Below are 288,358 nucleotides of genomic sequence, written 5' to 3' on the forward strand. Positions count from 1 at the left end.
TAGCGGAGTCCTCACAGAATTTGATAACATGCCCATCTATGTCTTCGGCTAAGTGATCTTTGATAATAGGAACACTAGGTTCAACTCTAATTTCCTCAGGGGGTGCATGTGGTCTAATGTAACCCCTACGTATCACAGTTGGAGCTTTAGAATAATCTTTTTTCCTAGCAGGGTAAGGTGGTTTCTCAGCGTAGGCACAAGGAACAATAGGATCACTAAAGGAAATGACTTTCTCTTCAACTGGATTGGGTTTAACTATGTTGATTTCTACAGAAGGAGGATACTTAAACCACTTCTCTTTGGGAAGATCAACATGAGCAGCAAAAAGATTCACATAGAGAAGCTACTATCTCAGAGTCAAGTCCATACTTAGCGCTAAAATCTCTAGAAGTGTTTATTTCAACAAAAGATTTAATGCAATCAAACTGGAAATTCATACCTGGCTCCTTACCTTCTTCAAGCTCCCAATCTTCAGAGTTACGTTTGATTCTTTCCAATAAATTCCACTTGTGGTCAATATCCTTCTTCATAAAAGAACCGGTACAAGAAGTGTCAAGCATGGTACGATCTTCATGAGAAAGCCGAGCATAAAAGATTCGAGTAATAATTTCTCTTGAGAGCTCATGATTGGGGCATGAATATAGCATTGATTTAAGCCTCCCCAAGCTTGAGCTATGCTTTCCCTGTCACGAGGCCAAAAGTTATAAATATAATTCCGATCACGATGTACTAAATGCATATGATAAAACTTTTGATGAAATTCCAATTTCAACCGATTGTAGTCCCATGATCCAGTATCATCACATAACCTATACCATGTCAACGCCTTACCTTCAAATATAAAGGAAAGACTTTCTTCTTTACCTCATCCTCGGGCAAACCTGTAAGCTTAAATAAACCACAAACTTCATCTACATAGATTAGATGCAAGTCTGGATGTGAAGATCCATCACCTGTAAAAGGATTAGCCAGCAGTTTCTCAAGCATACCCGAAGGAATTTCATAAAATATATTTTCAATAGGTACCTCAGGTTGAGGAACAACTCCTCGTGCTTCCATTCGTGGTGAAATAGCCCGAACAAATTCCTCAAAGGAACAGTTTCCATAGTGACAAGTGACAATAAATTTCAGCACAGTATATAAATGTTTCCTTACCAAATTCCACTTACCAAAGGCGCCTTCCTCCCCGGCATCGGCGCCAGAAAAGAGTCTTGATGACCCACAAGTATAAGGGATCAATCGTAGTCCTTTCGATAAGTAAGAGTGTCAAACCCAATGAGGAGGAGAAGGCTCTGATAAACGGTTTTCAGCAAGGTAATAACTACAAGCACTGAAAGTAGCGATAACAAGTGATGGTGCAGTGAGGTGAAACGTAGCAAGCGAAAAGTGACAAGTAACAAGTAGTAGCAACGGTGCAGAAAGTGGACCAATCCCTTTTGTAGCAAGGGACAAGCCTGAACAAAGTCTTATAAGAGGAAAAATGCTCCCGAGGACACACGGGAATTTCTGTCATGCTAGTTTCATCATGTTCATACGATTCGCGTTCGTTACTTTGATATTTCGATATGTGGGTGGACCGGCACTTGGGTACTTCCCTTACTTGTACAAGCATCCCACTTATGATTAACCCCTCTCACAAGCATCCGCAAGTACGAAAGAAGAATTAAGACAACGTCTAACCATAGCATTAAACTAGTGGATCCAAATCAGCCCCTTACGAAGCAACGCATAGACTGGGGTTTAAGCTTCTGTCACTCCAGCAACCCATCATCTACTTACTACTCCCCAATGCCTTCCTCTAGGCCCAAATGTGGTGAAGTGTTATGTAGTCGACGTTCACATAACACCACCAGAGGAAAAAGAACATACAACATATCAAAATACCGAACGAATACCAAATTCACATGACTATTATTAGCATGACTTATCCCATGTCCTGAGGAACAAAAGTAACTACTCACAAAGCATAATCATAATCATGATCAGAGGTGTAATGAATAGCATCAAGGATCTGAACATAAACTCTTCCACCAAGTAATCCAACTAGCATCAACTACAAAGAGTAATCAACACTACTAGCAACCTTACAAGTACCAATCGGATTCGCGAGACGGAGATTGGTTACAAGAGATGAACTAGGGTTTGGAGAGGAGATGGTGTTGATAGAGATGATTATGGAGATGCCTCCCCTCCGACGAGAGGAGTGTTGGTGATGACGATGGCAACAATTTCCCCCTCCGAGAGGGAAGTTTCCCCGGCAGGATCGTCCTGCCGGAGCTCTAGATTGGATCTGCTCAAGTTCCGCCTCGTGGCGGCAAAGAATCCACGAAAAGGATCCACCCTGATTTTTTTCCGGACGAAACCCTTCATATAGCAGAAGAGGGGGCCAGTGGGCTACCAGGGTGCCCACAAGCCCTTTTGCCGCGGCCAGGGGGTAGGCCGCGGCATCCAGGCTTGTGGGCCCCTGGTTGCTCCCCTCTGACACTTCTTTGGCCCAGTATTTTTTATGAAATCCACGTTCATTTCCAGGGCATTTGGAGTTGCGCAGAATAGAGGACTCAGACTTGCTCCTTTTCCAGTCCAGAATTCCAGCTGTCGGTATTCTCCCTCTTCAAATAAACCTTGCAAAATAAGAGAGAAAAGGCATAAGTATGGTTCCACAAAGTATGATAACAGTCCATAAAGCGATAAATATCAACATGAAATCATGATGCAAAATGGACGTATCAGGCATCTTCTGGATACTGCCTTCCCTCAATCGTCCATGGAAAGGAGTTATGCATGGCCTTGATTTATTGAAACAATGCGTTATATGGAGAGTTGCCGATGGGGTCAGTATAACCATATAACCATATGGAGGGATAATTGTATTCCTAGAGAGTCTGGCCTAAAGATTACTGCTAAGAAAAACAGAACTAGGATCAAATGGGAGTATGAGTTATTCATGATTGGTTCTAGAAGCTGGGATGAAAGCTGATCAAGCATCTGTTTTATCCTCATGATGTAGAGAAAATCTTAAAGCCGCGGACTCTGAATCTGGGAGAGGGTGATCTTATTGCATGGCACCATGAGAAAAGTGGCATGTTTTCTGTGAGGAGTGCATAAAAGCTAGCACTAAATATCATGGATCGAAAGGTGAATCTCGGGAATTCTAATGTTGCTATTAATGGGGAAAGGAAGGTCTGCAATATTATTTGGAAGGCTAACGTCCCTCAAAAGATAAGAATCTTTGTTTGGCGGCTCGCTTCTAATAGCTTGGTGGTTCAAGTGAATAGGGTAAAGCGCCATCAAACTACCCTAGGTATGTGTACAATTTGTCGTATTGAAGATGGATGTACTTTTCATGCATTGGTAAGTTGCCAAGGGCTCATGCTCTTCGTTTGGCATTGAGGAATGTGCGGAATTTACCGACCGAAAATATGTTCAAAAACACGGGGCCATATTGGCTTCTTATTTTATTGGATCAATTAAATTCGTCAGCGCGTGAGAAAACTATTTTCATGTTTTTTAGATCTTGGCATTTGAGGAATGATCTCATATTTGGTAAAGGAAAAGAATCCATCTCAGCATCTATGAATTTTGTTCAAAATTACTAGGCTTCCTTTTCGTCTTGTCATACAAAAGTGCAGGTAGAGGTGAAAAACAAAGGCAACGAAGTGGGGGTGGCACTCTGGTTTCTACTAATGTGGAGAGGAATTACGCTGGTAGGCAACCTCCCATCAAGGAGGTCTTCGGAATAAAAGTCGATGCAAGTTTGGTGCAGGCAATAAACACTGTGAGTATGGGTGCGGTGGTCAGCAACCATTCTGGAGAAGTTGTCATTTCCTATTGGTATTATATTGGTACTTGTGATAGCGCTGAGGAGCTAGAACTTAGAGCGGCTCTTGTCGGCTTATATACCTGCATTGCTCTTCCCAAACCCGTCATTTCAGAAACTGACTGCTCTTTTGTAGCTTCTGCTCTTGGAAAAGACCATTTTGACAGGTCACCCTTTTTTGATCTTGAAAACGAAGCTTTGAGTATATTGAAGTTGCTGGCGAATGTAAAGATCTCCAAGGTTGGCAGGGAAGCTAATAAGGTGGCACACGAGTTTGCAAAATTTAGTTTTATTAATAGGTTAGGTGGTGTTCTTATTAGTAGTGTTCCATACTGTGTGGCATATGATGTAATGAATGATTGTATGAATATATTGACTTAATTAATACATGGGTGGGTTTTCTCAAAAAATAAGGAGGAAAATGTTAGTCCTAATCCTCATATGCGTGAGTTACTTAGCTGGCTGGCAGGTCAAGTGCATCATGTATGTAGTCAGTTGGGCCAACAAGTTAGACGCGTCGTGCACGCGGCGCTGTGTTAGTTGGTTAGTCATGTTGGCATGTGTAACGTGCATGTGTGCATGCATGGTTAGTTGACGGTGTGGTGGTCGGGTCTTCCGTGCATGTGCTAGTGTGTGTGTGTGAGTCAAGTATAAAACCCCTCCCCCTCCTTGTACTGAACTATGATGGTATGAGCCGAGCCAAGGAGAGCCATAGATGAGGGTAGTCTTTGCTGAGACCATGGTGTGTGCCCGATCAGCAGGAGAGAGAGCCCCTCTGGATAGGGTTGTGGTTTGTTGCCGAGCATGGGTATGTGCTTAGTAAAGTGAGGCCGTTCATTCGGCCGAGAGGCATTCGTGCAGCGGAGGCGTTTGTGCACCGGAAAATTTGTGCTCCTTCTTCCACCTTCGTATTTGCAAGTGAAAGAGAGAGAGAGAGAGAGCTGGTCCGGGATTTGTCCCAACAGGAGTTTGTATTTTTCATTTTTATGTCGTCTTATAACATAGTGTTATTGACTATCTAGTGGAGTTAGTGTCGCGAGGAATGCATCCTCAATTTTACGTTTTGCTTTATTTCCGGGCCGATGTTGTTCGCCCGCTAGATTTTGCATTCTTAATAATATATGGCTGCATGCATCATCCTGACGCATAGGCCGAGAGTTATCCTCTTGTTCAAAAAGAACTCGGAAAGTTGTTGTCCTCTTTACTAATGTTCATGGAGATTATATGAATAGCGAACTATGGTTTCCCTCCTCCATCGCACGTTTTCAACATCACCACCAACCTGGTCCACTACATTGTTGCATTTCTAAATCCCATGGTGATATATTTTTATTCCATCATCTCCACTAAATTTCTCCCTGATATCCTCCAATATTATGATACCCCCACTTGTTTCGCATATTTCCTCCTTTGAACAATTATATCTTATTCTCCCCTCCCTCGCCCCTCAAGTGCCTTCTACGTTAAATGTGAAAAGTTCTTAGCTAACTAGAAAGTTTAGCTTCTCCGCAAAGGAGGACACCTAATCATAGTCTCTCCAATGTTAAATAGCCTACTCATTTACTTAATGTCATCCTTATTCCTTCCTAAAAAAGTTACTGAAGATATTGAAACAATGGCGCGATTTATTTTGGGTTTCTTGGGGCACTTGCATTGGTGCTAAATATCTTATTGCTTGGTGTGCAAACCAAAAGGGTTCAATGGTCTCTTCATTCTAAAACTAAGCACTAGGTTAGAAATACTCAGCACTCGAATATAGTCCATTCCTAAATTTTGCCTAGAACGTGATCCATCCTCCCCAATTTACTCCTAGATGGCACCTAAAAGTCCATTGAAAATCCTCTTATAAACCCTTCTAAGTACCTATAGAAGATTACTGTAAATGGTCAAAGCACATTCTTTTAGCATGAAACGTGGTTTCTCTTGTCCACCTTAGCAAACTCCTTCCCTAACAAATTATTCATTCTAGGTGTCATGGATTTCTCCATAGACAAAGCATATGGGCATCTTTCTAAGCAAGAGAGTGAAGCCCAAAATGTTGTTATCGTTGGGGGATTCTTTTTCAAACAAGGTATGTTTTTGCCTAGGTTCTCTAACAAGATCAATCAAACACCTTGGAAAATCCATGCCACAAAATTGTCGACTGAAACAACATATATCCCACACACCATGCCCACTCCAAAACTTATCAACACATGATCTCCTTTTGCATCTTGAACGCTTGAATCAACCATAAGATTGGTATCATGCCTCCAACCGCATTTGATGTTATTTGGTTACTTGATCCACATAGTGGGCACCTAAATGTGTAATGTGGACAAACATCGTTATCTTAATTACTTGGAAAATCTGAAAGGTAGAAATGGTAGAGTCTTCAACCCATTCATGGCATAGCATGACTACATCTAATTGCAGTTAGCTACACCTATATACACAAATAGTATTGAGTACCCCGCGGTTACCTAAATAGATTATGAGTGACGATTTTATTGATAATATGAAATGCATCAAGTGTATTAACAACAACACGAATAAATAAAATGTATTCAAGGTTGAAAAAACAAGAACATGAAATATGATTAAAGGATGTATTCAGTGCTGAAAAAAGAATAAGATGAAAGATTATAAAAGTTCGTAACATGGACTTCATTAGGATATCTTGTGAGGTGGTACAATACTATAATACTATACATGTAAGAGCATAATTTTCCCTAAGTAGTTTTGGTGGTTGATGACAATGCCCCTTGCAAACTAATCATGTGCATTAAGCTTTCAAAGATTATCATGTGGCATGAGACAATTTGCATCCCCTCAGTGGTTGAAAGAGAATACGGTGTTTTTGTATCCACTTAGTGTTGGTGGACTTGAGTCGTAGGAAAATCTGTACTATCAAGAGGGGATTCACATTTGGAAAGGTTGGGAGGAACTATCACATACACATTTGCACCCCTTCTGTTTCCCGACACTTCGGAGCCCCTGTTATGCCCCAAAGGTGCTCAGGGTCATATAAGCACAAGTACCTCACTACAGAGCGGTAGTACCGCCCAGCCGTATGATACGTCTCCAACGTATCTATAATTTTTGATGGTTTCATGCTATTATCTTGTCAAACTTTGGACGTTTTGCATGCCTTTTATATATTTTTTGGGACTAACTTATTAACTTAATGCCAAGTGCCAGTTCCTGTTTTTCCACGTTTTTGACCCCTTTCAGAGGAGGATTTTGGACGGAGTCCAAACGGGATGAAACTGCCAAAAATATTTTTTTCGAAACAGAAAAAGATGGGAAGCCGGAGAATCAGGGCAGGGGGCCTACAGGGACCCCACAAGCCCCCTAGCCGCGACCAGGGGGCCCCGCGCCTCCCTGGCTTGTGTGCTCCCTGGGCCACCTCTGCCCTAGGACTTTTTCCTATAAATTCCCTAAAATCCCAGAAAAAATCAAGAGATCATCGAAAGTACTTTTCTGCCACCGCAAGCTTCTGTCTCGGCAAGATCCCATCTGGGGCACGTTCTGGTGCCCTGCCGGAGGCGGGATTCGGATACGGAGGGCTTGTTCATCAACACCATGACCTCTCCGATGATGCGTTAGTAGTTCACCATAGACCTTCGGGTCCATAGCTAGTAGCTAGATGGCTTCTTCTCTTTCTTGGATCTTCAATACAAAGTTCTCCATGATCTTCATGGAGATCTATCCGATGTAATCTTATTTTGCGGTGTGTTTGTCGAGATCCGATGAATTGTGGATTTATGATTAGATTATCTATGAATCTTATTTGAGTTTCTTCCGATCTCTCCTATGCATGATTTCATATCCTTCTAATTCTCTTCGAGTTGCGGGTTTTGTTTGGCCAACTTGATCTATGATTCTTGCAATGGGAGAAGTGCTTGGTTTTGGGTTCATACCGTGCGGTGACCTCACCCAGTGACAGAAGGGTTAGCGAGGCACGCATCATGTTGTTGCCATCAAGGGTAAAAAGATGGGTTTTTCATCATTGGTTTGAGATTATCCCTCTACATCATGTCATCTTGCTTAAGGCGTTACTCTGTTCGTCATGAACTCAATACACTAGATGCATGCTGGATAGCGGTCAATGTGTGGAGTAATAGTAGTAGATGCAGAAAGTATCGGTCTACTTGTCTCGGACGTGATGCCTATATGTATGATCATTGCCTTAGATATCGTCATGACTTTGCATGGTTCTATCAATTGCTCGACAGTAATTTGTTCACCCACCGTGATATTTGCTATTTTGAGAGAAGCCTCAAGTGAACACTATGGCCCCCGGGTCTACTCCACACAATATTTTCAGCCTTACTCTTTTTCTGCGTTGCACTTTCCGCCTTCATATCTCACTTTGCAATATATCTTGAAGGAATTGACAACGCCTTTAAAGCGTTGGGTGCAAGCTCTTTTGTGTTTGCGCAGGTACTCTGGACTTGACGAGATTCTCCTACTAGATTGATACCTTGGTTCTCAAACTGAGGGAAATACTTACTGCTCCTGTGCTGCATCACCCTTTCCTCTTCAAGGGAAAAACCAACTCAAGCTCAAGAGACGACAGAAGGATCTCTGGCACCATTGCTAGGGAAGGACTTTTGTTGCCGTAGCAGAAGGATTTCTGGCGCCGTTGTCGGGGAGGATCAAGTCAAGAACTCATCCAAGTAAGTGTCGCAAACTCATCTCTTGCATTTACTTTTTTGCCTCTCGTTTTCCTCTCCCCCACTTCTGAAAAACAAAAATTTACAAAAAAATGTTTGCCTTTTTCGTTCGCCCTTACTTTCGCTTGCTTTCTGTTTGCTTGTGTTGCCATGTTCCTTCAATATGCTTGCATCTTTGCTTGCTGAAAATCTATTGATATGGATCCTCATCCACTTGCTAATCTCTTTAAGAGATCCAATTATGTTGATGCAATTTCTAGTGAGTTGAGTGCATTTGACTTTCTCTATGGAGTTTTGCTTGAGATGTGTGAATCTGAAAATTGTGATGAAGAAATTCATGAAGTGATTCACGAGGGCTCCTTGAATGAAAAGCGTGATTGCAATGGTTTAACTATAAATTCTATTAGTGACAATCATGCTAAAAATATGCAAAACCCTAAGCTTGGGGATGCTAGTTTTGCTATGTCGACTACTTGTTGCAATGATCATGATTGGGGTAATGATTTTTATTATGATCTTGAAAATTTGTTTAACCCTCATGATGATTATGATATTTGCAAAAATATTGAAAGTGGGTTTGGAGAAGTCATGACTTTAGGTGATGATAATCCCACTATTTTTGAAGAGCGTCAACTTTGCATGCATGTGGATCATGAAAATAATATCCTTTGTGATATCTATGTTGTTGAGTTTGATTATGACCCACATGTAATTGCTATGAGAGAGGAAAATATTGTGGTAGAAACTTTCATGTTACCAAATTACCTCTCATTATGTTGAGATTGCTATTGTCTCTTTCTTCTTCCTTGCATGTGGTAACTATTGGTTGTCTTGCCAATTTTTTTCCTATAAAATGCCTATGCATAAGAAGTATGTTAGACTTAGATATGATTTTCACATGCTTTATGATGCTCTCGTTGTGCTTCAATTCTTGTCTTTTGTGTGAGCATCATTGAATTATCAATGCCTACCTAAGGGCGTTAAACAATGGCGCTTGTGGGGAGGCAACCCAATGAATTTATCTTTTTATTTCTATTTTGTTGCGTCCACACCATCATAATTCTGTTATGATTGTGTTTTTTGTGTTTCTTCTTGTGTTTGAGCCAAGCAAAACCTTTATGACTAGGCTTGGTGATGGTTGTTTGATCCTGCTGGAAAAGAGAGAAACTTTTCGCTCACGAGATGTTTTTTTATTTTTATTCAGAAAAAGCTTTTGAGTTGATTCTTTTTGCTGCTGGTTGATATACCTTTTTCCCAGACAATCGCATTCTTAAGAATTTTTGAGGTACCAGAAGTATACGAAGTATACAGATTGCTACAGACTGGTCTGTTTTTGACAGATTCTGTTTTTATTGAGTTGGTTGCTTGTTTTGATGAAACTATGGATAGTATATGGGGGTACTAGCCATGGAAAAGTGAGAATACAGTAGTCCAAGACCAATATAAATAGAAATCAAGATTTCTACAATACCTAAAGTAGTGGTAGTTTGTTTTCTTGTGCTAATGTTATCACGAGTTTTTGTTTAAATTTTGTGTTGTGAAGTTTTCAAGTTTTGGGGGATGTTCTCATGGAGAAATAGATAAGGAGTGGAAAGAGCTCAGGCTTGGGGATGCCCAAGGCATCCCAAGCCAAATTCAAGGACACAAAAAAACCTAAGCTTGGGGATGCCCCGGGAAGGCATCCCCTCTTTCGTCTTCAATCCATCGGTAATGTCACTTGGAGCTATATTTTTATTCACCACATGATATGTGTTTTGCTTGGAGCGACTTGTATCTTAGGAGTATTTTCTTTTTGTTGTGTCACAATCATCCTTGCTGCAACCTTTAGAGAGAGACATGCACTCATCATGATTTTGCTAGAATGCTCATAGTGCTTCACTTATATCTTTTGAGCTAGATGATTTTGCTCTATGTGCTTCACTTTTATCTTTTAGAGCACGACGATGCGTGACTTCGTAGTTGTATTATGCTATGAAAGTAGTCCCAAAGGTGATAGGTACCCAAAGAGGATACAAAAACCTCCATCTTCATGTGCACTGAGTAGAAAGAGAAGTTTTGATTCCTCTCAATTAGTTTTGAGGGGTGGATTTGGTAATATTAAGAGCTATGTTAGTAGGGTGTTGTGAATCTAGAAATACTTGTGTTGAAGTTAGTGATTCCCGTAGCATGCACGTATGGTGAACCGCTATGTTAGGAAATCAGAGCATAATTTATCTATTGATTGTCATCCTTTGTGTTGAGGTCGGGATCGCGCGATGATTAACACCTACCAACCCTTCCCCTAGGAGTATGCGTTTAGCACTTTGTATCGATTACTAATAAAAACTTTCGCAACAAGTATGTGAGTTCTTTATGACTAATGTGAGTCCATGGTATAGATGCACTTTCACCGTCCACCTTTGCTAGCCTCTCTAGTGCCGCTCAATTCTCGCCGGTACACAAACCCACCATATGCCTTCCTCAAAACAGCCACCATACCTACCTACTATGGCATTTTCGTAGCCATTCCGAGATATATTGCCATGCAACTCCCACCGTTCCGTCTCATGACTTGTGTCGTAACTCTCATATTGCCATTGCATGATCGTAAGATAGCTAGCGAGATGTTTCAACGTCATATGCCAAGCTAGAACGTTGCACATCCCGGTACACTGCCGGAGGCATTTCCTATAGAGTCATCATCGTTGTAAGCTTTGAGCTGTGAGTAAATAAAAGTGTGATGATCATCATTATTAGAGCATTGTCCCATGTGAGGAAATAAAAAAAAGATGCCAAAGAGCCCATATAAAAAAAATAAAAAAATAGGCCAAGAGCCCAAATAAAAAATAAAAAAAAAGAGATAAAAAAAGAGAAGGGACAATGCTACTATCTTTTTCCACACTTGTGCTTCACAATAGCACCATGTTCTTCATGATTGAGAGCTTCTTGCTTTGTCACTACCATATGCTAGTGGGAATCTTCATTCTATAACTTGGCTTGTATATTCCAATGACGGGCTTCCTCAAAATTGCCCTAGGTCTTCGTGAGCAAGCAAGTTGGATGCACATCCACTAGTTCTCCTTTTGAGCTTTCACATACTTATAGCTCTAGTGCATCCATTGTATGGCAATCCCCACTCATTCACATTGATATCTATCAATGGGCATCTCCATAGCCCTTTGATACGCCGAGTCAATGTGACCATCTCCTCCTTTTTGTCTCACAACCACCACCACACTCTATTCCACCTATAGTGTTATATCCATGGCTCACGCTCATGTATTGCATGATAGTTATAAAAAGTTTGAGAAAGTAAGAGTGCGAAAACAATTACTTGTCCAATACCGGGGTTGTGCATGATTTACATTAGTTGTGTGAGGATGATGGAGCATAGTGAGACGATATGATTTTGTAGGGATAACTTTCCTTGGACTTGTTATTTTGAAAGTTCATGATTACCTTGCTAGTTTGCTTGAAGTATTATTGTTTCAATGTCAATAGCAAACTATTATTTTGAATCTTACGGATCTGAACATTCATGTCACATGAAAGAAGTTCCAAAGGACAACTATGCTAGGTAGCATTCCACATCAAAAATTCAGTCTTTATCACTTCCCTACTCGAGGACGAGCAGGAGCTAAGCTTGGGGATGCTTGATACGTCTCCAACGTATCTATAATTTTTGATGGTTTCATGCTATTATCTTGTCAAACTTTGGATGTTTTGCATGCCTTTTATATATTTTTTGGGACTAACTTATTAACTCAGTGCCAAGTGCCAGTTCCTGTTTTTCCATGTTTTTGACCCCTTTCAGAGGAGGATTTTGAACGGAGTCCAAACGGAATGAAACTGCCAAACAGATTTTTCCCGAAACAGAAAAAGATCGGGAAGCCGGAGAATCAGGACTGGGGGCTTGTAGGGACCCCACAAGCCCCCTAGCCGCGGCCAGGGGGGCCCGCGCCTCCCTGGCTTGTGGGCTCCGTGGGCCACCTCTGCCCTAGGAATTTCGCCTATAAATTCCCTAAAATCCTAGAAAAAAATGAGGAGATCATCAAAAGTACTTTTTCGCCGCCGCAAGCTTCTGTCTCCGCAAGATCCCATCTGGGGCACATTCTGGTGCCCTGCCGGAGGGGGGATTCGGAGACGGAGGGCTTCTTCATCAACACCATGACCTCTCCGATGATGCGTGAGTAGTTCACCATAGACCTATGGGTCCATAGCTAGTAGCTAGATGTCTTCTTCTCTCTCTTGGATCCTCAATACAAAGTTCTCCATGATCTTCATGGAGATCTATCCGATGTAATCTTCTTTTGTGGTGTGTTTGTCGAGATCCGATGAATTGTGGATTTATGATCAGATTATCTATGAATCTTATTTGAGTTTCTTCTGATCTCTCTTATGCATTAGTTCATATCCTTGTAATTCTCTTCGAGTTGTGGGTTTTGTTTGGCCAACTTGATCTATGATTCTTGCAATGGGAGAAGTGCTTGGTTTTGGATTCATACCATGCGGCGACCTCACCCAGTGGCAGAAGGGGTAGCGAGGCACGCATCGTGTTGTTGCCATCAAGGGTAAAAAGATGGGGTTTTCATCATTGGTTTGAGATTATCCCTGTACATCATGTCATCTTTCTTAAGGCGTTACTCTCTTCGTTATGAACTCAATACACTAGATGCATGCTGGATAGCGGTCGATGTGTGGAGTAATAGTAGTAGATGCAGAAAGTATCGATCTACTTGTCTCGGACGTGATGCCTATATGTATGATCATTGCCTTAGATATCATCATGACTTTGCGCGGTTCTATCAATTGCTCGACAGTAATTTGTTCACCCACCGTGATATTTGCTATTTTCAGAGAAGGCTCTAGTGAACACTATGGCCCCTGGGTCTACTCCACTCCATATTTTCAGCCTTACTCTTTTTCTGCGTTGCACTTTCCGACTTCAGGTCTCACTTTGCAATCAATCTTGAAGGGATTGAGAACCCCTTTAAAGCATTGGGTGCAAGCTCTTTTGTGTTTGCGCAGTTACTCTGGACTTGACGAGATTCTCCTACTGGATTGATACCTTGGTTCTCAAGCTGAGGGAAATACTTACTGCTCCTTTGCTGCGTCACCCTTTCCTCTTCAAGGGAAAAACCAACGCAAGCTCAAGAGACGACAGAAGGATCTCTCGCACCATTGCTAGGGAAGGACTTTTGTTGCCGTAGCACCTTACTGCTGCCATGCAGGACTTGGTCTACCACCACTTATATTTCCTTTATGGTGTCCTAGGGTGCCTCTGCCCATAATTAGCCGAAGTACCATTGGGAGCGGAGTGTTAGTACCACTCAGGCGGTACTACCGCCCTCCTCTTCCGGCCCCACTTCCGCTTATTTTAAGCTCTCTGATGTCTTCGGCACTCGAGAAAAATTTGAGCAACGGTAATGAGGGAGGTACCACTCTGAGCGATGCTGCCATGCAGCCTTTCTCATTTCTCCTAAGTCTGGGATTCCCATAGTGCTAAGAGGAAGTACCATTGGCAGGAATAGTAGTACTGCTCTCGTAGAACTATCGCCTCCGTGACTATGTCAAACTACTTGTGAAGCCTGGTACTTCTGTGAAGCGGAAGTACTGCTCCCCTGAGCGGTACTACCGCTCATCCACGTCTTAGGACAGAAAAAGGTTAGATTCTCCACTCCTATAGAAGTGGCTCTTCTTCTCTAAGACACTTTACCTCTTTCCCCCCAAAAGCTCCATTATTACTCCTAAGGTTATTCTTGCCCGATCTCTCTCCCTAGCCATTGATTGTTGTCGACGCTCTAGGGTTTGGAGGAGAAGGCTTTGATCTACACTTCCACCAAGATAAATTTGATTTCCCCACTAATCCCTTACGAATCTTGTCACTCTTGGGTGTTTAAGAACCATAGAAGGAAGACGTCACTTCAAAGCCATATTCCATTATGCTGAAGATCCATGGTTTTGTTGGGAGCCTCCAATTTGTGGAGATTTTGCCAACCTTCTTTATAAAGGTCTGTTTGCCTCCTTCAAGTGCACCACTAGTGGAATCATGACATCTCGAATTGTGTGAGGGTGCGCGGAGAATACGGGGGCCTTAGTGGCATCTTGGGGAGCATTGTGCCTCCACAATGCTCCAACGGAGACGTACTTCCCCTCAAAGGGAAGGAACTTCGGTAACACATCATCGTCTTCATCGGTTCCACTTTTGCTTACTTCTTACCTTTACTTTGTATTTTTTCTTGCTTGCATTTGTTGTTGTTAGCATCATATAGTTTGCTCACCTAGTTGCATATCTAGACAACCTATTTGTTGCTAAACTTAATTTGGTAAAGACAAATTCAAAATTGGTAGTTTCCTATTCACCTCCCTCTAGTCAATCATATCAATCCTTTCAATTGGTATTAGAGCTACGTCTCTTTGTTAAGAGTTTCATCACCCAAATAGTATGGTTAGAAACGGGGATCGGGTTGTGATTTTACCCTAAGCCATGGGTCTGAGCACGGTCTCCCGAGAGGATTTAAATGAGGCAATTTCCACACTTAAATCCTCTGTGGAGACCGAGGTCAAATCCATGTTTAAATATTTCCTTAACGGGCTCAATCTCTCTAACGATCCGTTGTAAGTGGTTAAACCCACTACTTTGGACTGGGATGCCAACTCCGATAAGGAGAGGGCTAGTCATGATAAGAACAAGTTGCCTCAACGAACGAGCGGGATGGATACATATGCCTCGGTTCCTCCTCATGTGGTCTATGGAGGTCCAGTTTACCCACCACATATTATTAACCTTGCTCCTCCTCCTAGACTTGTTAAGAATGAATTTGCTAATTGGTTTTTGCATACCAAGTCTCATTTGAATCATAGCTCAACACAACTTTGGAGAATCATTGATCAAGGGTACTATCCACATGATCCAAGCAACCTCACTCCAAGAGAAGAGGTCGACAATCAATTCAATCACTCTGCCTTGTTCATCCTTCAAGCGGTTGTCCTCGTTGAAGATCTTGCTAACTTGCATCCTTCCACTCGTGCTAGGGATTGTTGGGAACATGTTGTTTCCATGTATAAGGGAGTCTCAATATTCAACAGTCCAACTTTGAGGTGGTTCTTGATGAGGCCAATGAATTTGTAATGCTTGATGATGAGGACCGTCGTGAGATCTACCGGAGAGTGACAACTCTTGCTGTTGCTCTTCAAGATCATGGAAGCAAGGATGTGGATGACAACTCGATCAAGCGGAAGTTTATCAATGCCATCATGCCATTCAACAAGGCTATGTACTCCCTCATCCATCAAATGCCGAACTTTCACTCTTTGTTCACAAGTGATGTGTTGAATGAATTCATTGCCTTGAACATATTGAACAAGACCTCCGACAATGCTTTGGCTCATGCCCAATGGTAAAGGAAAGGATCTCCCAACCTAGCTTTGAAGGCCAATGCTGTTTCGGAGGAAGGAGAAGAAGAAGAAGAGGAAGGTTGTCCCGAAGACACCAAATAATCTTATCACGAGCACATGGCTCTTGCGTCAAGGCAATTTTGGGGCAAAAAGAGAAACTCAAGGCCCAACTTCTCCAAGAACAACTCAAGTGGTTCCAAGGGCGAGCAACGCGTGACGACATGTTAAATTGTGGCAATGTGAGTCACTTTGTGGAATATTGTCCATATGAGAAGAGGGAAGACAATGGTGGCAAGCTCATTCTCAAAGACAAGGCCAAGTCATTCCCCATCAAGGACAAATTCTCCAAGAAGATACCCAAAAAGGTGTTGGTGGCTGAAGAAGAGTACCTCGTCGATGAGGACGATGATGATGATGAAAGTGGTGAAGTAAAGCCAATGGCCACGGCGGCCATTAGATCTTCTTCTCCGAGCAAGGTGGCCCTCTTCTACACCCCCAATGATAACCACATTGCCAAGTGCCTTATGGCCAAGGCATCCAACAAGGTAACCTCCAACATCAAAACTACCATTTACACTACCCCTTCTTCTATAGATAGTGGAGATGAAAAAGAGGAGGTAAAAATTGAGGAAATTCCCTTTGATAAATTCATGAGAAAAATCAAGGGTGAGACAAAGATGCATTTTGTTGCTCTCTTGGAACAACTAGGTGAGGCTAGTGATCTCACTGAGACTCATGAGGAAACCATCTCTCAATTGCAGGGACATAATCGTGACTATGCCAATGAAATAGCGTATCTTTCCGTTGCTCTTGAGGAAGAATGAGGTCTTAGTTTGACTCCTGAGGAGTCACACAATGATGAGCTTGCTAAGTTACAAAAAGATCATGATCATGATCTTGTTCTTACTCGTGTGCTCCAATCTGAAAAGGTTGCACTTGGGGTTGACCATGATAGACTCAAGGAAAAGTTTGCCACACATGACAAGGTGCACAAGTCTTTGAAGAGTGCTCATGCTTCTCTAAATGAGTCTCATGTTCAACTCAAAGTGAAACTTACTAAGTAAATAGCCACATGTCCAACTTCCGTATTAACTGATAATGCACATGCTACTAACCCATGTTGTGAGCATGTGCATCTTGTGGACGAGAATGCCAAGTTAAAATAGCAACTTGAGAAAGGCCTTGTGACATGCATCCAAGGTGAAAAGAACCTTAATCACCTTTTGAGCAATCAAAAGGAAGTGGTTGCAAAGGAAGGAGATGAGTTTGCAGCCAAGTCCAAGAAGAACAAGAAGGTCAAGACCAAGCAACCTCCCCCACTCAAGGAAACCTTTGTTAAAGCCGGGGAGGGTACTAATGAGAATAATACGGAAAAGATTAAGGGTGGTAATGCCAAGAAGGGAAAAACCCTCTCATTTAACAATGCCGATGACTTTAACCCCTCTTATGTTTTATGCCATGCTAATTATGGAAATGTTTTTGCTAAGTTTTTGGTTCTTGTTATGAGTACATTGAATGGTCTATTTGGGTTCCTAGGATCCTTGTTACTAACTTGAAAGGATCCATCGAAGAATGGGTACCAAAATCCAAGCATTGATCTCTTATAGAAGTTTACTTCCGGGGGAGTGTCATGGTTGCTTGATAGTTGAGAAACAAATCATATGACCGAAAGCAAGAACTTGGTGTTGGAAGTTCATCCTGACCCATCTGTGGCCACTCAAGTCTCCTTTGGTGATGATGCGATTGCAAAGGTATTCGGTCTTGGCAAGCTGGTAATCTCTTGAGAACTTTCCATTGAGAATGTCATGCTTGTTGAGACCCTTGCATACAATTTAATTTCCGTTCATCAACTTGCACTCATGGTCTTTTGTACTTTCTTTGATGTTGACATCGTGGCCCTTTTGTGGAGCAAGACTCTTAAAGTACCCTTTCTTGGGCATGTCGAGAATGGTATTTATGTGGTTAACTTCTCGGAGCAACCCACTAAGACCACGACTTGCTTAATGGCTAAAGTTGATGTGGGATGGCTTTGGAATCATCGACTAGCCCATATTAATACGAGACCTTTGCAAAGTCTTCTAAAATGGGACCATGTTCTTGGACTAACAAATGTGAGTTTTGCCAAAGATCGTGCTTGCAGTGCTTGAATTCAAGGAAAGCTACATGACACGACTCACAGACTCACGACTACCATCTACTCGAAGAGGACCTTGGAGCTCCTTCACATGGATCTCTTTGGTCCACCATCTTTCAGTAGTCTTGGGAAAGAAAGTATTGCTTGGTGATAGTGGATGATTATTCAAGATATACTTGGGTATACTTCTTCAAGCGGAAGAGTGAGACTCAACAAACCATCATCGACTTTGACAATGAAGCTCAACATCAACAAGAGGCAAATATATTGATGATTCAGAGTGAAAATGGCATCGAGTTCCAGAACTACACTTTGAATGAGTTTCTTAGTGATGAGGGGATCAAGCACCAATACTCCGCACCATATACCCCTCAACAAAATGGTGTTGCGTAAAGGAAGAACCAGACGCATGATGGCGGAGTTCAAATGTCCGTACAACTTTTTGGCTGAAGCCATCAACACTGCATGTCATGCATCTATTAGGCTCTACCTTCACAAAGTCTTGAACAAGACTCCTTATGAAATCCATACCAGTAACAATCCCAACCTCAAGTAATTCCGGGTGTTCGGTTGTAAGCGTTTCATTCTCAAGAAAGGTGGTCATTTTTCTAAATTCGAACCTAGAGCTCAAGATGACATATTTGTTTGTTATGCTACAAACTCTCATGCTTACCATGTCCTCAACATGTCCAATGGACTCATTGATGAAAACAATGCTCCAAAGTGGAGAAAAGTGGCCTTCGTGATGTACGTGACGAAATTCCTCCCCAAGCCATAAGAAGAATGGGTGTGGGAGACTTCCTACCTGTTGAGGAACCCCTTCTGGGCGATGGAGCAGGACAATGTTCCACGCAACTGGAACCATCACCGACACGAGACCCACACACTTTCAAAGAACAAAGTGACGAACCTCAACGTTCTCTTCAACATCAAGGGTAAGATCAACCTCATGATGGTGGTTCACGGAGTGATGTCCAAGATCAAGCTCACCCCACCGAGCAAGTTCAAGATCACGAGCAAGCTCAAGATCAAGACAAAGCTCTAGATCAAGAGAAAGCTCAGGATGGTGTTCATGGTCACAAAAATGTTGCTCCCCAACTTTCCATGGCGGATATTCTTGAAGGATGAACTACCAAGATTGCTGCCAAGCTTAAACAAAAAACAAGATATTTTGAAGAATATCTACGGTAGTGATACGTCTCCAACGTATCGATAATTTATGAAGTATGCATGCCATGATTGCCTATGTTTACATTACTTTTATATGGTTTTGATGCACTTTATATGATCTATTTAGAACTAACCCGGACTGGCGTTGTTTTTAGCAGAATTACCGTGGTGCTATTTTTTGTGCACAAAAGGAAAGTTCTCGGAATTGCCTGAAATTTTTTGACATTTTTTTTGGAATATACGAGCAATACTCGAGCGAAGAACCACCAGACGGGAGCCACCTATGGGCCAGAAGGCAACAGGACGCGCCCATGGGGGTGTCCACACCCTGATACCTTGTGGGGCCCACGTGGCTCCGTTACTCGTGATTCCAACATTGAATAATCCTATGTATACCAAAATCCTCATAAACTAGGAGAGAACTTCCGCTCCGCTGCCGCAACTCTCTATATCGATGAAAAACCCATGTGGAGCCTTTCCAGTACTGTGCCGGAGAGGGAAATCATCTCCGATGTCCATATTCATCATCACGGTGGAGGCCATGACGAGAAGGGAGTAGTTCACCCTCGGGGATAAGGGTCTTTACTAGTAGCTATGTGCTCAATCTCTCTGTCTCTCTCTCTCTCTTGTGTTCTTGAGATGGCATGATCTTGATGTATCATGGGCTTTGTTAATATAGTTGGATCATATGGTGTTCTTCCCTTGCTATCTTGTTGTGATGAATTGAATCTTTGTTCATGAGATCTCGTTATGTTGGATTGAATATTTTGGTTTGAGAACACTTGATGTATGTATTGCATGCGCATACTCGTGGTGACAATGGGGTATTCAATTGATTCACTTGATATATGTTATGGCATCAACTTGCGGATTCCGGTGACCCTCGGGGTCTATGCATAGGGTTTGATTGCACATTTTCATACTATGTTCTCTGATAGAAATCTTGGGTACTCCTTGAAGTTATTTGTGTTGGATTGAATATGATGAATCTGATTTTGTTTGATGCGTGTCGTATAATAAGCCTACATATACTTCAGGTAACTTTGAAGTATCTAGGTGACATTAGGGTTGATTGATATGTATCATGGGTGTTATTCTAGTAAAACCTCTAGGTCACTTTGTGACATCTATAGGAACAACCCATAAGATTGATCAGAAAGGATAATTTTGAGGTGGTTCCCTGCCTACAATAGTATCATATTGTGTTCTCCGCTACTAATGAACTTTGGAGTGATTCTTTGTTGCATGCTGAGGGATGACCGTATGATTCTACTATGTTAGCATTGTTGAGAGATTGCACTAGTGAAAGTACAAACCCTAGGCCTTATTACTAAGCATTTTATAAAGTGTTTGGTCACTGTTTTACACTTGTTAACTTGTGGCTTTAAGATTACAAAAACCTATATCTACTATCCATACTACACTTGTATCACCATCTCTTCATCAAACTACTGTACCTATACAATTTTCCATTGTATCGGGTGTGATGCAAACACAAGAGATTTCCTGTATTTGATTGGAGAGTTGTTTGAGAGAGACCATATTCATCCTACACCTCCCATGGGTTGATAAACCTTAGGTTATGCACTTGAGGGAAATTTGCTATTGTCCTACAAAACATTGCTCTTGGAGGCCCAACAACGTCTACAAGAATAAAGTTGCGTCGTAGACATCATGCTTTTTTCTCACGTCGTTGCTGGTGAAGTGAGTGCTTGAAGGTATATCTTTAGATATTGCAATTAAATATTATAGTTTGTTCTTTTTCGCTAGTTTGGTTTTATAAAAGAAAACTAAAAAATATGGAATTTATGTTGCCTCATTTGCTTCGTGTATATAATGTCTTTCGTGAAAATGATGGTTCGGAAATTTGTGCTCAATTATTAGAGGATAAATTTATAAAAACAATTAATGTGAATTACTTGAATGATGAGCATGATAGTAATATTGTTACTATGAATTCTCTGAATATCCATGATGCTAATGATATCCAAAGCCACAAGCTTGGGATGCTATGTTTGATGAAGATGATATTTTTAACCCCCAAGTATTGATGAGAAAATTTATTATGATGAGCATGCCTCCGAGTTATGATGATTATATTTATGAAAGTGAGTTTGGAAGAGTGTCAACTCTAGTAAATAATGATCCCACTAATTTTGACGGTGTTAAATATTATTGTCATAATGATAAAAGTGGATTTGGAGAGGTCATGACTTTATTTCGTGATGAGTCAACTATTTGGAAGAGGTTTAAATTAATTATGACAACAAATTTGCTATCTATGATGATTATTGTGATGACATGTATGCTATAAAGAGTAATAAAAACCATGAAACTTGTCATCACGATTTTAATTTTCAATTGGATTATGCCACTCAAGTATCACATGATAGTTGTTTTGTTGAGTTTGCTCCCAATACTATGAATGATAATACATTTTCTTATGGGGAGAGTGGTAAATTTTCTATGCTTGTACATGATGAAAATAATGCTTTTTGTGATAGTTATATTGTTGAATTCCTTCATTATACTACTGAAAATTATTATGAGGGGGGAACATATGCTTGTAGGAATTGCAATAATATCAAGTTTCCTCCCTGTGTATTCAAAGTTTTGAAGTTATGCTTGTTTTGCCTTCCTATAAAAGTTGATTCTTGATACAATAAATTGTTTTCTTGCAAAATACCTATGCATGCGAAGTGGGTTAGACTTAAGTGTGCTTGTCATGTTATTCATGATGCTCTCTTGCATATTTAAATTACTATTCTTACGTGAGCATCACTGAAATCATCATGCCTAGATAAAAGGCACTAAAGAAAAGAACTTGTTGGGAGACAATCAAACAATTTTACTTTCTGTATTTGTGTATTCACATGATTAATAAGTTGTATTAATCTTGTTTTTTGTCTTTTATTTCAATAACGTGCCAAGTAAAGACTTTGGGATGGTGTGGATATTTGCTTGTTTGATTCTATGCAAAAACATAAACTTTTATATCCACTACAAAGTTTCTCTAATTTTACGGAACTGTTAAAAAATCTGAAAATTTTACAAAAAATGTCCTCACAAATTATCTGCGGTTTCCTAATTTTTCAGAATTGTGTGAGTAAGGGAAGTATTTGTATTCATTCAGGTCTTCACAAACTGTTATGTTTTTGACAGATTCTATTTTGCATTCGTAGTTTGCTTGTTTTAGTATTTCCATAGCTTATATTGAGTCATATAAATTATGGGAATGATATAATACAATAGATATGATCTGAGAACAATTATGAATCTTATATTGATAGTGCCTAAGTGAATGATCTATCTTTATTACACTAACGTGTTTCATGAAGTTCTCTTAAGTTTTGTGTGATTGAAGTTTTCAAATTTTGGGTGAGATACCAATATGAGGTGACGAAGGAGCATCAAGAACCTAAGCTTGGGGAAGGCCAAGCCACCCCAAGGTAATATCTAAGTAAAACTCAAGCATCTAAGCTTGGGGATGCCCCGGAAGACATCCCATCTTTCGTCTCCAACATTATCGGTATATCTTATTTGGAGCTATATTTTTATTCGACACATGATATCTGTTTTTCTTGGAGCATCATTTTATTTTGTTTTCTTCTGTTAGATGTTCTTTATAATCTTGTTTTTCAACATAAGTTCCAAGAATTGCCTTTATAATGCTTGAATTGCATGTGTGATATGTGCTATACAAAAATAGAAACTTTTGTTGTAGTATTTGAAGAAACTGATTTGACTAGAACATGGAATCTCTCCGAAATTGCTACACATTTCTCTCATACAAATTTTTTATTATGTCCTAAATTTTCAAAATTCTTAGAGTTAAAGAGGTACGCTTTTCGAATCAATTGCTACAGACTGTCCTGTTTAGACATGTTGGGTCATAGTTTTGTTATCTACTTATCCTATAGTTTCCATAGCCTATATTGGTAGATATAAATTGTGGAAATCAAGTACACAATACCTAATCTTTGAAAATTATTATGCAACCTGTATTGGCAGTACATGAAGTGTTGATTTATTCTTATGGGAACTAACCTATCTCACGAGTTCTTTTCAAGTTTTGTGTGGATGAAGTTTTTGAGACTTAGGTAAACCGGGATATGACAGGATTGAACGAATTATAAAAGCTCAATCTTGGGGATGTCCAAATCACCCCAAGTAAATATTATAAGAAGTTTCAAGTATCTAGGCATGGGTATCCTACGCATCCCACCTCTCTTCGTAAAAAAATATCAGTTAGCCTATGTTGATCCTAAGATTTTAGGGATAATTAGATTTATGCCCCTAGTTGTGTTCGATTCGGCTGTTTTACCCCTAATTTCCAAAAGTCACCTGTTCTGTCCAAGTCACTTTGCTCCTCTTATGCTTTTTCCCTTTGACTGTTTGACCGTTAGTTTGAAAACTTCATAAATAATTCATACTAAATCATAAAAATGAAAATAAGATACCAAAATGTTCGGAAAAACATCACCTATATGTTAGTGTCATTTGCATTCATGACAATGGTGTTGGAAAGTGCCCATCCGAGTTTTAGCTCTTACGATACCACCATGAATAGCAAAATATAAAAAAATAAAAAAATTCTAAAAAAGATTTGGTGTCAAAGAATGACAAAAAATTTAAGTGCTTGCCAAGTTTCATCGGGGAACGATATTTGTGGAAGTCGTGGAAAAAACAATCTATTTCGGAGTGTTGATTGTTTTTTGCCATGACTCCACGAATGTTGTTCCTTGATGAAACTTGGCAAGCACTTAAAACATTTGTCATTCTTTGCCACCAGTTTTTTTAGAATTATGCGATTTTTTTATATTTTACTATTCATGGTGGTATCATAAGAGCTAAAACTCAGATGGGCACTTTACAACACCTTTGTCATGAATGCAAATGACACTGACATATAGGTGATGTTTTTCCGAACATTTTGGTATCTTATTTGGATTTTTATGATTTAGTATGAATTAGTTATGAAGTTTTCAAACTGATGGTCAAATGTTCAAAGGGCAAAAGCATAAGAGGAGAGAAGTGACTTGGATAGAACCGGTGACTTTTGGAAATTAGGGGTAAAACAGCCGAGTGGGACACAACTAGGGGCATCAATCTAATTATCCCAAGTTTTTATTTGTCCATATGATATGTGCTATTCTAGGAATGCATTTATATTTAGCTTCCTGTTTTAATAAAATGCTCACATCTGAAAATATTTATTGAGAGAGAGTCCTCACATAGCTACCTAATTATTTCACTACTCATTGATCTTCACTTATATCTATTGAGAGTAGTTTGATGTTTACTCTTGTGATACACGTATACCCTAAGAGTAAATCGTGAATGAATGAAATATAAAAAGTTTGAAATTATCAACGTGCTTTAGGCTTAGTAGTAGTTTCACATTTGGTTTAGAAAATAAATCTATTGAAGTTTGACAACCACAATATTGGTCATACAAGCAATTCATGAATGATTAGTATATGAAAGAGAACTTTCACATACGAATCTATTATCATGGACATCTTTTATGACTATGAATACCCATTAATTATTTTTAACCTTGATAAAATTGCTGAAGTTGTAAAAGGAAGATAATGTAATGGTTATGTTTGGTATATTTGCGTAGAAGTTATATTGTTATGGATCCTCCAACATGTGGTGCTTGTTTAGAACCTTTTGCTAGCCAAAACTTCGTACTCAGTAGAGATACTACTTGTGCATCCAAATAATTGAGCCAAGTTTATTCCATGAGAGTCCACCATACCTACCTATATATGGTATTTCACTGCCATTCCAAGTAAATTTGCATGTGCGACCTCTAAAACCTTCAAATAAACATTCGTTTTGTGTGAGCGAAGAGGCGGTCATTATCTTCCATGCTAAGCGTGTTATTATTGAAATGAGTGTTTATTCACTTGTCATTGCATTTGAGATGCTAGTAAAAAGGATGCCTAGTCATGCATAATACAAAAATAAATAAACAAGAACTCCACCCTATAAATTTGATTGTTTGGAGGGCACCCGTGGATTCAGCTAGCCATGGAATGTGATTGAATGGTTGAGGGGGAGTAAAATTTAAATTCTGTTTGGGAACCGCCAATAATATGCTTAGCATGGAAGATATTGAAATCCTCTTTTATGACGTTGACATGAAAGGCATTCATCTCTGTTTTAAATCAATGAGCTCTGGCACCTCTACAAATCCCTGCTTCCCTCTACAAAGGGACAATCTATTTACTTTCATGTAACTTACTTTTCATGTTGACTCAACTTCTTATTCCAACCTCAATCAATTAGTTGGCAAGCACCATGTGACGGGGAAAGATCCAAACATATATATCCAGTCAAATATATTTGATCATGATTCATTATTGTTGACAATTATCTTTATGATAAGTATGTTGGGAGGCAAAACTTTAAGCCCCTATGTATTGTTTGAACTATGACATGTGAATTGATTGCTACTATATCATAATGAGTTTGATGAGGAAAAGTCGCTGGTTATGATGCTAGAAAACGTAATGGAATTATCATTGATCAAAATAATACACTATGCCAGCATTCACACTTCATAAATTGTTTCTTTTATCATTTAGCTACTCGGGGACGAGTAGGAATTAAGCTTGGGGATGTTGATATGTCTCCAACATATCAATAATTTATGAAGTATTCATGCCATGATTGCCTATGTTTACAATACTTTTATATGGTTTTGATGCACTTTATATGATCTATTTAGAACTAACCCGGTCTGACGTTGTTTTCAGCAGAATTACTGTGGTGTTGTCTTTTGTTCAGAAAATGAAAGTTCTTGGAATCGCCTCAAAATTTTTGACGATTTTTTTTCAGGAATATATGAGCAACACTGGAGCAAAGAACCACCAGAGGGGATCCACCTATGTGACACAAGGAAAGAGGGCATGCCCATCCCCCCTTGGTGCGCCCTGATGCCTTATAGGGCCCACGTGGCACCATTGCGCATCATTCCAACGCCGAAAAATCCTATATATACCAAAACCCTAAGAAATCAGGAGAGAACTTCCACTCTCATGCCGCAACTCTACGACGAGAAACCCATCTGGAGCCTTTCTAGTACCATGCTGGAGAGGTAAATCATCTCCGGTGGCCAAATTCATCATCTCGGTGGAGGCCATGACGAGGACCGAGTATTTCACCCTCGGGGCTAAGGGTATGGAGCAGTAGCTATGTGTTCAATCTCTCTCTCTCTCTCTCTCTGATGTTCTTGAGATAGTACAATCGTGATGTATCATGGTCTTTGGTAATATAGTTGGATCATATCGTGTTCTTCCCTTGCTATCTTGTTGTGGCAAATTGAATCTTTGTCCTTGAGATCTCGTTATGTTGGATTGAATATTTTGGTTTGAGAACACTTGATGTATGTCTTGCATGCGGATACCCGTGATGACAATGGGGTATTTAATTGATTCACTTGATATATGTTATGGCATCAACTTGCAGATTTCGGTGATCTCGGGGATCTATGCATAGGGGTTGATCGTTTTCATACTATGTTCTCCGATAGAAATCTTGGGGTACACCTTGAAATTCTTTGTGTTGGATTCAATATGACGAATCTAGATTTGTTTGATGCATGTCGTATAATTAGCCCACATATACTTGAGGTGACATTGGAGTATCTAGATGACATTAGGGTTGATTGATATGTATCATGCGTGTTATTCTAGTACGAACTCTGGGGATATTTGTGACATCTATAGGAACAACCCATAAAATTGATCACAAAGGATAACTTTGAGGTGATTCTCTCCCTACAACAATTTCATTTTCTGTTCTCTACTACTTATGAACTTTGTAGTGATTCTTTGTTGCATGTTGAGGGATGACCAAATGATTCTACTGTGTTAGCATTGTTGAGAGATTGCACTAGTGAAAGTATGAACCCTAGGCCTTATTACTAAGCATTTATAAAATGTTTGCTTGTTGTCTTACACTTGTTACCTTGCTGTTTTCAGATTACAAAAACCTATATCTACTATCCATACTACACTTGTATCACCATCTCTTCGTCGAACTAGTGCACCTATACAATTTGCCATTGTATTGGGTGTGTTGGTCACCTCCCACGGATTGTTACCTTGCTACTTTTAGATTACAAAAACCTATATCTACTATCCTTACTACACTTTTATTACATAAACCTATTTCTTGTATTTGATTGGAGGGTTGTCTGAGAGATACCATCTTCATCGTGCACCTCCAACGGATTGATAAACCTTAGGTCATCCACTTGAGGAAAATTTGTTGCTGTCCTACAAAACGCTGTAATTGGAGGCCCAACAATGTCTACAATAATAAAGTTGTGTACTAGATATCAGGTAGCCTGAAGAAAGGGGTAACCACTCATCATCAATTAACAAGCTTTTGTGTACATCATGTGTTTGTTTCTTGCATTGAACCCCTAAAGGTACAAGACGTGCTCGATGACATGGAGTGGCTTGAAGCCATTCATGATGAAGTCAATAACTTCGAGCGCAACAAAGTTTGGCGGTTGGTTCCAAGACCAAAGGAGAGAAACAATGCCATTGGAACCAAATTGATCTTTAAGAACAAACAATATGCGAACGATGTCATCATCCGCAAGAACGCAAGATTAATAGCATAAGTCTACTCCCAAGTCGAGGGTATCGACTATGGTGAAACCTTTGCTCCCGTTGCCTGCCATGAATCTATTTGCATGTTTCTTGCATATGCATTTCATCATAATTTCGAACTTTTTCAAATGGATGCGTAGAGTGCATTTCTTAATGGTCCCCTTAAGGAGTTGGTATATGTCTAGCAACCCCCGGTGTCGGGGATATGACACCGTGGTATAACCCGCCGTTTGGGTCTGGTTAGAATGTAGGCGACTCAAGAAGTATATACTCAATGAAGTTGTAGAAAGGACAGTAGGAAGAATTGCCAAGTGAGCCGCCTGGTGGCCATATACCCAAAGATGGCGACTCAAGGCCCACGAGGTGGAAGATGCCAGAAGATTTCCTAACTTGGTAAACAAAATAAGGTAGAATTGTAGTAGGTCACGGGCGTTTGTTGATCCATACTCTGTTGTAAACTTGAGGCCTCCACCTATATATAAAGGGGATCCCTCGAGCCTGAAAGATCAAGCAAGAAACTCTCGAGAGCTAGGTTAGCTATTCCGCATCCTTGTAATCGAGATCTCCATCAGTTAGACGCCAGAGCAGGACGTAGGATTTTTACCTCCATCAGAGGGGCCGAACCTGGGTAAATCCGTCTCTCATTCCCGATCAACCTATTTGAGTTTCCACATAGCGATGATGACCTCACCACTAAATCATTTCACAAGGACATCTGCCGTGAAAAAACCACGACAGTTGGCGCCCACCGTGGGGCCATATCAAGGTGGAGTTGAGTTCTCGGAGGGAGCTCTTCTAGTGTTCGAGAACTACATGGTTGGTTTGATGACCAAGAGCCGCTGAGGCAAGCTCAGCATCGACAAATCAGGCTGGTGCCCCAAGGTCGGATCAATCGAGTCGGGGTACCGGCCCCCTTCGGCAAGATCCATGTCTTCATCGGCAAAATCGGTGCGCTAGTACCTGTGTCGGACACCTTCACCGACAACATCTAGTTGGATCGGTATGCCCAACCCAGGTGGCGTCAAGACGGGAAACGTCATGCGTTCGTGAGTTTCACTCAAGGAATAGGCTTCCCAGATGAGTCGGCAGGTGGCCAGGACACCCTCATCAACACCGATGGTGAGTCGTTGATGGGACACACCGAATCAATCTGTCCTCTCTATGATGGGGGACTTGGGGGCTTCCAGGAGATAGAAGCCGCCAAGGACTCTTGTGATCCGCCCTAACAGGTTAGTGTCTACATGGCAGGCACCATGGCGGCTCCAGGCCCGTCAGAGGCAGAAGGCGCCGCCCGTGCGAGTGCATCAGGCGAAACGCCGGCTCACGCCATGAATGACTTAATGGCTGAGATGGCCAATATCTTGGAGGGTCCTACCATTGCGGATAACCAGGAGGAGTGCAACATGGAACTAGTAAACTTTGCACGGAGATGGTCAAGGTCCAGCAAGAGATCGACGCAGAAAATGCCTAGATGTGGATGTTGCAGGCTCGTATCCATGATGAGTAGGAGCGCTTGAGGGCAGATGCTTGGTGGCTAGGGCTTCTGTAGGAAGCTTCTATGGCCGGTCACCATAGGAAGCTTCTCAGACTCGCTTGTTTTCTATCCCACACACATACTAGGCATCGCGCAAAATCCATCGTGGGAGGAGGAGGCAGCTTAGCCCCCACTGACTCAGTCGTCGCCACAACATTTTCATACGCTGCAGGGTCACTTCTCCAACCCATTTAAAATATGCTAGCGGCAACACGTAATTTGGAGGCGCTCCCTATACGTGGAAATTCCCCGGTTGAGATTGAAGCTAGGAACGACATTGAGATGCCGAAGATCGTAGTGGTCCAACAGGCGCAGTACTCGTACAGTCGAGATCGGATGCACTCTACACCGTATGCGAGCCGCCACGAAGAAGCTCAGGTTGTTTCCAGCAGCGAGCATCGACAGCAGGCCCGACTTTGCCCAACCCGGCCAGGATTACAAAATGCTCAAAACCTCATTGATGCGGCAAGAGCCGCCTAGTAGGAGGAGGCACAAGCAACGGCAAGACGGGTGGCTCAACCACATGTAGTGGAACCCTTGTCAGCAACACAGGGAACGAGAATCAACACTAGAATGATTGGCATCCCTTGTTTATCTCCGGCTCTTGGCAATGAGCCTATGCCTAAGTACTTCAAGGGGCCTCGCAAGGTACCAAACTATATAGTAGATCTCGAGACGGTGGCATGGATTGAAAGTTACAAACTATCCATGGATATGCTCGACGTCAGTGATGCAGTATGCACAAAGTATTTGATGTTGATGTTGGAAGGGTTGGCTCGAACCTGGCTGAAAAACCTTCCACCCCACTACATTAACACTTGGTATGAGCTAAAAGAATGGTTCATTAAGAATTTTCAAGGAACATGCAAACGCCTGATCACAATTGTGGATCTTCAACACTGTGTCCGGCACACAGGCGAGTCGGCCCATTGTTGGACTCACCGAGTTGCAGAAATCGTCCACTGATTGGACATCATTACGGGCTCGCAAGCCGTCCCGATCTTGGAGAAAAACTGTCACTTCCAGCCGCTAGTCCTGAAACTGGGTCACCTAAAGGGGAAGACTCAAGATATGGGCTATTTAATTGATTTTATGACAATGTATGCTGAGTTGTATGGCACGAAGGATCCCGGATCGGACGAGGAGAAAGTCAGCAAGAACAACAAAGGTGAAGGTGGCAAGGGTAATGACCAAACTAGAAACCCTGGAGGTCAGGATAACAAATGGAAGCAGCGTGAGGGCGGGACAGATTTTGTGGCTAATACCAATAATGGGTTCAAGATCTAGCGCCAGCATAATCGCTAGAGGAGTTTACAACGGGAACAAGCGACACAATTATGAGGAAAGCACTCAAGGGGACTTTCCCAAAGCATAGTACACACGACAAGCCATCTACTCACTCATGGGAGAATTGTTATATTATGCAGGAGTTCCGGAATCAAGCCTTCCAAAGTCACTTGGGGGCTAATGGTGGAGGACATAAGGGTCGGTATGGTCAAGCGGGCTCACAGGGCGGCCCGCCTGGCAGGTTCTCAGTATCATGCTTCAATGAATCAGGCGGCTCGCGATCAAACTATCAAGACCACGGAAATAGTGGAAATGGGTAAGATTCTGCTTAGGGCAATCAACAACATAACAACCAGTCTGGGTTTCAGAGCAATCCTAAGCAACTGAATAATGGTCAATACCACATTTTCACCACCAACACTTGAAAAGAGGAAAAGAAACGCCGAGGAAGATAGCCCAAGAATGTGAGGAAGGAGTTAAGGCTTATGCCGAGTCGGCCTATGCCACTGAAAATTTATAGTTCCTCACGACCAATGTTGACCCAGCTGATAAGTGTCCCCAAAGAAAGCCAACAATTGAGTAAGTCAACCCGGCCAAACCTTTGGCCTTATCATACTAGAGCCACCAGCTCATTATCTATGTGTCGACCCCCAATAATTTTGTACATACTTCTATAATATTTTGAATGTAATAAAGCTCGGTTTTTAGCCCATAAACTGAGCATGAGCCTTTATTATTTGAAAAAATGTTGCTTGGGGGCTTATAGCTCAAACAAATGGCCAAATTATCAAATTATGATCAATGAAATCAAGCTGACTTATCTGGACCCGAGATTGTTTAGCAGTAATAGCATTGTCTTCTGCATATCCTATGTCAATCTTTTCCTTGATCATAGGTTATTTGGGGGTTTCCAACTCATTGAGTTTACCTTTATCACCCTCTGGATCTAGCAAAGACACCACAAAATGGTTAAACCTGCATGTATGCTTGATGCGACTCTGATCAAGTGACCCCATCTAGTCTTGACTAATTAATCCATTACACAGCCTGAACTAGCAAGGTTAAAACATTGGTTTAGGTCACGTGAGAGATGGCATACTCAAGCTAGGATAAACCAAGGGTTATCATACCCGCTGCACTAAAGCACAACTTGAGCCTCGAAAGCCGGTCTCTTTTTACCGTGTCTCACTGAGCTGGCCTATGACATTACGTCCTAACTTTTGAGGGACAAGTACTATTTTTGTCGGTTCATCATGAATCACCGGGTTATGAGAACCGCGACCATACTATGACCACTTCAAAATTGCACATATTCTACGACAATGTTGTGAGAAATTTAACTCAAAAGGCAGGCCTCACAAATCAAGTTTGTTTGCCGGCTTAAAATCATTCTTTCTTACCGTGTCTCATTGATCCGACCTATTAGTTATACTTGATTTCCTGCAGGGTATTACGTCTTACCTTTTCAAGTAGAAGTACCATTACGAGCTCAACATGAATGATCGGGTTATAAAACTATGATCATATCATGACCAGTTTAAAGCATATGATTTCACAGACGATATTGTGGAAGAATTCAATAGACTCTACAAACAAGTCTCTCTGGCAAACTTGTTTTTTGCCTATTTCAAAATTCAATCAAATATCCGGAGCCAAGCAAAGACAAGCATTTCACTAAAAGGATCAAATGATGGAATATGATGACAAGTTTTACCACAACAAGGTAAAGTGCAAACCAACATGCACAATGGCGTGATAAAACATCTTAGAGTTTCCACTACCCCTATTACAAACTCACAACAGGAGTTGTTAATTCAAGATTTTTGATACGAAAAATGCTTGGGGGCTAGTTCTTTGTTGGGCGAATTATTTTGGACCCGCCTTCAACCTTCGTCACCAGCTGATTGAGCGTCCAATTCCTTCGGTTCATCATCATCAATGTCGTGTTGACCCTTCTAAAGCCACCGGATTGACCTCAGCGACTCAAAATTTGAAGTTCCTTCAACCAATGTCGAAGCATCAACTTCAGGAGTAGTTTTTCTCTTGTAACGAGGAGGGACCAACTTAGAGGGTTCATCTTTAGGCATTAGAAAGCATTCAATGTCAATGGAATACGCGACATAGTACTGGGATATGTCAACTTGCTGTGCTAAAAGAGTTGCCAGCGACCGGGTCTATTTTAGTACACGAGCAAAATCTTCACAAGTGAATTCTAAGCCGTCCAACTTACATTCTGGAAATCCATCTTTCAGAGCCGCCAAATCAAATTTAGGTAAATATGCCTTGACATGTGCAAGAGAAAATTTTGCCCCGCCGTGAGCTGTTCACTTCCGTGTTTCGGAGACCCATTGTGGCATAGTGGAGAGTTTCTTTAGCATATCCTTGAGGGATCGGAGCGGATATTTCAAGTTCTTGATGACCATAATGGAATAAACAGAGTCGTTGAATAGTTGTTCTGCATAAGTGAATATCGCCTTCAGTTTCATAATGGGCAACTACATGAGGGACTGATCTATTCAGCCTACACACGAAAGACAAGTACAATCTTGAGCCGTCCCTTTTTCATATTAATCTCTGAAGCTCAAAGGGATAAAGGTCACAAGGTCTTACCAAAGATGGCGATTAGCATCTCATTAAGTTGCTTCACCAGAATGGCATAATTTTCTTTCAAGGGACCAAGTTTCCCCTCAGCTTTTTCGGCACAGTTCAAGAGGGTAGTTTTTTCTTCTTCAAATATTTTCATGCCTTGTTCAAAACGATCCTGCGCTTGACAAGCGGAATTTTCAAAATAAGACGTCGTCGATTCGGCCACAACCTTCGGCTTCATCTCTTCCTTCACATGTTTCTGCAGGTCTGCGGCCACAGATTCAGCATCCCCTACATACTTTTGATGGATGCACACAGTCTGTGAAAAAATGTGGTTATAACACGCCTTAAAGAGCGGCTTACTGTAAGCAATAAGATGGTAAATATTTTTTGAAGTCCCCGGCATATTGCATGCAATATACTCGGCACTTGGGGGCTAATGCATAGCAATTGTTTTCAAAAGGATATGACTAAAAAGAGGAAGGCCTGCCTCATCTCACAGAGTGAGCTGGCCCTTGGGGGCTACACATAGAATCTTCATCTAAAATTACATCCTGAAAAAGTATCGACTTGTTATCATCATAACAACTCCATCCTTGGGGGCTATAGACGCAAACTGACACTTAACTAGTTTGAAAAGATCCGGTTATCATATTTAAATAGACCAGCCCTTGGGGGCTAGGGACAATAAATAAAATTAGAGTAGGTAAGCCAGAGTTGTTACCTCATATTTCTCCTTGAGATCGCGAATTATATTGGCTTCAATTTCCCGACTTTCAGACAGCCGAGTCAAGTATTGCTGCTGGATTTCTTCAACACTAAACATAGACATATTCGGGAGCTCCAATTGGGTTTTTCCTTTTTCCAAGTTCAACGATTATTTCTTGGCCACAATCTTAACAAGAGAGGTGGAAACAACAGGAGGTTGAAATGTTTCTTTGACAAAAACAACATCTCGAGCGCTCTGGTCAGCTGGTAGAATAGGACCATTTATATGAGTCGTCGGACTTAAGTGATGAGTGCTACTTCTTGAGCTTGCGTTGGTTTTCCCTTGAAGTGGAAAGGGTGATGCAACAAAGTAGATAAGTATTTCCCTCAGTTTGTTGAGAACCAAGGTATCAATCTAGTAGGAGTAACAAGCAAGGCCCCAATCGTAGTACCTACACAAACAATGAAACACTTGCACCCAATGTTAAAAAGGGTTGTCAATCCTTGAGAGTTATTTGCAAGGATGAGATCTGATAGAGATAGATATAAAAAAATTGCGGAAATAAAAGTAAATAAATTGCAGAAAGATATTTTTGGTATTTTTGGTTTATAGATCTGAAAGTATAATACGGAAAATAGACCCCGGGGCCATAGGTTTCACAAGAGGCTTCTCTCATAAGGGAAAATAATACGATGGGTGAACAAATTACTGTCGAGCAATTGATAGAGAAGCGAATAATTATGAGGATATCCAAGGCAATGATTATGCATATAGGCATCACGTCCGTGTCAAGTAGACCGAAATGATTCTATATCTACTACTATTACTCCACACATCGACCGATTCCTGCCTGCATCTAGAGTATTAAGTTCATGAAGAACAGAGTAATGCATTAAGTAAGATGACATGATGTAGAGGGATAAACTCAAGCAATATGATGAACACCCCATCTTTTTATCCTCGATGGCAACAATACTATACGTTCCTTGCTACCCCTACTATGTCACTCGGTGAGGACACCGCAAGATTGAACCCAAAACTAAGCACTTCTCCCATTGCAAGAATTACCAATCTAGTTGGCCAAACCAAACCAATAACTCGAAGAGAATTGCTAAGATATGAAATCATACATATAAGAATTAATAAGAGATTCAAATAATATTCATAGATAATCTGAACATAAAGTCACAATTCATCGGATCTCGACAAACACACCGCAAAAGAGTATTACATCGAATATATCTCCATGAAGATCATGAAGAACATGGTACTGAAGATCAAAGAGAGACAAGAAGCCATCTACCTACTAGCTATGGACTCGTAGGTGTGTGGTGAACTACTCACGCATCATCGGAGGGACAATGGAGTTGATGTAGATGCCCTCCGTGATCAATTCCCTCTCTGGCATATTACTAGAAAAGGCTCCGAGATTGGATCTCACGGGAACAGAGGCTCTCGACGACGGACAAGTATTTTCGTGGATGCCTTTCGCGATGGGGGAATCTTTGGGAATTTATAGGCCGAAGAATAGGGTTAGGAGTCCTACAGGGGACCCACAAGCCAGGGGCGCGCCCTGTAGGCTTGTGGCCTCCCGGCAGGTGTCCTGCCCCCTACTCCAAGGCATCTAGGTTTCTTCAGGTCCAAGAAAACTCATTCCGGAGATTTTATTCCGTTTGGAGTCCGTTTAATATTCCTTATCCGTGATACTCAAAAGCATGGAAAAAATAGAAAGACACACTAGGCTCTATATTAATAGGTTAGTCGCAAAAATAATATAAAACAACATACAAATGATATAAAACATGCAAAGCAGATAATATAATAGCATGTAACAATCAACAAGTATAGATACGTTGGAGACCTATCAATGAGCCGGACTTGGTCGATGAGCAGGAGGATCAACTGAAATGTCTGTAATATCTATCAATGCGTCCATTAAATTGGCTCATTTGAGTTAGGCATTTCAACAACGGTTGCCGGCTAGGTTGCAGCATATGGAATGTTCTTTTCACAAAGCTAGCCTCGGTGGTTTCTCTTTCCGATTGGGTGTTCAAAATGTCTTGGTTTTTAGCACATGTCCCGACATCGCGACTAGACAAAACAACTTTGGCCCTACACGGATCAAAAATTAAATATTAGGCTAAGGAAGGAAAACATATAAAATCAGGTCATGATCGGAAACTTGCCCGCGACCGATATTAAAGATCGGAAGTAGTGTCGCAGATGAGGCGCCCGAAGATGGAGGAGATTCCTGGTAAATGAGTTTGAAGGATTAAGAGATTGTTTAAAGAAATGAGCCTTAAGACAAGGATCAAATGGTACCTCAACACGTGGCTTACGAGCTGGCGGTGCATGAGGCAAGCCAGGGTCTAACTCGTCCTGGTCACTTCGGGTCTTGCATTTTGACAGACCAGCTAGTTGCATTTTCTTCAAATAAATTGGGAACTAAATGAGCATCTTGATTTGACATTTTAACCTTCCAGACGGCTTGCCTTGTCCTTCTTGCAAGAAATGCTTTTGAGGAACTTGAAGAAATTGGAATTACCTCAACATCATCGGCTTGGTTGTCTTCATAGTCGCCCTGAGAAGAAGGCGTGTGAGCGAGTTTAGCAAACAAACGGACAAGTGAGTCGAGTTCTACCCCAAATGGTTCTCCTGAATTTGAGCCGGGAGTCGGGTCATTACGGGCTGGTTCATTTCCTTGACCCATGGAAAGAACAGGGACCTGAGGTGTGACTTTCCAAAAGATAGGATCCTCCTGCAAATAAAAGAGCATGGTAAGGATGTCAGGTCAAAATAAAATAAACAAAGGAACATAGTACATTTGATGGAAAAGGATCAGTACAGATGGCGGATGATTTAGCAGATAAAATGGACCTAAACCAGTAACGCTGCACCTATCCTTTGAGTGAGAGAAAAACTTCTTCATCTCTTAATTAAGAGCATCATCGGATAAATCTTGGGTGGAGAAGCGTTGAGAATTGGATGAGTCAGCTGAGTAGTCTCACATTAAACCGGTCCTCGTGCTGACAGGCTAGATGCACCACTTTAGACAGCAACGGATCAAGTCAATCCCGGTTAAGCCATGAGCAACCAAGGCTCTCAATCTTGTACGAACAAGCGCCATCATATCCCTCTCTTCATGTGTTGGCCAAACCTGGAGTTCTACGTCGTTGCTGATCCTCTCCAATCTGTAACCCGACAACGGGTTTTCTTCTGCACGGGCAGTATTTGTGCAATAGAACCAGGTCATATACCATCCGTTCGGATTACTCGCCAATTTCGACTCAGGGAACAGACTATTTTTCCTTTTCTGGAAGGAGATTCCGCCAAGTTCACAAGAGGGGTCATTCCTGCTTCAGTGTGATGGTTGGCATAGAAGAACTCCCTAAAAAGAGTCACTGACGGCTAAATCTGGAGATATACTTCATATAAAACTTGAAATTGACATATTTTGTTCATAGAATTGCGACCAATATCCCGAGGCCTGAGGTTGAAGAAGTGTTGAAGGTCCTTGAAGAATTTTGAGCCAGGTGGTCGAAAACCTCTGTGTAAATGATCACTGAAAATAACAACTTCTCCTTGCCAAGGTCGCGGGTAGGGCTCTTCTTTAGGAGCTCGCCAGTTTTCCGAAGTAAGTTTGGACTATTGGGACCTGGACCAGTTACAAGCCTTGGAGTTCTTAGCAGCCATTAGGTGGTATGAAACAACTACAAGGATGATAAAATAAAATAAGCTAATGCATGATACCAGTAGCTGACTGGTCTTTATTTCAAGGGGTGTTTAAGTCGCCAAAGCTATTACAGAACAGTGTTCTAAGCCGGCCAATGCTATGGTAAGGTGTTTAAGCCGACAACAACAAGTAAAGGATTTTGAAAGGTAAACTCCATGGGAAACTTAGCGGAAATTCTTCACAAATAGGTTGCAATGAGCGACAACTCTTGCGGTGGATCTAAATAAAGCGCGAAAAATAGAGATACGTGTTCAACACCGGCTGTATGACCGAAGTTCAAGATATTTGCACAGGGTTTTCTGAAAGGAGTCTCGTATTAAATCTATGTGCAGAAGATGCCAAGCGGAGGCCGTGACATCCCTCTGTATGCACAAGGGATGAGGAGCTTGTAGATCTATAGAGCGTTTCTTCGGTGACTACGATGAACACAATATGAACACCGGTAGAACCTACTAATGGATCTACAAACTCTAGTGAGGAGGAATGTGTGCCCGGTTCGTTGAAGGAGAAAAGTGATGATCGTGTGCACCCTGACGAATATAAGGAAGATCTAGTAATAGGGGCGGGGCGTTCGGGGAGGTCTGGTCGTCGTCTTTGGAGTTCTAGCATGCACGATAATGGGAAAGAACTTCGAAGAGAAGAACATAGGAGAAGATGCTGTAGAGGTTCACCCGCCTATTTATAAGGAAGCGAGGGACGGGGGGGTCAAAACGGAACAGTCGCATGAAATTAGTGGCTGGGTTTTTGCCTAGATTTTCGAGCCAGTCCGGATTCAGTGGTGGTTTTTGAAAAGAATCGCTATGATGACCTCGATGACAGCGGTCAGCACAATGACATCATACAAATATAGACTGAAGATATGCTAAGTCTCAAGGAAGGAGAAATGACCTGGCATAGTCTTGACCCAGATTCAGGTTTTATTTCACGGATAAAGGGCGAAAGATTGCTGGCTCATAATTTTTCCAAGGAAACTTGGCATGAACAAGTTCAAATCAACCACGGGCCTAATGTCTGGGATATGACCCCACGGTATAACCCGCCGTTTGGGCCGGGTTAGACTGTTGGTGACTCAAGAAGTATATACTCAATGAAGTTATAGAAAGGACAGAAGGGCAGTACGAAGACTTACTAAGTGAGAAGCCTAGAGGACAATACCCGTAGATGGCGACTCAAGGCCCATGAGGTGGAAGATGCCAGAAGCTTTCCTAATTTGGGAAACAAGATGAGGTACCATTATAGTAGGTCAAGGGCGTTTATTGAGCTGGATTCTGTTATAAACTCGAGGCCTCCACCTATATATAAAGGGGAGCCCTAGAGCCAAAAAGATCAAGCACGAAACTCTTGAGAGCTAGGTTAGCTATTCTGCACTCTTGTAATCAAGATCTCCATCAATATAGACACGTCGGCTTTTACCCCCATCGGAGGGGCCGAACCTGGGTAAATCCGTCTCTCTTTCACGATCAACTTCTTTGAGTCGCCACACAACGACGATGGCCTCACCACTAAGTCCTTTCACGAGGAAATCTGTCGTGACAAAACCACGACACTCGGGGTTCAAGGATCCCAAGTTCCCCAATACTGTATATGTTCTCGATAAGGCACTCTATGGCCTTAAAACAAGCCCCATATGTGTGGTATGAGCACCGTACCGAGATATTGCAAGACCGTGAGTTGAAACTGGGAAAATTGATCCCACTCTTTTCACGAAAAAGGTCAAAGGGAACTTGTTCATATTCCAACTATATGTTGATAATATTATCTTTCGTTCTCCTAGCCAAGCTTTTAATGAAGAGTTTGCCTCACTAATGACCAAAGAGTTTGAGATGTTTATGATGGGAGAGTTGAAGTTATTCCTTGCATTAGAAGTCAAGCGACGAAGTCAAGGAACCTTCGTCAACCAAGAAAAATATACTCAAGACATGCTCAAGAGGTTCAAGATGGATGAACCGGCCAAGGAAAACACTCCCATGCCACTCAAATGCCAACTTGACATCCATACCAATGGTAAAATTGTGGATCAAAAGGTACATCGCTCTATGATTGGCTCCTATCTTTACCTTTGTGCATCTAGACCGGATATCACGTTGAGTGCATGATTTCAATCCGCACCAAAGGAAAGTCACTTGGTGGCAGTTAAGCGAACTTTCGATATTTGGCTCATTCCCCAAAGTTTGGCTTATGGTACCCCAAAGGTGCTTCACTTGATATCATAGGATATTCGAACTCCGATTGGGCGGGAGACCGTGTGGATAGGAAGTCAACTTCCAGAGGTTACCAATTCCTTGGTCGTTTTCTGGTAAGTTGGTCTGTAAAGAAACAAAATTATGTTTCTCTCTCGTGCACCGAGGCCGAGTATGTAGCAGCTACAAGTTGTTGTGCTCAGTTACTTTGTATGAGGCAAACTTTAAACGATTATGGTGTCACGTGTGACAAAGTGCCTCTTTATTATGACAACGAAAGTGCAATTTCTATATCCAACAACCCGATTCAACACTGCAAGACAAAGCACATTTATATTCGTCATCACTTTATCCGGGAGCATGCCGAGCGTGGGGAGATTGATCTTATTCACCTCAACACCAATGAACATCTTGAATATCATTGATTGAGCAATGTGGATTGAAGTTAGGCACACCCCACTACTCTCATCATTCTATCGTGTTTACATGTAGGCATGGACTTAGGAGGAGTGTCGTTCTCTCAATGAACTCTCCCTCCACCTATTTTGCATAAGTCGATCAAGTCTTTTGCATTAGTCATTTTTTATGACACTTGTGCTTCAAAGAAGAGTTTTGATCATGGTCCTAAGGTTAAAATCTTTGCGGTGCCATACTAATTGACTCAACCATAAGTGGCCTCGGGCCCCGCTCCCTCATAGTGAGGCATTTGCTTTTGAGAGCATATTTGTGTGTTGTGTCACTCCAAGTTTTGTTTTATTTGTGTTTGGTCTATTTAAACTTGGTGTGTCTCTTCTTGTATTGGATGCTTTGAATATCTCCTTATCAGGTTCTATCCATTTCTCAAACTCAAAAGTTTCATAGGCCTTGATTTCTTTTGCTTTTCGGATGTTTTTGGTTGTAAGCACAAGTACCACTCTAAAGCCGGTACTACTGCACTGGTCCGCGGTACTACCGCTTTAGGAGTTGTGAGGGTTCAAGTGGTGGGCGGGGGGAGTTCTAACTCCCCATACGCATTTATTCTTACCCTCCTCGAGTTCTCTCTTTCAAGCAACCACGAACTCCCCTGGAGGCCGGCTCCGGATCCCCCATTCCATGTCGCCCTTCGGATTTCCATCTGGTGGAATTAATCACATCCTCTTCCTCGTTCCATGGACACCGGTATTGCCCTTGATCGTCCTCTCTTTGGCTTTTGTTTTTGAAACTTGGATCTAGGGAAATGCATGAGGATTCTATGATTGTTCACAAAATCTAGGCATGAGTTGGACATGAAATGGCTGCTAGATAGAGTTAGTGGTACCTGGTCATTGGAAGGGCTGCGCTTTTGGTCACTGGTACTACCAGATTCCTAAGGAGGAATTGCCACCGCGATCTCGGAGGTACCGCTGATGTCCGACCGGTACTACTGCTCCGGCGATACTATTGCTCCAGCACCGTGGTACTACCGCTTGGCTCTCCGATGTACTATCGCTGCTAGGAGCAATACTACCACTTGTGACCTTATACTCCTGTCTTCCTATGGTTCATTGTCCACTATCTCTATTGTTTCATTCGGCTTATGCAATGCCTTTACACCGGTTTTTCTTTTGTTCCTTCTTTGTGGGTTCCAGGTGATGGTAGCTCCGCTCCTCCAGCTCGCCGCACAAATCCAAGCAGGTCTAGTGGTTCCGAGCATTTCCATTTGTCTAAGGAAACCGAGGCTGGTTCTAGTGCTCAACCTCAACGACAGTTTATGAAGAAAACTGTTAGCAAGAAGAAAATCGAGGCCGGTTCTAGTACTCGGAAGAATTTTTTGGCGTTTCGTCAATGCAATCCATATATCCATCCTCGGGATGAGCCTCTTGCTGGACATCCCTTCTGGAACAAGGTCCAATCACTCAATTATGTGGGAGTTCTCAAACACAAGTCCAACCTCTATGTAGATGTCAAATCTATTGATGCAGGGTACATGGGCAGCCGTCCTCACACTAAGTATTTTGCTGAAACTCATGCTCTCTCCATGGAGTGGAGCCTATTTGCTATCATTAGATTCAACAAGGATTTGACAAAGAGATTGTGGCTCAATTCTATGCCACGGTTCACTTTCACCAGGATGAGGAGAGAAGCTCGACATGGATGACTGGTGGCCGCATGTTGCGCTCCAACTGGAAGACCTTCATGAATTCTGTGGGCTATGGTGATCAAGGTTTGGATGAGGCTATTAGACTCAGGACACACACTGACAGAGTTGTAGCAATTCACAAGTCCAAGCTTATTAGTTACTCAAGGGTGGTGAAGACTACCAAGGGTGACCGCACTGATCTCATTCCTTTTCTGGACATTATGCACCGTAGCTTTCGCAATACTCTGTTTCCTCGCCAGGGGAACAAGGATCAAGTTCACTCTTATCTCCTGAACTTGCTACTTATGTGCATGAAGGAGAGGGGCTGCAAGTCTACTTTAGATGTTTCCCACATTATGTGGATGGAGCTTCATTCAGCAGTGCCTGACAGGAAGGTGCTTATCTATGGCCCCTATGTCTTAAAGCTGATTGAGGATACGTGGACTACTACATTCCCTAACGAGCCTCTGGTGTATGACCACTTGATGCATCACGGTATCCTTCAGCTCCGTGTTAAGGAGAATTGGGGCATTCCACCTTCGGTTCCTGAGATTGCCCCACTAACTCTTATGATGATCCAGAGCCACATTATGAGTTTGCACTGAAGTGTGAGACTGAACCTTCATGGGCTTCTGGACTTCTTTGCTTCCAGGTTAAGGGTTAGTATACGTCACATGTAGAGGCCAATAAGGCTCGCAATCGCGAAAAGATAATGATGAGGAAGATTGGTCTAGATGTTCAGAGCGGATCTGAGCATAGGATCACTTATGAGGAGAATTGGATGAAGGCGCACTGTCTGTGGGCTGAGGCAGTGGAGGAGGTTTTTGTCGCTTCTGCGGAGTCAGCGGAAGATGACGTTGAGGAGGATTGAGATCACCATCACTTTGGATCGTCTTAGTCCTCAATGCCCCCTTTTGGTGACTCGATGCCAATGGGGGAGAGAGTGTTTTAGGGATCTGTTGAGTCACGAGTGTTTTATCTTTATCTCTGTACTTCCTCTCGTGAACTTGTTTTATTTGCTTGCTTTGATTTATGTTGTCCAGACTTGCGAGCACTAAAGTAGGGTCTAAGACATATGTTACCTCTCCTACTCTGTTATGTCTACGTTAGTTTCTAAGTGAAATTATATTTCCTATACTTGCATCCTTGCTTAACTCATTTCCTGTATGTGCAAGTATATGGCCGTGTCTATAAAATATAGGGGTAGTGTTGATCCTAGTGTGTGCATTTTGCATTCCTAAGCATATTATAAATAGAGCACACATCTAGGGTGAGCGTGACCATATTGTGTAGATGTTTGGTTTGCCTAAGAACTACAAGTTATTCTTGAAATGGCAAATCCCATGTTGCCATCAACCCACCAAAAAGGGGGAGATTGTATGAGCATAATTTTCCTTAAGTAGTTTTGGTGGTTGATGACAATGCCCCTTGCAGACTAATCGTGTGCATTAAGCTTTGAGAGATTATGTGGTGGCACGAGACGGTTTTCATCCCCTCAGTTGTTAAAAGAGAAGACGGTGTTTTTCTATCGATTTAGTGTTCGTGGACTTGAGTCATAGGAAAATTCATACTATCAAGAGGAGATCCGCATTTGGAAAGGTTGAGAGGAACTATCACATACACATTTGCACCCCCTCCATTTCCCGGCACTTTGGAGCCCGTGTTCTATCCCAAAGACCCTCGGGGTCATATAAGTGGAAGTACCATGCTGCAGAGCGATAGTACCGCCCCAACGGTACTACCGCCCTGCAGTACTAGGTGCACTACTGCTTATATTTTCTTTTTGGTGTCCTTGGGTGCCTCAGCCCATAATTAGAGGAAGCAGCGTTGGGAGCGGAGCGGCAGTACCGCTCAGGCGGTACTGCCTTCCTCTTCTTTCAGCCACACTTCCGCTTATTTTAAGTTGTGTGATGTCTTCGACACTCGAGTAGATTTGAGCGGTTGTAATGAGCGGAAGTACCGCTCTGAGCGGTAATGCCGTGCAGCCCTCCTCATTTCTGCCAAGTCTCGGCTTCCTACAGTGCTAAGCGGAAGCACCGCTGGCGGGAACGGTAGTACCGCTCCAATGGAACTACAACCTCCCTGACGATGTCAAACTGCTTGTGAAGCCCGGTACTTCTGTGCAAGCAGAAGTACCACTCCCCTCAGCCGTACTACCGCTTATCCACGTCTTGTGGTAGAAAACGGTCAGATTCTCCACTCCTATATGAGTGGGTCTTCTTATCCAAGAGACTTTACCTATTTTCTCCCAAAACCTCCATTGTTGCTCCTATGCTTATTCTTGCCTGGTCTCACTTCCTAGCCATCGATTGCTGTTGGAGCTCTAGGGTTTGGAGGACAAGGCTTTGATCTACACTTCCACCACGAGAAATTTGATTCCCCATGCTAATCCCTTTCGGATCTTGTTACTCTTGGGTGTTTGAGCACCCTAGACGAAAGAGGTAACCTCAAAGTCATATTCCATTGTGGTGAAGCTTCATGGTTTCATTGGGAGCCTCCAATTAAGTTGTGGAGATTGCCCCAACCTTGTTTGTAAAGGTCCAGTTGCCGCCTTCAAGTGCACCACTAGTGGAATCATGACATCTCGCATTGTGTGAGGGCGTGAGGAGAATACGGTGGCCTTAGTGTCATCTTGGGGAGCATTATGACGCCACACCGCTCCAACAGAGACATACTTCCCTCAAAGGGAAGGATCTTTGGTAACACATCCTCGTTTTCATCGCTTCCCCTTGTGATTACTTCTTAGCTTTACTTTGTATTTGTTCTTGCTTGTAATTGTTGTTGTTAGCATCATATATGTTGCTCACCTAGTTGCATATCTAGACAACCTATTTGTTGTTAAACTTAGTTTGTTAAAGAAAAAATAAAAATTGGTTGTTGCCTATTCATCGCCCCTCTAGTCTACCGTACCGATCCTTTCAATATAGTATGGAGGACTTCGCAAATAATGCATTCTCCAGGTTAGAAGAAAATTTATGTCCCGGCAAAAAAGGAAAAAAAAGTTATGACTGATCACGAGAGAATTTTTCTTCTTCTAAAAAGGTGGATAACCACCGGCCCCTGCATCTCTCGATGCACACAACTATATTATTAAAAATACAGCTTCATGACAAAGTCTCAAACAAAATTGGAAATCTCATAAAAAAGTTGTCACAACCGACATAAATAGGGTCAGATAACTATACACCTATCCTATTACTGGACCGTCATTCAAACAGGTTGAAGGTAACAGGTTGATGGTACCTCGTGTAACAATCTCTCATCGGTTGCATTCAATATATCCATAAACACCCTTTGATCCGTTTGACTAAGTAACGACCATGTACGGATTCAAGAAGACGCCACGAAGATAACCTACAAAAAGTTATAATATTTTATCCGTTAAAGGCAACATCATTTTAAGTTTTCGACAATTTCATATGGACCAGACTAATGCACGAGAAGAAATCTTTGATGCATACTAATGTGTGATCCTGAGAATAAAGTGTGTGTACACATTTAATTTGCTCATTTGGTAGGTTAAAAATGCCCAGTAGAGCATGGCAGACTAGATAATTGCCAGCCAATGCAGTTCCTTTCCAAAAGAAATATCAGCCGAAGACGAAAGTCCCTGAGATGAGCACGTGACACTAGCTACAGCTAGAGCCGTTTGTATCGCCTTTATGCTGCCTCTTTGCACAGGAATAGCACAAGAGCATGGCGTGCAATCTCCTCGTCTACATGTCTTTAGTTCTTGCCCATACCTTTGTTGACAAATACGGCACCACAGGTTGCGTCTCCGAACGTTATATTAGGCCGGTATTAATGGAGGTTTCTAACGCGGGTTCATAAACGTTTTGTTAAAGTGTCACACTAGTTAATGATGAGAAAGAGTAGAGTTGTACCTTAGCTAAGATACAACATTTGCACGCCATTATAAGTAAAAGGTTAATGACCCAATTACATCTATGCATAAGCATCAAATCATTAAATTTAAAGATAATCTTTAAGAAACAATGCATTGGGCTAGTAGTCTTTTAAGTTATTGATGTTCATATGATAACATGCTAAAAAACGATGCATTGGCACAGACCTTATAACAACATTTTTTCAAGAACAAACAACCGGAATTGCTTGTCATTTTCCCTGAGTGCGCTATAACATCTCATAATCATATACCAAAACATGTAGAGTTTGCATCGGTAGCCAGTTATCCGGTGCCTTTTCGGTTGTCGTGTTCTATGATAACATTGTGGGCGTTTGTAACTGGTTTCAGCTGATTTTTCGTTAATTAATTGGACAACACTTTCCGAGTAAGGCTGGTCCCAATGCAGAGAACTTCAGCGAGAACTTCGATTCCACATCAGCAAATATTCCTACGTGGCGTCGATTAAATGAAGAGAGAGAGCTTTGGAGGAACTTAGCTGGTTCCGGTAACATAGCGCTGTGTAAGAGAAAAATTTATTGCTAATTGATCCTGTGTGCGGGCGGCCGGACGCATCGGGAAGCAAACCAAAAAAATCCCCAACCCGTGTGACTTTCTCTTCCTCCACGGCTGAGTCTCATCCTTCTCCATCCCTGCCGCCTTGGAGCTCCAGCGCCCAGCAGTCCGTCTTGCCGGCCGGCGACGGCTCTGGCCGGCGGCGCGAAGCCACCAGATTCATGGCCAAGTCCGGTGCCCGTAAGGAGGCCGCGCAAGACCGGCCATCGGCTACCTCGCCGCCGCCGCAGCACTTCCCCGGCGCCACGGCAAGCTCGTACGCCAGCCGCTCTGCACAGCTTCTCTTCTACCCCAAGTTTGGCGTCCTCTTATATATACATGGATATAGGAAAACACAATTTTGTGGCACATGCCACATATAGATCACAAAGTTGAAGTACTATTATAGATCCCATAAAAGCAATAAATAAACCCCCTAAGTTCCCATCCCTAAGTTCCCACCCACTATGGAGGTAGTAACATAGACTAGCCCATTGTGACTAGCCTAAATGTGACGGAGAAAGCTTTTTTGCCACGGTTTCAAAAAAGGAAACATTGAAGTCCAAAGTGTTGATAGAACCTAACAATGTTTGTTCAAAACTACAAGAGCATCTATAAGTATATTGTGTTAATTTGGCCTCTCAAACATCCGACGGGTCTACACGTGTCCGTTTTGAACCTTCATTGTACATGCACACGACGATGTCCTCCAAATCGGTGAGTCAAATGCATATGATTGATACGGAGATGAAAAGAAAAAAGAAAAAAAGAAATAAAGAAATAAAAGTGAGCCATGGCAGGCCACGTCTGACTTGGTACAGACACCTACTTATTCTCTTCGTATATGCTGTGAGTTTGAGAGTTTAGGACAACCCGACATATTATTAGGAGTGGTTTTGGGCTCCCGTTGGGGGTCCATTCTCTTCTCACATGTACAGTCCCCACAATACTGATAACTTTGATGTAGCCTCAGAATTAACAGCTTTAATGGAAAAGAGAGTGCATGTGCCCTTTTGATATGACGATGAACTGAAAATATCTTCATGGTCATGGATTTGGCATATGACGATGCTCAAGACCCTCAGCATCCATGATGTAGAAAATGTACTCCCCATCCGCACGCTAAATTCCAAAGAGTGTCTTCTGTGCACACCTGCACGCCGGTGATCTAGCAGTACTGTCTATAACGCTGTGTCATTTGCTATAATTGTGTCATGCCATACATACGTCTACACCGGAATTACCCAAGCCAAGATGCCATCCCTGTATACACCAGAGCCGCATCATTTTCAGGTAAAACAAATGCATGGACGATGGATCGCATACGCTATTCTCTCTCTATCACATCAGGTCTCAAGAGCCGGTAAGATGCTCGGCCACAGCGAAGTCGGCCCCTGTTTTAAGCTCGTCACGACAAAACTGGATATCTATCGTCTATCCGGCAAGCTGTTCATCCATGACCGCCGCTCGTATAAGAGCATCTACAGCTCGAGCCTCGTACCCTTCTCAAATGTTCAACAGATCGTTCGATCAACGATCGGCTATAAAAATACGACTCAATCAAACCTTTCAAATTCGTTTATACATCAGGACTGATCGACACCCCGCATATACAGCCAAATATAAACCGCATATAGAGTGATCTGGTCACGTTCGGGCACGCCGTCTGAAAGACTGGCCCACCATCGACCCCACCACTGTTTCAAAAAAATCTCACCACGGACGCCTCGTTCTAAACTCTAGCTCACTCTTTCTCCGTTTCGTCCTTTCCCTCTTCGAGCCCGATTTCATCGAATAGAATGTCGAGTGCCCGCAGCCTCTCCGTCCAATGTCGACTCCGACGAGCTGATCCTCTGCATCGCCTTGAAGCGGTCCAAGTTAAAGACCCACGGCAACTTCAGATCTGGAGCTACGTCGTCGTACCCGAGACGACGGTAGGGCTGCATAGTTCGTGGACGTTCAAGTAATTGAATTTGTAAGGTCAGGTTGCAGATGCTCTAAGCGAGTCAAAGAACGCCATTAGTACGTCGTCGGGAGCAGTGGCCTGCTTTGAGCTTTCTATTTGTTGGAGGAAGAGACAAACCTGCAGTGCCAGACGGAACTAATCGGCTCCCGCCCATGGATGATTGGTACTCCGGCAGCAGCAGCGGCACGTATAGGCCGCCTGTTCATGACATAGTTAAGATGGATCAACGTCGCACGTCTTTTATGAGCGTCGCTAGCTGGGGCCGTCCGTGCACACATTTCTGGATCCTCCGTAGCACCATGAGCCGTACAAGCCATTTTTTTCTTCAGGGAAGGAGACGTACATGCATGGACAAGACGAAATGAAGTACAGGGCTGCGCTGAGTAACCTTTTGCTCCACCGTCACCGTTTTTCCCTCAGCGAAGTCTTTGTTGCAACAGGGGAAAAAAGGGAGATGAATTGCTCGGCAAATTTCCGTGTTTTGACCGTTTTGCAAAAAATTATCTAGATCTGATCCCTGTTGGAGAATATTTTAGGATCTAGTCCTTTCCTGTCGATACGGTGAATGATGATAGGGTATAGCTGCATAACGTCGAGGCACCTAACATAGAAAACTTTTTCACGTCAGCGTATTGCAACTCTACCGTCAAACAGGCTGGCGGCAACCTTGCCGGCGAGGTGCTGATGGTAGGTACGTACAAACGTTGTATCTGATACTTAGATTTTTTTTTTAATGATAGGACGTGCCACCCGATCGTCCAGTGCCTCGACAGTAGGCATATATATTCTACCATTATTAACCCCGATGAGAGGAAAAGAGTTAAATCCTGAAATATTTTCAAACAGGGATTAAATCCAGCTAAAGTTTGGCAAAAAGTTCAAAACACCAAAGTTTGCCGAATTGCTCATCGGCTGGTCACCCAGAAAGGCTGAAACTTCCATGCAAGAAACCCTGAGAAGGCTGGCGGAGCCGCGGAGGCCTATCCATCGCCTTTAATGGACCCGGAGGAAAGAAGAGAGAAGGAAAGAAAGCACCGCACTGGCCTATCGACCGACCCTGCGATGCGAGGCAGGCATGCATGCGCTTTCCCCATCTAACAGAACCGTGCATACTGCACGGTGCCCAGCCCCTCCCCTGACTGTCGCGAATCCTTTGCGGAGGAGGAGCTCGTCGGTCGTCGTCAGAGTGCGCTTTCCCTGCTTTCTTGCTCGGCGGCAGCATGGCGCTTCTGCCGCGGCAGCAAATGCGCCGAACAGTAGCTGTCAATGGATTCTCCTTCGGATTTTAACTGTCTACTGTTTTTCCCCACCCTCGTTTCCTGTAGCTCTGGAAAGACGATGGCGACGGCTTCTGTTTCGTGTTGCGCATTTAAGGTGGATGGATGAGGACACGATGAGAACTGGCTCGGCCGACGTGTGGAGAAGCAGAGTCTGAACTCTGGAGTTTTGGGGGTAAAAAGTTGGAATACTGTCCAATACTCGCTTCTTCTTAAAATTTTTGTCTTATATTTATTTAAAAATAGATGTATTAAAATACTAAAACGTAACTATATATATTTATAACTAAATAAATTTAGGATAATTTTTTTGGAACGGAGAGAGTAACTCTGAAGTGAAGTCTGTTATTGCATATTGTTTTGCGTTTGAGTATTTGGCTATGGAAGTGTTGCTTGCATGCATGGGCAAGGAGCATAGGGCTCGGGACTTGGGGTGGCCCGAGTTGATGTTCAGACAGCTCGCTGAGCTCTCACTGTAGATTACTAACTTGTTGCTTGGTAGGGCATCCAGAAAACAGTGGGACAAACGAGCGTAGTGGATACATTGTAAATGTAGGAGGAAATGTTCCTCTCATCGATGTTTACTTCCTGTCATGTCATGGGTGTCACATCGAAGCAATTTCGTCCTAATCATTTTCAAAACTAAAATTGTCACTTGAAAATAAAAAAGAAACAATAAAAATATTAAAACTTGCATCCAGACGGAAAGTTGCCATCCTCGCGTCAATAAATCTGCCATAAAAATATTTGAGTTGTCATGTGCTCGTGTCACAAGTGTGGTATTTATAAGTGTAACTGCATCTAGTGTCCTTTATTGATTTTGATGGACTGAAGACTTTTAGGTTAAGAGACTAATGTGTTTGTGAGTGTACACAAGCTCCGTAAATCGCTGAGGAGTTTGAGTTATTCGAAGAACTGGCTCTTCGTAGGAGGAAATGTTGCTCTTGTCGATGTTTATTTCCTCTCACACGTATGACACGAAGCAATTTCGTTCTAATCACTTTTAAAACTAAAATTGTCACCTGAAAATAAAAAAGAAACAAAAAAAACTAAAACTTGCATCCACACGGAAAATTGCCATCCTCACGTCAATAAATCTCCCATAAAAAATATTCAAGTTGTCATGTGTTCGTATCACAAGTGTGGCACTTATAAGTGTAACTGCATCTAGTGTCCTTTATTGATTTTGGTGGATTGAAGACTTATAGATTAAGAGACTAATGTATTTGTGAGTGTACACATGCTCCGTAAGTCGTCGAGGAGTTTGAGTTATTCGAAGGATATTGACCCCTAAAAATGAATGTCTTCGGCTGAAGACTTCGGTAATTCCTTGAAGACTTTGAAAGCGAGGAAATTGTAATTCCTCGAAGACTTTGAAAGTGAGGAATTTGGTGTATCCCCAAATAAATTGATCCGGGGACAATGAAGCGTGAAGACTTACTTTTGTTGTTTCATTTCATTTTTCTTGAGTCATAGGAACACCGTAATGTTAAAGGGGGTCGAGGTAATACTAAGGAAAAGTTTTCACGTGATGCTCATCTCAAAGCCTATACATACCCAATCCTTTGAGTGAAGCCTTTGGAAATATTTTACAGATTATTCAAATTCTCCAGTGACAAAAACGAAGATCTTCTGGTGTGTGAGGAATTTGCTCTAACTGAGGAATTAGGTTTCCGCCAATGTGAATTACCTACAAGTGAGGAACATTAGAGACATGAGGACTTTCACAGTTGAAAGTTTGTCACCATTGCTGCGCCACGCGCTAGGTGTCCCAAACCTTATCCACATAACGGTCATATCATTGGGGCATTTATGTCAAATCATGTTTGGATTGGTCTGAGGCTACAAATAGCCGCCCCCATAACCACTAGCTGGTTGGCTGCTCTGAGAGAGAAATTGACACTTGCATTTGAGAGCGACCCATTCCTCGAGAACTTTGAGTGAAAAACATGAGTGAGGAAAAACACCAAACACCTAAACAAAAACCCTAAACTCAAAGTGATTGATCATCACTGAAGAGATTGTTCCTGTATTGAACCGATGCTTATTGCCTTTGAGGACTGTGCATCCTCCAGACGGTTAGGCGTCACTGGTCCAGAGCAACCAGCAGTCAATTATGGATCGCCGGGTGACCTAGTTTGTGAGGGTTTGGAAGTCTGCCCAGAAGACTTACCACGAGTGTTTGGCGAGGATTGTGTGTCCTTAGCTCAAGAAGAATACGGTAAGGACTAAGTGTCCTAGGACTGTGTATCCTTTGCTTTAAATACCAAGCCGCTCCAAATCAGACATACGACTGTCACAACAGTTGGGACTCGGTCATCATACCATTGTCTTCACCGAGTACCTGGTTTTATTTCCTCACCCTTTCTATTTCCTAATTTATATGTTGATGAAATTGATCGTTACTGTTTGAAGAATTTGACTGAAGACTTTCTCAATTTCCTAACCCCAAATTCTTCATATCACTTGTTCTTCATCTGCGTATCCTGATCACGCTACTGGTGCAAATTACGTATTCCATTTCATCATGAAGGTTATGATGTCATTGTGCTGCATGTTCACCTGAGTACTTATTCCGTTGCTCACTACTCGTGACTGAGCAATTTCCTCACAAGGAAATTCCTTAGTGACGAATTTGTAAAAATCGCCTATTTGCCCCCCTCTAGTCGATATAACGCACTTTCATAAGTATCAGAGCAAGGTACTCCCTTGTTCTATGTGATTTTGGTTTAACCACCTGGAGTTTTAGTTATGTCGACCGTAGGTATGATCAAGATCACTGCGGGTTGTCCTACCTTTGAAGGGATAGACTACCCCTACTGGAAGAACAAGATGCACATGCATCTTGAAGCAATTGATAACGATCTCTGGTACGTTGTGGCAAGAGGTGTTGCCACTATGTCTGAAAGTGTCAACGTTGCTGATGTGAAGTGATTCAAGCAAGTCGACCCTCAACCAAATAATATCATCTGTGGCCACTGGAGTAAAGGTCAGGCTGGCAGAGTGAGTGCTTTGGGAACTACAAAGCTTATCTGGGACAGGTTGTCCAAGGCCAATGAAGGAGAGTCAACTCAACGTGACTCTCGTGTTTATGTTCTTCGCAATCTCTTCAACCGCTTCAAAAGACTCGATAACGAGAGCTATCAACAAAGCTTTGATCGCCTCATTGATATCTCGAATGAGGTACATGCTCTTGGGGCCAATGACATCACCGACCATGAGGTTGTTTAGAAACTGTTGAGATCTCTTGATTCATCATTCGATACACTAGTTCTGATGATTCAAGAACAAAGAGACTACAAGTTACTAGATCATGTTGATATTCTTGAGAGACTCAATACTCATGAATTCCAACAAGCTGAAAAGAAAGACCTTGATGGACCAAGCTATGGAAGGCCTCGTGCACTGAAGCCAAAGGTTGTTTCCTCATCTGAAGATGAGGAATCTGATTGCAGTCTTGGTGACCCCTGAAGAACTTGGTCAGGAACTTGCTATGCTCGTGAGTAAATTCCAGAAGTTCATGAGACGAGGCCGGTTCGGAAAATCCTCAAGAAGAGATACGAGGAAATTAGAATCTTCATCTGAGAACTACAAGAAAAGAACCTGCAATAAATGCAAGAAGTCTCGTCATTACATTGCAGATTGTCCTCGTTGGGTGAAGGAATCAAAGAATAAGAAATACAAGGATGACTGTTCTGATGACTCGAAGAAAAAGAAGAAATCTTCAAAGTCGTCTTCGCACAAGAAGAACAATTTCAGAAAAGCTCGAGCTCTTGTCTGCAAGGAAATGGATTCTGAGGAATCATATGAAGTATGCTATGAAGAGGAAGGATCTGAAGAGGAGTCAGAGTCTGGTGTGTCAAGCCTAGACCTTGCTACCACATTTGTCAGCAAGTCCATCTTCGACCTCAAAGAAAACGAAAACGTCAACAACACTGATGACTGCAATGAGAACTTTGCTCCCACCTATTGCTTCATGGCAAAAGGTTCCAAGGTACCCAAACACACTTCCTCTTCTGATTCAAGTGACTGTGAACCTGATGACTATCAAAAAACCAGTTACTACAAGCTTGCTAATATTTCCACTAGGCAAAAAAATGCTCTTGAAAAGCTTCAGAAACTGCTAGACAAAAGCGATGATTTGTTGAATGAGGAAATGGATCGAACTCAAACCCTAACTGATGATATTCAAAGTCTTCAGTCTAGGTTTGAGAGTCATAAAGAATGTCATGGCACTCTCTTGCCTGATCATGAGAAGCTTTCTTATGAATTTGTTCAAAGAAAGCAAGATCTTGAGAAACTAAGGGCGTCCCATGATGATCTTCATAGTGAAAATGATTCTTTGCTTTCCCAACATATCAGTACTGCTTAGGAAGAAGTCACTCCACCATGCTTGAAATGCATCAAACATGAATCTGCTAATTCTTCACCTCAAAGTTCAAATGATTCTATTGCTACAGATTCTTCAAGTGTATTCCGTGGTCACAAATTACTCAAATGAGGAAACCACAAATGTCATTGATGAAAATGCAGGGTTGAAGGAATTGTATGTGACACGCATATACAAAAGCCTCGAAGGGCATCAAACCCTTTGCGATGTGCTCAAAAAGAAGATTCTGAACACAAACCCTAGGAAAGAGGGTATTGCATTTGAGAGGAAATTCAATGTTGACGGATCATACTGGAAACCTAAGAAGTATCACAAAACCCCATGAGTTGCTGCAAAAGGACCTCCTGTTGATCCATCTACATTATCAGGGTTTGCATGTGAAACTTCACATTCCTCTCATGAGTCATTTGACTTCAACTATAAACTGTTCAAAAATCAAAATGTCTTAGTATTTGCTAGATATGGTAGAACTAACTACAGGAATGGACCATCCTTGAGGAAACTCTGGGTTCCCAAAAGCAGCTTGCAAAGTCTTTAGATGAATGTCCTCATGACACCACCCATGAAGAACAGGAACCCCACATCAAATTCCTCAAGTTGACCAAAGTCATGAGAATCAAATTTCTCATATGGTCAAAACTCTGCTCATACTCGTGCTAATGCTTCTGATATGCAGGGAAACTACAAGGGTCATGACTATGCTCATTATTCCTCAAATCGTTATGTTCATAAGTCCTCGAAGAATTTCTCTGCTTATGCATTTGAGTACACTACCCCCCGCCCGTGAAACGAAGTGCATTAGCTTCAATGCCAAAATTCTCATATGGTGCTCGCAGGATGATGAAATCTTTGCCACCCCTTCAGATGTGAGTGGTGAAGAAAGTTAACTAATCTCTTATGCAGGTCAGGTCTCCAGATGAATTTGATCATCTGAAGAATTTGCTGGAGACTTGAGGAAATGCTTGAAAGGATGCAAGCTAAACATGATGAAATGATTATCATTTGACACGTTCTCATATTGTCTTAACTCTACACTATGTGTTGAAATTCAAGTGTGATGAAATTGATATCATATTCTTCACTCTGAAGCATATGAGATGGTAAGCAGTACTAATTCATCTGCAGGATGACAATCCCAAAGCCACGGAGTGGGTCCATGACAGTGAATGTACAAATCACATGATTGGTGACAAGAGTCTATTGATGAACGTCCCACTGACTCCATCACCACTGAAGCATATCACATATGCAGATAAAGGAAAAAAAGCAAGGTATTGGGCCTCGGTAAGGTGCCTATATCTAAGGACCGACACATGTACAAAGTCATGCTTGTCGAATCCCTTGGGTTTAATCTCATGTCTGTCTTAATGCTTTGTGATCTTGATATGATTGTCATCTTTGGCAAATATCGATGCGTAGTCATCATGGAATCTGAGAAATCCAAAGTCTTTGAAGGCTTTAGTAGAGGATTGTTGATTTCTCTACAGGTTCACAGCCGGCCACGTGTCTACTTGCAAAAGCCTCAGAGGGCTACCTATGGCATCGATGACTTGGTCACGCAGATATAAGGAATCTGGACACACTAGCGAAGAAGAAGCATGTCATTGGCATCGAAGTTGTCAAATTCTTCAAGGATCATCTCTGTGGGTTTGTGAGTTTCGAAAGATGACCAGATCAAAGCACCCCTCGAAGACTATCATGACCACCACTCGTCCTTTTGAATTGCTTCACATTGATCTCTTTCGACCTACTCATTATGCTACTCTAACCAATGCAACATCTCCATATGGCTTTGTCATTGTTGATGAGTATTCACATTACACTTGGGTGCATATTATCTGTTACAAAACTGAAGTGCAGGAAGTCTTCAAACGATTTTCGTCAAGGGCCTTGACGAACTTCGGCATCAAGATCAAGCACATCAGCAGTGATAATGTTGCAGAATTCAAGAACACTCGTCTTGATGAACTTGGTATTACTTATGAGTTGTATGCCCCTTATACTCATCATCAGAATGGCGTCGTGGAGCACAAGAACATGACTCTTGTTGAGAGGGCTTGCACTATGCTTGAATAATATCAGACTACTCGTCACTTATGGCCTAAGGCAATCAACATTGTCTCCCACATGATCAACAATGTATATCTTCACAAATTCCTCAATAAAATCTCATATGAGCTTCTCACTGATAAGAAACCCAATGTAAGTTATTTGGAAGTCTTCGATGCGAGATGCTGGATTAGAGATCCTCGCCACAATTCTAAATTTGCACCGAAAGCACAAGAGGTTTTTATGCTTGGTTATGGAAATGCACCGAAAGTACAAGAGGTGTAAGTGCATCTAGTGCCCCTTAGTGATTTTGGTGGTTTGAAGACTTATAGGTTAAGAGACTGATATGTTTGTAAGTGTACACATGATCTATAAGGCGCTGAGGAGTTTGACTTATTCGATGAATATCGACCCCTAAAAATGTATGTCTTCGGGTGAAGACTTTGGTCATTCCTTGAAGACTTTGATGGCGAAGAAATTGCGAATAAATTGATATTCCTCATGAAGATATTGAAGATGATGAATTCGATGTGTTCCGAAGGAAGTACACTGAAGACTTTGAAGCTTGAAGATTTACCCTTTCTGTTTCATTTTCTTTATACTTGAGCCATAGGAACACCGTACTGTTAAAGGGGGTCGAGGTAAAACTATGGAACGAATTTCCTCATGTTGCTCAACCCAAACCTACATATACCAAGTATTCAAAGTGAGTAACATGAGAGACATGAGGACTTTCATAGTTGAAAGTTCCAACTGTTGGCGCACCATGCGCCACCGGTCCTAGATCTTATCCACCCAACGGTCATATTATTAAAGGGCATTTACGTAAAATCATGCCAGGATGCTCCTAGGCTATAAATAGCCGCCCCCACAACCACTAGCTAGTTAGCTCCTTCGAGAGAAACTGACACTAGTCATTTAGAGCAATCCAAATTCCTTAGAATCTTTGTGCAAAAATCATCAAGTGAGGAAATACCCCCAAACACCCAAACACAAGCCAAAACCCAAGTGATTGAGCATCACTGAAGAAGTTATTCATGTGTGTGTAAGTGCATCTAGTGCCCCTTAGTGATTTTGGTGGTTTGAAGACTTATAGGTTAAGTATCTAATGTGTTTATAAGTGTACACAGGATCAATAAGTCATTGAGGAGTTTGAGATATTTGAGGAATATCGACCCCTAAAAATATATGTCTTAAGTTGGAGAAATTGGTCTGAAGCTGAAGAAATGAATCACGAGGAATCTGCGATAAAATTAATATTCCTCATGAAGATATAGATATTGAGAAGATCGGTGGTTCCTGAAGAAAATCATTTTGAAGAAATTGAAGCGTGAAGATTTACGTTTTCAGTTTTACTTTCTTCGCATTTGATGAATAGCAACACCGTACTGTTAAAGGGGGTCAAAGTAACGCTATGGAATGAATTTCCTCATGATGCTCAACCCAAGCCAAATCCTACCAAAAGCCTCAAGTGAGGAATATGGGTGACATGAGGACTCTGAAAGTTGAGGGTCCCGACCGTTTCGATAACCATGCCAAGTCACTGGTCTTATCCACTCCAAGGGCATTAATGTCAAATCATGTCGGGATGCTCCCAGGCTATAAATAGCCGCCCCCACAACCACTAGCTGGTTGGCTGCTCCATTCGAAACTGACTCTTGTCATAAGAGCAACCCAATTCCTCAGAGCTTTAGAGAGTAATTCATAAGTGAGGAAATACACCACCCACCGAAACCACAAACCAAACATAGTGATTGAGCATCACTGGAGAAGTTGTTCCTGTGTGGGACTGAAGCCTTTTACCTTTGAGGACTGTGCATCCTCCACACGGTTAGACGTCATGGTCTAGAGCAATCCAGCAGTCAATTGTGGATCGCCGGGTGACTGAGTTTGTGAGGGTTTGGAAGTCTGCCCTGAAGACTTACCACGAGTGTTGGGCGAGGACTGTGTGTCCTTAGCTCAAGGAGAATACGGTAGGGACTGTGTGTCCCGGGACTGGGTGTCCTTTGGTTTCAATACCAAGCCGCTCCAAACCAGATGTACAACTGTCACAGCAGTTGGAACTGGGTCATCAACAACAGTCTTCACCAAGAATCAGGTTCTAATTCCTCAACTCTTTACTTTCTCTGTATTATGTGTTGATGACTTTCACTGTGACTGTTTGAAGAATTTGCTGAAGACTTTCTCTGAATTTCCTCAATCCCAAATTCTTCACCTTAGTTAATCATCATCTGTATTTAGCGTGCCTGCTTACTGTGCAATCTGTTCTCATAATCTTCACTCTGTAATACTGCTGTGGTGAACATTTGCACGACTGATCCTTAACTATTTCCGCTGTAAGTTAGTCATCAGTGAGGAATTTCCTCAAAAGGAATTTCCTCAGTGATGAAATTCTAAAAATCTCCTATTCACCCCCCCTCTAGTCGATATAACGCACTTTCAATTGGTATCAGAGCAAGGTACTCCCTTGTTCTGTGTGATTTTGGTTTAACCACTTGGAGTTTTAGTTATGTCGACCGCAGGCATGTTTAAGGTGACTGCAGCATGTCCTACCTACGAGGGAAAGAACTTTCCCTTCTGGAAGAACAAAATGCAAATGTATCTACAAGCTATAGACAATGATCTCTGGTATATTGTGGAAAATGGTGTCCCCATCATTTCTGCTAGTGTCAGTGCAGCTGATGTGAAGAAATTCAAGCAACTCGATTCTCAAGCGAAGAACATCATCTGTGGTCATATGAGCCCTGGCCAGTTTGGAAGAGTAAGTGCCTTAGGCTCTACAACACTGATCTGGGAGAGACTGTGCAAGGTAAATGAAGGAGTATCAACCCAACGTGACTCTCGTGTTGATATTATTCGCAATCTCTTCAATCGCTTCAAGAGACATGACAATGAAAGCTGCCAAGACACCTTTGATCGCCTCACTGACATATCAAATGAACTGCAAGCACTGGGAGCTCGAGACATCACTGATCACGAAGTTGTGAAGAAACTCTTTGGATTCTTCATTTGACACTTTAGTTCTGATGATTCAAGAAAGACCAGACTACAAGATGCTAGATCCAGCTGATATCCTCGAAAGGCTAAATACTCATGAATTCCAGCTAGAAGCAAAGAGAGATCTATATGGACAAAGCTATTCCAGACCACGTGCACTGAAGGCAAGAGCAATTTCCTCATCTGAAGAAGAAGACACAGATGACAGCAGTTGTGACCCTGAAGAATTTGGTCAGGAACTTGCAATGCTTGTGAGGAAATTCCAGATATTTACACGACGAGGCTAGTTCGGTAAATCATCAAGAAGAGACATGAGGAAATCAGAATCTGCATCTGAGGACTACAAGAAACGGACCTGTCACAAGTGCAAGAAATCAGGTCATTACATTGCTGATTGTCCTCGCTGGGGAAAGGAATCAAAGAAGAAGAAGTACAAGGATGACAGTTCTGATGACTCAAAGAAGAAGAAGAAATCTTCAAAATCCTCATCTTCAAAGTCCTCCTCACACAAGAAGACTAGCTTCAGAAAGGCTCAGGCACTTATTGGCAAGGAAATGGATTCCGAGGCAGAATCAGAGGAATGTGATGATGAAGAAGACTCTGGAGAAGATTCAGAATCACGACAGGCTAGTCTTGCACTAGCAACCAATTTCGTCAGCAAGTCAATCTTCAATCTTGAAGAAAATGATTGCACCGTCCATACTAATGAATATGCTGATGACTTCGCTCCAACCTATTGCTTCATGGCGAAAGGTTCAAAGGTATCTCATAATGCCTCCTCCTCTGATTCAAGTGACTGTGAGCATGATGATTACAAAAAACCCAGTTACAGTAAACTTGCCGTCATTGCTACTAAACAACAAACTGCTCTGGAAAAGCTTCAAAAACTGCTAGACAAAAGTGATGATCTGTTGAATGATGAAATGAATCTTAATCAAATTCTCGCTGATGACATGAAAAATCTTCAGTCTAGATTTGATATTCTTCAGGATCGTTATGATACACTCCTCACTCATCATGAGAAGCTTTCCTACGAATTTCTTTAAAGGAAGCTTGATCTTGAGAAGCTGAGGATGTCTTATGATGATCTTCGAAAGGAAAATGATTCATTACTAGCTCAACAGATCAGCGCTAGTCAAGTTGAATTTATTCCTCCGTGTCTTAAATTCATTGAACTTGAAACTGCTAATTCTTCACCAGAATCATCAAATGCTACAAACTCTTCAACTGCACCTGCTGTGTCTATTTCCTCACTTGAGGAAAACACAAATGTTACTGATGAAAATGCAGGGTTGAAGGAATTGTATGTGACAGGCATGTACAAAAGCCTCAAAGGACACCAAATCCTTTGTGATGTGCTCAAAAAGCAGATCTTGAACAGGAACCCGAGGAAAGAAGGAATTGCCTTTGAGAGAAAACTAAATGCTGGTGGATCTTATTGGAAACTTGAGCAGTATCCCAAAACCTCATGGGTTGCTGCTACTGGGCCTCCTTTTGATCCATCTAATCTAACTGGCTTCTCATGTGAATTATCCTATTCCTCGGATGAGTCATTTGATTCCAACTATAAACTGTTCAAAAATCAATCTGGTGAAGTATTTGCTCGATATGTTGGAACTAACTGCAGAAATGGCCCTCCTCTGAGGAAAATCTGGGTTCCCAAAAGCTGTCTTGCAAATCTTCAAGTGAATGTCCTCATGACATTACCTCTGAAGAATCTGAACCCCAGATCAAATTCCTCAGGAGGACCAAAGTCTTCAAGAGGATCAAAATCCTCAACTGGTCAAAACTATGCTCGCACCCGTGCTTATGCGTCTAACATGCAGGGAAACTACAAGGAATATGATTATGAGCGCTACTCCTCAAATCATTATGTTCATAAATCCTCAAATCAGTTCTCTGCATACTCATATGAGTACTTTAACCCTCCTACTGTTAAGAGAAGTGCATTAGCTTCAATGCCACCTTTTTCATATGGTGCTCGCAGGATGATGAACGCTTTGCCACCCCTTCAGATGTGGGTGGTGAAGAAATCAAACTAATCACTTCTGCAGGACAGGTCTCCAGATGAAAATCATCATTTGAAGAATTTGCTGGAGACCTGAGGAAATGCTTGATAGGACGCAAGCCAATGATTGATGAAATAGAAATATTTCACACGTCCTTACATTTCTGTTATGATGAAATCACGGAACTGATGAAATTAGTATCATATTCTTCAAATCTGAAGCATATGAGATGGTAAGCTGTACTAATTCATCTACAGGATGACAAACCCAAAAATACTGAGTGGGTTCTCGATAGTGGCTGCACACATCACATGACTGGTGATAAAAGCCTACTGATGAATATGCCACTAACTCCATCACCTCTGAAGCAAATCACATATGCTGACAAAGGTAAAAGCAAGGTATTGGGACTTGGCAAAGTAGCTATTTCCAAGGATAGGCATATGGACAAAGTGATGCTTGTTGAATCCCTTGGTTTTAAACTCATGTCAGTCTCGATGCTTTGTGATCTTGATATGATTGTTATCTTTGATAGATATAGATGTGTAGTCATCATGGAATCTGACAGATCCAAAGTCTTCGAAGGTGTAAGAAGAGGGGATTTGTACATTGTTGATTTCTCTACAGGTCCTCAACCAGCCACTTGCTTACTAGCAAAAACCTCAGAAGGATGGTTGTGGCACCGAAGACTAGGTCATGCAGGCATGAGGAATTTGCACACACTTGCAAAGAAGAAGCATGTCATCGGAATCGAATCAGTCAAATTCCTCAAGGACCATCTCTGCGGTGCTTGTGAATCTGGGAAGATGACCAGATCCAAGCATCCCTCCAAAACCATCATGACTACTACACGTCCATTCGAATTGCTTCATATGGATTTATTTGGACCTACTCACTATGCCACACTAACCAATGCAGCATCTCTATATGGCTTTGTCATAGTTGATGATTATTCCAGATACACTTGGGTGCATATTATAGTGTATAAAACTGAAGTGCAGGAAATCTTCAAACGATTTTCTTCAAGGGCCTCGACGAACTTCGGCATCAAGATCAAACATATCAGGAGTGATAATGGAACCGAGTTAAAAAACACTGGTCTTGATGATTATCTTTATGAACTTGGTATTACTCACGAATTGTCTGCTCCTTATACTCCTCAGCAGAATGGTGTCGTCGAAAGAAAGAACAGGACTCTGGTTGAAATGGCAAGAACAATGCTTGAAGAATATTAGACTCCTCGTCGCTTCTAGCCTGAAGCAATCAACACTGCATGTCATATCATCAACAGGGTATATCTTCACAAATTCCTCAAGAAAACCTCATATGAACTCCTCACTGACAAGAAACCCAATGTAAGTTATTTCAAAGTCTTCGGTGCAAAATGCTGGATTAGAGATCCTCATCGTAGCTCAAAATTTGCACCTAAGGCACATGAAGGTTTTATGCTCGGTTATGGAAAGGACTCGCACACCTACAAAGTCTTCAACAACTATCACAACAAAGTTGTTGAGACTGTAGATGTGCGGTTCGATGAAACTAATGGCTCGCAAAGAGAGCAATTGCCTTCTGATCCAGATAAGCTGTCTCCTGAGGAAGCAATAAAGCTTAAGCCTACTGTAGACATTGTCCCCACTGAGGAAATTGGTGAAGAAACGATCCCCATCGCTGATGAAAGCCAAGAAGATGCTCCTGAGGAAATTGCAACAGCACCACTTCCTCAGCCCAGACAAAATCCTCAACCAGCTCACCCGAGGATTGCAAATGAAGTAGAACTTGATAAAATCCTCAACGACATCAACGCGCCAGGTCCTCTCACTCGCTCAAAAGCTTCACACTTAGTTAAATTTTGTGGGCATTTTTCCTTTGTATCGATCATAGAACCCTCAAAAGTAGCAGAGGCTTTTTTGGAACCGGAGTGGATCCAAGCCATGCAAGACGAACTTCTTCAATTCAAGCTGAATGACGTATGGGAGCTCGTCAAACGACCAGATCCTCACAAGCATAACATCATCGGCACCAAGTGGATTTTCCGAAACAAGCAAGATGAGGACGATCAAGTGGTGAGGAACAAGGCACGACTTGTAGCCCAAGGCTACACCCAGGTTGAAGGAATAGATTTCGATGAAACTTTTGCACCTGTTGCTAGACTTGAAGCTATTCGAATTCTACTTGCTTATGCTAATCATCATAACATCATCTTATATCAAATGGATGTGAAAAGTGCATTCCTCAATGGTAAGCTTGAGGAAGAAGTATATGTTGCTCAGCCCCCAGGTTTTGAGGATCCAAAGAATCCAGACAAAGTCTTCAGACTCAAAAAGGCTCTGTATGGCCTCAAGCAAGCCCCTCGGGCATGGTATGACACATTGAAGGAATTCGTCATGAAGAAAGGCTTCAAACCTGGTTCACTCGATCCAACTCTTTTCACAGAATCTTATGATAATGAGCTATTTGTATGTCAAATATATGTTGATGATATCATATTTGGTTGTACTGACAAATGATACAATGATGAATTTGCCTACATGATGAGTGAAGAATATTAGATGTCCATGATGGGGGAGCTGAAATTCTTCTTAGGTCTTCAAATTTGTCAACAAAGCAATGGAATCTTCATATCAGAGGAGAAATACCTCAAGGATGTTCTGAGGAAATTCGACATGCACGAATGCAAAGGTGCCAAGACTCCGATGCCTACCAACGGCCACCTCGGCACTGATGAAAATGGTAAAGACTTCGATCAGCAGGTATACCATTCTATGATTGGCTCTTTATTGTATCTATGTGCATCTAGGCCAGATATAATGCTTAGTGTTTGCATGTGTGCACGTTTTCAAGCAAAACTGAAGGAATCACACCACAAGGCTGTGAAACATATTCTTCGATACTTAGCTCACACACCAACACTAGGATTATGGTATCCCAAGGGCTCCAATATTCATCTGGTAGGGTATTCTGATTCAGACTATGCTGGTGACCGTGTGGATCGCAAGTCAACATCTGGCACATGCCATTTCCTCGGAAGATCACTAGTTTGCTGGTCCTCAAAGAAGCAGAACTGCGTATCACTCTCCACTGCCGAAGCTGAGTACATTGCTGCTGGTTCTTGCTGTGCTCAATTGCTATGGATGAAGCAAACCCTCAAGGACTACGGCATCAACATGAAGAATGTGCCTCTCTACTGTGACAATGAGAGTGCTATCAAGATTGCATATAACCCAGTACATCACTCGAAGACCAAGCACATCCAGATTCGTCATCATTTTCTTCAGGACCATGTCCTCAAGGGCAATATCCTCATCGACCATGTGAAGACTGATGATCAACTGGCTGATATCTTCACTAAGCCCTTGGATGAGAAAAGGTTTTGCAAGTTGCGGTGTGAGCTAAATATCGTAGAGTCTTCAAATGTTTTGTAAAAACATGCACACATCCTAACACTTATGCAAAGTTGATGACTTAGATGTGCAACACATGATGAAACGATTTTATTCAACCAATGAAGAAAGTCACTCTGAATGTGAAGAAATTAACGAAGAAATTGATTCTCAGGGCCCTACGACAATTCTATGCGGCGTCTGTAATCAACATTCTTATATGGTGGGTAACGCCACCGCCCAATGTGAAATTCCTCAAGTTGATTTTCTTCAAATGATCAATTCCCTCACAATGCATTTTTCTTCAAAACAGCTGTTCTTCATTGTGATGATCTATTGCAAAATCTTCAAAAACACTTGATGACTTTCATTTGCCTAGGTAGACTGTGATTTCTAGTCCTCAACAGCATTCACTTATTGCTATTTCTTCAAGTTGATGTTTCTGCTAAGTGAATGTGATCGGACCCTACTTTCCCTCTATGCTATACTTATCGAGTCTATTCAATTCTTCATATGCGTTCTACTTGAAACTTTGTTCAAAATCCTCAAATCTTCAAAAATTGTTTTCTTCAAAGGAACAGTAACTGAACCACCACTTCCCACGATCGGATAACCACGATCTCCACTATCTCCACCGCATCGTACGGGAGCTACACGTGTCCTGCGGAGACGTAGAGGCAAGGGCTATTCGGTCCGAAACTTTCGCGCCAAACAGTAACTTTCGGGCTATAAATATGTCCTTATCCCCCTCGGTATCATCTTCTTCGCCTCATCGCTCTCCTGCCACAGCACACCGAACCCTAGCGCCACCGTTGGTAGTCTTGTCGCCGGCAAGGAAGAGCTTCACTGCCTCAACCTTTTCGCCGCCAGGATCACGCCAGAGTCGGAACTTCTACGTCCGCCGCCGCCGTAGACGTCCTCTGCTGCCAAGTTAGGGTGCATTGGACACTTGACCGAAGAGCCTCTCCAACACCACCTTTTTGTGTTCTTCGTTCGCACCTTCCAGGGTAAATATATCGCATTTTTACAGCAGATTAGATCTGAAATTTTACCTCTCCCATGTGAAATCTGTTTTTCCTCAAGATACGATGTGCACATGATTCCTCAAACACTATCCATCACCACAATCATTGATGAACTAGCTAAGCATCTAAGATTTTCACGAGATTCCTCAATTGTGCGAACTTTCGGATCTGTACAACTCTGGAACCCAAGAACAGTATGCTTAAGCAAATTCCTCAACCACTGGTTATATTCCTCAAACTGTCAAACTTTTTCATTTTTTTTTAAATCTGAGAATGCATATGACCTCTCCAAATTCCTCGCAACTATACTCTGTTCACAGGTACACACATGTCAGCTGATGAATCTCTCGGTTCTCATCACATTAACTCATTTGCAGCGTTTCTGGAAGAAACTCTTCAAGGCTCATCAGAATCTTCAAGAGTTCAAAATCATCAGCAAATTCCTCGTCTGAAGAAAATGGAGGAAGAAAGGAAACAGAAGGGAGGAAAGAAACTGGAGCAGAACACAACTGTTGATAATCCTGATGACATATACATGGACTATTGCACGCCCGATGATGAACCTGAGACAATGCCTAAAAGTAAGATTAGGCTGTAGAAAATTGAGCGCAGATGGGCAAAGGAGTGGAAGGAGTACAGGTTTGTGACCCCAAAATATGCGAAGAAATTCGCTTTGAAGCCTCCTGGCAGAAGGGCTCCACTTGAGGATCATCAAGTAGCTCATCCCTCAAGTCTTATGACACTTGATGACTACCCAGATGAAAAAGAAAGGCATTTGGCCAAGCTCAAGAAGCAAGCCGAAATAGCAGTGAAGAAATTTAATGAATCCTCAGCTGCTGCCTCCGGTGCTGCTCATTCCTCAGCAGCAGAAACCTCAGGCTCCGAGATTCCTCAACCAAAGTCTATGCCAACAAAGCCAAAAGCTTCAAAGCCTCAAGAGAAGGTTGCACAGGCTTCTGTCACAAAACCCTCAGCTCCAAAACCCTCAGTTCCAAAACCGTCAACACCAAAACCATCAGCGCCAAAACCCTCAGCACCCATCTCATCTACACCAAAGTCCTCAGCTCCACCTCCAAAACCAGTACAGAAGAAAGTCGTGAAGACTACGACTGCCAGCTCCAGCTCCTCACTCCGAGCTGCAACTAGCTCGGAGACAAAGTCTTCAACTCCCCTTGTGAAGACTTTGACAACTAATGAACATGCAGCTCTGCCCAGCCGCAGCAAAATCATCACAGTCCCGTCTGCATCAGAGGGAAGCGATGAGTATGATGATGAAACTTTGCAAGCCATCATCAGAAACAAGCAAGAACGGGTAGCACAAGCATCAGGCAGTGCTATTCCTCTGGCCATGGACCCCAAGGTCCTCCTCGACTTCATCAATGTATGGTATGAAGACCCAAACACACCCATTGATGATTTGAAACTTCCTCCTGGCGTCAACCACATGGTGGCTACCTTCATAAACGAAGCCAAGTGGAAGGAACAGAAGGCCAAGCAGGCAAAGATTGCAAAGGCTAGAAAGGAGAAATTCCTCAGGCAAAATGTCCTCAAGCTGACGCCTGAAGCATTGGTGTCAACCCAGGCAGAGCTGCAAGTCTTGACAGACAAGTGTGAGAAACTGTCAGACCGCAAAAGCATCAAACACAATTTCATCAAGCTAGCCACTAGTGTTGTTGATGACTACAACAAACGTCACCCACAACCAGCACCAACTCCTCAGCCCCTGGTTGAACAGCCAGAAGAAGCATCTCCTGATGAGGAGGAAATTCCTCAAAGTGAGGAACAACACCAAGAGCGCCGTGCTGATGAGCCGGCCATTGAAGAAATCATCACCGAGACCGCTCCTGATGAAACTGCAACCCCTGATGCAACTGCTCCTGATCCAGCTGCTTCACCAAAGCAGGCTGATGACTCTGTTCCAGCTGGTTCCTCACTACCAGCTGAAGAATCTGTAGAGAAAACTCCTTCACCAAAAGCTTCAAAGGTGAAGAAGGTAACCCCGTCTGCATCAGACGCGAAAAAGACAAGAGCTGCTGAGAAGGAAGCGAAGAAGAGAAAAGCTTCCTCAGCAGAATAAAAGATTGAGGCAAAACGCCTCAAAGAAACTGAAGAATCTGCCCCTCTGGACCCGGTGCCTCTAAATGTTGCACCTTCCTATGAAATGGTCGTCATTGGTGACCAAACTACAAGGGCAGATGAGGAAATGAAGGATGCTGCCTCTAAGGAGCATACTGATGAGGAAATCCAGATTGATGAAAGTCCTCAACCTCATGTTCCTCAGACAGAGACTACTCAAGCTTCAGCTGCAGCAGCTGATGAATCTGCTTCTGCCACAAAGTCAGCTCATGAAAACCAAGCTGAAGAAACTGTCCAGTCTGAGCAGGCTCCTTCCACTAAATAGGCTGACCAAGCTCCTCAAGCTGAGAAGGAAGAAGAAATTCCTCAGCCTGAAACTCAGCCAGAGCAAGAAATACCAGCTGATGAAATTCCTCAACCTGAGGAAACTGCTGAAGAAAATGTTCCCGCCCCTGACAATGAATTCATTGTGCTCAACCCAGAGACTTCCATGGTTGTTTCCCCTCCCATTCCTCAGCACAATCTCAAGCCAGTTCAGCGCCTGCCATTCTCGAAGCGGCCAAAGTTTCAGAAAGAAAATTTCTTTGAGGAACACATGTATTTCATCGGAGAGAATCCCTATGACAAGCCTCAAATGAGGCATCCGAAGTTTTGGACAAGGACTCAGATGAACTACTATGCTTCTGTGCTCTGTGGATGCAACAAGATATTCCAGCACAGGCACATTCCTCATGATGAACTTGAAGAAATTCCCTGCATGGAACCAGTCCTCAGTGTACTCCATGATGCAGGTTTGCTCCCTATGTGCTCAGACATATCAGATTGGAATAGTAAGCTTATTCTTCAGTTCTATGCAACTCTGCACATCTCGGGCAATGCTGATGACATCAACACTTGGGTGTTCGACTGGATGACCCAAAACACTCACTACAAGGCTCCAGCGTCTGAACTCCTCAGAGAACTGCTCGTACCAATTCCTTCAGACGGGGCAGTGAAGCTTTATGGTGAGCGTGAGCTGCCAAATGGAATGATGGAAGTCCTCATGAAGCCTTTGGCTGTAGGAAAACCCTCAAGAACCACATTCCTCGTCCATGAGCTCAAGTACACACCCCGGTCTGTCTACCGCATTCTCTGCAGTGTGCTCGCGCCAATCAAAGGCCATGACGATGAAGAAGATGTTGTCGGCCTCATGAAGAATATCCTCTTCAACATCATTCACGGTATTCCCATGAATATCCATGATTTCTTCTTGAGGACTTTGACTGACAATGCAATGTGCCCATATGATCACAAAATTTGTGCACCATGGATCATGAGATTCCTCAGGACAAGGACAGGCATCAACTTTCACGCAGATTTCCAGAACCATGTTGGTTATATGCCTCCTATCTGGGTCAACAAGAAGACTTTCGAGCCCATTGAGGGAAAAGGAAAGTCTGTGATTGATGAAGGAAGCAGGCCCCTTGATGGCCAGTTCAAAGAACCAGATGCATATTCCTCATGGGACGATACTGAGACTTGTCCACCCAGCCCAGTTCCTCCTCGCGTGCTAAACACCAGAGAGCTTCTTCTCAGTCTTCATCAGAAGGTAGATCACAACCACAAATGGGTCAAACGCCAGTTTGGTGCCATTGTGAAAACCCTCACTGAGACACAGAACAGTGTGAAGCTTAATCATCACTATCTGCATGAGGTTTTTGATCGCACCTGGGCTACCCTTGCACATCTGAAGACCCAGACTAAGCTTGAAGAATTGAACTTTGAGCAAGACTTTGAGTGGTCGTGGCCTCCCAAGAAGAAGTTCAGGCCCATACCAGTGCCAGATCTTGAAGACAGCTCCTTCTCGTCATTCCGCACTGCCGAATCTGATGAGGAACAACTCGACACCGCAACAGGCCCAAGGAAGAAGATTACACCCAAGAAGCGCCAAGGATCTTCATCAACCGCAAAGAAATGAAGTCTTCACGGGTGTTAGTCCTCAGTTTGTCCCTTTTTGTCACTTGATGACAAAGGGGGAGAAACTTGAGAGTTAGTCTTCAAACGGGATTTATTTTTGGGGCTTATGAACTATATTTAAGTTACAAACTCTTGGCTCTTCTGAAGTTTTTATGTAATGAGTTGTAACTTAAGCCCGATGGTACTCTGACGCTTTTGAACGTTTTTCTTCGCATGCTTACTCCTCAAGTTTTAATGCACGCATGCTGAAATTCGTCAGATACCATTTGCCATCATGCATCTTCATTTTCTTCATATGATATGTTATATGTATGCATGATTTACAAGATTCAGGGGGATATCTCCATGATATAAATCATCAATGTGCATATGCTATAAAAGCAAAATCCTCAAAGTATGCACATCTTCAGGGGGAGTCTTTGTGAATCTTGTCTTCAAATTCCTCAATTGAGTATTTACACTTCATATTTTTGATCCCTGTTGAAGACTTAACCTAATTGTCATCAACCACCAAAAAGGGGGAGATTGTAAGTGCATCTAGTGCCCCTTAGTGATTTTGGTGGTTTGAAGACTTATAGGTTAAGTATCTAATGTGTTTATAAGTGTACACAGGATCTATAAGTCATTGAGGAGTTTGAGATATTTGAGGAATATCGACCCCTAAAAATATATGTCTTCAGTTGGAGAAATTGGTCTGAAGCTGAAGAAATGAATCATGAGGAATCTGCGATAAAATTGATATTCCTCATGAAGATATTGATATTGAGAAGATCGGTGGTTCCTGAAGAAATCATTTTGAAGAAATTGAAGCGTGAAGATTTACGTTTTCAGTTTTACTTTCTTCGCATTTGATGAATAGGAACACCGTAGTGTTAAAGGGGGTCAAAGTAACGCTATGGAATGAATTTCCTCATGATGCTCAACCCAAGCCAAATCCTACCAAAAGCCTCAAGTGAGGAATATGGGTGACATGAGGACTCTGAAAGTTGAGGGTCCGGATCGTTTCGATAACCATGCCAAGTCACTGGTCTTATCCACTCCAACGGTCATATTATTTAAGGGCATTAATGTCAAATCATGTCGGGATGCTCCCAGGCTATAAATAGCCGCCCCCACAACCACTAGCTGGTTGGCTGCTCCGTTCGAAACTGACTCTTGTCATAAGAGCAACCCAATTCCTCAGAGCTTTAGAGAGTAATTCATTAGTGAGGAAATACACCACCCACCGAAACCACAAACCAAACATAGTGATTGAGCATCACTGGAGAAGTTGTTCCTGTGTGGGACTGAAGCCTTTTACTTTGAGGACTGTGCATCCTCCAGACGGTTAGGCGTCATGATCTAGAGCAATCCAGCAGTCAATTGTGGATCGCCGGGTGACCGAGTTTGTGAGGTTTTGGAAGTCTGCCCTGAAGACTTACCACGAGTGTTGGGCGAGGACTGTGTGTCCTTAGCTCAAGGAGAATACGGTAGGGACTGTGTGTCCCGGGACTGGGTGTCCTTTGGTTTCAATACCAAGCCGCCCAAACCAGATGTACAACTGTCACAGCAGTTGGAACTGGGTCATCAACAACAGTCTTCACCAAGAATCGGGTTCTAATTCCTCAACTCTTTACTTTCTCTGTATTATGTGTTGATGACTTTCACTGTGACTGTTTGAAGAATTTGCTGAAGACTTTCTCTGAATTTCCTCAATCCCAAATTCTTCACCTTAGTTAATCATCATCTGTATTTAGCGTGCCTGCTTACTGTGCAATCTGTTCTCATAATCTTCACTCTGTAATACTGCTGTGGTGAACATTTGCACGACTGATCCTTAACTGTTTCTGCTGTAAGTTAGTCATCAGTGAGGAATTTCCTCAAAAGGACTTTCCTCAGTGATGAAATTCTAAAAATCTCCTATTCACCCCCCTCTAGACGATATAACGCACTTTCAGTGTGGAACCGACACTTGTTACCTTTGAGGACTGTGCATCCTGCAGACGGCTAGGCGTCATGGTCGAGCATCCAGCAGTCAATTGTGGATCGTCGGGTGAACAAGTTTGTGAGGGTTTGGAAGTCTGCCCTCAAGAGTTACCACTAGTGTTGGGCGAGGACTGTGTGTCCTTAGCTCAAGGAGAATATGGTAGGGACTGTGTGTCCTTTGGTTTCACAAAAGTTGGAACTGGGTCATCAACAACTGTCTTCATCATGCTAGTGTTTCTATTTCCTCAACTATCTTCATTTCATCAATTGCATGTTGAAGACTTTCATCTGTATTGTTTGAAGAATTTGATTGAAGACTTCCTCTGAATTACTCACCTTGAATTCTTCACCTGAGTTACTATTTACCTACTTATCCTATACTTGTGACCTGTGCAAACGATTCTCTGAAATCACGCTGAGTACTTTGCTGTAGACGTTTTTGCACTTCTGACTTAGTACTTTTTCCGCTGCACTCAGTTCATGAAGGAGGACTTCCCTCACTAGGAATTTCCTCGGTGATGAAATTGTAGAAAAATCACCTATTCACCCCCTCTAGTCGATATAACGCACTTTCACTCGCATACCTATAAATTCTTCAACAACTATCACAACAAATTTGTTGAAATTGACAATGAAGCGTGAAGACTTACTTTTAATTTTTCATTTCCTCTTTCTTGAATCATAAAAACACCATACTGTAAAAGGGGGGGTCGAGGTAATACTAAGGAAAAGTTTCCAGGTGATGCTCGTCTCAAAGCCTACACATACCGAATCCTTCGAGTGAAGCCTTTGGAAATATTTTACAGTTTAGTCAAGTCCTTAAGTGACAGAGACAAAGATCTTCTAGTCTCTGAGGAATTTTCTCTAACTGAAGAGTTAGGTTTTCGCTAGTGCGAATTACCTACAAGTGTGGAACATGAGAGACATGAGTGCTACGGCAACAAAAGTCCTTCCCCGGCAACGCCAGGAATTCTTCTTGCTACTTCTCTTGTTTGCGTCGGTTTTTCCCTTGAAGAGGAAAGGGTGATGTAGCACAGGAGCAGTAAGTATTTCCCTCAGTTTGAGAACCAAGGTATCAATCGAGTAGGAGAATCTCGTCAAGTCCAGAGTACCTGCACAAACACAAAAGAGCTTGCACACAACGCTGTAAAGGGGTTGTCAATCCCTTCAAGATTGTTTGCAAAGTGAGATCTAAAGGCGGAAAGTGCAACGAAGTAAAAAGTGTAAGGCTGAAAATATGGTGTGGAGTAGACCCGGGGGCCATAGTGTTCACTAGAGGCTTGTCCCAAAATAGCAAATATGACGGTGGGTGAACAAATTACTGTCGAGCAATTGATAGAACCGCGCAAAGTCATGACGATATCTAAGGCAATGATCATACATATAGGCATCACGTCCGAGACAAGTAGACCGATACTTTCTGCATCTACTACTATTACTCCACACATTGACCGCTATCCAGCATGCATCTAGTGTATTGAGTTCATGACAAACAGAGTAACGCCTTAAGCAAGATGACATGATGTAGAGGGATAATCTCAAACCAATGATGAAAACCCCATCTTTTTACCCTTGATGGCAACAACATGATGCGTGCATCGCTACCCCTTCTGCCACTGGGTGTGGTCACCGCACGGTATGAACCCAAAACCAAGCACTTCTCCCATTGCAAGAATCATAGATCTAGTTGGCCAAACAAAACCCACAACTTGAAGAGACTTACAAGGATATGAAATCATGCATAAGAGAGATCAGAAGAAACTCAAATAAGATTCATAGATAATGTGATCATAAATCCACAATTCATCGGATCTCGACAAACACACCGCAAAAGAAGATTACATCGGATAGATCTCTGTGAAGATCATGGAGAAATTTGTATTGAAGATCCAAGAGAGAGAAGAAGCCATCTAGTTACTAGCTATGGACCCGTAGGTCTATGGTGAACTACTAACGCATCATCGGAGAGGTCCTGGTGTTGATGAAGAAGCCCTCCGTGTCCGAATCCCCACTCCGGCAGGGCACCAGAACGTGCCCCAGATGGGATCTTGCGGAGACAGAAGCTTGCGGTGGCGGAAAAGTACTTTCGATGATCTCCTGATTTTTTTGGGATTTTTAGGGAATATATAGGCGCAAAACCTAGGGCAAAGGGGCCTCAGAGAGCCCACAAGCCTGGTGGCCGCGCCCCCGTGGCCGCGCCGTGTGGGCTTGTGGGGTCCCTCGTGGTCCCCTGCCCTGATTCTCTGGCTCTCCGATCTTTTTCTGTTCCGAAAAAAATCTTTCTGGCAGTTTCATTCCGTTTGGACTCCGTTCAAAATCCTCCTCTGAAAGGGGTCAAAAACCTGGAAAAAACAGGAACTGGCACTTTGCACTGAGTTAATATGTTAGTCCCAAAAATATATAAAAGGCATACAAAACATCCAAAGTTTGACAAGATAATAGCTTGAAACCATCAAAAATTATAGATACGTTGGAGACGTATCAAGCATCCCCAAGCTTAACTCCTGCTCGTCCTCGAGTAGGGAAGTGATAAAGAATGAATTTTTGATGTGGAATGCTACCTAGCATAGTTGTCCTTTGCAACTTCTTTCATGTGACATAAATGTTCAGATCCGTAAGATTCAAAACAATAGTTTGCTATTGACGTGAAAACAATAATACTTCAAGCAAACTAGCAAGGTAATCATGAACTTTCAAAATGACAAGGCCAAAGAAAGTTATCCCTACAAAATCATATAGTCTGGCTATGCTCCATCATCCTCACACAACGAATGTAAATCATGCACAACCCCGGTATTGGCCAAGTAATTGTTTTCGCACTCTTACTTTCTCAAACTTTTTATAACTATCACGCAATACATGAGCGCGAGCCATGGATATAGCACTATAGGTGGAATAGAGTGTGGTGGTGGTTGTGAGACAAAAAGGAGGAGATGGTCACATTGACTCGGCGTATCAAAAGGCTATGGAGATTCCCATTAATAGATATCAATGTGAATGAGTAGGGATTGCCATACAAAGGATGCACTAGATCTATAAGTATGTGAAATCTCAAAAGGAGAACTAGTGGGTGTGCATCCAACTTGCTTGCTCACGAAGACCTAGGGCAATTTTGTGGAAGCCCATCATTGGAATATACAAGCCAAGTTCTATAACGAAGATTCCCACTAGCATATGGTAGTGACAAAGCAAGAAGCTCTCAATCATGGAGAACATGGTGCTATTATGAAGGACAAGTGTGGAAAAAGATAGTAGCATTGTCCCTTCTCTCTTTTTCTCTTTTTTTTCTTTTTTATTTGGGCACTTGGGCCACTTTTTCTCTTTTTTTTATTTGGGCTCTTTGGCTTCTTTTTTTCCTCACATGGGACAATGCTCTAATAACGATGATCATCACACTTTTATTTACTCACAGCTCAAAGCTTAGAACGATGATGACTCTATAGGAAATGCCTCCGGCAGTGTACCGGGATGTGCAACGATCTAGCATGGCGTATGAAGTTGAAACATCTCGCTAGCTATCTTATGATCATGCAATGGCAATATGAGAATGACGACACAAGTCATGAGACAGAACGGTGGGAGTTGCATGGCAATATATCTCGGAATGGCTATGAAAATGCCATAGTAGGTAGGTATGGTGGCTGTTTTGAGGAAGGCATATGGTGGGTTTGTGTACCGACGAAAGTTGCACGGCACTAGAGAGGGTAGCAAAGGTGGAAGGTGAAATTTCATCTATACCATGGACTCACATTAGTCATGAAGAACTCACATACTTGTTGCGAAATTTTTTATTAGTAATCGAAACAAAGTGCTAAACGCATACTCCTAGGGGAAGGGTTGGTAGGTGTTAACCATCGCGCGATCCCGACCTCAACACAAAGGATGACAATCAATAGATCAATTATGCTCCGACTTCCTAACATAGCGGTTCACCATACGTGCATGCTACGGGAATCACTAACTTCAACACAAATATTTCCAGATTCACAACACCCTACTAACATAACTCTTAATATTACGAAATCCACGTCTCAAAACTAATTGAGAGGAATCAAAACTTCTCTTTCTAGTCAATCCACATGAGGATGGAGGATTTTGTATCCTCTTTGGGTAGCTATCACATTTGGGACTACTTTCATAACATAAGCCAACTACCAAGTCACGCACCGCCGTGCTCTAAAAGATATAAGTGAAGCACAAAGAGCAAAAGTATCTAGCTCAAAAGATATAAGTGAAGCACTATGAGCATTCTAGCAAAATCACGATGAGTGCATGTTTATATCTCTCAAAAAGGTGTGCAGCAAGGATGATTGTGACACAACAAAAAGAAAAGACTCCTACGATACAAGACGCTCCAAGCAAAACACATATCATGTGGTGAAAAAAAATATAGCTCCAAGTAATGTTACCGATGGATTGAAGACGAAAGAGGGGATGCCTTCCCAGGGCATCCCCAAGCTTAGGCTTCTTGGTGTCCTTGAATTTGGCTTGGGATGCCTTGGGCATCCCCAAGCTTGAGCTCTTTCCACTCCTTATCTCTTTGTCCATGAGAACATCACCCAAAACTTGAAAACTTCACAACACAAAACTTAAACAGAAACTCGTGATAACATTAGCACAAGAAAACAAACTACCACCTGTTTTGGTACTGTAGAAAACTTGAATTCTATCTATATTGGTTTTGGGATATTGTATTCTCACTTTTCCATGGCTATTACCCTCTGATACTAACCATAGTTTCATCAAAACAAGCAACCAACTCAATAAAACAGAATCTGTCAAAAACAAACCAGTTTGTAGCAATCTGTATACTTCGTATACTTCTGGTACCTCAAGAAATCTGAAAAATTACGACTGCCTGGGAAAAAGGCATATCAACCAGCAGAAAAAAGAATCAACTCAAAAGCTCTTTCTGAATTAAATTGAAAAGTTTCTGTCTTTTTCCAGCAGGATCAAACAACCATTACCTAGACTAATCATAAAGGTTTTGCTTGGCTCAAACACACAAAAAACACAATCACAACAGAACTATGAAAGTGACGCAACAAAATAGAAAGAAAAAGATAAATTCATAGGGTTTCCTCCCAACAAGCGCTATTGTTTAACGCCCTTAGCTAGGCATAAAAGCGATAGAATCATGTATCGTCGTCTTTCGTGCTCAAACCATAAGTGGCCCTCATCATGGATTCATAAGGCAATCTTATTTTCTTTCTAGAAAAGTGTTCCATGCCCTTACTTAAAGGAAATTGAAATATAATATTCCCTTACTTCATATCGATGATAGCGCCGATAGTGCTTACGAAAGGTCTACCAAGAATAATAGGGCATGTAGGATTGCAATCAATGTCAAGCACAACGAAATCCACGGGTACATAGTTCCTATTTGCAATAATAAGAACATCATTGATCCTTCCCATGGGTTTCTTGACAGTAGAATCAGCAAGATGCAAATTAAGAGAACACTCTTCAATCTCATTAAAACCCATAACATCACATAAAGACTTCGGAATCGCGGAAACACTAGCACCCAAATCATACAAAGCATTGAATTCATAGTTTTTGATTTTGATTTTGATGGTAGGTTCCCACTGTTGGAAATATTCCCTAGAGGCAATAATAAAATGGTTATTATCATATTTCCTTGTTCATGATAATCGTCTATTGTTCATGCTATAATTGTATTAACAGGAAACAGTAATACATGTGTGAATAAATAGATCACAATGTGTCCCTAGCAAGCCTCTAGTTGGCTAGCTCGTTTGTCAATAGATGATCATGGTTTCCTGATCATGGGCATTAGATGTCATTGATAACGGGATCACATCATTGGGAGAATGATGTGATGGACAAGACCCAATCCTAAGCATAGCACTAGATCATATTGTTCGTATGCTAAAGCTTTTATAATGTCAAGTATCTTTTCCTTCGACCGTGAGATTGTGCAACTCCCGGATACCGTAGGAGTGCTTTGGGTGTATCAAACGTCACAACGTAACTGGGTGACTATAAAGGTGCACTATGGGTACGTCCGAAAGTGTCTGTTGGGTTGGTACGAATCGAGATCGGGATTTGTCACTCCGTGTGACGGAGAGATATCTCTGGGCCCACTCGGTAGAACATCATCATGAGCTCAATGTGACTAAGGAGTTAGTCACACGATGACGTGCTACGGAATGAGTAAAGAGACTTACCGATAACGAGATTGAACAAGGTATAGGTATACCGACGATCGAATCTCGGGCAAGTTCTATACCGACAGACAAAGGGAATCGTATACGGGATTGATTGAATCCTTGACATCGTGGTTCATCCGATGAGATCATCGTGGAGCAAGTGGGAGCCACCATGGGTATCCAGACCCCGCTGATGGTTATTGGCCGCAGAGGCGTCTCGGTCATGTCTGTCTGTCTCCCGAACCCGTAGGGTCTACACACTTAAGGTTCGATGACGCTAGGGTTATAGGGAATTGTTATACGAGGTTACCGAAAGTTGTTCGGAGTCCCGGATGAGATCCCGGACGTCACGACGAGATCCGGAATGGTCCGGAGGTAAAGATTGATATATAGGACGGATGGTTTCGGATACCGGAGGTGTTTCGGGCATCACCGGTAACGTACCGGGACCACCGGGACCACCGGAGGTGGCCCCGGGGGTCCACCGAAGGGGGGCAACGACCCCGGGAGGTAAGGTGGGCCAAGTGGGGAAGGGAACCAGCCCCTAGGTGGGCTGGCGCGCCTCCCCACTTAGCCCAATGCATGGGGGAGAGAAAAAGGGGGGGCAAACCCTAAGCCAGGTGGGCCTAAGGCCCACCAGGGGTGCGCCACACCCCTCCTCCCCCTTGGCCACCGCACCAGCCCCCATCTAGGGCTGCCGCCCCCAGGAGAGGGAAACCCTCAAGGGGGCGCAGCCTCTCCCTCCCCCTATATATAGTGGGCACTTTTGGCCATTGGAGATCAGACTTTTGCCTCTCTCTCGGCGCAGCCCTGCCCTTCTTCCTCCTCCTCTCTGCCCGTGCTTGGCGAAGCCCTGCCGGGAGACCTCGTCTCTCCATCGACACCACGCCGTCGTGCTGCTGGAGTTCTCCCCCAACCTCTCCCTCCTCCTTGCTGGATCAAGGTGCAGGAGACGTCACCGGGCTGCACGTGTGTTGAACGCGGAGGTGCCGTAGTTCGGCACTAGATCAGAATCGCTGCGAGTACGACTCCATCAACCGCGTTCTAGCAACGCTTCCGCTTAGCGATCTTCAAAGGTATGAAGATGCTCTTACCCCTCTCTCGTTGCTGGTCTCTCCATAGGAAGATCTGAATATGCATAGGAAAATTTTGAATTTATGCTACGTTACCCAACACCCACTGATCATGAAGCTTTCTAGGGATAGAGACTTCCAATTCAAGTTTCTCTTCAAGAGATTTTATCATAGCTTCAACGATATGATCGGTAAAGGCCTTGTTTTGGCTATAAGCGTGTGTAGAGTTTAACATGTATTGCATCGGGGAGATGCATTCAATCAAGGAGCAACTATCATTATTGAATTCCATGAAATACAAGGTAGTAATTTCATTACTACTCAAAGTTTTAACATGTTCTACTCCACTTGCAATGCTTTTAGCATCAAGATAGGTGGATCCCGAATCATTGGGGCACTTCTCAACCAAAGTGGATTCATATCCAGCCCCATAATCATTAGGTTTTACACAAGAAAACAAAGATTCAATGGGAGTCACACCAAGCACTTTAAGATCTTCGTGATTCTTATCACGAGAACACGCCTTTTTAAACCATTTATGTCTAGCATGAATTTGGGCGGTTCTTTCTTTGCTGTCAATCATGAAACATGCATAGCTTTCAAAGTTTCATCCATATTGATCTTGGGAGGAGCACATCTAACTTTCAAAGCATCAACATCACTAGACATTCTATCAACGCTCTTAGCCAAATCGTCAATTTTGAGTAACTTTTCCTCTATGGACGCAATGAATTTTTTTTGTGAGTTGATAAACTCTTTGATATTACTCTCTAGATCAGAGGGTAATCTAGTTTAGTTTCCATGAGTATTGTTGTAGGAGTTGCCAAAGTTATTAGAGGAGTTACTAGGAAAAGGCCTAGGAACATAGTTTCCTCTAAAAGCATTATTGTTGGCAAAATTATTCCTACCAACAAAATTAACGTCCAAGCTAGCGTTGCTACTCTCAATCAAGGAAGACAAGGGCATATCATTAGGATCTAAATGAGAACTTCTACTAGCAACAAAATTTATTAACTCATACATCTTAGCACTCAACGAGTTAATTTCTTCTATAGCGTGTACCTTCTTACTAGTAGGTGACCTTTCAGTGTGCCACTAAGAGTAGTTCATCATGATATTGTCTAGAAGCTTTGTGGTCTCCCCTAATGTGATTTCCATGAACGTTCCACCTGAGGCGGAATCCAAGATATTTCTAGAAGCGAAATTCAAGCCAGCGTAAAAGATTTGTATAATCATCCAAAGTCTCAAGCCATGAGCGGGACAATTTCTAATCATCAATTTCATTCTCTCCCAAGATTGTGCAACTTGTTCATAATCAAGTTGCTTGAAATTCATGATATCATTACGGAGAGAGATGATGTTTGCCGGCGGAAAATACTTGGAAATATAAGCATCTTTGCACTTATCCCAAGAATCGATACTATTTTTGGGCAAAGAAGAAAACCAAGTTTTTGCACGATCTCGCAACGAGAAAGGAAAAAAGCTTCAATTTAATCACACCATTAATCCACATCTTTCTTCTTTTGCATATTGCAAACCTCAAAGAAGGTATTGAGATGGGATGCGTCATCTTCACTAGGAAGGCCAGAGAATTTCTCTTTCATAACAAGACTCAGCAAAAGCGGCATTGATTTCGTATGACTCCGCACTAGTGGCGGGAGCAATCGGAGTACTAATAAAATCATTATTATTAGTATTCGAGAAGTCACAAAGTTTGGTTTTTTCATTCATGGTGACTTCGGCAAGCAAGCAAGCACACAAGCGAACAAAGAGCAAGCGAGAAAAAGGGCGAACGAAAAGGCAAACAAAAAAGGCAAATTGGTGATGTGGGGAGAGGAAAACGAGAGGCAACTAGCAAACAAAGTAAATGCAAGAGATGATTTTGCGACACCTACTTGGATGAGTTCTTAACTTGATCCTCCCCGGCAATGGCGCCAGAAATTCTTCTGCTACGGCAACAAAAGTCCTTCCCCGACAACGCGAGGAATTCTTCTTGCTACTTCTCTTGTTTGCGTCGGCTTTTCCCTTGAAGAGGAAAGGGTGATGCAGCACAGGAGCAGTAAGTATTTCCCTCAGTTTGAGAACCAAGGTATCAATCCAGTAGGAGAATCTCGTCAAGTCTAGAGTACCTGCACAAACACAAAAGAGCTTGCACCCAACGCTGTAAAGGGGTTGTCAATCCCTTCAAGATTGTTTGAAAAGTGAGATCTGAAGGCGGAAAGTGCAACGAAGTAAAAAGTGTAAGGCTGAAAATATGGTGTGGAGTAGACCCGGGGGCCATAGTGTTCACTAGAGGCTTCTCTCAAAATAGCAAATATCACGGTAGGTGAACAAATTACTATCGAGCAATTGATAGAACCGTGCATAGTCATGACGATATCTAAGGCAATGATCATACATATAGGCATCACGTCCAAGACAAGTGGACCGATACTTTCTGCATCTACTACTATTACTCCACACATCGACCGCTATACAGCATGCATCTAGTGTATTGAGTTCATGATGAACAGAGTAACGCCTTAAGCAACATGACATGATGTAGAGGGATAATCTCAAACCAATGATGATAACCCCATATTTTTACCCTTGAAGGCAACAACATGATGCGTGCCTCGCTACCCCTTCTGTCACTGGGTGAGGTCATCGCATAGTATGAACCCAAAACCAAGCACTTCTCCCATTGCAAGAATCAAAGATCTAGTTGGCCAAACAAAACCCACAACTCGTAGAGAATTACAAGGATATGAAATCTTGCATAAGAAACTCAAATAAGATTCATAGATAATCTGATCATAAATCCACAATTCATCGGATCTCGACAAACACACCGCAAAAGAAGATTACATCGGATAGATCTCCATGAAGATCGTGGAGAACCTTGTATTGAAGATCCAAGAGAGAGAAGAAGCCATCTAGTTACTAGCTATGGACCTGTAGGTCTATGGTGAACTACTCACGCATCATCACAAAGGTCATGGTGTTGATGAAGAAGCCCTCCGTGTCCGAATCCCTCCTCCGACAGGGCACCAGAACGTGCCCCAGGTGGGATCTTGCGGAGACAGAAGCTTGCGGTGGCGGAAAAGTACTTTCGATGATCTCCTGATTTTTTGGGATTTTTAGGGAATATATAGGCGCAAAACCTAGGGCAAAGGGGCCTCAGGGAGCCCACAAGCCTGGTGGCCGCGGGCCCCCCTGGCCGCGCCGTGTGGGCTTGTGGGGTCCCTGGTGGTCCCCTGCCCTGATTCTCCGGCTCTCCGATCTTTTTCTGTTCCGGAAAAAGTCTTTTTGGCAGTTTCATTCCGTTTGGACTCCGTTCAAAATCCTCCTCTGAAAGGGGTCAAAAACATGTAAAAAGCAGGAACTGGCACTTGGCACAGAGTTAATAAGTTAGTCCCAAAAATATATAAAAGGCAGACAAAACATCCTAACATTGACAAGATAATAGCATGAAACCATCAAAAATTATAGATACGTTAGAGACGTATCAATGAGGCCTTTCACATTTGAAAGATTCTGATCGTTGCTGCGCCACGCGCCAGCTGTCCTCAACCTTATCCACATAACGGTCATATCATTGGGGCATTTATGTCAAATCATGTCTGATACATCTCAAACGTATCTATAATTTTTGAAGGTTTTATGTTGTTATCTTGTCAACTTTGGATGTTTTATATACCTTTTATATCTTTTTTGGGACTAACTTATTAATTCAGTGCCTAGTGCCAGTTCCTGTTTTTTCTGTGTTTTTGACTCTTTTCAGATCTGATTTTTGAACGGAGTCCAAACGGAATAAAATCCCCAAAATAAATTTTTCCTGAACAGAAGAAGATCGGGGGACTTGAGGGCCAAGGCAGGAGCCCCACAGGGAGCCCACAAGCACTGTCGTCGCGGCCAGGGGGGCCCGCGGCGACCAGGCTTGTGGCCTCGCGAGCGCTCCCCTGCCCTAGCTCTTTGGCCTATATATTCCCTAAAATCCTAGAAAAAATCAGGGCATCCACGAAACCACTTTTCCGCCGCCGCAAGCTTCCGTTTCCGCGAGATCTCATCTGGAGACCCTTCCCGGTGCCCTGCCGGAGGGGACTTTGGAGCTGGAGGGCTTCTACGTCAACATTATTGCCTCTCCAATGACTCGTGAGTAGTCTACTTCAGACCTACGGGTCCGTAGTTAGTAGCTAGATGGCTTCTTCTCTCTCTTGGATCTTCAATACAAAGTTCTCCATGATCTTCATGGAGATCTATCCGATGTAATCCTCTTTGGCGGTGTGTTTTTCAAGATCCGATGAATTGTGGATTTGCGATCAGATTATCTATGAATTATATTTGTGTCTTTGCTGATTTCTTATATGCATGATTTGATATCCTTGTAAGTCTCTCCGAGTCTTGTTTTTTTGGCCAACTAGATCTATGATTCTTGCAATGGGAGAAGTGCTTGGTTTTAGGTTCATACCGTGCGGTGACCTTTCCGAGTGACAGAAGGGGTAGCAAGGCACGCATCGTGTTGTTGCCATCCAGGGTAACAAGATGGGATTTCATCATAGATTTGAGATTGTCCATCTACATCATGTCATCTTGCTTAAGGCGTTACTCTGTTCTTATGAACTCAATACACTAGATGCATGCTGGATAGTGGTCAACGTGTGGAGTAATAGTAGTAGATGCAGAAAGTATCGGTCTACTTGTTTTGGACGTGATGCCTATAGATATGATCATTGCCATAGATAATGTCATGACTTTGCGCGGTTCTATCAATTACTCGATAGTAATTCGTTCACCCACCATCTACTTGCTTTCATGAGAGAAGCCACTAGCGAACACTACGGCCCCCGGGTCTATTCACAACTATCATCTCAGCTTTTACTTTTACTTTGGTTTGTTTACTTTTAGCTTTCAGTTCTCACTTTGCAAACAATCTATAAGGGATTGACAACCCCTTCATAGCGTTGGGTGCAAGCTCTTTGTGTTTGTGCAGGTACTTGTGACTTGACATGATCCTCCTACTGGATTGATACCTTGGTTCTCAAACTAAGGGAAATACTTACCGCCGTAGTGCTACATCACCCTTTCCTCTTCAAGGGAACACCAACGCAAGGCTCCAAGGCCTCGGGGGAATCCTTTGCATATTTTCCAAGGAAATCCCTATAGGCGTAGCCAGCAACAGAAGGATTTCTGGTGCCGTTGCCAGGAAAGGTTTTTATTGCTGCAGCAATGTCGGGATTGCGCCCAGGCTATAAATAGCCACTCCATAACCACTAGCTGGTTGGCTCCTTTGAGAGACAAACTGCCATTTGTCATTTGGGAGCAACCCATTCCTTGAGGACTTTGAGTGAAAATCATCGATGAGGAAAACCAAAAACACCCAAACCAAAACCCAAAACCCAAAGTGATTGAGCATCACTGAAGATATTATTCATGTGTGGAACCGATGCTTGTTACCTTTTAGGACTTTGCATCCTCCAGACGGTTAGGCGTCACTGGTCTAGAGCATCCAGCAGTCAAATGTGGATTGATGGGTGACCGGGTTTTTGAGGATTTGGAAGTCTGCCCAGAAGACTTACCACGAGTGTTCGGCAAGGACTATGTCCTTAGCTCAAGGAGAATACAGTAAGGACTAAGTGTCCTAGGAGTGTGTGTCCTTTGCTTTAAATACTAAGCCGCTCCAAACCAGACATACGATTGTCACAACAGTTGGGACTCGGTCATCATATCATTATCTTCACCGAGTACCTAGTTCTATTTACTTACCCCTTCTATTTCCTCATTTGTATGTTGATCAAATTGATTGTTACTTCTTGAAGAATTTGAGTGAAGGCTCTTTCAATTTCCTGACCCCAAATTCTTCATATCACTTGTCCTTCACCTACGTATACTTTTCAAGCTACCTGTGTGAATTACATATTCCATTTCATCATGAAGACTATGATGTCGTTGTGTTGCTTGTTCGCGCGAGTACTTATTTCATTGCTCACTGCTCGTGAGTGAACAATTTCCTCACAATGAAATTCCTCAGTGATGAATTTGGAAAAACCGCCTATTCACCCCCTTCTAGTCAATATAACGCACTTTCAATAAGGATCCTATATATTTTAAAGCATATTTTTGTGCGCTACGTGTGATGATAGAAATGGCGCTTCCTAGACTAGGAAGGGCATCACGAAATCACAACCCTATTTCTCTGGAGAGTACGTAAAACCATCTCCTCGGACTCCTCTTGCCCTACGTGCACCCACGAAAGGGAGGACGCGACTCACCTCTCCATCCTTTGCCCTTGTGTGACACATGTTTGGTTCATTTTGGGCCTCCACACTCCTCAGTCCATCGTCCATATTTGGACAATCCTATGTTGGTTAGCCTTGACATCAACATTTGACTTACCATCGCCCTCGCCATCGTGTGAAAGTTGTGGGACTCTGCAAACACTTGTGTTTTTTTTATAACGAGCTTCACTACCCCCTTAATACCCTTCGTAACATTGTTTCAGACTCTACTCTTTGGGTCCTTAGATTTGAGGACCCCATCAGTAGGCCGCTCCTTTACACGTCCTCTCGTTGTAATCTATGATGTAACTCGCCCCTTGGGCATTTGAGTAACATATTTAGGTGGGGATCCTCTCCCCGGTGATTGTTAAAACCACATGTTGGTAGTTTAGGTTACTCGTTAGGTTTTTTTAGTCCTCACAGGTGCGATGCTCGGGCGGATGGCGATGTTTTTTCTCCGAGTTTGTTTTCGGGCTTCATTTCTCATCGAGTTTGTTTGGTTGGACGTAGTCGGTGGAGCTCCAGCATAGATTCCTATCATTTTATTGGGGTTATTATCTTAGGGTGTATCTTCACGTGGTGAGATTTGGTGTCAGGTGCTTCAGATCTATGCTATGGTTCAACTACGATGATTGCGTCTCTAGAGCGCTAGTCATTAGGGGCTTGTGCATGAAGGCTTCATAATTGTAATCCACAAGGTCAAGCCGGCTTTGGTAGAAGAGCAGCGGCAATGGCGTATCGACCGCTCGTGCTGGCAGCAGTAGTGACCGTTCAGTGATCTCGGAATCTTGATAAAACTTTTATTATGTTTTAGATGTTTTGTACTTCCATGGAAATTTTATAATAGATTTGATTCTTTCCACAAAAGGAGAAAAATTTTGGGTGGTTGCAAAGTTTCATCGCAAAAACAGTTTTTTGGAAGTCTTGGCAGAAGAAAACATTGATGTTATGAACATAATACTTTCAAATGCATTTTGGAGCTCTGATTTTTTTGCCACGACTTTCAGAAATATTATTAAATGATGAAACTTTACAAACATTTCAAGCATTCATTAATGTTTCCACACAAAAAGTCGGAATTTTTAATTTTGTTTCCTGTTCTTTTCAATTTAACTGTTCATAGCATGTGTGAGTGCTAAAACAGATGGAGCTCGGGTAGGGGGTCCCGAGCTGTGGAGTAGGGATACGCTGGTTACCCAGGTTCGGGCCCTCTTGAAGAGTTAAAACCCTACATCCTTCTTTGATTGTATTGATGATGGGGTATCGAGTAGAGGTTGATGATCTACCTCGAGATCGTTGTGTAAGCTCTAAACTCTAAGGTGTATAAGTTGTCCCTCTACGAACTAGACCCGTGGGCTTATATAGATAGGCAGGGGAGCTAGTTTACATGGTTAGATCGGTAGCAGATATGCCGAATATAGAGTCATATTTGCGGTGCACTCCAGGTCGTCGGAGGTTTCCCTACTTCATACGGGCAAGTCTTAATGCTCCCACCGTCCTCCACGGAGTGGCTTAACATGCCCTTAGTCCCGCCCACACAGACCTGTCACTTTGGGCTGGCACCCCCTAATCCTGGACACCCTCAGTAGCCCGTGAACTAGTCTCCGATTGCTGAGGATGAACGCATTCTTCGGATCCTCTAGCTTCAGATGTCTTCAATTTGCCAGGTGAGTTCGCGAGGTAAAGCAAAATTAAGTTCCGAAGTCTTGATTATTCTTCGGACAACCCTGTAACATCCCGAGACCAATGACGTAGACACCTTCCATTTATTTTCGTTATCGTCGTGTGATTTATTTATTTGTTGCATTCATCATCACATCATTCGCATTGCATCGGCACTCCGTCGCCATCATTTTTTCAAAACTTGCATCCGCTCGTAGTTGTCGGTTCTCTACGTTCTCGTCGACGACCATTTCAAGACCAACCACACAGGCAAGCACCCGTAACATCATTAATTTATTGGTTTTAAAGTGCGTATAGAACTTTCTCTAAATGGTTTGAAAGTTGGTGTGTGGTCTTGTTATATTGTAGGAAGATAGCGTGTAAAATTTGGACGCATTCGGAGGTCATTTCGTTCCCAAACCGTTAAACCGATAGCGGCTCTATAGCTCGTCAAATCACAGACGTTTTGATATTTAAAGTTGTAGCCGGGCTGCCCGCGCTTTCTCTCTCGGCTATGGCTAGCATCTCTACATAGTGCATAGACCCCTCCCATGCACCCAATATTTTCCACAAGCCGAAATGCCCGTCCGAGACCGTTGGGTTGGGGTCAACCCTGAAATACCCCAAATATCTTCAGTTATTTGTCTACACTCCTCTAACCCAAGTTTCTCGACCATGTATTCTAAATTGGGGTGCTCCAGAATGTACGCATTTGGAAACCCCCTGCTATTTATGTACGGAATCTTTCTAATAATACCCTAACCCTATACCAACTACCTATATTTCGTCACCCTACCGCCACTCTCTCCCTGGTTTTCATCCCTAGCCCAACCAAAAACCTCCCCCTCAACCATCCACGATTCGCGTGCTAGCCACCCGGGGATCCTTCCCCCGTGCTCGCTCTCCCCCTGCATCCCCGTGCCAATAGGAGAAGCAGCTCCCGACCAACCATCCCCGAGCCCTACTCCATGCGCGAGGACCCAGCCGCGCCAGCGACCACCTCCCATGGAGCCTGGTTTGTTGGAAATATTCCATAGAGGCAATAAAAATGTGTTTATTATTATATTTCCTTGTTCATGATAATATTTTATTATCCGTGCAACAATTGTATTAATTGGAAACTCAAATACATGTGTGGGTACATATACAACATTGTGTCCCTAGTGAGCCTCTAATGGACTAGCTCGTTGATCAAAGATGGCCAAGGTTTCCTGGCCATAGACATGAGTTGGCATTTGATAATGGATCACATAACTAGGAGAATGATGTGATGGACAAGACCCAAACTATAAAATGTAGCATATGATCGTGTCAGTTAATTGGTATTGTTTTCTACATGTCAAGTATATGTTCCTATGACTATGAGATAATGTAACTCACTGACACCGTAGGATTACCTTTATGTATCAAATGTTGCAACTAAGTGACTAGAAATATGCTCTACAGGTATCTCCAAGGGTGTGTGTTGAGTTGGCATGGATCAAGATTGGGATTTGTTACTCCGTGCAACGGAGAGGTATCTCAGGGCCCACTCGGTAATACAATATCATAATGAGGTTACAAGCAATGTGACTAAAGTGTTAGCCACGGGATCTTGTATTACGGAACGAGTAAATAGACTTGTCGGTAACGAGATTGATCTAGGTATGTGGATACCGACAATCGAATCTCGGGAAAGTAACATACCAATGAACAAAGGGAACTGTATATGGGATTAACTGAATCCTTGACAGTGAGGTTTGAACGATAAAGATCTTCGTAAAATATGTAGGAACCAATATGGACATGCAGGTCCCGCTATTGGTTATTGGCTGTAGAGGTGTCTCGATCATGTCTACATAGTTCTCGAACCCGCAGGATCCACACACTTAATGTTCGAAGGTGAAGATTTATATATAGGATGAAGGGCATCAGAGTCCAGAAGTGTTCTGGGGCATATCAGGGAATCGATGGGGTGCATAAAGGAGTTTCGGGGGGGGGGGGCAAGAGTTGGGGGCCTCATGGGACAAGGAGAGGTGGCACACCAGCCCACAAGGGGCTGGGCACCGACAAAACCCCAGCCCACCTCGGCTAGGGGAGGGGCTCACCCCATAGGGCCGTCGGCCAACCCAACTTGGGTGGCAAGGCTATTAGGTGGGAGGGCCACCCAACCCTAGCCGCCCCCATCCTTGGCCGCGGCCCTCGGGCACCCTCCCCTCCTCCATTCACTACAACAAAATAGCCATGTATAGTCACTTTTTTGGGACGTTGTTTGTATCCGTCTCTACGCTCATGGACACTAACATACTAAAGACGCTTTTTATGACGTTTAAAAAGCTCCACAATATTTTTGTGATAATTAGGCATTCAGAAAATAAATATAAATGTGTATCGAACATAGAGATGAATTTTGAGAAGTTTTAGCGTACGACTCTATTCTTAGACTTGATAAATTTTGAATATTGATTTTTTTAAACCTTGTATAGTCCTCAAAATTAGGTTTACTAATTTCACTCACAAGAACTGAGTACTTATGTCATCTAATAAATTGAATGACATTTTGATTAAACTCGGAAGAATGTGTATAGTTAATCGTTTTCTCAGCACTACTCTTTTGACCGAGTCAAACCCACTCTTAAGTGTTGATAGTGGGTTCCCTCTTTCTTCATTTATCGCTCCCACAACTAGAGGGATGAGGACCCCTGTGTTTGGTCCAATAATGATAGGGTTAGAAATAGTTTAGGATTTGTCTTTGGTGGCGCGAAGACGACGTCTTCAGATGAAATTATATCTCCCAACCTCGTCCTCTTTCCGCTCGTGCTTCGCATCGCTGGGTGGCGTGTGGTGTACGATGCGGTCCTCGTGGAGGCGGCGCTCGATGATCCAATGATTTGTAGCCTAGATGATGTCATGTTCTCACTTCTAGCTGGTAGCATGAATCAACAAACCCGAATGTAGATTTCATCATTTCCCTGAATAATACCTTTGTAATAACCTTCTCATATTTTTTACTGATCATTCAAAAGTAACTACTCCCTTCAATCCATATTACTTTTCGATCAAATAGATGTATCTAGTTGTACACCAGTTTGAGCGACAAATAATATGAATCGAAGGAAGTATCTAATATTACCCACACAAAACATACCTTAATAGGTAGCTTGCCCCACCGTCGGTCAGCCTCAACCTACGCTCTCCCCGTCCCGAACACCATTGTAGCTTGATTTTGCTTGCATGCTGCTCAAAGTCGTTGCCGCAAGCTAAAGCTCCTTTGCGGTTCGACACCGCTCGTCCCAGTTGGAGTTCCCCCGCCGCCACTACTCCAAAACAAACTACCAATGGCAGAAATAAAATCACTATGAGTAGCGGGGCGAAAGGCATGCCCTATACATCCTCTATTCTTAAATAGCTACAACCCACTAGCTAATTTTTCTCTCCATGCAACAATACCACATCATCAAGTCATGCATGAAGTCATAAGTTACATTTTCCATTAATCTATTCATGCAAAACATACCACCTCATGCATTATTTTTTCCCAAGAAATTAAGTCATGTAAGAAATTTTTATATTTGTTTTTGCATTAATTTTAGTCTTCTACCACTTATCCATATATTTTTAACAAGGTTCCCGCCGCAACGCGCGGGGCATCATCTAGTTACTTACCGATGTTAGGTAGGTTTGCTTGTGAAACTCCTAAAAAATACTCCATCCATAAACAAATATAACATGTTTTAAATATTTTAATATGAACTACATACAAATTTAAAGGAGTAAACAAATATACTAAAATACATCTATATGCAAATGAATCAAAAAAGAGTTAGAACGTCTTATACTATTGGTTTACAACAAAAATTCTATTTATAGTAGATTGAACAGTTATTAGGGGATCATATTTACCATTTGTTTTAATAAATATTAAAAAGGCTAATAATTTGGCGGACACTAACTTTTTTTTATTTATAAAATTTGGGATTCCTATTTTTTGGTTTACCGCCTAGGCTACCCGCGTTTTTGTTGGATTATTTTCGGTCCACATAATCCTCCCGCATCTTTTCCCCAACCCACGCCACCATCTCCCACATCTGGATCTGTTCCAATCTACGCCTGCACCAGCCCACGTCGTGCGCCGCCCATTCCGACATACGGTGCAGATGCGGCCTCACCCAAGTGCTGATCTCCGCCGCCGGCTTCGGCCTCCGCCGATGGCTTCCCTTTCTCCTACGTCAGCGATCTTGCAAGTTGGAGCTCCGTCGGCGTCCGTCTTCCTCACCTTCGCCAAGCCGCGCCTCCTCACGGACGTCATCTTCACCTTCACTAAGTTGAATCCATGCCGCCGCCGTTGTCCTCTGCTCGAAGCTCCGCCGTGTGTTGCGTCGCTACACCGTCCACAAGCAACTTCGGCACTATCCAACATCTTCAAATTTCGGCTCCGTCAAACAGGTGATTCCTTGAATCCCATCTCCTTTATAGTTTTAGCATTAAATCGGTGAAGTTCGTTTAGGGCCTGTTTGCACCTTATCTTTTTACACCTTATATTTTTACCATATCTAGATCCTTCTTTGTATAATTATGTTTTCAAAAACCTAGATCGTACTATTAGAAATTGATGGGCATTTATAATAGCCAAAGGCCCTGAAGTGGTTATGAAGGAAACTGAATGTGCTGTGGAACATATAAATAAGCTATTTGGCTTCAACCTACAAAGAGATGATAATCCCCAATTGTTAGTATTATTAGCAAAGAAACAAAAGGTTGAATTTCTTGTTTTCTTATTGCCTAGTATAGCTAATGTTGAAAAAATGTGGACATTCTATGTGGTTGCCCTACATTCCTTGCATGCTAGTAAGAACATAGCTCAAGTTGTATGTATGCAGTTTTCTGCTACTTTCAGTTTTTTCCCTATTTGATCTCACATGGTTTAGTTGTTTAATACATAATTCAGTGCAATGCATGACCTTGACATATGTTTATATGCACATCTATAATTTATAATTTTGACATAATTCAGTGCTAGTAAGAACATAACTTCATTATCTTGTTGAATAATTTATAATTTTGACATTTCTTTGGCAAATATATAATGTCCAGGATAATGCAGAAGATTGAAGAGATGAGCTAAGTATGATGCATTCGTTGATGAAGCAAACGGAAATGGAGAAATAAAACTGTAGCCGTGGGAAGTGATGAAGTTGACATATGAACATCTCTTTCTGCGAAGATAAAAGTATGGGTATTACTATAATATTATCATGTTCTTGTTTCACGTTATTTTCAGTAGAATAGTTGTTTCAGGTTGACCTACCACATGTAGAATCACCTAACAATGTGGATGCTCCACAGAAGGTTATGCAGGTGATGCAAAAGTTTCTTCACTCGTAAGTTAGCGCTAGTTTTTTCTGATACCTACAATTGTTCATCATAATCCGCATGCATCGTTGCTAAGTTGTTAAACAATGTGTGCGTGTACACAAATTTTTGCTTCATTATTAAACAATGCCTATGTTATGTACAAGTTTACTTACATTTGAAAGGAACCTCAACTGTGGAGTCACACACTGAAAATTTTGATAGGGCTAATCAAGGTGCAGAATGAACCATATAAAGACGAGCAGATCACTAGCCAAGTATATTTAAACCACAGATGAGAATAAATGCGGTGTCTTGTTTCGTACAAGTAGGGTATTTGTCTGCTGTAGTTTTTCTACAAGCAAAATGATATCATGATGGAAATAATTATTTCCAAGATTTTGGTAATACATGTGCTAATATTATTTATTTTTGAAAACTTCTAATACTAGTTTCACAAAAGAATAAATGCTACTCATGAACTAGTAGCAGCAGTAGTAGCAAGTAACCCTAATGCAACAAAAATGGGATAATCATGGAAAAGTACATGATAAGACGACTTTTCCTCTTTTTCATGGTAATAATATCACTGATGAGCAGTTGCACCATGTAAAATCCTAGAGCTGGAATAGAAAAGAGTTTAGTTTAAAGTGTCTATGGTACAAGTACGAACCAGATAGATTCAATATGTACATAATAAGGTTGATGATTTAGTGCATTTCTTATACATGATAAAGACCTGTAAAATATATTGCCTGATTAGTGTGTCCATTCACATGTATTCTTACTGAAATAAGTGTTTTTTCGTAAAATAATAGGGCAAAATTGAAGTGATTTTTTCCGATGAACTCGAGAAACAAAAGTAAAGTCATGGCCAAAGGAACTTTAGTGAATAAAGATATAACATATGTGGTCTGAGGAAACATGTTTGGAGAGCAATATATTGTTGTTTCTGTTCGTCGTAGCATTTCAAATCTTGGAGATGAGATACTGGTTAGGCCGTATGAAAAAATCCAATCCACACAGTAAAGGGATGCTATTGGTTATGTTATTGCTTGGCCTCGATCACATGTAAGTCCACTTCCATACAAGCATCATGTATGCTCTAATTTCCATTAAGGTTTATTATTTATGAAGAATCTTTGTACTTTTTAGGTAAAAAATACCTAAGCCAATCTCTCCAACAACACGACAAAACATTCGTACTTCTACATGACCACAAGACACTGGTATGGTACAGGTCTTTCAATTCATCAAAGAACATTTCATTATGTACTACTTCAAAAGATTATGTTCATGTAAACTTTTCTTTGTTCTCTTTCTTTTTCAGGTAAGATAAGGCTTTAGAGGTGTGCATTGCAGGATCCAGGAGCAGCTACAGATGGATTAGTTTTTAAATGATAAAAATACAATGAATCATGTATAGATTTTAGATTCATAGGAAAACTTAGTTTTAGTTTGTAGGATATTTTATTAATTATTTCTATATTTCATATGAATGTATGATTTGATTAATTGTGAACTCCACACAATTTTAATATATGTATTTGTTCCCACTTATTAGTCCACCAGATTTGTTAGTTGTTACTGAGGATGCTTATTGTGTGAATACAATTTGTGAAATGAACTAAGGCTTTCATATAATGACATTTGATAAGACCACGCATGCATATGTGTCTAAAATTATGAAATGCAAAATCAAAATAAACCAAATAATATTTAATGAAAAATAATTAATTACCATAGAAAAACTTATGTATATTTAGAAACGAATGTAATGTCTCTACATAGTGTGTATAAGCATCGGGCCCATGGTGAAACCTCCACTCACGTACATAACATCTCAACATGTATATAGACGATTTGAACGTCTTAATAGAACATGTCATGTCATGTACACGCGCTTAGCAAGCGACTCCACTTGTTTTGAGACGGTCCGTATAAAGACGCTCCAAGGACGCTTTACCAAATCGACCCTGCAATTGCCTAGAGATGAAATAATGTCTCTACATGCAGATTTTCTTGTAGTGATTCCCCCTATATATAGATAGGGAGAGAGGGGGCAGCCGCACCACAACGTGCTACGGTGCTGCTCATCCTCTCCTCCGTAGTTCTTCTCCTCTCCATAGTGCATGGCGAAGCCCTGCCGAGTTGTCATCACCACCACCTCACCACACTGTCGTGCTGTTGGAGGACTTGGGCTGCTACTTCACCAGCACTCACTGGATCGAGGAGGTGAAGGCATTATCAAGTCGTACATGTGTTGAACGCGGAGGTGCCGTCTGTTTGGCACTTGATCAGGAGTTTGTAGGACGGATCCTGATTGGATCGCGAAGACGTTCGACTATAGCAACCGTGTTTCTTAACGGTTTTGCCTATCAATCTACAAGGTTATGTAGATTCACTCCCCCTCTTGTAGATGTTGATCTCCGAGATTGACCTTGTTGAGCGTAGGGAAGTTTTTATTTCCCATGCAACATTCCCGAGTAGTGGCATCATGAGCTAGGTCAATGCGTAGATGACATGCACGAGTAGAACACAGAAGCGTTTTTGGGAGTTCATGTTCAGATTGTTTACTTCCTTAGTCTTATTTTGATTCGGCGGTATTGTCGTATGAAGCGGTCCGGACCAACCTTAATCGTCCACGTAGGAGAGACCGGTTCCATCGACCGACATGCAACTTGTTGCATAAAGATGGTTGGCGGGTGTCTGTCTCTCCCACTTTAGTTGAATCGGATTCGACAAAGGCGGTCCTTGTAGAAGGTTAAACTACAACTTGAATATCATCGTTGTGGCTATGCGTAGCTAAGAATGGTTCTTGCTAGTTGCCCATAGCAGCCACGTAAAATTTGCAACAACAAAGGAGAGGACGTCTAACTTGTTTTTGCACGACATGTTGTGATGTGATATGGCCAAGATGTGATGTTACATGTGATGTATGAGATGATCATGTTTTGTATAGATTATCACGACTTACATATTGATCAGTACGGCAACCGACAGTAGCCACAGGGTTGTCTTTAATTAATTTGTACCATTTGTTTTACTTTATCGCTATGAATTAGTAATAGTTGTAGAAGCAATAGTTTGTGCGACAACCACATGGCGATGCGTTGTTAGAGATCAAGATGATGGAGATCATGGTGTCATGCTGGCGAAGATGGAGATCATGTCGGTGCTTTGGAGATGGAGATCAAAAGCACAAGATGATGATGTCCATATCATGTCACTTATATGATTTGCATGTGATGTTAATCCTGTTATGGAACTTATTTTTCTTAAGACAATGGTAGCATTATAAGATAATCCCTCACTAAAATTTAAACATAAAATTGTGTTCTCCCCAAGTGCGCACCATTGCGAAGGATCGTCGTTTCGAAGCACCATGTGATGATCGGGTGTGATAGACTCTACGTTCGCATACAACGGGTGTAAGCTAGATTTACACATGGAATACTTGGGTGAAACTTGACGAGCCTAGCATGTACAGACATGGCCTCGGAACATAGGAGACCGAAAGGTCGAGCATGAGTCATATAGTAGATATGATCAACATGGAGATGTTCACCATTGAAACCACCTTATCTCACGTGATGATCGTACTTGGGTTGGTGGATATGGATCATTTTACACTTAGACAACCCGAGGAATGTTGATTTGAGTGGGAGTTCTTAAGTAATATGATTAATTGAACTCATTGTCATGAACATAGTCAAAATGTCTTTGCAAATTATCTTGTAGATCAATAGCTCGCACTGTAACTCCCTATTTTTGATACGTTCCTATAGAAAAACTAAGTTGAAAGATGGTAGTAGCAATTATGTGGACTGGGTCCATAAACCGAGGATTGTCCTCATTGCTGCACAAAAGGCTTATGTCCTTGGTGCACCGCTTGGTGCGCCCCCCTCAAGCGTCTGGCGGTGTTGAGAACATCAGACATATATGTCTCTGATGACTACTTGATAATTCAGTGTGTTATGCTTTACGGCTTACAATTGAGGCTCCAAACACGTTTTTGAACGACATGGTGCACATGAGATGTTCCAAGAGCTGAAACTGGGATTTCGGGCTCATGCCCGTGTTAAGAGATATGAGACCTCAAATAAGATTCTTTGCATGCAAGACGAAGGAGAATAGCTCAATCGGTGAGCATGTGCTAAGATTGTCTCGGTTCTACAATCACTTGAATCAAGTGGGAGTTAATCTTCCAGATAAGATAGTGATTGACATAGTTCTCCAAGTCACTGCCGCCAAGGTACAAGAGCTTTGTGATGAACTACAACATGCCAGGGATAGAGAAGATGATCCCTGAGCCATTTGCGATGTTTGACACCGCGAAGGTAGAAATCAAGAAGGAGCATCACGTGATGATGGTTTGTAAAACCACTAGTTTCAAGAAGGGCATGGGCAAGAAGGGAAACTACAAGAATGGAAAACCAGTTGCCGCTCCAGTGAGGAAACTCAAGGTTGAACGAAAACCCGAGACCTTCTATTCTGAGGAGAATGGTCAGTAAAGCGGAATTGCCCTATATACTTGGTAGATAAGAAGGATGACAATGTCATTAGAAGTATATTGGAAATACGTGTTATTAATGTATACCTTACTAGTACTCCTTGTAGCACCTGGGTATTAGATATCGGTTCAGTTGCTAATGTTGGTAATTCGAAATAAAAGCTACGGAATAAACGGAGACTAGCTAAGGGAGCGGTGATGATGTGTGTTGAAAGTGTTTCCAAGGTTGATGTGATCACCATCGCATGCTCCCTCTACCATCAGGATTAGTGCTGAACCTAAATAAATGTTATTTGGTGTTTGCATTGAGTATGAACATGATTAGATCGTGTTTTTTGAAATACGGTTATTCATTTAAGTCAGAGAATAATGGTTACTATGTTTACTTGAATAATACCTTCAATGGTCATGCACCCAATGTGAATGGTTTATTGAATCTCGATCGTAGTGATACACAAATTTCATAATATTGATGCCAAAGGATACAAAGTTAATAATGATAGAACCACATACTTGTGGCGTTGCCGCTAAGGTCACATTGGTGTAAAGTGCATCAAGAAACTCCATGCTGATGGATCTTTGGACTCACCCGATTTCGAATCAGTTGAGACATGCGGACCATGCCTCATGGACAAGATGACTAAGACCCCATTTTCCAGTATGATGGAGCGGGCAAGTGACTTATTGGAAATGACACGTGTTGATGTATGCAATCCAATGAGTGTTGAAGCACGCAATACATATCTTCATTTTCTTACTTTCACAAATGATTTGAGTAGATATGGGGATATTTACTTAATGAAACACAAGTCTGAAACGTTTGAAAAGTTCAAGCTATTTGAGAGTGAAGTTGAGAGTCATCGTAACAAGAAGATAAAGTTTCTAAGATTTGATCACGGGGGTGAATATCTGAGTTACAAGTTTGGTATGCAACTTAAGACAATGTGGAAATTGTTCCACAACTGAAGCTACCTGGAACACCATACTGTAATGGTGTGTCTGAATGCCGTAGTCATGCTCTATTGGATATGATGCGTACTTTGATGTCTCTGATCGGTTTGCCACTATTGTTTTCGGGATTTTGCCTTAGACACAACTGCATTCACTTTAAATAGGGCACCATCAAAGTGTGTTGAGACGACATCGTATGAATTATGGTTTGGTAAGAAACCTAAGGTGTCGTTTTGAAAGTTTGGGGCTGCGACGCTTATGTGGAAAAGTTTCAACCTGATAAGCTTGAATCCAAAGTAGGAAAATAAGTCTTCATAGGATACCTAAGGAAACAGTTGGGTATACCTTCTATCTTAGATCCAAGGGCAAAGTTTTTGTTGCTAAAAACGGGTCCTTTCTCAAGAAAGATTTCTCTCGAAAGAATTGAGTGGGAGTAAGGTAGAACTTGATGAGGTTACTGAACCGTTACTTCAGTTGGATGGTAGCACAACGCACAAAGATGTTTGTGTGGCACCTACACCAATTGAAGAGGAAGCTAATGATGATGATCATGAAGCTTTCGATCAAGTTACTACCAAACCTCATAAGTCGACAAGGACACGTACTTCTCCAGAGTGGTACGGTAATCCTATCTTGGTAGTCATGTTGTTGGATAACAATGAACCTATGAGCTATGGAGAAGCGATGGTCGGCCTGAATTCCGAAAAATGGTTGGAGGCCATGAAATCCGAGATTGGAGCCATGTATGAAAACAAAGTGAGGACTTTGGAAGAATTACCTGATGGTCGTAATGCTATTAAGTACAAAGGATCTTTAAGATGAAGACAAACGATGCTGGTAAATGTCAACATTTAGAAAGCTCGAATTATCGCAAAGAGGTTTCCAACAAATTCAAGGTGTTGAATATGATGAGACATTGTCGCAAAGAGGTCATCTTTAGCAATGCTAAAGCCTGTTGGAATTTCATACGTCTCCAATGTATCTATAATTTTTGATGGTTTCATGCTATTATCTTGTCAAACTTTGGATGTTTTGCATGCCTTTTATATATTTTTTGGGACTAACTTATTAACTCAGTGCCAAGTGCGAGTTCCTATTTTTTCCATGTTTTTGACCCCTTTCAGAGGAGATTTTTAAACAGAGTCCAAACGGAAGAAAATCCCCGAAAAGATTTTTTCCGTAATGGAAGAAGGTCGGGAAGCTTGAGAGCCAAGGCATGGGAGCCTTCTGGGGCCCACAAGTCCCCACCCCGCGGCCAGGGGGAGGCAGTGGCCCATAGGCTTGTGGGCCACCTGGGCTCCCTCTGCCCTAGGGGCCTATATATTCCCTAAAAATCCCAAAAAAATCAGGAGATCATCGAAAGTACTTTTCTGCCGCCGCAAGCTTCTATCTCCGCAAGATCCCATCTGGGGCATGTTCTGGTGCCCTGCTGGAGGGGGGATTCGGACACGAAGGGCTTCTTCATCAACACCATGACCTCTCCGATGATGCGTGAGTAGTTCACCATAGACCTATGGGTCCATAGCTAGTAACTAGATGGCTTCTTCTCTCTCTTGGATCTTCAATACAAAGTTCTCCATGATCTTCATGGAGATCTATCCGATGTAATCTTCTTTTGCGGTGTGTTTGTCGAGATCCGATGAATTGTGGATTTATGATCAGATTATCTATGAATCTTATTTGAGTTTCTTCTGATCTATCTTGTGAATGATTTCATATCCTTGTAATTCTCTTTGAGTTGTGGGTTTTGTCTGGCCAACTAGATCTATGATTCTTGCAATTGGAGAAGTGCTTGGTTTTGGGTTCATACTGTGCGGTGACCTCACCCAGTGATAGAAGGGGTAGCGAGGCATGCATCGTGTTGTTGCCATCAAGGGTAAAAAGATGGGGTTTGCATCATTGGTTTGAGATTATCCCTCTACATCATGTCATCTTGCTTAAGGCGTTACTCTGTTCGTCATGAACTCAATACACTAGATGCATGCTGGATAGCGGTCGATGTGTGGAGTAATAGTAGTAGATGAAGAAAGTATCAGTCTACTTGTCTCGGACATGATGCCTATATGTATTATCATTGCCTTAGATATCGTCATGACTTTGCGCGGTTCTATCAATTGCTCGACAGTAATTTGTTCTCCCACCGTGATATTTGCTATTTTGAGAGGAGCCTCTAGTGAACACTATGGCCCCCGGGTCTACTCCACACCATATTCTCATCCTTACACTTTTAACTTTGTTGCACTTTCCACCTTCAGATCTCACTTTGCAAACAATCTTGAAGGGATTGACAACCCCTTTGAAGCGTTGGGTGCAAGCTTGTTTGTGTTTGCGCACGTACTCTGGACTTGAAGAGACCCTCCTTGTGGATTGACACCTTGGTTCCCAAACTGAGGGAAATACTTACTGCTCCTGTGCTGCATCACCCTTTCCTTTTTAAGGGAAAAACCGACGCAAACCAGAGAAGTAGCAAGAAGAATTCCTAGCGCCAAGGAAGGACTTTTGTTACCGTAGCAGAAGAATTTCTAGCGCTGTTACCGGGGAGGAAGATCAAGTCAAGAACTCAACCAAGTAGGTGTCGCAAACTCATCTCTTGCATTTATTTTGTTTGCCAGTTGCTTCTCGTTTCCCTCTCCCCCACTTCACCAATTTGCCTTTTTCGTTTGCCTTTTTCGTTCGCCCTTTTTGTTCGCTGTTTTTCTCGCGTGCTCTTTGTTTGCTTGTGTGCTTGCTTGCTTGCTGAATTCACCATGAATGAAAACACCAAACTTTGTGACTTCTCGAATACTAATAATAATGATTTTATTAGTACTTCGATTGCTCCCGCCACTAGTGCGGAGTCATACGAAATCAATGCCGTTTTGCTGAATCTTGTTATGAAAGAGCAATTCTCCGGCCTTCCTAGTGAAGATGTCGTATCCCATCTCAATACCTTCATTGAAGTTTGCGACATGCAAAAGAAGAAATATGTGGATAATGACGTGATTAAATTGAAGCTGTTTCCTTTCTCGTTGCGAGATTGCGCAAAAACTTGGTTTTCTTCTTTGCCCAAAAATAGTATCGATTCTTGGGATAAGTGCAAGGATGCTTATATATCCAAGCATTTTCCGCCGGCTAAGATCATCTCTCTCCGTAATGATATCATGAATTTCAAGCAACTTGATAATGAACATGTTGCACAATCTTGGGAGAGAATGAAATTAATGATTAGAAATTGTCCCGCTCATGGCTTGAGTCTTTGGATGATTATTCAAATCTTTTACGCTGGCTTGAATTTCACTTCTAGAAATATCTTGGACTCCGCCTCGGGTGGAACATTCATGGAAATCACGTTTGGGGAAGCCACAAAGCTCTTAGACAACATCATGACGAACTACTCTCAGTGGCACACTGAAAGGTCACCTAGTAAGAAGAAGATACACGCTATAGAAGAAATTAACTCGTTGAGTGCTAAGATGGACGAGTTAATGAATTTCTTTGCTAGTAGAAGTTCTCCTTTGGATCCTAATGATATGCCCTTGTCTTCTTTGATTGAGAGTAGCACCGCTAGCTTGGACGTTAATTATGTTTGTAGGAATAACTTTGGGAACAACAATGCTTTTAGAGGAAACTATGTTCCTAGGCCTTTTCCTAGTAACTCCTCTAATAATTTTGGCAACTCCTACAACAATACTCATGGAAATTACAATAAATTACCCTATGATCTAGAGAGTAATATCAAAGAGTTCATCAACTCTCAAAAGATATTCAATGCGTCCATAGAGGAAAAGCTACTCAAAATTGACGATTTGGCTAAGAGCGTTGATAGAATTTCTAGTGATATTGATGCTTTGAAAGTTAGATGTGCTCCTCCCAAAATCAACATGGATCAAACTTTGAAAGCTATGCGTGTTTCCATGATTGAGAGCCAAGAAAGAACCGCGCAAATTCGTGCTAGACATGAATGGCTTAAAAAGGCGTGTTGTCGTGATGAGATTCATGATGATCTTAATGTGCTCGGTGTGACTCCCATTGAATCTTTGTTTTCTTGTGTCAAACCTAATGATTATGGGGCTGGATATGAATCCACTTTGGTTGAAAAGTGCCCCAACGATTTGGAGTCCATCTATCTTGATGCTAAAAGCATTTAAAGTGGAGTAGAAGACGTTAAAACTTTGAGTAGTAATGAAATCACTACCGTGGATTTCAAGTAATTCAATTATGATAGTTGCTCCTTGATTGAATGCATTTCTCTTATGCAATCCATGTTAAACTCTCCACACTCTTATAGCCAAAACAAGGCCTTTACCGATCATATCGTCGAAGCTATGATAAAATCTCTTGACGAGAAACTTGAATTGGAAGTCTCTATCCCTAGAAAGCTTCATGATGAGTGGGAACCTACCATCAAAATCAAAATCAAAAAATATGAGTGCAATGCTTTGTGTGATTTGGGTGCTAGTGTTTCTGCGATTCCAAAGTCTTTATGTGATGTTCTGGGTTTTAATGAGATTGAAGAGTGTTCTCTTAATTTGCATCTTGTTGATTCTACTATCAAGAAACCCATGGGACGGATCAATGATGTTCTTATTATTGCAAATAGGAACTATGTACCCATGGATTTCATTGTGCTTGACATTGATTGCAATCCTACATGCCCTATATTCTTGGTAGACCTTTCCTAAGGACTATCGGTGCTATCATCGATATGAAGGAAGGGAATATTAGATTTCAATTTCCTTTAAGGAAGGGCATGGAACACTTTCCTGGAAATAAAATAAGATTGCCTTATGAATCCATGATGAGAGGCACTTATGGTTTGAGCACCAAAGACGATGATACATGATTCTATCACTTTTGTGCCTAGCTAAGGGCGTTAAACAATAGCGCTTGTTGGGAGGCAACCCAATGAATTTTTCTTTTTCTTTATGTTTTGTTGCATCCACACCATCAAAATTCTTTTGTTATTGTGTTTTTTGTGTTTCTTTTTGTGTTTGAGCCAAGCAAAACCTTTATGACTAGTCTTGGTAATGGTTGTTTGATTCTGCTGGAAAAGGACAGAAACTTTTCGCTCACGAGATGATTTTTAATTTTCATTCAGAAAGAGATTTTAAGTTGATTCTTGTTGCTGCTGGTTGATATGTGTTTTCCCAGGCTGTCGTAATTTTTCAGATTTTTTGAGTTGCCAGAAGTATACGAAGTATACATATTGCTACAGACTGGTCTGTTTTTGACAGATTCTGTTTTTGTTGAGTTGGTTGCTTGTTTTGATAAAACTATGGTTAGTATCGGGGGGGGGGGGTACTAGCCATGGAAAAGTGAGAATACAGTAGCCCAACACCAATATAGATGGAATTCAAGTTTGCTACAGTACCAAAAGAAGTGGTAGTTTGTTTTCTTGTGCTAATGTTATCATGAGTTTCTGTTTAAGTTTTGTGTTGTGAAGTTTTCAAGTTTTGGGTGATGTTCTCATGGACAAAGAGATAAGGAGTGGAAAGAGCTCAAGCTTGGGGATGCCCAAGGCATCCCAAGCCAAATTCGAGGACACCAAAAATCCTAAGCTTGGGGATGCCCCGGGAAGGCATCCCCTCTTTCATATTCAATCCGTCGGTAACATTACTTGGAGCTATATTTTCATTCGCCACATGATATGTGTTTTGCTTGGAGTGTCTTGTATCGTAGGAGTCTTTTATTTTTGTTGTGTTACAATCATCCTTGCTGCAAACCTTTTTGAGAGAGAGAGACACGCACTCGTCGTGATTTTGCTAGAATGCTCATAGTGCTTCACTTATATCTTTTGAGCTAGATACTTTTGCTCATAGTGCTTCACTTATATCTTTTGAGCTAGATACTTTTGCTCTAGTGCTTCACTTATATATTTTAGAGCACGGCGGTGCGTGATTTGGTAGTTGGCTTATGCTATGAAAGTAGTCCCAAATGTGATAGGTACCCAAAGAGGATGCAAAAACCTCCATCTTCATGTGCATTGAGTAGAAAGAGAAGTTTTGATTCCTCTCAATTAGTTTTGAGACGTTGATTTGGTAATATTAAGAGCTATGTTAGTAGGGTGTTGTGAATCTAGAAATACTTGTGTTGAAGTTAGTGATTCCTGTAGCATGCACGTATGGTGAACCGCTATGTTAGGAAGTCGGAGAATAATTGATGTATTGATTGTCATCCTTTGTGTTGAGGTCGGGATCGCGCGATGGTTAACACCTACCTACCCTTCCCCTCGGAGTATGCGTTTAGCACTTTGTTTAGATTACTAATAAAAACTTTTGCAACAAGTACGTAAGTTCTTCATGACTGATGTGATTCCATGGTATAGATGCACTTTCACCTTCCACCATTGCTAGCCTCTATAGTGCCGCGCAATTCTCGCCGGTGCACAAACCCACTATATTCCTTCCTCAAAACAGCCACCATACCTACCTACTATGGCATTTTGATAGCCATTCCGAGATATATTGCCATGCAACTCCCACCGTTCCGTCTTATGACTTGTGCCGTCACTCTCATATTTCCATTGCATGATCATAAGATAGCTAGCGAGATGTTTCAACGTCATACGCCAAGCTAGATCGTTGCACATCCCGGTACACTGCCAGAGGCATTTCCTATGGAGTCATCATTGTGAATTTTGAGCTGTGAGTAAATAAAATTGTGATGATCATCACTATTAGAGCATTGTCCCATGTGAGGAAATAAAAAAAAGAGGCCAAAGAGCACAAAATCAAAAAAAAGAGAAAAAAAGAGAGGCCTAAGAGCCCAAATGAAAAAAAAGAAAAGAGATAAAAAGAGAGAAGGGACAATGCTACTATCTTTTTCCAAACTTGTTTTCATAATAGCACCATGTTCTTCATGATTGAGAGCTTCTTGCTTTGTCACTACCATATGCTAGTGGGAATATTCATTATATAACTTGGCTTGTATATTCCAATGATGGGCTTGCTCAAAATTGCCCTAGGTCTTCGTGAGCAAGCAAGTTGGATGCACACCCACTAGTTCTCCTTTTGAGCTTTCACTTACTTATAGCTCTAGTGCATCACTTGTATGGCAATCCCTATTCATTCACATTGATATCTATTAATGGGCATCTCCATAGCCTTTTGATACGCCGAGTCAATATGACCATCTCCTCTTTTTTTTCTCACAACCACCACCACACTCTATTCCACCTATAGTGCTATATCCATGGCTCACACTCATGTATTGCGTGCTAGTTTTAAAAAGTTTGAGAAAGTAAGAGTGCGAAAACAATTACTTGGCCAATTCCGGGGTTGTGCATGATTTACATTAGTTGTGTGAGGATGATGGAGCATAGCCAGACTATATGCTTTTTTAGGGATAACTTTCATTGGCCTTGTTATTTTGAAAGTTCATGATTATCTTGCTATTTTTCTTGGAGTATTATTCTTTTCATGTCAATAGCAAACTATTGTTTCGAATCGTATGGATCTGAACATTCATGTCACATAAATGAAGTTGCAAAGGACAACTATGCTAGGTAGCATTCCACATCAAAAATTCAGTCTTTATCACTTCCCTACTCGAGGACGAGCAGGAGTTAAGCTTGGGGATGCTTGATACATCTCCAACGTATCTATAATTTTTGATGGTTTCATGCTATTATGTTGTCAAACTTTGGATGTTTTGCATGCCTTTTATATATTTTTTGGGACTAACTTATTAACTAAGTGCCAAGTGCGAGTTCCTGTTTTTTCCATGTATTTTATCCCTTTCAGAAGAGATTTTGAAACATAGTCCAAACGGAAGAAAATCCCTGAAAAGTTTTTTTCCGTAATGGAAGAAGATCGGGAAGCTTGAGAGCCAAGGCATGGGAGCCTCAGGGGCCCCGCAAGCCCCACCCCGCGGCCAACAGGCTTGTGGGCCCCCTGGGCGCACTCTGCCCTAGGGGTTGCGCCTAGATATTCCCTAAACATCCCAAAAAAATCAGGAGATAATCGAAAGTACTTTTCCGCCGCCGCAAGCTTGTGTCTCCGCAAGATCCCATCTGGGGCACGTTCTGGTGCCCTGCCGGAGGGGGGATTCGGACACGGAGGGCTTCTTCATCAACACCATGACCTCTCCGATGGTGTGTGAGTAGTTCACCATAGACTTACGGGTCCATAACTAGTAACTGGATGGCTTCTTCTCTCTCTTGGATCTTCAATACAAAGTTCTCGATGATCTTCATGGAGATCTATCCGATGCAATCTTCTTTTGCGGCGTATTTGTCGAGATCCGATGAATTGTGGATTTATGATCACATTATCTATGAATCTTATTTGAGTTTCTTCTGATCTCTCTTATGCATGATTTCATATCCTTGTAATTCTCTTCGAGTTGTGGGTTTTGTCTGGAAAAATAGATCTATGATTCTTGCAATGGGAGAAGTGCTTGGTTTTGGGTTCAAACCGTGCGATGACCTCACCCAGTGACAGAAGGGGTAGCAAGGCACGCATCGTGTTGTTGCCATCAAGGGTAAAAAGATGGGGTTTTGATCATTGGTTTGAGATTATCCCTCTACATCATGTCATCTTGCTTAAGGCGTTACTCTGTTCGTCATGAACTTAATACACTAGATGCATGCTGGATAGCGGTCGATGTGTGGAGTAATAGTAATAGATGTAGAAAGTATCGGTCTACTTGTCTCGGACGTGATGCCTATATGTATGATCGTTGCCTTAGATATCGTCATGACTTTGCGCGGTTCTATCAATTGCTCGACAGTAATTTGTTCACCCACCGTGATATTTGCTATTTTTAGAGAAGCCTCTAGTGAACACTATGGCCCCCGGGTCTACTCCACACCATATTTTTAGCCTTACACTTTTTACTTCGTTGCACTTAACGCCTTCAGATCTCACTTTGCAAACAATCTTGAAGGGATTGCCAACCCCTTTGAAGCGTTGGTTGCAAGCTTGTTTGTGTTTGCGCAGGTACTCTGGGCTTGACGAGACCCTCCTTCTGGATCGATACCATGGTTCTCAAACTGAGGGAAATACTTACTGCTCCTGTGCTGCATCACCCTTTCCTCTTCAAGGGAAAAACCGACGCAAATCCGAGAAGTAGCAAGAAGAATACCTATTGCCAAGGAAGGACTTTTGTTACCGCAGCATAATTATGTTAGTTGTTGCTACATTTTTCAATTATGAAATCTGGCAGATGGATGCCAAAACATTGTTTCCTTAACGGTTTCCTTAAGGAAAGGTTGTACGTGATATAATCAGAAGGTTTTGTTGATCCTAAGGATGCTAAAAGGCATGCGAGCTCCAGCGATCCATTTATGGACTGGTGCAAGCATCTCGGAGTTGGAGTAAGCGCTTTGACGAGGTGATCAAAGCTTTTGGTTTATGCAGAGTTTATGAAGAAACCTGTATGTACAAGAAAGTGAGTGGGCGCACTATGGAATTTCTGATAAATATATGTGGTTGACATATTGTTGATCGAAAATAATGTATAATTTTTGGAAAGCACAAAGGGTTGTTTGAAAGGATTTTTTCAAAGGAAAACATTGATAAAGCTACTTGAATATTGGGCATCAAGATCTATAAAGATAGATCAAGACACTTGATAAAACTTTCAATGAATACATACCATGACAACATTTTGATGGAGTTCAGAATGAATCAAGTCAAAGTAGGAGTTCTTGGATGTACTGTAAGGTTAAAATTTGAGTAAGAATCAAAGCTCGACCACGGCAGAAGAAACAGAAAGGACGAAGGTCGTCCCCTGTGCCTTAGTCATAGGCTCTATAGTATGCCATGTTGTGTACCGCACCTGATGTGTGCCTTGACATGAGTCTGTCAAGGGGTACAAGAGTGATCCAGGAGTGGACAACGGTCAAAGTTATCCTTCATAACTCGAGGACTAAGGGAATGTTTCTCAATTATGGGAGCTGACAAAGAGTTCGTCGCAATGGGTTACGTTGAAGCAAGCTTTGATACAAATTTGGATGACTCTGAGTAGTAGACGGGATTTGTATAGTGGAGCAACTCTTTGGAATAGCTCCAAGTCGAGCATTGTAGCAACATCTATAGTATGACATAGAAATTTGCAAAGTACACAAGGATCTGAATGTTGCATACCCATTATCTAAAACATCTCTCACAAGGAAAACATGATAAAACACCAGAACTTGTTGGGTGTTAATCACATGGTGATGTGAACTAGATTATTGGCTCTAGTGCAAGTGGGAGACTGTTGGAAATAAGCCCTAGAGGCAATAATAAAGTGGTTATTATTATATTTACTTGTTCCTGATAATAGTTTATTATCCGTGCAAGAACCGTATTGATTGGAAACTCAAACACATGTTGGGTACATGGACAACATTGTGTCCCTAGTGAGCCTCTAATGGACTAGCTCGTTGATCAAAGATGGTCATGGTTTCCTGGCCATAGGCATGAGTTGTCAGTTGATAACGGGGTCACATCATTAGGAGAATGATGTGATGGGCAAGACGCAAACTATAAAATGTAGCATATGACCGTGTCAATTTATTGCTATTGTTTTCTACATGTCAAGTATTTGTTCCTATGACCATGAGATCGTGTAACTCACTGACACCGGAGGAGTACCTTGTGTGTATGAAACATCGCAATGTAACTGAGTGACTATAAATATGCTCTACAAGTATCTTCGAGGGTGTGTATTGAGTTGGCATGGGTCATGACTGGGATTTGTTACTCCGTGTGATGGAGAGGTATCTCGGGGCCCACTCGGTAATACAACATCATAATGAGCTTGCAAGCAATGTGAATAAAGAGATAGCCACGGGAACTTGTATTACGGAATGAGTAAAGAGACTTGCCAGTAACGATATTGAACTAGGTATGGGGATACAGACGATTGAATCTCAGGCAAGTAACATACCGATGAACAAAGGGAACTACGTACGGGATTAACTGAATCCTTGACATCGAGGTTCTACCGATAAAGATCTTTGTAGAATATGTAGGAACCAATATGGACATCCAGGTCCTGCTATTGGTTATTGGCCATAGAGGTGTCTGTGTCATGTATACATAGTTCTCAAACCCGCAGGGTCTACACACTTACCATTTGGTGATGATATAAGCATAATCGAGTGATTGTGTTGGTGACCGAAGGTTGTTCAGAGCCCGGATGAGATCCCGGGTGTGACTAGGAACTCTGGAATGGTCCGGAGGTGAAGATTGATATATAGGATGAAGGGCATCGGAGTCCGGAAGTGTTCCGGGGCATATCGGGGGATCGACACAGTGCCGAAAGGAGTTTCGGGGGGGGGGCAAGTGTTGGGGGGGCTCATGGGACCAGGAGAGATGGCACACCAGCCCACAAGGGGCTAGGCACGGACCAAACCCCAGCCCACCTCATCTCGGGAGGGCCTCAGCCCCTAGGGCCACCGGCAAACCCAACTTGGGTGGCAAGACACCTAGGTGGGAGGGCCACCAACCCTAGCCGCCCCACCTTTGGCCGCCGACCCCTAGGGAAAACTTTAGGGTGCCCTTCCCTCCTCCCTTCCCCCTATATGTAGAGATGGAGAGAGGACATCCACACCACAATGTGCTATAGCGCTGCTCCTCCTCTCCCTCGTAGTTCTCCTCTTCTCTATAGCGCACGGTGAAGCCCTGCTAAGCTGTCACCACGACCACCTCACCACGCCGTCGTGCTGCTGGAGTACTCGGACTGCTACTTCACCATCGCTCGCTGGATCGAGGAGGTGAAGGCGTCATCTAGCCGTACGTGTGTTGAACATGGAGGTGATGTCTATTCGGCACTTGATTTGGAGTTCGTGGGACATATCGTGATTGGATCAAGAAGACATTTGACTACATCAACCTCATTTCCTAACGTTTCCGCTTAGCGATCCACAAGGGTATGCAGATGCACTCTCCCTCTCATAGATGTTGATCTCCGAGATTGATCTTGGTGAGCATAGGAATTTTTTTGTTTCACATGCAACGTTCCCCAACATTGTGACCCACGCCACCAGGAAAGCTCCAACCAAACTGTTTCCGGTGACCGAGGAGCAACACCCACCATGAAACGCATGTATAAGCAACCTCCACCCGCCAAGACCCTGCCATCACATGTATCTTGTGGCAGCCCGCCTCCTCCATTCTTCTGACCTCACGAGCGTCATCATGCCGTCCATCTTCTCTAGCGAGGATCTACGGCAACCTGTCACTCATGCATGCATTTGCGAGGAAGACGCCCCGCCCAACCTTCTACTCATGCGCGTGTGAGACGACACACGAGTGATACTTGTGATCTGCCTTGGGTTTTCCCTCGAAGGGGAGGGGATGATGCAGCAGAATAAAGGTAAGTATTTCCTCCAGTAAGAACCAAGGTTTTTCAACCAATAGGACGACCATGCAATCTTCCATCTTCAGCGAGTACACACAAAAAACCACACACTTGCACCCAACGCACACAAGAGGGTTGTCAATCCCCTTGAACTCGTTACTTGCAAGCGATAAGTAGTGATAGATAGAAAGTTTGATAACTATATATTGAAAATAAAAAGAAATTAAATAATAGCAGAAATGAATTTCGAGTTTTTGTAAATATATTTGCGAGGAGAGCCGGGGGCCATAGTTGTCGCTAGAGGCTTCTCTCTCGAAGAAAGCATACGATGGGTAGAAAAATTAATGTTGGATAATTGATAGAAAAGCACATAGTTATGCAATATTTTTCCATGGCAATGATCACATATATATGCATCACGTAGAAAAATTAAGTAGGCCGACTCTTGATTACATCTACTACTTTTACTCCACTCATCGACCACTATTCAACATGCATATAGAGTATTAACCAAAAACAAAGTAATGCTTGGAGGACGATGACATGATGTAAACAAAGTAAATCTAATTAATATGAATGAATCCCATAATTTTACCCTTCGTGAAAACAATACAATATGTGTCATGTCCCTTTCTTTCACTGGGATTGAGCACCGCAAGATTGAACCAACTACAACACATCTCTGCCACTAAAGACAAATTAATCTAGTAGGTCAGACCAAATCAATAGACGAGAGAGAATTACGAATCTATCATAGTCATGCTTATGTATCAAAGTCCAGAAAGGAACTCAATATAATATCATGAATAATCTGAACATAAACCCACAATTCATCGGATCCCAACAAACGCACCACACAAGAGTGATTACATAAGATAGATCACTGCGGGAAACACGATAATCTTGAGAATGAAGAACATATAGAGAGAAAAATAGCCATCTCGGTACTAACTACGGACCCATATGTCTATGGTGAACTATTCACACATCACCATGGGAGCAGCAAGGTTGATGTAGGGTCCCTCCATGATCGACCCCACCCTCTGAAATGGCACCACAACGGGGCTCTTGATGGGCACACATCAGAACAAAGACTTGTGGCGGCAGAAAAAGTGTTTCAGGAGGATATCTAGGGTTTATGGAATATATGTGAATTTATAGGATAGAGAACGAGGGTTGTAGAGCTAGAATGTGACCCCAAGCCATCATGGAGGGACCAGTCTGGCACATTGGCGGGAGACTATCTTGACTTGATCTTCCCCGGCAACGGCGCCAGAAATACCTTTTGATGTGTGCTAGAACTACACCGGTATTTCCCCAAAGAGGAAGGGATGATGCAGTATAGCGACGGTAGGCATTTCCCTCAGTGATGAGACCAAGGTTATTGAACCAGTAGGAGAACCTCCTCACACCAAGTAAACAACACCTGCACACAAATAACAAATACTCGCAACCCGACGTGTTAAAGGGGTTGTCAGTCCCTTTCGGGTACTACGCCTCAAGATAGGCAAATAACGTGAGGTAAAAGTGGTAGAGAGGATAAATAGATCGCAGAACAAATAAATTGTAGCAAGTTATTTTTGTATTTTTTGGTTTAATAGATCTGAAAATAAAAGCAAAGGAAAATAGATCGCAAAGGCAAATATGATGAAAAGAGACCCGGGGGCCGTAGGTTTCACTAGTGGCTTCTTTCGAGAAAAATAGCAAACGGTGGAAAAACAATTAATGTTGGGCAATTTATAGAACTCAAATAATCATGAAGATTTCCAGGCAATGATCATTATATAGGCATCACGTCCAAGATTAGTAGACCGACTCGTGTCAGCGTCTACTACTATTACTCCAGACATCGACCGCTATCGAGCATGCATCTAGTGTTTTAAGTTCATGAAAAAATGGAGTAATGCAATAAGAACGATGACATGATGTAGACAAGATCTATTTATGTAGAAATAGACCCCATCTTATCATCCTTAATAGCAATGATACATACATGTCGTTTCCCTTTCTGTCACTGGGATCAAGCACCGTAAGATCAAACCCATCACAAAGCACCTCTTTCCATTGCAAGATAAATAGATAAAGTTGGCCAAACAAAACCCAAATATCAGAGAAGAAATACGAGGCTATAATCAATCACGCATATAAGAGATCAAAGAAGACTCAGATGACTTTCATGGATAAAAACATAGATCTGATCAAAAACTCAAAGTTCATCGGATCCCAACAAACACACCCCAAAAAGACTTACATCATATGGATCTTCAAGAGACCATTGTATCGATAATCAAGAGAGAGAGAGAGAGGGGAAGCCATCTAGCTACTAACTACGAACCCGTGGGTCGACAAAGAACTATTCACGCATCATGGGAGAGGCACCAATGGACATGATGAACCCCTCCGTGATGGTGTCTAGATTGGATCTGGTATTTCTGGACTCTGCAGCGGCTGGAATTGATTTTCGTCCCCCTTTTTAGGGTTTCTGTAATATTCGGGTATTTATATAGCAAAGAGGCGGTGCGGGAGGCCAACGAGTAGGGCACAACCAACCGGGGCGCGCCCTGGTGGGTTGTGCTCCCATTGGAGCTCCCCTCAGGTGCGTTCCTGGCCCACTGGATGTCCTCTGGCGCAAAATAAATCCACAAAAAGTTTCGCTGCGTTTGGACTCCATTTGGTATTGATTTCCTGCGATGTAAAAAACATGCAGAAAATGACAACAAGCACTAGGCACTCTGTCAATAGGTTAGTACCAAAAAATGTTATAAAATCACTATAAAATAATTTTAAAACATCCAAGAATGATAATATAACAACATGGAACAATCAAAAATTATAGATACGTTGGAGACGTATCACACACCTTGGGCATGCCCTGTTGGCTTGGGGGCACCCCGTGTGCCATCCGGTCTTCCTCTGAAGCGTCGAGGTCTTTATAAAAAATCATCAAAAAGTTTTGGGGTATTTGGCCTTCATTTGGTACAGTATTCCTGAAAAGCCAAACGACAACTGGCAATTGACATTGGGTTAATAATTTAGTGCTAAAAATAATATGAACTAGAAAGTAAATACTTAAAAAGTATCTTAAAATGATAATACAGTAGCATGGAACAATAAAAAAAGTATAGATACATTGAAGACGTATCAACGAGTCGTGTGCCTCCAACGTTGCCTACAACCGCCCGCGTGGCACATCCCTAAGTTGGCGTGCAACTTTGCCGCCACGCCCTTCTTCTCCTCCCGCGCTGATGCCCTCCTTCACTGGCCACTAACGCGAGCAGCTCCATCCGCGAGATTCGGTGCTCCTTGTCGGCCTATTTTGCTCGAGAGCCTCAATGTGCATTGCGTCATCGCAGGCTCTCCTCTGCTCCAAGCCAAGACGAGACCCTCTACGCTCGTCATTCCCCTCTTCGACTAGCCTTGTTGCTGCACCCAAAAAACACTCTGTCCAGCAGCTTCACCTCTGTTCACATCCACCATGGCCATGACCACATGACCTCCTTAGCCGCCCGCTTCTGTTGCTTGCTCTGTTCAACACCTGCGAGCACCTTGGACTGCTGCCGCCAATACAACATCCTCACGCATGAGCATTTTGTGCCACTCCTGCCTCGAACCACCCCCACCGCGTGAACTTCGGCTTGCTCAACCCACTGACGAGCTCTCCATCCTTGGGCTACGCCTCCAAGACGTGAGCCACGGCTACCCAAGGCCTTGCATGGATGGATACCGCATGTCAATCTTTGAGCCGTGGTGATGCCTCATTTTGGATCTTGCCAAGTCTAGAACCTTTCGCGCATCGTTCACTTGAGGTGAACATCACTCAAAGACCAACATCGCATTCTGTGTTCATCAATGCACCCGGGACTGATGCTTCTCCAAGGACCCCAAGTACGACCACTACAATGATGCGACAAGTACCTCTACGGATGGATACACCAAGATCGACTACACGGAAGCCAAGTCTCGCAAGGCCCAAACTTCGTCTACTGCCGCGAGTACCACTACTTCCATAATGACTCCTCAATATCTACTTCCATCTACGTCATTGATAACCCACAAGTATAGGAGATCGCGACAGTCTTTACAGATAGTATTTCACCCTAGTTTATTGATTCGACGCAAGGGGAGCCAAAGAATATTTATTGGCCCTAAAACTTATTTAAGTTTTCAATTCAACCGAACCTCGGATATCCCTCTGCAACAAGGATTTAGTAGTAACAAAATGATAGTAGTAATAGTAGTAGTGATAGCAGCAATTTTGGTAACAATAGTAACAGTAGCAATTGAGTAGCAGGTGTGACAGTAGCAACAAAAGTAGTAACTTAGCTTGATTCAGTATATGTAAAGCATAGGCACGTGGATCATTAATGGATAATTATTTAGATGACATTGATCATATAACGGTTACACAATAGGGCGACACAGAACTAGCTCCAATTCATCAATATAATGTAGGCATGTATTCTATATATAGTCATACGTGCTTGCGCTAAGAACTTGCATGACATATTTTGTCCTACTCTCCCGTGGTAGCGGGGTCCTATTGGAAACTAAGGGATATTAAGGCCTCCTTTTAATAAAGAACCGGAATAAAGCTTTAACACATGGTGAATACATGAACTCCTCAAACTACGGCAATCACCGGAAAGAATCCCAATTATTGTCACCTTGGGGTATGCGGATCAAGACACGTAATAGGTAACTACAACTTGCAAGATAGGATGCAAATCACTCACATACTCATGAAAACATAATAGGTTCAAATCTGAAATCATGGCACTCGGGCCCTGGTGACAAGCATTAAGTATAGCAAAGTCATAGTAACATCAATCTCAAGCAAACTGGATACTAGGGATCAAGCCCTATCAAGCTTAACTCGGTTACATGATCATTCTCATATAATCCCACCATCATCCAGCAAGCCTACAAAGGAATTACTCACTCCCGGTGGTGAGCATCATGGAGGTGTTGATGAAGAAGGGTTGGTGATGACGATGGCGACGAACACCCCTCTCCAGAGCTCCAAACAGACTCCAGATCCGTCCTATCGAGGAAGAACGGGAGGTGGCAGCGGCTCCGTCTTGTGAAACGCGATGGTGACTTCTCTCTAATTTTTTTCTCCGAAGATGTGATTTTATAGGACTGGAATTAGGGTTGGAGGAGCCACATGGGCCCCACAATCCATGAGGGCGCGGCCAGTCGGCGCCCTGTTGGAGACGTATCAAATCCCCCAAGCATAACTCATTGCTTTTCCTCAAGCAATTCAGTTGATAAACTGAAAGTAATAAAGAAAACTTATACTAATTCTTTCGTTCTCGTCATTATAGAGATGCTTAGCTAGTGTTCAAGTTTTCAGCATAAATCATTAATAAACACATCCATTAATAATTTAAGCATCATATCCAATAATGGCAATACATAACCAACTAGCAAGCAATAATAAGATATCTCACATGCCAACAATTTGTCAAAACAGTCACGATATAATATGGTAGCATGGTAGCTTGCTTGCCCGTTCTGCGACCGCAAAACATAAATGAGAGCACCTGTGAGATTTAAGGAGTGACTAAATATTATAATTCATTATACAAAATCATACTCATACCCAACATTGGCTAGTCTCAATGCATAAAAATGAAAATAGTCCTCTCTAGTCTCGTGTTGAAAGTAAGAGGGTGATCACTCAACATAAAAGTAAATAGATAGGCCCTTCGCAGAGGGAAGCATTGATTTGCAGAGGTGCTAGAGCTCAAGTTTTTAAAGCGGGATTGAAAATATGGTTTTGAGTGGTGTTCTTTACCGTCAACGTTATGACAAAGGTTTTCAGTATCTTCCATGCTAAACTCGTCGTTAGTGGTTCCCGAATAGAATTGTAAAGGTTGTACTCCCATCCATCGTCCATACACAACCATGGCTAACTGAATTCACGGGTGCCTTCTAAGATATCAACTTTCCCAAGGAGTTTTGTTTTAATATAATTTTGATTAAGCAGGACTGGGCGTCCTTGTTACCGACCTCTCTCATGCAATGACGATGAATAAACGCTCGTTGTGAGATTAACTTAGTTAGTATGGAATATACCAATTGCCCCGTCGCTCCATGAGTGGTACGAGTGCAGAAAACAGATGTTTGTTTGAATATTTAGAGGTGGCACATGCAAATTTACTTGGAATGGCAGGGTAATACCGTATATAGGTAGGTATGGTGGACTCATGTGGAATAACTTGGTTTTAAGGATATTGGATGGACAAGCAGCATTACCGCTTAGTATAGGTGGAGGCTAGCAAAAGATTGGGAAGCGAAAAACTAGAGAGCAACAACGGTCGTGAACATGCATTGAAAATAATAAACTTTGGACAAATCATGAGTAGAATATAAACACTCTGAATTTAAATATCATGAAGGCTGCATTAGTTTTGAATCAACCACATGTTTTCACATGGGCCAAGTCAAACCACTCTAATCACTTAGAGGAAAATACCATACTACCATATCACATCATAACCATTTAAATGCATGTTGACACGTAAGGTAAATCATTATCAACTCCTAGCTACTTAAGCATGACATGAAAACCTACGATCTCTAATTGTCATCACAAAAATGTTCACTTGTGATATAATGAATCAAGATTGGATGAGCCAACATATTTACAAAAACAAATAAAACAAGAAGAGTTCATAGCCATTTCCTTTGCCACGATCAGTTCATCAAATATCATCATTATTGCCTTTCACTTGCATGACCGAATGATGTGATAATAATAGAAAGTGCAGTGGTGTCCTGGACTAAGATGGAATCTGTAGGGCAGTTTTAAACAAAGGGGAAGGGATGGTAATGTTGGCTCTTCGTTAGATCAATAAGAAAGCATATCACAGCCACTCACAATTTTCATCGTGGTCTTCCCTTTTCACCACTCAACAAAAGGAAAACAAGTTCAGAGAAACACACTAAAATATTTTAGAGTTTTTGTTTTTCTTAAGCAAGCAAAAATAAACTAAGGGAAAAAAGAACGACAAAAACTATTTACGTGGGAAAGCTCCCGACAGGCAAAAGGAAATCTTTTGGATTTTTCTTTTAATGCTACAACTAATTGAGCGGGAAAAAAACCAAAAAGAAGCGAGAAATACTTTTAGATTTTCTATAGTTTTTCAAACACACAAAAAAAGCAAAAATAATAATGCTAAAATGGATATACAATGAAAGAGGATGAACACCGATAATTTAATGAAGTGCGTGAACATGAATGTTATGTCGGTGAGAAATACGTACCCCACCAAGCTTGGGCTTTTTCCTAGCTTGGTAATCACCACTAGTAGTAACCATCAGGAACAGGAAAGTGCTCCTGTGGTGGCACCTAAGCATCCCAATCCTCGGCCTCGGCCTCCGAATCAGCCAACTCGTTACGATATGCAATTATGTCTTCTGGCATGACGGTGTAACCACTCCTGGCATGCAAGTCAAACAAAGAAGGTGTAGGTAACACAATAATATTGTGAGTAATCTCGATGTAGACTAAGTTATAATGAATGTCATGTGGTATATCAATTGCATGAGTGAATTGATGTTCTATCATAGATTGGTGGTCGAGATAAACTTGGGGCAACAAATAATCAGTAGGGTGTATAGCCACTTCAAAATACTTAGCCAGGTGTGTGGCATAAATACCACCATGAATCTTGCCTTTGCTTCGATTAAGATGAAAGGGGCGCGTGACAATAGATCCTAGATTGAGTTGGAGCACTGAGACCACCACCTTGGTCCATAGCAGTTATCCATTTTCCTATAAACAGAGAGAAATAATGTACATAAGGAAAATGCAAACTAGTGGTCCTGATTGTCGGTGCACTAATAATGGGGTACCTAGTGCCCCTGACTTGTGCACATACGTCAAGAGCATCACCCCTAAAGTGCAACCACCAACCCAAGCGACGAGCCAGAACCAAACGCTGGCAGGACCAACACCAACACCTCAAGACGTGCCAAGAACCCCTGGCACCTGCCGGGGGCGAAGGCACAAGGATCATCACCAAGACCCGACAAGACGCCTCTCCGACAAGTGTGAGCCAATCTACCATAGCTCCACCTCATCGCTACACCAGTCACCTGTTGATGAGGTGTCGATCTACCACATGGCTATGTGGCTCTCGCTGGCTACGTGGCGGCGCACCGGAAGACAGGTTGCATCCTATTGAAATCCGTCCAGAGCCGTGTCAAGACCCCGAGCCATGGCCAGCTCATAGGTGGCAAGAGCCTCTAGGGAATGCACCCCCGCTTGCCACTGAAGGACGCATTTATGGCGCTCTGTCTTAAGTGCCAGACTTAGGTATGATAGAATTTTTTACTACTTGATCACGTCAGTTGTCACTGTGGATGACCCTTGAGCTATAAAAGCAGGCCCGAGGTAACTTAACAAATGGTTCGACACCCGGAGCATTCGCACTCTACACATTTGTACTCAGGCACTAGCTATCCGCGGTAACCCTTGCCGGGGAGGCTACTGCGTGAGCTCCATCTTCCCCAATCAATCCACCAAAGCAGGAGTAGGTTTTTACGCTTAACAACGACCTGAACCTGGGTAAAATCTCCTGAGTCTCATCAGCGTGTAGCTTCGTACTCTCAGCTATTTGTGTGATCACTGCCCAGCGAGCCTACGAATAGATTAGTCACGAACGATGAAGAGCTTCATGGAATTGGAGAGGGAAGAAGGTTGTTGATGAAGATGGCGATGATTTCCCCTCTCCGGAGCCCAAATCGGACTCCAGATGGGTCCTCCAGATGAAGAACAGGATGTGGCGGCGCCTCCGTATCGCAAACTCGATAAAATCTTCTCTCTTGATTTTTTTTCCGGGATGAAAGGGAATAAATAGAGCTGAGTTTGGGGGCGGCAGAGCCACGTGGGCCCCACAAGCCCTGACACCGCTGCCTGGGGGGTGGTCGCGGCCACAGGGCTTGTGGCCCACTGGCTCACCCCCTCCTGTGGATCTTTGCGCAGGTATTTTTCATATTTTCCAGAAATATTCTCCGTAAATTTTCAGGACGTTCCGGGAACTTTCATTTCTGCACAAAAACAACACAATGGCAATTCTGCTGAAAACAGCGTTAGTCCGGGTTAGTTCCATTCAAATCATGCAAATTAGAGTCCAAAACAAGGGCAAAAGAGTTTGGAAAAGTAGATACGATGGAGACGTATCAAATCCCCCAAGCTTAAAACCTTACTTGTCCTCAAGCAACTCAGTTGACAAACTGAAAGAGAAAGAAAAACTTTGCCAAACTCTGTTTGATCTTGTTGTTGCAACTATGTCTAACTCATAACCAGAATTTCAGCAAAATCACAAGTTAACCACATAAGCAAGTGACACAAAGGTCTCACGGTAAACTAATATCAATGGCATAATCAGCTAGTGAGCAAATAATAATGAGTTTCAGATACCAACAATTCAATCAAAACAAGCATGAAGCAATATGAATAGGCGGTATCTCGCTAGCTCTTTCTGAGACCGCAAAACATAAATGCAGATCACTTTCAAAGATCGAGGACTGATTAAACATTGTAATTCATAGCAACGAAGATCCAGTCATAGTCATACTCAATATCAATCAAAAGCAAAACATAAAAATGACAGAGGTGCTCTCTAATTGGTTCTTATATAAGAAGAGGATAACTCAACAGGAAAATAAATAGACAGGCCCTTCGCAGAGGGAAGCATTGATTTGCAGAGGTGCCAGAGCTCAAGCTTTGAAAACAAAGATAATAATTTTGGGTGGCATGCTTTCATTGTCAACGCAATGACCAAGAGTTCTCAATATCTTCCATGCTATTCATGCTATAGGCGGTTCCCAAACAGAAAAGTAAAGTTTTAACTCCCCCACCACCAATCAATCACACTCCACGGCTAGCCGAATCCTCGGGTACCGTCCATACTACCGTCAATCGGGGGGGGGGGGTCTTGTTTTACAGTTATGTTTTCGATTTAAGCGTGGAACTGGGCATTCCAATTACCGGCCCCTTTCTCGTGAATGACAGTGAATAAACACATGTCGAGGATAACACGCCTAACATGGAAGATACCAATAGCCCCCTATCACCACATGAGCGGTTCAGGCATGCAAAACAGATTATTTCTTGAAGGTTTAGAGAATGGCACATGCAAATTTACTTGGAACGGTAGGTAGATACCGCAAATAGGTAGGTATGGTGGACTCTCATGGAAAAACTTTTGGGTTTATGGAAGTGGATGCACAAGCAGTATTCCGCTTAATACAAGTGAAGGCTAGCAAAAGACTCGGAAGCGACCAACCAGAGAGCGACAACAGTCATCAAGATGCAATGAGTTTGAATAACATTGAGTGCAAGCATGAGCAGGATATAAATCACCATGAACACGAACATCATAGAGGCTATGTTAATTTTGTTTCAACTACATGCATGAACATGCGCCAACTCAAGCCACTTGAATCATTCAAAGGAGAATACCATCCTATCACACTACATCATAGTCATCTCAAAATCTATGTTGGCATTCAAGACAAACCATTATAAGCTCCTAGCTTAATAAGCATGCCATTAGAACCTATGATCTCTAAGTTGTCATTGCAAACATGGTTCTCTCTCAACAAAGCTGAATCTGGGAGGACAAGCTAGTCATATTTACAAAAACAAAATAGATAGAGTTTATACCAACTTTTCCAGTCTCAGTCACTTCATCATATTTCGTCATTATTGCCTTTCACTTGCACGATCGGACGATGTGAACAATAATAAGAGTGCTCGTGCATTGGACTAAGCTGAAATCTGCAGGCAAACACAAAGGAGAAGACAAAGTAATATGGCTCTTTGAAAGCTAAACAGGTATGCATGCAAGAGCCACTAAACATTGTAACCAATATCTTCTACCTTGACTCAAAGAAAAATAAAACTATTTACACGGGAAAGCTCCCAACAAGCAAAAGAAGAAAGGAAAATATTTTTGGGATTTCTCAAAAGGACACAAAACAAGAAAACAAGAAAACAAAAATAAACTAGCATGGATAATACAGTGGCAAAGTGTAAACACCGACTAACAAAGTGAAAGCATAAGCATGAATGTAAAGTTGGTGAGAACACGTACTCCCCCAAGCTTAGGCTTTTGGCCTAGCATGGTATACTCCCAAGGAGGGAAATAACCAGCTCCGGGATACTCCGGAGTGGACTGTGGATGCCACTGCTGTGTGAGCTCCTCTGGCTCCCACTCATAAAGTGGCGTCTGGTACTCGACTGACGGCTCGGGCATGGGCACTTGTGGTTGGGCCAAGCCACAATACGCGTAGATGTCCGAGGGCATAATAATGTACCTGCCTGCATAAAGGTTGAACAAAGAAGAAGCAGGCAAAGTAATAGTCTCTCGAGTACCCTGACTAAATACCAGGTTATAAATCATCCGTCTACTAGCATCTCTATCCAGAAAATCATGGCGAACCATGCTGTCATAATCCAGATATTTCTCACGGAGAAGCATCTCTCCTTCCTCCCCCAGTCTAACAGGTATCTCAAAGTGTCTGGCAAGACGGGTAGCATAGATACCTCCATAGACGACACCTTTGGAACGGTTTGTGTTCAACCGCTGAGCTACTATAGCACCTAGGATATAAGTCTTATCGTTATAAAGGCCTTCGCGCAAAACCGCAAGGTCTGGAGAGCTAAGTGATTCAGCCTCCCCACGGCCAATCAAACATTTTCTGACAAATAATGAGAAGTACCGAAGCACTTAAAAATGTATGCTAGCAATTCTAGTGCGAGACACTCCTCTCTCCTCTCCAACAACAATAGTACCTATGAAATCCTCCAAGTCCCGTGGACAAGGATCATGAATATCCCCAACATAAGGTAATTTGCATACATTGCAAAAATCCTGTAGTGTGATGCACTGGGGGATATCGTATAACATGAACTCAACCATAGGAGGATTCTTCCTCGGACAAAAGTTGAAGCTTTGAATGAAAATATTGGTGAGGAGGAGGTATTGTGGGCACTTATCTTCAACGAACGCGGTAAGACATGCGTTCTCCACCAAGTAATAAAAGTCTTCATAAAGCCCAGCGGCGTGCAAAAATTCATCACTTGGCCACTCGCACGCTCGAACTTCTGTGACTCGAGGAACCACGTATTTGGGATGGTTCTTCTCATCCTCCTTGGTGTTATGGCTTGAAGAGCCTCTCAAGAACCTCCTCGTCTATTCCCTTTTCTAACTCTGAAAAATTCTGAAATTTTTAGAGACTTCGAAGAAAAGTGAGTAAGGATTAACCCAACTCGTAGCAACTACTCCTACTAGTGCCTAGAGACTGTATGACGCGCTAAAACTACTTGGGACCAGCTAAAATCAACATTTCAAGCTCAAGAACAGGGTCACCAAGGTAGCAAGAATACGCGAAGGATAAAGCAATAGATTAGAAACGAATTGGACCAATGGATGAGTCACTTACCGAGGAGTAATTTCCCCAAAACGGTTCGGAGAATGGTTCTTTGAGCAAGGAGATCGAAAATCACAGCGAAATGAGCAAGAACACGGGTTTGAGCCGCGAAACGATTTTTCTCGAGGTAGATGAAGAGGATGGGAGCTGGAACGAGTGGAGGGGGTCCTTGTGGGCCCCACAAGCTTGTTGGCCGCGGTCAGGGGGGAGGCCGCGGTGACTTTAGGAGAACTAACTACTCATGCAAGGTATCAAAAGGTATTGTGGGGTTTCATGCGGGAAGCCAGCATTTGTCTCGTGGCTAGACAACTTGCCTTTTGAAATTAGTTTTGACAACTTGATTTCTCGCACACGAGTCCACTAACACCACAATAATACACTATCGTGGAATCATTTCGTCTCCATATGGAAATGCCGTCCATGACACTCACGCTTATCTTGACAATTTTATGAGTAGCCATTGAAGTTATCTATGAACAACATATGTCTCCAAGTAGTCCATATCCGCGGACGCGGCTATTCGAATAGATCATAACCCTGCAGGGGTGTACTTCGTCACACACGCTCTCGCCACTTATCGCCATGTGCACGTCATGCACCTCGGCAACCTTCAAGCGGAAGCCCAGCGAGGGAGTCGGCCACGACCGTTAACCACACTAGTACCTAGTCCAGGTTTATCGCCTATCTGAGAGTAACCCGTACGGAAGTCCGGCCGAGGTTTCCGCCACGATCTCAAACGATGTGCGCAGGGTTCCCAAGCCCACCATCCGGGTGCCACTTGGTACACCGTGCCACTGCCTACCGCATCACGGTCCACCTCTCAGGTCAGCACCATGCACGACCTCCAGCATTACTATAAACACCAGAAATTACTTGCAACTCCTGGACCGAGTACTACGCGATTAATAGGCCGAGTGGGGTCATATTTCAGGGCCCAGCATGTGGTAGTATCTAGTCTTGGATTACATACACGGAACTCAGTTCCTAAGGACGGTTCCAATGAAACAACCCGCCATGTACTCCTACACAGCCTTTCACCGGTACCTTTACCAAATCAAGTTCAACACACAACCTTTGCTCACCGAACACATTCCTCATTTCTGTTCATCTCCTAGATGACAGACCATACACAACTCTCTAAGCATAGCATGCATAGCAGGATAAGGCACATCATAGCTCAAGCAACTACGAGGTATGCTAGGTTGCAAGGTTCGGCTATTTACTGTGACAAGGTTAAGTCATGCAAAGGAAGTGGGACTAACTATCGTGGCAAAAGCAGTTGAAGCATTTGATCCTAATGCAATGAATAGGTGCAGGAGCAAGAACATAGGAGTTATCGGGATGATCAAAAGGGTTGCTTGCCTTGTTGCTCAGAGGAGGAACGATATCCGTCAGACGGATATTCGGTGGAATCCGGGGGTGTGGAGCCTATCGAAATGAATGGCAACATTCAATAACAATCATATGCACTCAAAATGATGCATGAGCATGGCATGAGAATGCAAGGTGATAAGTTATTATTTTCAACATGTAACAGGTTTAGAGTTGATTTGAATCACATTCGAATAGCAATTTAAACGGGTATTCTCGGATACCGGTTTAATTGATTCGACCCGATGCTCGGTTCATCTTGATGTTAACATGCAAGAATTGTCATGTTATGATACTGATTTGTACTTAGGGCAGTGTGTGATCATTGCATTTATAATGAAATTTGGATATTTTTGCAAATTCCATTTATAAAGTGATTAAAGAATTGAATTATTCCTTATTTCGCAATTTAGGATCCTGTAACTTTTTCAAACATAGTTGAAAATAACATAATCAGAATCCTTGAATTTTTCTAATACTTTTTCATATATAATTTATTTTCATTGGAGTTACAGATTAATTTCTATGATTTTTTGCAATTTTTAGCAATTTCCTGAATTGGTTTTAAACCGGAAATTCTATTTATTGCAACAGGCTGACGTCAGCAGGTCAGCCGACCTGCTCAGGTCAAACCTGACAGGGGGGCCCCACTGGTCAGCCTCTCCGGGACTAATCCCGCGCTGACCAGCCCTAACTGAGGTTTGACTTGGCCTTGGGCCCACTTGTCAGCGAGTGATTAAGTCACTAATCGGCTGGGTTAGCTTGCCACATCGACCTCCACGGCGGCGAGGTCGTCCTCGCCGGTGGGGAGCTTCCGGCAACCACCAGCACGGCGGAGGGCTCGGAAACGGCGCACAGGGGGCCAAATGTTGCGCGGAGAGTACCAGAGCAACGGCACGTCTCCCGCAGCTTCATTTCTGCGCCTAGCCGGGGCTGATCTGGCCGGAGATGGCGTCGGCGACGAGCTTGGCGGCGGCCAAGGCTCGGGCGTCATCGAGGTCTTTGAATCAGAGGGATCTACGCTCGGTTCTTAGCTGCTACGGCATCTACGCGTCGTCCTGGAGCTGTTGGTGCCCTCGGAAGGACGAGCTGGACATCGGAGGGCTACCGGCGACGAGCGGCAGCGGCGGTCCTCGTCGGGCTCCGGTGAAACTAGGGCTAGAGGAGGGGATCGAGGGGGAAAACATAGGGGAAACGACCGCATGCTCACGGGGAGTGCAGAGCAGAGCTTAGACGACTCGGGGAAGGCCTGGGGGCGACGAATTGACGGGAGAGGTCCGGCGGCCGGAGGAGGAAGACGACGGTGTTGCGGGCGTTGCAGGGCTCGAGGAGGCTTCGGCTTCTGCAGAGACGACCAGGGCGATGAGGCGGAGCTAATGGCGTACTCTGGGAGGGGATCCTATGGCCAGGGGCACGGGCAGCTCGAGCTCGAGCTCGGCTCTAATGGTGGCAGCAGGGAGAAGGAGGGGATCCGGGAGGAGGGGAAGAACCGAGGCGGGGAATGGATAGGGGAAGCTCTAGGGAGCTTATCCCCGTCGTCGCCAGCGCGAACCGGCGGCCAGGCAGGCACGCAGGTGAGTGGCCGCGCCGGAGGAGGCGGCGGCCACCTCCTGCTGCCTACTGGCGCGAGGGAGGGGACGAGCGGGGAGATGGGCCGGGCCAGGCTTGGGTGACAGGTAAGCTTTTTCCCATTTTCTCTGTTTTTGTTTTCCTGTTTTGCTAATTATTGTATTGATAATTAATTCAGCTCCAAAATAAAAAGTAAAAACTATTTTAGACCTCCTGAGATATTTGTTATAATATCCCCAATCATTTCCAAGGTTTTCAACATTTTTGGAAAATTATAGTTTCTGATTTCAATTTTTAAATTTGAAACCAGTGGCTTTTGCATTTATTTAAAATGCTTAAAGTGTCAAGAAAATAGTTTTCTCCAATGCTCATTTACTTTCATCATTTATCAGAAAGTTTGAACATTTCTTGAGGCCATTTTGGGTTCATTGATTTTGAACTAGTTGAAATTTCCTTTAATTGAAATGGTGGCTAGGGTTTTGAGTTTTTCCTTTGCCACTTTGTTGTTTTTGTTGAAACTTCTTAGATGCAAATGCAAAGAAGACATGAGCACAATGCTATCTTGCTTAAGGGTTAGGGATGTGACAACTCACCCCCACTCAAAAGAATCTCGTCCCGAGATTTAGAAGTCGTCGGGAATAACGCAGGATACTCAAGTCGAGACGATCCTCTCTTTCCCAAGTTGCCTCCTTTTCAGAATGATTTGACCATTGAACTTTAAGAAACTTGAGGTTTCGACGTCGAGTGGTACGGTCAGCTTGATCAAGAATACGCACGGGGTATTCTCGGTAAGAAAGGTTATCTTGTAGATCAAGCGTTTCGTGGTCCACTTCACGGATAGGATCCGAAAAGCAACGCCTGAGTTGCGAGACGTGGAAAACATCATGAACCTTGGAAAGATGCGGAGGAAGTTCCAACTGGTAGGCAACTTCTCCTCGTTTGGCAAGAATGCGAAAAGGACCAATGTAACGAGGAGCCAACTTGCCCTTGATACCAAAACGATGGGTACCCTTCAAAGGTGTAACCCGAAGGTAAGCCTTCTCGTCAACTTCAAAGGTCACAGCCTTATGATGACGATCATATTGGCTCTTTTGACGAGACTGGGCTGTTTTCAACTTTTCACGAATAATGCGAACCTGCTCTTCTGCATCCTGGATCATATCCGGGCCAAAGAGTTGCCTCTCTCCGGTTTCTGACCAATTTAGAGGGGTTCGACATCTTCGTCCATAGAGAACTTCAAAAGGGGCTTTGCCCAAGCTTGATTGATAACTATTGTTATAAGCGAATTCGGCGAATGGAAGGCACTTCTCCCAATTCATACCGAACGAAATAACACAAGCTCGGAGCATATCTTCTAGGATTTGATTCACTCTTTCTACTTGACCACTTGATTGAGGATGGAAAGCAGTGCTAAAAGATAGGTGAGTCCCCATGGCATTCTGAAAACTTTCCCAGAAGCGAGAAGTAAAGATACTCCCACGGTCCGGGTTAATTTCCAGGGGAACACCATGAAGAGACACTATTCGAGAGATATATAACTCTGCTAGCTGGCTAGCTGTTATACTCTCACGAACAGGAAGAAAATGAGCCACTTTGGAAAGACGGTCAATGACCACAAAGATAGCATTATTTCCTTTCTTGGTCTTGGGAAATCCGGTAATGAAATCCATGCTAACTTTATCCCATTTCCATTCAGGAATAGCTAAAGGTTGAAGGGTGCCAGCAGGCCTTTGATGTTCTGCCTTAACTCGGCGACAAACGTCGCAGTTAGCAACGAACTCAGCAATTTCTCTCTTCATCCTAGTCCACCAGAACCTCTGGCGTAGGTCCTGATACATCTTAGTACTACCGGGATGAATGGTGAGAGGGGAATCATGAGCCTCCTTAAGGATTAACTGTCTTAGATGTGGGTTCTTAGGAACCACTAAACGATTCTGGAAGAACACCACATCTTGATCATTCATGGAAAATTCTTTAGCGTTTCCGCTAAAAATATTCTCCTTGATCCGTGATATACCCTTGTCACGCTTTTGGCCAGCTATAATTTGATCCTTAAGAGTAGGCTTCGCCACCAGGGTAGAAAGGAATCCTTGAGGAACAATATGAAGATTCAACTTCCGAAAGTCCTCATGGAGAAGTGGTTGACCTTGTTGTAGCATCAAATTGTTACAATAAGATTTACGACTTAGTGCATCGGCCATAACATTGGCCTTCCCCGGGATGTAAGTTATCCCTAAGTCGTAATCCGAGATCAACTCAACCCACCGTCTTTGCCTGAGATTCAAATCCGGCTGGGTGAAGATATATTTCAGACTTTGGTGATCAGTGAATATTTCGCAACGATTACCCAAAAGGTAATGTCGCCAGGTTTTTAGTGCATGGACCACAACTGCAAGCTCAAGGTCATGTGTGGGATAATTATCCTCATGTGGACGCAACTGTGGAGATGCGTATGCGATCACATGATGATCTTGCATGAGAATGCAACCTAATCCTTGTCGCGAGGCGTCGCAATAGATAACAAAGTCCTTAGAAAAATCTGGTGGTAGCAACACAGGTGCGGAAGTCAGGCGTCTTTTCAGTTCCTGAAAACTATGCTCACACTATGGTGTCCACTCGAACTTTTTATCCTTCTTGAGGAGTTCAGTCAGAGGCTTTGCAACCTTGGAGAAATTCTCGACGAAGCGGCGACAATAGCTTGCTAGACGAAGAAAACTCCTAACTTGCTTAACCGATTCAGGTTGAGTCCAATCAAGGACATCTTGAACTCTCTCGGGATTGACAACAATACCCTTACCAGAGATTACGTGGCCTAGATAGGTCACTTCTGGTAACCAGAATTCACATTTTGAAAATTTTGCATAAAGGCGATGCTCTCGAAGTTTCATCAATACCAGCCTTAGATGCTCGGCATGTTCTAGTTCATTCTTTGAGTAGATGAGAATATCATCGAGGTATACTACGACGAATTTATGCAAATACTCCATAAGGATTGAATTCATCAGCCGAGAGAAGGTGGCTGGGGCATTGGTTAAACCGAAGGACATAACGGTGTACTCATATTGGCCATAACGAGTAACAAAAGCCGTTTTTGGAATGTCCCCGTTCTTAATATTGATTTGATGGTATCCCAACCTCAAATCCATTTTGGAGAAGACTGAGGATCCAGCGAGCTGATCGTACAGATCGTTGATCCTGGGGAGCGGATACTTGTTCTTAATGGTGACCAGATTAACTGGTCGGTAATCTACAACCATCCGATCCGTTCCGTCTTTCTTCTTGACGAAGAGGACAGGACAATCCCAAGGAGAAGAGCTAGGACGAATGAAACCTTTGTTCAAGGCCTCATCTAATTGCTTCTTAAGTTCGGCTAGCTCTAGGGGTGCCATCTTATAAGGTCTCCTGGCTATTGGGACAGTTCCCGGAAAAAGATCTATCACAAACTCTACATCTCTGTCAGGTGGAATTCCTAGCAGTTCCTCTGGGAAAACATCCGGGAAATCACGGACTACCGGAATGTCTTCAAGTTCGGGAAGAGGGTTGGCATTTAGGGAATAGAGTTGGCATTTGGCAACTCGAGTAGAGACATGTACTATCTCACCCGAGGGATGGGTAAGCTGGACATTTCTAGATTGAGTATCAATCTTGGCATAGTGAGCTGACATCCAGTCCATGCCCAAGATGATATTAATATCCAAAGATTTCAATGCTATCAATGAGGCTAGAAAAACTAGCCTGTCTACTAGAATTTCATTGTCATAGGTTATCCTAGAGGTTTGCCATTTACTACCAGGGGTTTGGACAACCAATGGGGTTGGCATATCACAAAATGACATGTTATACAACTGTGCATAACTTTCTGAGATGAAGGAATGAGAAGACCCAGTGTCAAAGAGAACGGACGCTGGGTGATGATTAACAAGAAGCGTACCCAGCATGACGTCGGGATCCTCTGCAGCTTCTTCTGCTGACACATAGTTCACACGGCCACGTACAGGAGTTGGCTTCACATAAAAAGCTTTGCCCGACTTGGCCTGCCCGACGAACTTTCCGGGTTGCTTGGCACCCACATTCTGAGGACACTCACGGGAATAATACCCTGGTTCTCCACACTTGTAGCATATCACCTGGTTGGCACGTGGTGCAGCATTGCTAGCTGGACCACCATAAGCTTTTGCTGGAGGGTTGACCTGATTCGTCTGAGGCGCCACGCAGGATGGCCTCGGAGTGTATCTTGGCGGCAGAGAACTGTTTGGAACCCACAGCCTGCGTTTTGGAAACGCGGAACCAGAAGATGAGCAAAAGTCACGGGAGTGCTTCCTTGTGGCTTCGAAGTCAGTATGACCAGTCTCCGCACTGATCGCTTTGTTGACCAGGGCTTGAAAGCTTGCACACTCATGGAGGCGCAGGTCTCGACGGAGCTCAGGGCTCAGACCCTTACGGAATATTGCTTGCTTCTTGGCATCAGTAGACACCTCCTCTGTTGCATAGCGGGCGAGGTTACCGAACTCGTGGCTATAGGCATCCACAGACAACTTGCCCTGAGTGAAGGCACAAAACTCCTCTCTCTTTCTGTCCATCAGGCCCTCTGGAATATGGTGCAGACGGAAAGCTGCGCTGAAGTCTGCCCATGTGGCCACTGGTTCAGCGGGACGCATAGCTTCAAAATTCTCCCACCACAGATTGGCGGGTCCCTCCAGGAAATACGCCGCAAAGGTCACCTTGTCGGCCTCAGACACATTTGTAGAGCGGATCTTGCGTGAGATGCTGCACAACCAGTCATCAGCGTCGAGGGGATCGACGGAATGATGAAACTTTGGAGGATTCAACTTCACAAAGTCATTGAGGGACACTGCAGCATTCCTAGGTTGTCCAGCCGTATTCTGCTCAATACGCTCTAGCAGTCGGTTGGTCTCCCTTTTGTTTCTTTCTGCCTCAAGCATCACTTCTACCAGAGAAGGTGGGTGAGGCAGGTCTTCCTGCGACGCTTGACTACCCTCACCTTGCTCATGAGCAGGGGCACGGTTCAACCTGGTGAACACCATCCTGACAAACAAACTCATAGCTTAGACCAATATCAAATCAATACTGGCTATGGATTAAGAATGTACTGAACACACGGAATGCGGAAATGAATATCCGAACAACATGGTAACAAGCATCTGCTATATATACACCATGGTTCATACACACCCTTACATAGTTGAGTACAAACTTAACAGAAGAGCAAACTACTGAAATAGTGGAACTACTCATCAGAGGCTTACAAGCTTCCTATACATTATTTATCTAGGCCTCCGGAATTCGTTTCACATTACTACCATACTTCACAAGTCACGCAGGACTGTGAACGTACGGCTACTACCATACTATCCTTTCGCTCATAGCTCAGGCATCCGCATAGAACAACTCATAGAGATTACCTCCATGACCTGGAAGTTCAACCTGCGGATCAGGAAACACTCTAGCCTGAGATCCCTGGGATCCATAAGGACACGGATGTGGCCTTGGTCCCCTGACTGGTGGTAAGAGGGGTCCCCGAAGAGGTGTGACTCCTCCTATAGCTGGCCAGTCAACATGAGCCGGAAGATGGGTCCTAACAAGGTTCAGCATCTCCATCTCTCCATACCCTGTCTGGACTACTGGTGCCAGCTGCGTCAAAGCTGTCCACAGACGGGCACGGGTAGCATAAAGCTTCATGCGGAGAGCACGAGCATCCTTGTCTCTGTTCTCTAGCATCTCAACAGTGGACTGCAGAAGTGGATCCTCCATTGAAGAATCAAAATAGACTCCACTGAGGTATCCCTCTTCACCAGACTGAGAGGCCGGAACATAGCAGAACTCTGAATTCTGCAGCAGTGCATGTCTCGCTCTCATAATAGTCAGCATTGAATAGGCAGCATCTTGTACTGCCATGTCAACAGTGACTCCCAACCCATAGGACCAATGGATTGGCTTCTCCGCTCCAGGCTAGTCTGGAAATACCCTAACAGTGCAGATGTACTGGCTCTGGTTGAAGTCTTGGTACTGTTCCTCTACCGTGTACTCGGGGTACCAGCGGTAACCGCACACCGACATCACCCTGACCAGCATGGCCGTATGACCCGGTACATCAATTCACCTGGTCAAACGTACCACCTGACGAGAAGGACGGCCAGGCATCTGTAAATAGAGAGTAATGCAAAAGCATTAGAGCTCTGAATGCAAAATTTGGCAGCATAACGGCTGTAAATGCTCAAAAACAAATTTTGAGACAACCCAAAATAGAATAGCGTAACCACGCAACTATCAAGTTCAACTCTCTGATCATCAAACTTACTTCCTGCTTCCTAGGAATAAAAGAAACCCAATATCTCTCGACCCGTAGTCCTATAAGCTACCGATCGAAACACGAGCCTAGATGAAGATGAGAAATCTAGTCCTTAATTCCCGCAGAAAGACGAGGATGACCAGAATAGAATAACTTGAGAAGAGAACAAGAATCTTACGTTCCCTTCCACAAACAATTCCCTTATATATAACTAAAGCAATTCTAGACTCAACTTCGACCAGTTTGGCTTAGTAATCCTACAGTCAGTCAGGCTCTGATACCAACGCTGTCGGGACCCCGATCCTAAGCCATAGGAATCTAGCCTGTAACCCATCGCATCCCTTTGTGGTCTCACGCACGGTTAACTCCACGGCTGCAGCCTTACCTTAGCCGGTACCGTTTGCGTCTTTTGACTCACGTATGTGATAGTATCGCTGGCAATCCAATGTCAAAGAACCCGGATCAACATGTCTAGTCATAAACTAAAGTGGCAGTACCGCACAAGGACATGCATACATGACCCAGCAAAGCAGGTGTCGGTCACCGGCGAATGTAGACGAGTCATAGCAAGCTACAAGGACTCCATTACATCGCGTGACATTTCCCCAAAGGGGACAGACACAGCAGCTAAGAAGGACACATGCCGGTCAACCAATGTGTCCGGAGCAGTAGCGAACTACCAAGGCTCGTTAGACCACAAAGGGGCATTTCCTTGTAAGGAGTGCTACTAAAGTTCACGACTAGGTAATCGAACCCCATACATATCAAGTACGACACACGTACGCATGGCATACCGATATGTATAGATACATCGATGGCATCACAACATAACCATAAACATACAAGCTTTATTTAAGAGGCTCGGAAGAGCCACACACATAATATTACACATTAAGGGTCTCACGACCCATAATAGCAGTCATACAATACAAGCCAGCGGAAGAGTTATAAACTGTCTGAGTACAGACAGGGCAACTAGTAGGCACGTGGCCTGACTATACTACACAGCCGACGTAGGGCCAGATCGTAGCTGGGACACCAGCTACTCGTCGTCGTCGATGTCTATGAAGAACCCTCCATTAGGGTCATTAGCAACCTCTGCAACATTTATTAAGCAAACATGAGTACGAAGGTACTCAGCAAGACTTTAGGAGAACTAACTACTCATGCAAGGTATCAAAAGGTATTGTGGGGTTTCATGCGGGAAGCCAGCATTTGTCTCGTGGCTAGACAACTTGCCTTTTGAAATTAGTTTTGACAACTTGATTTCTCGCACACGAGTCCACTAACACCACAATAATACACTATCGTGGAATCATTCCGTCTCCATATGGAAATGCCGTCCACGACACTCACTCTTATCTTGACAATTTTATGAGTAGCCATTGAAGTTATCTATGAACAACATATGTCTCCAAGTAGTCCATATCCGCGGACGCGGCTATTCGAATAGATCATAACCCTGCAGGGGTGTACTTCGTCACACACGCTCTCGCCACTTATCGCCATGTGCACGTCATGCACCTCGGCAACCTTCAAGCGGAAGCCCAGCGAGGGAGTCGGCCACGACCGTTAACCACACTAGTACCTAGTCCAGGTTTATCGCCTATCTGAGAGTAACCCGTACGGAAGTCCGGCCGAGGTTTCCGCCACGGCCTCAAACGATGTGCGCAGGGTTCCCAAGCCCACCATCCGGGTGCCACTTGGTACACCGTGCCACTGCCTACCGCATCACGGTCCACCTCTCAGGTCAGCACCATGCACGGCCTCCAGCATTACTATAAACACCAGAAACTACTTGCAACTCCTGGACCGAGTACTACGCGATTAATAGGCCGAGCGGGGTCATATTTCAGGGCCCAGCATGTGGTAGTATCTAGTCTTGGATTACATACACGGAACTCAGTTCCTAAGGACGGTTCCAATGAAACAACCCGCCATGTACTCCTACACAACCTTTCACCGGTACCTTTACCAAATCAAGTTCAACACACAACCTTTGCTCACCGAACACATTCCTCATTTCTGTTCATCTCCCAGATGACAGACCATACACAACTCTCTAAGCATAGCATGCATAGCAGGATAAGGCACATCATAGCTCAAGCAACTACCAGGTATGCTAGGTTGCAAGGTTCGGCTATTTACTGTGACAAGGTTAAGTCATGCAAAGGAAGTGGGACCAACTATCGTGGCAAAAGCAGTTGAAGCATTTGATCCTAATGCAATGAATAGGTGCAGGAGCAAGAACATAGGAGTTATCGGGATGATCAAAAGGGTTGCTTGCCTTGTTGCTCAGAGGAGGAACGATATCCGTCAGACGGATATTCGATGGAATCCGGGGGTGCGGAGCCTACCGAAATGAATGGCAACATTCAATAACAATTATATGCACTCAAAATGATGCATGAGCATGGCATGAGAATGCAAGGTGATAAGTTATTATTTTCAACATGTAACAGGTTTAGAGTTGATTTGAATCACATTCGAATAGCAATTTAAACGGGTATTCTCGGATACCGGTTTAATTGATTCGACCTGATGCTCGGTTCATCTTGATGTTAACATGCAAGAATTGTCATGTTATGATACTGATTTGTACTTAGGGCAGTGTGTGATCATTGCATTTATAATGAAATTTGGATATTTTTGCAAATTCCATTTATAAAGTGATTAAAGAATTGAATTATTCCTTATTTCACAATTTAGGGTCCTGTAACTTTTTCAAATATAGTTGAAAATAACATAATCAGAATCCTTGAATTTTTCTGATACTTTTTCATATATAATTTATTTTTATTGGAGTTACAGATTAATTTCTATGATTTTTTGCAATTTTTAGCAATTTCCTGAATTAGTTTTAAACTGGAAATTCTATTTATTGCATCAGGCTGACGTCAGCAGGTCAGCCGACCTGTTCAGGTCAAATCTGACAGGGGGGCCCGACTGGTCAGCCTCTCTGGGACTAATTCCGCGCTGACCAGCCCTAACTGAGGTTTGACTTGGCCTTGGGCCCACTTGTCAGCGAGTGATTAAGTCACTAATCGGCTGGGTTAGCTTGCCACGTCGACCTCCACTGGCGGCGAGGTCGTCCTCGCCGGCGGGGAGCCTCCGGCGACCACCAGCATGGCGGAGGGCTCGGAAACGGCGCACAGGGGGCCAAATGCTGCGCGGAGAGTACCAGAGGAACGACACGTCTCCCGCAACTTCATTTCTGCGCCTAGCCGGGGCTGATCTGGCCGGAGATGACGCCGACGATGAGCTTGGCGGTGGCCAAGGCTCGGGCGTCATCGGGGTCTTTGAATCAGAGGGATCTACGCTCGGTTCTTAGCTGCTACGGCATCTACGCGTCGTCTTGGAGCTGTTGGTGCCCTCGGAAGGACGAGATGGACATTGGAGGGCTACCGGCGACGAGCGGCAGCGGCGGTCCTCGTCGGGCTCCGGTGAAACCAGGGCTAGAGGAGGGGATCGAGGGGGAAAACTTAGGGGAAACGACCGCATGCTCACGGGGAGTGCAGAGCAGAGCTTAGACGACTCGGGGAAGGCCTGGGGGCAACGAATCGACGGGAGAGGTCCGACGGCCGGATGAGGAAGACGACGGCGTTGCGGGCGTTGCAGGGCTCGAGGAGGCTTCGGCTTCTGCAGAGACGACCAGGGCGACGAGGCGGAGCTAATGGCGTGCTCTGGGAGGGGATCCTATGGCCAGGGGCACGGGCAGCTCGAGCTTGAGCTCGGCTCTAATGGCGGCAGCAGGGAGAAGGAGGGGATCCGGGAGGAGGGGAAGAACCGAGGCGGGGAATGGATAGGGGAAGTTCTGGGGAGCTTATCCCCGTCGTCGCCAGCGCAAACCGGCGGCCAGGCAGGCACGCAGGTGCGTGGCCACGCCGGAGGAGGTGGCGGCCACCTCCTGCTGCCTACTCGCGCGAGGGAGGGGACGAGCGGGGAGATGGGCCGGGCAGGCTTGGGCGACAGGTAAGCTTTTTTCCATTTTCTCTGTTTTTGTTTTCCTGTTTTGCTAATTATTGTATGATAATTAATTCAGCTCCAAAACAAAAAGTAAAAACTATTTTAGACCTCCTGAGATATTTGTTATAATATCCCCAATCATTTCCAAGGTTTTCAACATTTTTGGAAAATTATAGTTTCTGATTTCAATTCTTAAATTTGAAACCAGTGGCTTTTGCATTTATTTAAAATGCTTAAAGTGTCAAGAAAATAGTTTTCTCCAATGCTCATTTACTTTCATGATTTATCAGAAAGTTTGAACATTTCTTGAGGCCATTTTGGGTTCATTGATTTTGAACTAGTTGAAATTTCCTTTAATTGAAATGGTGGCTAGGGTTTTGAGTTTTTCCTTTGCTACTTTGTTGTTTTTGTTGAAACTTCTTAGATGCAAATGCAAAGAAGACATGAGCACAATGCTATCTTGCTTAAGGGTTAGGGATGTGACAGATAACCAAGGCACGCGGAGACGATGATGTATCCCGAAGTTCACAACCTTGCGGATGCTAATCTCTGTTGGAGCGGTGTGGAGGCACAATGCTCCCCAAGATGCCACTAAGGCCACCGTAATCTCCTCACCCTCTCGCATAATGCAAGATGCCGTGATTCCACTAAGGGACCCTTGAGGGCGGTCACCGAACCCGTATAAATGGCAAACCTTGGGGGCGGTCACTGATACCCTTACAAATTGCTCGGGGTAATCTCCACAACCTAAGTGGAGACCCCGACGCTTGCCCGGAGCTTTACACCACAATGATTGAGCTCCAAGACACCACCAAGTTTCTAGGACACCAAAGCATCCACGAAGAACAATCTCTAGGGTACTAAGTACCAAAGGTAATAAGCTTCTGAAACTTCACTTCCACGTATCACCGTGGAGAACTCAAACCGATGCAACTAATGCAATGGCAAGAACACATGAAGTGGTCAAGTCCCTGACACTCAAATCCCTCCACAACAACAAAAGCTATGGAGAAATATGAGAGGAAGAACAAGGAGCTCACAAAGAACTCCAAGATCTAGATCCAAGGGGTTCCCCTCACATAGAGGAGAAAGTGATTGGTGGAGATGTGGATCTAGATCTCCTCTCTCTTTTCCCTCAAGAACAAGCAAGAATCATTGGAGGGACTGAGAGTTAGCAAGCTCTAAGAATGTCAACAATGGAGGTAGAACAAGAGCTCAACAGATGGATCAGATCAAGGGGGAAGAAGACCCCCTTTATATAGTGGGGGAAGGAATCAGACCGTTACCCCCACTTACAACCCGAACCCAGCGGTACTACCGCTGGCTGTAGCGGTACTACCGCTGAGCCCATGGTAGCGCAAAGATACTACCGGACCAACCAAAACCAAGAAAGTCTTCGCAAAAAGTCCGACGTAGTACAACCCCAAAGATGACGGTACTAAAGTCCTGGAGCGGTACTACCGCTGACCAGGGGCGGTACTACCGCTGGGACAACGGTACTACCGCCAGCTCGAGCGGTACTACCGCTAGGTCCAGCGGTACTACCGCTCGCCACTGAAATAGCCATAACTTTCGCATACTAGCTCCGAATCAAGCAAACCCAAGCTTGTTGGATCCAGGACGCCAAGAGCTACCCAAAACGCGATATGAAAATGCCAATGATATAGAGATGTGAGTCCTCTATGAATGAAGAACCGGCAAAAACTCCGACATCGAAAACATCATAGTAGATGCATATGGACTCCGTTTTCGATGAACTCGAGCTTGTCATGAAGATGACCATAAGCTCTAAAACTCACAAAGCGAAACACCAAACAAGAACCAAGAAGTATGATGCAAGGATGCAAATAGTTTGAGCTCTCAATCGAACGATACGATTAAGCTACTTACTTGAGATCCCCCCTTGAAAGTACAACAATCTATCCAAAACAGAAAACCTATCAAGGGCAAAGCTATACCTTGCACCTCGTCCTCTTGAGCTAGATGATAATGATCTTGGCTTCCTCAAGATGGACCACCTTTCTTGATTGCGTTGGCTTGATGAATACTAGTTGATTGCTCCCCCATACACACTATTGGTGAGCCAGTCTTCAGCATATCTTCACAACTCTATTGCCACCACAATGGACGGCAAGCTTCAAGCATGATATCTTCGTGCTGATCCACTTGAACTTGCACACCGCAATCTTGATGACGATCACCACTTGACGTCATCCTTCATGGGTTGTATGAGATCTTCCTCTAGACGCAAGCCCATGGAAACACACCTAACCCCCACATAGAACTCTCACAAAGACCATGGGTTAGTACACAAACACGTAATGGACAATGCTTACCATACCCTGAGATCACTTGATCCCTCTCGTTACATCTTGTACGCTTTGTGTGTTGATCATATTGATTTACTCCTTGTATGGGATCTTGATCAACCTTCTGTCTCTATGACCATTCTTTGGATAATACCTTGAATACCATCTTGGTCATCATATAAACTCCTTGAACCCAACAGATGGACTTCAAGAAGTGCCTATGGACAAATCCTATAAATATAACTTAAGGCAACCATTATAACTTAAGGCAACCATTAGTCCATAGGAATTTTCATCAATTACCCAAAACCACATATGGAAATATATGCTCTAATAATGTTCATCACCAAATTGTGTTTTTGCATCACACACAGAAATATCATTTGGTTCTTCAGGTGTGACATTATTTGGTGAACTGACATGTAGGTTTCTATCATCCTTCTTCTTCTTCTTAGGATGACTAGCTGTATCAGCATTAATTCCTTGAGAATCTTGATCAATTCTCTTAGGATGGCCTTCAGGATACAAAGGTTCCTGAGTCATTTTGCCTCCTCTAGTAATGACTCTGACAGGGTTGTCATTTAATTCATTGAGCAAGTCATTCTGAGCTTCAAGTACTTGTTCTACCTGAGTAGTAATCATAGAGGCATGTTGTAACGTCCAAGATGCGGTCCATTCCGATCTGGGGGTCGAGGCCCCCGAATAGGAAAGAAGCGCATCTAAGCGTTTCGCAAGAAAGTAAACGTAGCACATAATAATAATTACAGTAGACCATCTGGGATTCAACTGTCTTCTTATTAATAATACAGAGTACAACGCAGATACAAACAAGGTAGTTCCGGTACGGACTACAAAACAAGGAAAATGCTATGCTACCCGCTGCAGGCCCACGATCACGACCACGGCTCAGTCCTCTGGATAGTTCACGTAAAGGCGATCTGTCTCCTCGTCGTACTGCCACGCCAGCTGGGTGCCGTCGGGATCATCTGTCTCTGGGGTACCTGTACCTGCTGGGAGGTTCGGAGGAATCCGTAAGCCACGGGGACTCAGCAATATAAGACCTTGGTGCCAAAACTAGTCACGTTATTTTGGTAAGGAAGGGATGAAGTGTTTCAGGCTGCTGCCTCCTATGATAGAATAAGTGGCTAACTTACGCAAAAGGGAAAGTGAAAGTGGTCTATGCTAACGATCGGGATTACTCGATTAGAAGGTGATCCTGAACACCTACCTACTGCATTCATAACCCCACCGTGTTCCCGGTCGAAGAGAGATCTTCGAAGGGACAGTCACGGTTACGCACACAGTTGGCATTTTTATTAGTTTATGTTTAAGTTCTCTAATACCGGATGTTAACAAAATATTCCAAGTTGCCACGTAACCGCGGGCACGGCTTTCCGAGAGATTAAACCCTGCAGGGGTGCTCCAACTAGTCCATCACAAACGAACACAGGCCGCAAAGGCATCCTCTATCACGAATCTCATGATCTCGTCGGATTCCTTAGAGGAAAACCTCAACTCTGGGGAAAACCAAAGCTTCACTGGGATTCCTATACGCAAGATATACCGCTAAGGTAAGACAAGACTAGCAGGACCTCCCGTCATGTCAACGACCCTGATAAGAGCCGCGTATCTCAGTCTCAGGACACGACAGATGAGCTAGACGTCGGGATGGCTAAACCTCTGGGTGACCAGTGGGGCCTCGGACATCGCTCAGGTGGGGCCATAACTCATGAGGAGCACTGGCCCGGGTTGTTGATTAAGTTCCTCGGGGTAGCTATTCCCTATGCAGATTATTATGTGATTAGCAGGTTAAAACCAAAGTTGGGTCCTGCCGGACAAGCCTTAACACTACGCGATTTATCAAGGGGGTCCCCATAACAACCCCGAACGTGTTAGGAGCGATCATTATGGAATCAAACACCGGTAACCGGTGACTAAGGCGGCAATAACGGGACAAGACACCCGGCAAAAGGCTAGGCCTCCCGTCATTTACCAAGTATATAGGTGCATTAAATAAATAACAGAATTTAATATAATGATATCAAGCTCATGTCACCACATGAGTTTAAAACACCTGCAACTAACAGTGCTAACATTACTAGCTGAGCAAGCCTACCTAGCCATACAAGTTTGCTAGGAAAGAGTACGGTGTTTAGGCTCATGGCATATGAAGAGGCAATATAATTTCAGTGGTAGGCAGCGAGCAATATGACATGGAATCGAAACTAACATAGCAAGTCTAGAGATGGGATCAATGTCATATCATCTTGCCTGTGATATCCACAGCTTGGAATGGTTCTGGATCGTTCTGCACGTACTCTCCTGACTCCACGTATTCGTTCTCCGCTCCCGGTGCTACCCAACATAAGAATAACAGCCAATGAACAGCAGCACCACAAAATGCAACAATCACATGATGCATGAGATGAAAGTTGAGCATGCACCACTATTCCTATCACTAGCACAAGCAAAATAAGCTACAACAAGTTTCTAGACAGAACTTTGCACTAAACTATTTGGACATGAATGGGAATGACATGAACAGATGCAGCTCGTAAAAACGGTGCAAAACCATATAAAGTACATTCCAAACGGAGCTACGGATCAACGGGAATCAACGAAACAAGATATGAAGCTTTACGTGAAAGATTCAACACCACACACACATTTGGCACAAATCTGGTATTCCCAGGTAGCCAAGACATGTAATAACCCAACATGAATGAAATGGAACAAGGTAGGACACCACAACAAAAATTAAGCACAAACTTTGAACAAAAAGGCAAAACTACATAATCTGCCAGTTTCTGCATCTTAGCTGTTTGGGAGCAACATGGAACATAGCTACAGGTCTTCAAACATGACAAATAATATATGTGGCTCTTTCCAACCAAGAACACTACAAGCCCCTGCAATAATCACAGCAAAATGAATTAAACTCTAGAAGATACAAGGCCACAAACTTTCCCAAAACCATCAGATCTCACGGACTTCGTGAAAATTCCTGCACGTGAGTTTCTGTTTCTGTTCTGAAGCTTTTTGAAAGCAATCAAAACACAAGCTACTGGACTCCAAATGACTTTAAAATTGACAGGAATCTTCAAAAACATACCAGGTTCAAAATACTAGCACTGAACCAATGCCAGTTCTCAACAGAATGACCAGCACATCCTCATCTACAGGTGAAGAAAATGTTTCCAGCATCCCAGACTTAGTGAAATTTTCAGAGTTCAAAAATCTGGAATTTTCCAGCCACATGCCCACTTTGTCTAGGCTTGGTTTGAACACACATGTCACCAAGAGGTAGTTGACACCACTATGGTGTTGAGCACAAACCCCTACTATTAACACACAAAATCCATGCCCTTGGGCTCCTCCTATACCATGGAATCAAAGACCAAACTTTCAACAAAATGTAAATGCCACTCCATAAGGTATTCTTCTAAGATGACATCTACATAGGGTGAGTTCCATGTGCACAATGACAAAGTGACATGGGGGTTTGAACCCCATGTTTGTGTCACGCACATCAACAACACCCACACATATATCACAATATCACTAGCATCAAGCCCAACAAAATATAACTCCTATGCTAACAAGAGAGTTTGCACACCCTCACATATGGGCATGTGATGGTACACACTCTCACATGCATTACTAGGATCACCCTAGGAATCATGTCATCCTCAAGGTGCAACCCCCACACAAGATACCTTAGCATAACTAGTAAGCTCCACCTTCACATGCTATCATAGATAGCCACCTAGTGCCTCACATCACATCAAATACATGTGGTGAGGGGGAGGCATCCACCCCACTAAACATATACAAGAAATTAAGACTACAAGAACACCTTAGCCCACACTAAGGCTCAAAAGATGGGGCTATACTTGATTACTAGTGCAACTTTCACACCTTAAGAACAACACTCACAAGAAATCACATCAATATGCACAAACTCCTACCAAGTGTAACTTCACACCACAAGATGCACTCATCGTAGGTTCACAAGGCTAGCAATACATCATCTAACAAACACTAGTGTGCAAAACACACACACAAATAAATATAACCTAACTATACTACCAGAAACAGAAATTAAACACCACTAATCCTAAGAGATAGTTAACCAGCAGAATTAACAGCAACAACAAGCCACTTTGTATAAGAGTTAGGAAAACAGAAATTAAATAGGCACAAAAAGAAAAGACAGCAAAAGAGAAACAGAGGCTCCTCGGAATCAAACCCAGAACCTCTGGTTCTAGTAACAGCAACACACCACTACACCACTATCATCTAGTCGACAGGATAGAGGAAGGAAACAGTGTGAACTGCTTCACTGGTCACTGTGCACAGAATTAGCAGAAACAAAAAGAGGCCGAGGGGGGGATCGAACCCAGAACCTCTCATCAGGCGCAAACACTCACTACCACTGCACTACGGTTTGAAGTCTGAACAGGTACGCGCGAGAAAAGAAAAGAAGGGATACTCTCGAACGGATCTTCCCTCTGATCTACCTTACTCAACAGAGACACAGCAGGCACATACACAGACCCATCTTCTCACTCCAACGTCGACGGGGAAGCACCCCGTCCGCGTCGCTGCTGGCACGAGGGGGAGATCCGCCCCTACTGCTACGAGCCTACCAGTGCTCTGAACAAAAAAAAAAGAAACACTCGCTACAACTGCTGCCTTGGTTCCTGACGGACAGAAGCCCGGGACAGAGAACCTGACGGGCTACTCTTGGCGGCGTTGCTGTTGCTGCGCTGCACTACCGAAGATGATCTCTTGCTCACGATGTTGCGAACCGAGGGAAGAGCTCCCCTGCTACAGCTACCTCTCTACACCACCCTGACCGAGGAGATGCACGCACACAACCTACTGGCTCTAACGAACAGCACACAGAGGATCAGAAAGACCCCATCTCGGATCTAGGCGAACCAGGGAGGAAGAAGAAGGGGGGGTGACGTCCTCACCTAGGGAAGAAGAGGGGGCGCCGATCGGGAAGGAGGAGCGCCGGAGGGGAAGAAGGTCGTCGACGAAGACGTCTTGCGCTGCAGAACCAAAGGGGAGGAAGAAGACACCGTGGGGACATCCTTGACGGGCTCGGGGTCGTCGGTGTGGCCGTCCTCTGGGGTTTCTAGCGCCGGGAATGGATCGCAGGGATCCACCCCGAGCGCCCGGACATGGCGACGGCGGCGAACGGAGGCGGGGGCGCGACGGTCGCCGGCGATGGCCTTCCGTTCTACTGGCTACTTCTACCACTGTCTTACCTGACAGAAGAGAGGGGGAGAGATGGGGAACGAGATGGTGGCGGCGCGAGATGGGAGGGAAGGAGGAACCCTAGTGAGGGGGAGAGAGCACGGACGCCATTGCGCATAAAAGGGGAAACTCGACGTTGCTGCTCACGGCGTCAACTCCCCTCTCTCTCTCTCGTCTGACGGAAAGGAAAACGCGCGGGGAGGAGACGGCGTCAGGAAGGAGGGGGCTGCTGGCGTGGGCTCCTAGCGCCGGGAGGGAGAGCTACTGGGCCAGCAAAGGGAGGAAGCCCATGCTGCGCGAGGGGAGAGAAGAAAACGCTTGGGGGGGGTTCTATTTAGATTAAAACACACAGGGAGGAAAAATAATACACAAGATAAACTACTGGGATAAAATCAAAAGGAAATACCTCCTGGTCATAAGGAATTATGGCCCATTAGAATAAAATACGAAAGCAATATTGGGAGCCATTTGAAATAAATGCAAAACAGTAATTAATTTACTATTTTGGGTTTATTTTCACCTTTAAAATCAAAGAACAAATCAGCAAAATTGCACCTCCTCATAACCACAATTTACTCTAACCACCAGAAATTTTAGAATAACTTTTGGGAAGAAGGAATTTTGACATGAGATAATAGGAGGGAAAAGGATTTCAAATAGCAAAGAGCTTTGAACATACTTAGCACTCACTCCTACCCATCACACACCAACATCACATGCATCACACAAGATAGTGCAATACCACAACATCACCCTAGCAAGATCATATGCAATCATGACACCACAATACTAACTCCTAGTAAGAACATATGCCAACATGATCATGACATGCAATCATAAGGTATGGCAAGGAATGATATGGCATGGATGCATGCATGCAAATGCAAAATAGAAGGTGACACATGAAATCATACATGCATAGAAACTCTCATGACAAAGTCAAGGTGGTCCCACATGGAAGGTTACAAAAAGGGAAAGTCCTACACTTGGGGCATTACAAACTATCCCACACTACAAAGAAGATCTCGACCTCGAGATCTAAGACTGAAAGAAATCGGGAAATTAGGAACGGAGGTGATCCTCGCGTTCCCACGTAGCCTCTTGATCGGAATGGTGTGACCACTGCACTTTGAGAAACTTGACAGACTTGTTACGGGTCTTGCGCTCAATCGCCTCGAGAAACGCAACTGGATGCTCGCGATAAGAAAGGTCAGGCTGAAGATCAATATCTTGAAGATGCACAGTGCGCTCGGGGTTCTTGAAACACCTCCGAAGCTGGGAAACATGGAACACATCATGGACATTAGCAAAGGTTGACGGAAGCTCGAGCTGGTACGCGAGGTCGCCCCTCTTGCCAACCACTCTGAACGGACCAACGAAACGAGGCGCAACCTTGCCTTTGATGCCAAAACGCTGCATACCCTTCATAGGCGACACCTTGAGATAGACAAAATCATCAATCTCATACGACATGTCACGGTGCTTGCTATCATAATAGCTCCTCTGACGGGACTGAGCTGCTCTGAGGTTGTCGCGAATGATCCGACACATCTCCTCAGCTTCTTCTATCATATCGTTGCCAAGGATCTGACGCTCGCCTGTCTGGGACCAGTTGAGCGGAGTACGGCACTTCCAGCCATAGAGAATTTCAAATGGAGCCTTTCCAGAACTAGCTTGATAACTGTTGTTATACGAGAACTCCGCGAAAGGCAGACAATCCTCCCACTTCATGCCAAACGAGATAATACAGGCTCTCAGCATGTCCTCAAGAACTTGATTCACTCTCTCCACTTGACCACTAGTCTGAGGATGGAACGCTGTGCTGAAGCGGATCTTCGTGCCCATAGCAGACTGAAAAGAGTCCCAGAACTTGGAAGTGAAGATACTCCCGCGATCTGATGAGATCATCATAGGTACACCGTGCAACGAGACAATCCTCGAGGTGTACAACTCTGCGAGCTGAGCTGCTGAAATGGACTCCTTGACTGGAAGAAAATGCGCCACTTTACTCAATTTGTCGATGACGACGAAGATAGCGTCATTGCCCTTCCTGGACTTCAGAAACCCTGTGACGGAGTCCATCTCAATGTGATCGAACTTCTACTCGGGAATCGGCAAAGGCTGCAAGAGGTCCGCTGGTCTTTGATGTTCTGCTTTCACCCTTCGACATACATCACACTCATTAACGAATTGTGCAATTTCACGCTTCATACGAGTCCACCAGAAAGTCTGCTTCAAGTCATGGTACATCTTGGAACTTCCTGGATGAATAGAAAGCAGAGAATTATGAGCTTCTTCCATGATCAACATCCTGAGATCACCTTTCGGGACGACAAGACGGTCCTCGAAAAACAAAGTGTCCCTGGCATCAACAGTGAAACACTTATACTTGGGAAGACTCTTTCCCACACCAATCTTGACCTTCTTCACCATAGTATCAAGTAGCTGAGCTGCTCTGACCTGATCTTCCAAGGTAGGAGAGATCTGAAGGTTCGCAAGAAAACCTTGAGGAACCAGCTGAAGATTGAGCTTCCTGAAAGACTCAGAAAGACCCGGCTGGAGAGGTTGCAGAATCACACTGTTGCAATATGCTTTCCTGCTCAATGCATCTGCCACAACATTTGCCTTGCCTCGCGTGTACTCAACACTCGGATTAAAATCCTGGAGCATTTCGACCCAACGTGTTTGCCGAAGATTCAAGTTAGGCTGAGTGAAGATATACTTGAGGCTCTTGTGATCGGTGAAAACTTCAACCTTACGTTCCAACAAGAGATTTCTCCAAGTCATCAAGGCGTGCACAACAACTGCTAGCTCGAGATCGTGCACATGATATTTCTTCTCCGCAGGCTTCAGCTGCCTGGAGGTATAAGCAACTACCTTCCTATCTTGCATCAAGACTGCACCAAAACCCTGGAGAGAAGCATCGCAAAAGACTTGGTATGGCTTGGAATCATCCGGAGGAGCCAATGCCGGAGTGGAGGTAAGCTTCTCTTTGAGTGTATCGAAAGCCAGTTGACACTCTGGAGACCACACATACTTGACACCCTTCTGAAGAAGACTAGAGAGCGGCTTGCCGATTTTGGAGAAGTTCTCAACGAATCTTCTGCAATATCCGGCAAGACCGAGAAAGCTTCGAAGTTGCTTCACATTCTACGGAGGTTCCCATTCAACAATGGCTTGAACCTTGGATGGGTCAACCTTAATGCCCTCGGCAGATATAATATGCCCAAGATAAACCACTTCTTTCAGCCAGAACTCGCACTTGGAAAACTTGGCATACAGCTTGTATTATGTCAGTTTATCAAGCACCAACCTGAGATGTTTCTCATGTTCTTCCTCATCCTCAGAAAAAACCAGAATGTCATCGAGATATAGCAAGACAAACTCATTCTTGAATGGCGAGAACATATATAGTTCATCAATCGGCAAAAAGTCGGAGGAGCATTAGCCAGACCAAAAGACATGACCGTATACTCATATGAGCCAAAACTGGATCTGAATGCCGTCTTCGGAATGTCTTCCTCGCGAATGCGAATCTGATGATAGCCCATTCTGAGATCAAGCTTGGAGAATACTTTAGCACCTTTCAGCTGCTCAAACAAATCATTTATGTTCGGGAGTGGATATTTGTTCTTGATTGTCTTCTTGTTCAATGGGCGGTAATCGACACACAGCCATTCCGTACCATCCTTCTTCTTGACAAACAGAACACCACATCCCCACGGAGACGAGCTTGGTCTGATCAAACCCAAACGCTCCTGCTCATCGAGTTGCCTCTTGAGTTCCTTCAACTTTTGTCGACCCAGCTTGTACGGCCGTTTGCACACTGGCTCTGTGCCTGGCTCAAGCTCAATGACGAACTCCACTTTGCGGTGCGGAGGCATGCCTGGCAGCTCTTCAGGAAACACATCTTGATATTCGCAGACTACTCGAACTTGCTCAATGGGATTGATCTCACCATTTTCATTCAAAGAGAACAAGCGGATTGTGTCATCGCGCGCCGCAAATATGATCACATCCTCCGAAGAGTGGGCCAGTTTCACTTCTTTAGCTGCACAATCAATTGATGCCTTATTCATGGCCAACCAGTCCATACCAAGGATCAAATCAATGTCGGACTTGCCCAAGACATACGGAGAGGCCAGAAAAGCATAATTGTCCATCTTGATAGAAACATCCGGAGCATGGGTACTAGCATGCATGAACTTGCCTGGTGAAACTACTAACAACGGACTAGGAAGCTCTTCAACAGGAACATTATGCTTGGATGCAAATGGAATGGAGAGGAACGAATGCGAAGCACCAGAATCAAACAAGACTTTAGCAGGAAAATCATTGACTAAGAGATTACCCATGATCACATCTGATGAATTTTCTGCCTCAGCTGCATTCACCATGTTGACTCGAGCTGATCTGGGGTTGAACTTCACAAGAGCGTTGCTAGGAGGTTTGCCTGGAGGAGGAGGCGGCAGACGGAGCTGAGAAGTGCATTTGTTGGCATAGTGACCCTTCTGCCCACATTTGTGACAAGTGACATCTGCTGGCTGCCGGAACTGAATCTGAGGAGGCCCCTGCTTCTGAAGCTGATATCTCTGCTGGAAGCCAGGGTTGGGTGGGTGGGAAGAACCACGTCCACCTGAGTGCCTCGGCTGCTGAGAGTGCCGAGGAGGAGGAGGAGAAACCCAAAACCTGTGTTGCTTCTGAACCACCTGAGTCAAGGAAGACCTGGAATCTCTGAAACGTTTCTTGGAGTTCTCCACCCTGAGCAAGGCTGCCTCTGCTCTAAGAGCTAAGTTATAGAATTTGTCAAACTCCTCAGGACCGTGCAAAGCGAGTGCTAACTGCAAATCCTCCTTCAAGCCACCCCTGAACTGGTATATCTTGCTCTTCTGATCCGGAACATCCTGCAGCGCGTAACGGGCCAGCTCGTGGAACTCGACATTGTACTTGTACACAGAATTGCTGCCCTGCTTCAAGCGCCTGAACTTCTCGCACATCTCCTCAACAAAACTGGAAGGGATGTAGTGGGACCTGAAGTCACGACAAAACTCGTCCCAAGACATCACCCTGCCACCTCTAGAGTCCTTAAGCTGCTGCCACCAAATAGAAGCTTGCCCCTTCAACTGGAATGTTGCAAACTTGACATAGTCCTCTGGACGCACATTGCTACACTCGAAATGCTTGTTCATATCACGGATCCAATATTCCGCATCAAACGGCTGGTCGCAAGAAGTGAACGTCTTAGGCTGGTTTGACAGGAACTGACTCAGACTGGCGAAGTGATTCCCACCCTGCTGGAAATTGCCCTGCTGATGATTGGCTCTCTCCTGGATCAACTGCAACAGCATCTGAGTGTTTGCATTGGTAGCTGCCATCATCGCCTGCCAGGCCTCTGCAGGAGGAGGCGGCAGCGGTGGCGTAGGAGGAGGTGGAGGCGGCATATCCTAACGCGCTGGGGTCTGACGAGTTGGTGGAGCCATCCTGAAGACGGACAACATATTAGTCCACAGAATAATTGAAGATATGCTGAATCAAAAGACAGAATATCTGAATAGAATTTAGCATTACACTCGAACAACATAGCAAGAGTGCATCCCCAAAGTAACAGACGACAAAATTCTGATAAGGGCCACTGCAAACAAGTGTGAGCTAGAACTGCTCGGAACAAACATATGATCAAGATTTCCCCAAACCTCAATCAAGCGTCTGTAGGAAGATAGTCCTATAAGATAGTACTAGATAACCCACCTATGAATTCCCGAAATAACTGGTTAAGCAATCAGGTACACGGATACAAGGAGTATTTCACACAACTCCTACACTAACCCGTCACCTGTATCACATCCTTCAACACACGACCAACATCTCGGACCTTCATCTACAACAGATCCTCGTGATCACAACGATACAAAGTGTGGTAGTACCGCCGAACAACCTACATCAGTACTGGGGACGTCGGGGTTATCTCACCGCTACCCGTATTGAAGCAATAACGAACACCCTCCGTTCTTAGATACTCAGAAATCTGAATGATGGCGATGTGCGCGATAATCCCTTGAGCTCAACTCCCCTGATACTTAGAGTAGATAGGAGGCACCAGGACATGATTCCGTCACATCGAAATCATATAGATTTCGCAAATACCCGCGTGATCCTAAAAAAAATTTGAGCGAGAAAAGGAGTAGAGTTAAAGATTTCCTAAGACGGAAGCCTCGCCAGAGCAAAGAATAGGAGAAAAAAAGAAACCTGCTCTCCAATATAACTAAGACTCAAAACATATTCTAGACTCGACTCAGCCAAATACGATCACACAAAGGCTCCTATGGTCGTAAGGCTCTGATTACCAACTTGTAACATCCAAGATGCGGTCCTTTCCGATCTGGGGGTCGAGGCCCCCGAATTGGAAAGAAGCGCATCTAAGCGTTTCGCAAGCAAGTAGACATAGCACATAATAATAATTAGAGTAGACAATCTGGGATTCAACTGTCTTCTTATTAATAATATAGAGTACAAGGCAGATACAAACAAGGTAGTTCCGGTACAGACTACAAAACAAGGAAAATGCTATGCTACCCGCTGCTGGCCCACGATCACGACCACGGCTCAGTCCTCTGGATAGTTCACATAAAGGCGATCTGTCTCCTCGTCGTACTGCCACGCCAGCTGGGTGCCGTCGAGATCATCTGTCTCTGGGGTACCTGTACCTGCTCGGAAGTTTGGAGGAATCCATGAGCCACGGGGACTCAGCAATCTAAGACCTTGGTGCCAAAACTAGTCACATTATTTGGGTAAGGAAGGGATGAAGTGTTTCAGGCTGCTGCCTCCTATGATAGAATAAGTGGCTAACTTACGCAAAAGGGAAAGTGAAAGTGGTCTATACTAACGATCAGGATTACTTGATCAGAAGGTGATCCTGAACACCTACCTACTGCATTCATAACCCCACCGTGTTCCCGGTCGAAGAGAGATCTTCGAAGGGACATTCACGGTTACGCACACAGTTGGCATTTTTATTAGTTTATGTTTAAGTTCTCTAATACCGGATGTTAACAAAATATTCCAAGTTGCCACATAACCGCGGGCACGGATTTCCGAAAGATTAAACCCTGCAGGGGTGCTCCAACTAGTCCACCACAAACGAACACAGGCTGCAAAGGCCTCCTCTATCACGAATCTCATGATCTCGTCGGATTCCTTAGAGGAAAACCTCAACTCTGGGGAAAACCAAAGCTTCACTGGGATTCATATACGCAAGATATACCGCTAAGGTAAGACAAGACTAGCAGGACCTCCCGTCGTGTCGACGACCCTGATAAGAGCCGCGTATCTCAGTCTCAGGACACGACAGATGAGCTAGACGTCGGGATGGCTAAACCTCTGGTGACCAGTGGGGCCCCGGACATCGCTCAGGTGGGGCCAACACTCATGAGGAGCACTGGCCCAGTTTGTTGATTAAGTTCCTCGGGGTAGCTATTCCCTATGCAGATTATTATGTGATTAGCAGGTTAAAACCAAAGTTGGGTCCTGCTGGACAAGCCTTAACACTACGCGATTTATCAAGGGGGTCCCCATAACAACCCCGAACGTGTTAGGAGCGATCTTTATGGAATCAAACAGCGGTAACCGGTAACTAAGGCGGCAATAACGGAACAAGACAACCGGCAAAAGGCTAGGCCTCCCGTCATTTACCAAGTATATAGGTGCATTAAATAAATAACAGAATTTATTATAATGATATCAAGCTCATGTCACCACATGAGTTTAAAACACCTGCAACAAACAGTGCTAACATTAGTAGCTGAGCAAGCCTACCTAGCCATACAAGTTTGCTAGGAAAGAGTACGGTGTTTAGGCTCATGGCATATGAAGAGGCAATATAATTTTAGTGGTAGGCAGCGAGCAATATGACATGGAATCGAAACTAACATAAGAAGTCTAGAGATGGGATCAAGGTCATATCATCTTGCCTGTGATATCCTCAGCTTGGAATGGTTCTGGATCGTTCTGCACGTACTCTCCTGACTCCACGTATTCGTTCTCCGCTCCCGGTGCTACCCAACATAAGAATAACAGCCAATGAACAGCAGCCCCACAAAATGCAACAATCACATGATGCATGAGATGGAAGTTGAGCATGCACCACTATTCCTATCACTAGCACAAGCAAAATAAGCTACAGCAAGTTTCTGGACAGAACTTTGCACTAAACTATTTGGACATGAATGGGAATGACATGAACAGATGCATCTCGTAAAAACGGTGCAAAACCATATAAAGTACATTGCAAACGGAGCTACGGATCAACGGGAATCAACGAAACAAGATATGAAGCTTTACGTGAAAGATTCAACACCACACACACATTTGGCGCAAATCTGGTATTCCCAGGTAGCCAAGACATGTAATAACCCAACATGAATGAAATGGAACAAGGTAGGACACCACAACAACAATTAAGCACAAACTTTGAACAAAAAGGCAAAACTACATAATCTGCCAGTTTCTGCATCTTAGCTGTTTGGGAGCAACATGCAACATAGTTACCGGTCTTCAAACATGACAAATAATATATGTGGTTGTTGCCAACCAAGAACACTACAAGCCCCAGCAAGAATCACAGAAAAATTAATTAAACTCTAGAAGATACAAGGCCACAAACTTTCCCAAAACCATTAGATCTCAGGGACTTCGTGAAAATTCCTACACCTGAGTTTCTGTTTCTGTTCTGAAGCTTTTTGACAGCAATCAAAACACAAGCTACTGGACTCCAAATGACTTTAAAATTGACAGGAAGCTTCACAAACATACCAGGTTCAAAATACTAGCACTGAACCAATGCCAGTTCTCAACAGAATGACCAGCACATCCTCATCTACAGGTGAAGAAAATGTTTCCAGCATCCCAGACTTGGTGAAATTTTCAGAGTTCAAAACTCTGGAATTTTCCAGCCACATGCCCACTTTGTCTAGGCTTGGTTTGCACACACATGTCACCAAGAGGTAGTTGACACCACTATGGTGTTGAGCACAAACCCCTACTATTAACACACAAAATCCATGCCCTTGGGCTCCTCCTATACCACACTACAAGGAATATGCTAGTACACGACGCTATTTTTTCGTCGCTACATCGTCACGGTTTTTCATTTACGACGATCGCACGACGAAAAACCAAGCGTCGGAAACGGAGCGTCAGAAATGAACAGCCACGACGTTTTGATCAAAATCGTCGTAACTTTACGACGATTCCTGGATTGTCGTAACCTTTACGACGATCCTAAATCATCACTGACAATCAAACCCAGTCCTACGTGGCAGTCCTACGTGGGAAAATTACGACGAAATCAAAACGTCATGGCTGAAATCAGCCCAACCCATTTCAATTGATCACATGGGCTCGTTTTATTTTTTTTGGGCTTTTCTTATTGGGCTTTTTTTTGGGCCTTGGCCTATTTACATCCACTTTTAGTTTTTCTTTTTGGAATTTTTTTGGACCCTGGCCTTTTAGTGCCTAAATACATTTGGTCCAGTTTCAGTTTTGGCCTTTTTTTCATTTTTGAATTCAGCAACTTTTTTTTCAAGAACTTGGTTTCATTTCTATTTATTGGGCCTTTTCAACCAATTATTTGTCCAATATTAAATGCAGCACTATTTCATATTCAAATTAAGAAAACTCCAAGTCGAATTAAAATCATCCATCATATAACATCACATAATACATCTCCCAGGTTTACATAACACAATAACTCATCTCATCAATACATTTCCTTACACAGGAATATAGCAAGAGCGAACAAAATTACACAAGAGAACAATGGCACATCTGCTACTATCCCAACACTACAATGGACTTCATTCTTCTCTCCTATGAGACATGCTTGAGATGCAACAACTTGTTATCCTGCAAGAACATTACACCGCACATGAATCAATCGAAAAGAAATAAATATAAAAAATATTAGAAATAAAAAGATTTGTGTTCATCTTGAAGATGATGTTAAAAATATCCTTCGTATCACAAATGATTTATCCGTTCTACTGCAACAAAATATAACCACAAGTCAATTGTATCTACACATATTTTGTGTTGAGAAGAAAGAATGCGTGTGTGTGTGCGTATTGTACAACAATAGCATAACAGATAATGATCTCTCAGTTGCAGGCTTGCAGCTGAATTAGTGGTGCGAAGATTTGATTATGAACATAGCTGTGGCATATTTGAAAAGTACATTAATTAAACAGATCTCAAAAGTTAAAGCACGTGCATTACTACCAACTTGACAACAGGTACCAAAAATCCAACAACATAACTATGTGAGATGCAAAAATAGGATATGTTTATGACGTACTACACATGTGCACACATCCCAAAGCAAGTCCTGAAATAAAGAGCATGCCACTGAACTGAACTAGTGCATACTGCACACATGCACCTATGGTCCAACCATTTCACCCGAATTCTAAATTGGCAACTAGTTAACATATTAATCATGTAAGTCAATCATAACAAGCAAGTAGGCGAGAGGGAACGCGACGACGGTGTAGAGGATACAGAAGGTACATTTCAGCATTACATCACCAAACTAAACAAAGAACAATTCAAGAATATAAGGGGACTCATAAGTCATAACACCATATAAAATAAGCTTCTAATAGAAATGGCTAATAGATCAAGAGACTAACGCCTTAGTTTTCCTATTCTCTGGGTGGTTCCAGTGTTACTGGACAGTTTTATAATAATTTATTCAACTACGTCCTCGCAACATAGGTTCCAGTATTCAAGCCGAGGAAGACATCAACAGAGGTAGGATCAGATGATCAGTCCCTAATAATAGAGACTAAGATTCCAAACAGCACAAATTCATACTTTGCCGGTCTTCTTTAAGCTGAACAGGGACTTATGAGGAAAAGAGACAAAGTTTCCTATAGAGGGCACCTGAGCTCCCCACATATATGGATGAGCTTGGCCTGCAGCAACAGCAGGGGGAAAAAACCCATGCAGTTATAGATTTTCAGGATTGAGAGCCAATTACATGGATGTGAGTGACTCTTATCCACTTCACTTAGGGTTATATTTCCCACTGCCTTGGATTGGAAAGGAGCTCACCTGCGGCTGCAGCTTAGCTAATGGTAGCTCCCCGAGGGGTGAGTCATCAACATCTTATGTTGGTATTGGTGGTTGATCTTGCTGCCCAGTGGCACCTGCCTCATATGCTGATCACTGCATAATAACAGTGAATATCTTCATCCCATTACATGCACATAAAAATCTACTATTATGTCCACTATAGGCCAAAAGTATGCAGCAAGTACCTGAGAGTTGTGTGGACCTGTTGAAGCAATAAAACCTGTAACAGATCTTGAAGCAACCATGCAGCCCCATATCCTGTACAGTTTGCATGATATGCTAAAAAAACTGCAGTAACATCAGCACTAACCTTTTTTGGGGTGACAGGTAGCACTAATTAAATCCACAAGATTAATTAGGACACATTAGCAGGCCAGCATGCAGAAACCATCGTTGTATCAATTCTTGGACGACAGAACCACTAATTCTAGACATACTTTCATTGTCTGCTTAGCAATCGTACATCCTTTGTGATGAATTTCAAGAATGGATCATAGCTGGGAGAGCAAACTGCAGGGTTTTTAAAATGGGAAAACACAGCTACTGTCCATAAAAACAACAGAGCACAGCTAGCATATCAACACCGGCCTCGCATCTTGCTCCCTTTTCTACTAGTAAACAAGCAAGCAAGCAGCCTGCTGGATGGATTATTGTGGAGGCTAGCTTACATATGGATCGATTCCTCGTGGATTCTAGTTGATGACGAGGACTGGTGGCTCCAACCGCGGGACTGGTGGCGTTAGCGGTCATGCCTCTTCGGTTCTTCATGGTCGCCGGAGCGAGGGATGGGTGCCGACTGCCTAGCTGGATCTGCCCATGGCATCGGCGGCTGCACGCTCATCATGGCCACCTCCTCAGGCCTCCACGAGCCTTGTGAGGAGGAAGGAATGGCCCCGGGCCAGGGTTGCATCGGCGACCTACAGAGAAAGGAGTGAGCGGTAGCAGCACGCCCATGCAGTCTTCCGCTGCTACACTGACGGACACCATCGTACAAGTGCAGAAGCAGCTGAAGCAGAAGAGGGCTTCCAACGGCCCTGTGATTGCCCCTCCAGAGAAGGATTTGGGCGCGGCGCAGAGGAGATCTGCGGTGGGTGGTGGAGGGGAGCTCACGGTGAGGGAAGGGGATGGGAGAGAGGAGGATGGAGTGGGGGAGGCCATGGACGGCAGGGAGCTCCGTCGGAGTGAGGTGGCGGTGGCGATCTGGAATTGGGGATGCGGCGACTGCGATTTGGAAGGGAGGAGGAGTGGTGTGACCGAGAGAGTGGCTAGGGTTTGTTGTGTGTGTGGGGGGGGGGGAGGATCTCGCAGTGGGTGGGTGGATTTAGGGTTAGACGGGGGTTAAATACCCCCGGTTAGGTGGGCTGGATGGGGCCGGCCCAGTTTGGGCCGAGGGGGTTTCTTTTCCCTTTTTATTAGCCGTTTCTGTTTTTATTTCATTATTTAACAGATTTTCTTATTTTAGCGGAATAAAACCCCTTAAAATTAACAATTTATAAAGTAAAATTCTCTTAGGTAATATTCGACAGACCCGAACATTTTTATTTTGACATTCGAAAACTTTTATCGCCGGACTTTATTTTTAAATTTTAACATGGTTGGAAACATCTACGGTTTTAAACATCATTTATACATAGACATAGTTTGACTTTTAAAAAAACTAATACACCTTATATTTTAGAATGGAGGGAGTAGTTTCTAAGTGCTAAAAATAAGTAGATTTTGTGAATCATCTATAAAAAATATTGTGCAAAAGGGCATCACTGAAATATTCACTCAACTTAGACCACATTTTATGTATTCACTCAACTTAAAATTCAAAAAAAAATCAAAAAAATAGAAAACCTTCACATTGTGTCATTATATGTGACAAAGTTACTAGGTAAAATAATAACCTTGTAATATGGCAATTATTTCTAAAAAATGTTCTCGGAAATAAGCTATCATGTGTGAAGATTAATGGCTTTCAAGCCAAATGATCAATCTTATGGTCACATTCATGACATAGTTTGTTTAAAAGATCTAATATTGTGCACAAGGGTGCATATTGAAATGGCAAACAATGTTACTTAAGGAAGTTTTCATTTTCCTTGCATGAAAAATTCATTTTCCATTTTTAAGTGCCCAAAATGAGTTTTTTTGTGAAGGACCTACCATATATTTGTAACAAAATTGTACCAAATCATTTTTCTAACATACTAGGACATATTTAACGTACAATTGACCAAATGGTTGGGTGTCAATGGATTTTATCGACCTCTCGTGAAAAAGACAAATTTTCGTTGAATCAGCTGAAAACGGGTCAAATTTGAACTGCAGCTACATTATAGTTTGCTCTTTATTTTACTTAAAAATCATTTTAGGTACACAAGTATCTATTTAATAATAGAAACACCAAAATATTGTCAAGGTTCAACCACTAGGTAGGAGCGGTCATACCCGATGTTTTGACCGTGTTTTGAAATGACCATGAAAAATTCAAAACAAATTCAAAAAAATGGAAAACCATTGCATTGTGTCATTATATGTGACAACGTTACCAGGAAAAGTAATAAACAAGTAATGCGACAATTATTTTAAATAAGTGTTCTTAGAAATGGGCTATCATGTGTGAAGATTCATGGCTTTCAAGCCAAATGATCAATCTTATGACCACATTCATGACATAGTTTGTTGAAATGATATAATATTATGCACAAGGGTGCATATTGGAATGGCAAACAATGTTGATTAAGGAAGTTTTCATTTTCCTTGTATGAAAAATTCATTTTCCATTTTTCAAGTGACCAAAATGAGTTTTTTTGTGAAGGACCTACCATATATTTGTTTCAAAATTGGACCAAACTATTTTTATAAAATACTAGTCCATATGTAATGTACAATTGACAAAATGGTTGGGTGTTAAAATCTTTTATCCACCTCTCGTGAAAAAGACAAATTTATGTCGATTCAGGTGGAAGCGGGTTAAATTTGAACTGCAGCTGCATTATAGTTTGCTCTTTATTTTTCCCAAAAATCATTTATAGGTATATAAGTATCTATTAAATTAGAAATACATGGCGTGGTGCCTTGGCGTCGAGGTTTGGATGGTGGTCGAGGGCCCCAACTCCAAAGCGTGTGAACTTGCATGTCAGCCGCATGGTCACCGCCTGACCGTTCCGTTGCCATGCGTTCTAGGTGGAATAGGCATGTGTGGTGGGTTGGACAATCCCTCGGGAGGTGTTAGCAATAAGAATACAATAGAAGAATGTCACGAGGAGACCGAACTAAGCTCAAACATAAATTAGCAGCCAAGTGTTTGATTAGCGGTGCGGGTAATTCACATAGACAATGGGACTAAATTTTGGCTGAGTATGATCATCTACTAAGGAGACTCTCTTGGCAAATTTTTAGCTCAAATGGAAGAATATAGGTGGCACTTGCTTTGCAAACTAACACATTGTGCAAAAATATGGATGTTGAAGATGGGATCAAATGAATGAATAGACTGAGCAGAAATTTAGTGTATGATGTTAATTTGGGCGTATGAACGCACTGTATAAAAATTATAACATTTGGATATGCAAAAGTGACACTTCCTTTACAATGTGCCAATCTGGACAGAAAATGGTAATTGAAACTGGGTTCACATAGATGATTGGATTAAGCTGAAATTTGGAGGAGGATGATAATTTTGGCACATTAAGGTACTGTAAAAATTTCATAAAATTTGGATAAAGAAAAATTATACTTCCTTCACAATGCTCTCTATTGAACAGAATATTGGGAAAAATATTGAGGGAAACTGGTGGAATGAAATGAGTTAAAATTTGGTGGAGTGAGGTTATATGGTCAGTGTCATCCCGTGGTAAATTTTCATCACCTATAAAGCAATATAAAGTCTAATTGCTTCACAAAATGAAAATATTACCATAAACAAAGATTGGATGATGAGCTCACGTGGATTGTTAGATGTGGCTAAAATTTTATGGAGAGCTATGTTTTGGGCACATAGATGATGTGGAAAAAATTCAACTCATCATGATATTCTTATCTAGTACTTCCTTCACAAAGCTGTTAGCTGAACACAAACTTTGGAAATTTGCTGAGAAATATTTACTAGGCAAATCGTTACGAAAGTTTTCATGAGGCAATGATTTGGATAGGAAAGAGTGCCCAAACAATATGAGGGTAATCAAAGAAATAGAAATAGCACTTCCTTCACAAAGTGCTATTCTGAACAGAATAGGAAAATGAATGTTTTTGAATTATTTTTGAACTATGGAAGGGAGGGTTTTCACATATTTTAGAAATATATAATCCAATGTATTTATGAGATTGTTTCGAGAATTTTCGGAATGATAGAATAGTAGGTTGCTTCACAAACTAGGATTAGATGGGATAGAATGGACCTACGAGTGACATGTCAACATAGTTAGAACATGTTACGACATTTTTACAATCGTCGTAAAAGTTATGACGATCTCATCTTATGTGGTTACGATGTTTTGACTCACATCGTCGTAATTTATATGTAGATTTGATCCCCTCAAACGGTTTACAATGATCTCGGATGAAATCGTCATACATTTATGACGAATTCGTCAACGACATTTTAAAAAACATCACATACGAGCATATTTCTTGTAGTGCCATGGAATCAAAGACCAAACTTTCAACAAAATGTAAATGCCACTCCATAAGGTATTCTTCTAAGATAGCATCTACATAGGGTGAGTTCCATGTGCACAATGACAAAGTGACATGGGGGTTTGAACCCCATGTTTGTGTCATGCACGTCAACAACACCCACACATATATCACAATATCACTAGCATCAAGCCCAACAAAATATAATTCCTATGCTAACAACAGAGTTTGCACACCCTCACATATGGGCATGTGATGGTACACACTCTCACATGCATTACTAGGATCACCCTAGGAATCATGTCATCCTCAAGGTGCAACCCCCACACAATCTACCCTAGCATAACTAGTAAGCTCCACCTTCACATGCTATCATAGATAGCCACCTAGTGCCTCACATCACATCAAATACATGTGGTGAGGGGGAGGCATCCACCCCACTAAACATATCCAAGCAATTAAGACTACAAGAACACCTTAGCCCACACTAAGGCTCAAAATATGGGGCTATACTTGATTACTAGTGCAACTTTCACACCTTAAGAACAACACTCACAAGAAACCACATCAATATGCACAAACTCCTACCAAGTGGAACTTCACACCACAAGATGCACTCATCGTAGGTTCACAAGGCTAGCAATACATCACCTAACAAACACTAGTGTGCAAAACAAACACACAAATAAATATAACTTAACTATACTAGCAGAAACAGAAATTAAACACCACTAATCCTAAGAGATAGTTAACGAGCAGAATTAACAGCAACAACAAGCCACTTTGTATAAGAGTTAGGAAAACAGAAATTAAATAGGCACAAAAAGAAAAGACAGCAAAAGAGAAACAGAGGCTCTTGGGAATCGAACCCAGAACCTCTGGTTCTAGCAACAGCAACACACCACTACACCACTGTCATCTAGTTGACAGGATAGAAGAAGGAAATAGTGTGAACTGCTACACTGGTCACTGTGCACAGAATTAGCAGAAACAAAAAGAGGCCAAGGGGGGGATCGAACCCAGAACCTCTCATCAGGCGCAAACACTCGCTACCACTGCACTACGGTTTGAAGTCTGAACAGGTACGCGCAAGAAAAGAAAAGAAGGGATACTCTCGAACGGATCTGCCCTCTGATCTACCTTACTCAACAGAGACACAGCAGGCACATACACAGTCCCATCTTGTCACTCCAACGTCGACGGGGAAGCACCCCGTCCGCGTCGCTGCTGGCACGAGGGGGGAGATCGACCCCTACTGCTACGAGCCTACCAGTGCTCTGAACAAAAAAAAGAAACACTCGCTACAACTGCTGCCTTGGTTCCTGACGAACAGAAGTCCGGCGATAGAGAACCTGACGGGCTACTCTTGCCGGCGTTGCTGTTGCTCCACTGCGCTACCGAAGACGATCTCTTGCTCACGACGTTGCGAACCGAGGGAAGAGCTCCCCTGCTACAGCTACCTCTCTACACCACCCTGACCGAGGAGACACACGCACACAACCTACTGGCTCTAACGAACAACACAAAGAGGACCACAAAGACCCCATCTCGGATCTAGGCGAACCAGGGAGGAAGAAGAAGGGGGGTGACATCCTCCCCTAGGGAAGAAGAGGGGGCGCCGATCGGGAAGGAGGAGCGCCGGAGGGGAAGAAGGCCGTCGACGAAGACGTTCTTGCGCTGCAGAACCGAAGAGGAGGAAGAAGACACCGCGGGCACGTCCTTGACGGGCTCGGGGTCGTCGGTGTGGCCGTCCTCCGGGGCTTCTAGCGCCGGGAATGGATCGCAGGGATCCACCCCGAGCGCCCGGACATGGCGACGGCGGCGAACGAAGGCGGGGGCGCGACGGTCGCCGGCGATGGCCTTCCGTTCTACTGGCCACTTCAACCATTGCCTTACCTGACAGAAGAGAGCGGGAGAGATGGGGAACGAGATGGTGGCGGCGCGAGATGGGAGGGAAGGAGGAACCCTAGATGAGGGGGAGAGAGCACGGACGCCAACGCGCTTAAAAGGGGACCTTGACGTTGCTGCTCACGGCATCAACTCCCCTCTCTCTCTCTCGTCTGACGGAAAGGAAAACGCGCGGGGAGGAGACGGCGTCAGGAAGGAGGGGGCTGCTGGCGTGGGCTCCTAGCAGCGGGAGGGAGAGCTACTGGGCCAGCAAAGGGAGGAAGCCCATGCTGCGCCAGGGGAGAGAAGAAAACGCTGGGGGGTTTTCTATTTAGATTAAAACACACAGGGAGGAAAAATAATACACAAGATAAACTACTGGGATAAAATCAGAAGGAAATAGCTCTTGGTCATAAGGAATTATGGCCCATTAGAATAAAATACGAAAGCAATATTTGGAGCCATTTGAAATAAATGTAAAACAGTATTAATTTACTGTTTTGGGTTTATTTGCACCTTTAAAATCAAAGAACAAATCAGCAAAATTACACCTCCTCGTAACCACAATTTACTCTAACCACCAGACATTTTAGAATAACTTTTGGGAAGAAGGAATTTTGACATGAGATAATAGGAGGGAAAAGGATTTTAAATAGCAAAGAGCTTTGAACATACTTAGCACTCACTCCTATCCATCTCACACCAACATCACATGCATCACACAAGATAGTGCAATACCACAACATCACCCTAGCAAGATCATATGCAATCATGACACCACAATACTAACTCCTACTAAGAACATATGCCAACATGATCATGACATGCAATCATAAGGTATGGCAAGGAATGATATGGCATGGATGCATGCATGCAAATGCAAAATAGAAGGTGACACATGAAATCATACATGCATAGAAACTCTCATGACAAAGTCAAGGTGGTCCCACATGGAAGGTTACAAAAAGGGAAAGTCCTACACTTGGGGCATTACAAACTCTCCCACACTACAAAGAAGATCTCGACCTCGAGATCTAAGACTGAAAGAAATCGGGAAATTAGGAACGGAGGTGATCCTCGCGTTCCCACGTAGCCTCTTGATCGGAATGGTGTGACCACTGCACTTTGAGAAACTTGATAGACTTGTTACGGGTCTTGCGCTTAGTCGCCTCGAGAAACGCAACTGGATGCTCGTGATAAGAAAGGTCAGGCTGAAGATCAATATCTTGAAGATGCACAGTGCGCTCGGGGTTCTTGAAACACCTCCGAAGCTGAGAAACAAGGAACACATCATGGACATTAGCAAAGGTTGACGGAAGCTCGAGCTGGTACGCGAGGTCGCCCCTCTTGCCAACCACTCTGAACGGACCAACGAAACGAGGCGCAAGCTTGCCTTTGATGCCAAAACGCTGCATACCCTTCATAGGCGACACCTTGAGATAGACAAAATCATCAATCTCATACGACATGTCACGGTGCTTGCTATCATAATAGCTCTTCTAACGGGACTGAGCTGCTCTGAGGTTGTCGCGAATGATCCGACACATCTCCTCAGCTTCTTCTATCATATCGTTGCCAAGGATCTGACGCTCGCCTGTCTGGGACCAGTTGAGCGGAGTACGACACTTCCTTCAATAGAGAATTTCAAACTGAGCCTTGCGAGAACTAGCTTGATAACTGTTGTTATACGAGAACTCCGCGAAAGGCAGACAATCCTCCCACTTCATGCCAAACGAGGTAACACAGGCTCTCAGCATGTCCTCAAGAACTTGATTCACTCTCTCCACTTGACCACTAGTCTGAGGATGGAACGTGGTGCTAAAGCGGATCTTCGTGCCCATAGCAGACTGAAAAGAGTCCCAGAACTTGGAAGTGAAGATACTCCCGCGATCTGATGAGATCATCATAGGTACACCGTGCAACGAGAAAATCCTCGAGGTGTACAACTCTGCCAGCTGAGCTGCTGAAATGGACTCCTTGACTGGAAGGAAATGCACCACTTTACTCAATTTTTCAATGACGACGAAGATAGCGTCATTGCCCTTCTTGGACTTTGGAAACCCTGTGACAAAGTCCATCTCAATGTGATCGAACTTCCACTCGGGTATCGGCAAAGGCTGCAAGAGGCCCGCTGGTCTTTGATGTTCTGCTTTCACCCTTCGACATACATCACACTCGTTAACGAATTGTGCAATTTCACGCTTCATACGGGTCCACCGGAAAGTCTGCTTCAAGTCATGGTACATCTTGGAACTTCCCGGATGAATAGAAAGCAGGGAATTATGAGCTTCTTCCATGATCTCCTTCCTGAGATCACCTTTCGGGACGACAAGACGGTCCTCGAAAAACAAAGTGTCCCTGGCATCAACAGTGAAACACTTATACTTGGGAAGACTCTTTTCCACACCAATCTTGACCTTCTTCACCATAGTATCAAGTAGCTGAGCTTCTCTGACCTGATCGTCCAAGGTAGGAGAGATCTGAAGGTTCGCAAGAAAACCCTGAGGAACCAGCTGAAGATTGAGCTTCCTGAAAGACTCAGAAAGACCCGGCTGGAGAGGTTGCAGAATCAGACTGTTGCAATATGCTTTCCTGCTCAATGCATCTGCCACAACATTTGCCTTGCCTCGCGTGTACTCAACACTCGGATTAAAATCCTGGAGCACTTCCACCCAACGTGTTTGCCGAAGATTCAAGTTAGGCTGAGTGAAGATATACTTGAGGCTCTTGTGATCGGTGAAAACTTCAACCTTACGTTCCAACAAGAGATGTCTCCAAGTCATCAAGGCGTGCACAACAGCTGCTAGCTCGAGATCGTGCATAGGATAGTTCTTCTCCGCAGGCTTCAGCTGCCTGGAGGTATAAGCAACCACCTTCCTATCTTGCATCAAGACTGCACCAAAACCCTGGAGAGAAGCATCGCAAAAGACTTGGTACGGCTTGGAATCATCCAGAGGAGCCAATACCGGAGTGGAGGTAAACTTCTTTTTGAGTGTATCGAAAGCCAGTTGACACTCTGGAGACCACACATACTTGACACCCTTCTGAAGAAGACTAGAGAGCGGCTTGGCGATTTTGGAGAAGTTCTCAACGAATCTTCTGCAATATCCGGCAAGACCGAGAAAGCTTCGAAGCTGCTTCACATTCTGCGGAGGTTCCCATTCAACAATGGCTTGAACCTTGGACGGGTCAACCTTAATGCCCTCGGCAGAGATAATATGCCCAAGATAAACGACTTCTTTCAGCCAGAACTCGCACTTGGAAAACTTGGCATACAGCTTGTATTCTCTCAGTTTATCAAGCACCAACCTGAGATGTTTCTCATGTTCTTCCTCATCCTCAGAAAAAACCAGAATGTCATTGAGATATAGCAAGACAAACTCATTCTTGAATGGCGAGAAAATATAGTTCATCAATCGGCAAAAAGTCGGAGGAGCATTAGCCAGACCAAAAGACATGACCGTATACTCATATGGGCCAAAACTGGTCCTGAATGCCGTCTTCGGAATGTCTTCCTCGCGAATGCGAATCTGATGATAGCCCATTCTGAGATCAAGCTTGGAGAATACTTTAGCACCTTTCAGCTGCTCAAACAACTCATTTATGTTCGGAAGTGGATATTTGTTCTTGATTGTCTTCTTGTTCAATGGGCGGTAATCGACACACAGCCGTTCCATACCATCCTTATTCTTGACAAACAGAACACCACATCCCCACGGAGACGAGCTTGGTCTGATCAAACCCAAAAGCTCATGCTCATCGAGTTGCCTCTTGAGTTCCTTCAACTCTTCTGGACCCAGCTTGTACGGCCGTTTGCACACTGGCTCTGTGCCTGGCTCAAGCTCAATGACGAACTCCACTTCACGGTGCGGAGGCATTCCTGGCAGCTCTTCAGGAAACACATCTTGATATTCGCAGACTACTGGAACTTGCTCAATGGGATTGATCTCACCCTTTTCATTCAAAGAGAACAAGCGGATTGTGTCATCGCGCGCCGCGAATATAATCACATCCTCCGAAGAGTGGGTCAGTTTCACTTCTTTAGATGCACAATCAATTGATGCCTTATTCATGGCCAACCAGTCCATACCAAGGATCAAATCAAAGTCGGACTTGCCCAAGACATACGAAGAGGCCAGAAAAGCATAATTGTCCATCTTGATAGAAACATCCGGAGCACGGGTACTAGCATGCATGAACTTGCCTGGTGAAACTACTAACAACGGACTAGGAAGCTCTTCAACAGGAACATTATGCTTGGATGCAAATGGAATGGAGAGGAACGAATGCGAAGCACCAGAATCAAACAAGACTTTAGCAGGAAAATCATTGACTAAGAGATTACCCATGATCACATCTGATGAATTTTCTGCCTCAGCTGCATTCAGCATGTTGACTCGAGCTGATCTAGGGTTGAACTTCACAAGAGCGTTGCTAGGAGGTTTTCCTGGAGGAGGAGGCGGCAGACGAAGCTGAGAAGTGCATTTGTTGGCATAGTGACCCTTCTGCCCACATTTGTGACAAGTGACATCTGGTGGCTGCCGGAACTGAATCTGAGGAGGCTCTTGCTTCTGAAGCTGATATCTCTGCTGGAAGCCAGGGTTGGGTGGGTGGGAAGAACCACGTCCACCTGAGTGCTTCGGCTGCTGAGAGTGCCGAGGAGGAGGAGGAGAAACCCAAAACCTCTGTTGCTTCTGAACCACCTGAGTCGAGGAAGAGCTGGAATCTCTGAAACGTTTCTTGGAGTTCTCCACCCTGAGCAAGGCTGCCTCTGCTCTGAGAGCTAAGTTATAGAATTTGTCAAACTCCTCAGGATCGTGCAAAGCGAGTGCTAACTGCAAATCCTCCTTCAAGCCACCCCTGAACTGGTATATCTTGCTCTTCTGATCCGGAACATCCTGCAGCGCGTAACGGGCCAGCTCGTGGAACTCGACATGGTACTTGTACACAGAATTGCTGCCCTGCTTGAAGCGCCTGAACTTCTCGCGCATCTCCTCAACAAACTGGAAGGGATGTAGTGGGACCTGAAGTCACGACAAAACTCGTCCCAAGACATCACCCTGGCACCTCTGGAGTCCTTAAGATGCTGCCACCAAATAGAAGCCCGCCCCTTCAACTGGAATGTTGCAAACTTGACATAGTCCTCTGGACGCACATTGCTACACTCGAAATGCTTGTTCATATCACAGATCCAATCTTCCGCATCAAACGGCTGATCACAAGAAGTGAACGTCTTAGGCTGGTTTGACAGGAACTGACTCAGACTGGCGAAGTGATTGCCACCCTGCTGGAAATTGCCCTGCTGATGATTGGCTCTCTCCTAGATCAACTGCAATAGCATCTGAGTGTTTGCATTGGTAGCTGCCATCATCGCCTGCCAGACCTCTGCAGGAGGAGGCGGCGACGGTGGCGGAGGAGGAGGTGGAGGCGGCATATCCTCACGCGCTGGGGTCTGACGAGTTGGTGGAGCCATCCTGAAGACGGACAACATATTAGTCCACAGAATAATTGAAGATATGCTGAATCAGAAGACAGAATATCTGAATAGAATTTAGCATTGCACTCGAACAACATAGCAAGAGTGCATCCTCAAAGTAACAGACGACAAAATTCCGATAAGGGCCACTGCAAAAAAGTGTGAGCTAGAACTGCTCGGAACAAACATATGATCAAGATTTCCCCAAACCTCAATCAAGCGTCTGTAGGAAGATAGTCCTATAAGATACTACTAGATAACCCACCTATGAATTCCCGAAATAACTGGTTAAGCAATCAGGTACACGGATACAAGGAGTATTTCACACAACTCCTACACTAACCCGTCACCTGTATCACATCCTTCAACACACGACCAGCATCTCGGACCTTCATCTACAACAGATCCTCGTGATCACAACGATACAAAGTGTGGTAGTACCCCCGAACAATCTACACCAGTACTGGGGACGTTGGGGTTATCTCACCACTACCCGTATTGAAGCAATAACGAACCCCTCCGTTCTTAGATACTCAGAAATCTGAATGATGGCGATGTGCGTGATAATACCTGGAGCTCAACTCCCCTGATACTTAGAGCAGATAGGAGGCACCAGGACAAGATTCCGTCACATCGAAATCATATAGATTTCGCAAATAGCCGCGTGATCCTAAAAAAAAATTTGAGCGAGAAAAGGACTAGAGTTAAAGATTTCCTAAGACGGAAGCCTCACCAGAGCAAAGAATAGGAGAAAAAAAGAAACCTGCTCTCCGATATAACTAAGACTCAAAACATATTCTAGACTCGACTCGGCCAAATACGATCACATAAAGGCTCCTATGGTCGTAAGGCTCTGATTACCAACTTGTAACGTCCAAGATGCGGTCCTTTCCAATCTGGGGGTCGAGGCCCCCGAATAGGAAAGAAGCGCATCTAAGCGTTTCGCAAGCAAGTAAACATAGCACATAATAATAATTACAGTAGACAATCTGGGATTCAACTGTCTTCTTATTAATAATACAGAGTACAACGCAAATACAAACAAGGTAGTTCCGGTACGGACTACAAAACAAGGAAAATGCTATGCTACCCGCTGCAGGCCCACGATCACGACCACGGCTCAGTCCTCTGGATAGTTCACGTAAAGGCGATCTGTCTCCTCGTCGTACTGCCACGCCAGCTGGGTGCCGTCGGGATCATCTGTCTCTGGGGTACCTGTACCTGCTGGGAGGTTCGGAGGAATCCGTAAGCCACGGGGACTCAGCAATATAAGACCTTGGTGCCAAAACTAGTCACGTTATTTGGGTAAGGAAGGGATGAAGTGTTTCAGGCTGCTGCCTCCTATGATAGAATAAGTGGCTAACTTACGCAAAAGGGAAAGTGAAAGTGGTCTATGCTAACGATCGGGATTACTTGATCAGAAGGTGATCCTGAACACCTACCTACTGCATTCATAACCCCACCGTGTTCCCGGTCGAAGAGAGATCTTCGAAGGGACAGTCACGGTTACGCACACAGTTGGCATTTTTATTAGTTTATGTTTAAGTTCTCTAATACCGGATGTTAACAAAATATTCCAGGTTGCCACATAACCGCGGGCACGGCTTTCCGAAAGATTAAACCCTGCAGGGGTGCTCCAACTAGTCCATCACAAACGAACACAGGCCGCAAAGGCATCCTCTATCACGAATCTCATGATCTCGTCGGATTCCTTAGAGGAAAACCTCAACTCTGGGGAAAACCAAAGCTTCACTGGGATTCCTATACGCAAGATATACCGCTAAGGTAAGACAAGACTAGCAGGACCTCCCGTCGTGTCGACGACCCTGATAAGAGCCGCGTATCTCAGTCTCAGGACACGACAGATGAGCTAGACGTCGGGATGGCTAAACCTCTGGGTGACCAGTGGGGCCTCGGACATCGCTCAGGTGGGGCCAACACTCATGAGGAGCACTGGCCCGGTTTGTTGATTAAGTTCCTCGGGGTAGCTATTCCCTATGCAGATTATTATGTGATTAGCAGGTTAAAACCAAAGTTGGGTCCTGCCGGACAAGCCTTAACACTGCGCGATTAATCAAGGGGGTCCCCATAACAACCTCGGACGTTTTAGGAGCGATCATTATGGAATCAAACACCGGTAACCGGTAACTAAGGCGGCAATAACGGAACGAGACACCCGGCAAAAGGCTAGGCCTCCCGTCATTTACCAAGTATATAGGTGCATTAAATAAATAACAGAATTTAATATAATGATATCAACCTCATGTCACCACATGAGTTTAAAACACCTGCAACTAATAGTGCTAACATTAGTAGCTGAGCAAGCCTACCTAGCCATACAAGTTTGCTAGGAAAGAGTACGGTGTTTAGGCTCATGGCATATGAAGAGGCAATATAATTTCAGTGGTAGGCAGCGAGCAATATGACATGGAATTGAAACTAACATAACAAGTCTAGAGATGGGATCAAGGTCATATCATCTTGCTTGTGATATCCTCAGCTTGGAATGGTTCTGGATCGTTCAGCACGTACTCTCCTGACTCCACGTATTCGTTCTCCGCTCCCAGTGCTACCCAACATAAGAATAACAGCCAATGAACAGCAGCACCACAAAATGCAACAATCACATGATGCATGAGATGAAAGTTGAGCATGCACCACTATTCCTATCACTAGCACAAGCAAAATAAGCTACAACAAGTTTCTGGACAGAACTTTGCACTAAACTATTTGGACATGAATGGGAATGACATGAACAGATGCAGCTCGTAAAAACGGTGCAAAACCATATAAAGTACATTGCAAACGGAGCTACGGATCAACGGGAATCAACGAAACAAGATATGAAGCTTTACGTGAAAGATTCAACACCACACACACATTTGGCACAAATCTGGTATTCCCAGGTAGCCAAGACATGTAATAACCCAACATGAATGAAATGGAACAAGGTAGAATACCACAACAACAATTAAGCACAAACTTTGAACAAAAAGGCAAAACTACATAATCTGCCAGTTTCTGCATCTTAGCTGTTTGGGAGCAACATGCAACATAGCTACAGGTCTTCAAACATGACCAATAATATATGTGGCTGTTGCCAACCAAGAACACTACAAGCCAAAGCAAGAATCACATCAAAATGAATTAAACTCTAGAAGATACAAGGCCACAAACTTTCCCAAAACCATCAGATCTCAGGGACTTCGTGAAAATTCCTACACCTGAGTTTCTGTTTCTGTTCTGAAGCTTTTTGACAGAAATCAAAACACAAGCTAATGGACTCCAAATGACTTTAAAATTGACAGGAAGCTTCACAAACATACCAGGTTCAAAATACTAGCACTGAACCAATGCCAGTTCTCAACAGAATGACCAGCACATCCTCATCTACAGGTGAAGAAAATGTTTCCAGCATCCGAGACTTGGTGAAATTTTCAGAGTTCAAAACTCTGGAATTTTCCAGCCACATGCCCACTTTGTCTAGGCTTGGTTTGCACACACATGTCACCAAGAGGTAGTTGACACCACTATGGTGTTGAGCACAAACCCCTACTATTAACACACAAAATCCATGCCCTTGGGCTCCTCCTATACCATGGAATCAAAGACCAAACTTTCAACAAAATGTAAATGCCACTCCATAAGGTATTCTTCTAAGATGACATCTACATAGGGTGAGTTCCATGTGCACAGTGACAAAGTGACATGGGGGTTTGAACCCCATGTTTGTGTCATGCACATCAACAACACCCACACATATATCACAATATCACTAGCATCAAGCCCAACAAAATATAATTCCTATGCTAACAAGAGAGTTTGCACACCCTCACATATGGGCATGTGATGGTACACACTCTCACATGCATTACTAGGATCACCCTAGGAATCATGTCATCCTCAAGGTGCAACCCCCACACAATCTACCCTAGCATAACTAGTAAGCTCCACCTTCACATGTTATCATAGATAGCCACCTAGTGCCTCACATCACATCAAATACATGTGGTGAGGGGGAGGCATCCACCCCACTAAACATATACAAGCAATTAAGACTACAAGAACACCTTAGCCCACACTAAGGCTCAAAAGATGGGGCTATACTTGATTACTAGTGCAACTTTCACACCTTAAGAAGAACACTCACAAGAAACCACATCAATATGCACAAACTCCTACCAAGTGTAACTTCACACCACAAGATGCACTCATCATAGGTTCACAAGGCTAGCAATACATCATCTAACAAACACTAGTGTGCAAAACACACACACAAATAAATATAACCTAACTATACTAGCAGATACAGAAATTAAACACCACTAATCCTAAGAGATAGTTAACCAGCAGAATTAACAGCAACAACAAGCCACTTTGTATAAGAGTTAGGAAAACAGAAATTAAATAGGCACAAAAAGAAAAGACAGCAAAAGAGAAACACAGGCTCCTGGGAATCGAACCCAGAACCTCTGGTTCTAGCAACAGCAACACACCACTACACCACTGTCATCTAGTCGACACGATAGAGGAAGGAAACAGTGTGAACTGCTTCACTGGTCACTGTGCACAGAATTAGCAGAAACAAAAAGAGGCCGAGGGGGGATCGAACCCAGAACCTCTCATCAGGCGCAAACACTCGCTACCACTGCACTACGGTTTGAAGTCTGAACAGGTACGCGTGAGAAAAGAAAAGAAGGGATACTCTCGAACGGATCTGCCCTCTGATCTACCTTACTCAACAGAGACACAGCAGGCACATACACAGACCCATCTTCTCACTCCAACTTCGACGGGGAAGCACCCCGTCCGCGTCGCTGCTGGCACGAGGGGGAGATCCACCCCTACTGCTACGAGCCTACCAGTGCTCTGAACAAAAAAAAATAAACACTCGCTACAACTGCTGCCTTGGTTCCTGACGGACAGAAGCCCGGCGACAGAGAACCTGACGGGCTACTCTTGTCGGCGTTGTTGTTGCTGCGCTGCGCTACCGAAGACGATCTCTTGCTCACGACGTTGCGAACCAAGGGAAGAGCTCCCCTGCTACAGCTACCTCTCTACACCACCCTGACCGAGGAGATGCACGCACACAACCTACTGGCTCTAACGAACAGCACACACAGGATCACAAAGACCCCATCTCGGATCTAGGCGAACCAGGGAGGAAGAAGAAGGGGGGGTGACATCCTCGCCTAGGGAAGAAGAGGGGGCGCCGATCGGGAAGGAGGAGCGCCGGAGGGGAAGAAGGCCGTCGACGAAGACGTTCTTGCGCTGCAGAACCGAAGGGGAGGAAGAAGACACCGCGGGCACGTCCTTGACGGGCTCGGGGTCGTCGGTGTGGCCGTCCTCCGGGGCTTCTAGCGCCGGGAATTGATCGCAGGGGATCCACCCCGAGCGCCCGGACATGGTGACGGCGGCGAACGGAGGTGGGGGCGCGACGGTCGCCGGCGATGGCCTTCCCTTCTACTGGCTACTTCTACCACTGTCTTACCTGACAGAAGAGAGGGGGAGAGATGGGGAACGAGATGGTGGCGGCGCGATATGGGAGGGAAGGAGGAACCCTAGATGAGGGGGAGAGAGCACGAACGCCAACGGGCTTAAAAGGGGGACCTCGATGTTGCTGCTCACGGCGTCAACTCCCCTCTCTCTCTCTCGTCTGACGGTAAGGAAAACGCGCGGGGAGGAGACGGCATCAGGAAGGAGGGGGCTGCTGGCGTGGGCTCCTAGCGCCGGGAGGGAGAGCTACTGGGCCAGCAAAGGGAGGAAGCCCATACTGCGCCAGGGGAGAGAAGAAAACGCTGGGGGGGGTTTCTATTTAGATTAAAACACACAGGGAGGAAAAATAATACACAAGATAAACTACTGGGATAAAATCAAAAGGAAATACCTCCTGGTCATAAGGAATTATGGCCCATTAGAATAAAATACGAAAGCAATATTTGGAGCCATTTGAAATAAATGCAAAACAGTAATTAATTTACTGTTTTGGGTTTATTTGCACCTTTAAAATCAAAGAACAAATCAGCAAAATTACACCTCCTCATAACCACAATTTACTCTAACCACCAAACATTTTAGAATAACTTTTGGGAAGAAGGAATTTTGACATGAGATAACAGGAGGGCAAAGGATTTTAAATAGCAAAGAGCTTTGAACATACTTAGCACTCACTCCTACCCATCACACACCAACATCACATGCATCACACAAGATAGTGCAATACCACAACATCACCCTAGCAAGATCATATGCAATCATGACACCACAATACTAACTCCTAGTAAGAACATATGCTAACATGATCATGACATGCAATCATAAGGTATGGCAAGGAATGATATGGCATGGATGCATGCATGCAAATGCAAAATAGAAGGTGACACATGAAATCATACATGCATAGAAACTCTCATGACAAAGTCAAGGTGGTCCCACATGGAAGGTTACAAAAAGGGAAAGTCCTACACTTGGGGCATTACACATGTTTACTCCAAAGCTTCAGATCATTAACATTTCTGTCTACACAAGCACTTAAATTACTAAGCATACGAGTACTTTGTTCCAATTCTCTGCTAACATAATCATTGAAACTCTGTTGTTTGGCAACAAAGTTGTCAAATTCCTCAAAGCATAGGCTAGCAGGTTTATCAAAAGGAATATCACTCTCATCAAACCTATGCAGAGAATTAACTTCTACTACCTGTATCGGGTTATCGAGACCATGGATCTCTTCGATAGGTGGTAGATTTTTGACATCTTCAGATTTAATGCCTTTCTCTCGCATAGATTTCTTGGGTTCTTGCATATCTTCGGGACTGAGGAATAGAATACCTATTTTCTTAGGAGTTGGCTTAGGAGGTGGTTCGGGAATAGTCCAAGCATTATCGTTGATCCTGATGTTATTGATGTTTGTTGTGTATCCCTTGCAACGGCACCAGGAAATAGTTGTGTCGATGGCACCAGGAATCCTTCAGCTACGGCTACGCCTTAAGGGACTTCCTAGGCAAGTATGCAAAGGATTTCCCCCATGGCCTTGGAGCCTTGCGTTGGTGTTCCCTCGAAGCGGAAAGGGTGGTAAGTATTTCCCTCAGTTCGAGAACCAAGGTATCAATCTAGCGGAAGAGTATCTCAAGATCCTGCACAAACACAAAAGCTTGCACCCAACGCTATGAAGGGGTTGCCAATCCCCTATAGATTGTTTGCCAAGTGAGAACTGAAAGCAACAAAGTAACAAAGAAAAGTAAAAGCGGAGATGTAAAAAATGGATGTGAATAGACCCGGGGGTCGTAGTGTTTACTAGTGGCTTCTCTCATGAAAGCAAGTAGACGGTGGGTGAACAAATTACTGTCGAGCAATTGATAGAACCACGCAAAATCGTGACGATATCTATGCGATGATTATTTCTATAGGCATCACGTCCGAAACAAGTAGACCGATACTTTTTGCATTTACTACTATTACTCCACACGTCGAGTGCTATCCAGCATGCATCTAGTGTATTAAGTCCATAAGAACAGGGTAACGCCTTAAGCAAGATGACATGATGTAGAGGGATAATCTCAAACCAATAATAAAAACACCATCTTTTACCTTTGATGGCAACTAATTGATGTGTGCCTTGCTTCCCCTACTGTCACTGGGAATGGTCACCACATGGCAGAACCCAAAACCAAGCACTTCTCCCATTGCAAGAATCATAGATCTAGTTGGCCAAACAAAACCCAAGACTCGGAGACTTACAAGGATATCAAATCCTGCATATAATAAATTAGCAAAGACTCAAATATATATCATAGATAATCTGATCACAAATCCACAATTCATCGGATCTCGACAAACACACCGCCAAAGAACATTACATCGGATAGATATTCATGAAGATCATGGAGAACTTTGTATTGAAGATCCAAGAGAGAGAAGAAGCCATCTAGCTACTAACTACGGACCCGTAGGTTTGAAGTGAACTACTCACGAGTCATTGGAGGGGCGATGATGATGAAGAAGAAGCCTTCCAACTCCAATGTCCCCTCCTGCAGGGCGCCGGGAAGGGTCTCCAGATGAGATCTCGCGGAAATGGAAGCTTGCGGCGGCGGGAAAGTATTTTCGAGGCTCCCTTGATTTTTTGCGGAATATTTGGGAATTTATAAGCCAAAGACCTAGGTCAGGGGGCGGCCAGGGAGGCCACAAGCCTGCCCACCGCCGCCTCCCCTGGTGGCGGAGTGGGGGCTTGTGGGCTCCCTGGAGCCCACCTGGCTTGGCCCAAAGGTCCCCTGGTCTTCTTCTGTTCGGAAAAAAAATCATTTCGTGGTTTTTCTTCCGTTTGGACTCTGTTTCCAAAATCAGATCTGAAAAGAGTCAAAAACACGGAAAAAATAGAAACTCGCACTTGGCACTGAATTAATAAGTTAGTCCCAAAAAGATTAAAAAGATACATAAAACAACCAAAGAAGACAAGATAACAGCGTGAAACCATCAAAAAGTATAGATACGTTTGAGACGTATCAAGCATCCCCAAGCTTTACTCCTGCTCGTCCTCGAATAGGGAAGTGATAAGAATGAATTTTTGATGCTTTCATGCTACCTAGCATAGGTGTCCTTTGTAATTCCTCTTATGTGACGTAAATGTTCAGATCCATTAGATTCAAAACAATAGTTTTCTATTGACGTGGAAACAATAATAATTCAAGCAAACTAGCAAAGTAATCATGAACTTTCAAAATAACAAGGCCAAAAGAAAATTATCCCTACAAAAGCATATAGTCTGGCTATGCTCTATCATCGTTGCACAACGAATTTAAATCATGCACAACCCCGATATTGGCGAAGTAATTGTTTCACACCTTTACTTTCTCAAACATTTCCAACTCTCACGCAATACATGAGCATGAGCCATGGTTTTAGCACTATAGATGGTGTGGAATGTAGTGGAGGTTGCAAGACAAAAAGGAGAAGATAGTCACATTAACTAGGCATATCAATGAGCTGTGGAGATGCTCATCAACAGATATTAATGTGAATGAGTAGGGATTGCCATACAAATGATGTACTAGAGCTACGAGTATGTGAAAGCTCTTAAAGAGAACTAGTGGGTGTGCATCCAACTTGCTTGCTCATGAAGACCTAAGGCAATTTTGAGGAAGCCTATCGTTGGAATATACAAGCCAAGTTATATAAAGAAAATTTCCCACTAGCTATGTGGTGGTGACAAAACGAGAGACTCTCAATCATGAAGATCATGGTGCTTAATATGCACAAGTGTGGAAAAAGTGGTAGCATTGTCCCTTCTCTCTTTTTCTCTCATTTTTTATTTATTTATTTATTTGGTGGCCTCTTTGGCCTCTTTTTTTTGGTGGGCTTCTTTGGCCTCTTTTATTTCCTGACATGGGACAATGCTCCATTAATGATGATCATCACACTTTCAACTCAAAACTTAGAGCAACTATGACTCTATATGGAATGCCTTCGGTACTGTACCGTGGCAATGATCTAGCATGGCACAGACATCAATGGAAACATCATGCTAGCTATCTTACGATCATGCAATGGCAATGTAGACGTGGTGGCACATATCATGGTGTTAGTTGCATGGCAATATATCTCAGAATGACTTGAAAAAGCCATAATAGGTAGGTATGGTGGCTGTTCTGAGGGAGGCTAATGGTGGGTTTTGTGCACCGGCGAAAATTGCACGGCACTAAGAAGATAGTGATGGTGGAAGGGGAAAGTGCATCTAAACCATGGAATCAACATTAGTCATGAAGAACTCATATACTTGTTGCAAAAGTTTTATTTGTAATCGAAACAAAGCATTCAACGCATACTCCTAGGGGAAGGGTTGGTAGGTATAAATCATCGCGCGATCCCGACCGCCATGTAAAGGATGACAATCAATAGACTAATCATGCTCAGACTTCATCGCATAGCGGTTCACCATACGTGCATGCTACGGGAATCACTAACTTCAACACAAGTATTTCTAGATCCACAACAACTTACTAGCATGACTTCAATATTACCACAACCATATCTCAAAACTAATTGAGATGAATCAAACTTCTCTAACTATTCAATGCACATGAAGGTGGAAGTTTTCGTATCGCTTTGGATAACTACCCCTTTTGAGACTACTTTCAAAGCATAGATCAACTACCAAGCTACGCACCGCTGTGCTCTAAAAGATATAAGTGAAGCACATAGAGCAAAACTATCTAGCTCAAAAGATATAAGTGAGGCACATGTGAGCTGAATTGTCTACCAAAACATATAAGTGAAGCTCGACAAAATCACGGTGAGTTCATGTCTCTCTCGCTAGGTGTGCAGCAAGGATGATTGTGACACAACAAAAAAAGAATCCTATGATACAAGACGCTCCAAGCAAAAACACATAACATGTGGTGAATAAAAATATAGCCCCAAGTAACATTACCGATGGATTGAAGACGAGAGAGGGGATGCCTTTCCGGGGCATCCCCAAGCTTAGGCTTTTAAGGCATCCTTGAATCTCTTGGGGTGCCTTGGGCATCCCCAAGCTTGAGCTCTTGCCACTCTTTTATCTCTTTGTCCATAAGAACTTCACCCAAAACTTGAAAACTTCACAACACGAAACTTAAATAGAAACTCGTGATAACATTAGTACAAGAAAGCAAACGACCACTTCCTTAGGTATAGGAGCAGACTTAAATTCTACTTGTGCTGATGTTGGGTTACTGTACTTTCAATCTTCCATGGCAAATATCCCCCCCCCCCGATACTATCCATAGTTTCATCAAAATAAGCAACCAATACAACAAAAACAGAATCTGTTAACAGCAGACCAGTCTGTAGCAACCTGTATATTTCGTATACCTATGGTACTTCAAAAATTCTGAACAATTACGATAGTGTGAAGAATTTGCGTAGAAGTCAGCAGCAAAAAGAATCAACTGAAAAGCTCTTACAGAAAAAAAAATGAAACTTCTTTTCGTCGGCAAAAAGTTTCTGTCTTTTCCAGCATGACCAAACGATCATCCCCAAGACTAATCATAACGGTTTTGCTTGGCACAAACGCAAAAAGAAACACAAAAAAACAATCATAACAGAATTATGAAAGTGTGGAAAACACAAAACAGAAAGAAAAAGGATAGATTCGTTGGGTTGCCTCCCAACAAGCGCTTTTGCTTAACGCCCTTAGCTAGGCATTCAATGATGCTCTCACAAAAGACAAGAATTGAAGCACAACGAGAGCATCCTAAAGCATGTGAAAATCACATCTAAGTCTAACATACTTCCTATGCATAGGCATTTTATAGGAAAACAGATTGTCAAGACAACCAATAGTTGCCATATGCAAGGAAGAAGAAAGAGACAATAGCAATCTCATCATAACGAGAGGTATTTTGGTAACATGAAAGTTTCTACCATAATATTTTCCTCTCTCATAGAAATTACATGTGGGATCATATTCAAATTCAAGAATATAGCTATCCCATAGGATATTCTTTTTATGATCCACATGCATGCAAAGTTGACGCTCTTCAAAAATAGTGGGATTATCATGAAATAAAGTCATGACTTCTCCAATCCCACTTTCAGTATTGTTGCAAATATCATATTCATCATGAGGTTTGAACAAATTTTCAAGATCATAAGAAAGATCATCACCCCAATCATGATTATTGCAATAAGTAGTGGTCATAGCAAAACTAGCATCCCCAAGCTTAGGGTTTTGCATATTCTTAGCATGATTGTCACTAATAGGATTTATAGTGAAATCATTGCAATCATGCTTTTCATCCAAGGAGCCCTCGTGAATCACTTCATGAATTTCTTCCTCGCAATTTTCAGATTCACGCATCTTACGCAAAACTCCAAAATAATAGTCAATTGCCCTCAACTCACTAGCAATTTGTTCCACACGAGTGGGTCTCTTAAAGAGACTAGCGAGTGGATGAGGATCCATATCACTAGATTTTCAGCAAGCGGAGATGCAAGCATATTGAGGGCAGATGGCACACAAGCGAACAGAAAGCAAGCGAGAGAAAAGGGTGAACGAAAAAGGCAAAGGAGAAAGGCAAATGAAAACGACAAATGTGAAGTGGGGGAGAGTAAAACGAGAGGCAACTCGCGACAAAAGTAAATGCAAGAGAAGAGTTTGTGAGACCTACTTGGATAGATCTTGATTTCTCCTCCCCGGCAACGGAGCCAGAAATACTTCCGATGTTTGCTGTGTATCCCTTGCAACGGAGCCAGGAAATAGTTGTCTCGACGGCACCAGGAATCCTTCAGCTACGGCTATGCCTTAAGGGACTTCCTAGGCAAGTATGCAAAGGATTTCCCCCGTGGCCTTGGAGCCTTGCGTTGGTGTTCCCTCGAAGCGGAAAGGGTGATGTAGCATAGCTGTGGTAAGTATTTCCCTTAGTTTGAGAACCAAGGTATCAATCCTGCGGAAGAGTATCTTAGGATCCTGCACAAACACAAAATCTTGCACCCAACGCTATGAAGGGGTTGTCAATCCCTTATAGATTGTTTGCCAAGTGAGAACTGAAAGCAACAAAGTAACAAAGCAAAGTAAAAGCGGAGATGTAAACGATGGAAGTGAATAGACCCGGGGGCCGTAGTGTTTATTAGTGGCTTCTCTCATGAAATCAAGTAGACGGTGGGTGAAAAAATTACTTTCGAGCAATTGATAGAACCGCGCAAAATCGTGACAATATCTATGCGATGATTATTTCTATAGGCATCACGTCCGAAACACGTAGACCGATACTTTCTGCATCTACTACTATTACTCCACACCTCGACCGCTATCCAGCATGCATCTAGTGTATTAAGTCCATAAGAACTGAGTAACGCCTTAAGCAAGATGACATGATGTAGATGGATAATCTCAAACCAATTATAAAAACCCCATGTTTTTACCCTTGATGGCAACTACTTGATGTGTGCCTTCCTGCCCCTACTGTCACTGGGAAAGATCACCACATGGCAGAACCCAAAACCAAGCACTTCTCCCATTGCAAGAATCATAGATCTAGTTGGCCAAACAAAACCCAAGACTCGGAGAGACTTACAAGGATATCAATCATGCATATAAGAAATCAGCAAAGACTCAAATATATATCATAGATAATCTGATCACAAATCCACAATTCATCGGATCTCGACAAACACACCGCCAAAGAAGATTACATCGGATAGATCTCCATGAAGATCATGGAGACCTTTGTATTGAAGATCCAAGAGAGAGAAGAAGCCATCTAGCTACTAACTACGGACCCGTAGTCTGAAGTGAACTACTCATGAGTCATTGGAGGGGCGATGATGATGATGAAGAAGCCCTCCAACTCCAAAGTCCCCTCTGGCAGGGCGCCGGGAAGGGTCTCCAGATGAGATCTCGCGGAAACGGAAGCTTGCGGCAGCGGAAAAGTATTTTCAAGGCTCCCCTGATTTTTAGCGGAATATTTGGGAATTTATAGGCCAAAGAACTAGGTCAGGGGGCGGCCAGGGAGGCCACAAGCCTGCCCACCGCCGCCTCCCCTGGTGGGGGAGTGGGGGCTTGTGGGCTCCCTGGAGCCCACCTGGCTTGGCCCAAAGGCCCCCCGGTCTTCTTCCATTCGGGAAAAATTCATTTCGGGGTTTTTCTTCCGTTTGGACTCCGTTCCAAAATCAGATCTGAAAAGAGTCAAAAACACGGAAAAAATAGGAACTGGCACTTGGCACCGAATTAATAAATTAGTCCCAAAAAGATATAAAAAGATACATAAAACTACCAAAGAAGAGAGGATAACAACGTGAAACCATCAAAAATTATAGATACATTTGAGACGTATCAGTTATTCAGTAGAATCTCAGCTTGTTCTATAGTTCGTTCCCTATCAACACAACCGACACAACTATTTAGGTGGTCTCTAGAAGCATCGGTAAGTCCGTTATAGAAGATATCAAGTATCTCGTGCTTCTTAAGAGTGTGATCAGGCAAGGCATTCTGTAGCTGGATGAGCCTCCCACAAGCTTGTGGGAGACTCTCTTCTTTGAGTTGAGCAAAGTTGTATATTTCCTGCAAGGCAGCTTGCTTCTTATGGGCAGGGAAATATTTCTCACATAAGTAATAGACCATGTCCTGGGGACTACTCACACATCCAGGAGAAAGAGAAGTGAACCAGGCTTTAGCGTCATCCTTTAGAGAGAAAGGAAACATCTTAAGGATATAGTAGTAGCGGATCTTCTCCTCACTAGTGAAAAGGGTGGTTATATCGTGTACTTGGTAAGATGGGCTACGACCGTCTCAGACTCATAAACGTGGCAAGGATCAGATTCGACTAGAGAGATTATCTTAGGGTCGACAGAGAATTTATAATCCTCATAAACGTGGCAAGGATCAGATTCGACTAGAGAGATTATCAAGCATAGTAGCATCATAAGCATCATCAAGCACATGCGACATATCAAGATTTCTAGCAGGAGGTGGTGTCGCAAAATTACTCATAACTGAAGGTGAATCAAGTGTAGAGCTAGATGGCAGTTCCTTACCTCCCCTCGAAGTTGAGGGCAAGACTTTGGTTCTTGGAGCTTTCAGATTCTTCATAGTGATCAGCAGATATAAATCCCAAGTGACTCAAAGAATATAGCTATCCTTCCTCGGCAACGGCGCCAGAAAAATGTTGTTGACGTGCACCTATTCCTAACTTGATGCCTCCACGGCAACGGAGCCAGAAAAGACTTGCTTCCAGTTGCTCAACAATTTGCAATTGTCTTGCAACGGCCCACCAGCGTGTGGGATCGCGACAGTTTTCGAGGGTAGAGTATTCAACCCAAATTTGTTGGTTCGACACGATGGGAATGAAAGGATATTCTCCAGTATTAGCAGTTGAGGTGTCAGCTCAACCACACCTGAGAGATTAGTATCTGCAAGCAGTGTGGATGAGGCAGACTATTCCTAACTGTTGTATCAATGGCGCCAGAAAAGTATTGTAGTAGGTAGCAGCAGTGTACCGAGTAACAGCAGTGGCAAGGAACAGCAATAGTGACAGCAGTAGCAACAGTAGTGGCAGCAGCAGTAGGACAAAGCAAGTAACAGTAGCAACAACAGTAGTAACAGAAGTGCTAACAGCAGCAGAGCAAAGCAAGTAACAGTAGCAGCAACAGTGGTAACAACAGCAGAGCAAAACAAGTAATAGTAGCAGCAAGTGATAGTGGCAGCAAGAATGGGACAAACTCGTAGGCAATGGATCGGTGATTCGTTGGATGACATTCATCATGCAACAGTTATAACACGGAGAGATATGTGGCTAGCTCCCGTTCGTCAATGTGATGTAGGCATGCATTCCGTGTGTAGTCATACGTGCTTAGGGAAAAGAACTTGCATGACATCTATTGTCCATCCCTCCCGTGGCAGCGGGGTCCAAATGGATACTACGGGATATTAAGGTTCTCCTTTTAATAAAGAACCGAAACAACGCATTAGCACTTGGTGAACACATGAACTCCTCAAACTATGGTCATCACCGGGAGTGGTTCCCGTTATTGTCACTCCGGGGTTGCCGGATCATAACACATAGTAGGTAACTAAAACTTGCAAGATCGGATCTAAAACACACATATATTGGTGACAACATAATAATTTCAGATCTGAAATCATGGCACTCGGGCCCTAGTGACAAGCATTAAGCATGGCAAAGTAGTAGCAACATCAATCTTAGAACATAGTGGATACTAGGGATCAATCCCCGTCAAAACTAACTCGATTACATGATAGATCTCATCCTACTCATCACCGCCCAGCAAGCCTACGAATAGATTACTCACGAACGATGAAGAGCTTCATGGAATTGGAGAGGGAAGAAGGTTGATGATGACAATGGCGATGATCTCCTTGATCCGGAGTCCAAAACGGACTCCAGATCTGCCCTCTAGATGAAGTACAGGATGTGGCGGCGCCTCCGTATCGCAAACGCGATGAAATCTTCTCTCCTAATTTTTTTCCGGGACGAAAGGGGATAAATAGAGCTGAGTTTGGGGGCGGCAGATTCACGTGGGCCCCACAAGCCCTGACGCCGCGGCCTGGGAGGGTGGCCGCGGCCACAGGGCTTGTGGCCTACTGGCTCACTCCCTCCGGTGGATCTTTGCGCAGGTATTTTTCATATTTTCCTGAAATATTCTCCGTATATTTTCAGGACGTTCCGAGTACTTTCATTTCTGCACAAAAACAACATCATGGCAATTCTGCTGAAAACAGCGTCAGTCCGGGTTAGTTCCATTGAAATCATGCAAATTAGAGTCCAAAACAAGGGCAAAAGAGTTTGTAAAATTAGATACGATGGAGATGTATCAAGCATGTTCTAGTCTTTTAGGATGACCTTCAGTAAAAGGGGCTCCTGAGTCATTCGACCTCCTCTGGTCATTACTCTAATAGCATGATCGTTAATATTATTCATTTCAGCAAGAAAATTAATTTGTGACTTAGCTACTAGGTAGAGTTGGGTGTGAACCATAGAGGCATGTTTACCTAGACCTTTCACATCATTAGCAATTATAAACATCAAGTCACTTAGGCGATCTATCATCATTGCATTTTTATTCAATTGATCCTTAACATAGTTATTGAAGTGTTTTTGTTTAACAATGTAATTGTCAAATTCATCCACGCATTGATCAGGAGCCTTAGCATATGGTATATCATTTTGAATAAAGGAACGGAGAGAGTTTACCTCTACTACCTGTGTCGGGGTATCAATTCCTTTTATTTCTTCAGTAGGTGGCAATTTCTTGACATCCTCAATTTTAATACCTTTCTCTTTCATAGATCTTTTTGCTTCTTGCATATCTTTAGGGTTGAGGAATAGAATACCTCTCTTATTTTGAATAGGCTCCGGTGATGGTTCAGGGAGTGTCCAATCATTGACATTTTGCATTATATTATTTATTAACTCTTCTACTTGTCCAACTTTTCTTTTCCTCAAAATATAACTAGCACAACTATCTTGGAAATCCCTAGAAGCATCGGTTAGTCCATTATAAAATATGTCAATTATTTCATTCTTCTCAAGGGGACAATCACGCAAAGCTCTAAGTAGCTGGAGAAACCTCCCCCAAGCTTGAGGGAGATTCTCTTCTTTAATTTGAACAAAGTTAAATGTTTCCTTTAAGGCAGCTTGTTTCATATGAGTAGAAAAATATTTTTCAGAGAAGTAATAAAGCATATCCTGGGGACTACGCATACAACCAGGAGCAAGAGAAAGAAACCATTCCTTGGCCTCGCCTTTCAGCGAGAAAGGCAAAAAGCCTAAGGATATAATAGTATCATATATTTTCATTATTGTTGAACAAAGCAGCAATATCATTTAGTTTCATAAGGTGTTCGACCACAGTTTCATTTTTATAACCATGAAAAGTATTAGACTCTACTATAGGAATTAATTCAGGGTCTATAGCAAATTCTTAGGTCTTATTAGTGACAAATATAGGAGAGGTAGCAAATTTAGGATCATGTTTCATTTTCTCCATCATAGATTTTTCTTTTAGTATGCATAGTAACCTTTTCAAATCATCACTATCGTTGCAAGCAAGAAAGTCTCTTGCTACTCAAGATAATTCATAACATAACCTTCAGGTATGTAAGGTAATTCATATCTATTAGATGGTCGACGTGTAATAGTTGATTCAAGATCTTCATCAGTTTTAGCATTTTCAAGTTCACTAGCTCTAGCAAGATGAGCATCAAGTAATTCTCTTATTTGAACATTTTCAGTTTCAGCATGTGTAGCAATAGTATAATGATTCATTTCAGAAGTAGCATCATCAAGTTCATCTGACATATAAGGATGATCAATAGGTGGTGGTGTAACAAGCTAATTTAAAATAGGAGGTGAATCAAAAGCAGAGCTAGATGACAGTTCCTTACCTCCTCTCATGCGAGAGGGGATGATCTTAGTTCGATTATCTTTTAAATTCTCCATAGTGGCAATTGGATATCCTCAAGTCAAGACAATAAATAAATCTATGCTCCTCGGCAACAGCGCCAGTAAGAGGTCTTGATAACCCACAAGTATAGGGGATCGCAACAGTCTTCATGGGTAGTATTTCACCCTAATTTATTGATTCGACACAAGGGGAGCCAAAGAATATTTATTGGTTGTAACAGTTGAGTAGTCAATTCAACCGCACTGGGAGATCTCTCTGCAACAATAATTTAGTATCACAACAAATGATAGCAGTAACATTAGTAGTCATAGCAGCAATTTTGGTAACAGTAGTAATAGTAGTAACATTAGCAATTGAGTAGCAGGTGTGACAGTAGCAGCAACATCAGTAACTTAGCTAGATTAGGTATATGTAAAACATAGACATGTGGATCAGTGATGGATAATTATTTAGATGACATTGATCATATAACAGTTACACACTAGGGCAACACAGAACTAGCTCCATTTCATCAATATAATGTAGGCATGTATTCCGTATATAGTCATACGTGCTGGTGATAAGAACTTGTATGACATATTTTGTTGTACCCTCCCGTGGCAGCAGGGTCCTATTCGAAACTAAGGCCTCCTTTTAACAGAGAACTGGAACAAATAATTAACACATGTTGAATACATGTACTCCTCAAACTATTATTAACACAGAACCAAAAAGAATCCCACTTATTATCACCTTGGAGTATGCGGATCAAGACATGTAATAGGTAACTACAACTTGCAATATAGGATTCGAATCACTCTAATATTCGTGAAAATATAATAGCTTCAGATCTGTAATCATGGCAGTCGGGCCCTATTGACAACCATTAAGCATAGCCAAGTCATAGTAACATCAATCTCAGAACATAGTGGATACTAGGGATCAAGCCTTACCAAACTTAACTCGATTACATGATCAATATCATCCAATACCACCATCATCCAGCAAGGCTACAAAGGAATTACTCACTCCCGGTGGTGAGCATCATGGAGGTGCTGATGAAGAAGGGTTGGTGATGACGACGACGAGAATCCCGCTTTCCGGGGCCCGAAACAAACTCGAGATCAGCCCTCCGTGGGAAGAACAGGAGGTGGCGGCGGCTCTGTCTTGTGAAACATGCTGAAAACTTCTCTCAATTTTTTTTGCAAAGACGTGATTTTGTAGAACTCGAATTAGGGTCGGAGGAGTCACAAGGGCCCCACAAGCCATCAGGGTGCAGTCACGGGGCGCCCTCTTGGCTTGTGGCCCCCTGGCAACGTTTCTCTGGCAGGTAATTTTTTTTTACAAGCTACTGTAGGGAAACAGCCCACATCTTTTCTTTTATTCCATTAACAGATTATATGTACATGAGAGAAGGTTGGGATGTACAAGTGAGGAGGGGGGGTGAGAAGAGTACAAACCTCAAGGAGGTAAGAAAGATATCCACTTAAGTAAGTCATCCCTAGAACTAGCCTTGATCATGTTAGCTAAAAGGGATATATCATGCAGGAAACAAGATTTCCATTTACTAAAGCATGGTCTCGCATGGTTGACGATCTTGGCATTTCGAACTGTCCAAATATTCCAACAGGCCGTAAACACAACTTCAGTGAACAAAGGATGATGAAACTCCCTTCTGGCTGCGAGTGAAGTGATCCACATAGAGTTACCCTACCATGAGATATGGAGATAATTCCAAACCCTGTTGCTGAAAAGACAGGTAAAGAAGAGGTGATCTCTGTCCTCTTTGATTCTAGCATGACAAAGAATACAGAGATTTGACTCAGACACCTTCCAGTGCCTGCTTTCCAGCATGTCCTGAGTGTTGAGCCTGTTCATGATGAGCATCCAGGCAAACATCTTGATTTTCATTGTGCAACAACTTTTCCATATCCATCCAAGGAGTGGGTTGGGAATAATGGGCAGGTGCACATGAATATAATATATTTTTTGGCAGTATAAGATTTACCATCACTATTCCATAGCCAGCTATCGTTGCAGGTTGGATCATTATCAAGATTTTGAAGCAAAGAGGTGACTGAACCCAAGTCCTGATGAGCCGTGTCAAATAAAGGTAGATGGAACAAATTGATCAAAGTACCAGCTTGATGAGCCTGGAATACTTCCTCAGCAGTGCAGAAAGTGTCAATGACAAATGAGAACAATCTTTGGTACCGAATAGCTAGGGGTAAAGTAGAGTCATCTACTGCCCAAGAGTCAGACCAAAAGAGAAAAGTGTCTCCCTGTTGGGTTGTATATATGTGATAGCTCTGTAGTTATCCAGTTTTTTGCAGATATCTCTCCACCAAAAGGAGCCACAGAGTGTGGTACCCTGAGGAACTGTGTTATGATAATATGTGTTCCAGATTAAGTGTACCCAGGGGATATCAACCTTATTCAAGAATTTGTCTGCATGTTTAAGCAACAGGGCTTCATTCTGGACAGACAGATTCATAATGCCCAAACCCCCCTTCATCTTTGGTCTGCATAGTAAGTTCCAAGCTTCAAGGGAAGGGGCATGATCTTGTCCATTTTTCCTCCACAAGCACTGTCTATGTATCCTTTCTAATTGTTTAAGAATCTGTGGTGGTATATACAAACTGCAGAGGAAAATAATGGGAACAGAGGACAAGGTAGAATTCAGGTATTGCAATCTCCCTCCCTGAGCCAAGAAAGAGGAGCTAGCAGAAAGTCTCCTTTCCATATTGTCAACCAAGGGCATTAGATCAATAATTCTTTGTTTTGTTGTCCCCACAGGCAAACTAAGATAGGTGAAAGGTAAGGGTCCAACCTTACAACCAATAGAGTCAGCAAGTGTTTGAAGTTGTCCCTAATCAATGTTAATGGGCAGCAAAGCAGACTTGTGATAATTTACTTGAAGACGTGTGGATTGGGAAAAAAGCAGGAGCATTTTTTCGACCTCTAGTAGCTGAGACTCAACAGCTGGCAAAATGATAAGGGTGTCATCTGCATATTGAACAATTGGGAAATCTTTGTCATGACAAGGTATTGGAAGCTGAATTAGGCCATCATGCAACAACTGATTGACCAATGTTTGGAGGAATTCAACAGCAATGGCAAGAAGTAGAGGGGACATGGGATCTCCCTGTCTCACCCCTTTTCTGCACATAATTTTTTTACCCGGGACTCCATTAAGAAGCACAGAGGAGGAACCAGAACTGAGCAGCTACTGTGTCCATAAAATCCACTTAGAATTGAAACCTTTGTACTTTAGGATCTGAAATATGAATTCATGCTCCATAGAGTCAAAAGCTTTTTCAAAATCAAGCTTGAGGATGACAATTGGTTGTTTGGATTGATGACATTGATGAAAATATTCCAGGGTCCATCCAACACAATCCTATATGGTTCTGGACTTGATGAAACCATACTGGTTTTTATGGATACATTTCATGATATGCAACTGCAGTCTGTTGGCAATCATCTTGGAGAGGAATTTAAGACCCATCCCAGTCAAGGAGATAGGCCTTAAATCACCAACTTGTTCACGGGCTCTTTTTTTGGGTATCAAAGTGATGTAGGAGGAGTTCATATTTTCCAACTTGGCAATCCCTGGATGAAAGTCTGCCGCAAGCTGATAGAAATCAGAACTAATGATATGCCAACATTTCTTGAAAAAAAGACCATTGAAACCATCTGGACCAGGTGCCTTATCAATGGGCATTTCTTTGACAGTCATATCCATTTCTTCATGGGTGAAGGGCAGTGTCAACCAATCAAGCCCATCTACTCTTGGAATGAGAGATTAGAGATCAAATGCCAAGTTGATTCCTTGAGAAGAACCCATTCTGCTTTTGAAAGAAGACCAAAAGCAGCCAGCAATCTCCTCATGGTGAGTGATAGTAGAGCCATCTTCCAACCTAAGATATGGTATGGAGTTTTTCTGTATCTTTCAGTAGCCATGGCATGGAAAAAATTAGTATTTTCCTCTCCCACCTTGATGAACCTGATGGTAGCTCTCCTTTTCCAGTACAAGAATTGCAAATGCAGCACATGATCTAGATGTAGTTTAACAATCAGCCTGAAATTAGCTTCAGGTCTAAAAAGGGGTCTGGGCTCTTCAAAGTCATCCAGACAGAGCACCACCTGGTTGCACTTATTAATAAGTGTTTTTAGTTTGGAAATACCAGTTTGCCAGCTCTTCGGGGCCTTCCTCAGCTGCTTAAACTTATCCATGATGATGGCAGAAATGTGACCTTTCCTAGAAGGGGTCTGCCAAGACTGCTGTACACAGTCCAGAAAACCATCCATCTCCACCCAATAATTTTCAAACCTGAAAAGGTTACATTTAGGGATGCAAGTATTGATTGTTACCACACAGGGAACATGGTCAGGTGCAGACTTTGCTAAAGGCAGGACTTGAGTCAGGGGATAGGATGATATCCAGTTAGCAGAAGTGAAGAACCAATCCAGTTGCTCCAGGAGGGGTGAGTCTTGCATGTTGGACCAAGTGAAAGACCTACCTTTGAGAGGTAATTCTAGAAGGCCCACATAGCCAATGATTTCAATAAAAATGAACATGTCATTCACATCAGCACCTCGGATATTTCTATTGGAAGGGGATCGGATAAAATTGAAATCTCCAAGAAGCATCCAATCAGCATTGGCAGGAATATTAAGATTATAAAGCCAGCTGACAAAATGGTCTCGAGCTTCACCTTGACAAGGGCCATATACATTCACCATAGACCAGGCCTCCGATGTGTGATTAGATATGAATGACACAATTAAGCCAAAATTTTGCGTTTCGACGAGAGTGCCAGTTAAAATAGATGAGTTCCACAGGGTGATCAATCCACCAGATGCGCCACGCGAGGGGATGTCAGAAAATTGACCAAATCGTTTGGGGCAAAACCTCCTAACCATCTGAAAGTCTATATGTTGCATTTTAGTTTCTTGAATGCAAACAACTGTAGCCATGCTTTCATCAATTTTGTTTGTAACCACCCGTTGTCGTGAATCAAAGTTTAAACCACAGACATTCCAGCAAAGAACATGCCAGCTTCTCGTAGATCGATTATCCATAGCAAGTATAAAGAGAAGTAAAAGAGGAGTTACATAATAACCCACGCATCCAAAGTTCTGACGGCCAAGAAACACAGCCAACGGTAGCAAAATAAACCAGACAATAACAGGGACATTGATACATGAGACGTAGTTCAATCATTAGAAGGTGCAGGCTTGTGAACACCAGGATCCTCTATTAGACGATCCTTTGACAGCTTCTCCGGCGCAATGCCAAGGCTTTGACCCACCTCTTGAATAACCCGCATGGGAGTTGCCGGTGGGAGAGCCTCCTCCTGAGATGAAGACGGTGCTGCATGAACATCCGAGGTGTCCAGGAGCTTTCCTCGTGGTTTCCTCTTCTTGGGCACATGCATCGGAAGCTCCTGCATCACTGATGACCCACAAGTATATGGGATCTATCATAGTCCTTTCGATAAGTAAGAGTGTCGAACCCAACGAGGAGCAGAAGGATCTCACAAGTGGTTTCGAGCATGCAAATATCTGCAAGCACTGAAATTATCGGTCACAAGTGGTTGTGTGGTCAGATGATTCGTAGCAAGCAACAAGTAACAAAAGTAGCAACGGTGCAGCAAAGTGGCCCAATCCCTTTTGTAGCAAGGGACAAGCCTGGACAAAGTCTTATAGGAGGAAAAACCCTCCCGAGGACACATGGGAATTTCTGTCATGCTAGTTTTCATCATGTTCATATGATTCACGTTCGTTACTTTGATAGTTTGATATGTGGGTGGACCGGCGTTTGGGTACTGCCCTTACTTGGACAAGCATCCCACTTATGATTAACCCCTCTCGCAAGCATCGGCAACTACGAAAGAAGAATTAAGACAAAGTCTAACCATAGCATTAAACTAGTGGACCAAATCAGCCCCTTACGAAGCAATGCACAAACTAGGGTTTAAGCTTCTGTCACTCTAGCAACCCATCATCTACTTACTACTTCCCAATGCCTTCCTCTAGGCCCAAATAATGGTGAAGTGTTATGTAGTCGACGTTCACATAACACCACTAGAGGAAAACAACATACAACACATCAAAATATCAAACGAATACCAAATTCACATGACTACTATTAGCATGACTTATCCCATGTCCTCAGGAACAAAAGTAACTACTATTAGCATGACTTATCCCATAATCATATTCATGACCAGAGAGGTAATGAGTAGCATCAAGGATCTGAACATAAACTCTTCCACCAAGTAATCCAACTAGCATCAACTACAAAGACTAATTAACACAACTAGCAACCTTACAAGTACCAATCGGAGTCGCGAGACGGAGATTGGTTACAAGAGATGAACTAGGGTTTGGAGATGAGATGGTGCTGATGAAGATGTTGATGGTGATGAGTCCCCTCTGATGAGAGGAGTGTTGGTGATGAAATGGCGACAATTTCCCCCTCCGGGAGGGAAGTTTCCCCGGTAGGATCGTCCTGTCGGAGCTCTAGATTGGTTCTGCTCAAGTTCTGCCTCATGGCGGCGGCGAATCCTTGAAAAAGCCTCCTTTTTGATATTTTTTTTCTAGACGAAACCCTTCTTATAGCAAAAGGGGGGAGCGAGAGGGCGAGCTGGGTGTCCACAAGCCCCCCGGCCAGGGGGTGGCCGCCCTAGCAGGCTTGTGGTCACCTGCTGGCGCCCCTCTGGCACTTCTTCGAGCCAGTATTTTTTTAGAAATCCCGAAATAAATCCTCGCTGATTTTTACGGCGTTTGGAGTTGCGCAGAATAGTATCTCAAATTTGCTCCATTTTCAGGCCAGAATTCCAGCTGTCGGCATTCTCCCTCTTCATGTAAACGTTGCAAAATAAGAGATAAAAGGCATAAGTATTGTACCGTGAAGTGAAATAACATCCCAAGAAGCGATAAATATCAACATAAAAGCATGATGCAAAATGGATGTATCAACTCCCCCAAGCTTAGACCTCGCTTGTCCTCAAGCGAAAGCCTAGCTCAATAAATATGTCCACATGTTTAGGGAGAGAGGTGTCGACAAAACAAGATACGAACATGCAGGCATCATGATCATGATCAGAACAACAATACCAACATATACTCTCTCATGCTAAAGTGACAATTCCTTGAGAAAGTAAAGTATGGATCAAGAACCTTACCGAGAATTAGCAACCGATAGCCTTTAGTCATTGAAGCAATTGCAATTTATCACAACGTCAGAAAAAGTCATAGAGCTTGTAAAGCAAATCCACATACTCAATATAATTTTCATTCTCTACAATTGCTACAACTCACGTGGTACTCATGAGATTGAAGTTTCAGCTGAAAACAGAGAAAGATAGGGGCTTATAGTTTTGCCTCCCAACTGCTTACCTCAAGGGTAATGTCAACAATAATAATTCATGAATGCTTACCTCCAAGTTGACATATGAATATAGATATTTCCCTAGCATATGACGTTAGCCAAGATAAAGGCGAAACAAGGAATTGGTGAAGATCACCATGACTCTTTCAAGGGCAAAAAGTAAAGGTACATGATAGGCCCTTCGCAGAGGGAAGCAAAGGTTGTCATACGCTTTTGAGGTTTGGATGCGTGTCCTCTTAGTGCGGAGGAACGTCACTTTATATTTCCTCGTGTGATAAAGAACTTTATTATGCAGTGTGTCGCTTTTATGTCTTCCTCATCACAGGTTCGTACAAAGCTTATTTTCCACACACTAATAGATCATACATATTAGGGAGCAATTTTTATTGCTTGCACCGATGACAACTTACTTGAGGGTCTAATTCAATCCATAGGTAGGTATGTTGTACTCTCATGGCAAAACTGGGTTGAAGGTTTATGGATGCACAAGTAGTACTTCTACTTGGTCCGGGAGTTTTGGCTAATATGAGGTGGAAGCAATCGTCACATGCTAAGCGATATCTAATCATATAACATTGTTCAGAACCAAGCAAACACAATTCATTATGTTGTCTTCCTTGTCCAACATGTACTTCTAGGCATGCAATAGTTTAGTGAGTGTTCACAATCATAGATGGTGTCAAAGATGATATATTTATATGTGAACCTCTCCTTCTTTATCACTTCCTATTAATTGCAACAATGACCAAGGTCTACGTTTGTCTACCCCCAACAAGTTTCAATCAACATTCTTTTTATCATTACATGATATTTCATGCTTTTTTTCTTTTCTTACTCTTTTGATCATGGCATAGGCAAAGCCCTTCAACTAAGACACTCTTTATTATATGGCTCACGAGCTCGAATACATCGGGGGTGACACAAAGAAAAACTCAAGACTAAAACACTAAGACTTTAAAACTACTAGAGAAGAAGAAAACTGAAAAGGAACAAACTAAAACAAAGGTAAAGGAAAAAGATGTGATGGTGATACGATACCGGGGCAACTCCCCCAAGCTTGGCAAAAGCCAAGGGGATTGCCCATACCCATGCTCAGTTGTCTTCCTTTGGGGGTGATGGTGATGGAGTTGCTTTGTCCTTTGATTCCAAGAGGGCCATCAATCTTTGATTTATACCTTGGAGATCTGTGATATGTTTCTCCAGCAAAACAACTTCACGAGTGAGATAAGTATTCCGAGCATGAGCTGTTTCACAAAACTCAAGAGTTCAATCAAGGATGGAGACAACAGGTGGAGGTAGGGTTGCAGGAAATCCACTTCTTCAACTTCTTCCTTGTGCTTCATCCCACGCCTGATTCTTCTCCTTAGTTTTGCCCTTGGTTTCTTTAGGTAGCCTTTCCTTGGCCTCCATTCTTTTCAGATAAGCATTCACTTCACCATAGACTTGAGGGAGATTGTTCTCCCCCACAGATTCCTGGGACGACATCTTGCTCTAAATCTGCGGCAAAAAACAGGCTCAAAACGAAAACAGAGGAAATCTGCGTGATACGAGGGTCAGACCTTTCGGGAGAATATATAATGATTTTTTCCTGACCAGAAGGAGTACTCAGCACGAAAACAGAGTGTGGGAGGGACACGAGGTGGCCACAAGCCCCCCAGGCGCGGCCAGGGGGTGGGCCCGCACCTGGCAGGCTTGTCGCCTCCTCGCGTGCTTTCCGGACTACTTCCATTTTTTCTATTTTTTCAAATATTCCAAAACAGAGAAAAATTCCTACAGGAGAAGTTTTGGAGCATGTTTTCTTACGGAATCACATCCCTCTTCGTTTTCGGAGTCTGAAATAGGCTGATAAATATCCCTTCGGTATTCTTCCGGAGTTATGGTATTGATAATATTGCTTTCAACATTTATGGGAGTACGTGAGATATAATGCTTGATTCTCTGTCCATTTACAACTCTCGAACAATTACCTTTCGTGTTGTTGATCTTGATAGCACCGAAACGATATACTTCCTCAACAATATAGGGACCTTCGCATTTAGAGAGAAGCTTGCCTGCAAAAAATCTTAAATGAGAATTATATAGCAAGACATAATCACCTACATTGAACTCACGCTTTTGTATCCTCTTATCATGCCACCTCTTAACCTTCTCTTTGAACAACTTGGCATTCTCATATGCCTGAGTTCTCCACTCATCAAGCGAGCTAATATGTAATAACCTCTTCTCACCAGCAAGTTTGAAATCAAAGTTGAGCTCTTTGATTGCCCAATAAGCTTTATGCTCTAGCTCAAGAGGTAAATGACATGCTTTACCGTACACCATTTTGTACAGAGACATGCCCATGGGATTCCTATAGGCAGTTCTATAAGCCCACAGTGCATCATCGAGCTTCTTAGACCAATTCTTTCTAGACCTGGTGACAGTCTTTTGCAGAATTAGTTTAACCTCTCTATTTCTTAGCTCTACTTGACCACTGGACTAAGGGTGATAGGGAGACGCAATTCTATGGTTGACATCGTACTTAGCAAGCGTTTTACGGAAAGCTCCATGAATGAAATGTGAACCACCGTTGGTCATTAGATATCTAGGGACTCCAAATCTAGGGAAAATAACTTCTTTAAGCATCCTGATAGAAGTGTTGTGATCAGCACTACTAGTGGGGATAGCTTCTACCCACATAGTGACGTAGTCAACAACAACTAGGATGTGAGTATACCCGTTGGATTTTGGAAAAGGTCCCATATAATCAAAGCCCCAAACATCAAATGGTTCAATGACAAGTGAATAGTTCATAGGCATTTCCCGACGTTTACCGATATTACCTACTCTTTGACATTCGTCACAAGACAAGACAAACTTACGGGCATCCTTGAAGAGAGTGGGCCAATAGAAGCCTGATTGCAATACCTTGTGTGCAGTTTTATCTCCCGCATGGTGTCCTCGTAGGCCTCGGAGTGACACTTCTGTAGGATCTGTCCCTGTTCATGTTCAGGTACACAACGTCTAATAACACCATCTACTCCTTCCTTATAAAGGTGAGGATCATCCCAAAAGTAATGTCTCAAGTCAAAGAAGAATTTCTTCTTTCGCTGGTATGTGAAACTAGGTGGTATATATTTGGCAACGAGATAGTTTGCATAATCAGCATACCACGGTGCACTACATGAAGCATTGATGACATTGAATTGCTCATCGGGAAAGCTATCATCAATAGGTTGTGCGTCATCAAGAACGTTCTCCAACCTAGACAAGTTATCTGCTACAGGGTTATCAGCACCTTTCCTGTCGACAACGTGCAAATCAAATTCTTGTAGCAAGAGAACCCATCTGATAAGTCTAGGTTTAGCGTCCTTCTTCTTCATGAGGTACTTAATAGAAGCGTGATCAGTGTGAATAGTGACTTTGGAATCAACTATGTAAGACCTGAACTTTTCACATGCAAACACGACGACTAAAAATTCCTTCTTCGTAGTAGCATAGTTTCTTTGGGCACTGTCTAGAGTTTTACTAACATAGTGAATAACATTCAACTTCTTATCAACACTTTGCCCTATGACAGCACCGACAGCATAATCTCTAGCATCACACATTATTTCAAAAGGTAAGTTCCAATCAGGTGGTTGAACAATAGGTGCAGTTATCAACGCTTTAAGTATTTCGAAGGCTTCCTCACAATCATCGTCAAAAACAAAAGGAATATCCTTTTGCAAGAGATTGGTAAGAGGCCTAGAAATCTTAGAGAAGTCTTTAATAAACCTTCTATATAAACCAGCATGACAAAGGTAACTTCTTATACCTTTGATATCTGTGGGGTATGGCATTTTCTCGATTGCATCAACCTTAGCCTTATCGACTTCAATACCTCTTTTAGAAATTTTATGTCCTAAGACGATGCCTTCATTAACCATAAAGTGGAACTTCTCGCAATTCAAGACAAGATTTGTGTCTTTACATCTCTGCAAGACTCGATCAAGGTTGTTGAGGCAATCATCAAAGGAAGACCCGTAAACGGAGAAGTCATCCATGAAAACGTCAACAATCTTTTCACAAAAGTCAGAGAATATAGCCATCATACATCTTTAAAAGGTGGCAGGTGCATTACATAAGCCAAAAGGCATACGTCTATAAGCAAAGGTACCGAAAGGACAGGTGAAAGTGGTTTTCTCCTGATCAGATTGTGCAACTGGTATTTGGGAGAAACCAGAATAACCGTCTAGAAAGCAGAAGTGTGCATGTTTAGACAGTCTTTCTAGCATTTGGTCGATAAAAGGCAAAGGGTAATCATCTTTCCTAGTGGCTTTATTCAATTTCCTAAAATCGATCACCATCCTATAGCCAGTAATAATCCTCTGTGGGATCAATTCATACTTATCATTAGGTACAACGGTAATACCTCCCTTCTTAGGGACACAATGCACCGGACTCACCCAATCACTATGAGCAACAGGATAAATCATACCTGCTTCCGAGAGCTTTAGTATTTCTTTTCTTACTACCTCTTTCATCTTAGGATTTAATCTCTGTTGATGAGCAGCAACTGGTCTGGAATCAGGATTGGTTTTAATCTTGTGCTAGCACAGAGTGGGACTAATTCTCTTAAGATCATCAAGAGTATATCCAATAGCAGCACGGTGCTTTCTCAGAGTTTTTAGTAACTTCTTTTCTTCATGCTCTGAGAGGCTAGCACTAATGATAACAGGATATATCTCTTTTTCATCAAGATAAGCATACTTAAGAGTATCAGGCAACTGTTTAAGCTCGAACACAGGATCACCCTTTGGTGGGGGTGGATCCCCAAGCAGTTCAACATGCAAATTATTTTTAAGGATAGGATATTGTTCTAAGACAGCCCTATCTATCTCATCCCTTTCATCCATATGCATATCATTTTCATGCTCAAGCAAGTACTGCTCTAAGGGATCAGTAGGAGGCACAACAATAGAAGCTAGGGTAGTAGGAGGCACAACAATAGGTTGTCTACCAAACTTGGAGAAATTGAACTCATGTGACACACCTTCAAAGCCAACAGTGACAGTTTGCTTCTCACAGTCAATATGAGCATTGACGGTATTGAGAAAAGGTCTGCCAAATATGATGGGACAAAAGCTATCTTGAGTGGTAGCAAGAACGAGGAATTCAGCAGGATACTTCATTTTACCACACAAGACTTCAACATCCCTAACAATTCCCACAGGGCAGATAGTATCTCTATTAGCAAGCTAAATAGTGACATCAATAGGCTCTATCTAAACATGTGCAATCTCGTCTTTGATTTCATCATATAAGGATTGAGGTATTGCACTAACACTAGCACCCACGTCACATAAACCATGGTAGCAATGATCTCCTATCTTAACAGAAACAACAGGCGTGCCAACAACAGGCCTATGTTTGTCTCTAGCGTGAGGTTTAGCAATTCTTGCAGCATCTTCACAAAAGTGAATATTATGTCCCTCAACATCGTCGAACAGAAGATCTTTGGTAATAGCAATGCTAGGTTCAACTCTAATTTTCTCAGGTGGTGTAGGTGTTCTAATGTAGCCTCTACGTATCACAGTTGAAGCTTTAGAATGATCCTTTATCCTAACAGGGAAAGGTGGTTTCTCAATGTAAGCACTAGGAACAATAGGATAATTATAGGCAATGACTTTCTCTTCAACTGGATTGGGTTTAACTACATTGACTTCTAAAGGAGGATGATATTTAAACCACTTCTCTTTGGGGAGATCAATATGAGCAACAAAAGATTCACACAATGAAGCTACTATCTCAGAGTCAAGTCCATACTTAGCGCTAAAATCACAAAAAGTATTTGTTTCAACAAAGGATTTAACGCAATCAAACTTGAAATTCATACCTGACTCCTCACCTTATTCAAGCTCCCAATCTTCAGAGTTGCGTTTAATTCTCTCCAATAAATTCCATCTGAAGTCAATATCTCTCTTCATAAAAGAACCGGTACAAGAAGTGTCAAGCATGGTGCGATCATCATGAGAAAGCCGAGCATAGAAGTTCTGAATGATAATTTCTCTCGAGAGCTCATGGTTGGGGCATGAATATAACATTGATTTAAGCCTCCCCAAGCTTGAGCGATGCTTTCTCTGTCACGAGGCCAAAAACTATAAATATAATTCCGATCACGATGTACTAAATGCATAGGATAAACCTTTTGATGAAATTCCAATTTCAACCGATTGTAGTTCCATGATCCAGTATCATCACATAGCCTATACCATGTTAACGCCTTATCCTTCAAAGATAAAGGAAAGACCTTCTTCTTGACTTCATCCTCGGGCACACCTGCAAGCTTAAATAAAACACAAACTTCATCTACATAGATTAGATGCAAGTCTGGATGTGATGTTCCATCTCTTGTAAAAGGATTAGCCAGCAGTTTCTCAATCATACCCGAACGAAATGCAAAGAAAATATTTTCAGTAGGTGAAGCAGGTTGAGGAGAAACTCTTTGTGCTTCCGTTCGAGGTGAAGATACCCCGAATAAGCCCTCAAATGATTAGTTTCCATAGTGACAAGTGACAATAAATTTCAGCACACTATATGAGTGTTTCCTTACAAAGTTCCAGTTACCAAAGGCGCTTCACTCCCCGGCAATGGCGCCAGAAAAGAGTCTTGATGACCCACAAGTATAGGGGATCTATCATAGTCCTTTCGATAAGTAAGAGTGTCGAACCCAACGAGGAGCAGAAGGATCTGACAAGTGGTTTTCAGCAAGGAAATATCTGCAAGAACTGAAATTATCGGTAAGAAGTGGTTGTGTGGTGAGATGATTCGTAGCAAGCAACAAGTAACAAAAGTAGCAATGGTGAAGCAAAGTGGCCCAATCCCTTTTGTAGCAAGGGACAAGCCTGGACAAAGTCTTATAGGAGGAAAAACGCTCCCGAGGACACACGGGAATTTCTGCCATGCTAGTTTTCATCATGTTCATATGATTCACGTTCGTTACTTTGATAGTTTGATATGTGGCTGGACCGACGCTTGGGTACTGCCCTTACTTGGACAAGCATCCCACTTATGATTAACCCCTCTCACAAGCATCTGCAACTACGAAAGAAGAATGAAGACAAAGTCTAACCATAGCATTAAAGTAGTGGATCCAAATCAGCCCTTACGAAGCAACGCATAAACTAGGGTTTAAGCTTCTGTCACTCTAGCAACCCATCATCTACTTACTGCTTCCCAATGCCTTCCTCTAGGCCCAAATAATGGTGAAGTGTTATGTAGTCGACATTCACATAACACCACTAGAGGAAAAAGAACATACAACACATCAAAATATCGAACGAATACCAAATTCACATGACTACTATTAGCATGACTTATCCCATGTCCTCGGGAACAAAAGTAACTACTCACAAAGCATAATCGTATTCATGGCCAGAGAGGTAATGAGTAGCATCAAGGATCTGAACATAAACTCGTCCCCCAAGTAATCCAACTAGCATCAACTACAAAGAGTAATTAACACAACTAGCAACCTTACAAGTACGAATCGGAGTCGCGAGACGAAGATTGGTTACAAGAGATGAACTAGGGTTTGGAGATGAGATGGTGCTGATGAAGATGTTGATGGTGATGAGTCCCCTTCGATGAGAGGAGTGTTGGTGATGACGATGGCGACGATTTCCCCCTCCGGGAGGGAAGTTTCCCCGGCAGGATCGTCCTACCGGAGCTCTAGATTGGTTCAGTTCAAGTTCCGCCTCGTGGCGGCGGCGAATCCTCGAAAAAACCTCCTTTTCATTTATTTTTCGGACGAAACCCTTCTTATAGCAAAAGGGGGGAGCCAGAGGGCCAGCTGGGTGCCCACAAGCCCCCTAGGCGCGGCCAAGGGGGTGGTCGCGCCTAGCAGGCTTGTAGCCACCTGCTGGCGCCCCTGTGGCACTTCTTCGGCCCGGTATTTTTTATAAATCCTGAAAAAATTCCTCGTTGATTTTTACGGCGTTTGGAGTTGCATAGAATAGGTATCTCAAACTTGCTCCATTTTAGGCCAGAATTCCAGCTGTCGGCATTCTCCCTCTTCATGTAAACCTTGCAAAATAAGAGAGAAAAGGCATATTTATTGTACCGTGAAGTGAAATAACATCCCAAGAAGCGATAAATATCAACATAAAATGTTGGGAAAAATGGACGTATCAAGCACCGGCTTGAACCCATCCCTCTTGAGGGACCCCCTTGTATAGCGATGTACCAATGAGTCCACAATGGGCGTGGCCTTCTTGCGTGCCCCCCGCTTCGGGGTAGCCGGAGTCTCAAAGGAGAACAGTTCACCTGATGGAGCAGAAACGCTGTCAAACGATGTCGTTACCTCAGGAGCAGGAACAGGGATGTTGTCGAGGTAGACGATGTGGGGTTCAGTGCTCTCTTCATCAAAAGCCGACGACCAGGAGTGCTTGTGAAGCACAATTGGCATGGCTGCAGGCATGGCGAGGTGTCGAGGAACATCCTTGGTAGTGAAGACTCCCATCAGTGCTTGAAAAGAGCGCGTCCAAGACACCACTCGCGGAAGAAGAGGACCATAGGCCAACCGAACTGCTCCGATCAACAGTTGATCAGATCGGAACAGTGATTGTTGGTAGGGAACAATCGCGAGAGGATTAAAATCCTCAGGTTCCTCCCCCGCAGCATCATCCTCCTCAGGTGCCAAGTCTTCGGTAGCCTCCTCCACATCAGCATTGCCCCCATTAGGGACAGGGGCATCGACAGCATCCTCATCAGCCGCCTCATCTCCTGCAGCAGTATCTTATGCAGTGGCATCAGTAGCCGGATGAGGATCAACCACCACAATCTCCTGAACAGAGTCATAAGAAGTTGGTTGATCAACAACCATAGACTCCTGGTCTTGATCTGGAGCGGTAGGTTCCTCCACAGGAGCAGCTTCAGGGGGCCAACCCCAACCGCCATCATTGTTCTGAGCCGGTGGCTCAGTCATTGTGGTGGTGGTGTAGGTGGCACAAAATTCCAGCCCATCGCTGGGTATGGAGGAAGAGCGAATAGCATGTTGTTCTGCTCCAACTGTCCTGGCAGTGGATGAGGGTTGCCATCAAGGGCATAGGGTCCTCATCATTCGGAATTTTGTTAGCAAAACCTGCACCTAAGTTGTTCACAGGTGCATACCAAGAAACACTCGCCCCCCAAGCAGCATATTCCGAAAAAGTGACATTGCGTGGCACCAGCATATCTTCTCGGAAGGATGCAAAAACGATGGAGCGGACAAGATATGGATCATCACTGATCCAATGATGAAAGTATTAACCGCAGCCCTGAGATCATTAGTGTTGCGATAATCCAACGGAACGCCTAAGAACATCAGACAGCCCTCACGAAAACCACCGGCCCCTCTAAAACCTACACCCTCATTGTGGCGCATGCATCTGACAAAAGTATCATCCCCCATAGCTTGGGGAACCATCCTAGCAGCAGCAAAGCTTTCTCCAGCATCCCGAAGCTCAAATAAACCTACCCCCTCAATCCATGGTTGAGCAGAGCAGACATGGAAGACGAGGTTGTGGAGAAGATCAACAACCTCTTGTCGTACCTGAGCGACTTGATTAGCAGGGGGGCCAGGCATGACTTCGGCGATGATGTACTATTCATGTCTGCGGGCAATGGGGTTTACCGGCGTGATGAACGTTCGTGGGAGGCGGTCAAGGCCTTCGTCGATGATGTTGTGGCCTAGAGGCACAAACCTCTCGGGGTCGAGCTCGAAGTTGGCCATGTCGGGGAGAGATTCAGGTGGAGGAGGCATCAATGGCGGTGGCTCCATAGGAGTCCTGGGAGGCGATGAGTGTGATAGGACAGGCAGGAACTGTTCGGCAGGCGGTGCGGCTTCCCCAAGAACAACAGAGGTTCCCGAGAAATCAGCGACAGGGGAGGTGGTGAGGCTCTTACGTTTCCAAGTAAGACAATTATCGTGCATAAAGGAAGCAGAGTTATATTTGGAATGGCCCACATAGCCGCAGGAGGAGCATATTGGCAACATGCAGTTGGGAGCTAGGTGCCCATGTTCAGAGCAGATCGTGTACGAAAATATCTCCCAAACCATGCCGTTGATGAGTTCATCGAACTGTTGGTGGGCTTCCTGCAAAGAAGGAATCTCTGGACCCATCAAAGGAGAGATTACCGAGGGCCCATTAGGTTTAGCAGAGACGAGCTCGGAGGTAAAATTATCCATCCAGAGAAATCCAAAGATTTTGAAATCCCGCTTAATGGTGAGGGAGTCACCCGGTCAGCACAATGGGAGGGAGAAATCCCATCAATCACGGGGATAATTGTTTCCTTGCCGTGCAATCTGTGATATGACGTCAACTGACAAACTGTACCAAAAGAAATGTGAGGTGTCGCTATTGTCCACCGGAGTTCAGTCGGCGGGGTTGCACTAATGATAACACGCTCCTGCCTTGGCATAGAATAGCCAAGAGATTGCAAAGTCAACAGCTCGTCCTGCATGACTGGACATCGATAACCCTTGCAAACCTCATACTATTGGAGGGTTGCAAAAGAGAGCTTCTTACGTGTAGATGATCTAGATTTTAGACATGATTTTCCTGGCCTGGAATGCATTGCCATCAGACCTAGTGCAGCTCGTCGCTTAAAGGGCTGACCAAAACCCATTCAGCATCACATTGTTTCTTCCATAGAGAAAATTCCCGGTTCCAATTCGGGCCACCATTACCCCATAAATGAAAGAAACATTAAAACTGAAGCACTTGTAAGAACGTAGATCCAAGATATGAAAACCAACTTGCTTGCAAGAAACCAGGAAAGACAAAACCGAGCCCGAGATCTTCTTCACCATAAGATTAATGGAAGAACCCCCAATGGCAGACTCCAATGCCGCAGCTACAGAATCTTCATTTAGGCGAAACGCATGACGACCAAAAGATACCACCATGATGAAAGGTCGACGACGATGCATTGGGTGTACCGAGAAGCCATAGGAGTAGAAAACCATGTCTGCAAAAGTTGCACCAGGGGAGAAATCCAGATCCAACGTGGAACCACCCATGCAAGCCATGAAAAAGTATTTACGTGATTGTGGAGGTGTACTGGAGATGATGCATCGAGCAAAGGAGGAGCACGCCGGCTAGAAATCCAGATCGCCATGGAGTCGCCCGTCCAGCAGATCTTTGCTCCATAAATCCTTACAAATAGCAGAAATAATTCACAAAAAGTTTCATCCAATTCCGAGAACTTTTATTTCTGCACAAAAAGACAACAAAGGAAGTTCTCTTGAAAACAACATCAGTTCGGGTTAGTTTCATTAAATTCATGCAAGTTAGAGGTCAAAGCCACAACAAAACTGTTTCGAAAACTAGATATGTTGGAGACGTATCAACCACTTCGACTTGATCCACCCCACATGAATGCTTTGAAGGTATAACCCATCACGGCGACACCCATGAACAAACGTTTGTGATGTTGAGATGCTTGTGTTTGCACAATATGTCATTGTTGCGTGCACGCTTCTGGGTGGCTATTGTCATGCCATGTGGGACATCCGGTAACTGGGATAACTCCCCGTCATTATTGCATGTTTCGCATCCATGCGTATATTTTGCACCAGTATCTCAATGACTAACCGGAACTGAAACGATGTCATGGCACCTTTTTTTGTTTTCATCACCGTGGCACTCATTCCTTTCCGTCTTGGCGATAAATGTGTGATACATCTCCAATGTATCTATGATTTTTTATTGTTCCATGATATTATATTATCCTTCTCAGATACTTTTTGGGTGTTTATTTACCAATTAATATTATTTTTGAGCACTAACATGTTAACCCAGTGCCACTTGTTGTTTTCTGCATTATTTTGGCTTTTGAGGTTTACGGTACCAACCAAAGTCTAATTGCCATGAAATTTTAATATGGTTTTTTCTGGGTGTAGTTGAAAACATTATAAATATCGATAGGAAATAATGAGGCAAAATATAAGTATCAACTCCCCCAAGCTTAACCTCGCTTTCTCTCAAGTGAAAGTCAAACTTGAAAATAATGACCACATGATTAGAGAGAGAGAGAGGTGTCGATAAAATAAATACGGATGTAGCAACATCATGATAGTTATCATAACAGTAATATAATATATAAAACTTCTCATGAAAATTGACAAGTTATTTACAGTCTAAAATATAAACCACAAACCTTATTGAAAACTAACAAGCTATGTTCTTAGTCATTGAGGCAATTGTGATTCATCATGTTTCAACAAGGGTCTATGTGAGTGATTTGTTTAGCAAGTTCGCATACTCAACTATCATTTAGTCTTCTATGATTGGCGCCGCCCACATCATATTTGTGAAATAAAATCATCACTCAGACACATAGGAAGATAGGAGTTTATAATTTTTAACTAACCAGTTGATTATCTCTAGGATAATGTCAACAATGATGACTCATGATAACCTATATCCAACTTCGTATATATGACCGGATCTTTCCCCACCACATAATGCTTGTCAACTAGAGAGTAAATAGGGATGGAATAAGGATGAACATTAATGACTCTTGAATAAAAGTAAATACAAGAAAGTAAAAGATAAGCCCTTCCAGAGGGAGTAGAGGTTGTCATGTGCTTTTTTATTTGGATGTGAAAGCTCTTCATGTAAGGAACGCCCCTTATGATAGCAACCCTTATTATGCAGCTTGTCGCTTTTATTTGTTTGCCATCACAAGATCGTATAAAGCTTAGTTTCCCTTACAATAAAAGTTCATACATTTTAGGAGCATTTTTATTGGTTTTGCACCGATGACAACTTACTTGAAGGATCTTGTTCAACCCATAGGAAGGTATGGTGGACTCTCATGGTATGAAACTGGGTTTAAGGGTTTCTGGATGCACAAGTAGTGTATCTACTTGGCGTAAAGATTTAGCTAGCTTAGTATACCACATGTTGGAGGATCCATAACAATATAACTTCTATGTGAATATAAGCAAACATAAATAATTATGTTGTATTCCTTGTCCAATGTCAACTAGTTTATCATGCATATATTATTTAATGAGATCTCACAATCATAAAAGGTTTCCAAGATAGTATATTTTTATGTGAGACCTCTCATATGTTATTACTTTTTCATGTAATTGCACCAATGACTAATACTATGTTTGTCAACTCCCAACAAGTTTTATCAATCATACACTGTTTATATGAAGTCACCACCCCCATGGGATTAGCATATGATCTTTTTATTTATTCTTTTCATTCCTAAGATAGATGCAAGAAGGTAAAGCAAACAAACTCAAACTACTATTTATTATATAACTCTCAAAGTTTATTACATTGATATATAGATCACTAAGCAAACACTCAAAACTAAATCATACTACAACTTTATTCTTCTAAATCAAAGGATAACTAAGGATAGAACTGGTATAGGTAATGATGGTAAAAGTGATGGTGATACGATACTCGGCACCTGCCCCAAGCTTGGAACAAGCTAAGGGTGGTGCCCATACCCATGTACTCAAGTTATTTCTTGGATATTGGTGATGATGAAGTGATTTTCTTGGAAATTATGCCCCTTAAGGTATGGATCTCCTCATTAAGCTTGTGGATCTCTCATTTAAGGTTGAGGTTCTCCTTGTGAAGTTTATTCGTGGCAGTCATTGCTCCATTCAACAAAGGATGAATCTTACTAGTGGAGGCAGCAATATCATCCACCTAGACACGGTGATAAGGGGTCAATAGAGTATTGGAAGGTGTAACCTTGTTTCGTTGGCTCGACTTTTTGAACTCCACATGCATATCTTGTGGCTGGGATAGATGCACTTCTTCTTCGTCTTCGCTTGAAGATTCTAGCCTCGTAAGATCAGCCTCCTCTTCCTCCTCTGTTGTCCATCCACGGGGATCATTATATCCATAGACGTTGGGATCCATGACAGGTACAAAACATAGCTCTCTCCCTCTAAGCCATGAGACGACATAGTGCTCCCAGATCTATCAGAAAAATAGCCCAAAACAAGCACAAAGGAGAAACATGCAATGTGGTGGTCAAAAGATAGAGAAGTATATATATATAGAATTTTATATGGTAGAATATGTGTCCTCCAAGAAAATGAAGTCACCGAGGCACACGAGGGGCCCACAAGGTTACCCGGTGCTCCAGGGGGGTAGGGTGCACCATGTTGCCTTGTAACCTCCTTGTGGGCCCCTTCGGCTGGTTCTTATTTTTGTGATTTTTCTAATACTTTGAAATAGATAGAATATTTTTTATGGAATTATAGAGTCGGTTTACTTACCGTATCACATACCCACTCCTTTTCAGGATCCTGGAGTGTTCCAGAAGGTCTCTCCTATGTGTTCTTCTTGTGTCATCACTTTGATAATATTAGTTTCAAAGTTATTGGGCGTACTTGATATATAGTTCTTAATTCTTGGCCCATTAACCACTCTCGAATTGTGCCTTTGACATTGTTGATCTTACTAGCTCCGGAGCGATATACTTCTTCGACGATATATGGTCATTCCCATTTAGAGAGAAGCTTTCCTGCAAAGAATCTTAAATGAGAATTATACAAAAGAACTTGATCTGATACTTTAAATTCCTATTTTTAGATTCTATTGTCATGTCGTCTTTTAACCTTTTTCTTTAAACAACTTGGCATTTTCATAAGCTTGTGTCCTCCATTCATCTAGAGTGCTAATTCCAGATTGTTGGGGAACGTCGCATGGGAAACAAAAATTTTCCTACGCGCACGAAGACCTATCATGGTGATGTCCATCTACGACAGGGGATGAGTGATCTACGTACCCTTGTAGATCGTATAGCAGAAGCGTTAGAGAACGCGGTTGATGTAGTGGAACGTCCTCACATCCCTCGATCCGCCCCGCGAACAATCCCGCGATCAGTCCCACGATCTAGTACCGAACGGACGGCACCTCCGCGTTCAGCACACGTACAGCTCGACGATGATCTCGGCCTTCTTGATCCAGCAAGAGAGACGGAGAGGTAGAAGAGTTCTCCGGCAGTGTGACGGCGCTCCGGAGGTTGGTGATGATCTTGTCTCAGCAGGGCTCCGCCCGAGCTCCGCAGAAACGCGATCTAGAGGAAAAACTATGGAGGTATGTGGTCGGGCAGCCGTGAGAAAGTCGTCTCAAATCAACCCTAATTGCTCCATATATATAGGAGGAGGGAGGGGGGGCCTTGCCTTGGGGTCCAAGGACCCCCAAGGAGTCAGCCGAGCCAAGGGGGGGAGGACTCCCCCCCCCCAAACCGAGTTGGACTTGGTTTGGTGGGAGGAGTCCCCCTCCCTTCCCATTTCCTCCCTCTTTTTTTTTCTTTTCCTTTGATTCTTTATTCTTGGCGCATAGGCCCCCTTGGGGCTGTCCCACCAGCCCACTAAGGGTTGGTGTGTCTCCCCAAAGCCTATGGGCTTCCCCGGGGTGGGTTGCCCCCCTCGGTGAACTCCCGGAACCCATTCGTCATTCCCGGTACATTCCCGGTAACTCCGAAAACCTTCCGGTAATCAAATGAGGTCATCCTATATATCAATCTTCGTTTCCGGACCATTCTGGAAACCCTCGTGACGTCCGTGATCTCATCCGGGACTCCGAACAACATTCGGTAACCAACCATATAACTCAAATACGCATAAAACAACGTCGAACCTTAAGTGTGCAGACCCTGCGGGTTCGAGAACTATGTAGACATGACCCGAGAGACTCCTCGGTCAATATCCAATAGCGGGACCTGGATGCCCATATTGGATCCTACATATTCTACGAAGAACTTATCGTTTGAACCTCAGTGCCAAGGATTCGTATAATCCCGTATGTCATTCCCTTTGTCCTTCGGTATGTTACTTGCGCGAGATTCGATCGTCAGTATCCGCATACCTATTTCAATCTCGTTTACCGGCAAGTCTCTTTACTCGTTCCATAATACAAGATCCCGCAACTTACACTAAGTTACATTGCTTGCAAGGCTTGTGTGTGATGTTGTATTACCGAGTGGGCCCCGAGATACCTCTCCGTCATACGGAGTGACAAATCCCAGTCTTGATCCATACTAACTCAACTAACACCTTCGGAGATACCTGTAGAGCATCTTTATAGTCACCCAGTTACGTTGCGATGTTTGATACACACAAAGCATTCCTCCGGTGTCAGTGAGTTATATGATCTCATGGTCATAGGAATAAATACTTGACATGCAGAAAACAGTAGCAACAAAATGACACGATCAACATGCTACGTCTATTAGTTTGGGTCTAGTCCATCACGTGATTCTCCCAATGACGTGACCCAGTTATCAAGCAACAACACCTTGTTCATAATCAGAAGACACTGACTATCATCGATCAACTGGCTAGCCAACTAGAGGCATGCTAGGGACGGTGTTTTGTCTATGTATCCACACATGTAAATGAGTCTTCATTCAATACAATTATAGCATGGATAATAAACTATTATCTTGTTACAGGAATTATAATAATAACTATACATTTATTATTGCCTCTAGGGCATAATTCCAACAGTCTCCCACTTGCACTAGAGTCAATAATCTAGCCCTCACATCACCATGTGAATTACATTGTAATAAATCTAACACCCATACAGTTCTGGTGTCGATCATGTTTTGGCCGTGGAAGAGGTTTAGTCAGCGGGTCTGCTACATTCAGATCCGTGTGCACTTTGCATATATTTACGTCCTCCTCCTCGACGTAGTCGCGGATGAGGTTGAAGCGTCGTTTGATGTGTCTGGTCTTCTTGTGAAACCTTGGCTCCTTTGCTAAGGCAATGGCACCAGTGTTGTCACAGAACAAGGTTATTGGATCCAGTGCACTTGGCACCACTCCAAGATCCATCATGAACTGCTTCATCCAGACACCCTCCTTAGCCGCCTCCGAGGCAGCCATGTACTCCGCTTCACATGTAGAATCTGCTACGACGCTTTGCTTGGAACTGCACCAGCTTACTGCACCCCCATTAAGAATAAATACGTATCTGGTTTGCGACTTAGAGTCGTCCGGATCTGTGTCAAAGCTTGCATCGACGTAACCTTTTACGGCGAGCTCTTCGTCACCTCCATACACGAGAAACATCTCCTTAGTCCTTTTCAGGTACTTCAGGATATTCTTGACCGCTTTCCAGTGATCCACTCCTAGATTACTCTAGAACCTACCTGCCATACTTATGGCCAGGCTAACATCCGGTCTAGTGCACAGCATCGCATACATGATAGAACCTATGGCTGAAGCATAGGGAACTGAGCGCATATGCTCTCTATCTTCATCAGTTGCTGGGCACTGAGTCTTACTCAATCTCGTACCTTGTAACACTGGCAAGAACCCTTTCTTGGACTGTTCCATTTTGAACCTCTTCAAAACTTTATCAAGGTATGTGCTTTGTGAAAGTCCTGTCAGGCGTTTTGATCTATCCCTATAGATCTTAATGCCTAGAATGTAAGCAGCTTCTCCTAGGTCCTTCATAGAGAAACTTTTATTCAAGTAACCTTTTATGCTCTCCAAAAGCTCTACGTTGTTTCCAATCAGTAATATGTCATCCACATATAATATTAGAAATGCCACAGAGCTCCCACTCACTCTCTTGTAAATACAAGATTCTCCAACCACTTGTATAAACCCAAATGCTTTGATCACCTCCTCAAAGCGTTTGTTCCAACTCCGAGATGCTTGCACCAGTCCATAAATGGATCGCTGGAGCTTGCACACCTTGTCAGCATTTTTAGGATCGACAAAACCTTCGGGTTGCATCATATACAACTCTTCCTTAAGGAAACCATTAAGGAACGCCGTTTTGACATCCATCTGCCAGATTTCATAATCGGAAAATGCAGCTATTGCTAACATGATTCTGACGGACTTAAGCATTGCCACGGGAGAGAAAGTCTCATCGTAGTCAATTCCTGGAACTTGTGAAAAACCCTTTGCCACAAGTCGAGCTTTATAAACGGTCACATTACCGTCAGCGTCCGTCTTCTTCTTAAAGATCCATTTGTTCTGAATAGCCTTGCGTCCTTCAGGTAGTATCTCCAAAGTCCACACTTTGTTCTCATACATGGATCCTATCTCAGATTTCATGGCTTCTAGCCATTTGTTGGAATCCGGGCCCACCATTGCTTCTTCATAATTCGCAGGTTCATTGTTGTCTAACAACATGATTGATAAGACGGGATTACCGTACCACTCTGGAGCAGCGCGTGATCTCATCGACCTGCGTGGTTCAACAGAAACTTGAACTGGAGTTTCATGATCATCATCATTAACTTCCTCCTCAACCGGCGTCGCAATGACAGAGGTTTCCCCTTGCCCTACGCCACCATCCAGAGGGATGAGAGGTTCGACAACCTCGTCAAGTTCTATCTTCCTCCCACTCAATTCTCTCTCGAGAAACTCCTTCTCGAGAAAAGTTCTGTTCTTAGCAACAAACACTTTGCCCTCGGATTTGAGATAGAAGGTGTACCCCAACTGTCTCTTTTGGGTAGCCTATGAAGACGCATTTTTCCGCTTTGGGTTCCAGCTTTTCAGGCTGAAGCTTTTTGACATAAGCATCACATCCCCAAACTTTAAGAAACGACAACTTTGGCCTTTTGCCATACCACAGTTCGTATGGTGTCGTCTCAACGAATTTTCATGGTGCCCTATTTAAAGTGAATGCAGCTGTTTCTAATGCATAACCCCAAAATGATAACGGCAAATCAGTAAGAGACATCATAGATCGCACCATCTCTAACAAAGTACGATTACGACGTTCGGACACACCATTACGCTGTGGTGTTCCAGGCGGTGTTAACTGCGAAACAATTCCACATTGTCTTAAGTGAGCACCAAACTCGAAACTCAGATATTCACTCCCACGATCAGACCGTAGGAACTTGATCTTCTTGTTATGATGATTTTCCACTTCACTCTGAAATTGCTTGAACTTTTCAAATGTTTCAGACTTGTGCTTCATCAAGTAGACATAACCATATCTACTTAAATCGTCAGTGAAGGTGAGGAAATAACGATATCCGCCGCGTGCCTCCACGCTCATTGGACCACACACATCGGTATGTATGATTTCCAACAAGTCACTTGCACGCTCCATTGTTCCGGAGAACGGAGTCTTAGTCATCTTGCCCATGAGGCATGGTTCGCACGTGTCAAGTGAATCAAAGTCAAGTGACTCCAAAAGTCCATCAGCATGGAGTTTCTTCATGCGCTTTACATCAATATGACCCAAGCGGCAGTGCCACAAAAATATGGCGCTATCATTGTTTACTCTAACTCTTTTGGTCTCAATGTTATGTATATGCGTATCGCTATCAAGATTCAATATGAACAATCCTATCACATTTGGTGCATGACCATAAAAGATGTTACTCATAGAAATAGAACAACCATTATTCTCAGACTTAAAAGAGTAACCGTCTCGCAATAAACAAGATCCAGATATAATGTTCATGCTCAACGCAGGCACTTAATAACAATGATTTAAGTTCATCACTAATCCCGATGGTAGCTGAAGTGACACTATGCCGACGGCGATTGCATCAACCTTGGAACCATTTCCTACGCGCATCGTCACTTCGTCTTTCGCCAGCCTTCGTCTATTCCGCAGTTCCTGTTTCGAGTTGCAAATGTGAGCAACAGAACCGGTATCGAATACCCAGGCACTACTACGAGAGCCGGTTAAGTACACATCAATAACATGTATATCAAATATACCTGATTTTTCTTTGCCCGCCTTCTTATTTGCCAGATACTTGGGGCAATTGCGCTTCCAGTGACCCATACCCTTGCAATAGAAGCACTCTGTTTCAGGCTTAGGTCCAGCCTTGGGTTTCTTCGGCGGATTGGCAACAGGCTTGCCGCTCTTCTTCGAATTGCCCTTCTTGCCTTTGCCGTTTCTCTTGAAACTAGTGGTCTTGCTCACCATCAACACTCGATGCTCTTTACGGAGTTCAGACTCTGCGACTTTCAGCATCGCAAACAACTCGCCGGGAGACTTGTTCATCCCTTGCATGTTGTAGTTCAACACAAAGCCTTTATAGCTTGGCGGCAGTGATTGAAGGATTTTGTCAGTGATAGCCTCTTGCGGGAGTTCAATCCCCAGCTCAGCCAGACGGTTTGAGTACCCAGACATTTTGAGCACATGTTCACTGACACACGAGTTTTCCTCCATCTTGCAAGCATAGAATTTATCGGAGGTCTCATACCTCTCGACCCGGGCGTTCTTCTGAAAGATAAACTTCAACTCCTGGAACATCTCAAATGCTCCATGACGCTCAAAGCGACGTTGAAGTCCCGGTTCTAAGCCATACAAGACTGCACATTGAACTATTGAGTAGTCCTCCTTACGCGCTAACCAAGCGTTCTTAACATCCTGATCAGCCGTAGCGGGTGGTTCATCTCCTAGCGCAGCATTAAGGACATAATCCTTCTTCCCAGCTTGTAAGATTAGCTTAAGATTACGAGCCCAGTCTACAAAGTTGCTTCCATCATCTTTCAACTTAGCTTTCTCTAGGAACGTATTAAAATTCAGGATGACACTTGCGTGAGCCATGATCTACAACACAAATATATTCAAAGTGGACTTAGACTATGTTCAAGATAATAAGAGTTTAACTTAATCAAATTATATGCTAAACTCCCACTCAAAAAGTACATCTCTCTAGTCATTTGAGTGGTTCATGATCCACTTACACTATCCCAAGTCCGATCATCACGTGAGATGAGTATAGTTTCAGTGGTAAGCATCCCTATGCTAATCATATCAACTATATGATTCATGATCGACCTTTCGGTCTCATGTGTTCCGAGGCCATGTCTGCACATGCTAGGCTCGTCAAGCTTAACCCGAGTGTTCCGCGTGCGCAACTGTTTTGCACCCGTTGTATGTGAACGTTGAGTCTATCACACCCGATCATCACGTGGTGTCTCGAAACGACGAACTGTAGCAACGGTGCACAGTCGGGGAGAACACAATTTCGTCTTGAAATTTTAGTGAGAGATCACCTCATAATGCTACCGTCGTTCTAAGCAAAATAAGGTGCATAAAAGGATTAACATCACATGCAATTCATAAGTGACATGATATGGCCATCATCACGTGCTTCTTGATCTCCATCACCAAAGCACCGGCACGATCTTCTTGTCACCGGCGCCACACCATGATCATCCATCAACGTGTTGCCATCGGGGTTGTCATGCTAGTTATGCTATTACTACTAAAGCTACATCCTAGCAAAATAGTAAACGCATCTGCAAGCACATATGTTAGTATAAAGACAACCCTATGGCTCCTGCCGGTTGCCGTACCATCGACGTGCAAGTCGATATTTCTATTACAACATGATCATCTCATACATCCAATATATCACATCACATCGTTGGCCATATCACATCACAATCATACCCTGCAAAAACAAGTTAGATGTCCTCTAATTTTGTTGTTTGCATGTTTTACGTGGTGACCAAGGGTATCTAGTAGGATCGCATCTTACTTACGCAAACACCACAACGGAGATATATGAGTTGCTATTTAACCTCATCCAAGGACCTCCTCGGTCAAATCCGATTCAACTAAAGTTGGAGAAACTGTCACTTGCCAGTCATCTTTGAGCAAAGGGGGTTACTCGTAACGATGAAACCAGTCTCTCGTAAGCGTACGAGTAATGTCGGTCCAAGCCGCTTCAATCCAACAATACCACGGAATCAAGAAAAGACTAAGGAGGGCAGCAAAACGCACATCACCGCCCACAAAAACTTTTGTGTTCTACTCGAGAAGACATCTACGCATGAACCTAGCTCATGATTCCACTGTTGGGGAACGTCGCATGGGAAACAAAAAATTTCCTACGCGCACGAAGACCTATCATGGTGATGTCCATCTACGAGACGGGATGAGTGATCTACGTACCCTTGTAGATCGTACAGCAGAAGCGTTAGAGAACGCAGTTGATGTAGTGGAACTTCCTCACATCCCTCGATCCGCCCCGCGAACAATCCCGCGATCAGTCCCACGATCTAGTACCGAACGGACGGCACCTCCGTGTTCAGCACACGTACAGCTCGACGATGATCTCGGCCTTCTTGATCCAGCAAGAGAGACGGAGAGGTAGAAGAGTTCTCCGGCAGCGTGACGGCGCTCCGGAGGTTTGTGATGATCTTGTCTCAGCAGGGCTCCGCCCGAGCTCCGCAGAAACGCGATCTAGAGGAAAAACTATGGAGGTATGTGGTCGGGCAGCTGTGAGAAAGTCGTCTCAAATCAGCCCTAATTGCTCCATATATATAGGAGGAGGGAGGGGGGCCTTGCCTTGGGGTCCAAGGACCCCCAAGGAGTCGGCCGAGCGAAGGGGGGGAGGAGTCCCCCCCCAAACCGAGTTGGACTTGGTTTGGTGGGAGGAGTCCCCCTCCCTTCCCATTTCCTCCCTCTTTTTTTTTCTTTTCCTTTGATTCTTTATTCTTGGCGCATAGGCCCCCTTGGGGCTGTCCCACCAGCCCACTAAGGGCTGGTGTGTCTCCCCAAAGCCTATGGGCTTCCCCGGGGTGGGTTGCCCCCCCCCCCCCCGGTGAACTCCCGGAACCCATTCGTCATTCCCGGTACATTCCCGGTAACTCCGAAAACCTTCCGGTAATCAAATGAGGTCATCCTATATATCAATCTTCGTTTCTGGACCATTCCGGAAACCCTCGTGACGTCCGTGATCTCATCCGGGACTCCAAACAACATTCGGTAACCAACCATATAACTCAAATACGCATAAAACAACGTCGAACCTTAAGTGTGCAGACCCTGCGGGTTCGAGAACTATGTAGACATGACCCGAGAGACTCCTCGGTCAATATCCAATAGCGGGACCTGGATGCCCATATTGGATCCTACATATTCTACGAAGAACTTATCGTTTGAACCTCAGTGCCAAGGATTCGTATAATCCCGTATGTCATTCCCTTTGTCCTTCGGTATGTTACTTGCGCGAGATTCGATCGTCAGTATCCGCATACCTATTTCAATCTCGTTTACCGGCAAGTCTCTTTACTCGTTCCATAATACAAGATCCCGCAACTTACACTAAGTTACATTGCTTGCAAGGCTTGTGTGTGATGTTGTATTACCGAGTGGGCCCCGAGATACCTCTCCGTCATACGGAGTGACAAATCCCAGTCTTGATCCATACTAACTCAACTAACACCTTCGGAGATACCTGTAGAGCATCTTTATAGTCACCCAGTTACATTGCGACGTTTGATACACACAAAGCATTCCTCCGGTGTCAGTGAGTTATATGATCTCATGGTCATAGGAATAAATACTTGACATGCAGAAAACAGTAGCAACAAAATGACACGATCAACATGCTACGTCTATTAGTTTGGGTCTAGTCCATCACGTGATTCTCCCAATGACGTGACCCAGTTATCAAGCAACAACACCTTGTTCATAATCAGAAGACACTGACTATCATCGATCAACTGGCTAGCCAACTAGAGGCATGCTAGGGACGGTGTTTTGTCTATGTATCCACACATGTAAATGAGTCTTCATTCAATACAATTATAGCATGGATAATAAACTATTATCTTGTTACAGGAATTATAATAATAACTATACATTTATTATTGCCTCTAGGGCATAATTCCAACAGTCTCCCACTTGCACTAGAGTCAATAATCTAGCCCTCACATCACCATGTGAATTACATTGTAATAAATCTAACACCCATACAGTTCTGGTGTCGATCATGTTTTGGCCATGGAAGAGGTTTAGTCAGCGGGTCTGCTACATTCAGATCCGTGTGCACTTTGCATATATTTACGTCCTCCTCCTCGACGTAGTCGCGGATGAGGTTGAAGCGTCGTTTGATGTGTCTGGTCTTCTTGTGAAACCTTGGCTCCTTTGCTAAGGCAATGGCACCAGTGTTGTCACAGAACAAGGTTATTGGATCCAGTGCACTTGGCACCACTCCAAGATCCGTCATGAACTGCTTCATCCAGACACCCTCCTTAGCCGCCTCCGAGGCAGCCATGTACTCCGCTTCACATGTAGAATCTGCTACGACGCTTTGCTTGGAACTGCACCAGCTTACTGCACCCCCATTAAGAATAAATACGTATCTGGTTTGCGAAATCAATTTTAGTCTTTTGCAAAATCAATTTTAGACCAATTCTTTCTAGATCTATTAATAGTCTTTTGCAAGTTTCTTAGACCAATTCTTAGACCAATTCTTTCTAGATCTATTAATAGTCTTTTGCAAAATCAATTTTAGTTCTCTCTTTCTCAATTGAACTTGACCACTAGATTGAGGGTGATAATATGATGCGATTATATGGTTAACATAATATTTAGCTAGAAGTTTACGAAAAGCACCATGAATAAAATGTGAACCACCATCACTCATTAAGTATTTAGGGAATACAAACCTCGGGAGCATAAATTCTATAAGCATTCTAATAGAAGTGTTATGATCAGTACTAATAGTTGGAATAGCTTCTACCCACTTAGTAACGTAATCAACAACAACTAGAATATGAGTATACCCATTAGAGGAAGGAAAGGTCCCATATAATAATAAAAAACCAAATATCAGATTGTTAAATAATAAGTGAATAATTTGTAGGCATTTCGTGACATCTACCAATCTCCCCTAATAATAAAGCGCGCAGCGCTTCTGGCGTCCGTCGTCGGTCATTTTGCAGAAAAGCCCTCGCAGTTTCAGGTAATTAACCCCAGTCCAATTTTAAGTCAAAACGAACCGTTTTTTGTTATTTTGCAGAAAAGTCCTCACAATTTTAGATAATCAACCCGCGGTCCATCTTTTAGTCACAGCCGAACCGTTTTTTTGCATTTTTCAGAAAAATCCCTGATGTTTCACGTAATCAACCCGCCGTCCCTATTTAAGTCAGCCAAAATGTTTTTTTATTTTAACAAAAAAAAACCCTGACTTTTTAGTTAATCAATCCATATTTTATCTAAAACAAAATTATCCATATCTTTTAAACCGTAACTCCGATTTTAACATGTTATATATGAAATTTGATTGAAAAAATGTGTAAAATCTAAATAGGATGTTATTTTTAGCTGTTGAATACTTCTTAAATATTATTTTTGGTGTAAACTTAATCTGTAGTGCACGGTCCTTCTTTTTCCTCTCTTTACGGCGACCATACGAATTGCAATAAATATCCATTAAATTAAAACCAAATTGACAGGAAAGAAAACATCGTTAACCACACATGCATACCTTTGGAAAATCTCATGGGAAGAAACAACATATTTCTCATCTTATTCCGAGTGATTGTACATTTAAACACGTTTTCATTGTGTCAGCACTGAGGCCATCGTCGACAACACAAATGTGATGCCATGTGAAAATATATTTGTGTTCAAAGCGTGTGTTATTTTCTCTTCCGTTGCAACGCACGAGTTTTTTTGCTAGTATTACCAATTCTTTGACACTCATAACAAAAAAAGGACAAACTTAGGTGCATCTTTTAAAAGAGTAGGCCAATAAAAATTAGACTATAGTTCCTTATGCGCAATTAAATCTCCAACGTGGTGCCCTCCTTATGCCTCGGAATGGAACTTCCGTAGGATTTGTTCATGTTCATGCTCAGGTATACAACATCTAATAACACCATCTACTCCTTCTTTATATAGATGTGGGTCATCCCGAAAGTAATGTCTTAAATCAAGGAAGAACTTTTTCTTTTGTTGGTATGTGAAACTTGGTGGTATACATTTACCAACAATGTAATTAGCATAATCTACATACCAAGAGGTATTATAGGAAGCATTTATAACAGCTAATTGCTCATAAGGAAAACTATCATCAATAACTAGTGGGTCATCAACAACATTTTTCATCCTAGACAAATTATTTGCTATAGGATTCTTGGCTCCCTTTCTATGAGTAATATGCAAGTAAAATTATTGAAGTAGAATAACCCACCTATTTAATATCCTTTTCCATCAAGTATTTAATAGTAGCATGATCGGTGTGAATAGTAACTTTAGAATCAACAATATAAGGTGTAAACTTATCACATGCAAGCACGACTGCTAAACATTCTTTCTCAGTAGGAGCATAATTTCTTTGGCCATTGTCTAGAGTCTTACTAGCACAAAAAATACAGTCAGTTTCTTTTCTACTCTTTGCCCTAGAACACCAAGAACAACATAATCACTAGCATCACACATAATTTCGAATGGGAAGTTCCAATCAGGTGGTTGAATAATAGGTGTAAAAATTAAGGGTTCTTAAGTATTTCAAAGGCTTCTACACAATCATCATAAAAAACAAATGGAACCTATTTTTGAAGAAAATTAGTTAGTGGCCTACAAATCTTTGATAAATCTTTAATGAAATGTATATAGAAACTAGCACGACCAAGAAAACTTCTTATACCATTGACATCTTTACGACATAACATTTTATCAATTGCGTGAGATTTAGCTTTATCTACCGCAATACCTTGTTCAAAAAGTTTATGCCCAAGTACTCTACCTTCAATCAACATAAAGTGGTACTTCTCCCAATTCAAGCGAAGATTAGTTTCTTCACATCTCTACAAAACTCGATCAAGGTTGCTTAAGCAATCCTCAACAGATTTCCCATAAACAAAAAAAATTATCCATCAATACCTCAACAATATTTTCACAAAATCAAAGAATATTGCGGTCATACATCTTTAAAAGGTAGCAGCTGCATTACATAAACCAAAAGGCATGAGCTTATAAGCATAAGTTTCGAAAGGACAAGTAAAAATAGTTTTCTCTTCATCTTCTTTTGTCACGGGTATTTGAGAGAAACCAGAATATGCAACAAGAAAACAAAAGTGTCTATGGTTAGATAATCTTTCTAGCATTTGATCAGTAAAAGGCAAGGGGTAATGATGTTTCCTAGAAGCTTTGTTAAATTTCTTGAAATCAATTACCATCCTATAACCAGTTACAATTCTTTGTGCAATGAGTTCATTTTGATCATTAGGAATAACGGTTATGCCTCCTTTCTTATGAAAACAATGAACATGCCTTATACCTATCTATGATCACCAATAGGATAAATTATACCTGCCTTGAGAAGGTTTAATATTTCAATTCTTACCACTTCCTTCATTTTGGGATTCAAACGGTGTTGATGATCAACTATGGGCTTAGCATTCGGTTCCATATAAATCTTGTGATGACATAGAATGGGACTAATGCCCTTAAGATCATCAAGAGTATGCCCAATAGCAGCTCGGTGCTTCCTCAGAGTTTGAATTAATCACTTTTCTTCATCCTCTGAAAGGTTAGCTCTAATAATAACAGGATATATCTTCTTTTCATCAAGATAAGTATATTTCAATGTATCAGGTAGTTTCTTTAATTCAAATACGGGATCACCCTTAGGTGTAGGAGGATCCCCTAGAATGTCAACAGGAAAATTGTGTTTAAGGATAGGTGCTTGCTTAAACAATATCTCATCTATTTCATTTCCTTCATTCGTATGCGTATCATTTTTTATGGTCTAATAAATATTGTTCTAAAGGATCAGTAGGAGGCACGACAATTGAAGAAAGAACAATGATTTCAGCTCTACTAGATAATTCTTTCTAATGTGGTTTTCTACCAACTTAGAGAAATTAAACTCATCACACACATCATTAAAACTCGCTTTAAACTTTGCTTTAACACAATCAATTTTAGCATTAACGGTATTCAAGAAAGGTCTACCAGATACAATGGGACAAAAAATTATGTTGCGATGAACCAAGTACTAAGAAATTAGTAGGGTATTCGAATATTCCACACAAGACTTCAACATCTATAACAATCTGTGACGCCCTCAATTTGATCGTACGCTAATCGCACACGCAAATGCGTATGACCAAGCTCATGGACTCACGGGAAGATATCACAACACAACTCTAGACACAAATAAAACATACAAGCTTCATATTACAAGCCAGGGGCCTCGAGGGCTAGAATACGGAAGCTCGATAAACACACAAGTCAGGGGAAGCAACAAATATCTGAGTACACACATTAAACATGGGGTGCCTTAGAGAAGGCTAGCACAAAATATCTGAGTACACACATTAAACAAATATCTGAGTACGATCAAACGAGGCGAGGCCTCCTGCCTCGGAACCTCCTATCTACTCCTGATCATCAGCGGCCTCCACATTGTAGTAGGCACCATCGGGGTAGGAGTCGTCGTCGGCAGGATACTCCATCTCGTAGGCTCCATCATCTGGTCGCAACAACGGATCAAGGGGACAGAGGGGGAGAAAAGCAATGGTGAGTACTCATCCAAAGTACTCCCAAGACTAACATCAGAACTATGCTAAGTATGCATCAGTATCAAAGGAAGGGGATTTATATATGTGGACTGACCGTAGCAATGCGAGAAAGAGAGGGAAAGCCTAGTCCTATCGAAGACTAGCATCTTCAGGGGTCTTGCGGCAATAGAGAAGAGTAGAACAGGTAACAAAAATAATAGTCATATTATTGCAGCAATATTAATATGAGGTCACGCCCAGAGATTCTCCCTCGACTCCATGCGAGGAAGCAATTACGAAGCAACTATTCCAGTTAAGTAACAGTTGTAGTTGTCTAAGATCAGGGCACAACTCCAAGCCGTCCTGTAACCGTGGACACGGCTATTCGAATAGATAAGATCTTCCCTGCAGGGGTGCACAACATATTCCCCTTCACGCTTGATAACACTCTGGCCGGACACACTTTTCTGGGTCATGCCCGGCCTCGGAATACCGACATGTCACAGCCCCACCTAGACTGAACAAAGAGGCCAGCCCGGCGGTCTAAATCCTAAGCGCGCACGGGTCATGGGCCATCACCCTTTGCACTCTCGCATGATGCGTGGGCGGCCGACGTCAGTCCTAGCACCCCTTAATACAAGCACGATGCATCTCGGGACCACTCGGGCGCGCGCAGCTCCATTGCTGACGTCTGAAGAGCTTCGGCTGATACTACGACGCCGAGTACCCATAATTCTTCCCACGTAGACGGTTAGTGCGTAATAAGGCCTTCCGACGAACCCAGATCAAATACCCAAATCCATTAATATTTTCATTAACTAAACGACACAACCACGCAGGAATCCACCCACCAAACATTATTCATAATGTTACGAGTATCACGGTCAAGTAACTGTGTGGTTGTAACATCAGGGGGATCCCAGGCATAAAGTTCGTTGGATCCCGAACGTTGTAACCGTCAAGGTGGACTTAGAGGAATCACCCTCGAGGGTCTCACACTTGAGGGGTTGCACGACAAAGTCGTCGTCGGGAGTGCTGAAGCAGGAATCACCTTCGATAACCATGACCGACTAGTTGCACTATAGAGATATCATCATGAGTACTTCGCGAGGGGTCACCCTCGGTACCCGATAGTAGCTCTACAACAGTGTACAAGTAGGGGGTGTAAGTGTTGTGTCGGGTCTTGGCTCGTCGATCAGGGATCGAGACTCTACAATAAAGCGGGGCGACTGGACTAAGGTGTCAGAGGGGAAGACTGCTCCACCTATACTAAGCAGTTTAAAGTATCGTACTGAAAGTAGCAGTTCATCAAAAACAGGCCATGCACCAGATATAGGAGCTAACTACAACATTAGCAAAATTCTAATGCACGCATGAGGGAGAAAGAAATGGGCGATGTAGGAATAACCAAGGGGGGTTTGCTTGCCTTGTTGATCTGCGGCAAAAGGCTGGTCGTCGGGAGAGTAGATGTACCAAGCAGTAGCATCAGTCTCGGGGTATACCGGTAAGAAGAGGGGGGAAGAAACAATAAATAACAGCAACAGGTGCAACACTAAGCATGACAAGTCAAAGCAGAGGTTAGGCATGAGCTAACGCAGTGCTATCCGTCATAGATGGATCGGGAAAAATATCAGATTATATTTCCCGGGTCTCTCGCTACTACCGGTCAGACGAAAATGATGGAAAAGTTACATGTTTGCTATGCTAGGGACGCGTGACAAACAAACGGATAGCGTATCCGGTTTCGTCTCGTTTTGTAGATGAACTTTCATGTTCAAAACATTTTCATCTGAGCTACGAATTATTTTATATAATTTTTCAAAATTTTAAAGAATTTCTGGGATTTAATTAATTATTTTTAAATGCAACATTATCCAGAATAGTGAATGATGATGTCATCATGACATCACCATGATGTTAGCATGTCAACTCTCGCTCACTAGAGTCAAACCTGACATGTGGGGTCACTAGGACCCACATGTGAGCCTCTCTAACTAATTAACACGGATAAATTGAACTAAATAACTTAACTAGAAGGTGGGCCCTACTAGTCACTGACAGATTAGTCTTTTAATTAACCTATTAATTAATTAACTGTTTTAAATAACTAAAAGGGGCACGGGCCCACATGTCATTCACTCTTATTAAATTAACAGAAGCAAATTAATTAGATTAGGCTTGACTGACTATTTACATATTAATTAATTAATTAACTGGTTAATTAATTAATTGATTTCATATTATTATTTTTACAATTATTTCTAATTCCAATATTTTTACAAACATATTTTTAGAGGGGGATCCTCGGCCCCCTTTGTGAGTCACACTGGTGGTTAGTGGGGGTTTAATCCCCCACTAACAACCCATCAGGCGGGGCAGTCGGGGCAGGGGCACGCCAGGCACACGGCACCGGTGGCCTGGGGCGTTGCGGCCGGTGGGAGGGGGCGAGGCCCCAACGGCCATCTCCGGCGACCATTTGGTCCGCCGCGCGCTCCTACGAGATGAAGGCGACGACGCGCATCAACGGGCGCAAGCAGGAGGCTGCGGGGTGGCCGGGGCGACCGGTAGGCGCGGCGACAGTAGTAAGCAGGGGGGGAGAGGGAGAAGGAGGAGCCTCGGGGGCTCACCGCGAGCCTGTAGAGGTGCAAAGCGGGCTCGAGGGAGGGCGGCAGCCGACGGCGTTGGGGAGGCGAGGTGGCGTTCCGGCGATGGGTGGTGGAGACCGGTGCGGTGGTGTGTTCCGGTGACGGAGGCGGCCGACGCATTAACGGTGACGAAGGGGCAAGGAGGGACCGAACGCCGTGGAGATGGCCGGAGGGCCGGCCGACAGTGGGGTGGCGCTGGGGCGAGGTGCGGCGGAGTGTTGGTGATACGTCTCCAACGTATCTACTTTTCCAAACTCTTTTGCCCTTATCTTGGACTCTAATTTGCATGATTTGAATGAAACTAACCCGGACTGACGCTGCTTTCAGCAGAACTGCCATGGTGTTGTTTTTTTGCAGAAATAAAAGTTCTCGGAATGACCTGGATACTTACGAGGATTTTTTATGGAATATATAAAAAATATCAGAGAAAGAATCAAGTGAAGATAAGCTACTAGTGGGCAACGAACCCTGCACGCACGCCCCCTCTAGGGCGCGCCTAGCAGGCTCGTGGGGCCCACGTGGCTCCCCCGACTTCATCTCCAACTCCATATAACCTCTCTCGCCCAGAAAAAATAGGAGAGAAGAGTTCATCACGTTTCACGATATGGAGCCGCCACCACCGCCTGTTCTTCCTCGGGAGGGCAGATCTGGAGTCCGTTCTCGGCTCCGGAGAGGGGAAATCGACGATGTCATCATCATCAACCATCCTCCATCGCCAATTCCATGATGCTCTCCATCGTTCGTGAGTAATCTTATCGTAGGCTTGCTGGACGGTGATGGGTTGGATGGGATCTATCATGTAATCAAGTTAGTTTTGATGGGGTTTGATCCCTAGTATCCACTATGTTCTAAGATTGATGTTGCTACTACTTTGCTATGCTTAATGATTGTCACTAGGGCCCGAGTGCCATGATTTCAGATATGAACCTATTATGTTTTCATCAATATATGTGCGTTCTTGATCCTATCTTGCAAGTTGTAGTCACCTACTATGTGTTATGACCCGGCAACCGCGGAGTGACAATAGCCGGAACCACTCCTGGAGATGACCATAGAACGAGGATCCCATGTATTCACTATGTGCTAATGCTTTGTTTCGGTTCTCTATTAAAAGGTGACCTTGATATCCCTTAGTTTCCATTAGGACCCCACTGCCACGGGAGGGTAGGACAGAAGATGTCATCCAAGTTCTTTTCCATAAGCACGTATGACTAAATACGGAATACATGCCTACATTACATTGACGAACTGGAGCTAGTTACATATCACCCTATGTTATAACTACTACATGATGATTGCCATCCGACATAATTATCCATCACCGATCCAATGCCTATGAGCTTTTTCTATACTGGTCCTTGCTAAGTTACTTTACCGCTACTCAGGTCACACTTGCTATACAAATTACTACTGCTACTGTTACCGCCGCTACCGTTACTATCATACTACTTTCTACTAAAACTTTGCTGTAGATACTAAGTCTTTCAGGTGTGGTTGAATTGACAAATAAAATGCTAATACTCGAGAGTATTCTTTGGCTCCCCTTGTGTCGAATCAATAAATTTGGGTTGAATACTCTACCCTCGAAAACTGTTGCGATCCCCTATACTTGTGGGTTATCAAGACCTTTTTCTGGCACCATTGCCGGGGAGCATAGCTCTATTCTCTGAGTCACTTGGGATTTATATTTGTTGATCACTATGAGGAATCCGAGAGATCCAAAAACTAAAGTATTTCCCTCAACTACGAGGATAGGTAAGGAACTGTCATCTAGCTCTGCACTTGATTCACCTTCTGTTATGAGTAAATTTGCGACACCACCACCTACTAGTAATTCTGATATGTTGCTTGTGCTTGACGATGCTACCTCTGCTATCCATGATGCTTATGATGATGCTTTTCTTGATAATGATATGTGATGTCAACTATTCTTCCCCTTTGCAACGGCACCAGAAGAATGTTGTTAGCACTCTCCGGCAATCGAAACTAGAAGAATGTTGTTGACGCCCACCAGCGCGTGGGATCGTAGCAGTTTTCGAGGGTAGAGTATTCTACCCAAATTTGTTGATTCGCATGACGGGAGGTGAGAGAATACTCTCAAGTATTAGCAGCTGAATTTATCAGATTCAACCACGCCTGAAAGATTAGTATCTGCAAGCAAAGTAGTAATAGCAAAGTAGCAAGTAACGGTAGTGGCAAGGAACAGCGGTAGTGACAGCAGTAGAAAGTAGCAACAGTAGCAGCAAAGCAAGACAAGTAACAGCAGTAGAAACAGTAGTAGTAGCAGCAGCAGAGCAAGACAAGTAACACCAGTAGCAATAGTAGTAGCAACAGCAGAGCAAAACAAGTAACAGCAGTAGCAACAGTAGGAAAAACTCGTAGGCAATGGGTCGGTGATTTGTTTGGATGACATTCATCATGCAACAGCTATAACACGGAGAGATATGTGGCTAGCTCCCGTTCGTCAATGTGATGTAGGCATGCATTCCGTGTGTCGTCATACGTACTTAGGGAAAAGAACTTGCATGCCATCTATTGTCCATCCCTCCCGTGGAAGCGGGTTCCAAAAGGAAACTACGGGATAGTAAGGTTCTCCTTTTAATAAAGAACCGGACCAACGCATTAGCACTTGGTGAACACATGAACTCCTCAAACTATGGTCATCACCGGGAGTGGTTCCGATTATTGTCACTCCGGGGTTGCCGGATCATAACACATAGTAGGTAACTACAACTTGCAAGATCAGATCTAAAACACACGTATATTGGTGACAACATAATAATTTCAGATCTGAAAGCATGGCACTCGGGCCCTAGTGACAAGCATTAAGCATGGCTAAGTAGTAGCAACATCAATCTCAGAACATAGTGGATACTAAGGATCAATCCCCATCAAGACTAACTAGAGTTCAAAACAGCGTCAATCCAGGTTAGTTCCATTCAAATCATGCAAATTAGAGTCCAAAACAAGGGCAAAAGAGTTTGGAAAAGTAGATACGCTGGAGACGTATCAACTCCCCCAAGCTTAAAACCTTGCTTGTCCTCAAGCAACTCAGTTGACAAACTGAGAGAGAAAGAAAAACTTTGACAAACTCTATTTGATCTTGTTGTTGCAACTATGTCTAACTCATAACCAGAATTTCAGCAAGATCACAAGTTAACCACATAAGCAAATGACACAAAGGTCTCACGGTAAACTAATATCAATGGCATAATCAGCTAACGAGCAAATAATAATAAGTTTCAAATACCAACACTTCAATCAAAACAAGCAGGAAGCAATATGAATAGGTGGTATCTCGCTAGCTCTTTCTGAGACCGCAAAACATAAATGCAGAGCACTTTCAAAGATCAAGGGTTGACTAAACATTGTAATTCATAGCAACGAAGATCCAGTCATAGTCATACTCAATATCAATCAAAAGCAAAGCATAAAAATGACAGAGGTGCTCTCTAATTGGTGCTTATAGAAGACGAGGATGACTCGACAGGAAAATAAATAGACAGGCCTTCGCAGAGGGAAGCATTGATTTGCAGAGATGCCAGAGCTCAAGCCTTGAAAACTGAGATAATAATTTTGGGTGGCATGCTTTCATTGTCAACGCAATGACCAAGAGTTATCAATATATTCCATGCTACTCATGCTATAGGCGGTTCCCAAACAGAAAAGTAAAGTTTTAACTCCCCCACCACCAATCAATCACACTCCACGGCTAGCTGAATCCTCAGGTACCGTCCATACTAACATCAATCCGGGGGGAGTCTTGTTTTAGAGTTATTTTTCTGATTTAAGCGTGGAACTGGGCATTCCAATTACCGGCCGCTTTCTCCTGAATGACAGTGAATAAACACATGTCGAGGATAACACTCCTAGAATGGAAGATACCAATAGCCCCCTGTCAACACATGAGCAGTTCGGGCATGCAAAACAGATTATTTCTTGAAGCTTTAGAGAATGGCACATGCAAATTTACTTGGAACGGCAGGTAGATACCGCAAATAGGTAGGTATGGTGGACTCTCATGGAAAAACTTTTGGGTTTATGGAAGTGGATGCACAAGCAGTATTCCGCTTAGTACAAGTGAAGGCTAGCAAAATACTGGGAAGCGACCAACTAGAGAGCGACAACAGTCATCAAGATGCAATGAGTTTGACTAACATTGAATGCAAGCATGTACAGGATATAAATCACCATGAACACGAACATCATAGAGGCTATGTTGAGTTTGTTTCAACTACATGCATGAACATGCGCCAAGTCAAGCCACTTGAAACATTCAAAGGAGAATACCATCCTATCATACTACATCATAGTCATCTCAAAATCTATGTTGGTAGTCAAGACAGAACATTATAAGCTCTCAACTTAATAAGCATGGCATCAGAAACTATGATCTCTAAGTTGTCATTGCAAACATGGTTCTCTCACAACAAAGCTAAATCTGGGTCGAGAAGCTAGTCATATTTACAAAAACAAAATAGATAGAGTTCATACGAACTTTTCAGTCTCAGTCACTTCATCACATATCATCATTGTTGCCTTTCATTTGCACGATCGAACGATGAAAACGATAATAAGCGCTTTGGACTAAGCTGAATCTGCACGCAAACACAAAGGAGAAGACAAAGTAATATGGCTCTTTGAAAGCTAAATAGGTAAGCATGTAAGAACCAATAAACATTGTAACCAATATCTTCTACCTTGACCCAAAGAAAAAAAAACTATCTACACGGGAAAGCTCCCAACAAGAAAAAGAAGAAAGAAAAATCTTTTTGGGTTTTCTCAAAAGGACACAAAACAAGAAAACAAAAAACGAAAATAAACTAGCATGGATAATACAGTGGCAAAGTGTAAACACCGGCTAATAGAGTGAAAACATAAGCATGAATGTAAAGTCGGTGAGAACACGTACTCCCCCAAGCTTAGGCTTTTGGCCAAGCTTGGTCTACTCCCATGGATGATCCTGGCGAAACCCAAAGTCGTAATGGGTGTTATACGGGAGTGCTGCAGCCACTGCCTGAATAGCTGCCTCACGAAGTCGAGCAGCCGTCGCCTCCCTCTCATACTCCTCTGCCTCTCCTATGGTTATGTAGTATCTTTGTTTTACCTGAAAGTCAAAGAAAGCAGGAGCAGGAAGGGTAATATGGAAAACACGCTGCCGGTTAAATATCCAGTGGTATAGGAGGGATCCATGATCTCTCTCAAGGAACTGGTAGCGTGTTAGAGCGACACGATCAAGGTAGGCCGTACAGAGAGGAGGGTCTTCTGGACGGATGGATACTCCAAGCAAATTTGCTAAGCGTGTAGCATAAACTCCACCAAAGAAATCTCCCTCACTGGCATTTTTATTCAGCCTCCTTGCTATTATAGCTCCCATATTGAAGCTCCTGTCACCTATTACTGCACTCTTAAGGATACTAAGGTCGGAAGCGCATAGGTGACAATGTGCACCCTTACCGTTAATGCACCTACCTATGAAGAGGGCAAGGTAGTGCAAGGAAGGGAAATGGATGCTTCCTATGGTGGCTTGCGTGATATCTCTGGTTTCTCCAACAGTTATACTGGAGACAAAGTCTCTGACCGAAGACTTAGAAGGATCATTAATACTACCCCCATTGGGTATCTTGCAAATCCTATTGAAATCCTCCGAATCCACGGTATAGGATTTATCGTACAGATCAAACAGTATGGACGAGTCACGGCCAACTGAAAATTTAAATCTATGCACGAAAGAGGCAGTGAGCATAGCATACTGTTCACATTTATCTGAGAGGAGTTCTTCTAACCCGGCATTGTGGACAAGTGTATCAAACTGATCCTTGAAACCTGCTTCGATCATGAACTCATCGGAAGGCCATTCACATGGTTGTACCGGTGCGTCCCTTAGTTGAAAAGGTTCGGGCTCCCGAAAAGAAATACGAGGACCCTTCTTACTTGAGGAACCACCATGAAACTTCCTCCTGAACATAATTTCCTTTTGCTGAAATTTTTGAAGTTCAAGAGAAAAGTGAATGAAGACCCACCACACCTTGTAGCAACTATTCCTACTAGTGCCTAGAGACCGTATCACTCGCTAAAACTACTTGGGACCAGTTAAAATCAACCTTTCTAGCTCAAGAACAGGGTCACCAAGGTAGCAAGAATACAAGAAGGATAAAGAACTAGAGCAAAAACTAATTGGACCAATGGAGGAGTCACTTACCAAGGAGCAATTTCCCCAAAACGGTTCGGAGAATGGTGCTTTGAGCAAGGAGATCGAAATTCACAGCCAAATGAGCAAGAACACGGGTTTGAGTTGCGAAACAATTTTTTCTGGAGGTGGAAGAAGAGGCTGAGAGCTGGAATGAGTGGAGGGGGTGCCTATGGGCCCCACAAGCTTGCACTCCGCCACCAGGGGGTGGGTGGCAGTGGCAGTGCTTGTGGCCCACTGGTTAGGCCCCCAGGCCAGCTCTCAGGCCCAGAAATTTTCAAAAATTCCAGAAAAAATCATACTAAATTTTCAGGACCATCGGAGAACTTTTCTTTTCGAGGTATTTTTCTCCAGGACACTAAAACAGAAAACAGGAAAAGCTAAACTAATTCTATCATTTTTCTTCTAAGCAACACAAAATGAAAGCTCAAAACGGAGGTATGTGACTCTTTGATTCATCCGTTTCATGGTCATTGAATGAAATACGTCACTGGGATTGATCAAGTCCTCATGACTAAACCTTCTCGAATCGCAAGAGAGAACGAAGAATTTTCAAATAGCCACTAAGTCACCTCAATGGGGATATGTATCTCCCCAACAAGCAAATCATACTTCATCTTGACACGAGGAATAGGGCATTCAAAGCTCCCAATAAGAATCGATGAAGTATTTTCGATAACATTGATGCAATGTATTGGATATCGTTTGTTCGGAAAGTGTGTCGTGTGCTCATTACCGTTGACATGGAAAGTGACATTGCCTTTGTTGCAATCTATAAAAGCCCTATAGTGTTTAAAAGGGTCTTCCGAGGATGACAACCATGGCATCGTCCTCGGGAATATCCAAGATAACAAAGTCTGTTAAGATAGTGGTGTTAGCAACCACAACAGGCACATCCTCGCAAATGCCACCATTTGCAGAGAAATTTCAGTGGGTGTCAACTTATCCAACTCAAGTCTACGATAAAGAGAGAGCGGCATAACACTAACACTGGCTCCAAGGTCACATAAGGCAGTTCTTACGTAGTTTCCTTTAATGGAGCAAGGTATAGTGGGCACTGCGAGATCACCAAGTTTCTTAGGAGTTCCACCTTTAGAAGTATAGTTGGCAAGCATGGTGGAGATCTCAAGATCCGGTATCTTCCATTTATTAGTCACGATATATTTCATGTACTTGGCATACGGAGACATCTTGAGCATATCAGTTAACCGCATCTGCAGAAAGACGGGTCTTATCATCTCAACGAAGCGCTCAAAATCCTCATCATCCTTTTTCTTGGATGGCTTAGGAGGAAAGGACATAGGTCTCTGAACCCACGGCTCTCTTTCTTTACCATGCTTCCTAGCAGTGAAGTCATTCTTATCGTATCTCTTAGGTTGTGGGTTCTTAGGATTAACCGTAGGTTCAATCTCCACATCCTCATCATTGCTAGGTTGAGCATTATTATGAACATCGCTGTCCATATTGTCACCAAGTTCATGTTCATCACCAGATTGTATTTCTGCATCAGATGCAGAAATATCATTAGGTTCTTCAAGTGTGGCAGTATTTGGTGAACTCGCATGTAGGTTTCTATCATCCTTCTTCTTCTCATTTGGATGACTGGGTGTATCATCATTGATTCCTTGAGAATCTTGATCAATTCTCTTAGGATGACCTTCAGGATACATAGGTTCCTGAGTCATTTTGCCTCCTCTAGTAGTGACTTTGACAGAGTTGTCATTTAATTCATTGAGCAAGTCATTCTGAGCTTTAAGTACTTGTTCTACCTGTGTAGTAATCATAGAGGCATGTTTACTCAGAAGCTTCAGATCGTTGACATTTATGTCTACACAAGCACTTAAATGGCCAAGCATACGAGTACTTTGTTCCAAATGTCTGCTAACATAATCATTGAAACTTTGTTGTTTGGCAACAAAGTTGTCAAATTCATCAAAGCATAGGCTAGCAGGTTTATCAAAAGGAATATCACTCTCATCAAACCTACGCAGAGAATTTACTTCTACTACCTGTATCGGGTTATTGAGACCATGGATCTCTTCGATGGCAAACTTCGGGTCATATTTCATCTTAGCTTCCCGAGATTTTTCCTTCCCCTTGAGAAGTAATTTCTCAGCGTCATAGGCATCCTTACACGCAAGAAAATCCTCAGCTATCTCTCCCTCCATAACGTAACCCTCAGGTATATCAGGCAGTTCATATCTAGGAGAGCTAGATCTAACAGGAGCAAAAGCAGGTTCTATCTCAATAGTATCGGTAGTTTCAGAAGCATCACGAGCATTGGAAGTAACTCTAGCAATATGAGCATCAAGGAACACTCCTAGTGGAACATCAGGCAAAGTGGTATCTCTAGCAGTATCAAGCATAGCATCATCAGGCAAAATAACATCTCTAGCATCATCAGGCAAAGCAGTATCAAGCATAGCATCTCTAGCAGTATCAGGCATATCATCTCTAGCAGTATCAGGCATAGCATGAGGCATAGTATCAAGCATAGCATCTCTAGCAGTATCAAGCATAGCATCTCTAGCAGTATCAAGCATAGCATCATAAGCATCATCAAGCACAGACGACATATCAAGATTTCTAGCAGAAGGTGATGTCGCAAACTTACTCATAACTGAAGGTGAATCAAGTGCTGAGCTAGATGGCAATTCCTTACCTCCCCTCGTAGTTGAGGGCAAGACTTTGGTCTTCGGATCCTTCAGATTCTTCATAGTGATCAACAGATATAAATCCCAAGTGACTCAGAGAATATAGCAATACCTCCCCGGCAACAGAGCCAGAAAAATGCTTGATGTAAACTGTTCTTGCGCTTTGCAACGGCACCAGAAGAATGTTGTTAGCACTATCCGGCAATCGAAACTAGAAGAATGTTGTTGACGCCCACCAACGCGTGGGATCGTAGCAGTTTTCGAGGGTAGAGTATTCAACCCAAATTTGTTGATTCGTACGACGGGTGGTGAGAGAATACTCTCAAGTATTAGCAGTTGAATTTATCAGATTCAACCACACCTGAAAGATTAGTATCTGCAAGCAAAGTAGTAACAACAAAGTAGCGAGTAACGGCAGTGGCAAGGAACAGCGGTAGTGACAGTAGTAGCAAGTAGCACCAGTAGCAGCAAAGCAAGAAAAGTAACAGCAGTAGCAACAGTAGTAGCAGCAGCAGAGCAAGACAAGTAACACCAGTAGCAACAGTAGTAGCAGCAGCAGAGCAAAACAAGTAACAGTAGTATTAACAATAGGACAAACTCGTAGGCAATGGGTCGGTGATTTGTTTGGATGATATTCATCATGCAACAGCTATAACACGGAGAGATATGTGGCTAGCTCCCGTTCGTCAATGTGATGTAGGCATGCATTCCGTGTGTCGTCATACGTGCTTAGGGAAAAGAACTTGCATGACATCTATTGTCCATCCTCCCGTGGCAGCGGGGTCCAAAAGGAAACTACGGGATATTAAGGTTCTCCTTTTAATAAAGAACCGGACCAACGCATTAGCACTTGGTGAACACATGAACTCCTCAAACTATGGTCATCACCGGGAGTGGTTCCGGTTATTGTCACTTCGGGGTTGCCGGATCATAACACATAGTAGGTAACTACAACTTGCAAGATCGGATCTAAAACACACATATATTGGTGACAACATAATAATTTCAGATCTGAAATCATGGCACTCGGGCCCTAGTGACAAGCATTAAGCATGGCAAAGTAGTAGAAACATCAATCTCAGAACATAGTGGATACTAGGGATCAATCCCCATCAAGACTAACTCGATTACATCATAGATCTCATCCTACTCATCACCGCCCAGCGAGCCTACGAATAGATTACTCATGAACGATGAAGAGCTTCATGGAATTTGAGAGGGAAGAAGGTTGATGATGACGTTGGCGACGATTTCCCCTCTCCGGAGCCCAAGACGGACTCGAGATCTGCCCTCCAGATGAAGAACAGGTGGTGGCAGCGCCTCCGTATCGCAAACGCGACGAAAACTTCTCTTTTTATTTTTTCTAGGACGAAAGGGAACTTATAGACCTGAGGTTGGGGTGGAAAAGTTGTGTGGGCCCCACAAGCCTGCCCACCGCCACCAGGAGGGTGGTGGAGGATCCAGGGCTTGTGCCCACTGGCCCACCCCCTCAGGCGGAACTTGGCGTAGATATTTTTTATATTTTCCAAAACTGCTCCCCGTAGATTTTCAGGACGTTTGGAGAACTTTGATTTCTGCACAAAAATAACACCAAGGCAATTCTGCTGAAAACAGCGTCAGTCCAGGTTAGTTCCATTCAAATCATGCAAATTAGAGTCCAAAACAAGGGCAAAAGAGTTTGGAAAAGTAGATACGATGGAGAAGTATCAATATGCCACTGGGTGAATTTCTTGATGCACAAATTGCTAGAGTTACTGCTGAATCTGATGATACTTCTGAAAGTGATGAAATTATTGAAATTGAACCTGTTGTGACACCTGTTAGACCTAGCTCTCCTAGATATGAATTGCCTAATATACCTAAGGGTTATGTTATGGAGGGAGTGGTAGCTGAAGACTTTCTTGCTTGTAAGGATAGCTATGATCTTGAGAATTTATTACGCAAGTGGAAAGAAAAATCTCTGAATGCTAGAATGAAATATGATCCTAAGTTTTCTACTTCACCCATCTTTGTTACTGATAAGGATTATGAATTCTCTGTCGATCCTGAGTGAATCACTTTGGTTGAATCTGATCATTTTCATGGTTATGAATCTGAAATTATTGTAGCACATCTTACTAAACTGAATGATATAGCCACCCTATTGACTAATGAGTAAAAAAACCGCTATTACTATATCCTTAAGTTGTTTCCTTTCTCACTAAAAGGTGATGCTAAAACTTGGTTTACTTCTCTTGCTCCTGGTTGTGTGCGTAGTCCCCGGGATATGAAATATTACTTCTCTGAGAAATATTTTCCTGCCCATAAGAAACAAGTTGCCTTGCAGGATATATATACTTTGTGCAAATTGAAGAAGAGAGTCTCCCACAAGCTTGGGGGAGGCTTGTCCAGTTACTTAATGCTTTGCCTGATCACCCTCTTAAGAAAAATGAAGTACTTGATATCTTTTATAATGGACTAACCGATGCTTCTAGGGACCACCTAGATAGTTGTGTTGGTTGTGTTTTCAGGGAACAAACTGTGGAACAAGCTGAAATTCTATTGAATAATATCTTGAGCAATGATAATGCTTGGACTATTCCTGAACCACCTCCGAAGCCAACTCCGAAGAAGAGAGGTATTCTATTCCTCCGTCCTAAAGATATGCAAGAAGCCAAGAAATCTATGCAAGAGAAAGGTATTAAATCTGAAGATCTTAAGAATCTACCACCTATTGAAGAAATACATGATCTTGATAACCCGGCACAGGTACTACAAGTAAATAATCTTCATAGATTCAATGAGAGTGATATTCCTTATGATAAACCTGCTAGCTTATGCTTAGATGAATTTGATAACTTTGTTGCCAAACAACAAAGTAATAATGATTATGTTAGCAGACAACTGAAACAAAATGCTCGTATGGTTAATCAGATAAGTGCTTGTGTGGATATAAATGTTAATGATCTTAAGCTTATTGGTAAACATGCTTCTATGGTCACTACTCAAGTAGAACAAGTACTTAAGGCTCAAAATGACTTGCTTAATGAATTGAATGATAATTCTGTTAGAGTTGTTACTAGAGGTGGTAGAATAACTCATGAACCTTTGTATCCTGAGGGCCATCCTAAGAGAAATGAACAAGATTCTCAAGGAGGTAATACTGATGCACCTAGTCATCCTGGTAATACGAAGAAAAATAAAGATGATAGGAACTTGCATGCTAGTAAACCTGTTGTTGTTACACCTGAGAATCCAAATGATGTTTCTATTTCTGATGCCGAAACACAATCCGGTGATGAACATGAGACTAGTGATAATATTGATAATGGTGTTCATGTTGATGTTCAACCTAGTAATGATAATGATGTTGAGATTGAACCTGATGTTGATCTTGATAACCCACAATCTAAGAACAAGAGATATGATAAGAATGATTTTATTACTAGGAAGCATGGTAAAGAAAGAGAACCATGGGTTCAGAAACCCATGCCCTTTCCTCCCAAACCATCCAAGAATAAGGATGATGAGGATTTTGAGCGCTTTGTTGAAATGATTAGACCTATCTTTTTGCAAATGTGTTTGACTGATATGCTTAAAATGTCTCCTTATGCTAAGTACATGAAAGATACTGTGACTAATAAAAGAAAGATACCAGATGTTGAGATTTCCACCATGCTTGCCAATTACACTTTTACGGGTGGGACTCCTAAGAAACTAGGTGATCCCGGAGTACCCACTATACCTTGCTCCATTAAAGGAAATTATGTTAGAACTGCTTTATGTGATCTTGGAGCCGGTGTTAGTGTTATGCCTCTTTCTTTATATCATAGACTTGAATTGGATAAGTTGACACCTACTGAAATTTCTTTGCAAATGGCCGACAAATCAACTATTTTACCTATCGGCATTTGCGAGGATGTGCCTGTTGTGGTTGCGAACGTTACTATCTTAACGGACTTTGTTATTCTTGATATTCGCGAGGATGATGCCATGGCGGTCATCCTTGGAAGACCCTTTTTAAACACTGCAGGGGCTGTTATTGATTGCAACAAAGGCAATGTCACTTTCCATGTTAATGGTAATGAGCACACGGTGCACTTTCCGAAGAAACATATCGAGTTCATTGCATTAATGCTATTGAAAAATCTTCATCAATTATTATTGGAAGCTTTGAATTCCCTATACCTACTGTCAAGATGAAATATGATATAATTTTTATTGGGGATATGCACACCCCCGTTGAGGTAACCTAGTGATTATTCGAAAAATCTCCGGTTTTATGTGATTCGAAAAAAAGTTTGTCAAGGAGACTTGATCAACCTCATTGACGGATTTCTTTTGATGACCATGAGATGGATGAATCTAGAAGTCACAACCTTCTTTTCCCAACTTTTACTTTCTATTATTTAGTAGAAAATAATAAATATAGCATTATTTTCCTGTTTTCTGCATTATCCGTTCAATAAAAAATGACCTGAAAATAAAACTTCTCCAAATGCCCTGAAATTCAAGTATGATTTTTCTGGAATATTTAAGAATTTCTGAGATAGATAACTAGTCAGGGGGATGCACCAGTGGGCCACGAGCCCAGGAGGCGCGCCCACCCCCCTGGCACGCCTGGCAGGCTCGTGGGTCCCACGTGGCCCCCTCCACTTATTCCAGCACCCATCTCCTTCGTCTACCTCTAGAGAAAATCATTCCACAGCTCAAACCCGTGTTCTTGCTCATTTTGCTGCATTTTTCGATCTCCTTGTGCAAAGCCCCAATTACAAAACTATTTTGGGGAATTGTTCCTTGGTATGTGACCCCTCCATTGGTCCAATTAGTTTTTATTCTAGTGCTTTATTCATTGCATATTATTTCTGCCTTGGTGACCCTATTCTTGAGCTTTGCATGTTAATTTTAGTTGGTCCCAAGTAGTTTTGATGCATGATATGGCCTCTAGGCACTTGTAGGAGTAGTTGCTATGAGTTTTGTTAAACTTTGTTCACTTTTATTTTGAGTCACTAAAAATTTAAGAATTATTTCAGAAAAAGGAAGATGTCCAGGAAGAACTATCATGGTGGTTCCTGAAGCAAAAGGGGTCCCCGTCTGTCAATTCGGGAGCCCGATCCTTATCAACCGAGGAAGGCACCGGTGCAACCATGTGAATGGTCATGATTGATGCAGGTTTCAAGGACGAGTTTGATACATTTGTTCGCAGAGCCGGGCTCGAAGAATTCATCTCCAATAAATGTGAACAGTATACTACACTCACTGCCTCTTTTGTTCGTAGATTCAAATTTTCAGTTGGCCGTGACACATCCATACTGTTTGATCTTTATGACAAATCGTATACTATGGATTTAGTGGATTTTAATAGATTATGCAGGATACCTGATTGGGGTAGTCCCAATGACCCTCCTAAGTCTTCGGTTAGAGATTTTATTTCTAGTATAACTGTTGGAGAAACTAGAGATATTACGCAGGCTACCATGGGGAGCATTCATTTTCCTGGCTTACATTATTTTGCCCTCTTCATAGGTAGATGCATTAACGGAAAGAATGACCATAGTCACCTCTGCGCACCTGACCTTAGTATTCTTAACAGCGCAGTAACGGGTGATAGAAGTTTCAGCATGGGAGCTATAATTGCTAGGAGGCTAAATAATATTGCTAATGAAGGGGATTTCTTCGTTGGGATCTATGCCACTTGCATAGCAAACTCTCTTGGAATACCCATCCGCATACGAGATCCCCCACTCCACACAACTTTCCTTGATCGCGCCGCTATGATACATTATCAGTTCCTTGAGAGGGATAATGAATCCCTCATATACCGGTTAATATTTAACCGAGAGCTTATTTTCCATATTACCCTTCCTGCTCCTGCCTTCTTTCACTTTCAGGGAAAACAGAGATATTACATAACCAGAGGAGAGGCAGAGGAGTATGAGAGGGAGGTCAAGCTTGCTCGCCTCTGTGAGGCAGCTATTCAGGCGGTAGCTGTCGCGTCCCAGTACAACCCCCATTATGATTTTGGATATCGCCCGGACCAGCCGTGGAATTAGACCAACTTAGGCCAAAAGCCTAAGCTTGCTGGAGTACGTGTCTCCCACCGACTTTATATTCATGCTCACACATTCACTTTGATAGTCAGTGTTCACACTCTTCCATTGTATCATCCATGCTAGTTTATTTCTTTTTCTTGCATTCTTCTCGTGTGTTTGTTTAAAAATGAGAAAACCAAAAAATATTAGTTGTAAGTTTACTTTCCAGCATGCTTAGTGGTAATTAAAAATAAAACCCAAAAAGATTTCCCGTTTTTGTTTTGGTTGTTGTGAGCTTTCCCGTGTAAATAGTTTTCTTTTTCGTTGGGTCGAGGTAGAAGACCATGATTAAAATGATTAGTGGCTCCCATATGCATTATCGTTTATCCGTCAAAGAGCCATATTACTTTGTATTCTCCTTTAAATTTGCTTGCAGATTCCAGCTTAGTCCAATGCACGAACACTCTTATTATTATTCACAGCATTCGGTCATGTAAGTGAAAGGAAATAATGATGATATATGATGAAGTGACTGAGCCTGGAAAAGCTGGTATGAACTCGACCTATTTTGTTTTTGTAAATGTGACTAGCTCATCGTTCCTAACTCAGCATTGTTATGAGAGAAACATGTTTGCAATGACAACTTAGAGATCATAGTTTCTGATGCCATGCTTAATTAGCTAGGAGCTTATAATGGTTTGACTTGGATGCCAACATGAATTTTAAGATGATTATGATGTAGTATGATAGGATGGTATCCTCCTTTGAATGATTCAAGTGGCTTGACTTGGCACATGTTCACGCATGTAGTTGAAACAAAATCAACATAGCCTCTACGATATTCATGTTTATGGTGATTTATATCCTACTCATGCTTGCACTCAACATTGGTTAATTTCAATGCATATTGATGACTTTTGTCGCTCTCCAGTTGGTCGCTTCCCAGTCTTTTGCTAGCCTTCACTTGTACTAAGCGGGAATAATGCTTGTGCATCCACTTCCATAAACCCAAAGTTGTTCCATATGAGTCCACCATACCTACCTATATGTGGTATCTACCTGCCGTTCCAAGTAAATTTGCATGTGCCACTCTCTAAATCTTCAAATAATAATCTGTTTTGTATGCCCGAACCGCTCATGTGGTGACAAGGGGCGGTCAGTATCTTCCATGCTAGGCGTGTTATCCTCGATACGTGTTTATTCACTATCACTCACGAGAAAGGGGCCAGTAATCGTAATGCCCAGTTCCATGCTCAAATCAAATCAAAAATAGAATTGCAAACAAAACTCCCCCTCGATTGTTGTTGGTATGGACATCACCTGAGGATTCGGCTAGTCGTGGAGTGTGATTGATCGTTGGTGGGGGAGTCAAAACATTACTATTCTGTTTGGGAACCGCCTATAATATGTGTAACATGGAAGATGGTGAAAACTCTTGGTCATCGCGTTGACATTGAAAGCATGCCACCCAAAATTATTTATCTCGGTTTTAAAAAGCTTGAGCTCTCACACCTCTGCAAATCAATGCTTCCCTCTGCAAAGGGCCTATCTATTTACGTTTCTGTTGATTCATCCTCTTCTTATTAAAAAGCACCACTTAGAGAGCACATCCGTCATTTATATGCTTTGCTATTAATTGATATTGAGTATGACTATGACTGGATCTTCTTTGCCATGAATTACAATTTCTAGTCAGCCTTTGGTCTTTGAAGGTGCTCTGCATTTATGTTTTGCGGTCTCAGAAAGGGCTAGCGAGATACCATTTATTCATATTGTATCATGATTATTTTGATTGAAGTGTTGACATTTGAAACTTATTATTATTGCTCGCTAGTTAATTACGCCATTGATATGAGTGTACCATGAGACCTAAATGTCATTGCTTATGTGGTTAGCTTATGATCTTGTTGAAAATTTGAATATGAGTTAGACATAATTACAACAACAAGATCAAACAGAGTTCGTAAAAGTTTTTCTTTTGTCTCTTTCAGTTTATCAACTGAATTGCTTGAGGACAAGCAAGGCTTTAAGCTTGGGGGAGTTGATACGTCTCCAACGTATCTACTTTTCCAAACTCTTTTGCCCTTGTCTTGGACTCTAATTTGCATGATTTGAATGAAACTAACCCGGACTAACGCTATTTTCAACAGAACTGCCATGGTGTTGTTTTTTGCAGAAATAAAAGTTCTCGGAATGACCTGGAAAATTACGAGATTTTTTATGGAATATATAAAAATATCAGAGAAACAATCAACTGAAGATACGCTGCCAGTGGGCCAAGAGCCCTGCAGCCCCCCCCCCCTAGGGCGCGCCTAGCAGGCTCGTGGGGCCCACGTGGCTCCCCTGACTTCATCTCCAACTCCACATAACCTCTCTCGCCCAGAAAAAAATAGGAGAGAAGAGTTCATCACATTTCATGATACGGAGCCGCCGACACCGCGTGTACTTCCTCGGGAGGGCAGATCTGGAGTCTGTTCTGGGCTCCGGAGAGCGGAAATAGACGCCGTCATCATCATCAACCATCCTCCATCGCCAATTCCATGATGCTCTCCATCGTTCGTGAGTAATCTTATCGTAGGCTTGCTGGACGGTGATGGGTTGGATGAGATCTATCATATAATCAAGTTAGTTTTGATGGGGTTTGATCCATAGTATCCACTATGTTCTAATATTGATGTTGCTACTACTTTGCTATGCTTAATGCTTGTCACTAGGGCCCGAGTGCCATGATTTCAGATCTGAACCTATTATGTTTTCATCAATATATGTGTGTTCTTGATCCTATCTTGCAAGTTGTAGTCACCTACTATGTGTTATGACCCAGCAACCCCGGAGTGACAATAGCCGGAACCACTCCTAGAGATGACCATAGTATGAGGATCCCATGTATTCACTATGTGCTAATGCTTTGTTCCGGTTCTCTATTAAAAGGAGACCTTAATATCCCTTAGTTTCCATTAGGACCCCGCTGTCACGGGAGTGTAGGACAAAATATGTCATGCAAGTTCTTTTCCATAAGCACGTATGACTAAATACGGAATACATGCCTACATTACATTGACGAACTGGAGCTAGTTACATATCACCCTATGTTATAACTGTTACATGATGAATGCCATCCGACATAATTATCCATCACCGATCCAATTCCTACGAGATTTTCCTATACTTTTCCTTGCTAAGTTACTTTACCGCTACTACTGTCACACTTGCTATACAAATTACTACTGCAACTGTTACCGCCGCTACCGTTACTACCATACTACTTTGTTAATAAAACTTTGTTGCACATATTAAGTCTTTCAGGTGTGGTTGAATTGACAAATCAACTGCTAATACTCAGGAGTATTCTTTGGCTCCCCCTTGTGTCGAATCACTAAATTTGGGTTGAATACTCTACCCTCGAAAACTGTTCCGATCCCCTATACTTGTGGGTTATCAGCTGGCGAGGTGAGCGAGGCAGGCTCAGGCGATGTGGTGCGGTGGGGGTTCTGCCCGAGGGAGAGGGAGGTGTCGAGCAAGGGAACGAGGCCCTGGTTACCTCGTGGGAGCGCTGGGTCACGAGGGAGTTAGCGAGGGGGGCTTGTGCGAGGTGGGGGTGACGAGGGGAACCAGCCCCCTCCTGGTTCTCACGGCGGGGTAAGGGAGTGGGGTGGGGCTGCGAGAGGCTAGGGTTTTCCTGGGGGTCTTATACCCCCAGGTAGCATAGATGGGTTGTGGGGTTGGCCGGCTGGGCCGGTTGGCCTAGTTGAGTCGGGGCCTTTTTTAAAAAGTTTCTGTTTTAATTATTCAGAGGCTCTAAAATACTTCCAAAAATGCCCGCTTCAACTTTATAAATTATGAGGGAATATTTGTAACCCATCCAAAATTTTTATTTTTAGTTTCGCAAAACTTTTAAAATCCACTTTTCATAAAATTTAAATTCAAAACAGAAATGAACGGGGTTTGAACCAACGAGAGTTTAACAATAATAACCACGGTGATGTGGCATCATTAGCATAGGATTACTGTAGCTTAATTACATACATTTACTGTAGCAAAAATTTAGGATGTCACAACTCTCCCCTACTAATCAGAATTCTCGTCCCAACAATTAAGAGGTTGGGGTACTCAACACAAAGATGATCCTTGCATTCCCAAGTGCCTTCATCTTCAGAATGATTTGACCACTGCACTTTAAGGAACTTGGTGACTTTGCGACGAGTCTGACGTTCGGCCTGGTCGAGAATGTGGACCGGATGCTCTTTATAACAGAGGTCTTGTTGCAGCTCAACCATATCATGATCCACTGCTTGAATATGATCTTTGAAGCAATGACGGAGCTGAGACACATGGAAGACATCGTGAACGTGAGAAAGGTTCACCGACAGTTCCAATTGATAAGCTACTTTTCCACGCCTTTCAAGAACAGTGAAAGGATCAATATAGCGAGGAGCTAATTTGCCCTTGATCCGAAAACGGTGTGCGTCTCTCATTGGTGTGGCACGAAGATAAGCCTTTTTGCCAGGTTGATAGACCATATCTTGATGATGACGGTCATACTGACTCTTCTGACGAGACTGAGCTGCCTTTAGATTCTCATGAATAATGAGGACTTGATCTTTGGCATGTTGGATAATATCCGGACCGAAGAGTGAGCGTTCCCCAGTTTCTCACCAATTCAGAGGAGTTCGACACCTTCATCCATACAATACTTCGAAAGGGGCCATCTTCAGACTAACTTGATAGCCATTGTTGTAAGAGAACTCGGCATACGGGAGAGAAACCTCGCATTTCTTATCGAAGGAAATGACACAAGCTCGAAGCATGTCCTCGAGAATTTGGTTGACTTGTTCAACTTGTTCCCGGGATTGAGGATGAAATGCGATGCTGAAGGACAGTCCCCATAGCCTTCTGAAAACTTTCCCAGAATTTTGAAGTGAACAAGTTGCCACGGTCCGAGCTGATTACCAACGGAACACAGTGAAGTGAAACAACTCTTAACATATAAAGATCTGCCAGCTGACTAGCATTAATTGTTTCTTTGACGGCCAGAAAATGTGCAACTTTGGTCAGTCGGTCAATGACGACAAGAATAGCATCATTACCCTTCTGAGATTTGGGAAAACCAGTGACAAAGTCCATTTCAACATGGTCCCATTCCCAGTCAGGAATGGAGATAGGTTGCAGAGTTCTAGCAGGCTTTTGATGTTCTTCTTTGATTCACCGACAAATATCACATTCTGCAACATAGCGTGCAATGTCTTGTTTCATATTAGGCCACCAGAATCTTTGGCGGATGTCTTGGTACATCTTGGTACTACCCGAATTTACAGACAACGGAGTATCATGAGCTTCTTTCATCACCTTTTCGGTCATTCTGAGATTTTATTTTTTGTTTGGGACGAATAGGTGACCCTTGAAGTACAAGGCACCATCTTCAGCAACAGTGAAACAAGAGGGTTTTCCCTCCGCAAGATAGCTTTTAATCCTGTCGACATCATCATCAAAGCCTTGCAGAGTCTTGATGGTGCCCACAAGATCTGGTTCACCAACCAGGTTACTAAGGGAACCCTGATTTACAACACGGAGGTTCATCTTTTGATACACTTCAAGAGGGGGAACAAGGTAACCCTGAGGAACAATATGGAGGTTCAGCTTACGGAATTCCTCTTGTAGACGATCATGAACCTTATGAACCTGGAGGTGGTTGTAGTATCAGTTGTGACTCAAGGCATCAGCCATTACGTTAGCCTTGCCGGGGGTATATGATATATTACAGTCAAAATATGCTATACGCTCCATCCATCTCTGTTGAGGGAGGTTCAGATCCGGTTGAGTGAACAGATACTTCAGACTTTGATGGTCTGTGTAGATTTCACAGCGATTACTGATAAAGTATTGTCGCCATTCTTTCAGTGAATGGATAACTACGGCAAGTTCGAGATCATGAACTGGATAGTTCTCCTCATGAGCAGGCAGCTGACATGAGGCATAATAAATCACTTTGTGATCCTGCATCAGGATATGGCCTATTCCTTGACGAGAGGTGTCACAATATATGAAAAAATCCCTTTTCGTATTCGGAGGAGCAAGTACCGGAGCGGATGTCAGTTTGTCCTTGAGTGCCTGGAAACTTTCCTCACATTTATTAGTCCACTCATACTAAACACATTTGTGAATCATATTGGTTAAGGGCTTTTCAATCTTGGAGAAGTTCTCGACGAATCAACGACAATAGCTCGCGAGTCCGAGAAAACTTCTGACTTGCTTGACAGTCTTCAGGGGAGTCCAGTCAAGAATAGCTTGAATTCGTTCGGGGGTGACTGCAATACCATCCTTGGAGATCACATGACCAAGGTATGTCACTTCGTCCAGCCAAAATTCACATTTGGAATACTTCGCATAGAGTTTATGCTCCCGAAGCTTATCTAGTACAAGACGAAGATGTTCGGCATGTTCTTCTTTATTCTTCAAAAATACCAGAATATCGTCCAGATATACCACGACGAATTTGTCGAGGTAGTCCATAAATACATAATTCATCAATCGAGAGAAGGTTGTCGGGGCATTGGTTAAGCCGAAGGACATGACGGTGTACTCATATATTCCATAGCAAGTAACAAAGGCGGTCTTTGGAATATCCTCCTTGCAAACATGGGTCTGGTGGTATCCCAACCTCAAGTCGAGCTTAGAGAAGACTGAGGAACCAGCAAGTTGATCATATAGATCATTTATCCAAGGGAGAGCATATTTGTTTTGAATAGTGGCCTGGTTGATAGGATGTTAGTCTTGAACCAAACGATTTGTCACATCCTTCTTCTTAAAAAAGAGAGAAGGTGCTCCCCAAGGATAGGAACTCGGACGGATGAAACCCATACGAAGTGAATTGTCAATTTCTTGCTTAAGTTCAAGAAGTTCATGTGGTGGCATTTTATAAGGGCGCTTGGCGATAGGAGTAGTACCGGGTACCAAGTTAATGACAAACTCGACAGCTCGAGCAGGGGGGATCCGCGAAAGTTCTTCTGGAAAGACATCTTGGAATTCTTGGACAACTGGGATGTTTTCAATCCCTTCAAGAGATGACACATTTAATGCATTCAAAGCATATAGCAGTGCCTCAGCATCTCGGATGAGATGAGCATGGTAGCTTATTAATTCATCTGAAGGGTGTAGGAGGTGGACGCTCTTGGTGGCACAAACGATTGAAGCTGTATGAGCTTTCAACCAGTCCATTCCCAGTATGAGATCAATGTTGGACGACTTTGTAAGATGGCATTGGCAAGGAATTCTAATCCTTGAATTTCAACCGGAACATGGGGGAAAACCATTGAGGTTCGGCATTCTCCCCCGGGGGTGTTTACCACTATCGAGATGTTCATCTCTTCGCTCCTAATGTCATGCATGTATGCACAAATTTCTGACATAAAAGAATGCGATGCTCCTATATCAAACAATACACAAGTAGATACTGAGTTAACGAGAAGTGTACCCATCACGGTAGCAGGCTGGTCTTGAGCTTGACCCATATCAATGTTGTTGGCCTGACCACGAACATAAGCAGGCTTGGCATTGTTGTTGCGGTTCTGGTTGTTGCCACTGCTAGTTGAAGGAAGTGCTAGCTGATTCAGATTCTACTTGCAGTCTCTAGCACGATGACCTGGACGGCCACACTTGAAGCATAGCCCGTCCTCAGGACGGGAAGGAGGAACTCGAGGCGGTGGAGCTGCAACCTCAGTTGCCTAGGTGGTGGAGGAGGCAGATGAGGTGCAGCATAGGACGGCCTCGGAGCAGGAGCATGGTACATGTTGCTGGGAATCCAGATCTTCTGCTTGTGTGCACATGAGCCCGAAGATGAGCCGATGTCCCGATTGCGCTTGGTGCTATCCTTGTACTCCTGCAGACCAGTCTCTACCTGAATGGTTTTTGTTCACCAGGGTGGCGAAATCAACATAGTCCTGAACAAGGAGTGCCAGCTTGATATCAGGGTGGAGGCCCTCACAGAACTTCTCATGTGTGCGTGCATCAGTTGCAATGTCTTCTTCAGCATAGCGGGACAAGTCCAGAAATTCTTGCTGAAAAGCATCCACAGTCTTGTTGCCATGGACAAGCTTGCGGAACTCACGCTTATTACAGTCCATGATTCCCTTAGGAATGTAGCGAGCACGGAAGGCAGCCTTGAAATCCGCCCAAGTGATAAAAGTTCCAACGGGCTGAGAGCGCCTATGACTGTCCTGCCATTGAGCAACGGGACCCTTCACGAAGTAGGCGACATAGTTGACATAGCTCGCCAGGGGCACGTTGGCAGACTCCATCTCATAAGCAATGTCACGGAGCCAGTCATCAGCATCAAGAGGCTAAGTTGAGCTGCGATAGATCGCACGGTTGAGACGGCAGAAGTCTTGCAGTGTCACGCCTTACTGCTAGTTCATATTCGGCCTTGGGAACTGATCCATGAGCCCTTGCATAAACTGGTTGTCGGGACCCCGATCCTAAATCATAAGAAACCAGCCTGTAACACATCACATCACTTTGCGGCCTCACGCACGGTAAACTCCACGGCTGCCACCTTACCTTGGCCGGGACCGTTTGCGTCTTTTGGCTCACGTATATGAATATGTTGCTAGCGTTCAAACGACAAAGAACCCGGGTCGACATGACTAGTTATAACCCAAGCGGTACATCCGTACAGCGACAGGCATACATAACCCAGCAAAGCAGGTGTCGGTCATCAGCGTGTGTAGACAAGTCGTAGCAAGCTACAAGGACTCCATTACACCGCGTGACATTTCCCCGAGGGGATAGACACAGCAGCAAAGAAGGATACATGCCGGTCAATCAATGTGTTCCGAGCAGTAGCAAACTACCAAGGCTCGATGGAATCACAAAGAGGCATTTCCCTGTGAAGAGTACTACTAAAGTCAAACAACTAGGTGTCGAATCCCACACATATAATGCATTTCAAACATACACACATTATGCACGATATGTGTAGATACAACATGGCATCACAACATAACTCTATGACTCAAGCATTTATTAAAGACTCATAAGAGTAAACATAGTATGATATTACAAACAGGGGTCTCGTGACCCGACACTCAAGTCATACAAACAACAAGCAGAAGCAAATCATGTCTGGGTACAGACATCTACTAAAAATGGCGGGAAGAGCCTGAAAAGCTGCTACGACCCTACCAAAGGAGCCAGACCTCTGTCTGGGATTCCCAAGCTATTGCGGTCAACATCGAACACATCGCGTAGAAACTTTTAATGAGTCTAAGTCTTCTCTGCAAAAACATAAATAAAGCAACCGTGAGTACAAAGGTACTCAACAAGTCTTACATCAGAACTATCTATATATGCATCATGTTTCAATGACAGGATTGTGGGGTTTGATTATAGCAAGCCAGCTTTGACTCTTGGCTAACCTGTACTACGACTACAAGTTCTTTCTTTGAGGTGGGGTATCGCACACGAGTCCACATATTCACCAATTCAATACACCACCATGGATCCACTCTCGTCTCCCTACGAGAAGGCCTTCCATAGCACTCACACTTATCTTGCATGTTTTAGAGTATCCATTTAAATTGTCTATGTACCAAGTAATGTTTCCAAGTAGTCCATATCCGAGGACGCGGCTATTCGAACGGATAAAATCACCCTGCAGGGGTATACTTCTTCACACACGCTCCCAGCACTTATCACCATGTGCACGTCATGCATCTCGGCAACCTTCAAGCGAAAGCACTAGCGTGGGTGTCGGCCACGACCATTAACCACACAAGACCCTAGTCCAGGTTTATCGCCTATTTGAGACTCAACCCGCAAGGAAGTCCGGCCGAGGTTTCCTCTACAGCCCCAAACAATGCGCGCAGGGTTCCCAAGCCCACCATCCGGGTGCCACTTGGTACACCGTGCCGCTGTGTATCTACCATAGAGAAGCCTACCCCGTCGGGCAGAGCTAAACATGGCCGCCAACACTTTTCCTACAAACACCAGAAACTAATTGCAACTCCTGGACAGAGATCTAGGCGATTAATAAGACGAGAAGGTCAATTAAGTATCCCAATGTGTGGTAGTATCTTGTCTTGGATAACACACACAGAACTCAGTTCTTAAGGACGGTCCCAATGAGACAACCCACCATGTACTCCTACATGGCCTCTCATCGCTACCTTTACCAAATCAGATTCACACCTTTACTCTCACACTTTAGGACATGAACACAACCATTCCGATTCATCATCCAGACGGATCAGACCCGACACGACTCTAAGCATAGCAGGCATTGTAAACAAGCGTCGATAAGTAAGCAAATCAAGGCTCAAGCAGTTGCTACACATGCTAAATGGTTTCATCTATTTACTGTGACAAAATTAGGTCATGCAAAGGAATAGGTTCAACTACCGATAACATGTACAGTTGAATCGTGTTTGTCCTAATGCAGTAAAAGAGAGCAGGAGCGAGAGAGTGGGTTTATTTCCATATGCTCAAGGGGGTTTGCTTGCCTAACACGTCTGAAGATAGCAACGAGTCTTCATCAATGTCAACGATCACATCGTCGGAAACATCGTTTAGCGAGGGGGAACAACACCGACAAACAAGAAAGAACAAAAATTACTTCACGGAAATGCAACACTATGATGCATGCTCAAGACATGAAATGAAAGGTGGTACGGCTAATGTGGCTATCATTTCTTAAGTTGAAGTTGGTTTGAATTAGAATCCAAGCATCACTTCAAGCCGGCTATCTTTCCAAGTACCCTTATAATTGAATCGACCTGATGCTCATAACAAATTGTTCCAACATGCATGGGGTTAGTATTTTGAGGTACTGTTTTGCATTGACCAATGTTTGGTCATAACAATTGAAGTGGAATTCAAATAAGTATCAATTTCCAACTCCAGACTATTTATTAGATTTACCCTATTCATCATTTTGTCTATTTGGTGTTGCTAACTTTCTCAAACCAGCATGAAAATGCCATGATCAGATTCTTTGGATTTTTCTGATCCTTTTTCATATATAAATTATTTTCATTGGACTTACAAATTATTTTCTATGAATTTTAGACGTTTTAGACATTTCTGGAATTATTTTATAATCAGAAAATACTATTATTGCATCAGCAGTGACGTTAGCAGGTCAACTGGCCGGCCAGGTCAAACCTGACAGGCAGGGCCCACTAGTCAGTGACACACATGTTAAGAACAGTTTAATTTTAATCTTTTATTCCTAATTAGGGTCTGGGCCCACTGTTAGTGAGTCTTTAGGTTAATTAATCTGGTTAGTTAATTTTGTGATTGACTTAATTTAAACAGGGCTGGGCCCCACCTGTCTGTGACTCAGGGGAGTCAACCCACGATCACACGGGGTCGAGACCACCGGCGGCTCAACGCCGGCGACTACATACGCGGCGGAGGTCATCGGAAAATCCCTACGGGCATCCATTTCGGTCGCGGTTTGGCTCTACGGCTAGCTGAGGAAACGCAGCATCCGTTCCGACCAAGCCACGGGCCAGGAGGTGGCCGGAGCGAGGCCGGCGACGACCTCGGACAGTGGCCGGAGTCGGCCATGGTGGGGGTTGGCGCTAGAGGGCAGGAATGGAGGGGGAGAGCATAGGAGGAGACGCAGGAGCTCACGGCGAACCCATTTCTGGCATCGGCGACGAAGGGGAGGCTCGGAGCAGGCCGAATCGACGGTGGCGGATCCGGTGACCGGAAGGAGAAACAACGGCGATGGCGACGCTGCGGGGCTCGGGAGCTCGGAGAAGTTGATGGAGAGGAGGAACTCGTCAAGGCGGAGGTGTGGAGCGCGACAGGGCACCGAGGGGTGGCCGGGGTCGACGGCGACGAACTTGAGCAGAGCTCGGCAACGGCAACGAGAGAAGAGAGGAAACAAAGAAGAGAGGGAGAAATGGAGAGGAGGAGGGGATCGGGACGGCTCTCCCGAGCCTATCCTAGCCACCAGGTCGGCGGGGAGGCCAGGCAGGCAGGAGGCGTGGCGCCCCTGGCCATGCGCCATGGCGAGCTTCTCCTCTGCCTTCTGGCAGGAGGAAGAAGACGCCTGAGCCCCTGGTGGGCTGGGCCAGGCGATAGGTAAGCCTTTCTATTTTCTTCTCTTTATTCTTTTCTGTTTTCTATTTGCTAACATTTGTGTTGATTTGAAAATAAATCCAAATCATTTTGCAAAATCCTTATAATATTTTTATGTGGCATAAATATAATTGTCCAATACCACATAATAGTTTCAGTATTTATAAAGCTATATTTTATATATAGAAAATATAATTCCATTTAAAATAGTTGTTTGATTAAATCAAAAATCCAATATAAAAAGTTTATGTGATCCAAAATATTGGTTGACATTTTTATTTCAGCCCAATATTTTATTGGAAAATCAGGGACATTTCCTTGAATCAATTTGAAGCAATATTTATGTTGCTTGTTTGACAAAAATTTAAATGATGAGGCTTAATCACTCCTCATTTCATTTTCAAAAGAAAAAAATAGGAATGCATGCATGAGATGCAATGACAAACAATTCTAGGTCTGGGGCTGTGACAACTCACCCCCACTAAACAAGAATCTCGTCCCGAGATTCAGGCGTAGTCGGGAGGAGGAAGAGGGGACAGGAAACTATCACAATCTTCACGATCCATTTGCTCCTCCCGAGGACGTTGATTCATCGCACCATATTGATCTTGACATCTTTGTCCTTGAGGTCTTCATCTAGCTTGACGACAAAAGAACAGGGAGACGACATAAGATTCGATCTCCTCGAAGATCGAGCAACTCAAGATCAACTCATAGAATGAGACGTAGGAACGTCCCTTGAGCTGAGACACAACACACACAACACGGACGAGGAAATGAGACATATGACAAAGTTTCAATTGGTAGGCAACAAATCCAGGCTTAAAACAGATGCTGGCGAGGTTTCAAAGTAGCGAGGATTAGGTTGCTCTTCATACCACAACGGGGCACCTTAGGAAGGTGACTCTTAGAGTTATTCCCTCAAGTGGCAAAAAGAATTACTTTTGATCCTAAGATCATTGAAACTCTTCATAGCAGAGTAAGGCAATTCACAAATGATTGTTTGAAGGACTTTGAAAGAATGGCATACTCAGTTGGAAAGAAACTAGGGTTATAGAACAACTCAGCGAACGGAAGGCACATTCCAATTATTACCGAGGATATAACCTAGTGTCTGAGCGTGCTCTCAAGAACTTGAGCATTTACATATTCATCAAAGTTTTACCAATATTTGTGCCAAGATTTTGGTGACACAACCTACTAACATGATGAACAGTGATGGAGGATGCAGATGCAAAGGAAGACAGCACTTCCTCAGATTTCACCTTAGTTGTGCCAAGGGAATGAAATCTGGTTGATCGACCGAGAGACACTTAACACTCCGCTTCTGATGTTCTCCTTGATGTACTAGCACAACCCAATTATAGATCATGTTTGATATTTAGCACATCAAGTATAGGTCGGATTTCGGGACTCAAAAGGTCCATGAGGAACAACATCTGAAATAAGTCATACATAGTCCTCACGGGGAGATGGCTAAGGTTGTTGATACAAGATATTATAATATCAAGTCTTCCGGCTAGGTGTGTTAGCCATTTCACCACTTTACCGGGTTACATAGAGACCAATATTATAATTCTTGGGGAAGTTCCAACCATTATAACTGCCTGAGATTCAGCTCCGGTTGGTGCCACGATGCTTCAGACTCAGCATGTCCAAAAAGAAAGTTTGCAACACAAATCGACGAGATAACGTTGCATGATTCTCAGGAATGAACTACGGAAGACAACTCCAAAACATGAGCTGGATCGCAAGACCCACGTGAACACACTGCCCAAGACAACGGTGAACACATGAAAAGTCTTACAACAAAACACTACCGAGTTTTGAATGGGAACCATCATTGCGGATAACGAAGCCATGTGCAAGTCCGTCTGGTACCTTCAGGAATGGCACTTAACTTCTTTTCCTTGAACAAATCAATCAGTGGCTTGGTGTGCTAGGAAATACATATGGAGAGAGAGGTTGCAAAGCTATCAAACCACAGCATACTTCGCACATGCATGACTGATTTGGATGATTCTGAAGATAACAAAATGACCTTCCCAAATTCGTGGCAGCAACTTGCACCAATGCACATGAATTAGAGGAAGTCACTTCTTACACCTAACATATACTTCATGAATAGACATGAAGACAATGTCTTAAAAGTTTCCAGCACTAGCTTGATGTCCAACATAGATCATGGAACAAATTAGAATGTTGCCGATGGGCTCAACAACAATTCATCAAGATACCCATATAAATGGATTTCCACAACTATGTGAGCAAGATAATAGCATTGGTCAGATCAAAGAATATAATGGTGTAGGCTCAAGGAAAACCCTGAGTAAGACACCGCTACGAAAATCTTTGGTTCTGAGTCTGATTTGACAATAGCCCATGCTCAAATCAAAATTGAACACGACAACATATGCAACAATTGATCACACGAATCAACCGATGAAAATATCATCTTTCTTCACACCCACACAACAGGAAAAATATCCTTTTTAAATGAGCTAAGTTTAGTCAAAGCTCTAATCTTCCAACTCTCCAAGTTGTTGTTTAGCTTAACCAACTAGCTCGGGGTATCCAACACGGATTCTTGGAGAAGATGGCTTATAAAGAAACCAACTTGATCACGAGCTCTATCATAACAGTCAGGAAACAACCTGGTAATATTTCCGAGAAGATATTCGAAAAATCACGATCCACCGATATATTATTAACCTCGGGAACAATCTTGCTTTTTAGGGCAAGATGATGTGATCAATAGAGCGAGGGATTGACACAATCCTAACCCATCGATCGAAAAGTGCACCATGAAACATGGACTAGGTAGCACACTCAATCTTAGGATGACGATTCAATCACCATCACCATAAGAGTGAAATTATTGTCCATTAGCTACCAAGCAATAGCATTGCTAGGAGTATTGATTTCACACATCATAGTTCACTTGTCGATATTGCGGTTACAACCCACACAAAAACCGAGGGATGAACAATGATAGTGAGAAGTATCGCTACATCAAGAGCTCATAAGAGATGGTGCAGTTCTCATAACACTCTTGACAAAAGAGGGTAATACTCCAAGATAGAACGGAACAAAAGCTGGTTTAGCATTTCGATCTGCGGAATACAACTACTTTGACCCAATCCAAGAAATGGATGTGGTACTGGAGTTTGCTTCTCCCAGTCTTTCGAGGATAGAACAACTTGACAGACCACAAAATAAAATACATTAATGACACGAATGCACAACTATTCTTGACTATCCTCTCATGGATGAAGGTCAGAATACAACTAGATAGGGCCAACTCAAGAGCACATGATTTCTTGAGTTATGGATGCATGGAGTAGATTGTCGAACGAGTTCAACATAATTCTTCCAGATAACCCATGCAGAAGGGCGGAATAGGCAAAATCACAATATGGAGTGGAGAACTCATCACGAGCACTCTTATTATGATCTTTAGTTCACGAAGGACTTTTGACAGAGATGGTCCATGGTATTGGAAGAATGATATACCATGCACCTTGAGGACTACAACAAGGTTACTAATCATCCTAGAGGAACTAGCAACACTATCAACAGAGATGAGCAGAATGATCATTGGATTCAGAAACCCAGAAATGGAGTACCTACAAGCTATTTAACATCACGAGATGTTTTTTTTCGAAGATGATGGCCAGAACTATCACACTAGAAGACATACCACACATCTAGACTATTGGGTAGTTTTCGGAGTAACATGTTTTCCTAATACTTCAACAAAACATCGAGGTAATAAAGTACCTCAACACAATTATTAGTGTGCTTTGTCCGGCCAAAAGACATTAGCTCAGGAGGAGGGAATTTGCAATTGCATCACACTATTTGGGAACTTTGGAAAACTCGGACAGCATAACGGCTGTACGGGCATGAATTATGAGGCAACCTGCAAGAAAAATAACAACATAACAATTGAATTTTTATGGAGACACTGATCTAGAAAGACAACAATCTTTCTATAAGTCTCCAACATAGTAACTCGTCATTCTAATGAATAGATGAGAAAGCCTAATTCTTAAACCCCGTAGAATAAAGTAGACGATGACTCAGAATAAGAATGACACAAGGAAAGGAGTAAATAGAGCCTTACGTTCCCTTCCACAAACAATTCCCTTATATAACTAAAGAGTTGCTAGACACAACATCGACCAGTTTGGCTTGGTTATCCTACAGGCAGTCAGGCTCTGATACCAAAGCTGTCGGGACCCCGATCCTAAATCATAAGAAACCAGCCTGTAACACATCACATCACTTTGCGGCCTCACGCACGGTAAACTCCACGGCTGCCACCTTACCTTGGCCGGGACCGTTTGCGTCTTTTGGCTCACGTATATGAATATGTTGCTAGCGTTCAAACGACAAAGAACCCGGGTCGACATGACTAGTTATAACCCAAGTGATACATCCGTACAGGGGCAGGCATACATAACCCAGCAAAGCAGGTGTCGGTCATCAGCGTGTGTAGACGAGTCGTAGCAAGCTACAAGGACTCCATTACACCGCGTGACATTTCCCCGAGGGGACAGACACAGCAGCAAAGAAGGATACATGCCGGTCAATCAATGTGTTCCGAGCAGTAGCAAACTACCAAGGCTCGATAGAATCACAAAGAGGCATTTCCCTGTAAAGAGTACTACTAAAGGCAAATAACTAGGTGTCGAATCCCACACATATAATGCATTTCAAACATACACACATTATGCACGATATGTGTAGATACAACATGGCATCACAACATAACTCTATGACTCAAGCATTTATTAAAGACTCATAAGAGTCAACATAGTATGATATTACAAACAGGGGTCTCGTGACCCGACACTCAAGCCATACAAACAAAAAGCGGAAGCAAATCATGTCTGGGTACAGACATCTACTAAAAATGGCTGGAAGAGCCTGAAAAGCTACTATGACCCTACCAAAGGAGCCAGACCTCTGTCTGGGATTCCCAAGCTATTCCAGTCAAAATCGAACACATCGCGTAGAACCTTTTAATGAGTCTAAGTCTTCTCTGCAAAAACATAAATAAAGCAACCGTGAGTACAAAGGTACTCAACAAGTCTTACATCAGAACTATCTATATATGCATCATGTTTCAATGACACGATTGTGGGGTTTGATTGCAGCAAGCCAGCTTTGACTCTTGGCTAACCTGTACTACGACTACAAGTTCTTTATTTGAGGTGGGATATCGCACATGAGTCCAGATATTCACCAATTCAATACACCACCATGGATCCACTCTCGTCTCCCTACGAGAAGGCCTTCCATAGCACTCACACTTATCTTGCATGTTTTAGAGTATCCATTTAAATTGTCTATGTACCACGTAATGTTTGCAAGTAGTCCATATCCGAGGACACGGCTATTCGAACAGATTAAATCACCCTCCAGGGGTATACTTCTTCACAGACACTCCTAGCACTTATCACCATGTGCACGTCATGCATCTCGGCAACCTTCAAGCAGAAGCACTGGCGTGGGTGTCGGCCACGACCATTAACCACACAAGACCCTAGTCCAGGTTTATCGCCTATTTGAGACTGAACCCGCAAGGAAGTCCGGCCGAGGTTTCCTCTACAGCCCCAAACGATGCGCGCAGGGTTCCCAAGCCCACCATCCGGGTGCCACTTGGTACACCGTGCCACTGTGTATCTACCGTAGAGAAGCCTACCCCGTCCGGCAGAGCTAAACACGGCCACCAACACTTGTCCTACAAACAGCAGAAACTAATTGCAACTCCTGGACAGAGATCTAGGCGATTAATAAGACGAGAGGGTCAATTAAGTATCCCAATGTGGGGTAGTATCTTGTCTTGGATAACACACACAGAACTCAGTTCTTAAGGACAGTCCCAATGAGACAACCCACCATGTACTCCTACATGGCCTCTCATCGCTACCTTTACCAAATCAGATTCACACCTTTACTCTCACACTTTAGGACATGAACACAACCATTCCGATTCATCATCCATACGGATCAGACCCGACACGACTCTAAGCATAGCAGGCATTGTAAACAAGCATGGATGAGTAAGCACATCAAGGCTCAAGCAGTTGCTACTCATGCTAAATGGTTTCAACTATTTATTGTGACAAAATCAGGTCATGCAAAGGAATGGGTTCAACTACCGATAACATATATAGTTGAATCGTATTTGTCCTAATGCAGTAAAAGAGAGCAGGACAAGAGAGTGGGTTTATTTCAATATGCTCAAGGGGGTTTGCTTGCCTGACACGTCTGAAGATAGCAATGATTCTTCATCAATGTCAACGATCACATCGTCGGAAACATCGTTTAGCGAGGGGGAACAACACCGACAAACAAGAAAGAACAACAATTACTTCACGGAAATGCAACACTATGATGCATGCTCAAGACATGAAATGAAAGGTGGAAGGGCTAATGTGGCTATCATTTCTTAAGTTGAAGTTGGTTTGAATTAGAATCCAAGCATCACTTCAAGCCGGGTATCTTTCCAAGTACCCTTATAATTGAATCGACCTGATGCTCATAACAAATTGTTCCAACATGCATGGGGTTAGTATTTTGAGGTACTGTTTTGCATTGACCAATGTTTGGTCATAACAATTGAAGTGGAATTCAAATAAGTATCAATTTCCAACTCCAAACTATTTATTAGATTTACCCTATTCCTCATTTTGCCTATTTGGTGTTGTTAACTTTCTCAAACCAGCATGAAAATGCCATGATCAGATTCTTTGGATTTTTTTGATCCTTTTTCATATATAAATTATTTTCATTGGACTTACAGATTATTTTCTATGAATTTTAGACGTTTTAGACATTTCTGGAATTACTTTATAATCAGAAAATACTATTATTGCATCAGCACTGACGTCAACAGGTCAAACCTGACAGCCAGGGCCCACTAGTCAGTGACACACATTATAAGAACAATTTAATTTTAATATTTTATTCCTAATTAGGGTCTGGGCCCACTGTTAGTGAGTCTTTAGGTTAATTAATCTGGTTAGTTAATTTTGTGATTGACTTAATTTAAACAGGGCTGGGCCTCACTTGTCTGTGACTCAAGGGAGTCAACCCACTATCACACGGGGTCGAGACCACCGGCGGCTCAACGCCGGCGACTACAAACGCGGTGGAGGTCATCGGAAAATCCCTACGGGCATCCATTTCGGTCGCAGTTTGGCTGTACGGCTAGCTGAGGAAACGCAGCATCCGTTCCGACCAAGCCACGGGCCAGGAGGTGGCCGGAGCGAGGTCGTCGACGACCTCGGGCGGTGGCCGGAGTCGGCCATGGTGGGGGTTGGCGCCAGAGGGCAGGAACGGAGGGGGAGAACATATGAGGAGACGCAGGAGCTAACGGCGAACCCATTTCTGGCATCGGCGACGAAGGGGAGGCTCGGAGCAGGCCGAATCGACGGCGGCGGATCCGGTGACCGGAGGGAGAAACGACGGCGATGGCGACGCTGCGGGGCTCGGGAGCTCGGAGAAGTTGATGGAGAGGAGCAACTCGTCAAGGAGGAGGTGTGGAGCGCGACAGGGCAGCGAGGGGTGGCCGGGGTCGACAGCGACGAACTTGAGCAGAGCTCGGCAACGACGACGAGAGAAGAGAGGAAACAGAGAAGAGAGGGAGAAATGGAGAGGAGGAGGGGATCGGGATGGCTCTCCCGAGCCTATCCTAGCCACCAGGTCGGCGGGGAGGCCAGGCAGGCAGGAGGCGTGGCGCCCCTAGCCATGCGCCGTGGCGAGCTTCTCCTGTGCCTTCTGGCAGGAGGAAGAAGACGCCTGAGCCCCTGGTGGGCTGGGCCAGGCGACAGGTAAGCCTTTCTATTTTCTTCTCTTTATTCTTTTCTGTTTTCTATTTTCTAACATTTGTGTTGATTTGAAAATAAATCCAAATCATTTTGCAAAATCCTTATAATATTTTTATCTGGCATAAATATAATTTTCCAATACCACATAATAGTTTCAGTATTTATAAAGCTATATTTTATATATAGAAAATATAATTCCATTTAAAATAGTTGTTTGATTAAATCAAAAATCCAATATAAAAAGTTTCTGTGATCCAAAATATTGGTTGACATTTTTATTTCAGCCCAATATTTTATTGGAAAATCAGGGACATTTCCTTGAATCAATTTGAAGCAATATTTATGTTGCTTGTTTGACAAAAATTTAAATGATGAGGCTTGATCACTCCTCATTTCATTTTCAAAAGAAAAAAAATAGGAATGCATGCATGAGATGCAATGACAAACAATTCTAGGTCTGGGGCTGTGACACTGGTGGTTCAGTTCAAACTATTGGATCATCCCCGCCATATTTTCAGGAGGCGGGGGTGGTGCATCGTTGGCGGGGCCACGCGGGCAGCCAGCTGGTTTAACCATCTTGCTAAATATTTAACACGGGTAGTTTAGCTTAATGTAATTGCAAAAAGATCATATGTATTCATGAAGTAATCAAGCATGAGGAAAGGTAAATGCGATAGATACTTCATAGTAGTTGAGTTTGACATACAGACCCATACATAAATTCTATTACAGACCATCGATTACAAATTCGAAATTTGGCGATAACCTGGACGCATTAGACGATAAACTGGACTCACTAGGCGGCACGCATGCATGCGATGAAAGAGTACCACTACGAGACATAGCGATAAGGCTACATCAACGTCGGAGAAAACGATCAACTCCAGGTAGCTGGCGGTGATAGAAGGTAGGAACAAGACCCTACGTTCTGTGGTGACTTTGGTGAGGGTACCACATCCAATCGGGGAACAGAGGTCCAAGTGCAGGGGTAGTACCCCCAACACCAGTCCACTCAAGACCTGGTGGTAGCTCTCTCCTGCTCGGCTCGAGAATGTGCGCAGGGTGGACCCTCGGGTGGACTGTTGGATGCAGCTCTATGAACGCGTCGTAAAGACGAGCATGCGTAGCGTATAGCTCCATAGTCACAGCTCTAAAAGCGTGATCCAGTGCCTCATTGTACTGCACTAGAACCCATGCGTCATAGCGACACGTCATGCAGGGGGCGCTGACATCGACGTAGGACCGGTCGTTGCGCTCCCGAACGCGAGCAGTGTAGGCAGTGAGATCAGACCCAGTCTCATCCCCAACAGGAGCATACGGGATGTATCTGAAAGCAGACTCCTCTAGGTGAGGGTACGCTCCACGGAGACGGGTGATAGCGATATAGGCCGCATCATGGACGGCCATCTCGATCGACAATCCAATACCGCAGAAGGTGTGGCACTCGCGAGTGGAGTTGCCCATCTAATCAAAGATGCGAACCTCATCCTGGTACTGGTACTGGTTAAACTCGCAGAAGTCCTCGTACACAGTGTACTCGGGGTACGAGCGATATCCCAGCCTTGTCAAGAGGTCGACCAAAATGGTCTGGAACCCAGTCGTCTCAGTGGACAGTGTCAGGTGCACGTGCTGCCTTGCAGGGCGCATCTGAAAAGAAAGATTCAAGGATGTCAAATGACAGTGTGTGTAATATATTATCAGAAGAACAAGAGTAGATAGTCCAGCCCTGCGGGTTGATGTGATTACGAGAACCTAATGTTAGAGTTGGTAAATTCTTTAACCCGAAAGAGAAGAGAGAGTAGAACCCAGAGTATAGAAAAGGAGTAAAAGATACTAATACCACCCAATTGAGATGTGGGCCCATAAGCCACAACATCAAACTTAGTAAGTTTTTCAAACACTAGACTCAACTTCGGCCAAGGAGTTAGAAAGGGGGCTACCTACAAGCAGTCGGCTCTGATCCCAACTTGTGACGCCCTCGATTTGATCGTACGCTAATCATGCACGCAAATGCGTATGACCAAGCTCAAGGACTCACGGGAAGATATCACAACACAAATAAAACATACAAGCTTCATATTACAAGCACGGGCCTCGAGGGCTAGAATACAGAAGCTCGATAAACACACGAGTCAGGGGAAGCAACAAATATCTGAGTACAGACATTAAACATGGGGTGGCTTAGAGAAGGCTAGCACAAAAGATACAACGATTGAACGAGGTGAGGCCTCCTACCTGGGAACCTCCTATCTACTCTGTATCTTTAGTGGCCTCCATGTAGTAGTAGGCACCGTCGGGGTAGCAGTCGTTGTCGGCACGATACTCCATCTTCTAGGCTCCATCATCTGGTCGCAGCAACGGATCAAGGGGACAAAGGGAAGCAAAGAAACGGTGAGTACTCATCCAAATTACTAGCAAGACTGACATCAGAATTGTGCTAAATATGCATCAGTATCAAAGGAAGGGGGTTTATATATGTGGACTGACTGCAGCAATGCGAGAAAGAGAGGGAAAGCCTAGTCCTATCGAAGACTAGCATCTTCAGGGGTCTTGCAGCAATAGACGAGAGTAGAACATGGAACACAAATAATAGTCATATTATTGCAGCAATATTAATATGGGATCACGCCCAGAGATTCTGCCTCGACTCCCTGCAAGGAAGAAATCCCGGAGCAACTATTCCAGTTAAGTAACAGTTGTAGTTGTATAAGATCAGGGCACAATTCCAAGTCATCCTGCAACCGTGGACACGGCTATTCGAATAGGTAAGTTCTTCCCTGCAGAGGTGCACAACATATTCCCCGTCACGCTCGATAACACTCTGCCGAACACACTTTTCTGGGTCATGACCGGCCTCGAAATATCGACACGCCGCAGCCCAACCTAGACTCAACAGAGAGGCCAGCCCGTCGGTCTAAATCCTAAGCGCGCAGGGGTCATGGGCCCATCACCCTTTTCACGTGTGCATGATGTGTGGGCGGTCGACGTTAGTCCTAGCACCCCTTAATACAAGAACGATGCATCTTGGGACCACTCGGGCGCGCGCCGCTCCATTGCTGACGTCTGAAGAGCTTCGGCTGATACTACGATGCCGAGTACCCATAATTCTTCCCACGTAGACGGTTAGTGCGTAATAAGGCCTTCCGACAAACCCAAATCCATTAACATTTTAATTAACTAAATGACACAACCACGAGGGAATCCACCCGCCAAACATTATTCATAATGTTCCCAGTATAACAGTCAAGTAACTATGTGGTCGTAACATCACGGGGGATCCGAGGCATCACCCTCGTTGGATCCCGAACGATGTAACTGTCAAGGTGGACTTAGAGGAATCACCCTCGAGGGTCTCACAATTGAGGGGTTGGCCGACAGAGTCGTCATCGAGAGTGGTGAAGGAGGAATCACCCTCGATAACCACGACCGACTAGCTGCACTACAGAGATATCATCATGAGTACTTCACGAGGTGTCACCCTCGGTACCCGATAGTATCTCTGCATCGTCGTACAACTAAGGGGGGTGTAAGTGATGTGTCGGGTATTGGCTCGTCGATCACAGATCGAGACTCGATAATAAAGCGGGGCGACTGGACTAAGGGGTCATAGGGGAAGACTGCTCCACCTATACTAAGCAGTTTAAAGTATGGTACTGAAAGTAGCAGTTCATCAAAAACAGGCTATGCATCAGATATAGGAGCTAACTACAACAGTAGAAAAATTCTAATGCAAGCATGAGGAAGAAAAAATGGGCGATATAGGAATGATCAAGGGGGGTTTGCTTGCCTTGTTGCTTTGCGGTAAAGGGCTGGTCGTCGGGACGGTAGATGTACCCGGCAGCAGCGTTAGTCTCGCGGTCTGCCGTAAGAAGAGGGGGGAAGAAACAATAAATAACAGCAACAGGTGCAACACTAAGCATGACATGTCAAAGCAGAGGTTAGGCATGAGCTAACGCAGTGCTATCCGTCATAGACGGATCGGGAAAATATCAGATGATATTTTCCGGGTCTCTCGCTACTATTCGTGAGACGAAAATGATGGAAAAGTTCCATGTTTGCTATGCTAGGGACACGTGACACACGAACGGATAGCATATCAGGTTTCGTCTCGTTTTGCAGATGAACTTTCATGTTCAAAATATTTTCATGTGAGCTACGGATTATTTTATATGATTTTTCAAAGTTTTTAAAGAATTTCTGGGATTTAATTAATTATTTTAAATGCAACATTATCCAGAATAATGAATGATGATGTCATCATGACATCACCATGATGTCAGCAGGTCAACTCTGGCTGACCATAGTCAAACCTGACATTTGGGGTCACTGGGACGCACATGTGAGCCTCTGTAAGTAATTAACAGGGTTAAATTAAACTAAATAACTTAACTAGAAGGTGGGTCCTACTAGTGAGTGACAGATTAGTCTTTTAATTTAGTTATTAAATAAATAACAGTTTTAAATAACTAAAAGGGGCATGGGCCCACATGTCATTCACTATTATTAAGTTAACAGAAACAAATTAATTAGAATAGGCTTAACTAACTATTTATATATTAGTTAATTAATTAACTGGTTAATTAGTTAATTGATTTCATATTTTTTTTACAATTATTTCTAATTCCAATTTTTTTACAAACATATCGGATGGGGCTGCCGGGGCAGGGGCACGCCGGGCACAAGGCGCCGGCGGCCAGGGCGGTGCGTCCGGTGGGAGGGGGCGAGGCCCCGAGTGGCCATCTCCGGTGACCATTTGGTCCGCCGCGCGCTACTACGGACGAAGGCGACAACGCCCATCAACGGGTGCAAGCAGGAGTCTACGGGATGGCCGGGGCGAGCGGTAGGCGCGGCGATAGTAGTAAGCAGGGGGGAGAGGGAGAGGGTGGTGCCCCGGGGGCTCACCGCGAGCCTCTAGAGGTGCAAAGCGGGCTCGAGGGAGGGCGGCGGCCGACGACGGTGGGGAGGCGAGGTGGCATTCCGGTGACGGGTGGTGGAGACCGGTGCGATGGTGGTGTTCCGGTGACGGAGGTGGCCGGTGCATTGACGGCGGTTCGGGGAAGGGGCGAGGAGGGACCGGTCGGCAGGGAGATGGCCGGAGGGTCAGCCGGCGGCGGGGTGGCGCTGGAGCGAGGTGCGGCGTGGTGCTGGGGAGGTGAGCGAGGCAGGCTCGGGCGACGTGGGGCGGTGGGGGTTCTACGCGAACGAGAGGGAGGTTGCGAGCGAGGGAACGAGGCCCTGGTTCCCTCGTGGGAGCGCTGGGGCACGAGGGAGTTAGCGAGGGGGGCTCGCGCGAGCTGGGGGTGACGAGGGGAACCAGCCCCCTAGAGGTTCTGGCGGCGGGGTGAGGAAGTGGGGAGGGGCTGCGAGAGGTTAGTGTTTTCCTGGAGGTCTTATACCCCGAGGTAGCATAGGTGGGCACTGGAAGGCCGACTGGGCCGGGGCCTTCATCTTTTTTTAAATAGTTTCTTTTTTAATTATTTAGAGGCTCTAAAATACTTCCAAAAATACCCGCTTCAACTTTATAAATTCTTAGGGAATATTTGTAACCCATGGGACATTTTTATTTTCAGTTTCGTGAAACTTTTAAAATCTACTTTTCAGAAAATTAAAATTCGCAACGGAATTGAACGGGGTTTGAACCAAGGAGAGTTTAACAATAATAACCATAGTGACGTGGCATCATTAGCATAGGATTACTGTAGCTTAATTACATACATTTACTGTAGCAAAAGTTGAGGATGTCACACAATCCGAAGTGATGGAAAAGTATATTTGTTTGCAAGTTTAATGGGTGACATCTATATCTTCAATCTCAGACGGTGCTACGTCATTCATAATTTCTTGATATAGAGTAAAAGGAATAGCACTGACACTAGCACCCATGTCACACAAGACATGATAGCAATGATCTCCAATTTTAACAGAAACAGCACGCATGCCAACCACCGGTTTAATTTTATCTAATATACCATGTTCATTTCTAACAGGTTTTGCAATCCTAGCACCCTAATCACTGAAGTAAATAACATGTCCATCAATATTATCAATCAAGAGATCCTTAACAATAGCAATATTATGTTTTACATTTATTTTCTCATGGGGTTTAGGTGCTCTAATATTACTTTTATTAACCACATTGGTAGTCTTCGCATGTTCCTTAACCCTAACAGGAAAAGCTGGTTTCTCAATGTCAGTAGTAGGCACAACTGCATCAACATTTAAAATAATGGTTTCATCTTTAACTATAACACGGTTGTCGTGGTTTTGTCACGGCAGATGTCCTCGTGAAAGGACTTAGTACTGGAGCCATCGCACCTTGGTGGCGACTCAAAGGGGTTAAACGGGAGGAACACGGCGATTTACCCAGGTTCGGCCCCTCGAGAGGAGGTAATAGCCTATGTCCTGCTTTGTGTGTATTGATGTGGATTCGATTACAAGGGAGGCGTAACTCGCCTAACCTAGCACTCGATGATTTTCTAACCTCCCTCTCCTCCTTAAGACTCGCCTTGATATATAGGTCGAGGCCTTAGGGTTTACAAGAGTCCCTTCCTCCTTACAAATCGTGACCATCGTAGTCTCTAAGTCGCCGTCCTTCAAAACCGGAGACCTTCCAGAAATCATAACCGTCCCGCGGCCTTGAACCGCCCAGGCTGAAGCCCAAGTAACCCAAAGGATGAATCGCCTTACTGGTAACCCGGCCCATCTTGGGCGGGTCACTTAATAAGTAATATCCCCAACATTAGGCCCCAAATTGACTTGAACTTTCATGCCAATGCTCCCGCTTAGTTGAAGGTGATTCACTCCTTCGTCTTTCTCCATACGTCAGAAATTGTAACTCGCCATCTGGCACAGAAAAAATCTTTGAGTCGCCAAACCATTTTGCCATGGCATCTTCTTATCCCTCGATTCTCGGGAAAATTAACATAATCCCAACGGATCTTTAGTGCATCATTATCCCAAAATCTTCGGACGTCATCATGGCGAATCTTTTTATTCCCCAACGGTTCCCGCTCACGGCGCCTCGATTCCAGCGCCCGTCCTGATAAATAGACGGAAGGGACAGGGCTGGCGCTCCCCACCTACCAATCTCGTCAGTCCCCCCCCATTATCACAGCAAAAAGGCCTCATTGCTTCCCGAGGGCTCCGCCGCCGGTCACAACTTCCGCCCCCGTCCGAGAAGTTTCAGCGCTGCCCGCAAGCCGTTGCCATCGTCAAGCTTCGCAACTCGGACGATCCATCCGCCGCCATTGTCCATCGCGTCATCACCGACCACCTCGTTGCTCGCCTCGAGCTCCGCCGCCGCCGAAGATCTCTTCGTTCGCCGGGACCCCCGCGCTTCTCCAATGATCTCCGTCACCGCCGGCCTTCTTTGATCGAGAGCATCAGGTTAGGCCTTCGTTCACCTTCTTAGGAGTAGGTTCATTCCTTGCTTGTGTTTTCGCCATTGCCGTAGCTTCGAAGCTTTTCGCTCACAGTTATTCATCTCCCTCGAACCGATTAGTCCGAGCACCGATAGGGTAGCCAGTGCCCTGAATAATTTTAATTATCCGTTGTACTCGCAAATTTTTGAACACAATGTCTTCTCCAAACGAGGGGCGTCACCTGATAATAAATTGTTCGTGCCCAATTATATTTGTAGGTTTTCACATCTGTTTGGCAGATTCATTCCTCATTTACAGTTTGCGAAAAACTGTTTGTAGCCTTCATCCCCCCTTAGTGCTTTGGAACGAATAGACTTTACCATCCGCAGAAATGTAGCCTTTGGGAATAACCCTACTTCCATAAGTCGCCATAGCAACCCAACCCGGCCTCTTGGTCTGACGGGTTTAAAATGAACCGATTCCAATTCATATAGTAGATGTCCAAGACATGTAATATCATACTTTTACCTACTTGTAGCATGGGTGCCGTCTTCAAGAGCGATTGGCTTCCTACCAAGGTTGATGACGCTGTCTTAGCTAATTACGTGAAAGCGGCTGTTTGGATCCTCAAGATGTCATTGGATGGCGCACCGGGTTAGGAGAAGATCTCCCTGACCCCAAAGAAGGGGAAATAGTAGTTTTTGTTGAACATTTGGAACGGGGTTTTAAGCCGCCCGGATCAAAATTCCTTAGGGACGCTTTGACCTTCATGAACGTCCGACTCCAGGATCTGGGACCCAATTCCATAAGCAATTTAAGCCAGTTCCAAGTTCTTTGTGAAGCGTATCTACGAATCGAGCCTTCTGTCCCTCTATTCTGGCATTTTTTTCATCTGAATCGCCAGACGGAATTCCACAATGGCCCCAGTTTGGAACTCGGCGGCGTCAACGTCCAGCGTCGTAGGGATAGTCCATTCCCTTCACTCATCATGCCTAGCCATCCCAAGGGCTGGGGCGAATCTTGGTTTTATTGTCAAGAGACGTCCCCTGCTGGCGAGAATAAGCTTCTGGGTTACAGGCCAACCCGCCTTCCGGTCAACTTCAAGCTCCCAGACAAACTCACCGAGGAAGAAGAGTCGGAGTTCATCCCAATATTATCTGAACTGAGATCCCTGACGAACAATGGTCTTACCGGGATTGACCTGATCCGCTGCTGGGTCGAATGGCGGATTCTTCCTCTGAGCCGCCGAGATGGTCTGATGTGTGAGTTTGACGGCACTCTGGATCATCCTCAATGCTACTTTCACACAGCATTAACAGAAAAAGACATTGTTGCCATCATCAAAAAGCTGACCGGCGAGCCTGCAGGAAAGTGCGGCCAAATCGGCCTTAAGCCCTTTTGCAAGATTAACCCGGCGCCCAAGGTAACCAAAACTGACCCGCCCTTGGTTTTTATCCCTTCTGTTTTACTGCCGTCATGATTTCATATTATATACCTTTCCAGAAAGGCGATAAGTTCTGGTCCAGGAGACCTAAAAAGCAAGCCATGAAAACTGCTAAGCCGCCCTCTAAGAAAGCCAAGGGCAAAGGTAAATCTGCTGCGGCCGAGCCATCTGAAGTCGACGAATCTCAAGTCGGCGATGCACTTTCAGAGGTACAAATCCGTCCTCTTTTCACTCGCCACCTATCACTTTTGACCTTATATTTATATCTTTCTTTCTCCTTGTAATAGAATGAAGATAACGAAAGCCAAGAAGACTCTGTTGAGGTCATTTCTGTTTCCTCCGATTCATCTCCTTCTCCACCTAAGCCGGCCCGGCGAATATGTGGGAAAGTCCCCTTCTCACATCCACATGCTCATTTGGACCCAAATTTCTTACTCAAGAAAACACAGCACGCCTCAAACCGGAAGACACGAAGTCACTCTAGCGAACTGATATCCGGTTTACCAGCAACGAACAAAAGAAAGCCAAGCGAGGTACTTTTATGAGTAACCATTATTCGTGCTTCTTTGGATCACATTTGTAACCCGCATGTATTATTAATATATAATTCTTGCAGAATTCTCCACCCACTTCCAGCGACTCAGTGATGTCAACACTTCCACCGATGATTCGAGTTCCGGGGTAAGTCTCTTGCCTTGACTTTTGAGAATAACGATCTTTTCAATTCCTTAACGTGCTTATTCCCTTTGGTTAGGGCACAAGCCAAGAAAAGGAAAACCAGTGGATCAATTCCTGATGCAACTTCAGAACCTCCCAAGAAATCAACTCCGACTCAAGACGATCCGGATCATGCTGAGCCTGCGATTCAAGTGGATCTTCCTGAGTCGCCGAAGGAAACAATAGATGCCTCTAAATCGCCGAACCCATTGATGACAACAGAAGACCCAGATGCTGTAGTCATTACTGGCTCTGGCTTTTCCAAGCCGGCAGCGACAGTTTTGTCCAAACATGTAGCATCCTCCTCTCAGGCCATTCCCGAGTCTGGGCTCTCTAAGGCGAAACTTTTCGACTATGCAAATCTGGAATTTAAGGAACTCTGTTCTGGCTTTGCAAGTCGCCTGGAGGCGAGCTATGAGATGGAGAGAAATCTGATAAAGATGTTAAACAACAAACATGAGGTAAACTTTGTTATACTTATACTATTCCCAGTAACCCCCAAGGGCCGGGTCATCAATAAAAAGATGAGCCGGGTCTTGAAAATTTAGAAAAAGCTTCGCGACCAGTAACCCCCAAGGGCGGGGTCATCAATAAAAAAGATGAGCCGGGTCTTTGAAAATTTAGAAAAAGCTTCGCGACCAGTAACCTCCAAGGGCCGGGTCATCAATAAAAAAGATGAGCCGGGTCTTGATTTCTGTATAATTTCTCCTGAAAAAATTATACATTAGCCCCCAAGTGTCAGGGATATTGCTTTGCAGTAATTCTGAGACTTGTCTTTATTTTAAACTTTCAATAGGAAAACCTTGCTCAGACCGAATTGGCGCTGGGCGATTTAAGGAAAAACTTAGCTGAACAACAAGACGCCCGAACTCAATCGGAAGAGAAGTATAAATTGGCTCTGGCCGAACTGGAAAAACTCAAAGCCGAGTTAGAAAAAACTCAAGCTGACCAAAACGCCGCTTTGAAGAGAGCAGAGAAAGCTGAAGCGAAGCTGGCGACTGTTCAACAGGAGTTATCCGGCTTAAAACGTCATATCTCTAACATGACGCAAGCCATCTTTGGTAAGCCTTACCTAAATCTTCAACCTTATCCCCTCCTTTTTTGCACTCAAATTTCTGATGTTAAGTTACTAATTATCAAATTCCAGGTCCAAGAGTCGCCAACCTGCAAGAAGACTGTGTGTTGATGCTGAAGGCGATTTATACGCTAACAGAGCAACTGTACACAGGCAGTGTGTTGACCGTCAAAGCTGTAATGGGTGCCAAAGAGCCTATTACTTCCATCAAGAAGGTACTTGGATGTCTGTCCACACTTCCTCCCCAGATTGGCGAGTTAACTCGGTCAGCCGCCCGGAAAGGTGTCCTGACTGCCCTGAGTCACTGCTTAGCGTATGCCCCGGAGATCAATTTAGAAGAAGTAGCCGCTGGCTTCCCTCAGCTTAAAGACGATGGATCGGAGTTTGTTGAAGAGGATTACTAGAAAGTTGTCAAGGATTCTCGGCTGGCTGCAACTCGACTCGCCGCAAGCCTTGATTTAACGAAGTATCAGGCGGCTTATGACAGTAAGAATAAGAAAGCCAGCCCGCCAACCTTCGTGGTGACCAACCTAATTCCCCGGCGACCCAAGAATCCTTTCGACTGGGAAGCAGACTTGGCATCAATTTTGACCGACGAAGACGACTTTGCTGCTTTGGCCAGGTGCAATTGGGTATTGGGCGATTTACAAATCGAAGTTGGTCAGAGCTCACGCCAGGATTTAGCGAAGTACACTTTCCTGAATTTGGCCCGCGAGCCATGTAATAGTCAGTACTATTTTTTGATGATATATTCTGCGAGAAAAACCCTTATATCGCTTTTTAAGGCAATTTAAAATATTTGGTCCGCCTTTATAAGAATCTTCTATAATGCTTAATCCGCCAAGGATGAAACAAATCTTAGCACCCTCCTGTCTTAAACTTTGAACACATCATCTGTGAAAACAAATGAACTACGAGTAGTTTCAACAAGTATGCAGAAAGTGTAAAAACCTTCAAGATTAAATCATAATAAGAGTAATTTCGTCGGCTCATACGGTCGCGACAGGGGGAGGCGAGTCAGAAAGCTCGTGCACCCATCCTAAATGTAGGTTTCGTCGGCTCACACGGTCGCGACGGGGGGAGGCGAGCCAGAAAGCTCGTGCACCCACCCTAAATGCAAGTTTCGTCGGCTCATACGGTCGCGACAGGGGAGGCGAGTCAGAAAGCTCGTGCACCCACCCTGAATGCAAGTTTCGTCGGCTCATACGGTCGCCACAGGGGGAGGCGAGTCAGAAAGCTCGTGCACCCACCCTAAATGCAAGTTTCGTCGGCTCATACGGTCGCGACGGGGGGAGGCGAGTCAGAAAGCTCGTGCACCCACCCTAAATGCAAGTTCCGTCGGCTCATACGGTCGCGACAGGGGGAGGCGAGTCAGAAAGCTCGTGCACCCACCCTAAATGCAGGTTTCGTCGGCTCATACGGTCGCGACAGGGGGAGGCGAGTCAGAAAGCTCGTGCACCCACCCTAAATGCATGTTTCGTCGGCTCATACGGTCGCGACAGGGGGAGGCGAGTCGGAAAGCTCGTGCACCCACCCTAAATGCATGTTTCGTTGGCTCATACGGTCGCGACAGGGGGAGGCGAGTCAGAAAGCTCGTGCACCCACCCTAAATGCATGTTCTGTCGGCTCATAAGGTCGCAACAGGATGACACAAGTTGCACTTTTTAATGAAGAAGCCCCCAAGTCGGAGAGTATTTTATTACTTCATAATGAAACTGAAAAACTTACAAAACGTGGAGCTTTAAGAGCTCAAGTGTAGTAAGGCCGCAAATGAGCAATATTCCAGGGGCGAGTTGACTCAGCCTCTGTAGTCGGTCGATTAGGCCGAAGATCCATCAAATAGTAAGAGCCATTGCGGAGGTTCTTGCTGACGATGAACGGCCCTTCCCAAGGGGGTGACAGCTTGTGCATGCCTGCCCGATCTTGTATCAGACGAAGTACCAAGTCGCCCTCCTGAAAAGTCCGACTCTTAACCCGGCGACTATGATAACGCTGCAAATCTTGCTGGTAAATAGCCGAACGAGCCGCAGCCAAGTCACGCACCTCTTCCAAGGCATCCAAGGAATCCTGACGCACCAGCTCATTATCTTGCTCCACATATGCGGCGACTCTAAGAGAATCATGTCTTATGTCAGTAGGGAGGACAGCTTCTGCTCCATAGACCAAAAAGAAAGGAGTGAACCCCGTGGATCGATTCAGGGTGGTCCGAATGCTCCACAATACCGAAGGTAATTTTTCAACCCAACACCCTGGAGTCCTTTCCAGGGGAACCATGAGCCGAGGCTTAATCCCTCGCAAGACTTCCTAATTCGCCCGCTCTGCTTGCCCGTTGGACTGTGGGTGAGCAACTGCAGAAACATCAAGCCGGATATGTTCTCGACGACAAAAATCCAGCATTGCTCCTTGGGACAAGTTAGTACCATTGTCCGTGATGATACTGTGCGGATATCCAAAACAGAAAATCAGCTTTTTCAGAAATTTGACCGTTGTCTCTGCATCGCAAGCTCCAACAGGTTCCGCCTCAACCCATTTAGTGAACTTATCAACTGCCACCAATAAGTGAGTTTTCTTGTTAGAGGACATTTTAAAGGGACCGACCATGTCCAGCCCCCAGACCGCGAAGGGCCAAGTAATGGGAATCATCCTCAATTCTTGAGCCGGCACATGAGCCTGTCTCCCATATCGTTGGCACCCCTCGCACCGCCGTACTATGTCTTCTGCATCTGCATGAGCCGTCAGCCAAAAGAAACCATGTCGAAAAGCCTTTGATACCAAAGAACGTGACCGGGCGTGATGCCCGCAGTCTCCAGAATGAATGTCATTTAGGATTACGCATCCTTCCTCGGAGGAAACACACCGCTGAAAGACCCCAGAAGCACTCCGTTTATATAACTCGCCATTAATGATGACCATGGATTTGCTACGTCGAACGATCTGGCGAGCCAAAACTTCCTCGGTGGGTAACTCGCCGCGAGTGAGATAAGCCAGATAAGGAAGAACCCAATCCGGAGTGACATGGAGAGCCGCCACAAGCTGAGACTCGGGATCTGATATCGCCAACTCCTCCTCCGTGGGTACAGTCACAGACGGTTTATGCAAGATATCCAAAAAAACATTAGGGGGGACCGGTTTTCTCGGTGAGCCGAGTCGCGAGAGGGCATCAGCTGCTTCGTTGAGTCGCCGATCAACATGATCCACCTGATATCCATGAAAATATGCTGCCACATCAGATACAGCTCGTCTGTAAGCCGCCATCATAGGATCCCGAGAGTCCCAGGTACCCGAAACCTGTTGCGCCACCAAATCTGAATCCCCAAAACATCTGACTCGGGTTAGGTTCATCTCTTTTGCCAGTTGCAAACCGTGAAGCAGAGCTTCATATTCCGCCGCATTATTCGTGCAGGGAAACATGAGTCGGAGAACATAGCAGAACTTATCTCCTTGAGGGGATATCAGCACCACACCAGCCCCCGAGCCCTCCAACTGCCTGGATCCATCAAAGTAAATAGTCCAATAGGTAAGGTCAGGCCGATCTTCCGGAACCTGAAGTTCCGTCCAATCGTTAACGAAATCGACTAGTGCCTGGGATTTGATGGATGTGCGGGGGGGTATATTGTATGTGATGAGACCCAAGCTCTATTGCCCATTTGGCGATTCGCCCTGTTGCCTCCCGATTTTGGATGACGTCACCGAGGGGGGCGGAACTGACCACAGTGATCGGGTGCTCCTGGAAATAATGTTTAAGCTTTCAACTCGCCATGAACACCCCATAGACCAGTTTTTTCCAATGCGGGTATCGTTGTTTGGAAAGAGTTAACACCTCACTGATAAAGTATACCGGACGTTGCACCGGGTATTCCTTTCCTTTCTCCTTTCTTTCGACGACCACAGCCACGCTGACCGCCTTGGAATTTGCCGCGATATACAGGAGCATAGGCTCCTTTTCAGTTGGGGCTGCCAGGACCGGCGGGTTAACCAATTGATGTTTCAAGGCCTGAAGCGCCTCGTCTGCCTCCTCTGTCCATACGAATCGGTCGGATTTCCTCAACAATTGATAAAGAGGAATCGCCTTTTCCCCAAGGCGGCTCACGAAACTACTTAGAGCCGCAATGCGGCCCGCCAGTCGCTGAACTTGATTAACATTCGTCGGCTTCCCGAGAGAGGTAACCGCTTCAATTTTGTCCGGGTTAGCCTCGATGCCGCGCTTTGATACCAAGAAACCCAGTAGTTTTCCTGCAGGTATACCAAAAACGCACTTGGTAGGATTTAGCTTCATCTGATATACTCGTAAATTATCAAAGGTTTCCTTAAGGTCTTCCAAAAGTGTCTCCCCCCGGCGGGTCTTGATCACAATGTCGTCAACATAAGCATGGACGTTGCGGCCAATTTGGTTATGAAGACAATTCTGGATGCAGCGTTGATAAGTCGCCCCTGCGCTCTTGAGTCCGAATGGCATGGACACATAGCAAAAGGCCCCGAAGGGGGTTATGAAGGCCGTCTTCTCCTGATCTTCCACGCCATCTTGATCTGATGATAACCTGAATAGGCGTCCAAAAAGCACAATCGTTCGCATCCCGCCACCGAGTCAATGATTTGGTCGATGCGGGGAAGAGCAAAAGGATCTTTGGGACAAGCTCTGTTGAGGTCCGTATAGTCAATACACATACGGAAAGTGCCATTCTTCTTGAGTACTAACGCCGGGTTAGCCAGCCATTTGCGGTGAAAGACTTCCACGATGAACCCGGCGGCTAAAAGACGGGCGACTTCTTCTCCAATCGCCTTGCGTCGCTCCTCGTTAAATCTGTGAAGGTACTGTAGGACAGGTTTGCATTTTGGGTCAATATTAAGATGGTGCTCAGCGAATTCTCTCGGTACACCCGGCATGTCAGAGGGCTTCCATGCAAAGATGTCCCGATTCTCACGGATGAATTCGATGAGCGCGCTTTCCTATTTGGGGTCCATACCCGTCCCAATGGTGAACTGCTTGGATGAATCGCCAGGAACAAAATCGATTGTCTTAGTATCATCCGTCGGTTTGAACTTGAGGGGCGACTCAGAATCTGTAGTCGGCTTCTTGAGTGGTGACATGTCTGTCGGGTCAACATTGGCCCGATGATGTTTGAGCTCTTCCGCCGCACAGGCGACCTCCGCATAAGCCGCGTCCCCTTCCTCACACTCCTTTGCGATTCTTCTATCTCCATCAATCGTGATGGGTCCTTTAGGACCAGGCATTTTGAGCTTGAGGTAGACGTAGCACGGGCGGGCCATGAAGCGGGCGTAAGCCGGTCGCACGAACAGCGCATGGTATGGGCTTTTCAGCTTGACCACCTCGAAGATTAGAGACTCCGACCTGTAATTCTGTGCAGTTCCAAACGCTACTGAGAGACTGATCCGGCCTATGGGATAAGCTGACTTGCCCGGTACAATGCCATGGAAAACCGTGGTTGAAGGCATCAAGTCTTTCTCCAATAGATTCATCCTCCGGAAGGTGTCGAAGTATAGGATATTAATGCTGCTGCCACCATCCATTAATACCTTTGACAGGGTGTAACCCCCCACTTGGGGAGCCACGACTAAATCCAGGTCGCCCGGGTTATCTATTCTTGGCGGGTGATCCTCTCTACTCCATGTTATGGTCTGCTCGGACCAGTGGAGATATCTGGGAATCGCCGGCTCAGTTACGTTGTACGCCCGGTGATTTACCTTTTTATCACGCCTGCAAGCATTAGTGGTGAAAACGTGGTACTGCCCATTACTTAGCTGTTTGGGATTGTTGCGGAAGCCCCCGTTGTCATCCTGGTCCTGTGGAGCCCCCTGTGGGGGCGGCTGCTGGAAAACTCCCGGCGGGTTGTACCGCCGCTGGTGGTGCACCGGGTACTGGCCGCCGCCTGGTTGCGGGCCTCCCTGAGCCCCCTGTTCGGGAAAGCCTCCGAAAGGGTTCTGCCTTTGGTTGGGCGCGGCGAGTTGGTCCTGGCGCCGGTTCGGATCTTCGTTTTGGCTCTTCTTGATTGCCTCCGCCCGAAATTCCCGCATCACGAAACAGTTCTCCCAAGAGTGGCCTGCCGGGCCGTCGGTCGTGGCGTGGTGCGGGCAAGGGCCTTTGAGTAGCTCTTCATAATTACGCGGCCTTTTCCCACTGAAACCTCGATTCTTCTTTTTGCCGTCATTGGCATTGGTGTTGGCAACAAAATCCGAGGGCTCCTCCTGTGGCCTACGCTTGCCGTTGGTCCCCTGATTGTGATGGTTGCGGCCCTAGAAACGGGTGTGGTTTTTTGTCGAATCGCCCTTTTTGGGCGAGTTACCCTTACCATCCTCGCCGGGATCCTTGGTATCATCGGCCTCGGCATACCTAGTGAGGGTGTCCATCAATTCGCCCATGTCCTGAACTTTCCGTTTGAGTCGCCCCAATTTCTGGACCAACAGTTCATAGTGGCAGTTGTGCTCGAGGATAAGCACAGCTTGTGCTGCCGTGATACCATCTGATGAATGGATAATTTCTATGACCCGCCGTGACCAATGGTGTGTCGACTCATGCGGGCGTTGTACGCAGTGTTGTAAGTCGACGATCGTCATCGGTCGTTTACAGGTTCCCTGGAAGTTTTTGATGAAACGCTCTTTCAGCTCGGCCCAGGACTGGATAGAATTGGGAGGTAAGTTTTTCAGCCAAGTGCGCGCCGATCCCTCGAGCATCATGGTGAAATATCTGGCGCAAACCGCCTCATTTACGTCGAGCATGTCCATGGCAATCTCATAGCCCTCGATCCATGATGTTGGTTCGAGATCTCATGTGTAATTAGGCACCTTTCTTGGTCCTTTGAAATCCTTGGGCATTCTTTCGTTCCGAAGGGCTAGGGACAAGCACGGCACCCCAACTCGCCCTCCGGTCCCTGCGAGGGGGGCCTGGGCATCTTGAATGTTGGGAAGATCTCTGCCCGGCGGGTTCCGCTCGGGCGGGTTGTCCTGCGGGAAGTGTCGCGGGCCACTGTTTACGGCTGGCTGATCCTCCGGCCTACTCCTGGTGTAGCTCGCCTGAGGGGTGGAGTGCAATCTCTCAAGGCTGTGTGAGAATTGTGTGTTTTGAACCACCGCCGTTTTCAACATCTCGATGGCGTTCCTTGCTTCAATCTCAGCTGGGGTGTTGCCGTGAATCGGAAGAGACTCCAAATGGCGAGTTGCGGCAAGCACGTTATCCACCGGGTTGGAGAAGTGGCCTTGAGGGGTCCGGAAACGAGGAATTTGACCCTCAGTCGGCTGAACCGGCGGGTTAGGTGGGCGGCCCGACCCTCCTGCTGGGGCGACTCCAATCCCGGGGGTTCGAGGAGTGTCGAACAAGCGGGTTGGGTTGAGGTCATGGGGTAGGCGACCCTGGTGTCTCCACTGATGGACGGCGTCGGACGCGCGCTGCTGTCTTTCGAGCCACCAGTTGTCAGTGTTCAATCGCATCCTTTCGGCCGTGATTTGGGCTTGTCGAGTCTCGATCCTGGCGGACTCCATCTCAGCATCCTGATGGGCCTTTGCCACCGCCTCTCTCAGCTTTGCTAACTCTGCGTTTATCTCCTCTTGGTTCTCTGGCGTGAGGGGAGTTGACATTAGTCTCGTGATTTCCGCCGCTAAATCCACCGGGACTGCGGACGCACTTCTGGATGTCCCGCCGGCCCCATCGCCTCCGGTGGGGTTTTGTGCGGGTTGAGTTGCCCCAGCCATGTAGATGGCGATCTGGCGGCGGGTTCGATCAAGGATTTCCGGATCCATGGCCAGTGACAAGCCTCCGAGACCGTCTCCATGGAGAGACCGGATGGAATCTGAATCGCCCATGGATGACTCATCGTCAGAGTTGACCGGGGTAACCTCCTGAGCCGGCACGTGTTCTGGCTCCTCCGATCCCTGCGTGAACCCCACAAAGACCGGGCGAGTTAGATTCTGTGTTATGACTGGGCGGACGTACCTGGCCGGCTCGACGATGTCGGTGGAGATGTCCGGCTCAGGAACGGATGATCCGATCATGCCGATGAAGACGTTGATCTTGCCGAAGGGGACCCTGTAGCCTGATTCGAGAGAATTTGCTTCAGGTCCCCATCGTTGGTTGTCGATGTAGGTTATCCCGCGGTGGCTCCGAGTCATGAGCGCCGTCGCATAACTCCCAAACCCTAGTAGGGCTCCCTTTGAGAACTCAACTCCACCGTGCGTAGGCCCCACGGTGGGCGCCAACTGTCGTGGTTTTGTCACGGCAGATGTCCTCGTGAAAGGACTTAGTACTGGAGCCATCGCACCTTGGTGGCGACTCAAAGGGGTTAAACGGGAGGAACACGGCGATTTACCCAGGTTCGGCCCCTCGAGAGGAGGTAATAGCCTACGTCCTGCTTTGTGTGTATTGATGTGGATTCGATAACAAGGGAGGCATAACTCGCCTAACCTAGCACTCGATGATTTTCTAACCTCCCTCTCCTCCTTAAGACTCCCCTTTATATATAGGTCGAGGCCTTAGGGTTCACAAGAGTCCCGTCCTCCTTACAAATCGTGACCATCGTAGTCTCTAAGTCGCCGTCCTTCAAAACCGGAGACCTTCCAGAAATCATAACCGTCCCGCGGCCTTGAACCGCCCAGGCTGAAGCCCAAGTAACCCAAAGGATGAATCGCCTTACTGGTAACCCGGCCCATCTTGGGCGGGTCACTTAATAAGTAATATCCCCAACAACGTTCCTCTAAAAATTCTTCAATAGGTGGATGAAATTTAAACCACTTATCCTTACGGAGCTCAACATGATTAGGAAATGATTGATAGAAGGAAACTACTATTTCAGAGTCAAGTCCATATTTAGTACTAAACTTATGAAAAGCATCGGTTTCCACAAAAGATTGAACATACTCAAACTCAAGCTTCATACCTGACTCTTTAAATTTGTCGACTTCCCAATCTTCAGAGTTGCATTTAATTTTTTCCACACGACCCCAATTGAATTCAATAGTTTTCTTCATAAAGGAACCAATAGAAGAAGAATCAAGCATCGATTTATTATCGTAATAAAGTTGAGGATAAAAGTTTTGTATAACTTTTTCTCTTGAGAGATCGTGATTGGGGCATGTGTGCATCATAGACTTAAGACTCCCCCAAGCTTGGGCACTACTTTCTCCTTCATGAGGCCAATTTATATATATAATTCTGATCACGATGAATCAAATGCATAGGATAAATTTTCTCGTGAAATTCCAACTTTAATCAATTCCGGTCCCATGTTCCAGTATCATCAAATAGCATGTACCAAATCAATTCCTTTCCCTCCAAAGATAAAAAGAATAACTTCTTATTGCCTCCATTTTCGGATAAACTTGCACGCTTAAATAATCCACAAATTTCATCTATATATATCAAGTGCAAATTAGGATGAGTTGTTCGGTCTCCTGCACAAGGATTAGCTAGCAGTTTCTCTAATATACCCGAAGGAATTTCATAGTAAATATTTTAAGTAGGTTCAGTAGGTTGAGGACCGTCCTTTTAAACTTCTGGTTGAGGTGAAGGTACTCCAAATAGGCCTCTCAAAGGATTATCGTCCATAGTAACAAGCAACATTAAATTTCAACACATAGCAAAAATGTATCCTTACCAAAGGCACTTCACTCCCCGGCAACGGCACCAGGAAAGAGTCTTGATGACCCACAAGTATAGAGGACCAATCATAGTCCTTTCGATAAGTAAGAGTGTCGAACCCAATGATGAGCAGAAGCAAATGATAAGCAGTTTTCGGCAAGGTGTTCTATGCATGTGTTGTAAGTAGCAGTGATAGATAGTTTGTAGCAAGACAATTTTGTAACAAGTAACAAGTAACAATAGTAGCAAAGGTGCAGCGAGGTGTCCCAATCCTTTTTAAGCAAAGGATAAGCCGGAAACTTCTCTTATATAAAGCAAGGTGCTCTCGAGGACACATGGGAATTGTTATCTAGTCATGTTCATCATGTTGAGTTGATTCACGTTTGTTGCTTTGATAATTAGATATGTGTGTGGACCAGTGCTTGGGTAATGTTCTTACATGAACAAAGACCCCACTTATAATTAACCCCTCTTGCAAGCATCCGCAACTATGAAAGAAGTATTAAGATTAATCTAACCATAGCATGTAACACGTGGATGCAAATCAGCCTCTTACAAAATAAAGCATAAACTAGGGTTTAAGCTTTTGTCACTCTAGAAACCCATAGTATACTTATTACTCCATAATTCCCTACCTTAGGACCAAGTTTGGTGAAATGTCATGTAGTCGACATTCACATGGCACCACTAAAGGAAGCAACAACATACATATCATCAAAATATCGAACGAATACCAACTTCAGATGATTACTTATAACTAGACTTCTCCAATGTCCACGAGAACAAAAGTAACTACTCACGAATCATCACCATGTTCAAGATTAGAGTTACAATGAATATGATTAAGGATCTGAACATATTCTCTTCCACCAGATAAACCAACTAGCATTAATTACAAGATGTAATCAACACTACTAGCAACCCTGAGGTACCAATATGAGGTTTTGTGACAAACATTAAATACAAGAGATGAAATAGAGTTTGAGATTAGATGGTGTTGGTGAAGATGTTGATGAAGATCAACCCTCCCACGAAGGAGGGAGCATTGGTGATGACGATGGCTTTGATTTCCCTCTCCCGAGGGAAGTTTCCCCGACAAGATTGCTTTGCTGGCGAGAAAAAGTGCTCCTGCCCATGTTTCCCCCTCGAGACGGCGACACTTTGTCCCTAAAGTATATTTTTTATTTTTTCTAGGTTAAAACCTTTCATATTACAGAAGATGGCACCAGAGGCCGCATGTGGGACCCACAAGGCATCAAGCCGCGTCCTAGGGTGTGTGCGCACCCTGTTGGCTTGTGGGCAACTGGTGGGGCCCCTCTCGTGGTTCTCTTCTCCAATATTTATTATATATTCCACAAAATTTCTCTGTGAAGTTTCAGGTAATTTGGAGTCTAGAAAATTTCTAGCCTTTTCCATAACATTTCAGGTTTAGAATTCCAGTTTCTGGTGATTTCCCTATTTGTGTAAACCTTGTTAAATGAGAGAAAAAACATATAAGTATTGCATCAAAAAGTAAAATAATGCTTGAAAGTATTATAAATATAAATAGGAAATCATGATGCAAAATCGACGTATCACTCAAGCTCATGATGCCCTTGTTGGGAAACGAAGCATGAAAAACAAAAAAATCCGTACAAACACCCAAGATCTATCTACGGAGATGTATAGCAACGAGGGGTGTAGTGTCGCTACATACCCTTGTAGACCGAAAGCGGAAGTGTATATAACGCGGTTGATGTAGTCAAACTCTTCGCAATCCAAGCACGATCCAAATGGATCTAGCGTCTAACGGACGACACCTCCCAGTTTAGCACACATGCGGATTGAAGACGTCCCCTCCTCCTTAATTCAGGAATAGAAGGGGGATAAGTAGATGTGATCACAACCAATACGATAGTGTGGTGGTGATGGTAGTGGTGCGACGCTAGTAGGGCTTCGCCAAGCACCGCTGGAACGAGAAACAAGAGAGAGGGAAAGGGATTGTGGCCATGGAAGGGTGTGCTGCCCCCTTGCACCTACACACCTTTATATAGGTGTGGGAGGGGCTAGTAGCTTGCCCTCCAAGCCCCTAGGGTCGTTGGTTAAGGAGGGAGGAAGGAAATCCCTTCTTTCCTTCCTCACCGATTGATATCCCTCTATTTTAGGGATCCTGGTCTTATCCCTTCGGGATATGGTCCTATTCATTTTAGGAGGGATCTTGGAGTGCCTAGACCACACGTGTGGGGCCTTTCCCCACTACCCATGTCCATGTGGTTCCCCTCATGCAGGTGGGACCCACTTCGGAACCTTCTAGATCCTTCCCTATACAATACCAAAAAATCCTGAACATTTTTCGGAACCTTGAATATGACTTCACATATACAAATCTTTACCTCTAGACCATTCTCGAGCTCCTTGTGACATCTTGGATGTCATCCTAGACTCCGAACAACATTCGATCACCAACATACATATCCCAATATTATTCTAGCGTCATTGAACGTTAACCGAGCGGGCCCTACGGGTTCAAGAATCATATATACATGACCGAGACATCTTTCTGACCAATAACCAATAGCGGGACCTGGCTACCCATATTGGTTCCTACATATTCCACACATATATTTTATCGGTTGAACCACGATGTCGAAGATTCGATAAATCTCGTATGCAATTCTCTTTGACCAGCGATATGTTACTTTCCCAAGATTCGATCATTGCTATCTTCATTCATAGTTCATTCTCGTTACCAAAAAGTCTCTTTACTCGCTTTGTAATACAAGATTCCATGACTAAACTCATTAGTCATTTTGCTTGGAAGCACTTTATGATGTTGTTTTATCGAGAGGGCCTGGAGATATCACTCCGTCACACGGAGTGATAAATCCGAGTCTCGATCCATGCCAACCCAATAGACACCATCGGAGATACCTATAGAGCACCTTTTTGATCATCTAGTTACAAAGTGACATTTTGATACACACTAAATATTCCTATGGTGTCGGGAGTTGCACGATCTCATGGTCTAAGGAAAAAGATACTTGACATGAAGAAAGCTATAACAAATTAAACTTTTAGTGACACAATCATATGCTAAGCATACGATTGGGTCTTGTCCATCACGTCATTCTCCTAATGAGGTTATCCCGTTATCAAATGACAACTCATGTCTATGGTTAGGAAACCTTAACCATCTTTGATCAACGAGCTAGTCTAGTAGAGGCTTACTAGGGAGACGGTGTTGTTTATGTATCCACACATGTATTTAAGTTGTCGGTCAATACAATTCTAGCATGAATAATAAATCTTTATCATGAACAAGGAAGTATGTTAATAAAAAAATTATTATTACCTCTAGGGCATATTTCCAACATTGAGTCTTGCAAAGACTTATGTCATGCGATATAGGCAATTACCCTTTCTTGGCCTCATGCATCTTGAACCATTTCAACACCTTGTGAATGTGTGTACACTTGCTTAATCTAGTAAGCCTCCTTTATCTATTTCTATAGATCTTGATTCTCAAAATGTTGCCACTTCTCCCCTTCATTCCAAAACTGTTTTCAACGAGTCCTTGATAGATCCAAGCACTTGAATGTCATTGCTCATCAATAATATGTCATCCACATGTAAGAAATGTTAATATTTTGCTTTCATGGTGTCAAAAAAGAACCATCTTAATTATTCTTAATTATCCAATGTTTGTCGTAACTTGCAAGGGTAGAACAACACATTGAGGACAAATTCCTATAAAGGCATGCCACACTACAAAAGGAACACATGTCTACAAAATAAGCGGAACATCAACTTAGGATTGTTGGCTTATTTAAAATTATAATGTGCCACGAGTGATGTCATCCATGCAATATCTCAATACCTATTTTTGTGTGTGCTTGTTTGCAAATTTATATGGTACATTTAGTGCACCTTGTGGGTTTTGGGTGATAAGTGACAACAATAAAGGGACTGGTATGTTTATGACTATACATTGTTGAAAGTCTGTGAGGATTTAGTTTAACCAGTGGGGTTATGTGTCTTAAAAATGTGGTGAGAACAATGAAGTCCTTAGAATGCCATTGAAGAGTTGAAAGTTGTCGTGTAGACCCTTCTTTACTAGTTTCTATATTCGCCATTTAAGGCATCGGACAAACCATATTATTAACGGATTCTAAGTGAAAGCAAGATTAAAGTACTAGTATGTGTGATTAGTCGAACCTAATTGTTGCGATGGTGAAGAATTGGAAATCTCCTTTGAGCCGAGTGATTTATTTTTGGAGTTTAAGTTAACTTTTTGAGACACCAAGGTTAACATTCTTCGATGAGGAGTTGGAAACTTGCTAGCCAAGTTATTCTACTTGGTTGTGGTTTGAAATCTGACCATTGACATGTGTACGTTGGTGAGTTTGCTCCCAATGGTCATATCATCCCCCTCGGTTTCTTGCTATCTATAAATAGCATCTACCTCAACCATTTTTGGTTGGCAAATTGACGTTATTTTACACATGTTGTGTGAGCAACCCTAATCACACTGATTTCAAGATAAATCTTATGTGAGGAGAAATCCCGGGTCCTAATAGAAAATGTGATTGACCATCACCGAACAACTTGATCGAAGCCTAACTTGCACTTATTACTCTTGAGGATTGTGCACCATCTAGACGATTAGGAACAAGAGTATTCACAGTGTGGATTCACCGAAGAATATTTTTTTGCCGATTCAAATATCACTCCAAGATATACCACGAGTGATTGGGTGAGTTCTGAGGAACTTAGCGAAAGAAAAACAAGGTGAAGACTTGTGTGTATTCAAAGTTATGGCTCAGCCTCTCCAAACCTATATGTAGAAATGTGCTAGGAGTTTGAACTTGAATAAACAAATCTTTTGTCTTTGTGAAGAAACGGGTTCTAAGTCTCACTCAACTTTACTTTGTGTGATCTACTGAGTTCCCAAGAATTTCCGCTTTCTTCCCTCTCTGTGATTGTCACAAAGACTTTTAAGTACTTCCGTTGTGTTACATTGCTTGGATTTTCATGAAGTATTGTACTCTGTGAAGATTTTGTCTCTACTTAGAGCATCTCTAGCAGACTCCTTATAAAGCCGACCCGCAAAAGACGTTTGTAGTTTGTGGAAAATCTCTTTTGTGGGCCGGCATGGGCGGCGGCCGAGCAGAACCCGCAAAATAGACCCGTATAAAAGGATTTATATGGGTCCGTTTTGCGGGGTCTGCTCGGCCGCCGCCCACGTGGGCCCGCAAATCTGTTATTTGCCTTCCAATTTCAAGCATGAAAACACATTTATTTGCTTATTTATTTTCTTCAAATGCATTGGATACATAATAATTCACCAAATCTTTGCTAAAATAGCAAGACCAAAAAAACAAGAACCATAATTAGGCAGTTTAGAAGATATCCAACTTCATAACCGCTCCCACTAGTTGGATCAATATCTTCTCCATGCATTCATTATTGATCTCAGGATTCTTGATCTTACATTCTTCATTCTTTGGCTTTGATTCTAAAGAATTAGACGTTGCTTTCCCCCTAATTTCTTTTCTAGTTGCACATGCAGCTTATACTAATGAGTGCACGGACATCTATTAAGATTCTTTCTATAAATAAATCAATGTATTCCTCTTCCCAATACCAAAATGAGCATCCACCTTCCTACACACATGAACACCTCAATAATCTACCGAAAATTAACCAAATAAAGTTGACAAGCCGAACAGGAAGAAGAACATACCTCATCGTTATTGCATTTGAAGAATACCCATCCAAGGTGTTACCGCATGCTAGATGTGAGCCGCGGCACTGTCTCTAGGCAGTTGTCGCACTCTATGAGCGGCATCAGCAAGCCGGCGAGCCGTTGTGCGACCACCGAGCCTGGGCGAACCACCGACGGCGACTAGAGGACGAACCAATACCTGCATGCGGTGCTGGATTTTGCCGGGGCTATGCGGGTGCTCCCCAATCAATCCATGGCTTTGGCCCAGCCGACGGTAGCCGAAAAAGCCAAATCCGATGGTCGTGACAAAACAAAGACCAATATGCAGCTTTCCGACCAGCCTAGGCACGAGGGATTGGTGGAGGTCAATCTAGGGTGTGTGGCGGTCAGTCGGCATAATCCCGACGGTTGGTATGGCCGGAATCGAAGGCGGTGCCCAGCGGCGGTGGGTGGGGGGAAACGCGGGCTGAAATGTCCCACTCACCAACCTCTCTCGATATATACAGGGTACCGACGGGGCGAGGGGGAGAACCTGCGTTTTCGCGGGGTGGGTGGGCATTTTGCCGCGCCCCGCAAAAAAATTATGGGTTAGACGCTTTTGCGGTTCTGGTCAGACAACTTTTTTCGTTCGGACCCGTACTTTGGCGGTTATTTTACGGGTCGGTGCATTATACAGGGTATGCTAGAGATGCTCTTAGACTGTTAGATTTACTTGCATCGAAAGCATGTTTGTCCTATGTTTGTGTGCTCGCATGTGTACTTTTGTTTTGTTCACTTTGTAGTTTTGTTGCTTGCCCCTTAGTTTATCTAGTTCATCTACTAGATCTCCTGTGAACTGATTTATGGCTATTTTTTATTCTTCTTTTTACCGAAGTGTTTTGTATTTTAGAAGAAATTGTTAAGATCTCCCATTCATCTTCCATTCGAAAGAAATTGTAACAATCTCCCATTCATCCTCCATACGGCGGATACATTTGATCCTATACTAGTCTTGTTCACTATGCGAACACTTCCTTTGCTAAATTCCTACCTAGAAAAAAATGTGCGGTATAATCAGAAAGATATAAGCCCTCCGTTCCTAAATACAAGCCGTGGCGCTCCATGCGTGAACGCCGAGGCACTTGTGGCGCCTTTCTTCCCAAGCAAGGTCAAGGAGGCAGCCTGGCTCCTGGACCACATGAGCGCACTGGGGCCTGACATCCTTGGCCCTGCCTTTTATCAGGCGGCTTGGGCCTCGGTCACCGGCGATCTATTGCGGCTGTTTGACTCCGTTCATGCTGGGACGGTGGACCTGGAGCCGATCAACCAGGCGTACATCGCCCTCCTGCCTAAAGGCGTGGGCACGCCCATGCCGGGGGCCTTTCATACGGCGTCGCTAAAAATGGCAACGTGAAGATCTTGTGCCGTGGCTTGATGACGAGACTCTAGAAGCAGATTGGGTCCATTGTCAACGTGGACCAGTCTGGCTTTCTTGCGAGGCGGAGCATATCTGAGAACTTCGTCTATGCGGTTGAGATGATCGAGTGTTGTCACAAACGCAAAGCTCCCGCCCTTATCTGCAAACTTGACTTCGCCAAGGCCTTCGACTCGGTGGACTGGGCGAGGCTGCGGAAGGTGATGGAGGTGCGCGGTTTCCCTGCCAAGTGGTGCTCGTGTCTCGACGAGATCTTCCGCTCGTCTCGCTCCGTTGTGCTACTAAACGGTGTCCCAGGGAAGTGGTTCACGATCAGGAAGGGGCTGCGGCAGGGTGACCCAATCTCGCCCTACCTATTCCTCATTGTCGTGGACGTGCTGCAGAGGATGATATAGCAGGACACGGGTCTGCTCCACCCCGTCGTCGACGACAAAAACTGCATCTGGTGTTGCAGTACGCGTATGACACCCTTGTGATCCCACGGGATTGCCCGGGGGCGGCGGCTCGTCTTCGTCGCATCCTTGATGACTTCGCCGTGTCGACGAGCCTTGACATCAACTTCGACAAAAGCGCGCTTGTCCACATGCATGTATCCGATGAGGTGCTCGATGAAACAGTGGGAGCCCTGGGCTGCTCCATGCAGGGCTTCCCCTAGTCGTGTGGGGCTCCCGCTGTCGTGGGAGAAACTCGGTGTGGCGAACTTCCTCTCCGTGTACTGTGTGCCGATGGACGGCTCGTCTTGATCAATGCAGTCATGGATGCCCTTCCTACATATGTTGTGGTGGCGATGCGTCTCCCCCCGGGTGTGATTACAGCCCTGGATAGCCTGCGGCGTGCCTTTCTCTGGAACGCCGCCGAGCGCGCCTCCAGTGCGCAGTGCTTGGTGGCCTGGGTCCAAGTTGTAGAAGTTAATCATGTTGCTCATGTAGGATTAGGAAAGAAAGGCAAACCGAGTCCTAGTAGTATTAGGATCCCTAGTCCTAGTCTATTTCATAGTCCCTTGTGGATGTGTATAAAAAACACCCTAGGGGTGTTGCTTGTAACACCAGAAAAAACGAAAAGCAATACAAAGCAAAGGCTCGACACGGGCCTTTAGCCATCAAATCCATCGATCAGTTTTATTCGTGTCGCTAGTTACGCAAGTTCCATCAAGTAGCCGGTCGAAGCAAGAATCGCGTAGGCACGCCTGTACGGCTGCATACGCACGTTCAAAAGCCAACAATTGGTATCAGAGCCTCGACGATCTACGATCTACGATGACGGACAGCGACGCTGAGTCGGTCAAGTCCGGCAAGGGCGGTGCCAAGGCGAACAAGAACGGCGACAAGGTGAAGAAGGGCGTCAAGTCAGCAACCAGTGGTGGAGGAACGGGCGCCGCCAACATCCAGGCGCATCGCAACATCCCCATCCAGTACCCGATGCTCACCAACGCCAACTACGGCGTGTGGGCGGTGAAGATGAAGATTATTCTCCGAACCCTTCGAGTGTGGCAGGCAATCACGGACGACGATGTCGATGACGAGTCCGACGAAGGTGCCATGGCCGCCATAGCCCAGTCCGTGATGGATTCCGTTCTAATGACATTGGCGGAGTTCGAGACAGCAAGACAGGCGTGGAACGCACTAAAGGAGATGAGGATCAGAGAAGATCGCGTCACCAAGGCTCGGGCACAAGTGCTGAAGCGCCAATTTCACAAGTTGCAGATGGAGGAAATTGAATCAGTGAACGACTATGCCATGCGTCTTACTACTTTGGTGGGAGAGATCCGTGTGCTTGGTGCAAAGCTCGATGAGCCCGAGATTGTGGAGAAATTTTTCAGTTCGGTGACTGATAAATTCACGTACATCATCGACACGCTCGAGCAGCTTTACGACATCGACGACATGACCATAACGGAGGCGATCGAACGCGTGCGGACATGGGAAGAGAATGCTCGTGGCTGTCGGAAAGGCAAAGGAGGAGGTAATGACCAACTCATGTACTTGCGCGCAGATTGGGAGGCCCCATGTAGCAAAGGAAGGCGTGATGGTGGTGAAGGCTCAAGCAATGTGAAGCGTGATGGACAAACTGGAAAAGGCAAAGGAAAAGGCAAGCCACAAGGTCGTGGTAAGGCAGACCAATCTAAAGGGCGGAAGCCACAGAACTTGGATTTATCCGAGGTTAAGTGCTATAACTGCAATGAGATGGGTCACTTTGCAAAGGATTGTCCGAAGCCTAACAAGTGGGAGATCAAGGCAAATTTGGCAAAGCAGGAAGACGAAGGTCCAGGTCTTCTGATGGCCGAAGTTTGTGATCTCGCTGAAATGGTGGTTGTGAAACCAAGCCGGAAGGTGCTACTTCATGAGAAGAAAGTGACACCGAAGTTATACGGTGATCAAAACGTGTCGTGGTATCTCGACACGGGTGCCAGTAACCACATGACGGGGCGGAAGGAGAAATTCCTCGAGCTGGAATACGATGTTGAAGGCTCGGTCAAGTTCGGTGATGGTTCAGCTGTGGAGATTTGCGGGCAAGGATCTGTCCTCTTCGAGGGTCTCACAAGCGAACATCGCATACTCACCGGAGTGTACTACATCACACGGCTTCGCAACAACATCATCTCTATTGGGAAGCTTGACGAGAATGGATGCAAGGTGAATATCAAGAATGGAGTGATGACGATCTTCGACAACCTCCGAAATGTGCTAGCTCGTGTTAATCGCACACGGAATAGACTCTATATCCTCAACCTTGATAAATCTCAACCGGAGTGTTGGCTTGCCAAGAGTGATGATGATTCGTGGTTATGGCATGCTAGATTTGGACACGTTAACTTCTACGCCTTGAAGAAGATTTCAAAGATGGAGATGGTATCCGGGATGCCAGTTATCGACCATGTTAATCGAGTATGTGACGGGTGCTTGGTTGGAAAACAGCAGCGCGGGCCGTTCCCTGCTCAGTCTACCTATCGTGCAAGTGATGCACTCGAGCTGCTCCATGGTGATCTATGTGGCCCTATCACCCCGGCAACTCACGCGGGAAAGAAGTATTTCTTCCTTGTGGTAGACGACTACTCGAGATATATGTGGGTCATTCTCCTACAATCTAAAGATGAGGCGTTTGAAGCGTTCAAGAAGCTGAAGGCTGGAACGGAGATGGAACACAAGCTGAAGGTTCGCGCTCTACGGGCATATCACGGTGGAGAGTTTACGTCGAACGAGTTCAACGACTACTGTGAGAAGATTGGCATAAAAAGGTTCCTCATGGCACCTTACACGCCACAGCAGAACGGGGTCGTTGAAAGGCGCAATCGAACCGTCGTTGACATGGCAAGGAGTTTACTCAAGAGCAAGAACCTCCCGGGGATTTTTTGGGGAGAAGCTGTCTCGACGGCGGTCTATCTTCTCAACCGGGCTCCAACGAAGGCGGTGATCGTCAAGACTCCGTATGAAGCAATTTATGGACGTAAGCCAAATGTGTCTCATCTACGGACGTTCGGGTGTGTGGCACATGTGAAGACGGCGGAGCCACATCTCTCAAAGCTTGTCGATCGTAGCACCAAGATGGTGTTCATCGGATACGAGAGGAGTTCTGGCACCAAGGCATACCACTTCTATGATCCACAAACCAAGCGTCTATGGATTTCACGCGACGTCGTGTTTGAAGAAAACCAAGCGTGGAATTGGAGCGCCGCAGGTGACGATGCTCCGAACGGTAACATATTCACGGTTGAATTTCCAACTGATGATGATGTAGGGGAGGATGTCCAAGTGGTTGGCAAGACGCCCAACCAAGGTCACAATGGTAGTGATCATCATGGTGCCGACACCGACGACAACGTGCATAGGTCGCAAGGAGATAGCGACAACGACGCGCACGGCACGGGCAGAGATCTCCACGACAACATCAACAACGAGGCGCATAGTGACGACGACAATCAAGATGATGGTCACGGTCACGACGACTACGCCGACGACACGGATGTCGATGACACGCCCAGGTCTCAGCCATCTTCCTCAAGTGCATCAACACCGACACAATTTGTGTCGCCTCATTCGCAAGCCACAACGGATTCCTCAGGGCCTCGTCGCTACAAGA

Source organism: Hordeum vulgare, chromosome 7H, assembly GCF_904849725.1.
Source record: "Hordeum vulgare subsp. vulgare chromosome 7H, MorexV3_pseudomolecules_assembly, whole genome shotgun sequence".
Taxonomy (NCBI): domain Eukaryota; kingdom Viridiplantae; phylum Streptophyta; class Magnoliopsida; order Poales; family Poaceae; genus Hordeum; species Hordeum vulgare.